This window comes from Strix uralensis, chromosome 1, assembly GCF_047716275.1.
Source record: "Strix uralensis isolate ZFMK-TIS-50842 chromosome 1, bStrUra1, whole genome shotgun sequence".
NCBI classification, from domain to species: Eukaryota; Metazoa; Chordata; class Aves; order Strigiformes; family Strigidae; genus Strix; species Strix uralensis.
Window position 1 is genome coordinate 69638631 of NC_133972.1, and position 288358 is coordinate 69926988.

Below are 288358 nucleotides of genomic sequence, written 5' to 3' on the forward strand. Positions count from 1 at the left end.
ATTAAAGTACTGTGAGGCTGAGGGAGAAACATTGTCCTTTTAACATATAGATACTCTTATACACACATTGCTGTCCCACAGACATTGCTTCTTCCTTCAGTTATTTTTGGTTAGCACTCCTTCATCAGCTAGGGATGACTGCAGGCAGGGAGAGTCCCTAGATTGATGACACCAAGGGGGGAAGGAAGGGTGCATTTACAGAGAAAACAAGAGATGAAAGAAAATAGATAATGGTTTAGATTATTCTAAGGCCTAGTGTATGTGAGCTCAAATTACCCAGATAATCATGTTATGAAGTAGTGTTTATATTATAATTACAGGCTGAAAGTTTCCCAGTCTTAATCTGTTACATGTATTTGTGTCTGGACTCATTATTAGTCTGAGATCTTACACCCTCTGAAAGTCTTCAGCAAACCACAATGGCAGAGCATCCCATAGCATGCACAGAGAACTGCAGCAAACTGAAACCAAGACATTTCTTCCAGTTTTGCACACAGGTTTGCTCCCAAGTACCAAACTAAGGAATCAGAAAATTATGCACTTCATGAAGGTGCTCCAGTTAAGGCCCTGAAGTGAAGTGGAATGATTTTGAGCCACTGTGAAAATGCTTCATTTTAACATGTGTATAAAAAATCAATGCATGTGAAAGAGGGAGTGGCCAACCCCATATTGACCCCATCCATGGTAGTTAGATCCTACCTTTGGTTTACATCACTCCCTATTCCCTGATCATTGGTTATCACTGCAGACACTATCACACTGTATGGACAAGTGAGGTCCTGGAAAGAGTATTGGAGGCTTTTCTGGATATCACAGTGAATGAGGAGGTTAGAACTTCATCTATTTACTAATTAGATGTTGCATGCTGGCTGGAATTTGCCTGGTTTTAATTATTATAAACTGTTAGCATAGTTTTCCACTCCTAAAAATTGGCAACACTTCAGGTAAAAAGGGGAAACATCCTGAGCAGAAGAGCAATTTATATTTTATAGAGATTAAAACTTGTGGTTTAGGCCCAACCAGCAACTAAGCACCATGCAGCTCGCTCACTCTGCACCCCACCAGTGGGATAGGGAGGAAAATTGGAAGAGAAAGTGTCATGGTTTGAGCCCAGAGGGCAACTGAACACCATGCAGCTGTTCACTCACCCCTTCCCCTCCAACACTGGGAAGGCTAAGGAATCAAGATAAGGACAGGGAAGGATGAGTCACCCATTACCTTCACAGGCAGGAGACACTCATTAACAGAACAAAAAAAAACCCCATTAGTTTAATTCAAACACTAAAAATCCACCACCTAACAGACAGAAAGGAACAGTGAGAAGCGTTACCAGATCTTAAAAACACCTCCACCCACCCCTCCCTTCTTCCCAGGCTCAGTTTTGTTCCTGGCATCTCTACTGCCTCCCCACAGTGGTGCAGGGGGCAGGGGATGGGGATGCAGCCAGTTCACCTGTTCTTCCTCCAAGGAGGAGGGATATCACTCTTCTGCATTCTTCCCCCTGCTCCACATGTCATCCCTCTCAGAAGAGACAGTCCTCCACAAACTCTCTCCACCATGAGTCCTCCCCACAGGACGCATTCTTCTTGAGATGCTCCAGGTGGGTCACCTCTACGTGTTGCAGTACTTCCAGTACCAAACTACAACAGCGGGGGCTTCTTCTCCCCACAGAATCCCATGGGTCCTCCACAGGCCACAGGCTCCTTTCCATGGGTAACAGGGGGGCAGCCCTGCTGTCTCACTGTGGGGGGGCTCTCTGCTTGTGCGTACCTCCCTGGGTAGCCCATTCCAATGCCTAACAACCTGTTCTGTAAAGAAATACTTCCTAATATCTAGTCTAAAGCTTCCCTGGTGCAACTTGAGGCCATTACCTCTTGTTCTATTGCTTATTACTTCATTAAAGAGACTCATCCCCAGCTCTCTGAAACCTCCTTTCAGGTAGTTGTAGAGGGCAATGAGGTCTCCCCTCAGCCTCCTCTTCTCCAGACTAAACACTCCCAGTTCCCTCCGCCGCTCCTTGTACGACATGTACTCCAGACCCTTCACCAGCTTCGTTGCCCTTCTTTGGACACGCTCGAGAAATTCAATGTCCTTTTTGTAGTGAGGGGCCCAAAACTGAACACAGGAATCGAGGTGCGGCCTCACCAGTGCCGAGTCCAGGGGTAAGATCACTTCCCTGTCCCTGCTGGCCACACTATTTCTGATACAAGCCAGGATGCCATTGGCCTTCTTGGCCACCTGGGCACACTGCTGGCTCATGTTCAGCCAGCTGTCAATCAACACCCCCAGGTCCCTCTCTGACTGGCAGCTCTCCAGCCACTCCTCCCCAAGCCTGTAGCACTGTTGGGGGTTGTTGTGGCCCAAGTGCAGCACCTGGATCGCTCCAGCCTGTCCAGATCTCTCTGCAGAGCCTCCCTACCCTTGAGCAGATCAACACTCCCACCCAGCTTGGTGTCATCTGCAAATTTACTGAGGGTACACTCTATCCCCTAGTCTAGATCATCAGTAAAGATATTAAACAGGAGTGGCCCCAAAACCGAGCCCTGAGGGACACCACTCGTGACCGGCCGCCAACTGGATTTAACTCCGTTCAGCACAACTCTTTGGGCCCGGCCATCCAGCCAGTTTTTTACCCAGTGAAGAGTGTACCCATCCAAGCCACGAGCAGCCAGTTTTGCCAGGAGAATGCTGTGGGAAACGGTGTCAAAGGCCTTACTAAAGTCAAGGTAGACAACTTCCACAGCCTTTCCCACATCCAATAAGCAGGTCGCCCTGTCGTAGAAGGAGATCAGGTTTGTCAAGCAGGACCTGCCTTTCATAAACCCATGTTGACTGGGCCTGATCATCTGGTTGTCCTGCATGTGTTGTATGATGGTACTCTGGATGAGCTGTTCCATCAGCTTCCCAGGCACCAAAGTCAAGCTGACAGGCCTGTAATTTCCTGGATCATCCTTCCGACCCTTCTTATAGATGGGCATCACATTGGCCAATTTCCAATCTGCTGGGACCTCCCCGGCCAGCCAGCACTGCTTGTAAATGGTGGAAAGCGGCTTGGCAAGCACCCCAGCCAGCTCCTTCAGCACCCTCGGGTGTATCCCATCTGGTCCCATAGACTTGTGTGTGTCTATGTGATGCAGTAGGTCACTGACTATCTCCTCCTGGAGTGCAGGGGGGTCGTTCTCCCAGTCTGTCTTCTGGCTGAGGAGGCTGGATTCCCTCAATACAACTAGTCTTGTTATTAAAGACTGAGGCAAAGAAGGCATTAAGGACCTCAGCCTTTTCCTCATCACTTGTTACCATGTTTCCTCCTGCATCTAACAGGGGATGGAGACTCTCCCTGGTCTTTCTTTTGCTGTTCACATACTTATAGAAATATTTCTTGTTGTCCTTGATTGCTGAAGCCAGATTAATTTCGAGCTGGGCTTTAGACCTCCTGATTTCCGCCCTGCATAGTCTCACAGCATCTTTGTAATCATTGTGAGGGCTAGCCCCTTCTTCCAAAGGCCGTAAATTCTCCTTTTCTCCCTGAGTTGCAGCCAAAGCTCCCTGTTTAGCCAGGGTGGTCTTCTCTGTCACCTGCTCCTGAGCCATTAAGACTTTCTTGTTAAAGTGTCCAGCCTTCCTGGACCCCTATACCCTTCAGGACCATCTCCCAAGGGATCCTGTCAAGCAGGTGCCCAAACAAGACAAAGTCAGCCCTTTTGAAGTCCAGGATGTCAGTTCTGCTTCCCCCTCTCCTGGCCTCTCTAAGAGTAGAGAACTCCATTATTTCATGATCACTGTGCCCTAGTTGGCCTCCAACCACCACGTCATCCACCAGTCCTTCTCTGTTCACAAAGAGGAGATCCAGCAGGGCACCTTCTCTGGTCAGTTCACTCACCAGCTGTGTCAGGAAGTTATCTGCCACACATTCCTTGAAGATCATCCAGTCCAACCATTAACCTAATATTGACAGTTCCCAACTACACCATATCCCTCAGCGCTATGTCAACCTGACTCTTAAACATCTCCAGGGATGGGGACTCCACCACTGCCCTGGGCAGCCCATTCCAACACCTAGGTGTCCTTCTTGTAACTCATCCTCAAAGTCCCCAACCCCCTCACAGGTTCCCCATCTTAAATACTTTATCACAGAGGCACAGCCACCATCAGTAATCAGCTTGGACTTGGCCAGAATTGGGTTCAACTTGGAGCCGGGAGAGCTTCGAGAAGCTTCTCACAGAGCCACCTCTGGAGCCCTCTCCCCCACTACCACAAACCCCACCACACAAACCCAGCACAGAAAAGTATAAAACACATGGGTTAAGATAAAGACAGTTTAATAGGACAATACAAGGACAGAAATAAGAATAATAACACTAACACTGATAAAAGGGTATACAAAGCAAGTGCCAAGTGCAATTGCTCACCACCCCAATCCCAGCACATTTCCTGAGTCAAAATCCCTGCTCCCACCAGTCAGCTCCCCCATTTTATAGCCTGAGCATAACATAATGTGGTAGCTAATATCCCCTTGGCTGGTTCTGGTCACCTGTCCTGGCTGTGTCCTCTCCCACCTTCTCATGAAAATTAACCCTATCCTAGCCAAACCCAGGACAAAACCAAATAAATGTTAATAAGCCACTGACAAAGAAGCATGCAAACATAGTGATTGCACTTGACATCCAGTTTGTTACACTTAGAGGAAACAAGGGAGGGCCTCATGGAAAACTTCTACTGTGGGCTAATAGCACATCTAGGTTTTGTAGAGGTAAGAGAGTTAAAGCAGTGTCCTTGGTGCAACTCCATGACCCGTAAGGAAGTATTTGCTGTGTTTCCCTGTTGCTCCTATTTTTTTCTTTCTTCTTAGCCATCATCTCTCGGTAATACAGCATCATCTCTTCCACTGCTCCACTTGCATCTGTCACAAAGTCATGCCTTTAAATCAGTCAGTCTTTAAAAACATACTCATTTTCTACCTCCCTTTCTGCCCTCCCTCCACAATCTCTCTAATTCTTCAAATAACTGTTCAGTTAATTCTTCAGCTAATTCTTCTGAATTCAGGTAGGTGCCAGGGCAGTTTCTCATCCCATGAGAAAAACAAGTAATGTCCTGAAGTAGTTTCTGCAAGATACAGACAGGGAATAGGCAGTCTCTGGGTATGATTTGGTTTTGCTGATCAAAATGTGGATTTATTGTATCTCCTTGTCAATGTTAGGTGGTGGATTTATTATGGAAATGTACATTCTTGTTATCTAGATTTGATGAGAGTACTTTTTGCTTCACGAAAATCTCATTGTCTTTGATTTATAAAAGCAAGCTGCATACCTCTTATGAAATTAACACATCTCAATAAGTATCAGGTTGCATTTTGCAACCTGAACATTCTCCATAAATGCACATACATGCACATACACATACATACGTATACTTGTATGGATTTCATTTAAAAAACAAAATCTAAAGATGAAGAATTTCCCTAGTTTTATCATAATAAGGCACCTCTTTAGATTCCTCTGGTGGCTTTTTTTTCCCAGCTTTGATTCCCATAAACTTTTTTACTAAATGTTTGAGTCATCATCAGTCAGCTCACAGTTTGTTTATCATCATTCATGCACAAAGCCACAGCAAAAGTCAAAACAAAACATAACTTTAATCCTTAAGTGTTGATAAACAAACTAAAGGGCACAGTATATTACACAGCCACAACTGCATGTTCAAAGGGCAAATAAAATATAATTTTGTTTCTGTTAAGACGTTATTACTGTTAAGTGAATACCGACTGTTGTGTTAACAGGAGTGAATGACATACATAGTTTAGCAAAACCAAAAACTGGGGTGGTAAACACAGCTCATGAAGCACTACTGTAATTCAAACAACTCTTCTCACCAGATCTCCTTGAAAACCTGTGTGCTTGTTCCACTGTACTTCGGAACCCATTCACAGTTTCTTGCATGTGCCAAATATCTTAAATGGGGGGTGCAGGTTATTTGAGGCCTAGGATACCTGAGCATTTCTTCTACAGGATTTCCTGAATAAATTGCATCTTCCCTGTCAGAGTCCGCTTGCTCTTCCCTAGTCCTTTCATCATTCTGGTTGAGCTGTTAGGGTGGCTACATGGTCAGTTGCATAGGCAGCTGACCTAATTGAAGAATAAATTTTCTTTTTTGGTTCTTTCTCCAGTTTACTCATGTTTCCTATATGGCATACAAGTACCTGTCCGGCTTACTGAAGGGGACAGGTAAGATGTGAACAGAGAACCAAGAAAGCAGCAACAGAACAAACTTAAACAGGTTGATCACCAAATGTCTAATCACAGTTCAATGATGCAGATTATCTGAATACTTCTTTTCAAGGAACAATAATTGTGAGAAGTGTGTCAAAAATGGCACACTCAAAAATACAAGTAGACTATTGTTTGCAGCTGGAGGTTCATTTTTCATAAGAGTTTTTTTTATTGCTTACTATGAATAGCTCATGACATTTCCCAAAGGTCATTTCTAACTGAAATGGGAAATTTAGATCTTGGGAAATGTTGATGTTATTTCTTGAAAAACTGAGTGTTTCTTGTAGAATTCTCAAAAAAATTGCTTGAATTAGAAAATTCTTGTCAGCTTTATTTATTGGTCCCAGATGAGTTCTAATGCGTAACATTTGATGTGTTCAGATATAGGTGTTTGGCATTACCCCGTCCTGTTATTACAACTGGTAAAGAAGACATCAGGCCTTACTTGACTTGACAGAACACACCTGATGGGATCTGGAGACTTAATAAACAAAATGGTTGTTGTGGAAAAGCTCCACAAATGGAGTCTTGGAGACCATACATGCAGCTTATACAGCTCAGCAACAGAGAAGTTAACGGCTCCAGAATATAAGCTATATACAAATATTTAAATATAACCAGTCTGTGGAATAAATTGTAGATCTTTTAGTGTTGTTGCAAAATGAGGGTTAAGTTGGATGCAAATGGCGCTTTTTGAAAGCACTTCCATACCTGCTGAAGGGGAAAAAAAAAAAAAAGGAGTGGACAGTAGCACACAGTGGATGAAGAGAGAATGCTATTTGTAAGCATTCACTGGTTGTGTGAATCCTGTGCCCAGGAATGCCTTAGCTTGGTGGACAGGAAGGCAGGCTGTGGGACAGGAGGGGCTATTTGCAAGCAGTTTAAGTCAGTGACTATAAAAAAGAATGTCAGCAGCTATATTGCTGATTGACCTCACATAAATCAAGGACAACGTGGAGATTTTCATGATTGGGATAGAAGTCCTGACTTCTCTCTGTATTCTCAAACACTGTGTTTGAACAGTTTTGAACAAGCCCTAAAGACCATAACTGACACAGAAGCTGAAGTTTAAGGGGGCAATTTCACGCAGCTGTAAATTGTTTTAAATCCTTTGTCTGGTGTTCAGAATGAGTCTATGCCATCATAAAGGCACAGAGCACCTTTATAAACTAGAGGCATCATCAAAGGCCAAAGAAATGTGGAGACTTCACCAGATCCTGGCAAAACCAATATGTTGCAATTTGAAATGTTCCCACACAGTCCACATTTATTTGTTTTTGTAACAGAACTTCCAGAAACAACAATTATGTGCTAGGAGATAATTGCTTATGATTAGCCTGGAGAAGAGTATTTCAACTTCGTGTTCAATGTGGCGTTATTTAACTAAAGGATAATATGAAATGGGAATATACTTCTGTCAGGTTTTCTGAGAAATTAGAAATTCAGTGTTTGTTGGCTTATACATATAGATCTAAGGCACATGAATTTTCTTCTTCCACATATGCCATCATCAATAAAAGTGAATTAGATCTTATTAATTGATTATATCTCATAATAATAATGCTGTTTAGAAGAATTAACTTTGAGTCTTCTTTTAAGCTTTCTTTAACTTAGATACCTTAGGTCTCTTAGCTCCTGAATTAGTACCCTAATTTTCAGAATTGATCATGTGAGTCTCTTACTTTGCTGCCCAAATATAGATTTCCATCAAAAAAATTTAAGATGTCTTTATAAGTTACAAAGCTAATGAGAAAGATGAGTATGCAGAATTCTGACTAGAAGTTAACTCTGTCATTTTAAAGATCCTTCCATTTCCTTTTTACTTTGGCCAGAGTTAAACAGAAAAATTCACAGGAAAATTTTATAGGACTTTAACAAAATTTCTAACATGCTTTGCCACTTTGCTGCAGAGAGAGGAGGAGCATGAGGTAGAGGGGGAGGAAGTCAATTCTTACTGCTGATGCAGAGAGGTCATTGAGACCTCTTGCCAACTTTGGAGCAGGGACGAGATGGGACAATGGAGCAGGGCTGGGCAGGGCTATACTTGGAGGCAAAAGGCAAATAATGTGAATAACAGCACTGCTGTAATTATGTGGTGGCCTGATCTTATAGGTATCTTTTGACAAAGTGTGTAATAACACACATCTCAAAAGACTTCCTATGCCTGCTGCAGGAGAGGCTGGTATCACCATTTGAGCAAGAAAGCCTAACTGCAAGTTGTGAATAGGAAAGCAGTTCTTTTGTGGTGGAGGATGACAAATTACAAGGAGAGCACACACCAAGCTGTTGGGAGAAATGTGGTGTAGAGGTCCAGTGTCTCATCACAGAAATGGCTGCTCAGCTATGTGAGAGAAGGCACAAGTGCATATTTTTATAGAACCTGATCTTTAATTAGGGAAAATTATATAGAGTAAGCTGCTTCAGTACTAGGTATGTTTTTAAAACTCCTTTCCCTATCCCACCTCTTATAATCTTCATTTACTTTCTTCTTGTCCATATGTACCTATCCTTCTACATTGTTTGTTTGTTCATTCTCCAACCCTATCACCCCCTTTCAACACCCCAATATTTAGTCTTTCCTTTCTCCTTTTTGAAGTTGCCATAATTTCCAAGCTTTCAACATCTAGAGGCATGATGATCTCTCTTTTTCACTACATTGATTTCAGGGGTCCACTGCCCCAAACAAGGTGACAAGAGATGATCATATGATCACAGAGCATTCCAGGTTGGAAAGGTCTCACGCCCATCCTTCTGCTCACAGCAGACTCATTTCTGAGATCAGATTGGATTGCTCCAGAATCTGTCCAGTGACGTCTGGAAAACCTCCAAAGACAGAGGCCATGCAGCCTCTCTGAGCAACCTGCTCCACTGCCTGTGTCTCCTTGTGGGGAAGAGTGTTTCCTTATATCCACTCTGAAGTTCTTTTCTTTCAATTTATGCTTGTCTCACATTCTCCTGCCCTGCACCACTGTGAACAGCCTGGCCCCAGGTACTCCATGACATCCCCATAGGCCCTGGGGGCTGCTGTCAAATCCCCTGAAGCCATGTCTTCCCCAGGCTGAACCAGTACTTGTCCCTCAGCTTCTCCTCACAGGGAAAGTCCTCCAGCCTCTTCCATCCTGGAAACGCTTCAGCGTCTTTTTTACAGAGTTGGTCCCCAAGCAGACAGTCTCCAGCCTGTCGCATTGAAAGGGGTTCATGCATGCCAGGGGTAGGACTTGCCATGTGTTCCTGCTGAATTTCACAAGGTTCCTGCCAATCCACCCTCTGTCCTGCCTACATAGTCATGCAGGACCATGTTGAGGTGGAGTACACTCATAACCGAAGGAGCAAGAGAAGACAGCATCAATGGAGAGCAGAAGGACCTTCAGGGCAAGCATGACAGCAGCCTGCCTAGGGACTGAGCCCCACATCCAGCCCAGCATCTGAGATACAGAAAGGTACAGAATGCCGAAATTTTTCTTGTAGACCCCTATCAATCAAACACTGAAACTCAAGAGACAAAGCCAAAATATGACTGTTCAGGCAGATGAAATGGCAGCAGGGCTGCAGTGTGCCCTGCAGGATTTGTCAGCACCGAGCACTGGCCTCGTTGAGACCTAGTCAGACCCATTCAGACCTCCAGGAGACAGGGGAGCCAATCAGTGCCATTCTGCAGGGGATCTGCACACTCTCTGGGAAGACATAGACAAAGCCATACAACCAGTACAGATTTAGAGCCCAGCGTATGACAGAGATCAAAGGGATTCTGGGAACATTCAAAGCCTTATGCAAATATCCAAACCTTTAGCTAATTTAAAATATTCACTTGGAGAAAACATCTGGAAACTGACATCAGTGCCCTGTTCCAAATAAATTATTAGCTAGGCAGAAAAAAAGTAAAAATCAGGGGCTATTTTTTGAATGTTTGTGGTAAAGGCACCACTGGCAGGTTCTAGGGAGATATTTTGGAAGAAAGGAGGGATTCATCAGTCATTCAGAGCCAGAACTTGCGTTAGCACAGCTGTCCTGATTGTGCTTTTCCTATGTATGCAAAGAGTCTCATCCCTTTCCAGATACAATAATGACTTGTTTGTACTTTATTTATTTTGTAATCACAGATTTCAAAATACATACCATAAAGATGAGCAAGTCATGTAAACATCCCGCTAGGCTCAAAATTGAAAACATGAAAATAAAACAAATATAGGCAACGGGATATAATCCTTCATGTCTTCAATAACAATTCCAAGTACAATGTCATCTGTACATGTCAAGATAAGGTTAATTTGATCTTATGACCAATCTGATCTAAGCTTCATGTACCGAAATGTTTGTGTGCATATTTATATTTGTATTTATCCAATTTCCGTACTTTGTTCATGGCATTGTACTTAGCTTTATTCAGTAATGAAGTTGTGTTAGTATTATTAGTCCATTGGCCCTTTAGTGAAGAAAATACTTCTCAAAGAGAAAGGTGCTGTGAAAGCTGAAATATAATTATTTTAATGTTAATTTGTCTTATATTTTATCAGTTATTTTATATAATATTTATGTGTACTTATAAATACATTGTATTGTTATAAAATATAATAGTTAGATAAATTGTAATACAAGATATGCATAAAGCTTTTTATGTACAAATACTACCCAAAATTACTTCTTCTTAATTAAAAATGAAAATCTGGACATTCATATGGATGAGAACATCTAAAGTTACATTAGCCTGGATTTTTTCAGAGTTTTGGGAAGGATGTAAAGTAACGAACAACACCCTAAAGACTATGATCCATTACCATATATAATTTAGCAACCTAGATTTACATTATCAGAGCCTACCCAGGCGTACGTATGCTTTTCAAAATCGCTAAACACCTAAATTCCACCAAAAATTTGGACTACTGCATCACTTCTATTTTCAAAACTCTTGTAAGCTTCTAAAATATTTATGGGCATATTTTGAAAAGCCTTTTAAATGGTTAGGGATGCCCAGCAAACATCTAATCAGATTTTGAGACGTATTTAAATGGATCATGCACCCAATTCAACCCTCAAGGATATTTTTTAAAAAAGATATAGACAGGTCTGCTTGCGATTTGGCAGAAACTTCCCCCTGAGCAAGACAGCCTATTTCTGCCAACGGCTGAAGCACTCTGGCTGTTGGCACAGTTGGATGGGAGGCACTATGTAAAATGATTACTAGTTTGATTCAGTAGGTCAAGGACTATTTCTATGAATCAGGCTGAAGAAAGAGTCTGCAGAAGATCTGCCTGAAAATTTTTAAATAGATCAACAAGAAGTTATAAAGTGCTCTATCTAGTGTAATCACCATGATGAACACTTCACTGTGCCACACAGACTCTATCTTCATGAGTTGTTGGGGGGTTTTATTATTATTATTATTATTATTATTACTATTACCATTACCATCACCATTACTATTATTATGTTATTGTTGTTGTTATTCATTATTATTAATTATTATTTCACTGTACGGGCCAGAAGTAAGGAATTAAGAAATATAAAAGAAAAGGTGGCAGGATGGGGCTGGGAACCCTGCTTCTGCTCCCGCTCAACATACCAAAGCCCAGTAAGGACAGATCACATAAAAGGAACTGCATTAGGAAGCTCAGAGAAGTGGGCAGCATGCTTCTTCCCCCATGGGAGACAGATCCTAAAGAGCACTTGTTAGCTAACCCTTAATAGCTGCTGGCACTACTATCCTGAGCTGCACTCCAAAGGCATTCTTCTGACTGATGGGAAGCTCCCAATGCAATCTCTTGCCCTCAATATGGTGTGAAATTATTTGAGTGCCTATTCATCTGTTTTCCATTGTTTTCTGTTTATGTAACAGCTAACTAATAAACAGCTTGCAAAGGCTCATATGAGACTCAAAGCTCTTTCTGAGAGGCAGAAACTTCTCCCAAGTCCACGTTACTGTTTTATAAATTATTTTGCAGTGACAATAATTGTTCTCTGAAGACTGAGCTGTATAGGGCCAACAGCAGAAATACTGAGGGCTCCCTAAAGCGTTTCCTAGAGGAGTTTCACTCTCCCCAGCTACTGCATAACTTTTACTTAGTTAACCATCGGAGCTGGTTACATGCCTTGCAATCCAGGTTTCTTTAGGATTCCCTATCAGCTGGGATAGGATGGACAGAAAAATCCCTTGCAAAGACTATTGGCCACCTGGCCCACCTGAGAAAATCAAAGCAGGACAATTGAGGGAAAATAAGTAACTGCTTCTTTCTCTTATTCCTTAGTCATTCAGGAAACCAAGGAAGATTTTAGGAAATTGCATAACATTTTTATGTAATGCTCCACAACACCTTTTCCTTGATGTTATATAGATCCTGTCTTATTGTTTTGTCTATTGGATGCTCAAGGCTGAAAACAGACATGTACTGAATAGATGTTTATAGCTATGAGAGAATATAGTACAAAAAGCCTGCTGTCCTATATTATAATTCTCCAAGAGATGAAAGAATTCATTTTTTCCAGAAAAAGGACTATTCTATTTGGAGGAAGGTTGGGAGGGATGACACAAACCTTAAACTAAGCTAGAAAGTACTTTTTTCTTTTTCACAAGAAAGTGACTTAGCAGAGAGCTTCAGTAAGGCCCCAGAGCCCATGTGTGATCTGAAATGAGGGTCCTGGGCCCATGGAAAGGTTGTGGGTGGGGGTTCCACGTGAGATTGGTCAGGGTCTGAGGATATGTTAGAGTCCTCAGGGTCCTGACAGTTTCTCACAGTTTACGGTATTTCCATTTTAAGTTAATACCAATATTTTATTCAGTTATTATTTTTTATTGGTACAATCAAGAAATTATGCAGACTTTCAGCACTAGAAAATGGATCATTAATTCAGAGCTTAGTAAATTAAAGAAACAAGAGGAGAAAAATATCCTCTATTCCCTCTGGGAAGAGGAAAAGGGAACAAAGGACATTCACATGACCTGGGGGTTAGACCAGTGGTCCCTGAAGTGGGGTACACACACCCCAGGGTGTGTGTAAGACAGGTCATTGAGATGTGGGAAGAAAATGGTTTTTGTACCATTAATAAGTAAAATAAAATAAAATAAAATATATTTTTTTAATAGTGTTTATTTCATCCTTATCCATTTTAAATTTTTATTTTGTGTACATTTTCTAATAGGAACATAATACCAATATGTTCATAATAGGAACAAATTGTCATTTATTGTGATCTGTCTGATTACAATAGCCATAGCAAGGCTGACCTGATCACTTCAAAACCTTTCTGTACCTGATTCTTCTTCCCTTCATAGCAATGCAGATTAGGAGTGAACTGTTGAAAATCTGGGGCCTTTCAATAATGCCAAAAAAATCAGAATAAGGGAAAAATCCTAACTTGAAAATGTATGATTTCCAGCTGAGTCTAGGAATAGATAAGATAGATAGCATTTAGAATATGGCTGTTCTGGAACTTATGCAAATTTTTAAAATAAAGAGCAAGTAGTCGGGCACAAAGCACAAGAAGACAACATGGGAAATACACTTGTTGGAAATGGTTGCTTGCATAATTTCTCTGAGGGATCAGAAAGAAACTCCCAGCAAAACATCACCACCCCTGAGAACAAACTGCAAGAAGAGTGGGTTTCTCCCCAGTATATCAGCTGAGTCATCTTGAGGGGAAAGTTTTTGCATCACTTGACAATTCGTTTTTCCTCATAAGATGGGCTGGGTTAGAAGCAGCTCCATGTGAAAGACATTTAATGTTGCCTTTTTTAGAACATTTTTTCAGGTGTGTGTGGAGGGGTTGTTAGGTCTTGTGGACCATCCCAAAATAATGCCCAGCATGAATACTGATAGGACTTCCTGCTCTTCCAGTTCAGATTTTGTCTAAAAATCAAAAATCTACAATTTATTATGTATTTTCCCTACAAAAATGAGTCTTGAACAATGACAAGAAGAGTTTCTATGCTTGTCATGTCATGACATTTTTCTGGCTTTTGCCCTTTAACAGGACATCCTGAAGAAGCTTGAACAGGTCATTTGTTAAAGACACATGACATGAAGTTACTGTAAATCAGATGTTGCTGGCAGTGTAATTTTTCTATCTGTATCCTAACAAACTAAGAAATATTACTGCTATCTAAAATCTGGCAATTTTTTTTCTGCTAAAATTGTTATGAATAGATGCCTAATCCAAAACTCAAATGAGTTCAAAGTGGCTCACTTGAATTTGAGATCAGACACAGAAGCTTCTCTTAAAACTGCTGAGCTCAGCTAAGAAGTTTTATGTCATAAAGACTTTATAAAACAGTTTGACTAATAATTTCAGTTGTTTCTCCTGGAATTCATTGTTTTTATTGCTTTTGATCTTCTTGGTCATTTTGGCAGGTTTTCTCTCACAGAATAATCAGATCTTTCCCTCAACCCTCAAGTCAGCAGCTTATTTTGCACATTCATTTACACTTTTCTGCACTGCATTTGCCAGAACATCTGATGCCTTGGTACTCTCAGGCAGCACTGTTGAAAATGATGACTTCAGCTGACACTGCACACAGATTTGAGGTCTGATCCCCATGTTCGCTTGAGAAGAGAGTTGGTGATCCATATTTTTTTTATTTTAAGTAACTGCCGATGTGTATATCCCACCTTTTTGAGATATCTGAAATGAATAAGCACCATTCAGGTGACCAGAGCATTCTGTGGAGCTGTGAAAGACTCCAGCTCTATCTCCCTCTACCCGATTCAGAGAGCAGAGGACTTCTGTTTTCCACATACTTGCTTAGCAGTCATGACTCCTCACCCATTCCAGCTGGAGATGTCTTTTCAAGTGAACTAGTCTGCATGTTTCTGCTAACAGTTTCAGGCCAAGTGCAGTTTCCAGAAGAAAGTCATTTTAGCTGGAAATGCCAACTATCATCTCTGTTCATTTCATTACTAGAATTTCTTAACCATTCAACAGATACATCAGAATCAGAAATTTATAAAGCCTCTGGAAAGACTTTCCAAGTACATCAGGCTGCAGCAATGTCAGCAAGGCAATGCATAATACACCAATCCATAAGTATGAAATGAAACATGTTAAATTTGAAAAGAACATCCTAGCAGTCATGAAAAGCCAGCTGCATTTCAAGAGTGCCCTGAAAGAAAGCAGCTGAACGAGAGCTAGTCAATAGATTTGGCAATGTAGAAGTTCTGTAACATCATTCTCTTTGTCTGTTTACAATCTCTGACAGGCAAGAGACTTCATGTGAAACTATTAAAAAAGGTAATAAATCTCACCATAAGGAACATTATCATGGTGATCAAACTAATTTTTTAGTTTATAAATGCTATTAATGACAAGTCCTCCAAGTACCCTTAGTCATTTATTTGTGTTTTTATCCTTCCTACAAATAGTTTTTGTATCTCCACTTAATCATTACTAAGCCAACAGTATAAACTCATCCCTTTTAATATGCTTCATCGAATAATCTCTCCAATCTTCAGTGATTGCGTGAGACTAGAATGGGGGGAGAAAAACTGTTTTTCTATCCCACAGGAATGTGAAAATCCTTCTGTCCTAATTTGGAATGGAAAAGCAAAATCTCAGCAGAAATACTAATGGTGAAATATCTCTTAATTGTTTTGCTGTGTTGCTCTTTTGCAAAAATAAACAGTGAAAATCAATTCAAATGTTTAAACCAAAACTTCAGTTCAAAGTTATCTACATGGTCTTTTCCTGTATTTGAACATTTTAAACAAATAGTTGTTGAGACTAACCTTTCCTACAGGAAATTGAGTTCAACAGATCAACAGTTCCAAATGAAAAATCACTTTACCCAGCCCTGTCTCAGGTCAACATTTACACTTGAAATGAAGCCTCCTTTCTTAGAGGTATGCTGATGTGGAGAAGCAGACATGAAATGACATCAAGAAACAGTGTCAGCATGACTCCCACTAGTGTTGAATGGACTGTGAAGTCTGAGCTGATAATTTTGGCAGACAAGTGAAATGCAGTCAGAATTAATTGAAATAGGATTTGTCACAATATAAACGATGCAACTTTCCTCAAAGACTTTCAGCACAACTTCTAGTTACACAGCTAACAAAAACAAACCTCAAAAATCATTTTTACTCTAAATACAAAGGCTGTAGAAAGTAATCATAAGAGACCAATAAAGCTGTTGAAACGTGTTTAAAGGTCTGGAGAAAACTCAGTTCCCTGACTCCTGGAAATGCAACAAGAAGTTTTGCCACCTAAGACAGGATATCAATTTGACACTTCCTCTTCACCTTCCTTATGGTGAAAGATATTAAAAAAAATAAATTCCTGATATCACTTCCTGGTGCTGATAGATCATCATACACCATTTTCATCTAATGAAGCTCTGTATGTTAACAGTAAGCTTGCTCCCCGTCATCATCCCTTTTTTTCATGTGAGAGTAGCCCAAATTATGCCTGCTGAACATGTTCCCATATTCCCTGGGCTTTTTCTTCAGTTTTGGCAAGCTCTGTTTCAGTGTTGTTCAGGAAGCATCCTTCCTTGCATGCCACTGCACAGCTGGCCAAAGCCCTTGTTCAATGAGATGTTTAAAGTACATTTTAAAATGTCAGTTTTCCCATTAGCTTCACTTGCTTGAAATTTTAAAGCTGTGTCAGTACCCAGATGAGTCTACACTTAGTGATTCATGCAGGAGGTAGTCAGTGGTTGGCTTTACTTTGAAAAACTGTCAGATGCATGGGATTAACTAATGTGACATACTGGTTTAATCTGGTTCCATAAATCATACATTCCCATATTTTAAAAACTTGCTCTGATTTATTGTTGAAAACAGAATAAAGTACAAAGCAGTACATATGAACTGTATATGTGAACATGTATTTAAACATGTTTCAGGCTTTTAAAGGGCTAGCTGCACAAAGGAGGGAACAGCTAGGAGCCATAACAATCAACAGAGAGAGTTCAAAGATTAAAATGTGAATAATGATAGAGAACTATTTAGAATCATTTCGCTAGTTATACAATAGCTGGAAAATGAGAAATAGACCACACTACTTAAGAAGCTTAGATTTCTCTGAGTATATTAGAAAAATTGAGGAGTTCTTGGTGCATTACTAGATGGCAGTGGCAGAATTGACGTTAAAAACATGGTGGAGGTGTACATGAGATGAGTCTTCTATGATCCAGTCTAAGCATACAATTTCATTGAAATACTTTTATTTCAACAGTTCTTAATTTTACATCACTACTTAAAGGATGCCTTTTTCAGTTAAGAAGTCCAAGTGCCTTGCATCTAAGAGCTTAAAAATGCTGACAAGTTCTCTGAATTACTATTGTTGGTTTTCAGTATATCTTGAGGCCTGGAAGGAAGTAATATGCCAATAAATAAAGGAGGTAAAAACCTAGAGGAGCTGCTCTAGTTAAGTGAGTGGACAATCCAGTTAAGTGATGTGACCTGGTGGATTCTGTATTACGAATACCAACCCTCTGAAATTTAACATTACAATTCATAACTGATAAGAGTATTGAAAATCATTCATAAGTTGTTTGTTAATTATATGCAAATTATAGGACACAAAAATTGAGGACGACTGCTTACATGTACAGAGGGAGTACATGAGTCAGTTGTACAGACAGAGGACAGAGTCAGTTGGGAAACTAGATGCAGGCAAGCAAAAAGTTGTGGTTTTTTTTAAAAAAAAGTTATGTGAAATATTATGTATATATTGGAATAATAAAGGAAAATTGTACTTAAAAATAAGGACTCTGTGTTAGCACCAATTAATCAAATAGAACCAATGAATCAGAAAAGATATTTTGAGGACATGACTACTGATTCTCTGAATTTAAGTTCCCAATGTGATATTGTTGCTAAAAATACAAAATGTGATATTTTATACACACAGGGGAAATACTGACTAGGGACAGAGAGCTTCTCATCCCTTTATTACCTCTAAAAACTTAATTAGTACTGCAAAATCATGTTGATTAACTGGAAGTGTCTCGGAAGAGAGACAAGAACGTTTACAGGTTAAGGAAACCTGCCTCTTAGAGAAAGACTCAAAAACACCTTAAGTGAACAAGCAGAACATATTGAGGAATGGTATGATCAGCCTAAATCTCAGCAAAGGGATCATAAATTCAACAGCGTGAAGCTCTGCAGCTAAGTACTGACAAAAGCCACGCAGCTGGTTTCTTGACAAGTTCAGGATTTTTGTTTCATTTTTTCCAAGAGTATAATTAACTAGGAGAGCAATCTACCATGGTCTGTTCTGTGTTGTCCATCACTGACAATTTAAAATTAATGTTGGGCTTTTTTCTAAAATATATATCATGGCTTAAAAAGGAATTAACACCATAAATCCTATAATCAAGAGCAGACCTTCGGGAAAAAAAAAAAAAAAAAAGGCAAACAAAACCCCCCCAAAACACCCCTGCAAATTAAAAACAAAAGAACGATATGGGAACTAGCCATTCTGACTTTTTCCCTTCTTAAAATCCCATTGGCTCAAAATTTCTCCACAGAAATCAGAAACCGTGTCCTTTGAAGCAAGCCTCCAGTATGCTCAGGAGGGTCTCTCTTTCCCAATTGCCGAACATCTTCTTGAAGTGAAGTTCCTCAGCTAGCATCACAAATTGCAGTATAAAATAACAAGAACAGTCAAGTACTGAGAAGTTCAGAAGTTATAACTTTTGCCACAGCCTGACTGGCCTTTTTCCAGAGCCTTGACAGCATGATCTTGAGCAAAACACATAAACTGATGCCCAGAGAGTTACCCACAAGAACAACCTCACTCTTTATTCGGTGACTCTTCAAAGATCGTAAGTTTTTGCTCAGGGAACCAAGTTACACAGCAGCTGAGCTCAAGTGATATTTCCTGCTTGAAACACACTCATTTAAAAATAATTCTTTTTTAAGAACACATTGCTATACATATCATAGGCTAATGTATTCAATAGTTGAAAGGAACTGTCACCACCACATCATACAAAGTCCTCCATGACAAGGACCAAAATATTTTATTTCCCATTCAACAATTCAGTGCAATTAATTGCATCAAGCCACTTAATGCAATGAGAATGTATTTCTGAGCTAAGAGTGACTTTTTTTTTCATTGTTTCCTGGATATATCTGCAGAAAATGCATCTGCTGAGGCTAGAGGGACTTACCTAAGGATCCTGTTCTCCTTCACATGACTTATCTCTGCTTCTTACCTGTGTTTTGTTCTGAATGACCCCAAACACTCAGAGCAAAACTCAGGTTGAGGCTAATGAAGGAGAGCTGATTTCATATCAGGAGTGTTCTGTACTGTCACCCACCTTACTGAGCACAAATTAATACTAAAATATCCTAAACCTCTGACTCAGTGAACCTGCAGTTACATTTCCGAGCCTATATGACTAACACCTGTCATTTACATGTTTCATTAACATCGAACTACTTGTTGATGAAATAGTTTCCTACTAGATTATAGGATGACTCCACAAATGTAGATAAAACAAGGCAGAACCATAGACAACATATCTCAAGTGATTAGTGAAGAGGGAAACATGAAGAATATGCCTCTGAGCTGTCCTGCTGTCTTAATTTTAAAACTTTTGCCTCATTCTATCAGCTTTATTGAAAACTGATTAATTTCTATAGCATGATTCTTTCTGATTCATCACTCAACCTCATTTTCCTCTTCTGATTTACAATAGCTGGTCAGAGGACATTCATTCTATTTTCATTTCCATCTTGAGGGCTAGCTGTAATTAATTCTGAATTGTTTGTGTCTTTTTTTTGCTCAAGTTGCCCAGCTTCCACATTTAATAAAAGCTGATCTTTCTTATTTTTGGAGGTTTTTTTAACTATCAACTCCTTTACCTCAAAAGCAATCAAATGAGGACTCACAATATTAACTGAACAGCAGAGGCATTAATGGATTTTATTTCTGTTAATATTTTTCCATTTTATTTCACCCACTTAAACAACAGCAGCCTATAGTATAAATATTGAGAGCTAGAAACACCATTTCATGCTTTTGTGTTTGCATACGGCAGAACACTGCCTTTTATAATGTTGAAGAGAATCTTACTTTCTTTTTTTTTCCCCTCAGACGTATGTTCTCACTTTCATGTTAAGTATCCCACTACTGCATAAAAGTTGAGTTCACAGAATCACAGAATGACTGAGTTTGGCAGGGACCTAAGGGGTCATCTAGTCCAACATCCCTGTTAAACCAGGGTTGCCAAGACCCTTTTGCTTAGGACCATGTCCAGATGGCTTTTTAATATCACCAGGGAGGGAGACTCCACACCCTTCCTGGGAAACCTGTTCCAGTGCTCGGTCACCCCCAAGGTGAAAAAGTGTTTCATGATGTTCAGAGGGAACCTCCCGTGTTTCAGTCTATTTCCTCTGGTCCTGTCACTGGGCACCTCTGAAAAGAGCCTGTCTCCCTCTTCTTTGCACCCTCCCTTCAGGTATTCATATACATGGATGAGATCCTGCTTGAGTCTTATCTAGGCTGAACAGTTCCAGCTCTTTCAGCCTTTCCTCTTACGAGACAAGATCCAGTCCCTGAAACATCTTCATGGCCCTTTGCTGGACTCTCCAGTATGTCCATGTCTCTTGTACTTGGGACCCCAGAACTGGACACAGTACTACAGAGGTGGCCTCACCAGTACTGAATAGAGGGGAAGGATCACTTCCCTTGGCCTGCTGGCAATACTCTGTTTAATGCAGCCCAGAATGCCAATAGCTTACTTTTTGACAAGGAAGAATTGTTGACTCATGGTCAACTTGGTGCCCATCAGGACCCCCAGGTCCTTTTCTGCCAAGCTGATTTCCAGCTGGGTGGCTCCCAGCATATACTGGTGTAGGGGGTTGTTCCTCTCCCAGCACAGGACTTTTGCACTTCTCCTCACTGAACTTCATGAGATTCCTGTCAGCCTGTTTCTGCAGCCTGTCGAGTTTGCTCTGGGTGGGACCATCACCCAGTTTTGTGTCATCAGCAAACTTGCTGAGGGTACACTCTTATGGGTCTCATTCAGCAGCAGACCCACATTTTCCCTAGCCTTCCTTTTGTCACCTATGTACTTATAGAAGCCCTTCTTGTTGTCTTTGACATCTCTCACCAGATTCAGTCCCCACTGGGCTTTAGCTTTCCTAACTGCATCTCTGCATGCCTGAATAGTGTCTCTGTATTCCCTCCAGGTTATCTGTCCCTGCTCTTACCCTTTGTGTGCTTCCTTTTTGTGTTTAAATTTGGCCAGATGCTCCTTATTCAGCCACACAGGTCTCCTGGCATTTCTGTCTGACTTCCTACTCATGAGGATGGACTGCTCTTGAGTTTGGAGGACATGATCCTTGAATATTAGCCAGCTTTCTTGGGACACTTTTGCTTCCAAGATATTATCCCATGAGACTCTTCCAAGCAGATCTTTGAAGAGGCCAAAATCTGCTTTCCTCAAGCCCAGCTTTATGATCTTGTTTTTGTCCTATTCCCTGCCCTCAGGGAGTCATGATCACTGTCTTTGGCCTTACCACCCCCAACAAAACCCTCCTTGTTATCGAGTATGAGGTCCAGCACAGCACCTTCTCCTCATTGGGTCCTATTTCACTTGAGTCAGCAACTTGTCATCAGCGCTCTTCAGGACCCTCCTGGATTACTTACGGCCTTTTGTGTTGTCCCTCCAACAGATATTGGGGTGTTTGAAGTCTGCCATGAGAGGGAAAAATGAAGCTACTTCTAGCTGTCTGTAGAAGACCTCATCCACTTGTTTCTCCTGGTCATGCAGCCCATAACAGACACCCACTACAATGTCACCTGTACTGGTCTGCTCTTTCTTCCATACCCATAACCTCTCAGTTAGCTCTTCACCCATTGCGAGGCAAAGCTCCACACACTCCAGTTGCTCTTTCACATGAAGGGCAACTCCCCCTCCTCATCTCCTCAGTCTATCTTTCCTAAGTTTCCTGTATCCCCCCCATGCAGGCATGGGACTGCCTCGGCAGCAGGAAGCCACAGCTCATCTGGTCTCTGCTCCCCAAGCCAGCCATATACAGGATAGCTCAGAGGAAATGACACAACTTGGCAAGGCTAGAGAAAGCTGCAATGTGGATGCTGGCTCTCAGGCATCAGTACCACAACCCTCTTTACTGAGGCTGGGTGATTAATTTCAATAATCAGAACTACCCAGGTATAGTAATCTCCGTCAAAATAATATGTTGCTGCCACCGCAACACCTGATTTTGCTCCTTCCATAGCTTAGGTCATCCTGACCTTTATGGTGGCAACAGTCCTCTTTGCCAGCATCAGTAAGAAGGTTTGAGCCAAATCTATGGGTGATTAGGACTTTAAGTCTCTTATTATTCATAGTGTCATTTATGTTGGGTTTTTTTTCCTAATCCACTGATTGAAAAATTATTTGCAAGCAAAGTATAAAATAGCTAGTGAAGGTGACCATATAGCTGGTAGCATAAGTGTCATTACAGAAGTCTGAAAGCCATCTCTTACAGCAAGTGAAAAAACACACCAAAACAATGCAATCAAGGAAAGCCTGCACAGTACTGAAGGGACTTCTCTGGAGAAAAAAAAAGACCTCCCACAGAAGTAGCAGGAAAGGAGATATGCAAAGTGTGTAAATTTTTTTTTTCATTGTCACTGTAGAGAAACTGCCTTTGCTGGCTAAACAATGGAATAACCTCTACCACTAATGCAACAACAAAAAAAAAAATTCTGTAATTCTACCTAAAAATATTAACAATGTCACATATTTGCTAAAATCATTTTACATCTTTCTTCTGCTTCTACATTAACTTGGTTAAAAGAAAACTTCTTTGAAAAACTCCAGCTTTAGTTATGAGTAAAACCAATGAATGCTGGTAAGTATATTGCATTATGAGTAGCATTGCTGCTGTTGCACATGTTGCAAATGTTGTGCTTCCATTTGGAAATGAAGCTTTCCAAGAACCAGGGAGAGATATGGGCTCTTCTGGGTATGATCAGGCATACTCAAATGGGCAGCAAAAGTAAGTTTTGCAGAGTATTAGTTAGAAGTCACCACTGATACGTATGTTGGCTTGCTCTCCCAGAACAGAAGTCTCTGGGATTTAAGTATTGTCTAGCCACATTATACTGCTGCTATCACCAGGGTTGGAGCACCTTACCATTCAAGTGCCCCCAGAGAGACAATAGTTTTGCAGGGTATTGAATACTGTTTCCTCACACTAGTCATAGAATCTAAGGTTTGAAGAATTAATTTCAAATTTTCCAGCTATCTGTTGTGCAGCAGACATGTTTCTAACATCCTAGGTTAGTGTCACAGCTAGTGAAACTTTCCGTAATCGTGTATTCCATTATTCCTACTCAGATCAGTTCTCCCATCATTGAGCTTCCATTTTGTGCCTGGATGCATGCTCAGCTGGAAAGTGCATGACAGAACCCTACTGGGCCTTTCTGAATGATGGAAGTGGCATCCAAATACACCTAGTAATAGCTAAAATGCTTCTTCTCATTTACGATACAAAGACCAGTTGCTCACAACTGAAAGAGTAATAGAGAATAACAGTATTCATGCTCCAAAGGCATTGTAAGCAGCTGTAATTGTTTTCCTCTCATCCTCTCCATTAATTTTTTTAAGGAAGTGCAGGCTCCAACATCTTTTCACACAGTGGCATAAATATATACAATACTAACAAGCCTATCATGTGGTATTTTTATATGTTAGGAAAGTTTGTGTCACCTGAAAGTAGTCATTTAAGCAAAGATCACACTTATACTTTCAAGTGCCTTTTCTTTATTTCCCTCTCTTGTTTAATTTTTTCTGCTTTGTCATTGCTCTGGACATGCTATACTCTTCTGATGAAAGATCCACCCTCAAGCCCATAGGTTTTGTAAAGTGGTTAGGTACTCTGCAGAGCTATACCTTTCGGACATGTAGCAGGTCTCATTACACGCTCACTGCTCTGCAGTAGAACTGACATGTAGATTATTTATTTCTAACCCACCTCATAAAGTCAGCCTCTGTGGAGACATATGCAAACAGTAAGAAAAATACACCACACCCTTTTTAAGGATCCCGTCTGGGAAACAAAGGTTTTCTCTGCTCAAGACAACTCTTGTAATATAACTAGATTCACACAATCCTAGTGGAAATGCGCAACTAAGAAAACAGGCCCGTCTGTTCCGGAAATGTTATCAAGCTGAAACCAGCAGAGTTCACCCTGTCTTTGGTCTTTCCTCATTTTGATTTAAAGAAGGGAACCACAAGTGCAGTGCTTTAATTCCCAGAGGATTCTAGGGAGTCAAGCAAATGGAAAGGGAAGTACACAATAGAGCCTTTTGTTTGTTGTTTAACACTCCCTTTGTCAGATGTATCCCAGGAAGCAATAAGCAAAAACAATGGGCTTTCCAGTTCACTTTGGTTTGCTTATTGCTCTTTTTTGTCCATGATTATATGAATAACACTTTCTATACAGAATGAATAATAAATTTTGGTCTATACTGTAATTTTTAAAAAAATAATGCCGTTCTACCCAGTTACCCAACAGAAGTAGTTCTCAGCCTCGGTTTTTGGAATAATATTACAGAATTACACTGTATCAGACACATTTTGGGAGCGCTACACATATCCCCAAGGTGCCTGGAATCAAACAGCCAAAGCACTTTTACAGTAACTTTCATTCAAAGAGAACAAAACCTTGTACAATGTTGTTCAATCCCATGATTTGGACAGTTAAGAACAACATCCAGTATTTAAATCCTCCAGAATTTGATGCAGAGTCACTTTCTTCCAAAGCCTGTAACTGTTATTAATGGCTTATCCTCACTTTTTGAGGAAGGAAATAAATTTTTAGTTGGCAATGTCACATGAGTCAGAGATTTTACACTCTCCTGTTTAAAGTAAATCAATAATATCAGCTGAGACATTTCATACAGGCAATGCTATCTTTCCTCCTTTTCAGACCAAGGACAGATAGTTGTGTCAGGACTTAGTCCGTTGCCTTATCCATGGGTAACATGACTTTCTAAATAACATACCTCTCTCTGTGTGTGGAAGCAGAATCAGTTCACATGCATGGAAACATGTTCAGTAAAGATGGTGGTAGACATATTCCTGGAACACAGAAGAAACTGGGAAAACTCATTGCTTCCTACATGGGCTAGGAGGTAGGTACCAAAAGCAGCCCAACAACTGGAGTCAAAAGGAAGGATAATCTGGGGAGGTGTGGGGGGGAACACAAAGGGAGGACCTGGCATTTATTTAAGAAGGGACATAGAGAAAGTGATCTGACATCCTGGGAAAGAAGGGAAGAGCAAGCTCAACAGCAATGCTCTTGCCCTCCCTCATATTTTGTCTTTCCAAACCACAAAATTTTGCTTATCATAGCTTTTCTTTTTCCCTTCCTTCCTATCTCCTCCTTGCAGTTTGATCCCCAGTGTTTCCCATGTATCTTTTCGACCCAGCCCTCTTTTACATTGCTCACCTACCTCACTCCATTTCATTTGCCTCCCTGCAGATTTCCCAATGGCCCTGCAGAACTGCATGACCATGAGATGTGATGGTTTTGGGTGGTCTCACACCCTCTGGAGCAGACTGCCTACAGGCAAGAGTAACCCTGCATGGACGTTATGCAGTGACTGGCTGCTTTTCTGCCTTGGTTCTCCCAAGCCATTCCCACAGGTTCACTTGGGAAGCATTTCTTAACTCATGTTTTCTATTTCCCCAGTTCCTTCCTTCCTTCCAAGAATAAAATACTTTAAGAGCTTTAACTCATGGACATATTGGTGCTGCCAGTGTTGACTTATTGTACCTGTTAGCTGAAAAGACACATACAGGCTCACATCTTAGCTCAGATGATGGTCAGCTCTCATTACACATAAACCTCAGTGAAGCTGGCCCCTCCATATTGACCCCACATGGAGGGAGCCAGTGGCTTCAAGACCCTGAGTGTTCATGGCCTGGTTTAAGGTCTTAATAATATGGAAATAAGATAAACGAGGCTTAACATTCAATGCAAGTATATCCTTAAGTCTTGGAACAGTTACTCTACCTCCTTTTACCACTGAGCTTTCTGTCTCCTTCATAAAACATTTGCGGTGTATTCAGTCTGTTTGCCTGATCATTCATTCACTCCTATACAATGAACCATTTTACTTCTGTATTAAAAAGGTTTTATCACTTTCCCTTGAAAGCACCTTATCTAAAGGGATTTCACCAGCTTTAAAAAGAGGCTTTTTAAAAGAAAGACTCAAATGTGACAACAGCCATTCTGTGCTTTATAAAAGCATTTGCAGTACTGCTGACCTCAAGTTTTAAAATATCACATGCAAAATCTTAGAAGATGTGATTTAAAAATAAAATTAATCTGTCGTTCTTGCAATCTGTCATTCTCATTTGTGACCTTCTGAGCTCATAGGTTAGAGTAAGACCAAACAGGGAACATTTTTCTTTGCAACAGCAACAGCAGAAAGGGTTAGAGTCTTTTTATTTCTAGGGACTATTAGGTTCTCATATGTTCACATATCAATAGATCACTAGTTTAGCTGTATAAAGAATAACAGCTGGGAACTCTGCCCTTTCCTGTTACTGTACATGTTTTCCTCTCTCGTACTTGTGTGTGAAGTACTCAGTAAACAAAGAGGTGACTTTCATCATACTAGGGAAAACATTATCATAGCTATATTTAGCCAGCCTAAATGCACGAGGAATCCCATTCCCCCTCAAAGACCACAGTGTTGTAGTGTCCCTTTTCCCTCTAGTTCTCCTCAGACAAATCAGTCTTAGAGAGTCCTTAAAATTTAGTGTTTATTTCCAAGCTGATTCCCAATACCCTTCCACTCCATTCTTCCTTTTATCCCTGTCTGTCCTGCACTACTTAGGATGGCTTTTTTACTTCCCAGCATCACAAATACTTTGCTTCTTCACAGGGCCTTCACTGTCCATAGAAGAAAGGAAATAGGGAATATTTTCAGAAGGAGCTTCTTGTGGGTCACTTGAGACTCAGGACTGCAAGCATTCTTTTCATGTGTAAAGAGCTTTCCATACACTGCTGAAATCTCAGCCAGTTTATGAAAGTTTTGCTAAGGTTCTTGTGCCCTTGACTAATCTCTTTACACTAGTGAAACTAGCCAGACGGAGAACAAGACCTGATCAATCTTTACACTCAGGCTGGAGGAAAACATACAGCTCTGGCTCTTGAAGGATGAATTGCACATCTCTTTTTGAAAGATTGATTTTCTTTTCATGTAGTGAAACTCTGATCTGATTCCAAGGAACAGGGAGCAGTTCAGAGCCCAAAATGTCATGGAGTAATGAAGAGAGAAAGGACAAATGGACAGGCCTAAACCAGTTGTTTTATGTGTGTATTGCTGTTATAATTAAATAGCTCTGTGAAGGATGTAATTATGTTATCAAGTAGAGGGATTTTCTGATTTTACAAAAACCTAAGTCCATTCACTCTTCCTGGAACGAGTTGTTACACTTGGGTTTCGTAAATAACATCTGGATGTAAAGATTAGAACTTTGGGAGGGGAAAGAAAACTGGCAGAAAAGTTGGACGTTTATGGCTTGCAAGAGATCCATGTGCAAAGGAGAAGGAGCTGCGATTCACCAGTGTTCCGTTCTCAGCATTATACTTCTAAATGTAACAAAGCATAATTGTTGAGAGAGTAAGATTTGTTAGCTTAGCTGACGTTACTGGAAGCAGCAAGGACAATGAGGAATGAATTGCAGCCAACAGAAAGTAGTTCAATCCAACAGTTAAACACAACTTAAATCAGACTTTGCTACCCAGCAAAGTCAAACAGCAGCTGATCTGCAGGAGAGAATAAGCAATCAGATAATCTAGAAGCTGCCTTTCCAGAAAGTAAGATTGTTATTTGTTACACTTTAGGAATATTAGTTTATCTATCTTAGAGTTTTCTTTCCTTCTGCAAAAACATTGCGGCTTGATTCATATATTAAAGTGGTAAAAATTATCTTGTGAAGCCCCAGAAAGGTTTCTCCAGTTTCCGGGTGACTCCTGTTTTCCCTAACACCCTTTTAGTTTTAAATCCAACCCTTGCTGCTGCCCATCAAATCATGACATTATACAGATAACTGTAAGGAGATTAAGCTTGACTGAATATCCTGGTCTTCTGCCCTTGGAAGACATCAGGACAGCAACATTTTGACACAAGCATCAGATCCATGAGTTCACAGAAAAAGAAGAAAGAAAGAAAGAGAAATGAAGTAAGAGAGAATGGGAAAAAGATATCTGGAGCATGCACAGAGAAGGTTGATTTACAAGAGACCTCAGGTACAAAAGAACTTTAAGTTCTTGTACATAAATTGGTATCAACCTGAAAAAAAAAACCAAAATAAATGTTGTTCAGCCAGGCCCATGGTAGTTTGAATTTAATAACATGTGTTGCAGTAGCAAACACAGAATTTGTGACTCTAACAGAAAATCCTGCCAGAGATTGATAGGTAGATTTTGCTCAAGTGTATAATTTTGTGACTTCTACATGTGCTAAATGCGTGTCTTCCTACATGAGATCACATTTTCAACATTAGCAGAGCATAACTAAATGCACTGTGAGAAACCATGCAACACAGAGAGATGGGTTTGCTTATCAGGCATCCAGGCTGTGCAGAGCCGCCCTAACCAAATGAGCCTTTGTCTATTTTCTTTTCTTAAAGTACAAACTGCCTCTATACCAGAAGAAAATAAATGTCAAGAAAGCACTAGGTCCTCTTTGAAATTTGGACAGGACCAGCAAATCAAAGAAATTGTGAGAAGGGTGAGGCTCATACAAAGAGTACTGTACATAGTTCAGTAATTTGCAGAAATGTGATCTGCTTGAAAACAAGGATCAACTATGTGTTATACACTGCTTTATGAAAGGGTTTTTTTGCTATTAAATAAATGTTTTTTCAGTAGAATAAAAAAAACCCAGCATGGACATAGTGTCAGAATAATCATTCAGGGCACTCAATCTTTTATGGCCATGCTTTGTGATGGTCCAGTTAAAACAAACAAGCCAAAAAAAGGAAATGTGTAATGTGGAAATTTTCAGTTAAAAATAACAATAGAGATACCTACCTGCCCAAATATTGATTACTATATGTAAAATTCTCAATTCACAAATTCTCGGTCTAGTTTTAAAAAAAAAAGCATATTATTTGCATTCAAATGCCAGAACTTTTTGTTTTCAGCCAACTCTTTTACATAGTTATCAAAAAATTATAGAATCACAGAATGGTTTGGGTTGGAAGGGACCTTAAAGATCAACTAGTTCCAACCTCCCTGCCATGGGCAGGGACACCTTCCACTAGACCAGGCTACTCAAAGCCCCGTCCAACCTGGCCTTGAACACTTCCAGGGAGGGGGCAGCCACAACTTCTCTGGTCAACCTATTCCAGTGTCTCACCACCATCACAGTAAAAAATTTCTTCCTCATAGCTAATCTAATTATACCCTCCTTCAGTTTAAAACTATTACCCCTTGTCCTATCACTACACTTCCTGATAGAGTGCCTCCCCATCTTTCCTGTAGGCCCCCTTTAAGTGCTGGAAGTCTGCTAAAAGGTCTCCCCAGAGCCTTCTCCTCTCTAGGCTGAACAACCCCAACTCTCTCAGCCTGTCCTCACAGGGGAGGTCCTCCAGCCCCCTGATCATCCTCGTAGCCTCCTCTGGACCTGCTCAAGGAGATCCATGTCCTACTTATGTTAGAGACCCCAGAGCTGAACACAATACTCCAGGTGGGGTCTCACAAGAGCTGAGTAGAGGGGGACAATCACCTCCCTCAACCTGCTGGTCACACCTCTCTTGATGCAGCCCAGGATGCAATCAGCTTTCTGGGCTGTGAGTGCACATTGCTGGCTCATAGTCAGCTTTCCACTAATACCCCCAAGTCCCTCTCCATAGGGCTGCTCTCAATCCACTCATCCCCCAGCCTGTTTTTGTGCTTGGGATTGCCCCAACCCATGTGCAGGGCCTTGCACTTGGCGTTGTTGAACTTCATGAGGTTCACATGGGCCCACCTCTCAAGTCTGTCCAGGTCCCTCTGGATGGCACATCCCTTCCCTCCAGCGTGTCAACTGCACCACACAGCTTGGTGTCCTTGGCAAACTTGCTGAAGGTGCACTCAATCCCACTGTGCATGTCTCCAACAAAGATGTTAAACAGCGCTAGTCCCAATACAGAAACCTGAGGAATGCCACTTGTCACTGCTCTCCGCTCAGTCACCGAGCCATTGACCGCAACTCTTTGAGTGCGACCATTCAGACAATTCCTTATCCACTGAGTGGTCCATCCATCAAATCCAGGTCTCTCCAATTTAGAGACAAGGATGTCGTGCAGGACAGTGTCAAAAGCTCTGCACAAGTCCAGGTAGATGAAGTCAGTTGCTCTTTCCTTATTCACCGATATTGTAACCCTGTTGTAAAAGTCCACCAAATTCATCAGGCACAATTTGCCCTTAGTGAAGCCATGTTGGCTGTCACTAATCACGTCCTTATTTTCCATGTGTCCTAGCAGAGTTTCCAGGAGGATCGGCTCTATGATCTTGCTGGGCACAGAGGTGAGACTGACTGGCCTGTAGTTCCCTGGGTCTTCTTTTCTTCTCTTTTTAAAAATGGGGATTATGTTTCCTCTTTTCTAGTCAGCAGGAACTTCATCAGACTGCCATGACTTCTCAGATATGATGGATAGTGGCTTAGTCACTTCATGCACCAGTTCCCTCAGGACCTGTGGATGTATCACATCAGGTCTCATGGACTTGTGCAACTTCAGGTTCCTTAGATGGTCTTGAACCTGATCTTCTCCTACAGTGGGTGGTTGTTCATTCTCCCAGTCCCTGCCTTTGCCTTCTGCATTTTGGGTGGTGTGGCTGGAGCACTTGCAGTGAAGACTGAGTCAAAAAAGTAATTGAGTATCTCAGTCTTCTCTATATCCTGGCTAACCATTTCCTTCTAGAGAGGGCCCACATTTTCCCCAGTCTTCCTTTTATTACCAATGTATCTATAGAAGCTTTTCTTGTTGCCCTTGACGTCCCTGGCCGTCAAGGCCACGATTTGATTTTATCAGGGCTTTGGCCTTCCTAACCTGTTCCCTGACTGTTCATACAATTTCTCTGTATCCCTCACAGGCTATCCATCCTTGCTTCCACCCTCTGTAGGCTTCCTTTTTTTGTTTGAGCTTGTCCACAAGCTCCTTCTTCATCCACACAGGCCGCCTGGCATTCTTACCTGACTTCTTTGTTGGGAAGGACCTCTCCTGAGCTTGGAAGAAGTGATCCTCGAATACTAACCAGCGTTCTTAGGCCCCTCTTTCTTTCAGGGCTTTATTCCATGTTACTCTGCCAAGCAGATCCCTGAAGAGGCCAGAGTCTGCTCTCCTGAAGTCCATGGTATCAAGCTCACTGTGCACCCTCCTCACTTCCCTAAATATCATGAACTCCACCATTTCATGGTCACTGCAGCCAAGGGTGCCCTTGACCTTCACACTCCCCACCAGCCCCTCCTTGTTGGTGAGAACAAGCTTGAGCATAGCACCTCTTCTCACTGGTTCCTCTATCACTTGGAGAAGGAAAGTATCATCAACACATCCCAGGAACCTCCTGGATTGCTCATGCCCTGCTGTGCTGTCCCTCCAACAGATATCAAGGTGGTTGAAGTCCCCCATGAGGACCAGGGTTCATGAACGTGAGACTGCTGCTATCTGTCTATAGATGGCCTCATCTTCTCAGTCTTCCTGGTTGGGTGGCCTGTAGCAGACCCCCACTATAATGTCACCTGTCTCTGCCCTCCCTTTAATCCTGACCCATAAACTCTCAGTCAGCTCCTCATCCATCCCCAGAGGGAGCTCCATGCACTCCAGCTGGTCATTGACATAGAGGGGGACACCCCCCACTCCATGTCTCCTGCCTGTCCTTCCTAAAGAGCCTGTATCTTTCTTTTCCAACACTCCAGTCATAGAAGCCATCCACCACATCTCCATAATGCCAATAAGATTGTAGCCCTGCAGGCATGTGCACATCTCTAACTCCTCTTGTTTATTCCTCATGCTACGTGTGTTTGCATAGAGGCATTTAAGTTGGGCCCCTGATGAAGCTGACTTACTGGCTGGAATTCCTTTGTGCTGCTCTTCAGGTGCTCTCCTGTTGACCTGTGACCTCTCTCCAGGCTCTGGGCATCTATTGTTGTCATTGGCATCAAATTGGTAGGAGTGGGATGGATTGAGATTCCCCTCTCCTGGCAAAAAAAAATGGCACCTCAAACATGCTAATATGAACATTCAGAAAGTCCTGGAACAATATTACATTGTCCTGAATGCCCTTAAGTATGTATGTACCTTTCTGAAGATCCATTAGACCATCATACATATGAGCTAATTTCAAACAGAAAATTCTGCTTAGGTATTAGTTTTCATCTGAACTGGAGCAAAGAAAATATATGAAGAGAAGTTTCAAGAAAAATGTTCTTTGGATGGATTGAAATACTTGCTCTGTTCCATTCTCATTTTTGCTTATTTTACACAATGTTGTAATCTGTAATAAAAGCATGAAGTGAAAGTCATTCAGTGCTAAAAGAAAAAAAATCTTTTGATACGGTTGAAAGCTGTTTTTTTCCTTAAATATAATGTTGTCACACTGATATGGAAAACTTATTTCAAAGGAACAGCAGAATACTTCTGAGCAGAAAAATAGTCCATCAGAAATATTTTGATTGTTGCAGAGCTCCACTGAATCAGCTCACCCCTTGTTAGAGTCTATGGGAATGGTGAGTTGGATACTGTATTGTCTGGCTCTTTTAAAACACAGGATGGAACCACCCGTACTTTCACTAACAGTTAAAAACTGGTAATGACCAGAAAAGAAATCCATTTCTCCTGAGAGAAACTGACTGCACAGAACTGAGATCATTTCTCATAGAAAAATAAACAGGAAAGAAATAATTGAATACAAGAAATGTGCCCATACCATGGCAGCATAATTAAGGATGAAAGCCTACAGGAAAGAAATAACTAGAAGAAAGAACAAATGTGCAAATATTTGTTACTCACAAAAACATGTCCACCTGGACTGCAAAAATTCTTAATGAATTACACCCCTGATCTTTCAGATATACTGTGTGTTCTTAATTTTACATGGATAAGCAGATTTTCAAACATATTGATTTAATTACTTATTGCTTAGAGGACTATAGCCTGAGTTTGGGCTTTTTCATGAACCCAAGGGATTTGTTAACTCAAATCCCATTTATGACTTTGGGTTCTTTTAAACAAGCACAGCTTAAATATATACTCCAATTAGAAGTCAAGTGAGTCTGAAAAGTGTGAGACATTCCCACACTTTGTTGAAAGTCCAAAATCAGACAGCTAACTTGTGTCTCCAGAAATGGCCTGGTAATAGTGGGAGAACCAGAGCCTTCACATGAGAATCTTTCACTTGGGAATGAAACCAAGAAATGCAAAAGAGGTGGAGGCTTGGAATGATCCAGAGGTGATGTCTGATTTGATCGCATACTTTTTTCCAAAAGCATCAAGTATTTGGTCATTTCATCTTGTGTGTCATCTATCATCTTTTCTATATGTATCTCATCCATATGCAGGACACTATTCCCTCTATATAGGTATCAAAGTCATTTAAAATATTTTCTTGATACAATCAATAACAAAAATCAGATGACTTACCTGATCCCATTTTCCACTTTGCTAAATACCTACTCATCTGCCTAGTATGGCTTTTCTGTAAGATTAAAAAAAAAAAAAAAAAAAAAGTAATCCTTGGTTGCTTTCATCATGGTATCATTCCTGGCCCCAAACTCTAGTCCCAAGCACTATTATTCCTGCAATGGATTTTTGCTCCAGACCCAAAGGGCATAATAAGTCTCAGCTGAAACCTTAAACAGGCTCCTGCATGTCCAACTACCTGCAACTGCCTACATCTATTTGAAGATATTTAGATTTGCCAGAAAAGCATTATTACTAATGAGCCCCCCACTAGATTTTTTTCCTCTATCACCTGTACTGTTGTGACAAAACATAATTATTACAAACCATATCATCTGGCAAGTACACCAAGGATTTTATTACTATAACATTGAACATTTTAGTATATTCAGACTTTGCTGGTGAAAATGTGGTACTGCATCCATCATCTGGAAGAGAAATAGGGATGTTACCAGGAGGCAGTAACTTCTTAATGTCTACAGCCAGGTCTGCCAAAGGTACCCTGCCAGCACCACAGCGCACCAAGACAACAGCCATGCTAGTGAGTTGTTTGGAGCTCCACATAAAAGGTGTGTCTGATTAGACAAGCTTTTAGCTACACATACCAGATCTGAGGATTGACAGAGAAATGCTACTTTAACTTATATCTGCCCTGGATTGAAGCCAGACTTGCAGAACTGCTCAGGTAAATGAGACTTTGACTGTATCAGCCCAGCTCTAACTAGATGTGTCCAGTGGCAGCTAGAAAACAGAAGCAATAGCTGAACTTTGCAAAGTCAGCAACAGCTATATAACAGTTTCCTGAGACACATGAAGTGAAAGACCAGTAGGTGATGGAAACCTCAAGTGACACTGCTGATTGGCCCTGTATATGGAGAAAATCAAAGATACTGTACTGGAACTATGTAGTTAGAGAGACAAATTGCATTTTGTGTCAACAGTCCAGTATAGAAAGTAATAAATAGTGGAGACAATAGCCCCATGGGGAGGGGTGGGAGGAAGAGATGAAACAGGAACCCTACATCATGTGAAAAGCTGAGTCCAAAGAGGAGCACAAGGGTCAACCTGTCAGCCAGCATTTTGCCACATCAAGTGGTTAGAGTAAGTGTCCTGTTCCCCAGGGTCCATGCTGCCAGGCTGAACTGTACCAGAGTGGTTGAGGCTTGATTTCTGCAACTGAGTGAGAGCGTTATAGGACAGAAATCACTGCCTGCCTACAATACACATCCCACTTAACAAACAAACTTTGAATTTTATCTTACTCAGTGTTGGTTCTGTTCTTGTATCTACTCCACCTAAATTTCCTTTAGCAAGTTATCTAGAGAAGAAAGTATCATTTTTTCAGACAATGAGAAATAATAAGCGTAATGGTTAATTCTGAAAGGCATTGACTAACATTCTTTGACAAAGGAAAATCTTAAATCTAAGCATACTTGTTAGGTGAAGAGGGTATTGGCATTCCTGATAGAGCTAGTTAGAAAATGTCTTTTCCCTGGATAAATTTCAATACGTCCTTCCATCTGCTTTTGCTTTTCTTCCAAAATATCTCTAGAATAAGCTGGGAAGGGGAGCGGCGGGGAGAGATCAGCAATTAGTTTTCCATGTAGATATTTTAACTTTCCTACCTTTCTAGAGAAAAAAAAAGGCTAGACAATTCTCCCATCTGTCCCACTAGCTAGTGCTGCCCAACCATTGCCACCCAGGTGTAATGGTGCACACACCTCACCTGGGAGGTCAAGGTCTGAGATGCCTCACACATGCTAGGCCATTGCTGTTTCCATGCAAACTGGATCATTATTGAGGCTCTGCAGCTTACTGACAAAAACTTGCCTTACTATTAGTCAGGGAACTCAGGAACCATAAATCAGTTTATAAAAGCCTATCTGTTGTTTACACCAGTTTCAGACGCCTTTGTTTAGGTCAATGTGTTCCAGTGGTTTATTTTACATAGTTCAATTGATTTTGTCACACACACACACACACACACGCACACACACGCACACACACACACACACACACTTCACCCCCACCCCGACCCCCCCCAAAAAGCAAAAACTATTGGAGGAAAAAGAGGCTTTGTTATTTTAATATCATAGGAAGCCCCACAGCTTCCAGTTCCCAAAACACAATGAGAGCACAACATTGCCATTGATGTCTGTTGTATTCATGCAGGAGTACAAATCCCAAGGGACTGAATTCTCCTATTCCAGGGGAACCTGGAACAGCAGTGGAATTTGCAGCTTTTTTTCTCACTTCTTTCACAAGCCTGCCCATACTATGGTAACTACTGGAAAGGATCTTTTCTACTTTTTTTTAGTATCTTTCCCTTTGGTGTGGCAGTAATAATGAAGCATTTTCTGTCAGTGTTGAGTACCCTCCCTTATGATGAGGGACATAATATGATCAGACACATTTCCCTACAGGTGTGAAAAGGCTTGCCAGTTTATATCAGCTGGACCATAAATAATGACTCATCTGCAGTGTCTGACCTTTACAAGTCCCTGTTCCCAGTTAATCAAATGAATTTGAGGGCTGATTTTGAATAAATGCTTAAACTTTTTAATTTAACCTTCCTTCTCCCTATTGCCTTATGAGATTCCCTTGTGGTAGAGCCAATATCGCTTTTTGATTCATAATTTATACTGGCTTCTTCCTAGATCAGAATAACAATACATTTCCATACGGTGCATCTCTTAATGTGAGAATTAATTTTCTTGAGAAATACTTCACCTGGGCAGTATTTCTTAACTTCATAGGTGCAAAATAAGAAGTCTCAAGCTAAAGAACCTGAGGGTTGGTTACTGCAACTCCTAGGCAGAAATGGTGGTACTGCCATTACACACATAAGGTAATAGCTCTTAAACATCTCTTTGGAGTACCACTCCCAACTTTGGTCTTTGGGAGGGCTGCCATTAATATTGGTGGTGCTAGAATTTCTCTCCTAACACTTGAAAGATTAGACACTTTTCCAGGTACAGACCTTAAAAAAAAATGTTGGAGAAAAAAAGAATTAAGAGCAGAAGTCTGGCCAATATAAACTGGTGTTCAGTTTACTGAAAACAAAGCAAGCTACATCAGCTGAGGTAACAACACATAATGCTTAGTGTATCATTCTGACTCATATTATACTCCTATAAATGAGATTTACTGAAGTAAACAATCCAACTGGGAAAACCTATGTGACCATGTCTTACATGTTCAGAGCCTATGAGGACTCTGCTTAAAATGATTCTACCCTTGATTTTACAGGCTGCAGTTTAAGTTGATCTCAGGATGAAGTCCTCAGAAAGGCTGGCAGGGAGCTGCTAGACAGCTGATCTCATCTTCAAATGAAACCATTTACAAAAATGGGGAAGAGGGGGAGACACACAAAACCCAGCATGGAGGATAAACAATACCCATGGAAGGGCACACTGTAATACCGCTCCTAACTCTTAGCCATTTGATGGAGAACATATGTGTCAGATTATAGTCCCAGGTTCCTATTGTTTTCTAGTGTTCTCTAGTTCTCATTAAACCATGAAGCTCAGAGTTTACATCTTGTACAGCATAGCTGGCTACATAAAATTCCTAAAGTTATAAATAAACACTAGATTTCATGTATAAATGAATTGTGTAACTTGGTACCTGGTTGCAACAGATTTGCAATGATACACATTTTATAGTAGAAACAGAGAAGTCAGAGATGTGTAAGTAAAATGGTTAGAGGGCTAGAATGATTTCATATGAGGAGAGACTAAAAGCATAGAGACTATACAGTTTTAGGATGAGATAAATCAGAATAGACACAGGAGATATAATAGTTGTTATTGGGATAGTAAATTATTCACTGACAGTCATTCTTTCTTATAGTTCAAAGACACATACAGTAGAAGTCAACGTGTAGGAAAAATGTATTGCACATTTTATGTTAATCACGTGAAATTTATTGCCTCAAGATATCACCATATCTAGATTTGGGGAGGTCTATAAAAAGAGTTAAACATTCAGGTAGGTCTTAGTCAGGTATATGATGACAGTATTTGCATTTAGCAGTACTAAATCTAACTTTCTCCATGCTGGTTATTCCCTAACACTGTACACTTCCCTCCAGCTGACTGTTAACATCACCTGCTTCTGATCTCTATACACAGGAAAGCAATTTCAAGTTCCTGAAATCCAAACTGGTTAAACTATTTCAAAAACTATTTGTTTGAAAGTGCATTCAGTTCTCATCCCAATCCAAGTAAAGTTTAGTAATTGACTGTACAATCACAAATCTTAGAGATGTTTAGGAAGTCATGCTTTACAGCCCAGTTTCAGATGGCTTTCTGTGGTTATTTGTTAAGTTTTTATTTACCCAAATGGAATTGCTCATACCTGAAACTTATTCAGCGTCAAATTTATATGTTTCCTTTGCTCAGTCAGAAACAGAATTACAGTATTTTTCTAGCTGTCTTGTAGTTCCAAAGAGTTGAAAACAGGTTTCTGCCTGTTTTTAGCACAGCTTTTTCCAAGCTTCCCAGATAAATTAATTACCAGTCTTTGATATTTCAAAAGTTCCTCCTATACCATGTGTCATATCTTGTATCCATTAAATGCTTTCATCCAGGAGATTGATGGATTTTACATCTGAATCTTCATGCCAGAAGCTGAAGCTGATTTTTAGCCCCCTTTTTCTCATATTTTAGATAGTTTTGACTAACCTTTTACTAGAGGAGTAAAAGGAAATTTGACAGACATTTTTCTTTCTGTCATTCTGAGACATATAAATGCAAAAGAATAAAGATATTTTATGCAGCAAATTATACAAGTAGTCATACCACTTAGGTAACTTGTGAAGCTGGGATTTCCAATTGCAAGTTTATTCTAAATTGCCTGGCACTGAGCCACAGAAGATGAAAACTTTTAAAGAGGTCTTAAACAGGATCCACCAAACAAATGCAATACTCAGAGATACTAGATACTTTTGAAAATCCTAGGTGTTAATTGCTGCAGTGATGGTCTTGTGATTTCAGTTTGTTCTAATGTCATCTTTGAATACATCTTTTCATGAAAACAGAGTTTTATTTTTGAACGCCACATGTTTATTTATTGGGGGATGGAGGCTAATTTCCCACATTCATGCTTCAAATTCAAGCAAGGTCTGTGGATGTAACATCAAGACTAATGCAGACTGTGGTTATCACTAACTAATTTTCAGTTGAGAATCTGGACTAAAATTAAAAGGTAGCAAATAGATAGCCAGTATGTATCATTTCCAAGCAAGTAATGCAGTAAACTGGTATCCTAAATAGAGAAGTATCTGCTGTCCTAAATAGAGAAAAAAACATGGTTAATGAATGTACCTGATGAACATGGAGCTATATTTAATATTTCCCATATATCAAACACCAGAGCTCTCAGGCCACACTAAGACATCTGTTCCACACTGAACTGCTGACACTTTAATCCTCTATGATTTTCAAAGACATTCAGGAGAAAAAGATGGAGAAGAATGTGCAAAATTTTTAATGTCCTTGCTAAAATTCATATGGAGGGCTGCACAGAATCCATTAGGTTTAAGTGTATTGAATGTAAGCATAGGAAGTAAAGAAAACAATGAACTATACCATCACAGATTGCAGATTTTGTACCAAGGGGAAGTTGTGGAGCAGAATAACTGATACAAAACTGCTTGACTGTAGAAAAAAAATTACCGTAATCTCTTGGCATTGAGGAATACAGCAGCAGTAAGCAGCATCTACTCTTCCCTGCAGTAAAACACATGCAACTCTTTTGAAATCATTGGCTACTGATATATGTGGCACAGCTATAATTTTTCAGGATTTATGATGGCTTAATTCAGTCCATTAGTAGTTAATGAATAAAAATAGCTATCAGATTTTGTAGACTAGTGAATTTTAAAATAAGCTAACCCCACACTGAACTTTCATTGGCAAACCTAACCATGCCAGCTCAAATTGCAGAAATCTTTGTCTATTTACATAAAGGAGAAAAAGAATTAAATATAAATGAAATACAAATACAAGTGTATTAATTTCATTACTTGTTCTTGCCAAATGCCAATTCTCCCCATCCACTAAAAAGGTAACACAAATAGAAAAGCTGAATACCAGAAGGCAGTAAAGAGGCAAAGACTGAGGAGAATTGTATGGAATATTGAAGTTCCAAAATTCAGATTGTCTAGAGTAGTATATTGCTAACAAATGGTTGTGTAAATAGATGAGAAAAGCTTGATTGCAGCAAAGAAAGGATACAAGGTGAATACACAGTTATTGCCAGTTGTTATACAGGTTTGACTAAATTTTGTTAAGGAAATTAAACTCCAGAAAGGTCCAAAAGAATAGAAGATAAATGCTTTAAGAAAATTGTTACAAAACTGCAACAGGTACAAATTATTTTGCTTATAGGAGTTTTGGCACATTTTAGAGGACCACGTATGTGAGAGTCACATGAAATTCATTTCAAAAACATGGGAGTGAAGCACATGCTTCCACTGGCAGGATGGCATACAGATTGTGTCCTGGAAAAATCTGAAACCTGCATGGAGGAGCCCATAGATTTTTTTGCCAGTTCTATCCTTTATTTTCTAGAAGTACAAAATGTCAGAGGTAATCTGGCAGCTCAGTGAATCAGAGAGCAGCACAGAGTACAAATTGTTCTGGTTTGAAGAGTTACATAAAGACTGCAAAGGATATATTTTGTCTCTATTTGTCCACCTCATCCATCCATTTCAGTGATTAAAGTATTACCTACTGCACACTGCCACAAGAAAACATGACAAATTATAACTCCTTGTTAAAGCTCTGATGAACTTTGCACAGGCAATGAAAAGGCCCACACAACTACACTAGATAAGTCACCAGATGTGGAACTTGTCCCTTTCTGTAAGCCTCTCACAACTTGATTTCCAGATATTCAAGTCTCATCACCTTTCAAGACTGGACCACAAGGTCTAGTTTTTCTTATTCTGTTTGATGGAAAAGGGACAGAAAGACAGCTAATTTTCCTCTTTTTCCATTTCAAAGCCAGTTTTCTATATGTATTACTTTGATTCAATATGATGTAAACACAGCCAGCTGAACAAACTGAATCCTTCATACCTCAAGCAGCCTACAAAATGGAAGCAGATTAAATAGGAAAGGTACAACACCTGAATGGTCCAAGACACTAGAGACCTGCTGAGACCCTTGAGATCTGGCAAATCACCCCTTATAAACATTTTCTCCTTACATTAGTGGGAAAAAAGAAGCCAACTGGGTTCCCATATATGCAATCAATAGGCAGCACACTCACCCCAGGTTATTTATTTGTTAACAGCACGGCATTGATTATACAATGTGATGCAATTTATTTGCTTAGTGCATTTATATATATATATATATATATCTCCACTTACCCAATGCATGGAGCTCTGAATTGTGTTCATTGTACAAGTTGGCTATTGCAGGCAAAGGTGTATTTGGATTAAAACGTATCAATATTGGTGGGAGCATTTTCCCGAGACTTGCCCATCTCAAAGAGCTGAGAGCACTGGAAATCCCATAGAAAATTCCTGGGAGGGCATGCTTTAGGGGAGAACATGGAGCAGAGCTATAGCATGTTTCTATGCTTGAAATAAGGTGCAAAAACTCCATTGAGTGTCAAAGCTGATTGAAGTCCTCAGGGATCAGTGAACTGAGCTCTAAGGAGTTTAGATCAGGCCCAAAATGGCTTCTCAAACCAGTGTGAAATTTCATAAAGGATTTGCCTCTTGGCTTCTATTTTTCAAAAGAACCCACTTACGTACGCTTCAGAAATGTTGGAAATCTTCCTGTGGATATCAGTAATGTACTTACTAGGCAAGTCACTTTTAACGTGTCTTAAGCTCATGAGGTCTAACATGTATGAATCTGTTTACACTACATTACCAATTTGGACTGTATTTCAGATTCTTTAGCCAAACAATGATATTATTCACTTCATAAATATATAAGGTCTCATGACAAACTGCTATTATTTTTTTAATGAGAATAACTAACATAATATTAAAAACTTCCTGAAAAGGAACTCAGACCTTGCTAAGGAGTTTTACTTCTTAACAGATATATAATGTTACATCCTCAGTGTGCTCCAAAACAACTCTGAAAGACAAATCTTTATAAAGTGTAGTAGATATGAGGTAAAATATCATGCTTTGCTTTGGGATTTGCCAGGCTTCTTGTCTTTGAGCTTTCATTTTTATAACAGTTTGTGAATCACTGGAAGGAAGCCAGGATTGCAAGTGTTTCAAATTACATAAAAACAAATATGTAAACACACAATTCCAGTATAACCTGAAGATTACAAGGATAATCTCCAGTTTGGTCCCTCTCTTGTTAAGACTGCAATTTCTTATGTCCCTACTTGATAAAAACGTTCGCTTCAAAATACTTCTTAGTTTTTCATGCTATCAAGGTAAATAAATTTAAGACTTTTAGTACTAGCATAAAAAAGCACTAGTCCTAAAGCCTACTGTAGACAGCACACTCAAAAAGAGCACTAATCAAAACAAGAGCTGTTCAAAACTCAGCATCATGATCTGGGACAAGTCATCAGCAGTTGTAAATCATCGCCACCCTTGGAAGTAATTTACATCAGCTAAGAGCCTGGCTGGAAACATTGATTGGTTTGTGTTTAAAACCTTTTCCTCTGTCTTTGGGTTATGAAGCAAAGCACAAAATCTAAGCAGCAAAGTACACTGTCTTCATATTATAAGCTTATATGAATGACCTCCACTGGCTTCCATCCAGAAATACAGCTCAGGATGTGTTCATGTAAAACACAGCTCTCATTTGTCAATCACAGTTCCAATGCTTTAAAGACAATGCTTTAAAGACATTAACATACTTCAAAGTATGTTAATGATTTGACTGTGTTGTTCTAATAAGTCTGATTCTGGGTTTGTGTGCCCTTGCAGAGCATGTTTCACTCAGTTCTAACACTTCTTAGGCTAATCCAGTCACTTCTGCTGATAGAAAATTATGGAAATTGTGAAATTTATTAAATTGTGCCTTGAGAAACATACATATATGTGGCCAAGAAGTAAGGTATTAAATGAGAAGTCCTCTTACCGGAGCAAAATATTTAATTTCTAGAAAAATACAAATGAGTCAAACAACTAAGAAAATTCTCAGACATAGAACATAGCTAATTTAGAATTAGATTAAGGAATACTCTGTCCACACTACATCTGAAATAGTTTCATTTACTATAGTTAGAATATCAACACCAATTTCTTAAGTGACATAATTTGTTTTCTTTTTTTAAATAACCCTTCCTTCCTGCATAGCTGAAGACCTCTTTTTGTATAGCTCCATAAACCAAGCCTGAAGAAAGGTAAATAAAATTAACCAGTTAATTTCATCCAAGATTTTTCCTAAACAAATCTAATTTTGGGGTACCTACACCATTTGGAAATATCTGTAAAATTAAGTGAAAGCTTACACTTGAAATGAGGAGTAGAATCACAGAATCAGAGCATCACCATGGTTGGAAGATATGTATGGATATTGTCTGGTCCAACCCCCTTGCTCTAAACCCGATCAGCTAGAGTAGGTTGCCCAGGACCAAATACATAATCGCATTGTTAGATAACTTAACAGTTTAGATGTAATTACTTGAAAGTCTTGGTTGACAACAGATGAGAATTTACAGCTAAAAACATAAACTTTTCTAAAAAGTTAAATTCTAAACTTAAAACATGGATGCTGAAAATAAGAATATATTTTAGTTTTAATAGGAACTACAATTCTTGAACAGAACACATTTAATAAATATATTTAAGAACTACTAATTAGAAAGCAGAAAGTAATTGGTCAAAATTCCTTCCATTTTAAAATTAGGCTTCCATATTAAAATCAGCTTCTAATGTGGCCATGTTTTTGTTTTGCCAGGCCCATGAGGCCAGTTTCAAGATGCAAGCAGGAGATAATTCATACTTATTTCATAGCCAGGCTTCTATACTCGCACTCATAGATTTGCTGACAATTAAACCACCAAGCAATTCTCACACAGAATCCAAAGGCTAAATTAATCCGTTAATTCTTAAGGTATTGTTCTTTAATGGGATCACATGCATACATGTTTTCTGTGTCAAAAAATAGAGATTGTGTTGTACTTCGTACCATGTATATCTGGACTATGGCAATAGCAGGAGTTCTCTACTTCTGAACAGAGCTGCCTATAAGCACTCTTCATGCACTGTTGAAAATGCAAGCATTAATTACAGCGGCTACTCAATACAGATATGTGTTCCCTGAGGAGGAGCAGGAAAGCACTGTTTCTAATTTTAAAGACTGGAAATTTGGAGCAATAAATAATAAATGCAACATGTCTGGCCAAATTCTTGAATAGGAGAGGATATATAATTTAGACAGGACATATACTTGCATTCAAATAGAAGGTGCTACTCAGAAAAAGAGGATTCCTCCTATACCAATTCAGTTTCTGTAATAATTGTGAGTAACAATGATAATCTAAAATGAGGATATACAGCCAATCTTCAGTTCTCTTCAGTGAAAAATTTTGGTAGAGTCTAAATAAGAAGACTTCAAAATAGTCATGTTTTGAATGTGTCCTATATCTTGATACACAGCTGACTTCGTATACTGCTTGAAGGAAGCTAGTCAGATTTCCACCACAGCACAAAAGCTAAATAGGGTTGTAGCCGCTACAGACTCTAACCCTATTCTGGAACATCCATGTTTACTGTAAATTCAGTTTGCACTTGCAGAAGTAATCACTCTATGGTGTCACAGTTCTGCTGGAAAAAGGAAAAAGTGAAAAAGGAATGCAAGTGTTGTCATATGAATCATGCCGCCTAGGAAGAAACATGATGGTAACATCTAGAGATGTAGCTGAAAGTACTTTTGTAATGTAAGAAAGTGAATTGAATGCTTTATTATACAGTGTGCTCCTCACATAAACAAGAATGGGTCAGCTTGTTCTGAGAGTCTGGGCCAGATTATCAGAATGTAATTTGGTTTTTTGCATAGTTGTCTTTGCTGGTCATGTCCTATAAAATAAATTCAACACAAAGGGAAAGTCCTCTTGCCTCCAGTTAGTATTTTATTTCACTAGTTCTCCCAACACAATTTCACCTTCTGTTTTGCAAGCAGCTTCATTTTGCATTTAAAGAAAGAGAGAGACACAGAGTACATATTTGCATGGCATTGCTTTGCTTACAACAGTAAAAACGATAATTATAATCCACTGTCAAACATTACAACAGGAATATAGTAATTTCATTATTCCATATCAGGTGATGTCTGATTAAGAATTTCTTGTTTGCATGTTTGTTGAAACAAAACAACAACATGGCAAATTTGCAGTATTTGTTCAAGAGAACAATGGTCTTGGCAATAATGCACTATCAAACTTGGTTGTACTGCAGGGAGCAATAAAAAAAAAAAAAAGTAGTTGTTTGAGTCTGATGAGGGAGATAATATGTTGAAATAATGGTTCTTTTGTTTCCTTACTTCCCTGCTAGCTCCATTAGGACATAAATTTCCCCCTTGTGATAAACTAGTATAGGGTCCTGTGGGTAGCCCAGTGCCAACTGCAAGTCTGGCTTTTTGAGGAGACCACACTATCAGACTGATGGAAGAATCAAGTATTTCGAATAGGGATTCAATCAAATAAGATGTTGCTATCCTTATCTGTAGGAGAACTATAGTTAAGACACTAAATAAAGCTGAAATGGTTCTATTTTACTGGAGGTTTAATCCCTTTAGGATTAGTTTTCATGCTGAGATAGGGGCCTTATTTCTTTTCTAACTTTGTGCTAAAAGAAAACAAATAAGTTTGCTGTTAGCCTCTGTAAGTATTGATTTTCTTTTCTTTTTGACATGTTTTCTTACAGCCACCAAGCTGTCCTTACCATTTTAATGAACCCCATTGGAAATTTTATTGTGGCGATGCTGTTGTACCTTTACACATAAGAATTTTTGGTGCTTTTGTTCTGAAACTGTTGGGATTTATAGGTCAGCTATAAATATTTATTGTGCAACCCCCACTTTCCCTAAAGTGACTGAATAACTATGGGATACTGTCTGTGAATGTACTGAAGTTAAGTGCATTCAGAAAGTCTGGAAGGTTCACAATGGACACATATATGAGCATGTTTCCTTTTTGGAACAAAAATAAACAACTCAAGTAGACTCAAGTTCAGAGGGATCAGAGATCACCCCTTTTCATCTACATATCCAGAACAACATATTAACCATGCAATAAAGACTAAATATTTTGTTACAAGCAAGTTCTTCAGTCATTTCAAAACACTTTTGTCAGATTAGGGGAATCTAAAGCAGAATTTGTCCCATTCAGGATCACACAGTCATTATGAGACTTTTGTATAATCTTCCTGCAAACTACTTAGCCAAACTATTACTTCATTTACATTGTAAGCTTCTAGAAATTGCAATATTGCCCCTTTCTTGTTTAATATCTTTTTTCCACTGCTTGTACATTGTTGTCATATGTCTCATACTCCATAATGAGATGGCATGTACTATGTTCGTTATTACCTCTATAATCTAATGGGTTTGATCTGGATTTTTCTTGGTGCTCTTAACTCAGGCTCTTTCCATTGCTCTTCTAATCTGACAACATTCTTTGTATGCATATTTACTTTAATAATGTCATCACCTATACCCACTTGCAATGCAACCAAACATTCCCCATTTCTTATAGGTTGCTGAATCCTTTCATTTTATTCTAAAGCAGAGAGACAGCAATTTATGATAAGGGTACATAGGTCTGTGGCCTCCTCATCTATTCTGACTTAATATCTATCCCTCTCATATTCTCAGGGAACCATAGAGGTAATCATTTCTGAAAACTGGCCTGTAGATTATATAGTGGTATAGTAATACAGTGAGAAAGATAGAGCAAAAGATATTATTCTGGAACATGTGAGTATCACTTAACCAAAAAAACCCCCATGATTTTTAATGACTCATACAATCAGATATTCTCTATTCCTACAATGGCTTGAAGTTACCAATGCTTTAGATCTTTTTCCAAGCTTCACCCTGTAATATGCTGAGTGTTTTAATAGATGTCAAATAATAGAATGTTATTCTAAAGTCAGATGAAAATGAGATAACTCATCACTTCACAGAGCTGATTTTTAACACAGATCTTACCCTAAACTGATACTATGATTCCTGCATTCAGCCTTTGACTATGAATTAAAAAAATGAAATTAACCCAGTGTACAACTAAAGACATTTTTTTCCTGTTGCTGGAAACTCGGCATGCAATTCATAAATTAAAATGTAACATTTCCTCTCCCCATGTGGTTGCTAAGAACTATGCATATACTCAGGCTCATCAGTTCCACATAAAATTAACAGAACGCAAAGCCATACATTGTGCTTGGATCCATATACTCAGCAGCCACTGAAAAGCTTTCCAGAACATAATACCTAAAGACATGTGTTGTTCTTTTCAGACTCTGTGACAGAATTACAGTTGATCTATACTGCAGTTTTGCTATCCCCATGCAGCAGTCTGAGTACAGGATTTAAAGCTTAGCTTTACAGCTACTTCTGCTCAACTATGAACTGAAAAATGACAGTTGTTTTGCAGCATTTTCCAAAAGAGAATGGGTTCCAAAGCAAAGATATTATAAACTTTCTGAGAACAGTGAAATATTGTCAAATTACATTTGGATCCAGCTTTTCCATTATAAATCCCATAGGAAATTATAGTTTGCAGATGGGAAGTAAATGTCTCAATGAGATGTGATCTAAGTGGTACAGTGAGAGGTTTTTATGAAAAGAACAAATTTAAAAAATAACAAATATTTTATTGCTTTTCTCTAACATGGTCAGTGTTAGGTTAATGGTTGGACTAGATGATCTTCAAGGTCTTTTCCAACCTTGATGATTCTGTGATTCTGTGATCATCTGCCTAAAACTATTAGCTTGACTTAAATTGTCATACCTTTAATGATTCCCAGAAGACTACATTGGTAAAGACATATCACAGGGTTCTTTCTCATACATTGCAAAGAAGAGAATGGTTCATTAAAACTGTCATTCAGTCCCACTTAAATATTACATTTTTTTAAAAATTATAAAGTTTGTATCACTGATTGTGAACAGCACGAGGGAAGTTTTATGTTCCTTACATAACTGTCTGAATCCATACAGCCAGCTAGTAAAATACAGCTGTTCTCCCCTGGCAGACCACCTCAGTAGACAGGCCTAGAAAATCACAGTGTGGTCTTTGGGTAAGCAGAGTAGAAGCCAAATGAGTAAGGCAGTTATTAGAAACATAAAGTCAAGCAAGACTAAATTGCCTGAAGTTTATTTGCAAAATTAAAAACTAATTAACAAGAGGAAGCTGAATTAAAACATAAAGAACATGTCTGTATTCAAGATGGAATGAAAGCATTGGACGTAATAGAATTGGAAAAATTTGCAAAGTTGAAAGATTAGTTGGAACATGCAATAAACACTCGAGGGAAGGTGGTCCTGGGAATAGGGCACCAGAGCTAGGCTCAGGAGGCTTGATTCCACCATTAGCCTTAAAGGACCCTAGTTTTAGGAAGCACTGAGTATCCAAACTCTGAGAAGCTGGCCAATTTAAGGTAGTAGGAAATCACAGACCACAGTGGTTGATGCTGAAAGGTCCTTTGCTTATGGGAACAAAATATACTCAAGTTACAGTTCTGAATTCATTTAATTATAATCACTTCCCTAGCTCTGTTTCATGTGCCTCTTTCCCAAGAGATACATTAATTTATTTCCAAAAGGGTCCTGAGAGAAGCAAGAACGTCAACAGCAGCACTGCAGAGCAAATAATTCACTGAGCTATCCAACGCTCTACACTCTAATACTTTTAACTGCTGCCAAGTTTGTATCTTTAATATTCAGGAAAAGTATATTTCCCCTCATAGCTGCTCTGTAAGGAGCAAACATTATTTACTATACAACTTTTACACTCAGAAATAAAAAAATCAAAGACATAATTCTTCGCCACTAAGTTTTACTTCATGGTTGCTCAGCTGAATCAGTAGAATGGCAGCAGAATAAAATTGGAGTAACTTGATGATGAATCAAACTCCTCGTCTCTGGAAATTTCAGGTTATTTGTGGCCTGTGAAATGGCAGCTGCTTACAAAATCACTGTAGCAATGAATTTTTTTTATCTTGGTTTCCCTACAATTTACAGCATGAATAGATTTATAAGAAAGATCACAAAGAAATTTAGGAAAGTATAAATTTAATGGAAACTGAGGATCATGTAGATTAAGTTGTGTAAGCAAGCCTGTGACTAGGCAATAAAGAAATGATTCTCACAATCCATAATAAAAATTTAGCTTTCTTACTGAGAAGCTTTGAAAATGGTGAAGAAAAATCTTAAAAGGAAAGTCAATACCTGATCCACAGTTATACAGGGTTTGCATTTTTGTAAAGTCATAAGTGGATTACCTTTCTAAACATTGTTTCACATAACAAAATATCAGCATAAATATCTTGGTGAATTTGGGGGTCTCTTTAAGCCAACATAGTCCAGCAACATAAATATTAAATCACCAAAATCTTTGATCACCAAAAATGTGTATTTTTTTAAAATTGAAAAAAAAATTAATCCAGAAAAGTTATAGAAACATAGATTCACAGAATAGTTTGGGTTGGAAAGGACCATCAAAGATCATCTAGTCCAATCATCCTGCCATGTACAGGGATATCTTGCACTAGATATGGTTTCTCAAAGCCCCGTCCAACTTGACTTCGAACACCTCCAATGATGGAGCATCCACAACTTTTCTGGGAAACTCTGTTCCAGGGTCTCACCACCCTCATCACAAAAAATCTCTTCATTATATCTAATCTAAACCCACTATCTTTCAGTTTAAAACTGTTACTCCTTGTCCTGTCTCTGCACATCCTGATAAAAAGTCTTTCCCCATCTTTCTTATAAGCCCCCTTTATCTACTGAAAGGCCACAATAAGGGCTCCCCTCTTCTCTTCTCCAGGCTGAACAACCCCAACTATCTCAGCTATTTTTTCATGACCCTCCTTCAGACGCACTCTAACAGGTCCATGTCTGTCTTGTACAATCATTTGTATCTACAGTCCTGAGCACTGAGGCAACCAATTCCTTCTGAGCAAAACAAGCAAGCAATCATCAACTATTTTTCCTCCTAAGTGGCACAATTAATAGTGAGTCAAAGCCTAGGAAAGGGTAAGGAGTACCAAACACCAAGCAGCATTGCTTCATGTGGAAAATTCCTTCTTCAGGGCCTAAGCTCATTCACATTCCGTTTGTAAAATTTCCATCAGTGTGAAAGCCAATTCCTTGTGAGAACATTAAGGGTAAGATGCGATCCCAAAGGGTTCCAAAAGCTCTGAAAAGATTTTTGATAATCCCTGTGGAATGGTCCTGGCTGAAACAGTATAGAAAATAAAGAGGTGACTATCAGAATAAGCACTTTCAAAGTTTTGTAGGCCAAATTCAGGGCTTGACCAGTAATATCACAATTACACATAAATAACTCCAAGCCTATTAAAAGAGGGTTTGGAAACTTGCTTATATTTCTAGGTGCCAGATATGTTGTCACCTTAAAGCAAATGCTTGTTCTTTTTAATACTTTAATTTGTATTAGAATTTAATTTACAAGTCCCACTGAATGTAATGGCCTGAATAACAAGCAGATGCACTTTTCCTTCACAAATATCAATGACAGATGGAATGACAAAACCCTGAGCTGCTCAGCAAATTACCTACAGTACAACATACAGTAATTCACCTACTCTACCATTTGCTGTTCATTTTTCACTAGGCTGGGCCAATCCTTTACTTACATAATCAATATTGTTTACACTTTTGCAACTAAGTATATCATTTCTAGTCATCCCACATTTGCAAAGAACAAAGCACATTGCTTAATGAAGAAAGTACTTAAAAATAGATAGAGGTAGTTAGTAAGCAGTAGCTACTTAATGGTAGTTAGTGGTCACCAGAGCCATCCCATCCCCATTCTAGGATCGCTGGCACCTCAGTTACGCTGCAAACATATCAAAGCATTTTGGAAATTAGCTGACTTGTGTAGGAATAAACTTCAAACTGAGTTGGCAAAGCCAGGAGACATCGTTTTTGCTGTCAGTAGCTTTACCTTTGGAAAAGTAGGGGAATGTTGTAGGCTGCATTTGCTAAGAACTCTTCTCCCCTTCTCTACTCTTTCCTTCACCCTCACAGAAATAATTTAGAAATTAGCTGTGTCAAATAAGCCAAACCAGTTCCTTAAGGGAAAATTTCACTTCAGTTTCAAGTACAATCCCCTCTGGGCTAAATGGCAACTTACATTTTTCTATCCCAAGGTCATACTCAGAAAAGCTGGTACTTCTCCTCCCGAAACACCTTCTCAATCTCCAGCAAGGCAAAATGTGGATTCAAAAAACCAAATAAAAGTTGAAATTTATACATCAAGAACAAGAAACATACACAAAAATATCTGCTGCTCCTCCAAATCCACTTTCTTCACTGGATATCTTTTGATTTAGATGAGGGGTTCTCAATCTTTCGTTCACCACAGACCCCCTTTAAATATCTTTTGTGGGCGTGGACCACCAAGACTTACTTCAAGATTTAAAGCACTAGACTGCATCAATATTTATTTCAATTTTCTCAGGACAGGTCTTCAAATTTGGAGAGAAGGGGAAGTAAATTAATCTGTTAATGCACACACTCCTTTTATAATATCTTTATTGCAATGATTCCTGCTTGCCACCCATCAGACCAAATGTTTCTGGGCTTGACATTCCCCACCCCTGCTTTAAGCATTCGCAGACTCCCTGTGATGACCCCCCAGGTGTCTGCAGACCACAGGCTGAAAACCACTGATTTAGATTTCAAGGTAGAAACCTATATGGTCTCCAAAACTAACAAGGACTCCTGTATGCTTTGATAACATTAATATTCTTGATTTCCATACAGTAAGTCAACCTGGTTTTTACTGTCACTAAAATCTTGATCTCAACAACTTCCTGGAGCAGTAAATTCCACAATTTAACAATACTTCATGTGAAGAAGTTCACTAGATTAGAATTTTGTACCTGTTACATCTACCTAATATTTCCAGCTCCTGTGTTACACACCAGGGAAAATGTGGTTAATAAAAAAATTCTAATTGGAAAACCCAAGACTTCTCACATCATCTATTGTGTTTCATGCAAAATCTGTGATGTATTCTTTGGCACAGTTCTGTCATCAGTGGTTTAAAAAACTTGGACAAAAATATAAATGGAGATTTTCCTACCAACAATGTGAATATACTTTCTTCAAACTGAAAGGAACTGTATTTTGAGCAAAATAAAGCAAATTATGACTATTTGAATTACTGTCAAATCTACTGTGTGTTTTTGTTTCCATTCAGTTAAAATTACCGATCTATTACATCCTCAGAACTCATAAAGATGAACTCCCAAAAAGTATCACTGCATAACTCTCATTTTTTGATCACTAATAAAAATTCCCCAGTAAAATGAATTTATTTTCTGTCACTGTCCTGTGCAACTGTCTGGTACTGTAGCTTATGTACCTGGTAAGTGGCAAAAATCTTACCTTTTTTCTGCAGACTTTCATTTTAAAACAACAATAATACACAAATAATTAATAGTTTACTTTACTTTTTTGTGCAAATTTCTATCCCCTTACAGTTGCGTTGGTTCACAAACATGTCAAAATTCTCCAGTATTTGTAACTGTGAGTTTGGTGAATATTCACAAACACACACACACATATAGCTAGCACACCAGGACTCTAATTTCTGACTATGGATTCTAGCTAAATGATAGCAGATCATGCTTCCCAGTAGCCATACCAGTTTACATAAATTATATGAAAGCAGGCGAGCATGGTAAGTGTTCTGTGGCCACCATTTCTTACCTTTATACAAGAAATAATTTTGGAAGAGTACTCAGGAATATAATCAGATAACTTCACAGAGCTTCTAAGAGAATTTGTAACATCTGTACTGATGAGTCCAGACCTGTAAAGTCAATACAAAGTGGTAGGCTCCCCTATTCAGATTATTTGCTGTGGGTGTATAACCTGGGTGTCATCCCTCTGTACCGACTGTATTGGCAGAGATACAAAACATGGCACCTTTTTGAGAGAGGTTCAACTCTCTCTTCTGAGCTTAATCATTATATTACGCACATTAAATAAAAGCAGCTTTCAGATACCACAGTGATTAACAGGGCAAACATATCCACCAGGCAAACATATCCTCCATCCTGGTCCATATGGACAAACTGATGCCTAGAAGACCTGGGGAGTGCCTGGTTTGGACTTCAACATCAGTGCAAAGAGCCCAAACCAGGGTAGAGGCAAAGGACATTCACATTAAGCATCAGTGGAGTGATTTGAACATTCAGAAGAAATCAACCCAAAAAAACCTGAGCAAGGATATGGTCAGAGTGAACTCTCCTGCAATTCTGCAGTTTCTTTGGACCCCTACAAAAACACAAGCCAGTTGAAATAAAAATGACCTTTCCCATGAATTACTAAAAGTGATTCTACACAATCAAGTGGCTTCTTGTTAACTGCATTGTCCTTGTCAACTGCTTAGATGACTCCTTGTCAATCTAATGCTAGCCTTGAAAAAAGGAATATAAATAGAGCAGGATATAGTCACTGCATGCTTCTGATGTACTGCAGCAGCCAGAAACCCTGCTAACTACTTAAGAGAGAAACACATAACACAGTGCTATAAATATTTCCATTTTCTTCTTTTCTCAGGCACATTTTTTACCCCAGAGAGTGGAAATAAAACTGAGGAGACTGATCGTATGTCCCTGGGAGTACTAAAATGAACAGTCTCTGGTGGGAGCCTAATGAACAGTATGCATTGGTGACATTAGCAGCAGTCATTAACTTTTAGCCTAGATCATCTGTGTCAGGAAATGTGTGGCTTGCAGCATGCTTCATAGTTACCACTGTTGTTCTCATATTTGGTTTACTACTGAAAATGATCTTCCATTTTGGAAGACTTGTGCCTCTCAGCTACATAGTGTTTAGTGGGGGGAAAGTAAGAGGAACTTGTAGTTTGTCATAAAAAAGGAGAAATATTTGACACAGACATCTGTATCTGTGATTTCAGGTGTATTTTCTGTTACTATATGTAAAGCTGTAAGACAAGATACTGTAAGGGACAATAAACTGAGATTCAGTTTCAGATAATTTTTTCAGCTCTCCCTTTTCTTTGATTTCTAAATCCCATGTGTTTCCTTCTCCCAAAACAAAACTTTCCAAGAGGCTAATGACTGCTAGCACACACATTAACCATTTCCACAGTATCAAAGACTGATGCTAGAAGCAAATATATCTAGTTTGAAAGTTCCTCTGCAGCTGGCAATATCCGCTTCCCTTTTAATGCCCTTCAGCCACCAAAAAGTGCAAAATAAATTTCCCACAGTATTTCAGGTTTCATTTTGATGGAACTCAAGTCTCAATTGGGGTTATTAATGCTGAATTAAAAATGCAACATCAGTCAAAGTCAAACTTTATTTTAGTATTGCTCTTTCTCTTTCATCAGTGTCAGAGCTGGATCCAATTTTTGCTTCGTACAAATGTCATGTATCTGGCATGATCCAGCCAAAGGCAGGTCAGTGGATCAACACCTCCATTGACTTCACTGGTACATGAGTAGTTCCTTAAGTCATTTAAGAACAACTCCGGAAAGAACTTTGGAAATGTACAAGCTCACAATCCCATACAGCTGAAGCCATTGAAGATACTGAAATTCTGAGCCAAAACAAACAAACTTCCCAGGTCAGGGGGTTACAGCCACCCTAGAAGTACTGACCGGTAAATTGCATTTTGATAGACATGCACTTCAACTCAGGTTTGCTCTCTGGCTTCAATTAAATTAAAACATTCCCAGGTTCACCAGGTGATTTAGCCCTACTGCTCTTACTGACATTAACTTACAAATATCAAGTGACAGTTGCCCTGCAGATTGCTCTTAAGTAGTATATCAGTAATGTAACTTTTCACCCAGATTTGTAGTGGTTTATTTAATGTAATGGGAATGGGACAGAAGCACCTCGTGGTTGTCAGTAATCACAGGCTTGTGAAAATAATATCTCTATGTGATATTATTTTGAGGTGTGAAAGTGTGTATAAGTTAATCAGTGCTTTCCTAGTGTCCAGGTGTCAGAGAGCCTGCGGCACCCAGCCAGGTGAGGTGGTGTGGGGCCCAGCTGTGATCAGCAGGCCCTAGGGACAAAAACCCCGGGATGAGGCCTGGCTGGGAAGCCATGCTGTCAAGAAAGACATTGCTAGGCACGGCCTGGCCATGTAATGTGAGCTGAGACTGAGGGCTGAGATTAAATCAGCTCCCAAGCAAGCAGGGAGGCCCCAAGGTGGCTCCTCAAAGCCCACTCCCACACAGCTCCTTCCAAGCCATCCTGTCCCGGCCCCAAGGCTGCCCCTGGCAAGTCTGGCTGGGCACCACCACCACGTCCCCCAGGACAGGAGGGACAAGGCCACAGAGCCCTGGGAGGCAGGGGAGACAACACTGGTCATTCTCAGCTATTCATTTTCAGGTTACATCAGTAGCAACAACATTTTTTTTTTGTAGCTTGTGTATGCCGACTTCACTATCTTCTCTTTTTTAAAAGGCTGCCTCCCAAAACCCTGTGTGCTTCCCTAAGTGGTCAAACAACACAGCTCTGCTGAGGGAATGGTGATGCCAACACCTCGTGTACCACTACAGGGCTGGGGTTTCTCCAATGGTCACGAGTCCTTCCACGTTGCAGTAAATGAGAAGCAGCTCACATTTGATGGTAGGAGTCTTCCTCCTGGCTGGACGGAAAAGAATTCAGAAGGACCTTCTAGAGAAGCTTTTACTCTTAATGTCATACTCAGCTTTGAAGTTTTGATCAAGGATATTTACTGCCTGGGCTGGCTATCAGTGAAATGCAACACTTCACAGAAGTCATACATAAAAAGATGACTTGGAAACCCTAGTACACCAATCACAAGTGATAACGATCTACTGTAAGTGACAGATTAATTCTCCACGTCAATAAACTGCATTGAATAAGGACAAAATAGAGCCAACTTTTTGTTAGATACTCACCATACTGTATAGCTGGCCATTTGTAAATTCCACCAAGGCCAGCTAGGCATCTATTCCCTTAGCTGTATCCTTGAACACTGAAAAAATGCTTCATAATAGACACCATGAAAAGTATTTTTTTTATTCCAATGCTTATTTTTTGAGTAGTACATTACAGAAGGGGAAAAAGAAGTGAAGCATTCCATTTATAAGAAATATTTGGAAGATCAACAACCACATTTTTCCCTCCAATTAAGTATCCTCATGAGCTAGAATAGCTTATATTCAACAAAGAGAATGTTGCTTCTATTTTTGCCTGTGAGCTGGGTGGTCCAATTGGTTAGTACATTGGTCTTTCTCCTCTAAACACTTTGATTTTAATAATAGCTTTGGGCACAACAGAATAAGAGTATGAAAAATTCATCCTACTTGTGTAATAAAACCTCTGTACAATACTTTAATACACTGCAGAAATTTAGAAACCAAGGGAAAGCATCAGTGTATAATTATTTTTGCATAAATTAATTTTACTAATAAAATGAAAATTTAAATGAATACTTGCATTGATCATCTGATTTTTGACACCACACTTATTACAGCTGCTGTAACACTTCCATCAAGTTTTACATAAACTATTAATTTTCTCATAATTTTATTTTATCAAGGAAACATGTGACTGTTTCTTGTTACTTCTCTTTATACACATCTTTCTAACCTATCTAGAAGTCAAGATAAAGGGGGATAGATAATGTTTTCCATCTTCTAACATGTCATTAATATCAGCAACATTTTAAAAGAACCTTAAATGCTAATTGGCTTATTTCTGGAGGCCAAAAGTTTGTAAGACTCTGCAGTCTGCATTGAGAGTGGAGAAATGCAGTGGTGGAGCTGACTGACATTTGCTTAAAGCCGTTGAGCTAAAATGAAGGTTATCCTCTTTAAAGGAGGGTGTTAAGACAGTCACACACTGAAGTCCAAAAGGAAAGATCATGCAGCAGGTCATCTCAGGTGCCATTAAAAGTCATATAATGGACAACCAGGGGATCAGGCCTAGTCAGCATGGGTTTATGAAAGGCAGGTCCTGCCTGACAAACCTGATCTCCTTCTATGACAGGGCAACCTGCTTATTGGATGAGGGAAAGGCTGTGGATGTTGTCTACCTTGACTTTAGTAAGGCCTTTGACACCGTTTCCCACAGCATTCTCCTGGCAAAACTGGCTGCTCGTGGCTTGGATGGGCACACACTTCACTGGGTAAAAAACTAGCTGGATGGCCGGGCCCAAAGAGCTGTGCTGAACAGAGTTAAATCTGGTTGGCGGCCGGTCACGAGTGGTGTCCCCCAGGGCTCGGTTTTGGGGCCACTCCTGTTTAATATCTTTACTGATGATCTAGATGAGGGGATCGAATGCACCCTCAGTAAGTTTGCAGATGACACCAAGTTGGGTGGGAGTGTTGATCTGCTCGAGGGTAGGGAGGCTCTGCAGAGAGATCTGGACAGGCTGGAGCGATGGGCTAAGGCCAACTGTAGGAGTTTCAATAAGGCCAAACGCCGAGTACTGCACTTTGGCCGTGACAACCCCCAGCAGCGCTACAGGCTTGGGGAGGAGTGGCTGGAGAGCTGGCAGTCAGAGAGGGAACTGGGGGTGTTGATTGACAGCCAGCTGAACATGAGCCAGCAGTGTGCCCAGGTGGCCAAGAAGGCCAACGGCATCCTGGCTTGCATCAGAAATAGTGTGGCCAGCAGGGACAGGGAAGTGATCTTGCCCCTGTACTCGGCACTGGTGAGGCCGCACCTCGATTCCTGTGTTCAGTTTTGGGCCCCTCACTACAAAAAGGACATTGAATCACTTGAGCGTGTCCAAAGAAGGGCAGCGAAGCTGGTGCAGGGTCTGGAGCACATGTCGTACAAGGAGCGGCTGAGGGAACTGGGGTTGTTTAGTCTGGAGAAGAGGAGGTTGAGGGGAGACCTCATCGCCCTCTACAACTACCTGAAAGGAGGTTGCACAGAGCTGGGGACGAGTCTCTTTAACCAAGTAACAAGTGATAGGACAAGAGGTAATGGCCTCAAATTGCACCAGGGAAGGTTTCGACTGGATATTAGGAAGCATTTCTTTACAGAACGGGTGGTTAGGCATTGGAATGGGCTGCCCAGGGAGGTGGTGGAGTCCCCATCCTTGGAGGTGTTTAAGAGTAAAGTTGACTTAGCGCTTAGAGATATGCTGTAGTTGGGAACTGTCAGTGTTAGGTCAATGGTTGGACTGGATGATCTTCAAGGTCTTTTCCAACCTAGACAATTCTGTGATTCTGTGAAAGTTCTTGTTCTTTGAATTCTCCAGACTGCAGAGCATCTCCATCACTGGACTCAAAGGCATTTGAGACAAGAAAGTGTACTGGAAGACCAGGAAAGATCAGATCCAGAAGTGTATTTCTTTGACTGTTCACAAGAAGAGAATGTAAAATGACTGTCAAAGTCTACACTCCTCTACTTCTTATCACGCTTGTCCCAGAACCTTCTCATCATGACCATAAGGGTGATATTAATCTGAACACTTAACATCCAGAGGCTGAAAACATTAGAAAGTACCATGTGTCTCCATTCAGAGAGCTGGTCCTCCCTGTTACTGCTCCGAGAGCAAAGGAGTCCAACTCTTATCTCTTACCATGAAGTACATTGAGAGAAAATTAATATTTTCATAACACTCTACAAGTACTATACACTTAGAGAATGCAAAGCTCTGTTTGAACCTGTACAATTATTCCCACCTCTAACCCAATGAAATCAAAACTTCCACATTTGAGAGCTTAAAGTGAGATACCCAACTTGAAGGTGACTTGATTTTCAAGTACAGAGCAACTGCAATTCTTAACCAATGTCTGTTTCAACTGGCTGATTCAAAAAATACTGTTCAGATGATGTTGTACTCCTGCCACAAAACCACATCATCTCTCAATCATACTGCAACAGAATTTAAAAAAAAAAAAAAAAAAAAAAAAAAAATCACCGAATTTGTTCAGCATGGGAGCACAGGACTCTGCAAAGAGACTTCACAGTAAAGAAAGAAAGAACTAGAATTCAGATAAATTGCTTTGATTATTGTGTTTTTAAGAAGAAATATTAACACTTTAAAAAAAAAAACAAACCACCTCAACCCTCACTTACTGCATTACTGCAATGTCTTAGTAGGTAGAATTTTGGAGAATTTTCAGAAGGATGGACCACAACCAACTATATAAAGCAATGGTCTTCAGTAATATACTCATTCACTGCACATAAATTTATATATTAGCTATACAAATCACTACTTGAGGAGGGATTTATGCATAGATCTCAGGATGCCTATTGTACATCATTGATTTATATGCAACATGCTGTGAGCACATTTATTGTCTTTTGTTAATGATTTTTTAAAATGTATTAATCTGGGAGAAGCAGCTCTCAATGTATTCTTTCTTTACCATAACTTTTCAACTTCAGTTATATTACATACACTTTGTAGTAGATCTTATTAAATCTTTCCATTCTACCCATGAAATGTTACACAGTGTACTGTCTAAGCAAGATCTAAAGCTTTATTTGCAAGATTTTCATGCTCCTTGGAGAAGTATGAGATATTTTTAATTAGATTTTTAAAAGACTACTGGTACATGCTTTCTAGGATTCAGGTGTTTTCAATAAGACATAGATTGCTTCTTTCCAAAATCACCTTTTTTATTTCTTCCCATAATCATGTTTTCATGCTGAGTTAACAACAATCAGACATTTTGTCTAAGTTCTCAGTGTCTGCAACTTTAGATTAATCTGAATACTTTTTACCCACTTTGTTTTCTTTCAGCCAACCAATCACATAGATTTTTTTGAATTAGAATTACTGTCAGCAGAAAATTATAATGACTGACATATTTGGTCTAATTGTACAAGTTCATTACAGAGAAAAAAGGAATGTTGTTATTATTATTATTATCAACTATTTTTAATGCAGTAGAACCTCATCGCTAAGTACTGATACAAGAGATATTGTAATTCCCCCATGTACGTTCACAGCTGATGATATTTTCAGATAATTTGATTTGAAAGACTAGATGAATGTTGATCCTTTTCCAGTGTGCATCTAACTCTGGCACTTTTACAGACTGAGCAGCAGTATAATTGAAGAGTATTATCACATTTGCATACACAGTCTTCCAAGTAAACTTTGCCATTATGGTGGGTACTGACCTAAATACTCGGATCTCACACTAAAGTCAGATCCTTTGGTTTTCAGGTTTCACTTCAGATCAACAGACATTCAGAGGCTAAAACTGTAATACAATAGATAACACTAGGAGAATGTGAGAAGGGATATTTGTGAAAAAAGAAAAAAAATAACCACAAGATGAGCAATGTGGAATTTTTAACAATGTGGCATTTTTAATTCACTGCATTATGGTCTCTGGAATTCACATTACTTAAGCTGCACTTTGTTTTATAAATTTTGCTTGATTAGCTGTGTTTGCTCTCTTGAATTGAATGTTCTTAAAACTTCTGGAACCTAGGACTATTAATTGTAGTAATCCACAGCATGGCAAAAACATTTGACAGACTCAAATAAAACACTGTTTATATTTAGGAAAATTCATAAGTTGATGCAGATCTAGGTCTTTGCTTATTCAAGCATTCATCTAACTGCATTCCTGCTCTTTACAAGGGTTTGGGTTTTGTTTATTTTTAATAAAAGCCTCAACTGGCATAAACTACTTACTGGATCCTTGATGTATCTAAGCAAATATTATGGCTTTTTTCCTCAGGAAAATCCTTCGGTTTCATTAGTATACTTTTGCAGTATCGGAAATATTTGTGGCCTATTACTGTCCTTTATTTCTATTATTTCTAAACTGCCACCCTACAGCATAAATTGACAGTACTGCATATTACACAAAACATTGTATCTTTCAGTCTTATAATCTGCCAAATTCACTGTATGTAGCCAGAGGCAGAGTTATTTTCCTTCACTTTTTGCAGTTAAATCAAAATTATTCAACACTATTTCATAATTATTTCAGATTATATACAGCATGCAGATGGAGAGGATCCAGTAATCAATCACCACAATTGAAGGACTAGAATTATACTTATTGGTTTGACTTTCTTCATTGACATTTCTTTCATTTCAGGAAAAGTAGATTTATGAGAGTATTTTGCATTAAGTATTACAGCTTTAGTGTTACAAAGGTGTTTTTAAATTTGGACTGCTGGTTTTGCTAATCTGCTAAAGAAAGTACTCCTAAAATATGCTATTTTTACCAGTAAAATCAAATTTTTGAAAGACAGAAAAAAAATGGAGTGTCTGCAAATATTCTGCCAACATGATTGTCAAGTACTGGTGTTTCTCCAAAGGTTTTCAGAACTAGTTTTAATGACCAGATTAGTTCCTAAAAAAGAGTAAAATTTGCTGGTAGAACATTTCCCTTTAAAAATAATCCTGGAGTCCAAAAGAGCAAGGAGTCACTCATTGCTCACAGGAAAATTCATTGCAACCACCTCATAAATATTATACTCTAAGGAAATATCTCTCCTTAGAGACTCAAGCTTATGGGAATCTACTTATTCACAACCTCAGCAAAGGTACATAGGTCTCTAATATGCTGATGCTATAAAACTTGTATAAACTGTGACCTCAATTATTAATAGTTTTCCTTAGAAATTATTCTCTTTGTCAAAACCCAGCAAACTGAAGCCTTCCCAAGTGAGGCTTTTAAGTCTGCAGACTGACTCCCAAGCTGAACGAAGCACTCCTACCTATTACAGTGTCCCATTAGGACTAACAGGATTTCCTCTAAAATTTAACCCAGCTCTTTCTTCAGTTTTACTGGCTCTGACCATGACCCTGCCACAACTGTCTCCAACATCTTCAACTAGAGGTGTCCCAGAAGACTAACCAGCAAACAACAGTGACATCTCACCATTTCCTAAACAGAAAGCAAGACACCTACATTTCCAACGTTGGCTGGGTTAATAGCTTCATGCCTTTGAAAAAGTACACGATTGACCTTAAAAAAAGTAATGTACTTTTATACAGTCTACGCTGCAGAGTAAACCAAAACAATAACAAAATATTTATTTAAATAAATAAATAAAATTCTTGATACTTCATAGACTATTTTGGCATTTCTATTTCTCTTTCTTCTTTACCCTTCTCTCTTCACTGAGGTTAAAATTCATGCAAGTGGTGAAGACACTTAAGAATCAATGTGTAACTTTGTATCCATCATTTTATTTAGAAGTGAATATTTAGTTTAATTACATTTCTACAACTTACTCAAATCCAAGCCTTTTTCCAGTCATTTGGAATAGGAATGATTTAATGTGACTTCACCTTCAAAACTGGTTCCTATTCAAGTTCCTAACAAAACCACTTGTGTTCAATTCTGATAAAGTACATATCTCTGCTTTTACAGCAGTTGACTGAATATAAAAATCCTAACAGCCCTTTCCAGTTCTATCTCACAAGATTTGAGGTAACAGTGTTATAGGAATCTGATCAGACACAGGCATGCTTCAAGACTTGTATCAGTTGGTCTCCCCCGAGTATTTTGGTTGTATGCTTGGCTCTGTGTTCCTGCTAGTGGCTGAAACGTGCTGAAATGGCATATGTGCCTCCAACGGCTGTCACGCGGATAAAGTAGTGGGATTTCTTCTTTGCAGTGATGAGCACAGCACACACCTGACTGTTTGGAACAGAGTGTGTTTGTGCATCAAATGTTGAACAATGCCATTCACGCACAATCATACACACAGTTGCAGTCTCCACAAGGTATATGCAAACTATTACCCCAGCTGGAAACCAGCAGCACATCCCCTTGCAGCTATGTTACAGTCCTGTTAAAGGGAAGGGAGAAATAAGGTAGTTTCTTACATATATGATGGAAATAGGCTTTCTTCAGTTGTTTTTGAATGACTAAGCTGAGCTGTTTGTATGAGGTGTGCAATTAAATGCATCATAGCTTCCTAGGATTTAAAGTGAAGTTTTGCCAGTGAAATTACCTGTGTGTTCCCACTCACTGTCTGTAGATACACATATGCAGTCACTTGGTGTACTCCCCAGGACTGTTCAGCTCATTTCCAAACCAGTCAACATATTTCAGTTTTAAGCAGCTATGTGCTAAAAAGCTTCCACTGTTGTCATTCTGTGTCTTTAATGCTACTGAAACTGTCAGACAAAAATTGCATTTTCCTGCTGCTCTGAGCAGCGGGAGGATGAAGATGACAAAAGACCCATGCTAATGTTAATCATAGAGGGAAGCACAATGGCATTTTTCAAATATATAGGGCTGTGCTTTAACAGGCATAGGCTCTTTATTTTTCCCTTCTAGCCCATTTATTGTTTAAAAAGAATAACTGCAAAGCAAATAACAGCAAATAATAACAAAGAAAAACAATTAGCAAAATTGACTGAATCCTGAAAATTCTCCCTGCATGTATTTCCCGTTGGTTTTTTTAATTGTTGTTGTTTTGAATCATTAGATGTTGTACATATGTTCTATGTACTCAGTATTCTTTAAGTAACTTGTGATCATTTGTGTTTTTACCCTCTTAACACCCCTCTGAGATTATTCCCTTTTCAGACAGGGCACTGAAGAATAGAGGACTAAGGCACTTGGGAGCATGATTAATGCCCTCTGTCATTTAGATGTCTACTTTGTAGCGACGACTACAGTGAGACTGTCACTATGATCCATTTGATGGTTACTAGAGAGTGTTTCTGACTATTAATCTGACCAAAATCAGGTGTCTCCTCAGAACATGATGAAAATGAGATTAAAGAGACTGCTCTCATGTAGGTACCTACACTTAGATATAAAAACTTACAAAGAAAAAAATATCCCACCTTGAAGGATTCAGACAGAATTCAGATATCTCTGAATGGCAAATCTTATGGAATAATGCCAGCTACACTGCTGCCAGCCCTGCAGGTTCCAAAAAAACCCAGTAACATACCTGGTAGTCTTGTCTGTATATGCATACTCGGGAGAATTTACAAAGGCACATCTTCTCCAGCCCCATGTTACAAGCTGTCTCCAGCCCAGCAATCAGGTCACTGCATTAGTAGGGCTCTATGCATAGGCAATACAATAAGGCACATCTCTCAAAGCAAAGTACAGCATCACATTAATGTGGCTCCAGACACTTTAGAGCAGAGTTAGCTCTCACAGTGAGCACTAAGCAGATTAGTGCCTATATGCTGCCTGTGACCACCCAGGATCCAGAACCATGGCATTTTCTGCCTCCATTCCTTGAGCGTCTTGGCCCAGTTGGTGTTGACAGAATATGCCCGTTATGCACCATTACTATTTGTCTCCTTTCCAAATGTTCTGCTGAGTTCGTTAGAGCCTTGGTCCTCCAGAGCCTCTAGTACTCTCTAGCTCTCAGTACCTTAGATTTCCTACTATGCAGAAAATCTGTTTTTCTTATCAAGTTCACAGGAGTATTTTAGGGTCTCAGCACATTCTTGCAAAGTTGTGTTAAAGTAACAGAGACACAGATTCTTTAACTAAAATTAAATAGCTTGTGCTATGTCCTGAAGTACTTCTCAGTATTAAGGCAACACTGCATGCTCTCAGGTATTTCTGTCTAAGGACCCACAGAGCTTCATTCTTCCTGTATTCAGAAGTAATGGCAATCATTAATTGCCCTTATCCTCCCAACAAACACAACATTTTGTTTTCCCTTTGGAACTCAGACACTGCAAATTCAGGTCAAGATCTTTCATTGCCTAGGAACCCTCATGCCTTTGAAGATTAAGGCTTAAGCAAAATAATGTCCAGCATTGCAACATTACCTACACTGTCTTGCTGCCTCACAAATTCATACTTCGCATCAGGTTCCAAAAGATCCAAACAATGTATTGGAGCAGATAGACACCTGCCACCAGGATCCACAGATGATATTTAGATAGGTAGAAACACCACCTACACCAGCCAAAGAGGATGATCTTAAGTCTCATTCCCCAAGGTAGCAAATGACGATCTGTCAGGCAGAGGGCTTCTCGGCCACAACTAACCTGCAGAAGTTACTAAACCAGGCAAGCCTGAAACACGGAGACTCTTCTCAAATCAAAATTCTGTAAAGGTTAAGTAAGGCTTATTTTCAAATCTCCACTTAGCCTTACCAGGATTGCAGATTCAATCCAAGGTTCAGTCAAGCATTGCTGGATTTTGCACCTGGGATGGCTGGGCACAAGTATAAACTGGGAGAGGAGTGTCTGGAGAGCAGCCCTGCAGAAAGGGATCTGGGGGTGCTGGTTGACAGGAGGCTCAACATGAGTCAGCGGTGTGCCCTGGCAGCCAAGAGGGGAAACTGCATCCCAGGGTGCATCAAACACACAGCTTAACGAGCTGGTCAAAAGAGGTGATTATCCTGCTGATTATCCCACTGATAATCCTACTAATTATCCTACTGATTATTCTGCCCTTTGCATTCCTCTTTGCAAAGGGCCCCCACAAGGCAAATGCATGCTGAAGTAACACATTGTGAAATAATTTACTATAGCTGTACTAATTACATTCCCTTGCTGTGAGGCATCACAGTATGGGAATGCAGTCCCATAAATTGGGCCCCACGATTTAAAAAAGATGTTAAGGTACTTCAGTGCATCCAGAGGAGAACAATAAAGCTGGATAAGGGGCTGTCAGGCATGTCCTCTGAGGAGCAGCTGAGGACACAGGGTTTGTCTAGTTTGGAGAGAAGGATACTGAGGGGTGACCTCACTGATCCCTACAGCTTCCTGAGGAGGGGAAGTGAAGAGGGAGGTGCTGATCACTTCTCCTGGGATCCAGTGACAGGATGCATGGGAATGGTTCAAAGCTGCAGGGAAGGTTTGGACCTGACAGGAGGAAACATTTCTTTACCAAGAGGGTGCTCAGACCCTGGAACAGGCTTCCCAGAGAGGTGGTCGATGCCCCATGTCGGTCAGAATTGGAGAGGCATTTGGACAATGCCCATAGCATGTTTTAACTTTTGGTCAACCCTGAAGTGGTCAGGCAGTTGGACTAGATGGTCATTGCAGGTCCCTTCCAGCTGAACTATTCTATTCTATTCTATTCTATTCTATTCTATTCTATTCTATTCTATTCTATTCTATTCTATTCTATTCTATTCTATTCTATTCTATTCTATTTCTATCCTATCCTATCCTATCCTATCCTATCCTATCCTATCCTATGCTATTCTTCTTCCTACCTCCTTCTTTTCCCAAGAGTACAATACTGAGGAAATCTCTGATGACATCTCTCCCCAGCCCTGCACTAGCAGAAGGGATTGCATGGGCAGTCATGTCCCATCCTATACATTGGCTCTGTCACTTTGTGGGAAGGAGACCCTCTGATGAGGGTGAGCGCTATGGATCGTTTGACCATCTGAACAAATTTGCAAAAACATGTGTGAAGTGTGGTTTTTCGAAGTCTTCTGTGTTCATCCAGTTTTGCTGGGTTTCCACAGGATGGCAAAACTCCACATCTATGACCCTACTGAGGCTCAAAAATCAAGCCCTGAGTCTGAAGGATGTGCTGCTGAACTAAATCGTTGCAAATCTTTTTGAAGTGAGCAATACCTGTTCATTCTCCTGTGGATTTTTTCATCCTTGTACTCATTTTTAGAAATGCTTGAGCTCTTTCCCTTGGAAAAACATGGTAAAACAGAAGAGTCAGAGAACAACAGTACTCCATCAGAGAGAAAGTCTATCTGGCCCAATACTCGGTCTCCCAAGTGGCCAGCCATCAATGTCTAAAGGAGAGTACATGAGCAGTGCAGGTCTACTTCTGCCAGGTACCAGGGGGTGCTCATAGGCCTCAGTGGGTGGGACTGGCCTCCCCTGGGACCCCGACTCCCACCATCTCCTGCCAAGGGCCCAGGGGACGTGGCGTCTCAGCTCAGCCTGGGGCTTTCAGTCCCTGCCTGGGCGATGTTGTAGGTGTGCCTGTCTCTGCCCCTGTCTCCTGGGTGGGCCTGGGACCTGTTCTGCAGGTCAGAGCTGGTCATGCAGAACCATAGGCATAACATAGCATAACTATTCTATTCTATTCTATTCTATTCTATTCTATTCTATTCTATTCTATTCTATTCTATTCTATTCTATTCTATTCTATTCTATTCTATTCTATTCCTATTCACCGCACTCACCATGACTTGAATAACTATGAGACTGTTATCTGCCTGACATGCCAGGCGGTTTTTAGCTACAAAGACACTTTCAAGGACAAATATCACAAAGGTTACAAGATATGATTTTATGTTATTTTTCTGAACCTGTTTCAGAGCTGATGCTCACAAGCACTACCACAATGCACACATGTAGCCACGAGCAGGCAGATGCAATTCTTTAGTTTAGCTTGAAAAAACATCCCTTCAAGTCTGGCAAAGGAAATCCACAGAGCCACGGAAAGCAGCAGCAGAAATACAGGCCAAGCCATCCCCGTTTCCTGAGGAGTGAGAACTTGAAGAATGAGCATCATTCTTCACACAGAGTAGAAGAGGAGGTGTGGTACTGGGGGTATTTTCCAGAGTATGACACAGATCAAAGCCAAACACACTTTTTGCCTTTCAAAGCATTCTCTGCCACTGTGCTTCTTGGCCAGTGATGCATGAAAAGGGCTCTCACGCTTGCCCTGCTCTTGTATTGCACGCAGGGAGAGCTGGAAAGCGGCAACTCTAGATGGTGCAGCAAGCCTGGAGCCCTTCCAAGCACAGGCTGTTTTGCACAGGCAAGAACCCCTGGGGAAATGGAGCCAAGGGAAACGCAGAGCACACTCCTGCTACAAACTGGTGATGGGCAAGAGCCCGCGCGAGCCAGAGCACGAGTGGCACCTTGGAGGTACAAGAGCCGCAGGCAAGAACCGAGCCAAAAAGGCCCAGAGGAGCCCTGACAAGGGGCTGTGCTCAATGCTACAGAGGACAAGCAGCAACCCCTGGGGGCCACACTTGAGGCCCGCCCTGGGAATCTAGAAAGCTTCCTCCCCCCAGATGTGGGGCACGAGGGCCACCTTCATGGAGCAGGAGCAGCAGGCACCTGGCCAAAATGGCCCAAAGGGACCCTGACAAGGGGCCGTGCTCAGTGCTGCAGAGGAAGGCAAAAAACCCCCGGGGACACTTGCTAGCCCACCCTGGGGGAAAAAAAGCCTTCCTCCCCGCAGCTGCAAGGCATGAGAGGCCATCTTTGTGGTGCGTGAGCAGCAGGCAGTAACGCAGCCAAAATGGACCAGAGGAGCCCTGACAAGTGGTCACGCTCAATGCTGCAGAGGAAGGCAAAAAACCCCCGGGGACCAGTGCAATCTGCCCCGGGGGAAAATTCCTTCCTGACCCCAGCGCTGGCAATCGGCTACTCCCTGAGCATGTGAGCAAGACCTGCCTCCTCCTCCCACAGGCTGGTCACGCATCCCAGGAGATGCCCAAGCCCTATTCTCCCTCAACCTGGAGCCACCTCAGGAGCTTCCAAGAGTGGCAAAAGGCCCCGGCCTGATCGACCTTGGGGGCAAGAATCCTTCCCGTGCCTGGCAGGGCACCACTGGGTGCTCCAAACCACTGGGACCCCCGGCAACAGCTCTGCATCCCATTTCTTACAGCTGCTGCCCCTGGCTCCATGGAGGGCGAGGACGGTGAGGTCTGCAGTGCTCCTCAAGAAGGCATTCCCTTGGTCTTGCCACTGTTGTCCAGATGAAAAGACTTGACAGCCTCAGGCACCTCCAGATCTTCCTGCTTCTTCTCCTCTCCAGCACCCTTGTCCAGCCTCCTGCCTTCCTCCCTCAGCCCTCTCCAAGTAATTCCACCAGCTCTCCAAGGACTTCCTCTCGGATGTTTACAGGCTGCCCCCAGGCCAGCTCTGGCAGCAGGACAGGGAGGATGCAGCCTTTTATACTTCCCCCGGGCACTGTGACCGCTGTGTTGCTGGGTGGTAGCACTGTGACATGGGAGTGACAGCGCATGTGGTTCTGGCCCTTAGGCAGTCCCTGTGCCGGGGGGCCCATGGTGTCCCTGCCCTTGGGTGGCCATGCACTGGGCACAGCTGCTGGGTGTCCCTGTGAAGTAACCTGGACATCCAGGCTATGTAAAGAAGGGCATTTATACACTACACCTTCATGTGGTTGTGCGGATGTCAGAGGTGAAATACAGGGTTTTGGTTCCCTCTGCATGAACTCTGCAGAGACATAGAGAGTCACTCCTTAGCATTTGCTACTACCCTGTTTATGGTGAGGTCATCCTCTTGGAAAGAAGTCCCGAATTGTTTTGTGTTCTTGACCATCTTTTTTCTTGCACTTCAGTAGCTCTTTTCCTCCTTTGGCCTTCACCTTTGATATCTTTTTTGAAAGAGGTGGCAGCCCTATCAATATTTGTCTTTCTCCTGCATCATCTTCTGTTAATTCTTTGCTGAAGCTCTGATACCCCATGGAAATACACACTTTCACAGTTGTTCAGTAATGCAAAAAATCCCACAACTCACAGAAATTAAGCAATGTCAGCTAGTTGCTTAGGAAGCCTGTCACTTTTCTTCTGGCATAAGCATCACTTGGGATCAACCACTGTTCAAATTCGAGGAAGGATTTTGAACCAGTTATTTTCCTTCTGTTTGAATGTCTGCCTATTTTCCTCTGAGACTCTGTTGTAACATAGAATTAATTCACAATTACAAAATGAGCCAGATTCTTGGTCCCAGATGTGATTTTCTTGGCAATGGAAACAGGCTTCGGGGGAAAGGTAGTAAGCTTCATGCAATAGAAAATAACCACTAACTCTCACTAACACATACAAATTATGTCAAAAGATCCACTAGTTACTATTCTAGTTCCCTATTAATGTACACAGCTGTTAAGAACTGGACACTGTAGTTGCTTTTCTTCTTCAGAGCACTATAAATGTCCCTCCAGATTTAACCACTGAGGCTGCATTAAATTAGCAGTGTCATTTCCTATGTACTGTTTCAACTTATCTGCCTTCTATCAAATATATAAAAAAAAATAGTGGAAGATCACACTTTGGATGGGGAAGACACACAAAAAAAGGTTATATTTTCACATCCAAAGCACACACAGCAGCAGAATACTTCCCCCTCCCTCATAGCACATGAAGGAAAATCCAGTTTTATTCTTTAACTCTTACATCTCTCAGACTCTTTGAAAAGTTCACACTAGATTTTATTTTCAAATTAAATAGAATCCATTTAAACATGGGATTTGTTTAAAGACCACAATACACATATAGTATTATGATGTCATCAAGGTGACAGTTTCTTCTCCATTTAGTACCCAGGCCAATTTATTTTATACTGAATTAAGCTGGCTGATATCTCTCAGATGACCTGTTGATCAGGTGAACACAGTTTCAAGTGAGCCAGAACTGGCCAAGAATTTGCACCAAATATTCCAATGAGATTGAAGCGAACATGTTTTTGAAAAAGACAAATTATTGCTAAGGGGTTTCCAACTGAAGTTTTGAAACTTGCTTTGAAGCTTGTTGAAGTTTAAAGTAAAATGAGGATTAAAATGAAACTCTATACGGAACATAAAATTATTTGGTTTTGGCCACACAAAATGCTTAAACAATCTTTTGGATCAAATGAATGGGTTGGTTTTTTTACTTCACCATTAGTTTTGGTGCATCAAAACATTTTAATGCAGAAAATAATAAGTAGAAAACTAAACCAAAATCCTTAGTACATGTCATTCTTTTTTACATTGAGCAATTTTTGCTAGCATCTAGAGAATGAAGAAGTATCTTCGGAAAAACACACAGGAAACACCTTAGAAAATTAATCATTCTAATATTAGGGTAATGCAAAAACAAGCCGGTGCCTTCAATCCCTGTGAACGGATGTGAGAACAAACCAGTACAGCTACAGGTGTTCTTTATCTATCTACATATAAGCAATTCTAGTAAAGGAGGCACTTCTAATTTGATTCAAGCCTGGAAATACTTCTCATACACACAGAAGTCAGTCTCAAACACTGAGCCAGAATCTTAAAGGAGAAAATCTAACTAGCAGAGATACGAAACACCATTATTTGGCCACTCAACCTGTATTTTATTTGTGTGCATAAGGTATGGAAAAATGAAGAGTCACTTGTAACAGATACTGGTCATTTATAATAGAAGTACATTCAACTGAAAGGCATTTTGTGAAATGACAGAAAAGAAAGGTCACAACACAAACATAAAAATTTTTCTTATTTTGGGCACATGATCTTTATTTAAACTGTTACATAGGAATAGCTTTATAGAATAAGATTTCTGAGTAGAATTTTTTCTCTTTCCTCCTATGCCTGTTCCAAGCTTTTATGTTCATACATACTTCAGTTCCTACATGTTTCACAGGATGAAGAATTATTTATGTACAAAATTATACTCTGAAAGGCACCTCAATCAACATGACACCTTTATATTTATTTGTAGGACATCACCTGCACAGATTGAAGTGAGAGTGGGGAGTACACAGTGAACACAAGTCGTCAATAATAATAATTATAAAAGATGAAAAATAAAGTCTGGCATATGAAAGTTTCTTCATTACTCCTTAGTATATTTATAATCAACCAATTTCCCCTCATATTTTCCAGCTCTGTAAAATAAGACCTATATATCTTCCCAGAGTTTGTTTGTAAGCTATACAATTCCAAGTAGCCATGCTTAAAGGCATTTTATAAACTATTTTATAACATGGCATGATAATTTCCCATGGGGATAGTCACTGGACACATAAATTGTTCCTTTGCCAGGACAATACTTCCAGTTCTTGATAATGATGTTTTTGACTAGCTTCCAGGAAAAGCTGTCACTTCGTTACATCCATGTTCAGTTCCTTTGTCCTTGTATCCAAGTCACATGGTTCACAGATGAAAACCTCAAGTGTTCTGCACAAAAAACTCAAGAGATGTCATCTCCCCTGCAGTTAATGTTACACCATGCATACATACACTTACATACAACTTTGCAAAACTTAGTTTACCAATCAGCTTTACCCATAGGAAAGTAACTTTATCCCTTTTGCAGCTAAGTGGTCTGTTTGGCTGGGGACATTCCTGTTTCTGGGAGCTGCCTGTGGATTCCATGATGATGAGGCCCAATGGAAGCAAAGAGCTTTGCACCAGCAACACTGATGGCCAAGCTCAGAAGCAGTGACTTTCAGCAGCAGCAGCAGGCAGCTCTTTGTACACAGGAACACTTCTCTGTCTCAGTATCTCACAGGTTCCATTTCAGCAGATCTGAAATTTTTATGGTGATTTTCACTCTTCGTCCTCCTCTCTTAATGTTTTTGGAAGAAGGAAATGGATAAAAAGAAAACCCAGAGGAACAACTTACACCAGGATATCACTTCTCTTGCTGCACCATACCACTAGTGTTATCATGGCACATGTCAACATGACGGGGATCAAGATCAGAGTTATGAGAATTTCATCTGGTGGATCTTCCCAGTGAACCTTTTCTGAAGTACAGTTTGAAAAGAATTGTTTATGAATTCCAGTGATAAAGCCCTCTGCGAGGGGGTTTGGCCAAAAGCAACTCGCGTTGTTGGCTTCACGTTCAGTGCACTGGGTAAAGTTGTCATAATACCTAGGAGAAGAAGAAAATTAAGGGAAGTTTAAATAGAACGCATATGCATATCACACTTAGACAAAGCTACACAGGGTTCCATATAAAGTCTATAGAAGTGGGTCTATCATGTAGATACTCTGCTGAAGGACCTTTAATGGAAGCTGTGGGTACCAAATACAATGCAGTGAGCCAGAAGAACTGACTCACATGTACTCATATAACAGAGATTTCATGTGAAATCCTGAGATCCCAGATAGACAGTGGTCAAAACCCTGTCTTTTGGGTGCTGTTACTATAGCCAGGATCTCCTGATGCCACTTAAGTAGAATTAGAAACCCCTCAATAGAGATATCTACAGTATCTTTAAAAAACATACACACAAATGTACCAGAAACAGGACATTTTGATCAAAATATGGATAATCTATGCCTCATCTGCTATTGGACATGATGTTGTGGCAAAAATGATTATGTGATGCTGGAACAGAACCAAAACATGTATTACTGTGTAGAAATTTCAGTTCTGTTGTACCCTTAGGCAGTAAGAAGATAATAGGACAATAAACACACAGAAAGTTAGCTTTTGACAACCTTTATCTTTCTCCCAACTCCAACAAATGCCCAGCAGGAAAAAAAAATAATTCCTAATTACACATTTTTGCAATGCTCATGAAAGATTGGGAACACCTTATAATACCTAACACTTGATTTCCACACAGCATGTGCTAAAATTTACCTGTCCAGGGATAACTTGTATTTATGAAAACTGGCTACCCCTCATGAAAAAAAAGGAAACAATAAGCCTAAATAAGTAATTGGATGGGTTTTGTAGTGTTATCATAAGCAAAAGAAATTCAGGAAGTGAATGGAGTACGGGGGAGGAGATTGGAAATTAGGAAGAAAAGGGTGTCTGGTCAGTACATGAATAGGGTAAGAAATACGGAAGATGAATTGTTGTCTGTTGCATTTAAAAATATTTCTTTCAGTCTTGAATGACTCAATGAACTCACTTCAAAGGGAAATTAAAAATAGAAGGGAGAGAGCAAGAGACCACATGACACCTCAAGGGATAGCATTCTGCACTATTATCTGAAGGCCCCACCCTCCCTTTCAGTATGTATAAATATGGTAACTCCTGATGAATGACTTGTTCTGGCAGTAAGTACCACAGGGCACTAATGCTGACTCAATCCTTTGCTGTGAAGTAGTGGGGGTGAGACATTCAGTGTTTGGGTCAAGACTGAAGTCCACTGTCTATTGTGGGTCTTTTAGGGGAAATGTCTGTCTGCCCATGCTACAAGCACATACATTGAGAATACAGGCTGCACAGCATCTACGTTCTCAGGGCTGTGTCCACAGAAGAAGTAGCAGCCTCACAGAAAAGTCCTTCTGCAACCTACTCATAGTTCTCATTCTCAGGGAGTTTGAGCTGATGCTGCTTTATTCATAAGCAAATACACTGGATGATCTGACAAGTCCATTCCCAGATGCTCTGGCATGCAGATGCATATATGCACAATGTATGTATATTTTAAGCAAAGTAACTAGAAAGGAAGCCTTTATGACAATGTCAGCAGCTGCAGGGAAACAACAGGAAATAAGCTAAAAATAAAATACAAATATTAGCTGTTTCTTATTTTAATAGTCATTCTTCCATGCGACCCGGTAGCATCCATTCTTTATAACCTTGGACTAAATTAGAAACTGAAGATGTCTTGCTGAATATGGGAGAGACAGTCCCAGAGGACTGAAGAAAAATACATCTAAAGGCGTGCCTACAAGGTTCAACGGACTACAATGCAGAGGCGGCAGAGCTAGCGTGCAGTTGCCCAGACAGGTCAGTCTAGCACAGACACCAGGCAGGGCTCCAGAGAGCATCGGGCTCTGCTCCAGCCCTGCTCTGGGCCATGCTCTGGTGAGCAAGTTTGTCCCCTCAATGGCTGCTTCAGCTCCCTGCTGTCACAGCCACCTCAATTCGCCTATCTGTTCATGCCAAATAACAAAACAAACAATAAATCCTGGTGACCTGAGCAGACTTCATATAAAAGTATCCTAAACTGAGAGATTTAACGATATAAAACCTTTTTCTTCTTTTTTTTTCTTTTCCCTGGGTGTAAAATCCTGTAGAAAGTTCACTGTTCCTCCAAGAATTCTGTAGATTTTTTTTTCATAAATGTTAGATGGTGCAAACAAAAACATTTCCCACTGGTTTTGCATTTCAAGTACAACATAGCTAGAAAAATCTGGTTAAACATTGCCAAAAGGCCAGATAAAAATAATTAGGGATTTATATTGTATTTGAGAAACTGAATGCCTAAAAGCCAAAACAGAACAAAAATGTTAACTTAACAGTTTGAATTCCTTACAAATTTCCCTTAATACCCACTCTCTCAAAAAAACCAAAAAAGCTACCTGCACTGTAACTGTTTTTTCACACAATTGTGAGGATGTAGATAAGAAAAAAATCTCAACTACTTGAGAATTACATGTCTGCAGTAAAGCTCAATTCACTTAAATATTTATATAATTTCATAAAATAGAGTTTATGCACTGCAACACAAAATTAAAAAAATAATCCTCCGCATGGTACTGTGTAACAGCTACCTCAGACAGGATGACATGAGTGTTTTGTAGTTGATCAATTGGTTTGCATGTTGTTGGGCTTTTTTTAAGAGGTAGGGTTTAATAGATATTTCATTCCAATTTGATTCTCCTATGCTTAATTATCTTATGCCTTACACAATTCTCTTTATTCAAATGGTAAAGGCTAGATTAGGAAACCCTTCCATTCTGTATAATAATAAAATGACTATCGCAAAGATGCCCTGGCCTCTGACTGAAAATACTTCAACACAAATGCATAAAAAATACACACTTTGTGGAAGAACGAGAAATTACATTTTCTACTTATTCCCAGAACAAGTAATTGGAGACCTGTATAGTAGTACAAGCTCCTTCACCTCTTGGATTATAAGGAGGTGCGGGAAGATGATTATTCTCTGTGCTGAGTCACATTTTTGTCTCTTTCAGGATAATACAAGGACCTAATTAGTTAGTTAGTACTCAGAAAAGGTATATTCACTGGGAACCAGGTCACAAGCTTTGGGATCAGTGGGCTGAAAAATTAATTTATCTGTGAGTTTCAACTCAGTTCAGTAGGCCAGTACCAAAAAACAAAAACTAAGCATAGTCCGAGCACCAAAATTCATATAAAGATATGCTTTCCCCTGATATTCTCAGGAGAATCATCATAAATTTTATTGAGGAACTAACTACTTGGTCATACTGCGTATTATTGAAAATACTTACTTACAGACAACATGAAAAATACTTAATTACTCTTTGGAGCAATCTCTGAGCTGTAACACATTTATCATGAAAGACAACTTTCAATAATCTAGAACAATACTTCATTTTCAGAGCACAAACACTTTTTCTTCTGTACTTTATGTTCCCACTAAAACAGATAATAACAATTGTGTGGTTAGTTTTTGTAAAAACTGTGGAAAATTTTATTTTGTGAGTTATTTTACCCATGAGAAAACATTTACCTATAACCAACAACCTGGACAATAGGCAATTATCAGGAATGCTAGTGCACACATTTGCCTCAATGGGACAGTGTTTCATGGAGTGGGACAGTGTTTCATGGAGTGCACACTCAAACTATTTAAATAGATGCCTGGATGTATTACATCTCACCCATCTCCAGGTACCCAGTTGCCTACCACTCAGGGCACTACTCAGTCTAAGTGGGGGCTTAAATCTCATCCATAGTTTCCCACATCCCCAGGGAGGAATGTGGTAAATTCTTGCTCTTTCTTCAACATCCCTAAACAAAAAAACTGCAGAGATGATTGGTTTACAAACACACAAAAAATACAACTCTTTCCTCCAAATTTTCATGAGACCAAGAAAACAAATAGATTGTTTAAGACTTTCAACAAATGAACACTTTCCAAAGAAAAACTGTTCTTTCAAAAAATCTCAAACAATTCTCAAAAAGCAGAGTACCATATATCGTGTTACTGAAGACAAATTTTTGAAGGCGTTCACAGGCTGCAGCCAGCAGACCCACCGGCAGTTCCAGGAAGAGAATTCTGCCACCTCTCCAGCACTCATGGATAGACCACCCCAGAGACACTATGCACACATGCAATCACGGATTTTTTTGCTGTTGCTTTATGAGCTGGATCAGAAATTAAAAACCAAAACAATCAACACACTTTCACTATCCCATTTTATGTAAATCAGCCTCATCATTAATGATATAATACATACATTATGAGTTAATTTTTGTTATTTTGAGTCTACTAAGTATTCAGAAAATATGGGGAAAATTCTCTCCAGCATAAATGAGTTTTGATGTAAATCAGGTAATAGATACTCCAGGGACACTCACTCCTTCTGCTACTCTGCAATCCTGGACAGGAATCTAGAGGCACTGTTCCAGGGTAGTACAAGTTATGTGGTATATTTTAATAACGATGTTTTAAAACTCTTTTATTTTTTTCCCCCAGATGGTTCAACCAAGAAATTTCTTTATACACAGTCATACATTAATCAGAGTTCAAAGTGAATGATCATCCTTGTAACCTCCACCCAGTCTGGAATGAGAAATGCTGAAATAATAATAATTACAAATATACTATGATGAGAAAGGCTCTTCTTACAGCATTTCCAGATGAAGTGGAGGCAGGAAGTACCAAACAACCTCACCAAAAAAAAGCCTATTCTTGTGGGATATGCCACCAGATTTTATAGAATTTAAGGGTGTAACAGTCTGGATGAACTTCAAATAAGGATACAAACCTTAAGATCTCCTGGCGTTTCAACATCATATTAAAGAAAAGCTTTAGTTTTATAATCAGCTATGAGCCTACAAATATGGTGGAATATTTCTGAGCTTTTTCCATTCAACATCTCTCCCAAACAGATTTTTGGCTGTATCTCACCACTCCTTTAATCACATATCTTCTGCCAAGAGGAGTATCCTCACAGACACACATCTACCTCCCTAATCAGATCAGATGTGCTGTTGTGCATTTCCAATATAGAATACAGCCAGAAGAAAATAATACACTACAAAACGTAAGGAAGGAAATGAATGTGGGGGTAAAAAAAAAAAAGGTAAAAAAACCCTTGCTGGTTTAATGACAACATCATAAAGTGCACTTTACTCTCATGCCACTAAATAATGGGCATTGTGACAGGTTTACTTGCTTAGATTGAAAAGAATAAATACATTCTTGTGTCCTTTGAAATAATTACAGATCTCCACCCTTGGCTTCACACTAACAGCTGTCTGGAAAATGAAAAATGATTGAATAAACCTAACTGAAAACCCTAAAATACATAACTATTACTAAATTGTTGCTAATTGCCTAAAGATGCAGCAAGAAAATGTAAATATAAAGAGCAACTGTAGATTTAAGCAGTAGTTTATATACCTAATATCCATCTACAACAAGAGAGCAACAGAAAGTACTACATTAAGCAAATATAGAACAATGTTGGAAACGTAGCCTGACACCAGGTACTATGTTATGAAGAACAAAATTTAGTAGCACTGGAATTTTACCAAGCCAGAAGCTTCTACTAGCAAATGGGTTTTGCCTGCCACCACTCCTGAGTTATATTTTAATGATTACTTGTAAACTCAGCCCATCTTTGGTGAACCAGTTCAGAGGGGAAGTACTCTCTGAAGCCATCACTACACCATGTCTATAGAAGCCAGTCCCATAACTTCCTTGAATTATACAAAAATCAAAAGGCAAATCCTAATCCCACAACATTTAAGCGTAAGTATCCAACTTCTTATATGCACAGCACCTCTGAAGTAGCCATCACCATCAGTGATGATGTGTGGAAGAAAGATGTACTTAATATACTGAAGAGTCTGTACTGAGTCTCAGTGTCAGCCACTCAGCCACCTCACGAATACCCACCTCTCCAACTGAGACAGAAACAGAGCTACAGGGAATGCGCTGCAGGAAAATGCAGGATGTGAGAGCAGCATGTGGCACTGGCATCCTGCAATCTGAATGCTGAAATGCTCTGTAAATGTCTGGCTTGCAAAAGTTCATTCATGTACTGTACCTTCCAGATAAGAGTTTGGTTTGCTCCTTAGAGATGATTACAACATTGCAGTGTCACTCTGCTCTGTGCAGTGATCTGGCTCAAGAGCTGCGGCTTTAATATAGTTTGTCTAAACTGTTATTTACTATGCTATTGCACAAACAATGAATTATGTGACAATACATTACTTAATCATGAACTCATGAGGGACAAAGACTAAAATGAAGAAGGCTGAACTTCTCCAAAAAAATCCTTTCTGAGATAGCTTTCAGATTAGCAATGAAGAAATACATGCTATTTTAGTAGTAAACATGAATTCTCCTGGAAGTTGCCAAGCTGAGGCAAACCCCTTCACCAGTTTGACACAACTGATATTAAACTATGTTAATTGACACACACATTGGACACTTTGCATTTCTGGCTTAAAGTTATACATTTCTTTATCGTAAGAATAGGGTCATCTGTGACTTACTGTTTTTAAATCATCACTGCTCAGTTTCTAAAGTTTACTTGAATTACAACTGATGATAGAGCAGCTGATAAGAGATCACAGTTACAACTGCAGCTCATTTCTGCAATAAGCTCCTGAGACAGCAAAGTTGCTTGTTAGCAAGTTCCTTAGTAAACAGATGTCCCTAGGTTTGCAGCAGCAACCCTGCTATCTCAATTCAGAATGAGCTTAACATATAGCAGTACAAACAGAACTGGGGATTTGGTACTATTTTAGGAAGTCTGATGCCTGCTCTCTGCCCTAGTCCAACACCAACAGCTATTGTAGTAACACTGACATTTGATGGAAAACAGAGAGAATGGCAAGGGGGAAAGAAGGGCCATTTGTTATTCACTGAAAGCTGAAAGAAAGCAGAGTAATTTTTAAAACAGACTTTAGTGCTGTGAGCTAAAAAAGACACCTCCAATTCCCAAACCTTGAGAAGAAAGCTTAACCACAAAATGGTATTTGGAAAGAGAATGAGGCTGTATGTAGAGGAGAAAGAGGATTAATGAAAAATGTACCTTTTTACTATACTGTACCTTTCATTTTAGAAAACTATGATATTACAGCTAATGAAAGATAACAGCAATTCCGGTGTATTTTCTCAATTTTCTCCTTTCTTCTGTCTTCTGTGAAGGGTTGTTTGAAACATATTTGTTTGTTTAATATATATTTTATGAGCGGAGCTTAAGTGTGTAGTGTTGGGTCTGGAGGGACATGAGCCCTTATGAGATCTACAGCAGTTACTGAGAGACAGATTTTTAAAACTAGTGAAATCCCTAAAGACAGTCACTAAAAGCCCTTGAAATCATGTGTGTTATTTGTAATTTCAGCTACAATCATTCCAAAAGTATTTGAGAATTCAGGTCATATAACCAAAAAGCAAGGGTGGTTTAACTTGGCAGAGATGACAAGGTTTCTACAGTCTGCTGTATTCCTCCTCCTCCAGCACCACAATACCCACTCTTCATGAATCAGTTTCTGAACCATCATGCTGTAAATCAGGATGCTAGAGCAACACAAGGAACCGTGGTGGTTTGTCATGCAAATGCTCATGAAGGAGATGTGTTGCCAACCCAACCTGCATGTGCTCATGAGTTAGATATCTCTGTCCTTTATTTGTCCCTCTGTAAAATGAGGCTAAACTAGATTGTCCAGCCTCAGAAAAATACTGTGTAATAAAAGAGAATACAGTCTCTGATGGCTACCTTAATAGGGACCATGTGTCATATACAAATAGTTGGCACCCAGTTTAGATGTCCAATACTTCCTAAGTATATAACAACAATTCCTGTATTATTTGATTGACTGCCTTGTAAGTGTTAAAATGAAGCCCACAGTAGCTGTATCTGTTTCTCATTCTCAATCCTGTTTGCTGTGCTGCTCAAACTGTAGGTAGGAGGTTAAACAAAGCAAAGAAAGCCTTCCCTTTACAATTTCTGCTATAAAAGAGCCAGACGAATTTGGCATATTTTCTGTTATCACTTCACAACATCTGTACTCCAAAACTCACACATGTAAGTATCCCTGCAGTGACAATGAGAGACCAGATACCACTGAAAAATCAATACACAAATAAAACCAGTCTCGATAACTGCATAGTTTTGGTTTCAAAGTCAGAGAGCAGTTATGAAACACTAGCTAAAATACAACAACTAATTTCTAAATAAGGGATGGTAACACAAAAAAAAGCATGTAAGACTGCTATTTCAGACACTGGCTTCTACATGCAAACATTTTAGTGGTTTCTATTTTTTACTAATGGATATAGGTTAAAAAAAAATATTGCTAATAATGCCTATGTGCCATCTAATACCTTTCATTCATTAATTTGCAATTGAAGCAAATGTCCTTACTGTTTTCTAGATGAGAAAACTCAACCATAATACAGAATCACAGTTTGCCCACAGCAGAGTTCATGGCTGAACTGGGAACAGAGCATGGGTCTCCTGGGCTCAGGACCAGGTTCTAGATACAACCCACACTGCTTACGAGGACTCTAATTCTTATTCTGCAACTAAAGTACTAAAAACAACCCGCTCCTTGTGAAATCTCCACTGCTTGAGCTACGCACACACAGAACATGACTAAATATGACTTAATTCATTAGGAAACCAGGCCAGAAAGTGGCCTGTTTTTTCAGAGAAAGTGGAGCTCCAGAAAAGCTCAGTCTTCGGGGATTACTTGGACAACAGAGCACCAGGTCTGCCAGAACCTGACAGAGGGGAACGGAAGGATGACCTGAACTTCTTTCTGCTCTTTCCCCTGCACCTGACATACACAGGAAAGGAAAATGCTGTCCACTCTGAGCTCAGGGATCGGAAACAAAGCACAAAGTTACACCTGAGCAATTATCTCAGAATATACATAAAATTGCAACAGTCTGAAGGAGATCCATGAGTGACTGACACCTGAGATGCTCATTTGCAACTAAGGAATATATGAACTACCATCTTTAAATCAATGTATAAAAGACACCCTGTACCTCAGTCCTGAGCACATGCAAGAGGCTCTGCTCCTAGAGAGTTCATGCAAGCTTTGATATAAAATCCACTTTCATCTATGTTACTGAAAACTGCAGCGCAGTTCCCAGATTAAGGGGAACTCAGTTACAAACTACTTCTGCATAGTTACCCACCTCCTCTCTCCCTTTTATTTCCACAAAAAGCCAACCTCAGCCCACAGGCCAGATGAGACGCCTGACATGGTTCAGCAGAGCCCTAATAATGGGCTATCAGAAGAGAAACCTTCTGGAGCATTGGACAGCAAGTGAACCACACCACAACACCAGAAATCAGACACAAATGAAGGTGGGACTCATTACATCTTGCTTTCGTTTCACTTCATTCCCCTGCAAAGGCATCAAGTTTGTATTTTTCACCCAAAGATCAAACCCCTGTCTACATTCAACAAATGGCTTGTCAATTTTAAGTTCTGTGCAGATCCTGCAAAATTCACTAAAAGAAATTCATGTTACATAGACTTGCATATCCTGACAACTTGAAATCATACTTTTGAGTCATGCTGCAAATAAGTGCATAAAGGTGCAAAGGTAAAACAGATTTAAGAATTCACAATACTTTTGTGACTACTTTAAACTTTATTTTCACACCTACTGTTTCTCCCTTCCACAGTTTCTCATTAAAACAATCACCTCGTCAAAGATCTTTGATGTCTGGTAAAATGCATATTTCATAGCAGAAAATAATAAGTCAGGAAATAAATAGTTCCATTTAACAACAGACCAGACATTTGAGTTCAGCTCAGCCACACAAGAAATCTCAGTGTTCCTTATATACATGGAACCAGAAATGTTCCTACGAGACCAATAGCATTTATGTGCCCTAAAGAAGGTGATCTTTCAGAATAAACTCTGGGCAGATTCCAGTCTTAAATACAGAAAAATATGTTGACACCTCATAATAGTTTACTCCCTAGTACAAGGCAAATTTTTGCTCCTGGCAATACCTGTGCACCAGGATTGCTGTCATCTATGGAATCTTGTCACCATCAACTCATCTGTGACTACTCACCACCTCTCCAGGTACTGCAAAAAGGGAACATGGTCCTTCACAAATGAAAGGCAGGTTTTGTACCTGCTCATGGGTAGCTAGGTTCTGTATTTTCAAAACATATCAGACTACTCACAAGATGGGTTTTGCAGGCCTGTTTGTCCTAAGATTATATGAAGTACAGCTGTGGTGGGTGTTACCAACTGATACTGTCTTCTACTCTCTCCAAGTGTTACTGGCTTTTTTCTTTCACCCACAATGCAGAAGCAAGCTTTGCTTTTGGAAAGACATACTGTGCTGCTAGCTTTAAAATAAGCAAAATGATGCATGGGAGCAGCTTAAAAGACAGTAACCTGCATGAGCAGCAGCAGAGTTTGCAGTTTGTCTGGAGCCCTGGTCAGAGTCAACTCTCTTGAATAACTAAGTCTCAAGAGCAAAACAAATGCATACAAAACCACAAAGACACCTTCCCTAACATTGTAGTTCCCAGCAAAACTCCTGCTGATTTGCAAAAAAAAGATGTGTTCCTTTCCATCAAACTCTGCAGCAATGAACTAGCCCCTGATCCTTTAAGAATTAATCCCACTATTAAACTAAACTATTATTAATCTATTTCAAAATGTAGATGAAAATCTAGATGAGCATGGACATTAACTGCTTTACTGGCAAACCAATGTGGGAGTAGTCACCGCTAAATTGCAGCAATGTTCTGCTAAACTTAGGTCTAATGAAACGTAGTGTTCCCATAGGAACAGAGTTCCTCCTCCAGCCAAATCACTGAACACACTGAAAAATCCTAACCCTCAAATTCAGCAACAGGAAAAACAAAATTACAGCTAAACCACAGACCTACAATGGAATTCCTCAACATTAATGTTTTATTGCTCTTTAAATAATCACTTCCAGACCTCGATAAAGGAGGTGATGTTCTAGTGGGAACGGCAGTAAAAAAATCCTCCTTGTAAACAGCCTACATAATGTTGTCAAAAAAACCCTACCTTCAATACCATAAAGTGGCAAGGGACTGAACTGTATTAATCCAGCCAAGCAGCAAGATAATAATTTCTCACTAATCATTCCCTGGAAAGAACTTAGGTAACTCTAACACAGCAACTTTCCCTGTAATTATAATTATACAATATTAGTCCATAACCTTTATTCCTATGGTAAATGGATCCCAAATAAAAAGATGCTTTTTTCAATCTGTAGATCAGTAAAACACTAAACCAACACAGTGCACAGTGGTATACAATTATACCACTGTAACTTTCAGGAAGCCAGCCTGAATATAAGAAACAGTTTAGACTTACCTACATGCACCTGAGAACATGCTCAGGTATCTCATTTTTGCAGACAGCTTTGCTCAGCTCCATTCTCCTGGACTGGACTGGCATCATTCCCAATCTACCTGGTTTTAAAGGAAGGCAGTTGAGCTGACATTACACTGCAGCTGGTGCAGGAGCTTTTGTGTGGACATGTCCACCGCAAGACTACTGCAACTCAAAGCACATGTCCCTACTCAACTCCAAAACCAATAATTTATATGAATGCAAACTTGTTTGCTCTCATTTGAAGAATGAGGATCTCATTTGCAGAATGGTAGCCAATAGCGAACATCACACCTTATTAGTAAACATATTTTTATGCTTTTGCAAAGTGAGTAGCGTTTCCGCACTACTTGGAAACAAAGAATAGCAAGACCCACATCATCTAGACAAATGGTAAGTGCCCTTGCTGATCAAGTCCTATCCTATTTATATTCAAAGCAATATCACTGGAGGTCTAAGGAATGCCATAGCAACATTTGTACAAGATTACTGAGCTTCGTTGTTCCAAGATTTCTATAGCCCCTCCAGCTTCTTTCAAGAAAAACAAAGCTGAATATAAATGAATCTAACAACCAAAGGAAAGGGGACTTGATGTCTTCAAGTAAGCAGAGTCGAAGATAATGGAACTAAAGGACCCTGAACAATGTCCATGAAGGCTAAAATTTGAGTTCTTCTGAGTTCAAAATAGTTGTTTTCCTTCCTGGAGTATTCTGATTACACGAAGCACTATCTGTGTGTAGAAAACCTCAGTTGGGTCAAGTTTACAAATTGGCTGTGACACTGCACCCTCAAATACCACCACTCCAATCACAAAACTCTTACATTTGTCATTTATTTCCTGCTCAGCATTGGTCTTTACCTCCCAGCTGAAATGCTGTAACAGATGGCTGTGTACTTCCGATGCACAAACAGGTATTTGCTTGCGAACGTCAGTAGAGAAAAAAAAATACAACTTAACAGACTGTTGAAAGCAAAAATTGTTAAAAGCACAAGACAGCTCAGTGGCTCAGAGAATTTATTTGCATTAAACATCCTAAGTGAGGACAGTTACCTTGATACAAGGACATTATACTGAACAATTCAACAATGTTCAGCAGTGATTGTTCTTTAAGGAAAACAAATAGACAAAAAACACACTTCCCCCAAAAATCAGTCTAATTAATTCACATTATTGTTTTGAAGCGGAATGAGTCTGAACACTAGATTTTGTAAAAGTACTAAGTACTTCCAAACCTGTGTGACATGACAAGGTTTTTGAGGAAAATAAATATTTCGTAAGGACAGTTCTCTCAAAAACAAAGAATGTTCTAGCTGTATTTTGCTGTCTCTAGAATTGGAAAATTTTACCAGTAGAAAATATCTTCAGTGCATGCAAGCAATAAATTTTCAGTTTAGCAGCAAGGACATTACATAGAATTGTTAATTTTATTTGAGGGATCACATGCTGCAATTTGTTAGACACATCTCTAATGAAAGGGAACAGCCAATACATAGAACAAGTGGCAGGGAACAGAATTGCTACAGAAGCCTCTTCTCTCAATTAACATTTAACAGTCTCCAACCACTGAATACTTTTCATGGGAGATTTCTGCTTGGCAAGACCTAAAAGAAAAGGTCTTCTGCCAGCAAACCAAACCTCCTTCAGAGAGCTGAAGGGACTGCTGCTGGAAAGCAGGTTTTTTGTTCACATCATCTATATGACCTTCTAGCTTGTATGGGGATAAAAAACTGCTTCCAGTGATGACTACTGTCCCCCTAAAAATTAAAAAACCAAAATAGATCTATGTCAGTTGTCATCTGTTTTCCTGTCTTATTTATCTTTTAATCTTCCATTTCTTGCCAACATACCTGCAATCCTTATTATTCTTCACATTCCTTGCCAAATTCAGCTTCAGCTATACCTTAGCTTTCCTGATCATATCCCTACATATCTGGGCAGCATCCCTATATTCTTCCCAGAATATACATCCCTGGTTCCACTGTACATTTCCTTCTCACACTTTCGTTTGTCCAGGAGGTCCTTAATCAGCCATGCTGGTCTCCTGCCTTTCTTGCCTGATTTCTTACATGTTGGAATCGAGAGCTCTTGCACTCTAAGAAAAATGTCCTTAAAGAGCTGCCAGCTCTGTTGTGCTCCTTTATCCCTGAGGGCAGTTTCCTAGGGCGTCCCATCCACTAATTCCTTAAACAACGGAGTTTGCTCCCCTAAAATTCAGGGTCCTGACTCTATACTTCATCTGGCCCATATCCGTCATGATTGTGAATTCCACCAGGGCATGATCACTGCTGACCAGGATGCACCAGTCTTGACCTCTAACATGAACATTTTCCAGTCTGCTTCCAAAGGCCTTGTGAGCAGTGCTACAATCAGAGCAGCTACAGAGATGACACCAGGAGCAACACTTTTTGTTAAGCAAAAGGTGAGGGATGCAATTCTATCTTCAGAGAAAAGAGTAAATCAAGAGTTGCTTTAGAAAGGCACTCAAGCTACTGTCTGTTTCAGCAGCCTAAGTATTCACATCTCCTCAAAGGCTGAGTAGTTGCATCCACTTTAGGTTCTTTTTCTTCAAAAGCTGAATAGATTCTCAAGATAATGCTGTATTTCACACCCTCACATGCACACCTGCAATGCCAACATGCAAATAATATAAATACCAGAATCTTTACACAACGACATAGGTTTTGCTTACAAAAAGATGTTTTAATATAGCTGTTTATCTTGTCCTTTCTCGTTTGCTTTCCAAGACCCATGAAATGCCAAGTGGCTACATCACTGTGTCTAGTTCTTTAATCCTGAGCTTTAACATCTGCACTTTGGATAAAGCTTCCAAACAACTCTGTCAAGAATTAAGGCCTGTATTTCCAGTGCTCATCAAACACCTTAGTGGACATAGGAGTATTGCTGTCTGGTGCCAGGTTGGCAACACTTTTTGTGTTAACACAGTGACTTCTAAAGCTGTGTTGGGGCCTGGCCCACATCTATCAAGCCTCTGTCCAGCAACCTCAAAGGGGCAAGAAGGCCTCCTGCGCCGAGGCCACACAAATGGGTACCGAGACTAAACCAGAGACCTAATCCTCAACTATAATAGTTGCTCCTGTAGTCATGAACAAACAGTGGAAGCAGAGGTCAACTCAGTTAGTAAGAGAAGAACCAGCTCCTTCTGAGAGGGGGAGAGAGGAGGAACCAGAAGAGGTAGCCTATTCTGCAGCAGGACAGGAGAGGAAAGAGCTACAAATCACAAAAAAGGCAAAAACTATCCAGTCCATACCCATGACCAAGCTCCAAGACAGGCAAAAAGATTTCACCCACCAAGCAGGTGAGCAAATTTCTACCTGGTTGCTTCAATGCTGGGAACATAAGAGCAAACTATTTATAGCTCAGTGGGCCCATGTAACATTCGGACACGCAGGGAGAGATGCAACATACATGTGGGCTTGAGATTGAGAGGTGGACCTAACCACTGAAGTCATTGCACAGGTTATTCATGAATGTGAAACATGCACCATAATTGAGCCATGCAAGTAAAGCCTCTCTGGTGTAAAGGACAGTGGCTGCAATATCAGTAAGGGAGGCCTCGCAGACTGATAATATCATACTGCCACACACCCACCAAGGCAAACTTCATCTACTTACCATGGCAGAAGTAACAACCGGATGGTTGAAAACACACCCTGTAACCCAAACCACTGCCTGAAACCCCATCCTGGACCCTGAAAAGCAAGTTCTGTGGCAACATGGCACCCCAGAAACAACTGAGTCAAGACAATGGGACCTCATTAGCACCTGGGCCAAGGAACATGGTGGGCACAATCCCTATCACACACCAGCCACTGGAAAGACTGAAAGATATAACAGACTGTTAAAGGCCATACTGAAAGGCATGTGTGCTGGGACATACAAGCAGTGGGATGCAAATTTAGCAGAAGCCAATTGGCTAATTAATACCAGAGGATCAGGTAACTGACCTGGCCCTGAACAAACAAAACCCCTGCATATTGTAGAAGGAGATAAGGTCCCTATAATGCATGTGGGGAATTGGCTGGGAAAGACAGCATGGTTTGCTTCTCCCTTGGGAAAAGGCAAACCTGTTTGCGGGATTGCTTTTGCTCAAGGACCCAGTACACTTGGTGAGTAATGCAGAAGGATGGGGAAAGCCAATGTGTACCTCAAGGAGATTTAACCTTGGAGGGAAATAACCATGATTTGTCTATTTTAGGAATCACTACAGCAGGAATTGCCTAAAGCAACAGAGAAAGAGCCTTGCAAAATCTGAACAAGCGCAGCTGTGACCTAACCTGAGCTGACTCTGGTTTCCAATAACTCAGCACAACATGCCTTTCCTGTTCAGAGCAACCACCGTAACAGAGAGAATCCAAGTCATGGACTAAATGAACTCAGTGGACATGTTATGGACATTTCACAGGGATGACCTGTAGACTAAGGGAAGATATCTGTGTATAAATCAAAGGATGGGAAGGGTGTATTGGATAGGGATGTATTGGATAGGGTAGTTTCCAAGCAGGATGTAAATGGTATGGAATAACGGGTGGAGATTGTACTGGGCCTGGCTAGGATAGTTAATTTCCTTCATAGAAGCTCATATGGTGCTGCATTTTAGAATTTTGACCAAAACAGTACTGATAACACACTAATGCTCTAGCTTTTGCTGAACAGTGTTTGCACAGCATCAAGGCCTTCTATTTTTCACATGCTGCCCCTCCAGTGAATAGATTGGTCAGTGTGCAATAGGCTGGGAGGCAACACAACCAGGCAGATGACCCAAACTGACCAAAGAGATATTCCATGCCATGTAACATCATGCTCATCAATAAAAAGGAAAGGAGGGGGGCTTAGGGAGGTCAGCCATATTTTTGCTTGGGAACTATCTGGGCATTTGTCTACCCACAGGAAGTGGTGAGTGATTGCCTTTGCACAACTTGTTTTGCTTTGTATTCTTCTCTCTCTTTCCACCTATTCTTCAATTTTTAAACAATTCAGTTTTTTATTTATTTGATCTTAACCTCCAAGTTTTCTTGCTTTTATTCTTCCTTTCCTCCTTCCCTGCCCCACTGTGGTGGAGGCGGGGGAGAAGTGAGTGAGTGGATGTGCGGTGCTTAGCCTCCCACCAGGGTTAACCCATGAAATCTTTAATATAAATTCTCTCTTCTGTTTCAAAGTAGTATCAGAGTGGGTTTTTTTAGAAAATTGTTTTTAACTTTCGAAAAACAAATATCCACAAGACACCTCATATTTAAAGTACAAGAACCAGAAAATGGAGGAAAGGCAAAAAAATAAGGTAGGGTTCTGAAATTAACAGGGTTAATGTGTGACAATTCCTGCCAGCTGCACAATTAAAGTATCACCTAGGTAAGAATACAACTGGCCAGACAACATACTAGGGAACACCCTGGCCTTGCAGATATGTACTCTACCAGACCACATGCATACCTGTCAAGTGACATCAGTTGACTACAAGTAGCACAAATCATTACATACTTACCCCTTACAGTCAAACAAATCAGGCTTGTGTTTCTGTAAGTGAAATGTAAACTATAAAACTTCTTACTTACGGATTGAGTTTCAAACTTTTTGTCAAGTTGGTAAACTAGTGAAAGCCCTTCATCTTCTTGGGCTTCTCATGATAGGAGACAGCATGTTTCTACAGCAAGCATTGAAACACATCACATGTTTTTGTGTCACTATATTTATCAGTATTTAAAATTTTACATCTAAAATTTTAATCCTTGTACTAGAACATGTGAAGGGAATCAGGAAGTACTCCATAATTCAGACCCAAATGATCAGAACACCTTTTAATTTCTAGTAAATACATCCCAGTGCTGAAAATCACAGAGGCACAATCTCTGCTGCCTCATCTGCTTTGCCTCTCCCTTCAGTCTCATTAAGAAAATCATTATCATTTTCTAGCTCATATCCTCCTTCAAAGGCCAAGCATGAAGGAGATGAGAGCCCTGAGAAGCTAATAACACCATCTGAAGATGCATTCCCACTATTTCTCGTCAGGTTAGATTTCAAAGCAAACTTAGAAACTAGGCTGCCTTTATAGTCAGTGGAGACACTGGAATAATTGTAAGGCATGATATGTAAGATCTCTTTTAAGACACCTACCTTAAGTTTCCACTGACTAGGAAGGGAGTCCAGGACAACAAGTACATTGGACAGATAAATCCCACACCTGTTCTGTGTAGCAAAAAAAAAAGGCATCACAAAAAAAGCAAGCTAGTCAAGAATTACACTCAAATATGCCACTCTCAGTGATGGAGAAATATCCAACCGATATGCTGTCCTTGTATCTACTTAAGCTCAACTGCTTTTCAAAAGTATTACCATCAGAGTCGCCACTGGTTTGCACAATCTTCCCCCCTGGTCAACCCAAGTACAAATGCACTTGATGCATGCAGGTATTCAGGTTAGTCACTAGCATCAGCCATCTGTTGAGGCAACTCTGCTTCCTCCCAAACACATCAGTCACTTTTTTTCATTCACCTTGTAAAGTCTGCTATGAATAATGGCTTATTTGATACCACTTCTCTCAAAATGTTCCACCTCCATGCTAAAACCATTATTCCACCACTGCTTCCAAAATTAAATGTTCACCCAGCATCAATCCAATCCTCCAACACCTGGAGAGGAGTCAGTCAGGAAGGAAGAGCCAGTCCCCAGCCCAGAGTTGCTCTGAGCTAGTTGTTTGCAGCACACTGTCTGTATCATCTCAGCAGCACAAGGCTTTTCTTTCCATCTAGATGAACCAAGCCGACAGGCAATCAGAGAAAATGTGGCTCTAATCCAGATCACTACTACACAGCTGGGCCTCCAGACAGCAATTCAAAACAGGCACCTGTGAACATAGTCATTTTTCTGACCAGCAGATGAAAACTCACAGGGAAAGAAATAACAGAAAAGCCCTCCTCATTCATTCCAGCTTGTATCTACAAACAACTGCTTCAGATTCCATTTTAAAAAGGATATTAAAGTATTATCTGCTGAGTGGAAGCTGTTACTAGGTTCCACTCAGTACAGAGTAGCACAAGCCTTTTATAACACCACAGCATCATTTCTTAAAGTGGAAACAGAGGAAAAAAAAATAGCTGATGATATCCAGCTGTGAAATAGAAATCACGGGTCAACCAGGCTTACACTTTGAGAAACACCCACTGCGGCATGTGCACAGAGTGAAAAAGAAATAAAATAGAAACACAATTCATCTGCTTCTACGCTGAACCTTCCATCATAATTTCCATATCCCTCCTTTACTTAATTTTTATGAGCATGCCAAGAATGTAGATTTTTTTCTGATTATTTATGGAAAATGGGTTTTATATACACCGATAAAATTCCTGTAACTACAAAATCCATTTGCTTTGGGAGAAGAGTGGCAGTTGTTTTCTGTTCCAAGCAGAACACAAATAATGCGAGTCAAAAATCAGGAAACTAATTACAGATCTTAAATTTCAGATCACAGCAACTACCAGTTAACGAACAAATGATTTTTGCAGTTTTGTATCATAAACATTCTTTAAAATTGCAATCTGTCCATGGACAGTTCACAAGCAAGACCAAAACTGATGAAAAATTAACCACAGAATCAGAGGAACAGTAACAACATTAAAGAATAGTTTAAGGTATAGCATAAAGATCTGATAGGGGAAGCGTCATGTATAGAAAAGTCCTACTTAACTACTATTCAAGTACATGGTTATGCTTTAACATGACTTTGACAGTACAGCCTGTATACCATTCAATGTGGATTTTTTCCTTTCTTACATCTTCCCCTCTTACTCGTAGAAGTAAAGACATATGCCCTCTCCTTAAGTAACTTCTTCTTGTGCTTTGTGGCTTCCCAAGACTGTTCTGACATCCTGTACAGACAACAGAAGGAAATGGTGAACCCGAAGGGCCCTACTCCTCCACAACTGTTTATGGAAGGCCTGAGTGTTGCAACACTCCATGGAGTTGCTTAAAGACAAGTCAGCAGCCTCCTAAGCAGGTACAAAATATACTATGGCAGGAGATTTTGGCTGACATTCAGTAAGACTGTCTGCAGATCAGAAGCAGGGGGACTCAGCGTATTGAGGGCATCACCTGAGAGAGGCAGCTGATTCTCAAGCTCTGGCTCTGCTGAGTTTACACAACTTCTGGGTCCTGCTAAGCTCTTCCTTAATTTGAGAAAGAACAGTGTAATATGGCACATCACCCATGAAAGATTACAAACCCTTGCCATAAGAAAGCTATTATGGGGTATGTTAATTTTTAAGTAGTGATTTAGTTTTTGAGCCTTTATCTAATCCCTCTTTGAATGATGAAAACACTGCCTTATTTTCAGACTGATGGTAAAAAGCCTATTTTTTTCCATGCATAGCAATAGTCAAAAGCAGAAACAATCTTACATTTTTGTACCTGTATTTTCATAAGTAGTAACTCTAATACCTTATACCTGTATACTACTTGTCAGCCTAGATATGTATTAGGTATTATATAGTCCCCAGTAATATGATGGAAAAATCCATGACAGATTACAGTGCAACGTGATAAATTTTACATAACATAGACCATCTTAATATAATTCTGCTTCTTAAGCTACCTTCCTGCAAATAAAAATCAGACTCAAGGCCTCAGTGATAACCCCTAGTCCCACACGCTCCGTAATGGAAACAGACACAGAACCCAGCTCTGGGTGCCAGAATGTTCATTTCAACATTTTCCTTCCCAAAACTCATCTATGTTATGAACTGATACTCACCTTAATATGAAATGGTACATTTTAGCACTCACTGAAGTGTGTGAAGGACATCTGTATACCCAAGAGAAATGTAAAACATCAGTTTCATGAAAGCTGAAAAGAATGGTGTTCTTAATTGTTCACCTATGCACTATGTCATGGCAACCTTTGCTCTTTCCACTCCTTACACATTCAGCAGTTATCATAGAAAAAAATCTTTAATTTTACAAAGCTGCTGTACCCCTACTATTTTTCATAAGTACCACAGTAATTTCATACATTGCCATCAAGTTTATCAATGCAGCTAGCAACATATATGTCTGCCCTTTACAAATTATACAATAGGCTGAAGAAGGTGACTCATATCTTTAAGAATGCAGAACACTGCATTTGTTGTCTTGGATATATTTTCCAACATTGAATTATATACTGGTTTGCAAGGGCAAATAGAAATGCCAGAGCCTTGTCAATTAACCATGTAAAATACTTTTTTTTTAAGTATCATTATATAATAAACTTTGGTAATTGAAACAAGACTCTGAATACAGAACAAATGGGTAGTATTAATTCATACCTCTTTGTGCTGTCAACAGTTAGCCACATGACTAATACCACACGTAGCTTGAAGCAAGAAAATCTAGTTTTTTGCCTCTGCTGAGTTAATCTGCGTTATTATATGTTCGTGGTTGATCCATTTAGAAAACAAGAATGTATAAACTGTCTTGCAAACCAAAACAGAAGAGCCACAAAAGCTTTTATTAAGTATTCATTTTCATAACATGTTTATCTTTTGCATTTTCACTGCCTCTAAAAATATACTGTCCGTGATATTTGTAGTGCGTAATTGATACCAGTCTCTCAGTTATGCCATATTATTTTCCCACCATGTAACTTGAGATGGAAATCTTATGTATTGTTTATTTTGAAGTACAATCTTTAATAATAAGCTCCATGAAGATTGTTCTCTATTGCTGATCTTGCCATTCAAAGAATGCATAAAAGGTGTTGAAACAGCCTATCAGTTGACAGTCATGAGATTTGACAGCAGAGTGCTTTCTAACATCACCTCTAAATTGCTGACATTATTTTTTGCAAGTGACTTTACTCATTAGGATTATTATATTCTTATATCTTGAGCTATTTCTTGTTTGACTCAGTAAAGTAAGCACTGACATACCGATTCCACCTTGTGGGTGCAAGCTACCAGTCATCAGTCTGATGCATCTACTGCAGTACACATCAATTTGACTCACAGCACCCTTGCTAAAATATTGTAACTGGTATCTTCTGGTGACCTTAACTTCACCAGTGTTGAAAACTCTTTCAGAACTCTAGGAAGCAATTATCGATATTTATATTGGTGACCTTTTGGCAAGTGACAGATTTCACTCTTTTTGAAAACAATGAAAACTCATGACAAATAAATGTAACAGATGCCAAAACTTGTTGGAAAAAGCACTTGAAAAACTGAAATCTGATATTAAAAACTGAAGAGTTTTCAGCTATTCATAATGAGAACATCTTTTTTTTCTTCTTAATATCAGGCTCAGAAGATGCCTCTCTTTTCTCACACTGGCAAGAACTTTCATTAAGATTTGCAAAATTATCTGTTAACTGAAGATCAGGAAGGTCTGAGCTCTTAAAAACCTTGAAGAGATGGAGAATGGGCTGCAAAAGCACAGTATTTTGGTGTGATACAGTAATTAATCATTTTCTCAATGCCAGACGCAGAGTCTCCAGTGGTTATCTTTGATGAAGAACAAGCTCCAATCATCTCCCCATTCCTCAGCAATAGTACCCCTGAGTTAAGGCTTTTGTAGACTGCAGTTACAATGTGTTGTGGTATAACATTGTTTTACTTCACCAAATCTGAGCTCTTTGAAGTTCGTGTATATAATTCTACAGCCCTCAAAAGACTGGCCAATTTCTCCTTATCCTGTTCATTCAACCTGTTTACTGGTTTCAAGGAAGCTCTTCAAAGCAAGGTTTTCTTTGTAAAAAGCAAGACTTTCCAGTGTCTAAAACAAAACCCCAAGAAATCTCATAAGATCAAAAGCTGACAAGGCTTGTAGCATAGCTATTTCTACAATATGCTGCAGAACAAAGTGATGGCTTTGCATTTATAAGCAAAATGGTCTGCAGGTCTTCACAGAATTCATAAATGCCCGTATCCTTAATACATCACTAAAATTCAGAAGCCATACTTAGAATAATTCATTAAATATTCAATGTTCATAAATCTTTTTCACTATCTTTCTGCATCATGTAAGGTGGCCACAGCAGACAGATTTAGGAGTGCATTACCATAACTTTTCACTAAAGGGACAAAATATACTAGAAATAAGTGTCCAAATCCATAAGCCTATTCAGTCTTCCACCTGGAATTATCAAAGGTAGAGTTCATTTTCACAGCCATGAATTGTATAAGATGTCCTTCCCTCTCCTATGTAGTAAATTAGAAAAATTATAACTGCATTAAGTAATCATATTTCAGCCTCTGCATCTATCAGGAAGAAAGCAATTATGCAGTAATGGGGTATTCTTGCCTGATGTGGAATCCTGGTCTCTGAATTCAAACTAACACTTTTATTCACGTTCATCAGGACATACTCTTTATCTACAGAACATAAAACAAAGCTAATATATTTCATATGAAAGTAATGGAGATTCACCTGAAATGCAGTTCCTCTTAGAGGTATTATAATATAGCCTCATACAGAGAAAAGCTGTGCCTTTGCACTAACTTCACTCACATTAACTTCATGGCTAGAACGGCTGATTGCAAAAAGCACATGAATGTACAGATTTTCAGCACGGCCTGGCACCTGGCAATCCAGTGATGTTTTATAAACTGTAGTGTTCTTTTTGTTCCATATCTTTAAATAATAGATGGCAAACATTATTATTTCTGCAATGAAAAATTGCTATTGTCAGCTACCAGCATGATGGCAACACAACTGCTCAAATATGACATTCTTTTCCATTGCTTTACTTGCTCGCACCTAACTGATTTGTAAGCTGTTTTTCTTTGCTTTTGAAAAGAAAGGCATGAGTCACAGAAGGAAAATAATAGGTTCTTGGGGGTAATTAGTACCAGTCTGGTTTTGCAACGGCTGCCATGACCTCTAGGAGTTTTTAGAAGGATTTTTTAATACAAAATTACTGTAAGTTTTGATATTTGAAGAGATAAAAGAAATAGACAGGTAGAAAGGATGAAATATCAGCATTATCTGTATTTTACTGAGTGCTTAAAAAAGGCAGCAGCTGTATCTGTATGGAAAGCCCAAAGAAACACCACCTATTAAAGAAGTAGAAAATGCTAGCATCTACCACAGCAGTTCCTGTTTTTCTGTGCTGCAACAAACACTTAATGGTAAATAAATTACACTGACATGAGGCCACACAAAGTGCAGGCTTCTTCAACCTTCCTTCAGAGACACTAAGCTGACAAACTATTTTCTTCTACAAAATCTGGGCTGACAAAACTGGGAGGGGTTATACCAGGCTAAATAAGGAAATTTGGTTCCCTTCCACAGTAATTCTTTGGGGAAAAAACAGAATTACTCTTCAGACACATACAGAACATTACTCAAAAACACTGCAGAAGATAATCTGGAGAGCAGGCAACTACAGCGAGCTTTTCTTGTGCAAGCACATTCTTGGGCATGACTTTGCGCAAGATAAAGCATAACCAACATACTAGTCTGTCTATTGGGATATAAATCCAAACACAAATACACACACATGCCTACACGGCACAGCTGAGGAAGAGTGGGACTCCTTTTAATCAGCACTATTCTGGATCTAAAATCACAGATGTACTGGCCACTCAAAGGTTCAGCTCCAAGCAGCCCCTGTTTGTCTTTCATGTGAGAAAATCACATGCAAAAATACAGAATGAGACTTTTCTGACAATGTGGAAAAAAATGAGCCAAAGGGGTCCACTGTCTAATTGTGAGACATGTTACTGTGGGAACCAATTATCTCACATGAATCAGTGCCTCACCTTAGCTGCAAAACAAACCCAGTCATTTGTCTGAGATTTTCACAGTACATCTTTTACAGATGTTTTGCGATTAGCAGCTGGATGCAATCACCGATCAGCATCTAGATTAGAATTCCTGCAGCAGTCAATGAGGAAGATGAAAAAAACTTATACAACCGACCAAGAAAATGACTCAGTTTGGAGGGCTCTTACATTCACACTCAGCCAGCAGAAGTTATTAGTTTCAAGCTGTAAGAACTGGGGGCATATAACTTCATTGGATTGCACATGTTTCTTCCACAGTTTGTTTTCCCATTGATCTTAATGTCATCTGGCTTTCTTTTCTTTAATATTTTACTATGTTTCTTTGACAACTAGGCACTTTTATGATTAGTTTAGTTCAGTTTAGTTGGGCCAAACTATAACAGGCAAAACTCCCACTGACTTTAAAATTGAGCAACAGCTTTAGGATTATTTTTCCAGAAGATTAGATCAAATTTGGCTCTAGTCATGCACATCTTTTTTCCTTAATTCCTTTTTCAAATCTTCAACATCTGTACAGAACATGGGTGGACCTCCTTCATCATTTTCCATGGGATTGAAGCCTATTGCTTCTGTTTATAGGATTTTTTATGTAGAGATGAGATGTGTAAGGATACAACTGAGTAAGTGTGAAGCAAAAGACATATATAAAACATGTAGACAACCACTTCTCTTTAGTGAAAGGAATGTCTTTGATGGAAGATCACTTTCTGGGCTCATTTGCTATCACTGTCCCTAACAACATCAGAGAGAGACTGATCAGCTCTACTCAGAGACATAAAGATGCTCTCTGCACTGTATCTTTCCCCGTCCGGAACCATGCAGAATCCCACCCTCATTTTGATTTCCTGATACACTTGCCTGAGTGATGGCCATAGGGTTACATTCTTTAGTGGCATATGTTGCCCAGTGCCCCAGACACACAATGTGCATCTTCTGCCTAAAAGAGAATACTTCTGGGAGCCAAGTAAATTAAGCATCAACTCTTTATCATTTCAATCAAAGAAAGGAGATGCCCTGTGACTAAATATCTATGCCATGGTCAACTTCACTCTTTCAGTAGTGATCTCTTGATTATTTCTCTGTATTCGTACAGCCTAAGAATTTTTATTCCAGAAAAACTTAAACAAGCCCAAATCTATGATAAGGAGATCCACATACATCTAAACAGAGGTGCTTGGTGGTATCTCAACAAAAAACGGATGTGAATGTCAGAGAGCAATGCCATTAGCCCTATCGCTACCACTGAAAATACTTTATTTCTAGATAAAATGATGTAATAAAATCAGGAAAGCTGACTGGATTGTGCTACAGTATAGTTCAGTTTGGACAGGTTGGGTTTTTTTAACTGCTGTCTTTGAATGGAGTTACTGGATGCCCTTGTAAAAAAAAAAAAATAGTATAACTTTTTGTCTATAAGGAATGCAACACAGGATTAACCAATGGCAAAAATTAAAGTTAATCCAACAAGACTTGATATCATATACTAAAGGTTTCTAATTCAAAGTTCTTTATATATGCCTCTTTTTTGGTACTAAAGCTTTATAGAACTGTATTTCTTACTCTATAGTGTTTGTTCTTACAGAAGCAAATCAACCAGAAATGCATATATGGAGTCCAAAACATTTTTTAATGGATTTTTCAAATTAATCTTTTGGGACTTTTGTGTGAGCAGATACCACGTGCTTCCATATAATGACTGTATTTCATTCATTTATGTTTAAAGACTGAATGTTTTATCAAACTTGTTTAAAACATTGGGATGAAAAAAAACACGAAAAATCATAGTAGCCTTTGAATTAATAATAAATGCAACTGAAAAACTAACAATAAACAAGTAATTGCCTTTTGTGAAGGGCAGCTGCAAAAGTTTTGGCTCAATATCTTAATCAACAAATTGAAGCAAACAAATAATTGTTGCTTAAGCACGCAAATAGTATAGTAAATGATGAAGGAGTAGATGGTGTTGCTGCATGACTGATTTGCACTTACAAATGGGGACTTATCTAAATCATATGCATTTTAAGACTGGTGAATGCAAGATGATAGATCCAGAAACAAATAATGTACACCACACAAGTCACTCTGAAAGGGACTTAAAATCATGTACAGCTTTTAGAGCATGTCCTCCTGGAAGTAGCTAGGAGTGCTAATGCGATACACATATATTTTGGCAGAAGAAAAATGCTGAATACCCTATAGGATTAGAGGAAAAAACAGGGAGTCTGTACATAATACTATGCAAACTACTGCTGGGTGAAATGTTCAATTCTAGACTGGAATCCATTCTCCAAAAGAAAAGCTACCAAACTTGCAAAGGGTTCAAGAAGTCTGAAATGCATGCATTATCATGACAGGCCTTAATAGTTTGAACTTAATTTACAAAAAAAAAAAAAAAGAACTGATTGAGAGGTGACATAGAAATGACTTGCTTGTATTTAACTGAGAAAAAAGGACTTCTGACAACAGAAGGAATTTTACTGTATCAGGGAAATACGTAAGAAGGTCTAAGTGCTGGGAACTGGAGTCAGGCAAACTGATGAAAATTAAGACACATTTTCCTCTGACTGTGAACAGTGAACCCTTTGGAACAATCTGTCTGTAGATGTAATGGATTAATACTCATTTGGTACCATGAAAATGAGGAGTTGATGCCTTCCCATAAGATCCTCACCCACTTTAAAACCCTTACAGGGTTTAAAATAGTGACTACTGAGCAGATTGCATGGCCTGTATTATTCAACAGTGCAGACCAGATGGCCATAGCCATCTCTCTGGCCTGAAAATTACTGAAATGCTAGTAAATACACTCAGAAACATCTGGAAAATGGGGATGCAGAAGACAGAGGAGATACCACTGCCTGGAAGCAGGCCAAAAACTTAACGAGCCACTGAGAACCAGCATGACCACATTTTGGTCCCATATTTCCATAGGGGTTAGGGCTGGGAGAGACATGGAGATTTGTTGAGAGACTCTTTGTTCTAGCTAAATTGTTTTCATCCCAATGTTTTAAACAAGTTTGATAAAACATTCAGTCTTTAAACATAAATGAATGAAATACATGAAATGAATAAAAGTATTTAGAAAACCCTTTCATTAGCTAAGAATAGAAAGTAATCTACACAACTACAATAAGCAACATTTTTTCAGGTTCATGTAAGACAGCTCTGGGCTCTTGCTTGAGGAATCTGTCATACCTGGCCTTTTGACTGCAGTCCCACTGTAACCAGTCCAGGATTTATCACATAGAGCATGGTGAAAAAAATCTGACCATTAATAAGGAACTTAGGTTTGTGGACAGTAGTAGATTTTACATATTTAGCTGCTGTAGCTAAATATTAAGAATATAATACAGAAATGTATATGTTACTATATATATTATATATATGAAATGCAGAAATATATATCATATATGTTAGTGTGTATATATATATAAAAATAACAGAAGTATTATACATTAAAAATAAAAAGCTTTCTGCAGTTTCCAGTCTTCTGGTGAACTAAAAGTCTATTTGCCTTCGTTAACTCCCCACATAGCTTTCACCCACACTTCAGACTCTGCTTGTTCACGTGCCATGTACCATAATTTCCTGTCATTTAAACCACTCAGTCACATTTTCATCTTCAGGGCTCCCTCTGAATAGCCTAAAAGCATCAGCAAAACTGAACAGCTGATCCCTTCCTCTCATGTCAATGAATGTCTCCGGCTGTCTTTTGAAGGTTTTACCTTTCTGGTAAAGTATTTCTGGTTGTCCTTCATATTCTGGTGTCCAAGCATGAACCATTGAAACCCACATGTCTAAATGACTTAAAATATTTTAAAATCCCACTTGGATCCCTCATCATATTTAAGCTTTCAAATACCTTTGGACAATCTGACCCAGAGTATTTGTATCCTAATTTCTGTATGAATCCTCATAGAAAAATGTGAAAACTAATAGGGAGAACTTTCTCCTGATAGTGCTTGTGTAAAATTTTACAGTATATATGTGATCATTATACATTTCCAGCAAGACCAAGATCAGCTGTAGAGGCTACAACTCTTATATTGGTTTCCAGCACCAGCTGCCACAGATGAAAGCCTCTTCTATTTAAAATCAGTCAAAAGGCTGCTTTTGAAATTACATGAGTTTGTTAAGAATAAAGTTAAGAAATAAGTAATGGAGCTGTCAGAAAATCTTACAGTATAGTTAAGTTACAGAAAACTGAAGTCACTGAAATCTCTCACAACTGTTTGGCCAAACAGTGAAGCAATGCAGATAATTGCTATTTATAATCCCATAACCAAGGACAGCCATTTACTATGAAGACCTAAAAATCCTCCATAAAATGAAGAGTTTAGAAATTAAGCAGATTTCCATAAATAATTACATTTTGATACAAGATACAAATTTTGCAAGATCTCTGTAAGTGAAAAGTGCCATGCAGAAATTACTGTATGAAGAAGTTTCCTTCATACAAAACTCAGAGTTTAAACCCACTATCTGATCCAGATTGACTAATTTTTACAGCTGGAGGCTAGATGTAAAAACAGGGTAAACTAATACTACCAGGTTTAAATATCTGAATTTTAAGTGACTATGGCTAGAAATACCATTTTTTCATTAATTTGTCAAAATGCTCTAAATAAAGAAGTGTTTCAAGCCCATCCATCAGGGCTGCTCCAATGAGCTGGAAGAAATTAGCCTATAAGATTCTTATATAAAGCATGACGTCAAACCACAATGTTCTCCAAAAAGTAAAATTTTTAAAGGTAGATGTAAATACGCTGTTTCTTCAGGATTCCTGAATTCAGGAAATCCTGATTCAGGAAATAAATTCCAAACCAAATTCCTCCCTCTACTTTCTCCTAAGCTAGAACTTGAAATATAAGTGATAAAAAGAAGTTTTATAAAACTGTATATTATATAAAAATGTAAAATATTTTTCTTTGGAAGAGGCTGGAATTCTTCTTTTGGTTCTGCATATGGAGAAAAATGAGCAAAGCCTCAGACTGACCGATTTCTTCAGACAAAACAATCCCCATAGATAGGCAGGAATAAAAGTGACACCGAACGGGAAGTGCAATTGGAAAGAATGAGAGCAAGGTGGATTCTTAACTCTAATTGAAAGTCAGGATAACTCAGACTTCAGTCACCTCCAAACCTTGGAAGAACCTTGCACCAAAATATTTAAACTCTTGAAGAAATTTTCATGCAAGGCTTGCAAAAAGCTGCCTGCTTCTTCACCTGCATTAACAAAGGCCGAGTCTAATATTTTGACTCCTGTAGGTACCTTTGTCTACTCCAAGTAGTCCCATGAGTTGAGGACACTTATCAGTATGAACAAGATATTAGCAAAGAACTGTTTTGTGATTATAATACAACTGTAATGAAGATCAAATGGAGCAAAATTACAGTGCTTCCTTCAAAATATGTAAAACAACTTGTACCTAGATGAGTTGTAAAATTAGAATTACTGCCCCTTAACATACAGATATTTCTTAAATAAATTTAGCAGTACCTGCATTGCAAGGATTTTCTTTTCCTTTGCATACGCACATTTGAATGCAATTTCTGCCAGCTGGTTAAGAAGGGCTTACCTCCTCTTGCTCTTTCCCATGACTGGGGAGAGCTGCATGAATGCATCTTTCACTCCCGTGCCATGAGTTTTAAGAATCTACATTTTAAAAGGTTGTAAGGTTGTACAGTCATCTAGGGTATGGAAATGAAAGTGCTAAGAAGGAATAGCATCTAAATTGTTAATATGCTGTCAGATTATGAAACATTATCAACAGGTGGGACATCTCAACACAGGTGCCAGACGTAAAATAAACACGGGGAAGTGCTGCAACATAGCACAGCAGTCCAACGTTTCATTAGCTATCATGTTTATCGGTGATCAGCTAGTTAAAATCTTGTATAAGGTGACTGCAAAATCTTGCATCACATGAAGTGATACTAAATAGGAGACACAACCAAAGATCACATGACACAAGAACATAGCCGGGGCTAAATGACGCTGTAACAGATGTGGTGACAGCTAGCTTGTGGCTACCCTGCCAGCTCCCGAAACATCACCAGCAGAGTTTCAAATCCATGAAGATTTTTCTGCTTCAGGCTGGCTCACACCACACCAAAGCGAATTCACTTGAGTCTCATTTTCTGAAGTGCTGAACACCTGCAGTTTCCTCTGATTTCAGTTGGTGTAGAGGGTAGTCATCACTTCTGAAAACCAAGGCTTATGCACAAGCAGACATGCTTTGAAGAAGCAGATGCTCCACAAAGCCAAAAATCCCACCAATTACACAAGCCCTGTGAGTTCCCTTCAGAGCAGAATCTGAAGTGTGCAGCTTTAGAGAGAGATGCAACTACAGAAGAGGAATAGATATAACAAAATAAAAATGCCACTGTCACTACTGTCAGTCTTGCAGTATTCTACTCATTCAAATAAAATGGCTGGTGCTCACTCTCTCCATGCTATCTGGCAGGCAAAGAAACAAGCCACAGCAAGTTTCAACAGGGCAAATCATTTTACATTTGGACAAGACAATTTCACACAAGAGGTGGGTTTCTGAAACTGTGTCTGAGTAAGTGTTCCTATCATCTTACTGAAAAAGAGAAGTCAGAGAAGGGAACTGCATTGCTACCAACAGAGAAAACAGCATGATTCTAAAAGCGCATTGCTTTAGTGGTTTCACAGAAATTTGATTTAAGTAACATTTGCCTAAAATGCACAGAAATATAGATTAAGTATAAACACAACTGTCTGAGGTAAAAGCAAGAACAGATAGTATTGAGTAGCCCACTAGCGTTTTTATTGAAGTGCTCTATTTTGTGCACTCTTGGAGTTAAGACCTGGGTCTCTGTGCGCATGTGACCATACCACAGGGACTTAAGAGCTACAGCTGAGCCCTCTGCAACTGGCAAATACAGTTTATCTGGAACACAAACATTTTACATGCATTAGGGATATATTAGGGTGGTAGGTATTTCAGGTGATCCTTTTTTTAAAGGTCAAACACCATTATAAGGTGAGAACTACCAAAACCAAAACTAACTCTTACATGATAAATTCAGTCAGGTTGCACCATTTTTTAGAGTCCACTTTCTTCATCATCTCTTCAAAGGATTTTCCACAGGCAGGCAACTTTTCTAGCATGAGAGATTCATTGCAGAGATTAGTCTGTTGACATGCACCTAGGTAAAATCAGAAAGCGCCTTAAATCTGAAACATTGAAACAGAAGAAGCACGAACACATCACTCACATACTCATTCACATACTTCTGCTTGCCACTTACATCATTGTAAACCTAACATTCAACTTTCTAAACAATTTTAGAAAATAGATAAAATATACCTCTATGTAAATTTATTTAAAAAATAGTGTGAAATACTATAGGTTACCATATATAGTATCATCTTTTAGACCTAGCATAGAGGAACCTACCTACTCAATTTCCTATTCTTACTTAGCTTCTACTCATATTAAGTTACTACTGCCCATTTGTATTTTTAGTTAAAAGCTAACTGGAGTTACTGATCATACACTTCAGTGTAGGAAGTACTTCTCAGGCTTACACAGATGCAGCCCGTTCAACTAAATATATGACTGTAAATGTACTTTATCAGACACATTTGTGTATCTTTCATCAGCCAAAGGGCTTGAATTCCCAGTCACAATTAAGCTGCTTCTTTAGTATGGCCACTAAAGGAATTATCTACCATTATCAGATGTTGATGTTACAGCATAGAGCTACTCACAAAGAGTTAACCTTGACTCGATCAACCCTGTGTCTTTTGCAACCTGTAATGGCAACTCCACAATATTTAGAGTCAAAGTCAATGGTTCCTCTCATCCAGCCCATGCCTGCACTGGAATACAAAGATAGTATTCTGGTATTTCTTATAAAATTAAAAATCTGAAAAAATTCTATTCAGACTAACTAAAGCATTTGATTTTGATAAGACTGAAACATTTTAAGTAGTTAGATATGTCTTGCTTTACCTTTACAATTGCCACTATTTTGATTGTTCTTCTATATACAAAATGCATACATTTTGTACACCATTAAAAATTACCTGTAAGTATATGTATGCCAGCATATTTAATATAAATGCCTAAAGTAAATTAGTCAGGAAAAAAAGAAAAACCAGTGTGATTTCTTCTTTTTACAGAAGCAAAAATCTGAGAAAAGGATTGACCTGAAAAAAACTGCAAACCTGTCAGGCAATCCTCCAAGAACTCTGGAGGAAGAGCTTTTTTGAAGAATAAAGCCAAGAATAGACCACTTCATCCTTTTTTTAATCATAGAAAAAGGAAGTCTAAGTGGAGTCAGATCTTGAACCTTTTTCTTCTGAACCTACATTTTCACTGAGACCCTAATTTATATCAGGGAGAAGAGGTATTTCTTTTCCTTCTGTTAGTTATGTTGAGAGCAGGATCCCATCATTGCTGCAAATAGTGATTCTAATTTTGTGTGGTGACAGCCAAACACACTGCCAGATGAAGTGAGGTCAAAGGCATGCAAGCCTTTGCTTGATGAGAAGTGAGGCACAGCCCTCAGTCTCAACAGGGCACTGCTCCTTACTATTTGATCCAAAAAACCTAAGGCAAGATGACTGATTTCAGGCTTCACATCATGACCCAGCCATCAATCAGAAACTTGAACATCTCCATTCAAAATGGGGCGAGTGATTGTAAACAGGAATGCATGTTAAGTGTCTCACCCACAAAGGAGATGGCTCCTTTGGAGCCTGGGCAGGAGCACCTTGCAATTTAACCCCATAGCTGGGGAAGTCACTGACTCAGTGATGCCATGTGCCAAAGAAGAGACACCCATCACATCAGACCAAAGAAATACTTTGCTTTCACATACTTTCCAAGAGCATCAGGCCCATAACTGGACAGCCTATGCCGCACCTGAGACCCTAAGCCATACAGACCACAAACCTCTCCAGGTGTACGGCTGACTTACTGGGACCTAACCCCACCTCCTTCGTCATGTCTGATTGTCAAAGCTCTTAGAGCTGACACTACGGATTCATCCATGTCAGAATAAAATCAGAACCACAGTTAATCACCAGTGATAGAAATTGTGAAAGTTACAAAAAAAGGGGCAGCATAGTTTTGTCCTTGGGAAGTTAACATGATAGCATGGACCCTGCTTATTTAAGCATTCCCATCAATTCATCTGGCAGCTGCAGCAGTTACAAATTATACTTTCCACAGCTAGATCTGCAGATGAACACTAAAGCTGGGCAGAATTCAAATCCAGATATGAAAACTGCATAGCTGGCAACTTAAATCCTGCACTGATGCTTTGACAAAAGTTAAGCAAAGCTGCCTTCCCTGGCAGGGTATTCTAAACAGCCAGCTATCACTTGATTTATAATCCTGTAAATCCAACAGAATACAAGTTTCTCCTCCATTATGTCATGTGCGCAGACAATATACTCCAGCCTCTTCCCAGCAGGATGTTTAAATGGATTTTCCATGGCCTTGGTGTTTTTGGTTGGCTCTCTTTAGAACTTCAATATTTTGCAGTGTTATAGAAAAAGCACTGATAGAGTAATTTGACAGGAACAATCTGATGACATGAGAGTTTCTGTCTAAATCCCTGGCCAAAGGAGTTCAAAATTATGAGTAATTCTACAATTTTACCATCACTATTGAGACTGACCTTTACAGAACACTACAACACTCTCTGTTTATACAGCCAATGGACAAGACCAGTTGAAAAAAATGCATGACGGTTGACTAATTGAAATAAGATAGGATGAAAGCACTTCTCAAATGGCTCCCATTAACAAAACAGCAACAGAAGTTTGAATTTTAGAAGTAAAGCTCACCTGCAAATCCAAGCGTCATTAGACCATTAACTAGGGGGAGGAAAAAAAAAAAAAAAGAGATGAGTTAGATACCTCCATACTGTTACATAAAAGAATTAGTGTAGATACAAGCAAACTTGAGCATAATTTAGGTTTCAACAGAATACTTAAAATGTTCATTTGAACAGTTTCGGTTTTATTAAAGACTGTGTCTGAATGAAAAAATGAACAGTTGGAGAATATTATGTTTTTAAATTCCTTTTTAGCTATCATTTAAATGGCTGAGTCATGCAGACTTGTTATGGGTCTGTCCACACAGCTCTTCCCTGTAGCTTCCAACATTAAGGAATAGGGACAGGGAAATTTTTACTTTAAGCTTCTTGAGAGTGAAAAAGTTGGAGATGATAACACATTCACTCAAAATGTAGGTGAACTGCACATTCTAAAGTAGAACAAAAAAAAAATCCTTTTGCTATTAAAATCAAGCAAGCACAGAATCATAAATAAGTGCGTACTCTGTTCACTTAGAAATGTAATGTTGTGTTTCATGGTCTCCACCTTTTGCACAGGTAAGTCATACATTTTGAAAAAATTACGTTCAAATCCCATAAGCTTGTCACGTGGACATTACACTAACACGGGTATGTCAGAAGAGCATCCAAACGGCAACACAGACTATGCCAACAGGAGTCCTCTGATCAGCTATTTGCAGTTACATCCAGATGGATTAAATTAACAGAAGCCCACTGTGTTCACACAGCTCCAGCCATGCTTAGGATTTTGCAAATATAGCTAAGCAGGATGTGGCTTCGATTATTTTTGATGTCACACTGAAAAAAAAAAATTGCTGACAAATCTTAATAGTGTTAACTTTGCATCAGAAATGAAATGTGTAATTTCACACAGATGGGTGCCTCCTGATCCTTGTTTATACCCTACACATCACTCCAGTAAAATGAATCAAGATACACATAGCAGAATATCAGTCCCAGTCATATTGATCTAGACTGTATGTTCACTAAGCTATGCCAAGCTCTCAACTTAGTTAACTGCAAATTGGTGCATACATACATCTCAGAAGAATTTAGATCCTTCTAAGTAACATATTTTTCTTCCAGACAAGCATTAATCTCTGTCTTAGTTACTAATGAGCCAGAATGTACTGAAACTTTGAAGAGCAGGAATCCATGTATCAGAAAACTCTGTTGCATCCAAACTCACAGAGATGAAACTCCATTATACACTCTGATGGCTGTATCTCCTTCACGAATAGAGCACTTTTCTTTCCAGGCTATTAGCTGTTATACTAGTAAATACACTTGAGTCCCTGGGTAGGTTTTCTTTAATCCTAACTTGAAGATGTGTCTTATCAACTGCAGAAAACTGAAGATTAAATTAAAAGCATACACTGTATGAGGAAGCCAAACCCACACATTCTGAGGAAACAGTCTAGACTCACAGAGATGTGCTAGATGCTCCCCTTGAGGACCACACCAATTCTTATTCTATCAATTCCCATCACTGAGCTCTAGATCCTTCATAGTTATTGCTTCAGTAATCCTCACAAGACCACAGGGAGGCAAATAAAACAGGACTTAGAATGAAAGAGAACCAGTAAGAGAAAACAATGTGTCTGTGTTTTACAGACAAGAGGTTGAGTGACTACCCCAGCATCGGGCAGGGAAGCTGTGATAAACCAAATACCAAATAAAGGCTCACAGGTTTGTGCTCACAAATCCCCCTGCTCACAGGAAAACATGCTTTTTGCATTTTCTGATCTGCTCATAACAAAGTAATACAGGATGTTTTGCACCTAGCCTCTACCGAAAGAGTTCAGATACCTTCAAGAGAAGGGTAAAACAATCCAGACCACCACATGCTATCATGCCCACCCCTCTTTGTTTTCTTTGCTCCCAGATATTCAACTCATAAAAAAGATTTAATCAGGAGACTACAGCTTGTTGACCGTGATAGTTTACACAAAAAGTATGACCCTTCCAGCAAGCTCTTTTAAGAAGGGGCAAGTTCAGCTTATTTCTTGAAAGCTTGATGCCATCACATCTCCTTAGAAGATATACAGAGGAACCAAAGTGGGTCACAGCGTTGGAAGATGTTGTCATGATCCCGAAACAAACAGTTGCCATAGATTCCTACCTGAACCAACATTTAAGGGAGGGAAAAGGAGGTTCAGTTCAACTGTACCAGTCGCCTGCATGTTAAATCATATTAATAATGGACCACAGCAATGGTCTTTAACTTTTATTTTCTCCATACACTGTAGCAGCATGTATGATTGCCCCTAGCATTAATGGAATCAGATGCCAAGGGACCAACCATCTTGGAGACAGATCAAGAGGTGAAGGAAAGTACCATCAAACGAAAGGTGGGGAAAAATAGTTTTGAAGAGCCTTTGGAAAGAAAAAGAAAAGATAAGCCAAATAGGATAAAGTAACAGAAAATAAGAAAACCAAGAAAAAAACAAGCTTTTAATAACAATTTACTTCAAAATCTTGTATATGAAAAAAAGAGGCTCTGATCCTAGACCTTTACTGCAGCCTCTTTTTATTTACTCTCTACTCTCCTTTTGTAAACAGACATTCTTCTGACATTAAAAAAATAATTCAGATTGGGATTCACAGCAATATGTAAATTCACTATTGGGATGCATGAGAGGGTAACTGGCCTATAATTTTTCAAGTATATAAGCTTCTGTTTTTCTGTAAAATGGATAACTATTTCTCAATGCTTATTTTTCTGCCATACTGTTATTATTCACTGGTATTTTTTCCCAGAGGCTTAAATACAGGACTGAAAGTCTCTGTATTGCAACTACTTCATAAATCTGGCAGCATATGAATTGCTGTGTTCTTCCTACGGCATGTTCCTCCAAACACTTTGTAAGAATAGTTTTGAAAACCTTGTATAAGTATATAAAAGGGAAATCTTAGCATATTATTTTCTCTTGTCTTAACATTTCTTCAGGATGCTGCAATTATTGACAGGACAGTGAGATTTTTGAGCAGCTCCAATACAGATATCAAACAATCAGAATACAGATATCAAATAATTCTTGTTTTACCTGACCGCTGTATGCAGTTTTTCACCAGCAATTACAGCAGTGTAATCCTTTGTATATTCTTTGAAATTTGTAATATCTGATTCAAAACCATAGTTTTATCAATCATAATTTTCATAAGAAAAAAGTATATGTAATGACATCAAGTTAAACCTCATGTCAGGATCCTACTTCTATATCTCTTTTTGAAGATAATCCTGCCAATTACAGTCATCTAATCTTTAACTATATGTCAGGACATCAGATCTATATTGTAAGTTATGCACTAAACAAACACCTGCCTCTCTGCAGAATCTGAAGTTTTACTGATAGCATCACGTAACCGTGCAAGAACTGCTCCAACACAGAGTTCATGAAAGCAATTAAAACCCCTGTTTGAAATGTCAACTGCTACTCTGCAGTCATGCACCCATGATTTGTTGGAAATACAGGAGAGAGATTAATACTCTATTAATATCATTTTGTCATATTGATTGAATCTCATTATCCACATTTCTTTTGTAAGTCTGATTTTAAATACTGAACAAATCGATCTTACAGAAGTGTACCAATGTCCCCCCAGATATTTAGATATTACATAAAGTTACCTGTTGCATTGGTGGTATTAAAGATCATGTTAAATTCACCAATCTTTTATGTAAACCCAAAGTTATACCATCACAGGTTTTCTGGCAGGAACACACAGACATTTCAGGGTATCTAATACATAAAAAGCTCCCATGGAAATAACTTCACCTATGCTCTCACACAATGTCAAGAGGCACCCTACTGCATCAGAAAAAAATTGGTTACAATTGGGGTAGGGTTTTTTTATTATCTGTCTTCCTGGGTATTTACAACTTCAAGAGCCTTATTTCACTAGGGTCTGTATGAATACAGAAGGAAAGATGAGCTAACACAGGCATCACATGGCTGCCTTCCAAAGACTTCTCTAAAAGGCCTCTATGGAAGGCAAGTCAAATGTATGTGTTCAAGACACCTCAGACTCTGAAGAGGCTGAGCAATCCTGAAACTTGATGGAAAAGCCCACAAAGTTCTGTGCCCTCCTGCTTTGAATAATAAGACCATAAGACAAAACAGTTTCTTCAAATTATTTCACCAAACCCACCTTTTTCTTTGCATAATCTCTACACCTAGGTTCTGCCAAATCCTGTCAATAAGCATTTTTTAAAGGCAGATGAAGGTACATCTCTCTGTTCCAATTTTCCATCATGTTAGGGCACACTTTTGTATCACCAGGTCAAGCACAGCACTGCCACGAAGGGCAGTGGTGAGACTAAGTTAGAATATGGCCATGGACCTGAAAGTGCAGAAACCGGTTCTGATGGTAAGAAAAACATGTGAAAGAACTTACCATTTCTGCCCTTTCAGCTAAAATCCAAGGTTTGCTACACTGGCTGGTGGGAGAAAAGGGGCTGACCATTAACTAGTATAAAAGACCACTCAGTGAGTTTTGACCACCTCAGTCTGCTGAGGAGCTGACTGATACATGTTGATGTACCAGACATGATAAAAGGTACTGAAACAGATTTGGCTTAACACCCACAATGCCACTGCCTGGAACTCATAGAGAAGAGTCTTAACATAGATAGCTGTGGAAGCTTGAAGCAATGTATTTCTCAACAGCCACACATGACACTTGCACAAGTGTCATAGGAAGCTGGCTGGTCCTCACCCTGCTGCAGCCTGTGCTGAAGGATCTAAGCCTTTATCCTTACTGCTCTTACAAGCCTACTTTGCACCCTCACAAACTGCAGCTCTGGGATATTTTTTAAATGATAGATTGCTTCTCTGAGCTCCATTCTTATTCCAGCTAATCACACCAGGATGTTAAACCTTCAACAAGGTGACCCAGTATGTAGGTCCAGAGCACATACAGGAAAAGAGCCAGTAAGCCAGGACCACTTATAGTGTAGCTCAGGGCATGATGGGGGACCCAGGCCCACACATGGGGGCGAGGGGGAACCCAGTGGGCTGTTCAGGGCACCGTTAATGCATTGAGTCTTGACAGCATGACAGCAAGTGGACAGCAAAGCGCAGCCTTCCACCCAGGCTCAATGAACATGATTCAAAAACTGGTCCAGCTAGATACCTCTACCTGCTACACAGTGAAATGCATGCATATATTTATGGAGAAAATGAAGCATATCTCCTCAGGTGGCCCACCCTCAGACAGAAAGCTAACACAAATGACCGTATTGTTTCAAGGCTGGAGGCTGTTGCAAAAGTACAGAAAGGAAAAATAACACTACTGGTACAAAAACTGAAGCCCCACCTGCCCGTCTTTAAATAACCCTCACTGTATACAACATATATGGCTCAGAAGCTCATCTTTTGTTCTCAGCTACTAACTGTCCCTTTGACAACAGGAGCAGAATGGGGAGGGGGGGACAGGACGCAAGAACGTCATCATATAGTGTGAAAGCAGCTGAGGAAATGAGGCAACCGAAGTTCACCAAGCCAGGCAGTGACAGGAACCCAACACAAAGGAAGGATGCCGAGAATAAACAGAAGCTTACAATAAATATAGTACTTGAAAGAAGTGTTACACTTGCATTAGAAATTGACCCAGAAAAAACATGCCTTAGCACATGGAGCGGCAGGAGCAAGGTAAACCTCTTGGCAGGGTGGACTGATCTGTCTCTATGTCCAAGAAGTTCTCTACAGAGCTAGCGTAACACAAAAGTCAGCTTTGCATTACCCCCGGCTTTGATGCTGAATCCTTTTTAATACTTTTTTCTTGTGGCAGCTATATGGAAGATGTATATTAGCCATAGAAATGTAATACTCAAAACTGAAAGCACAGTTCAGTGATGTATTTTATCACAGTTTGAGGCATTACATTATTGCTTTTGAATTGGTAAGGTAATTTCAGACTGTTAACAATTTTGGACATTAGAGTCTTCTTCCTGCGGAGCAAGAAAAGCATGAAAGGAAGCAATTTACGCTTTTTCATTTCATCAGTGCAAATCAACAGGCAGCATTACTGAGGGTATCAACTGTTCAGTCTCATGTTAGTTCAGAGTTCCCCAGCTTTCCAGTGACTGCAAAGAAATGTGACAATTATTCTGAACTCATATTTCAATTACGAATTTTTCAGAGCAGGAATACATCCCTTTGTGAAGTTCTTAAATCACTGCTGGCAGCACATAAATAATACTTCACAATTTCTGAACAGTCTATGTCTGCTTCCAGAGGTGTTGGATGGGTTTTCTGATACTTTGTTTGAAAGCAGTATGGTTTACTTATATAAATATATAACCAGTATGTTCTATTTAAATATTTACTTATTATATGTTAACTATTTATTAAATATTTAAATTACCCATACCAGTTCAATGACATACTTAGAGAAGGGATTACTTAGCAATCGACCAAACACTAAGATCTGTATTGTAACAGAAGTTGCATGACTAAACCTGAAATGTCACGTTTTCTTCACCTCTTTTCTGTCCTGTTGTTTCAGATGAAGCACTGTGTAACTGAAATATAAAATGCTATTTTTTACAGCCACTGACTTTCAGACAGTGGAGAAACTAAATATTCCAAGACCAGATTCAATTGCTTGTAGTAAACTCTCTTCACGCTCTTTTAGAAGAATGGTATAGACAAATGTACTCGACAGAAATCCAACTTGAGATCCTTCCAGAGAGTAAAACTGAAGAATAAGAGGAGTACCTTTGTTTCTAGAGTAGAAAGAAAGTTGTGGCATTAGCAACTGTTTAAAGATGACACTCAGCAACAATGCAGGGACCATGATCTGATTTAAGGTGGCTCCTCAGGAGGAGCTACAGCCTACAGCCAGCATAGACAAGCAGAACAGCTTTCCTAACAAACCCAGACCATCTCTGGCTGAATTCAATTGTGTGTGTTCCTCAGTATGTTAGGGAAAAGATTGTTATTCGGGATGTATCTACAGGCCTTTCAAAGGCTTCGTGCTCCTCACTGTCATCTAACTTCTGCCTGTGAGACCTGGTATTCTGGGTCTTGGGATACAATGGTTGGCACACAGATGTATAATCTCTAAACCAAACAGATCATAGGTCTTAATAATTTATGATTACAGATAAATACGCTTCTAGCAAGAAAAGGTGAACATCTTTTTTTCACCCCCTAAACATCTGCACTTCTTCACGTTCATTATAGCCTATGTGCCACTACTGCAGTTTCCATTTTACATCAACTACGGAAATGCTGACAGAACTACTAAGAAATTTGTCTAAGGTCACAAGCAGGAACCACCATCATGTTGAGTACAGTGTGACCCCAACAGTGGTCTTGTGCCAAGACCTCTGTCTCGCCACTGCCTCCTTCTCTCTGAAAATGTTACCAAAGCAACTGAAGAACATGACGATCTCTCTCTGCCTAAAAGATAATTGTGAACTGATGTGTAAGTCATGGGAAAGGTACATCAACAAATGAGGCAGCATAGTTCAGATTTATTTCCCGCAAAAGGCCAGACAGCTTGCAATTACTGTGGAGAGACACATGCGAACTACGATAGCTACTGAAGGTGGTCATCCACATCTAGGACCTCAGTCTGACACTGTACCAGCTGATCACCTGGAAGCACAGATTTGATCTAATGGGTGCTCATTATTGTAACCCAGCTGCCTGTCAATAGTCAAAAAGGCAGGAAAAGACAAAAGAAAATGTGATGTGACATAAGGTTTCCCTGTAATAAGGAAACATAAGGTCAGCACAATACTGACTTTATACCTATCCACCTGTGAATGAGCATAAAAAAACAGTCCCTCAAGGCAAATAGGGACTCTAATCTGCTCCTGTGGAGTAGCCTGAAAGAGAAGACAAGCAACTTTTTTATTTTACTTTAAATAACCTTGGGAAGGGGAAATGACCTGTAAAGGTTTCACAGACGAGGGTCACAGCACACTCCCTCCTGAGGAAGTGTTTAAAACCATGGGATACTTGAAGACATTAAAAGTTTCTTCTTCCCTTGACAGGCAGAACATTTAAATCAAGATACTGCCATCACAGAAGGCCTGGGAAAATGTTTTTTTCCTTTTCTGACCAGACAACAAAAATCCCCACCCTGCACATCCACCTTATCTTGATGCTACGTGTACTCCTCTTGCAGACTCCTGATGCTGTTACATACCACGTCGAGTCATTGCATCAACGTAAGTTCAGTGGAGTCATGCTTTCATGTTGGCCTGATCATTCAAATGTGGCTTGTTTTTCTTCAGCCCAGCTCACCTACCAGTGCTCCAGAGCTCTGGATACTCAACTATACAATAACAGAATATTGTAAACGACATAAGGAACTCACAAGAGCAATAAAACGCTAACAAAATCTCAAAGCTTCACATGTCTACTTATACTGCTATATATGTACCTGCTCATAGTAGGTGCGCGTGGCTCTTTACAATTAGCATCCTTGCTCCAAGGAATAAACACTGAAAACAGATCCTTGCCAGACCCGTATGGCAGTATGATCCCTGCACACTGTAATCTTCCCTGGATGGATATCCACATAGGAAACTTTGCACAGCAGCAGACTGACATAGGCCAATCCTGGAGTACATCATTAATCTCAGTGGATCTGAGGAGCAGAACTGAACCCCAGAGCAGCACAAATTCCTAGGTATCCTTTCTCAAGGCTCAGTGCCTAGCTGGCAAGGCAGGGCATGTCTGGCTGCTCATGCAGAACCCAGTGCTTCTCCATTTGCACTTTCTTCCATTTCACATTTCTTAACACATTTCTTTTGCTTTGTTTTTCAAATAGCATGTGACACTAATGGAGTAACAGAATAATGACAGTGAAAGATTTAAACTTCTCTTTTTTCTTTCCACCATCTACAGTCTTCGTACATTAACACTGTACTGGAAGTTGATTACAATTACTCCTGAATAATGGAAACAAAGCATTTACTAGTAAGTGTTCCATAAAAAAAACTTACAGTAACAAAGGTATACGAAAGTAACAACACAGTAAAACCTTTAAAGGTTATTTTACAGCCATTAATAATCTCTGTCCTGTTTTTGTTTCATGTCAGCATTTTATTAAGAAAATTTAAAAAGAGGGCAGTATGTCTGACCTTGTTTTCTCAACCAGACCAAGACCAAAAGACATTTCAGCAGCAGCAGCAGATCAGCAGTGCTTACATTAACATGGGAAAAGGAAGACAGTGCTAGGAATGTGACAGTGAACAAGTATGGAACACAAAAAAAAGTAAACACTTTATGGAAAAATGTTAAACCATATTTTTTCCTGAGCTAAGAGGATTGCTAGGGAGTGCAAAAGAAATCATTCATCACTATTTGTGGAGCCAGGTTGAAACGGTGAACATGACCAACCCTAAAGAGTGAGCTCCTAAGATGATCTTCAGATCTGCACATTTTTGAGCTCTGGGAGAGTTGATGTGTAGCCCCGAGTCCCCTGCTGCACAGCCACCCTATTGTGGTTACTATCCAAACCATCTTTGCAGAGGCTTTTTCTCAAGCTTTCACCCTATAAATAATAAAAATGCCTTCAATGACTTGAGAACAAAGCAAAAGCTCCTTTTGGGGGTTACACAAATAAACATCTGCATAAAGCCAGCTGCAAAAAAATTTATGTCCCACTATTCAAATAAGGCATCAGACGTAACTGTACTATTGTGTAACTGTCACCTCAGCTAACACTTCTCTTTTGTAACTAGGGCTTTAATTAGTGGCATTAGAGCTGGCTGCTTAGTTTTGCGTAAAACCAATCTCCCTGCATTGCTATGGATCCTTTTTGTAACTCTTTACTGATGTCGGGAGGAGTAAATGATGTGCTTTAACTCACCCTGGCTTAAAGAAAAGAGCATTTGATACACCTACAGTCACTTCATTGCATATTAAGATCTTTCAGCCCAAAAAATGGTAACTAAAATGCAAATGTAGACATAATCTGACCAATATTGGTTATTGTCTATTGATCTATAGAACATATGGGTTTGTTTAACTCAAACACCACCAGTGAAGCTGCAAAAAAGCTTACCTAAACCTGACTTCTTTTGCCGTCTTGGAGATGTTCTTCTGGGGCTGAAATCATCCATAGTTTTGCTCCCAGACCGGGGTGAACTTCTTTTTACCCTGAAGTCTGAGGAAAATCCTCCTCAAGATTTTTGAGTCATGCAAGAAATCAGTAGAAAGGGGAGTAGGGAAGAATGAGGGCTTCCTTCCCCCTCTGTCAACAATTCTTTTCCTCACAAACACCTTTATTTTAAAACCCTGTGGAGTGATACACTCCAAGGCCAGAAGGAATACCTCAGATCATCCAGATCTACCCCTCTTGTAACAAGGTAAAGCAAGCCTTCCAATTATCGACTCAAATTACAGGATATTCTTCATAAACATTTCCAGTGCAGATTTTGAGATTGCAAGTGATGGAGAATCCCTCACTTCCTACAGGAGATGTTTATTTTCAATTATTTCTGCCAACACTTTTTATTTCTTTGACAAGCATTTTGTAATTCATTGCACGATAAAGTATGAAGTAGCTGGGAGGAAAAGAAAACCTAAATATGTCTAAGGCATATTCAGCATGCAACAGCCAAAATCTTCAGCAGACCGGTATAGGATCAAACATCCTTACAGTGTTGTAATGCATATTCTACCCATTCTGTACTGCCCCACCAGAAAGGTAAGAAAAAGAGGAGTTGGAACCTACTTTAATTAAAACTCACTGAAAATACCTGGCTTAAAATTTTATGTTACTACACAGAGGGAGATTCCCCCCCCCCCATTAAAAATATTTAATTAAATGCAAGAAAAAAAGCATTAACATTTATCTCCAAAATCTTAAAATGCACAAAGACATGAAAACACAAATATTTGAGGAGCTTAATTTTCCTTTAACCTTTCCGTCACATTGCTCTGACATTCTTGGTGTTTCTAGTTTACGCTAGAGCTAGCTATAGAGAAACTGGACCAATAGTTATTCCAGCAACATTACCTCTACTTCAGTGTGCATCACTAAGTATTTTATGGCAGAACACTTCCCACCCCAAAGATACCCCTGGAAATATGTTCACCCTAGGTCCACTGGTCAAAAATAAGGAAGGAGATTCCCATGATTTTTTAATATCATGCAGTAAGTTCTAACTTTGACTTATTTTAAAGTATGTATTTAGCTTGTAACAAACCTGTGTATTGATCTGCTTTTCTAAGATTTCATACATACTGTATGACACTCAATGTTTCTATGGAAATATTAGCTTTGAGCATCTCCAAATTGAAAGCCAAAACAAATTTATTTTTCCTATTTCACTTCAACATGTAAGCTTAATGCTGCATCATAGTAAGTGTACATCACACATTGATAAATACGTTTAAAGAAATCTCTTCTAATACTAAATTGGACAAATTATGTTCTTGATATATGAGATCCTTGAGGTGTAAAGCTGGAATAGCTCAAGAACTCAAGGAGAGTAGAAGGACAGCACAACACTTGCAGTGACTCACCAAAAAGAAACATGAAGAGAAAATCTATTCCACAGCCCCATGTGGCTACCAGGCAGCAAAGCTCTGATGCCAAGGTTGAGACATGCTTTGAGCAAAGGGTCTGCCCCACTTCAAAGATGCAGAATGTGTCCAGGTACCCCAGAGACAGCCAAGTCTCTTCAGGCAATGACACTGACTGCAAGCACTTGTGTGACCTTTGCACCATCACATCAGGATGACATCTGCCTCACAGCCTTGAATACATTCTTCTGTGCACAGAGGGTGAGCCAGAAAGAGGACTACAGATGAAAGCTAAAGTCCAAGAGCTTAAGTCTTGCAAGAAATTTGGATTTTGTGTCCTATTGATGAGCACTTGAATGAATTCTATAACATGCTATCTCTGTCCCGATATTTCCCAGTCTCTTCACAATACCCTATGGCTGTGAACTCTCCTTTCCTTTCTACTAAAGGCTGGAGGGGCACGCAGAGGAAGAGCAGCATACCCTGTCAAATCCTGAACTATGTATTTTGAGATGACAAAAATGCAAGTCTTTAGCATCAATCTCTCTGCACACAAAGGGATGCAAAAGAAATCTGTCACTTCCAACATTTGGAAACAAAACTCTGAATTCCCATAAGAAGTGACAGTCATTACTGGCCAATGTGAATTACAGTATTTCCTCTCACAACACTGCAGAATTTTTCCCCAGATCATGCTCTCCAAAATAAGGGCAAATTAGTCACATTTATTAGGGTGTGAAAGTAGTAAGACAGATGCTTTATTGTAGGGTGTGGTGCTCCTGCATAGTTCCTTGCTTACTCAGCTTAATCTGGTTAGATGTGAACAAGATGTGTTCTCATCAGCCCGGTGCTGTGCTAGGGCCCCAGCAGTGCCTATCACATTGTCCTCTTCAGATCAGAGTCTCCCTGGCTTGCAGCATAGGTGGAGCAAGTGACATCCCGTCTGCAGAGGGCCATAAATCTGGCTTTGCACAGACAAAATTCTGTATTCCAAGGAATAAACTGACACCACCAACTGTTATGCAGACACGTCCCTTGTTCAAGCCGATATGCTAGGTCACGTCAAGCTGCTCTCAAGACGAAGGCTGGGACTCTCTCTAGCCTTCAGACCGTTTCTAACAGCATCAACCTACTTTCTTTAAAAGCCTTTAGAAAGGAATGAAGCTGTCTCCTCTTTTCAGACTGGTTTTAGGGAAGCCAGCATATGAACTGAGATCAAGCCTAAAAGCTTGTGGAAAACAGGGCTTTCTTCTATTCTGCCTTCCTATTCCTTTCTTTTTTCATACCCACACATCTTCCTCCCAAATGACCCAAAAGGTCTTCTGGCAGCTTTTTAGGTTGTTCTACACATACAGTCAAATTAAAATAATGTCATTTTCTTAATTTATATTTTCCAGTTTATCTCAATGCAAGCCTGGCTGTGAAAAGACTCTTCTTTTTTTTAAAAAAAAAAGTACAGGCTGTTCTTATAAAACACAAAATAATACACTTCTACACTTCTGTTCTGAAATAAGATGGTTCATACGACAGCTTTCACTAAAACAAAAAGGTGTGAATTAAAACAGGCTTCATTATGTTTGTGAAAATTAATCTCTTTACAAGCCCTAAATGAGAACACAGTTTGTTTTCTTCATAACTCTCTCTCAAACACTAATTTCAATAGCAAAGACATAGATGGTATCAAATGCTGTTTTGTAAGGGACCCCCTCACTGTATTTCTTTTCTTGGTAGGAGAAACTGGAATTTGATCTGTCTGCCTCCAATCCAAGCCATGAATCATCTCTGTTATCAGTAGAGAGGAGGGAGAAACTGAAATAACATACCGTACAAAAACTGCTGGTGCTGCAATGTTTAAATACAACCTAATGGGCAAAACCTCTCAAGAGTTCCCCTTGAGCCTACCCAGTCATGTTTAAGACCCTTTCCTTAAAATCTCATGTTTTGCATGTATCTGTACCTACAGCAATACCTGTCTATCTCAGTATATATTTCTAGCTTCTGACAGTTTGCCTCGCAGGTTTGGCTAAAACAAACCTAAAAGCTAAGGCCTCAGACCTCAAAGGTATTTAAAGACCTAACTACTATATAGGTAGAGATATCTTACTAATTTAAGGACAAGAGTTTACTAGCTAAATGGTTTTCAGGATTGGATCTCATTGCTGTAAATCATGTTCAAAAAGCCCATTTTCTTCCTTCCCACCTTCAATCTGGAGTTACCTTCCAACACAGAGTGCCATTCCTCCGAGCTGCTGGGACCAAGCCAGCCGGAGATGGCATTTGATGCTCTGTGCTACCACCTGCAGCCCGCCTGCTGTCACCACAGACAACTGAACTCGGACAGAAAATACTGCCATTCACCCTGCCAGGTGCACGCAGAATGAACCTGTCTCCCGTTGTCCGTGCAGACCACACGAAAAGGGCAACACCTTCCCGAAAAAGGAATCGGGAGATGCAAAAAGAGTGAAGGATGGTGGGAAGGACGTCTGCGTCCAACAGCAAGTTGGAAAGGAGGCTGCATTTACACTCGACGCTTTGCTTTCAGGACAGATGCTGATGGAACCTTCCTGTTTGCCTGGTGTTGAAAATCATGTCGTTCGAAAATGAAGCATCGTTTTGGTAGAGAAGTGTTTTTGTTAAAACTCTTTGGTCTGTCTCAAAATCAGATGTTCTGCTTTGCAAAGGTTTATTTGTTTTACATGCATACCCGCCTGGGTCTATTAAATTCAGGACTCCCACAATGGTGTCCCTTTCTTCATTCTACCCTTTGCAGCTGCAGAACAGCATGACACATTCAGAAGAAAATAATGGAAAAAAAACTTGATTTCGTTTTCAAACTTTAACCCATTAAAATTGTTTCCCAGTTGGTTTTTTTTTTTTCCTCATTAGAGTGCAAACTCCCCAGGAGTTACAGACACCATGTTTCATGCAAGTAGAGCTCAGGACCTTAATAACTTGGGCTTGAATACACAGCTCTTTGATTATTGTTTGCAGGATGAGGTAAGGTTTTCAAAATATAAAGTAAAAATGGGAGCCTGAAACCAGGCTCTGTTCCCAGCTTTCTAACTGTCCGGTTGTTCACTTCTGGCCAAAATGCTAAGCTTCACTAACAGCTGTGAAACAGGATTATGAAATGTGAACTACTATAAACAGTCTTTGAAATCTGCATAGGAAAACTGCTCCAGATAAGAATCACACCATCTCTTTCTATATGGCTATACATACATATACTGAGAAAGAGTCCTCTAGAATTTAAAAAAAATCCAGCTTTACTCTAGTAGCATCTTTCAACTCATATACAAACAGCACCACTGAAATGCAGGCGTTAAATAAAGGATGAAGGAGCAACTATTTGGACAGGGATGCCGAAACGACGACTTGTGTAAAAAACCTACTTAGTCGGTTAAAAGTCTTGGTCAAGCCCTTAAGTTTCTCCTTTTCTCAGTTCCCATACATTGAAATGGAATACAAGAATCTGGTATCATGGTAAATACATAATTACTTCTGAGGCACTTGGATCCTGCAGTAAGTAAATATCTTCTAAGTATCTACAGCTCTGCTAAGCAAAGTACAGAGGATTTCACCTGACAGCTGCTGTTTCCAGCACTGCATCTCACTCCATTCTGGATGTTATCAGCACTTCATAGGGGAAACAGTACCGATAAGGTGCCTGTGTACCAGGTACCTCAGCTCACACATTCCTTCCCCCCAATATACTCCCTCCCCCACACACACAGCAAATCCAACTTCTTCTATAGTCACTGAGCTTCCAGCACCCTGCCTTTTTTTGCCATCCTCACTAAGGAGGGACAACAGAGCAGACAGTTCTACATAGTGATAATGTTTCAAGAGCTCTAGGCAGAAAGATATGCAGAAAGCAGTGGTCTGAGGTTACAGAAGTACGGTCCCAGTCCCCACCCAGACAGGCTTCACACTGAGTTCAGTAAGAGCTAACACGGAGGAATCCTGGCAAGAGTTTTACCTCAGTGACAGAGGTCATGGATCTCTGCTTAATCAGAGGTAGGAAAGCACATTCAATTCAAGTAAAAATCCTTTTGAAATAACTGATATTAAAAGTGTGTATTACTCAAAGAAGAACTTTAGTTTTCTACCACTTAAGGCTTTCCTTATTAAAAACCTCAATTTCACATCATAAAACTTTCAGGGCTTTTCTACTAGGAAATTAGTCTGATTTCATCAGTTCTTGATTATAGCTATCCTTTTCAATTCCAAGAAAAAGTAATGCATTAGCAGTTAACAGATATCCTTAAGATCTTTTTTTTGGTGTTATTCCATTACGAAAGCAACTAGCACAGTCAAAGATGTCTAGCACAATTGATTTACGTGTGTGTCTCTGGTGAAAAATGTCTTTCTGTAGCTTTCTGAGCTACAGGGACATTGTCCCTCACTCCACTCACTCTCTGAAAAGAAATCTCCAGTGAACAGTTTTGCTTTGTAAAAGTCACAGTAACATCAGGATGTCTCCCCATACAAAAAGATTAGAGTCTGGTTCCCTAAATTCAAGACTGCATAAATCCTTCATGTGTCAAGACAGGTGTTCGCCATTTTTTAATTCTTTTTCAGCTGGGAAATAACAAAAAATCTGAGCAAGCAAGGTAAGATTTTAACAGTCCTCAAGCAACAAAGAATCAGAGAATATATGCATTTGACATGTCATTCTTTTGACAGACCAGATCGAGACAATGCTACTGAACACTGTCAATACAACTATCCATTTATTCATGGGTCTTTTCATAGAAATATATCCAGTGTTTACCAGCTTTGTACTTTGGAAGGGGCAAAAAGTTAGTAAACAAAGTTGTAAGTCCTAAACGTATGAGTCCTGATTTCTTCTCCCCTGTCTGTGACTCGTGGGGAATTAACTACATCTGTGGGTCTACTGTTGGGTGAAGATCAGAACTGACTTCTCCCAGAAACTTTTGACGTGACTGCAACATACTGAATCTGGGAGTCCTAAAACAAGCTACCTGACGAGGAAAAAAACTGTAGTTTTTCTAGCAGTAGAGTTACTCTTCCATTAAGCAGAAGAACTGAAAGATATCTGCACCTCTACAACTGCCTGTTTGTAACTCAACCCCTCTAACGGGAATCAACCCCTCGCCTGCACCAGAAAGCCGTCCCCAAGGCCAAACCTGCCTCCCCAGAATCGGATTTGGGATCCGAGACGGAAAGCCTTGCTGACGCTGGGAGTTGATGAAACCGTTTTTCCTGGGGGAGGGGGGGTGCTGTGCGCCCTGGGTCGCGTTTCGCTCCCCACCCCCGGCGGTAGGTCGCTGGCGGCGGGATGCTGGCCCGGACCGGCGGCGCAGATGCTGCGCCCGGTCCCGCTGCCGAAACGCTCCCGCCGCGAAGCCGCCGCTCTGCTCGGGACGGAGAGCCCCGCACGGAAAGCCGTTCCCCGCTCCTCCGCAGCCCCCCGCGGCGCGGCCAGACCCACTCGCAAGGCCCTGCCTGCCCGCCCTCCGGGCGACCGCTGCAAGGGACCCCCGGGGAGAAGCCCCTTCCCCATAGGATGCTCTCGCAGAGGGAGAGGGGGAGCTCACACCTCTCCCCAACTTCGCCCCCACGCCCCGGCAGATGCCGCCGCCCGTGGGGGCGCACACGCCGCGAGGATGCTCGGCCGGTCCCCGCCGCCCCACGCGAGGCGAGGCAGCCGCCGGCCTCCCCGGACGGTAGCGGCGACCCCCTTCGCACACTGCCGGGACGGCCCCGACCCCCCCCCGGCCCCCCCCTCCACTCACCCCACAGCAGCAGGACGGGGAGCTGCCGCCAGCGGCAGCCGGGCGCCTCCATCCCGGCACGGGCGGAGGCGAGGGGCCGCGGGAGACGGAGCCCGCATGGGGCGGCCGGTCCGCAGCCGCGCAGGACCCGGGCCCGCCTCAGCGCCCCCCCCGCCGGGGAGGCTCCTCTTCATGCCTCGGCGGCCAGCCCCGGGCGGCGGAGCAGGGGGGAGGGGGGGGGGCGGAGGCGGGGGCGAGAAGCTCCCCCGCCCCCGGGGTGCTCCCAGCGCCGGGGGGCGGGGCGGCCGCATCGCGGGAGGGGAGGGGAGGGGGGGCTGTATGCGCGGGGAGTGTGCACGCGTGTGCGTGCCTCCCAAAACCGCAGCAAGAGGGGTGCCTCTCCTTCCCCACGGGGCCGGGTGGGTGCTTGTGGGGAAGGACACACACCCCCCACGCGGGACGCCGTGGTCCCAGGTGCCTGAGTGGTCCAGGGACTCGAGGCCTGGGAGCCACGACACCCTCCCTGGCCGTGGGGGTGACCCCGGGGGGCGGGAGGGCCACCTGCGCCCGCCCGGCCTGCGCCGCACCCCCGGGGCAGCGCGCTCAGCGCTGGCGGCGGGACGGGGGCGCTGAGGCAGCCTCACCCCGCACCGCCCCACGGCAACCGGCAGCTCTCAGAAACACGCTTAATGGATTTTCGCGTTGCCACTTCATCTCGGCGGGGCTCTTTTCAGAGAAGGGTATGGCTCCTAATTTTCATCAATATTTAAAGGCTGTGTTCCTGGAGCGCTCTCTCTAGGAAATGAGCATCTCCAGCAAGAAACACCAGACCGAGAAGCCACTGAAGAAGCCTCTTCTTAGCTAAAAATAGCTGTACTGCTCAATAATCAAAAGCCAGAGTATGTTTCTAGGTACATGGATACTCCACCTCAGAAACTGCCTTTCAGTAGAACATTAAATCACTGCTGTTGTTAAAGGTCAAATGTACCATAAAACTTCAAATTTTGAGAAGATTTCCAGCCATACAGAAGAACAAAGGGTACTTGTGTGTATCAGCCAGGTTGTTCCCATTGACTCCATACACTTGCATAGCATGGTGCTTTCAAATGCTTTTGGAGAGCGGGACCCCAACACAACAGCAGAATTACGCACTGAACGTGCCTCCGAAAGCAAACTACTCAATACACAAACTCCGTCTGATTTATGCCGTTATCTAGACTGAAAGAAATGGAAAACTTGGGAAACCACGGAAAAGGCTGAGAATCCAGTGTTGAAACAGCTCTGCAGACATTTAACTGTGCCAGTTATAATGAACCTCCTATCATTTGTGTGCCACTTTCTCCTCTTCGCTGAAAGCAAATGTTGTAAAATACCATAAACCGTAAATAAACCATAGCTCAGGGAGATCATCCTTCAGCAGCAGGCTGCCACTTCTGCTTTGTGAGGAGCGTTTGCAAGCTGTCCCTGCCAGAAGGAACTACAGTGAAGTGACAAGCGCAAAGGCACATACACCGCAGACTCGCTATAACATCCTTCCTAACAGTAAGATCTTGATTTCCCTCGTAAAATCTGTTATTGGCAATATCTGAAGTTAAAATTAGTATTTTCAAGAATGTGGACTGATCTTCAGGAGGGTTAGGACATACTGTGCTTTATATGCAATATCATACATTAAATAATATACAGTATATAATATAGGACAACATTTTTTGTCACATAGGATATGGAGACAATGCTGACAATTTTCCTTTACATCTTTTGTACTTGTTTTCTTCACCTGTTTCAGGTGACAAACTGGCAGATTTTAGAAGTGAATGTTACTGCTTCCAACTATCAAAATTCAGCAAGCACTTCCCATTTTATGCTGCAAAAGGTAGTACGAAGGTGCAAACAGTATCTTTGAGGTAGAACAATAGCTAAAATTTCTAGGTAAATGCACTAATTTAGAGCATTGTATTGAATCACAAGCCAACTATGCTAGGTGGTATCTTCAGCAGTGTGATCTAAAATGAGAAGTCTGATTCACAGGTGTATCTGAACAAAACTGTCACAGCGTTAGAATCATCAGCAAGAGGCAACTTTGGCTGTTTGAAGATTTTCGTTAAGACTGTCTCTCCTCCTCCATTGCAGTAAAGCCAAGAAATTTACTTCAGAAAGGCTGCAAACCTTTTTATTCTGCAAATCTGTCTTGGTAGCATCATGTATCTACACCAGCAGTAGAAATCCGATTCACCTTCAAATACGAATTACTATAAATGCCCTTTGCCGTGCAAAGCTCTGAATCCCATCCCTGACAACATGCAGTGACAATAACCTCAAAACCATAGTCTGCTGTAATTTCCAAACATAAAACCTCCAGAGATCACACTAATCCTTTTTCAGGTACCCTGCAGACAGTGCTGTAATCACATTACTTCAGGCATTATTTTAGAACACTCAAATCTGTTAATAAGCCACTGACTGAAAAAAAAAAAATTATAGCAATAGACAGGTAGGTAGTTGTTTCCGTATGGAAAGTTCCCAAGGAGTCTGAGATGAGAAGAGATGGAAGGAGTCAAGCCATCCTGGACAGATATTATCATGAGTGTTCAGGGTGGTGCAAGACAAGGTAATAAACTCTCCTGCTCCAGAGGTTACACTGATCCAGCAGAAACTAAAAGATAAAAATAAAAAATAGTAAAATACTTTACTAGAAAGCTGAAGACATTACGCTACGGAAAGCGACATTGCCCTTCCTTGTCATCGCACGTATCGGGCCAGAGAGAGCAGCCGCTTGCCTGCATGGAGAGACCTTGCCCAGTGTTGGATAGAAAGTTTTCTTCTTTTTCTAATACAGCAATTTTGTATAAAAAATACATTAAGATTTTAAGACTACGTTTTAGTGAGATTGCTTGCTGGAGTGAGGTTTGAAAAAGTAGGTTCAGTTCATCCGTGGTTTTAAACTAAAGTAGGTCATCTTTCCCATTCAGCACTCCTAGGAGCATGCCTTTCCTGCTCCAGATATCAAAAAAACTAAAAGGCATCGGCAGGTCATTAAAATAATTTCCTCCTTTATATTCTGCTTGCATAATTCCACACAAATTTTTTTCTCCTGTCTTTTTACACCATCAATATAGGAAACGTACAAACATGCCAGAATAACATAGTTAAAAAAACGGTTTCTTCCTGTGACTCAAAGGCCACGCTGTGGTGTATTGACTGCACATAAAAGCCAAACTGCTTTTAAGTCAGACAAATTTGATGAGCTGAAACTCTTTATGCCTATATTACCTGAACCAAAGGAGGGCGGGGAGAAAGGACATTTTTGTATGTAAAGATCTTAATTTTTTTTACATAAGAGCAGACATGGATTAGGGAAGCACACAAATATTTTGCCAGCTAAAACTTTTTTTAAGCTTTTTTTTAAGCTGTGTATGAATGCGCCTTGTGATTTCAGCAGAGTTCCCTTGTTCAGAGCAAAGGATCTGAGCAGCGTGTAAATGTTTCAAACTGCACTCTATTTCAGAGGTGCCCAGCTGTGAGTATTCAGCACCTCTAAAGACCATTTTATTTTACGTACCTAGCTATAGCATGACAGTCTTCCCACTAGCACAGCATGTGGGCTTTGTTTGAAGGAACCAGAACATTCAATTACTTTGTTCCCATGCTAGTTTCTAGTATGGTAAATTGCCTTGATGCAAAAAAATTGCAGTCTACTTGTATATCCTGCACCATCAACACCAATACGTACGACTAATAAAAACGGTTCCACAAGTGTCACGACAGAGATCAAGGGAAAGCAGACAGATTTTACGGTGGAACGGCAAATGCCGCCTCCCCTCTCTCTGCTGGAGGGAAGCTCCCCAGTCAAGGGTCCTCCACCAAGACGCCACCCCTTGTGTCACAGCCCGCGATACAAAAGGCTCTCATCAAAGGACCTGAGAGCGAATCTGTGAGAGTTGCGATGTCTTGCTGATTCCCAGCTGTTTTTCTCTTATCAAAAGGAGCATCCCAAGGCTGCCGGTGACTGTATGTCATACACATCATGATCTCTTCCTGTTGCGCACAGCTATTCTTTTTCCACACCAGACACAAGCTTTAGCGTAACAGAAAGTCTCTGTAATTTGGCTCAGGCATGGGAAACAAATCATGCCTTCCTTTTTAATATAAACATTAGCAAAATGCACACAACGCTCTATTCCTTCTAGACTAAATAAAGCCAAAATTAATTTATGGGTTTTTAAACACTTCACTGTCAGTTACGTCCTAGAGGCCCTGAATTTTTACTCAGAAAATGCATTTATTTTTTCATGACAGGCTGTCTGAGCAGTTTGGGAAATGCCAGCAAGGGAATATGTAGACTGTGTCCATACATGGTTGTGTCTCTGAGAAATAATTCAGCTTGGAAGATCAGGGAGAAAACTACGAGAGGTGGAAAAACACACCTGTATTTTTTTCTTTTTAGAAATAATGCCATTGTTACAATTTCTCTTCATACAGAATCTTACAGAGCTGAAGTCTGAAATCTTATAGGATTGAGTCACCAATACTCTTTCAGCCATCTGAAGGAATATTCAAGGATCATTTTATAACCTTTGAAATTTGACTGACTCTGCAGAGATCAGTGAAGCAGGACACATAAACCTACCTGCAACTGAAGCAGCAAAGCCTATTTGAATTCAGTCTGAGCTCAGGATTTCTGACTCCACACGTGGGCTCTGATTAGTGCGATTATGAACCATTCAGCATCTCCTCAGCATGAAAACAGACTAATTGTCCTTCTTAGGTGCATGAAAGACTGGCTTTAGGGCTGAGCAGGACAGATCCTAGGACACTTCTTAGATGGGAAATTCCATAAATTTCTATTCCATGGAAAAATGCAGCACTATATAAAATGGAAAATATTGCCATAGTAAATAAAAAGTTATTTGGAGGCACAAAATGAGTGCAATACATAACATTTCTAATTTTCCAGTCCTAATTCCTACTGTAGTTCTCCTTCTAAGGTAAAATAGAAAATAATAAAATATATTTTCATTAAGGCTGAGTTCAACCCACTACTATATTCACACAGATTTCTGCCGTAATAAATCATCCTATTTTAATCTTGTCATCTTTACAGCCCCAAGGCAATGCCAGTTCATGCCCAGATCACTTACACCTCTTTCCACAGACACATCTCACAGCATTTGCTACAAATTGCATAAAATGTGAACCTAGGGACAAAGATTGCCTCCCAGTGTTTTACTTGGGCTATTTCCCTTGCAGTGCAATGGTGCAGAGCTCCAGCTTCTACTACTTGAGGAGAAGACACAGAGAGCTTTCCCAATGTCATGCATTCACTTTGCTAGTACTACCTCCCTATCCCCTGACTGAGAAGCGATGCACAGTAAATACTTTTACTTCTTAATGGGTAATTTGGAGAAAATTCGTTGGCAGTGTGCTTAAAGGACATCACTGATCATCAATGCCACTGAAAAAGGGGAGGGAAAGAAAGAACAGAGATGTGTCAGACACATCATTACTTGTGTTTTCCATCACTATCATAGATCTTTCCAGGGATCTCGAATGTATCCATTCACGAGGGTTTTTTCACCCTTTGAGCACATACTTTCATAAGTCTTGGGATTCCCTCCAAATTACTTCAGTAAAGGAGACCAATTATTTCCCCCACATAGCAATGAAACTACTGTTTGCATTTATGAGTGCACCAATTAAAGGTCTAATTGAGTTTATCGCACTTACAGAAAAGACGGCATCTACTCGGATTCTGCTGACCCCAAACAACAGAGAGTAGCTCAGTGTGCCAAGTGACCGTAACTCTCATTTGAAAAAATGACGCGTCTCAAACATCTGCAGCAGCACAAAAATAAGAACAGGACATGGGTGGGAACAGTGAGTTGAAGATTTATCTTGGTAGCACTTGCTATCTTCACCCTACATTGAACAGCAGCGTATGCTGCTGAGACGGGTGTGCTCAATCTCTGATTCACTGAGAATTAACCTATATTTTAAGGAAATTCCAGCTATTATTAAGAAACATAAAGTGTGTTTATGGATTAGTTAACATGAAATAATATCTATCCTCAATTAAAAGTATAAAATATAGAAGGAAAGATTCTCTTTTCAAATGTTCACTGTTTATAAAAGGTTTTATTCTTCATAAAGTTACCTTTAACAGAGTATCTAGACCTTTGTATTTAATTGATTTGCTGTAAAAATCTCACACTGTTTTTAACTCTAGTAGTACAATGCTCTGCATCTCATGGAAGTATCAGTGAAATCTTACACAGGATCTCTTCTTACCACCACTCCTTTTTGTTTTCAACTTAGAAAAGATCAGAAACAACAAAACAAGGTAGTGATAGTCCCCATAACAAGTTAAATTTACCAAACACTAAATTGTTCCATGGAAAGGAAGTGAACAACTAATATAATGAGCACAAATACTTTAAATAGATTAACTGAGACAGGCAGCTATTTTGTTGGTAGAGATGTAAAATATTCCAAAGGCGAGCTATCTTTACCATTGTCTCCCGAGATTTCTAAATCAGAGGAAGGATCTGAGTAAGTGGATGACAGGCACAGCAGGTGCTGTACACCAGCACGTATGCACACTCATCTTCTCCATCTACTACATCAGCTGGTTGATTAATTAGCGCAGCTCAATTATTTCAGGTGGAATTTACTTCCTGATGTTGGCAAGGGTAAAAGGAATACTCGAAGCAAAGGCCAGTGTAAAAAGTACAGTGCTGCACTAGGGGAAGTGAGAGGTCTCAGAAAATATGAAATCTCCCCAGCCCAAAAGCCAAACCAAGATTTAAAGTTCACAGTAAAGTCAAATTGTGTTGAACACGTGAAAGGTCGGCTTTTTGCACTGATGTTGCAAGTGTGTTGTTTGCATCAATCATCCATCAGAGCTTCAAACAAATGGGAGTTTCAAAAACAACTCCAAACAAAATAACCCAAACCAAAAATATACTTTCCCAAAAGCCCTTAAAGTGCATGTTGGGGGGGGGGGGGGGGGAGGGGGGCGCGAAGCATAAACATTTAACCAACACCATATACCTGTGCACACCATAAGTTAGGCTACTACTTTTAAAAGACAGCATTAGCCCCAAATATTTTTAACTTGTTCTGTCTTCTGCATGTGTCCCAACTGTTCCTCTATCAGAACAATCTCTTTATTTTTTGTCTGCTCTTCAGAACATTGCCATTCTAATTCTGAATAAAATAAATGCCTGCGATTCAGTTTGTGAGGAAAGCTCTGTTCGTGGGTTGAGACAGTAATTCCATCTCTTAAAGGAACACATTTCCTTTAACAGATTTCTTGTAACATTTCTTCCTCTCCTGGAAGAAATTAATTAAGAGATCAGAAAGATCATAGTTTTCTGAACAACATTTCTTACATTTGTCTGTTTTGCCGAATATGAGATCAGCATTTGAGTAGCATTGTGACAGTTTGTGAGATGGGCTCAGACTGCCTGAGCATGAAACTGTTCCTCGGGTGAACACTTCCATGGATTTACATTAAATCAGCCTGTGTAAGCAATGGACACAGATGTTTCCTGCAATGACAACATATAGGTTTACTTTTCTCCATTAATTTGTCCTGGAACCTAGCAAATATTAATTAATAGATAGAAGTTTTTCCATTAAACTTCAAAAGATACTGATCTTCCTTAATGAACTATAGAAAAATGTGCTGTCCGAACAGTAACTGAAAGACTCAAGCAAAGAAGCATTAATATTATCTAGAGATCATATTAATGGATTTGCTTAATCAAAGAAATCCTTTGAAAGGAATTATCTTGACCAAATAAGAGAAAGTAATTATTGGCCTGGAGGTTATATGGGTCATAACGGATAGGATGCCAAACTCTACCAGTGAGAGACACCTTGTGGTAGCAGCCTAAACTGTCACTCTTGCAGTCACCTGCAAAGAAACAGCAGAATAAATGATTTAGGATTACTAAATAATAGATTATAAAACCATTTCTTTTAATAATACATGTAACAACAGCACAGATCAGATGTAAATGTGGCAATTTCTGTTTCCAAAACGCTGCTCACAATTTTAAGCTCACAAATCAAAGCACTGATGTATTTTTTGTGCCTTCCTCTCCCCCTGCCAGAGATGACTGTCCATGCAGCTAGAGCTCTCGTTCTATCACATCTGCTATTAATTCAATTCACAATAACCACTTTTGCCATCAGTTCATGCACTTCCACCAGCTCATCACATTAGGAAAATCCTACTGCCTAAATTTTTTTCAAATTTCTTTTATTCATTTACAAGACCCTTTCAGAGCCCTCCCCTCCTCTGCCTTTTGCCAAAACCTTTGTACACTTACATGACCCCTAGACCTCTATAATCCCCAAACAAATAAAGGCTATGAAGGAAAACAAGGCTGTAAGAGTCTGTAAGAGCCACAAGGACTCACACCCACAGAGCTGACTGTGGCTTTGGTCAGATGTGGTATCATGATGTGCCCAAGCTGCATGATGAGGTCTCCTCACCTCCTCTGCCGTCTGTTCTACTCTGCTGCTCCCACCCAGGGGAGGCCATGCAGCAGACATGCCCAAAAAGGTGGCAGATTAAGACGGCCCCTCTCTGCAATTCAGAAAGCGGCTGGGCCCCAGCCAAATTGCTTGAAAGAAGTTCTGCCCTCAGCAGAGCAGAGATGCTGCCCCATGACCCTCTGTATCTGTTCAGGGATGCCTCCGAAATGGCAGGATCAGGTAGAGCTGCTGCCAGCTAGGTCATTTTTCTAATACAGCCAAAGGACAGTGAAGAAAATAGGGCATTTTGTTCTCTGGAGGGTTTCCTGATCATTCCCATGTGTGTTGGAAATAAGCAGTGATCGAGGGACTTTTCATTAAAGCATGTGGTGGCTGTAGCTCTGGGAAGGCAAGAACAAACACTGGTTTATATTTCTTCGAGATCTACCAGACCAGCTAGACATGCAGTCTCCTCCTTGCCTGGTTTTACCAAAGTGGGCTTAGCATAAATAGTTTAATCTTATGGAGGTGGAAGAATGACAGGTTAACCTGGATCATTTTCACAGAAACAGGCTCAGGGGCAAGTATATGTGCCTTTATAGTGGCAGCACCAATGGACTGAATTTCAGGCTTGACTGAAACCAGTCTGACAACAACTAAGATACATAGAAGAAAAAAAAAAAAACCCAAGACTTAAAGAATGTGGAAAGATTATTTAATTCTGAAAGCACTAAAAAGTAACTGAAATATTTATCTTATACATATCTCACTTAAATTGTTCCATTAAATATTTCTGAACATAAACAGCATCAAGGTAAAATGTAGTTTAGTAAAACCAGCTGCAAAGCATATGGTTGAGCAGCATGTTGCCTTTACTCTGCTGTCTTACATTCTACATGGTAGCGCTCCCAGGTAAGACCGTGTTAATGGTCTGACTTCAAATCCTGTGACTCATTTCACTTAATAGCTTGCAATAAATGTCCATCATCTTCCTGAACCCAAATGCTAAAACCTCATGTATTATTCCACCCACATTTCTTATCTTTACAGACAATAATACACTGAATATGTTTTTAAACTTTCAGCTCCCTCTACTGTGCAAACAGGTTTTTTAAAAAAGCTTAGTATTTTGTTATTCAAAACAATGTAGCACTGAAAATATTTAGACCAAAAATAATGTCAGAAAATACTCAAAGTTATTTTCTTGTTTGCCCACATTAAGCAGCTAGGCTTTGAGCTTGTTCTGTGCTGATATGCAGGAATCAGGCATCATGAACCTAATCGAATTAGCCTAGAGCATGACATCCCCATAGAGGAAGTGGCCAAGCCTCACTGTAGCCACTGCATACACCTTTAAAAGCTCAGTCAGATGAACTGGACATAAATACGAAAACAACTTCATGCAGTCATGCTGTGATGGGGCCACATCAATATGCTTCAATAGAAATGTTCTGTCTGTGAACAGCTGCCTCTATATACATCATCACAAAATATCAAACCACTGTAAAAAACAGCTCTAAAGACACTTTCATGGACACAAATTAATTAAGAAATGGGATTTTATTTTATGTTATTTTTCTGAACCTGTTTCAGAGCTGATGCTGACAAGCACTACCACAATGCACACATGTAGCCACGAGCAGGCAGATGCAATTCTTCAGTTTAGCTTGAAAAAACATCCCTTGAAGTCTGGCAAAGGAAATCCACAGAGCCACGGAAAGCAGCAGCAGAAATACAGGCCAAGCCATCCCCGTTTCCTGAGGAGTGAGAACTTGAAGAATGAGCATCATTCTTCACACAGAGTAGAAGAGGAGGTGTGGTACTGTGGGGTATTTTCCAGAGTATGACACAGATCAAAGCCAAACACACTTTTTGCCTTTCAAAACATTCTCTGCCACTGTGCTTCTTGGCCAGTGATGCATGAAAAGGGCTCTCACGCTTGCCCTGCTCTTGTATTGCACGCAGGGAGAGCTGGAAAGCGGCAGCTCTAGATGGTACAGCAAGCCTGGAGCCCTTCCAAGCACAGGCTGTTTTGCACAGGCAAGAACCCCTGGGGAAATGGAGCCAAGGGAAGCTCGCTCCTGATACAAACTGACGATGGGCAAGAGAGCCGAAGAGAGCCAGGGCACGAGTGGCACCTTGGAGGTGCAAGAGCCGCAAGCAAGAACCGAGCCAAAAAGGCCCAGAGGAGGCCTGACAAGGGGCTGTGCTCAATGCTACAGAGGACAAGGAGCAACCCCTGGGGGCCACACTTGAGGCCCGCCCTGGGAATCTAGAAAGCTTCCTCCCCCCAGATGTGGGGCACAAGGGCCACCTTCATGGAGCAGGAGCAGCAGGCACCTGGCCAAAATGGCCCAAAGGGACCCTGACAAGGGGCCGTGCTCAGTGCTGCAAAGGAAGGCAAAAAACCCCCGGGGACACTTGCTAGCCCACCCTGGGGGAAAAAAAGCCTTCCTCCCCGCAGCTGCAAGGCATGAGAGGCCATCTTTGTGGTGCGTGAGCAGCAGGCAGTAACGCAGCCAAAATGGACCAGAGGAGCCCTGACAAGTGGTCACGCTCAATGCTGCAGAGGAAGGCGAAAAACCCCCGGGGACCAGTGCCAATCTGCCCCGGGGGAAAATTCCTTCCTGACCCCAGCGCTGGCAATCGGCTACTCCCTGAGCATGTGAGCAAGACCTGCCTCCTCCTCCCACAGGCTGGTCACGCATCCCAGGAGATGCCCAAGCCCTATTCTCCCTCAAGCTGGAGCCACCTCAGGAGCTTCCAAGAGTGGCAAAAGGCCCCGGCCTGACCGACCTTGGGGGCAAGAATCCTTCCTGTGCCTGGCAGGGCACCACTGGGTGCTCCAAACTACTGGGACCCCCGGCAACATCTCTGCATCCCATTTCTTACAGCTGCTGCCCCTGGCTCCATGGAGGGCGAGGACGGTGAGGTCTGCAGTGCTCCTCAAGAAGGCATTCCCTTGGTCTTGCCACTGCTGTCCAGATGAAAAGACTTGACAGCCTCAGGCACCTCCAGCTCTTCCTGCTTCTTCTCTCCGGCACCCTTGTCCAGCCTCCTGCCTTCCGCCCTCAGCCCCTCCAAGTAATTCCACCAGCTCTCCAAGGACTTCCTCTCGGATGTTTACAGGCTGCCCCCAGGCCAGCTCTGGCAGCAGGACAGGGAGGATGCAGCCTTTTATACTTCCCCAGGGCACTGTGACTGCTGGGTGGTGTCGCTGTGGCACTGTGACATGGGGGTGACGGGGCCCCCCATGCACAGCCCCGCCTGCTGCCCCTTGGCCCAGCACCCGTCGGAGGAAGGCCTGTGGGGTGCTGGCCTAGAGGCAGTCTCTGCGTCCAGGGGGCCCAGGGGCTTTCCTTCCCTTGGGTGGCCGTGCACTGGGCACAGCTGCTGGGCGTCCCTGTGAAGTAACCTGGACATCCAGGCTATGTAAAGAAGGGCATTTATACACTACACCTTCGTGTGGTTGTGAGGAAGCCAGAGGTGAAATACAGGCTTTTGGTTCCCTCTGCATGAACTCTGCAGAGATGTAGAGAGCATGCAGGATTTCCTCACTGCTCCTTAGCATTTGCTACTACCCTGGTGTAGTAGGTGAGGTCATCCTCTTGGAAAGAAGTCCCGAATTGTTTTGTGTCCTTGACCATCTTTTTCCTTGCACTCAGTAGCTCTTTTCCTCCTTTGGCCTTCACCCTTGATATCCTTCTTGAAAGTGACAGCAGCCCTCTCAGCCTTTGTCTTGCTCCTTGTAGTTGTAGGAGTCTGGGCCACGCTGGAGGGAAGTTAGTGCAGGCAGAAGAATGCAAGGACGAAGACAAGGCCAGCAAAATAAGGCTGGCAAAAACACACAAGATAGCAGATAAGTGAGAAACATCTGTGGTCAGCAAAAGCACACAAGTCTGAGCAAAACAGGGTATGAGATAGGGAGTTTTTGGCAAGTTTTGGGCTTTACGTACTAATTGCAATTAACCAATGCAAATGCTTGTAGAGGCGCATGAACAGTGCGTGCAGATAACCTGTAGCCTATTAGAAGATAGATGAGCGCATGTACGGAACTTAGTAGAATATAAATGTAACCAGGATTGGGAAATAAACGGATGATCTGATCATCATATTGGTGTTGTGTCGTTCCTGTTCCCGCATGGAGAAGTAAGGACCCCGGCATTTTGGTGACCCTGACGTGGTCTGCTACCGACGTGATCAGGTGAACTGTCCGTTTGGAGCCGATGTGATTTACTATCGATGTGATTTACGATGTGATAGAATCGTCGCTGATTCTGATAGAATCGTCTGAACAGAAGCCAGAGGAAGGTGGGGGCTGTTGGCCGGCGTTACTGGAGGTAAGCCGGGCTGCCCAAGAGAGGCAGGAGCGGATCCGCGCTAAGCCGGGAAAGTAGGGGCTTAGATACCGACAGCATGGGGCTCGCTGCATCAGCGACAGAAAAGGCTGCAGTTCGAAGTTTGATGCAGCTCGCAGAGGAGACAGAGGTGGATCTCAAGGAAGGGGATTTAGCCACGCTGCTTCTCTGGTGTAGACGTAGGACATTAATCACTAATACTGATCAGTTGTATGATGAAGAAGTTTGGAAATCTATTGGGACTGATTTGTGGGCATCGATTCAAGCAGGGAACAAGGAAGCGAGAAAATTAGCACCTACTTATTGAAGTGTTCGATTGATAGTGGAAGCAATGAAAGGTCGGGCTTGTGTCACTGCTGCTGCTGCTCGCGTGATTGCTGCCGCTGAGTGGAAGGAGAGTGACAAGGAGAAGAAAGAGAAGGAGGAAGAGAACTTGTTATTTGATGGTGTGCCTGCGTCTTCTAAAGCTGTGTGTCCCGTGTCAGAAAGGAAATTTTGGGCAGGTCCTAGGATTGAGATCGAACCCTGGGTGCCGCCAACAATGCCTTCTGCCCCACCTTTGCCTGGTTCATCTCATCCTGATACTTTGTCAAATTCCATAGACCCAGTTAAAGTGCCGCTCCCTATGGATGTGGATGATGAGTCATCTCGAGCAGTCTATCCTAAACCTCATTCTGAACAGCTTGCTAGTCTGTTAAAAGAACAAGAGAAAGCAATGTCTGACCTTTTGGATGAAATGCAACGGCTAGATCGTGGGTCAGCCAAACAGGCTATTCCTGAGGTGTATAAAAAGGCTCATCAAGCCATAAGGGATGGTTTGAAAGCAGTTGAAGAGAGCATCTGTGGGCCAGAAGCTAGGAGTGCGCCTGGTGGGGAAAATAATTCTGAGAGACCCCCACAAGAGAGTCAGATTACTGAGGAGAAATTGAGAGAGAAGGAAAAAAGAGCCAGAGTTTGGGTAATGCAGTTGTTAGAGGACGGAGAGATGACTCCAGAAGAGGCGGATAATTATCTGAGAAGTAAATTTAGAAATGGGCTTACATCAAAGGAATAGAGAGCATACACAAAATATGAAGAGTTAGAGAGAAGGGAGGAGAAGTTAGTTCAACGACTCCATTAAAATGGGTTGCTGGATGGCTGCAGGGTAAAGACGAAAGAAAAGGACATGAAAACAATGCCGCTTCTTCGGCATCCAGTCCTCCCGTGCCTGATCCACCCCCCCCCTGCAGGACCCTAATTACACTGTGGGGCAGAGATGGAAGGGGTGATTGAACATGCAGTTATAGAAGGGCAGATGCTGCCACCTAGTGTCATTGCAATGCCAGTTGTCGTGCAAGGGAACCAGCGGGTGTGGCATCCAGTTGACTGGAAGACTGTGAGTCAGTTACAAAGAACAGTCATGGACTTTGGGTATGATAATAAACAAGTTATGACCGTGATACAATCTTTTTTTCACAATCAAGATTTAGTGCCGACTGATATCAGAGCACTTTTGGAGATTATTCTTCCCCCTACTGCTTTTATGATGTTTAAAGATAGATGGCAGGAAAAATGTGAGACAGCAATGGTAAACAACCTCCATCAGTTGAATGGACATGATCCTTTAAGATTTGCTACACTTGATCAACTTATGGGGACAGGACAATATTGTAATGGAGCAGCACAGGCAGCCTTGCACCCTCGTATAACACAACACTCTCAGGCACTGGCCTTAGAGGCGCTTCAAGAGCTGCCTCAAATTGGAAAACCGAGGCTGCCTTATCATCAAGTGAAGCAAAAGCCAGATGAGCCATATATGCAATTTATTGATCGATTGAAAGAGGCACTGGATACTGCACCTAATCTTACACCTGATGCTAAAACAGCGGTGGGGAAAGATCTGGCATATCAAAATGCAAATCAAAGATGCCAACAAGTGATTGCCAGTCTCCCACGAGGTGCTAGCTTGACACAGATGGTTGAGGCATGTTCACGAATGCCACCATTATTGGAGGAGCAAGAAAAGGCTACTATCCACGCAAGAGCTCTTGCTGCAGCTTTAAGATCTGTTACAAGTCAGGGAAAAGGAGATCTTGGACTTAAAAATGCTAGGAAAAAGGAAGGATGTTTTTCATGTGGTAAACCTGATCATTTTAAGCGACAATGTCCTCAGGCAAAGAAAGCTACCATAACAGCGCCATTTGCCGGTACCTGTAACCGATGTGATAAATTTGGGCATAAGGCCAGCGAGTGTCGATCAAAATTCAAGAAAGACAGGAGCCCCTTGCCGGGAAACTCCTCGCAGAGCACCTTTCTGGGGAGCGCCAAGACACTCAAATTCCCCCAAGTAGCGGCTGCCTTGACGAGCTCTCAGCAGCCACCAGAAGAAGTGCAGGCCTCAATTTGGCCATGGGAGTCGACATCACAATAGTAGATGATTCAGTGCATGTAGTTCCTTCTGCAGTTACAGGACCATTAGGACATGGACTTAGTGCATTATTGATAGGACGATCCTCGGCATCAAAGCAAGGAATTATGATTATTCCTGGATTAATTGATTCTGATTATACTGGACAAATTGGGATAATGGTGAGAATTCTAAACCCTCCAGCCACATTGCATAAAGGTGACCGTATTGCTCAATTAATTCCGTTTCAAGCACATTAAGAGTCAAGATCGCGAAAGAGGCGATCAAGGATTTGGGTCTACTGGACCAGTGACTGTTGCCTTTTCACAATTGATCACCAACAATAAGCCTATGAGAATAGTCACAATACTTGGGAATGATGGAGTTAAGATCCGCTCTGAACAGGTCATGCTTGACACTGGAGCTGATGTCACCATTATACCATATGCTGCATGGCCATCTTCTTGGCCTTTGATTATGGCATCCAACATGCTTGTAGGAATTGGAGGAGCATCCCCTACACAGCAAAGTACACATTTTGTTACCATTATAGATGACAAAGAAGGTCTCAGAGCACAAGTGAAACCATATGTACTGCATATGACACTCTGGTTATTAGGGCGAGATGTCTTGTCTCAGTGGGGATGTGTATTACAAACACCTTTTTAGGGGCAGCCATTGTAGCGAGCGACCCCCATCCTGTTTTAAAACTGAGCTGGTTAACTGATACTCCTGTATGGGTGGAGCAATGGCCGCTACCAACTGAGAAGCTCGCTCATTTAAGGGATCTCGTGCAAGAACAATTGAATGCTGGACACCTTGTCCCTTCTACCAGTCCGTGGAATACACCTGTGTTTACCATCGAAAGGAAGTCTGGAAAATGGAAACTGTTACAAGATCTGCGAGCAGTTAATGCAGTTCTGCAGGACATGGGAGCACTTCAGCCAGGATTACCCAATCCATCCATGCTCCCTCAGGGCTGGGACATTGTGGTTATTGATTTGAAAGATTGTTTTTTTACAATACCTTTACATCTGGAGGATTATGAAAAATTTGCCTTCTCTGTCCCTTCCACAAATAGAGAAAAACCTTCTGAGAGATATCATTGGGTAGTGTTACCACAGGGCATGAAAAATTCTCCCACAGTATGTCAATGGTATGTGGATTTAGCTCTATGACCCTTTCGAGAACATCGTATCGACTGTATTTTGTATCACTATATGGATGGTTTGTTGCTTTGCCAAAAAACACCCATCTCTGAAGAACTGATTCAAGAACTGATAGAAGCTCTAAATATAATGGGACTCATTGTGGCCCCTGAAAAGGTACAACAGACTGAGCCATGGAAATACCTAGGGATGACTTTAACTGAATCTACTGTTAGGCCACAGAAGCTATCAATGGTACAGAAAGTGGAAACATTAAATGATCTACAGAAATTGGTGGGAGATATTCAGTGGATCTGCAGTATTTGTGGCATTACTAACACAGATTTACAGCCTTTATTTAAGTTGTTGCAAGGAAATTGTAATCCTCAAGAACCTAGGTCTCTAACAGTGTCAGCTAAACACGTCCTGGATAATATTTCCCTGAAATTGAGTGTTAATTCTGCAGCTCGTATTGACCCTGTTCAAGCATGACAATTGTTTGTATATAATACAGAATCAGAAGTATCAGCTTTTTTAGGACAATGGTGTGAACAACAGTCTAATCCCCTCAGAATTATTGAATGGTTATTTTTATCGGCCAGAGGACATAAAACAATAACATCACATGTGGATGCGATAGCAAGTATTATTCGAAAAGGTGTTCAGCAAGCAATATCTATTGCTGGAAAGGAACCGGATTGAGTAGTTGTGCCGTATGCACTGGACCTAATTCAGGCTATGTGTGAATCATCTATGTCCTTCTCACTGGCTGTGATGAACAAATCCTATCAAATTGACAACCATTATCCAAAGCATCCACTATTTAAAACTGCTTTAACAATCAATTGCTGTCCCTGTCATTAGTTGACAACCTTTACAGGCTTTAACAGCATTTACAGATGCCAGCAGCAAGACCAAAACGGCAGGATTTGTTTGGAAGGAGAATGGAATATGGCAATCAGAATGCTTTGTTTGCAATACATCTGTACAGATTTTGGAACTTAAAGCAGTGATTGCTGTGCTTAACCGCTGGAACATTCAAGATTTAAACATTGTGACTGATTCTTTGTATGTGGCAGGTGTAGTACAAGGAATCGAAAGGGCCTTGTTAGGACATGTAAACAATCCCACCCTTTCTCAGGCTTTTGTCAACTTACGAAATACTGATAATCATCGTATGCATCGGGTTTTTATCATGCATATAAAGAGCCATACTAGGCTCCCTGGAGGTCTTGTAGAAGTCAACGCTCGAGCTGATCAGTTGGTTGCCACTTTAGCAGACACGGATAACATTGTTCAAGAAGCCTATAAATCTCGTGCCTTTTTTCACCAGTCTGCAACTGCATTATGCAAGCAATTTAACATCCCTAAGACCCAAGCATGGGCGATAGTGGCTGCTTGTCCAGACTGTGCCACCCTCACACCGCTACTGGTGCGAATCCTCGTGGCTTACAGCCACGGGAAGTTTGGCAAACTGATATCACTGTATTTCCGCCTTTTGGGCGTCTTCGCTACTTACATGTGTCAGTGGATACCTGTTCCTCATTTACATGGGCCTCTGCTCATGCTTCTGCCTCGGCAGTAGCAGCTCGTCAACACTGGACGCAAGCGATTGCGGTTATGGGGTGTCCAAAGAAAATTAAAACTGATAATGGTCCCACATATCGGGCAGCCTCCACCACTGCCTTTTTACAACATTGGGGAATTCAGCTTCTCCACGAAGTACCACACAACAAGCAATCGTTGAGCGCGCCCATCGTATATTGAAAAATCACCTTATTATTTTGAAAAAACAGGGGGAGACAGGGGGTTCCCCTCATGAGATATTGGCAAAAACATTATTTGTTTTAAATTGGCTTAATATACGTGGAGGGCAAGATGAACCGCCTGCGCAAATACATATGCAAACAAAAAGCATGATTATTCTTTTCAAAAAATTCAAGTGCAATTGTATTCCCCTCAATCTGGGCAATGGGAGGGACCTATGCAGTTGTTAACCTGGGGAAGGGGTTATGCTTGTGTTTCTACAGGTAGTGATTCACCCAAGTGGGTCCCCACAAAGTGGGTGAAACCATGGATCGCAAAGAATGATGACACCAACCCTGTGTCCCGAGGCACTTCAGAGACACCAACATCGATTGAACTTGGTCCTGACGCCGTTGTTAACGGCACTACATCCAGCAAACAGTGAAGTTCTTTGTCTTTTACCGAATCTGCAGTCATTTTATGCGGCTATTCGAACACAGCCGCTCACCATAAAACAGCTTGAAGAACATGACACAGCTTGTACGGAACATGGTCTAAACTGTCGACCTTGGGTTTTTATACATTATGCATGGTGTGACAGGGGAACTTGGAGAGTCATGCGTGCGCATGATCGGGAAAGTGTGTATAAATGTCACTTGTGTGCTGACCGGATTATCTTTTACACCGAAGAAGACTGGTTGTCTGATTTTATAGGTAGGTCAGTATATCAGCGATTAGCTGTAGGTACAGAAGGACAGATTAGAGTTTTTAGAGAACAACAGCAGTTTTCTAGGGCTTTAAGCCTAATTGAAGATCTTGGGCAAAGAGTTTTAGCAGAAATTAGTTTTGAGCTTTGTAAACGCTTAGCTTTGCAATGTATTAGGCAAAATAATAAGGTAGTAGATAGGAGCTGTGGTGTTGGAATATACATTCCTCGAAGTTGGCAGGTGCACAAGGATAACTGGAAAAGAGAGGTAAAACGATGGCGATGTGTCAAACATGGGCGATGTTTATTTTGATTTGTTTTATAGCAGGTAGTGAAGGGATTTTCAACATTACACCCAGAACAAATATTTGGGTAACGTGGACAAATACAGCTGGGATGTCAGATTTTTGTTTGAGTTTGTAACAGGTGGATAATCCTTTTCAAACCTGTTTGATTGGCATTCCATTGCAGGAAAATGAAACTGACTTTGATGGGTACTGGAAACAACAGAGGGTGGACCTGACTAGTAGCAAAAGTGAAACTTGTTTAAGTCCAAATGGCATCTATGTTTGGCCCACTATGCGTAGTGCAGCCTGGCAGAAGAAAGTCATCGAAAATTTAAATCAATCAGCTCATTTACGTTTGCAGGAGCTGGACTTGCTAGCTAGCATTGTGCCTTTCGAGTATGTTGATGTTACTGCAACTAATATGCAGGACTGTAATGATACAGATCCTCAACTCCAGCCAGTGAATGGCACAGGAGTGGTTTGGTTCGATGGCCCATGGTATGTTTGGTTGGCACAGAGTGGACTACAAGGCTTGTTTATAGGTTGTCAAAATGTAACAGGGCATTCTCCTTGGAATGATTTGAAAACAGGAGGGTTTACCGTAAACACCAAAGGAGGTTTTAAACTTCCACCCGGAGTGTTTCTGATTTGTGGAGATAGAGCATGGCCTGGTATTCCTGTACGACCTGTTGGTGGTCCATGCTACCTTGGGCGGCTAACATTGTTTACTCCGCACATGAGAGAGTTATTGAATGCCAGTAGGAGACATGAGTCAAGATCACGCAGATCTGTTCGAACCTTTGACGACACCTGCAACAACAACGTACAGCTACCTTCATTAGCCACTGTTATAGCTACTTCTTTCTTCTTTCCACAAGGAATGGCTGCCATAAACGCAAAAATATATACGTAGATTAGCATGTTGGAGGGAAAAGCCGTTTAATCTAACTTCGCAAATGCTGAGTGCACTGCTTACTGATGTTGATAGTGTTAGGCATGCTACTTTGCAAAATTGTGCTGCTGTAGATTTTTATTATTGGCACATGGGCATAGATGTGAAGATTTTGAAGGAATGTGTTGCTTTAATTTGTCTGACCATTTGCAGAGCATACACCAATGATTAGCGAATATGCAAGATAACATGAAGCATATTACAGAGGGACATGGTCCTTTTTCAGATTGGCTCGTTGGTCTCGGACTGAGAGGTTGGTTACAAACATTGGTCAAAGGAGCATTGATGGTATTGATAGTATTGCTGCTTTTGATGTTGATTCTTCCTTGCTTGTTCCAATGTTTGCAGCAGATGCTGCAAAGTTTGGCTGAGCAAATAAATAAAAAAAAGGGGGAAAAGCGGGGGTGGGGGGGGGAGATGTAGGAGTCTGGGCCGTGCTGGAGGGAAGTTAGTGCAGGCAGAAGAATGCAAGGACGAAGACAAGGCCAGCAAAATAAGGCTGGCAAAAACACACAAGATAGCAGATAAGTGAGAAACATCTGTGGTCAGCAAAAGCACACAAGTCTGAGCAAAACAGGGTATGAGATAAGGGAGTTTTTGGCAAGTTTTGGGCTTTACGTACTAATTGCAATTAACCAATGCAGATGCTTGTAGAGGCGCATGAACAGTGCGTGCAGATAACCTGTAGCCTATTAGAAGATAGATGAGCGCGTGTACGGAACTTAGTAGAATATAAATGTAATCAAGATTGGGAAATAAACGGACGATCTGATCATCATATTGGTGTTGTGTCGTTCCTGTTCCCGCATGGAGAAGTAAGGACCCCGGCATCTAGTCATCATCTTCTGTAGCCCTCCATGCCCCTGATGAACTGCTCAGTCTTTTTCTGCCTTCATCCCAGATGGAATTTACCTTTCTTGAACCTGAGGAATGAGAAAGGTCTCTTAGTGGTACAGGTCAGTTCTCATCAGGGCTTTGCACAATACGCCCTTCCTATGTAAAGGATTGTAGTACTTCAGAAATCTGAGTTTGTTACAGAGGGTGTTTAGAAATTTGCTGGTGTTTATTAATATTAGTAAGTGTCTAGGGGTTTATCTGTTGCATTACTACTATTGATCTTGAACGCAACACTTTACTGACTGCTGCTTCATTTCATGTTGTTGATAGATCAATATAGTGTTTGGATTCCAATTTGCCTTAAGCCTTGTGGACTGAGCAGGTTTTCCCTGCAACACTGAGGAAAAACAAGTAACTGGCTCAGTTGTGCAGATCAGTTTAAAAAAACCTCAGCTCAATACCACTCAAGGAGACGGTACTGTATAGAGGGTAGAGATTGAGAGCTTGACAACAAATCATCCCAGCAAGGTTGTTCACATCCTTGAAATGCAGAAGGACTGTTGGACTCTCTCCCGTAAGGCTTATTTCTAGGGTGGTCTATCAGGGTCAAAGGGAAAGCCACCAAGTTTCTTACCAGAGATGTTGCTGTAGACTGCAGAAGACAGCCCCAGCTGGGTTCCTATCTGAAATGAGGAAACGTTTGTGTCTGTCTGATCAGACTGTCCTTTGAGGCAATACACCGTTATTCACGTTGAAAACAACAGCCGAAAATGCTACTGCCTCTGCCCACTTGTACAAAACAAGCACGATCACCTCTTAGAAACAACCAGGAAAAAGTAATACACACACACAAGCACACACATGTCTATACATATACTTATGCCTATACCTAGTTTGTTACTTGTGCTGCGTGTATCAGCTGGGCTATTGACCTTATCACCTTTTGAGAGGAACATGTCCTAATTCCTATGAGGCATTTCAAAGGTGTTGCCCTGTGGTCCTGATACATCAGCAGCCCCTGTCACTTCTCTGTTGCTCAAAACTCCACCCCCTTTCCCCACTAAATCTATTTTAAAGCTCTCCATGTAAGTCTGGCCAGCTTGTTGGCGAAGACCTTCCTTGCCCCACTTGGTTAGGTGAACCCCATCAGCTCCCAACAGACCTGTCTTGTTAAAGATAGATCCATAATCACAGAAGCCAAAACCTTGAGCACGGCACCAGCCACACAGCCAGGCATTCATCTCCTGTTCAATTTGTCTCCTACTTCCTAAACCCCTTCCTCTGACTGTGAGGCTAAAGAACACCACCTGTGCTCTAGATCCTTTTAACATTGCTTTGAGGAACATACAGTTTCTTTTGATGGTTCTAAGTTGCCTTGTTGCAGTATCATTAGACTCTATGTGGAATAGTAGGAGTGGATGATGATCTGTAGGGGCCACCAGGCTCGGCAGCCTCTCAGTGATATTACAAATGAGAGCTCCTGGAAGGCAGAAAACTTCCCTGTAGAACTTGTCTGGACAGCAAATGGGTGCTTTGGTGCCTCTCAGTAAGGAACCTCCAATTACTAATACTTTACATGCTTTTCTGGTGGCACTAGTTCTAATATGGGTGGGTGGATCAACTTCGCAGGGTAGACTTCTGGATCCTGTCGTTACTCACATGCTCTTCATTCTCTAACCCCAGAGTGTTGTATCTGTTATGTAGGGGCACTTTAAAGGGGAAGTGGGAAGATTCTTCCTTCTGCCCCGAGCAGAGACAAGGGTCCCTTCTCCTTCATCTCGTCAGTTACTTGTGCCAGTCAGCTCAAGGTTGAATTCAGCCTAACCTCCCCCTTGTGCAGCCCTAAGGCAGGGCTGTCCCTCAGACTGGGACAGTGCACAATATCAGGTATCAATCTCCCACTCACGTTCTTGGATACTGTGCTGCCTTCTGAGCTCGTCTTGTAAAACATAGCTACTTTTTTGAAGAGTTCTTCTAGCTGGACACAGTGGCAGCTATGTCCTCCACCGCTGCCTTCAGGTGCTAGGGGGACTTCCAGGTGCTGGAGCTCCATGAAGCCTAGGGCCTGGACAGCTATATCAGTCTTAGGAGGTCTGTCTGGCTTGAAACACCAGCATACATAGCTTGCAGTGCTTCTGTTTGGGTTTCAGCCTCAGCCTTGCAGTTGTGGCAGACTGAGACCATTTTCTTTCAGCAGGTCACAGTCTCCTTGCAGTCCCCACAAAAAATGGCCCGCTTACAAAATGGTAGTTCTTTTGAAAGATACCGTCCTTCTAATTCTAATTCCTTGGAGACCTCAAGCTTCCAGGTTGGCTTGCACAGCCACCAGCTAGCCAGAGTGACCATCAGGGCTGCAGCCCAAGCTTGCAGGTGAGCAGAGCAGACAGCAGCTCAGCAACTGGCAGAGTGGGCCACCCTTCTTGCACACCCTTCCACGCAAATTGATGATGCCATGCCCTCCTCATGGCACTCCTAGGGGCCAGTTACATTTAGCTTTCCACAGTTCGAACTGGCCGTGGTGTTAAAGGATTTCACCAGACTGTGGGTATCTCTAGGCTTGCTTTATTAACAACTCAGAGTTCGTCCATCACCTCAGTAAGTGGCCACAGCTAACAAAAAGCACCCTCTATATATATGATATAACATACAATACAAAGAGTCTTTGGTGATTTTCCAGGAACTTTCAGCTCTTAATTCATCATCAATTTCAAAAGCCCATTGTATTCCACAGTTTCGGCTAGTTCTTATTGTACCGTTCTAATTCCTCTTCGGACACCACTGTTCACTGATGCAGTCTTTGGTCATCATAGTTACTTATCTTCTGAACAATCTTCATCATAATTCACTTTTAGACTTCTGAGAAAAGACTCAAAATGTTCTATTTAACATATACTTAATCTATGTCTAGCTTTTCATTATCTAGCTTTTCTAAGTTGCTTAAACTGTCAGTATTGTTCCTAGATCACCTGTGCATAGTACATTGAACTGTCAATATTGTTCCTAGAGCACCTGTGCTCTATTAATTAAATTTTAATTATTAATTATTATTAATTATTCCTGCTATTAATAATAGCCTAAGAGAAAAGAGTTTTCTAAAGCTTGTTCCTTTTACAGTGGGGACCACCAGCACCCCCAAACTCTCACCTGCCCCTCTTGCAAGACCTGTTGCCTGCTAGCTGGTCCCTCCACACACACAGCCCAAGGGTGCTTGGGGCCCAGAAACCTCCTAAGGCTCGCACTCCTCTCAGCATGAGGAAACAACTGCAGCTGCTGTCAGTGTCAGCTTCCTGCAGTTTGAACTGCCAATACAAGTCTACCACATTTTACACTGATACTGCGTGCAGCCACACACCAGGAGGTCCTTTTGCTTACTTAACAACCAAATGGTGTGGTGCATGGATCACTCTACCATTTTTGTCCTCATACCCTTTGGTCCATCGCTTGGTAGAGAAATCCCAGCTGACTACATCCTAATATTCACCGGGCTAAGTAAGTACACAACCGCTATGACTCCATTGCCCAGTACAGATACTATGCCCTAACTTCCCAACTGTGCATACTTGGCTCTCCAGCATGTCCTCCTGTACTTGGGCTTCCAAGTTTACCCAAGCTCAACCGGTTCTTCAAACATCCTGGTTTTGCTTGCAATTGTCTTGTTTTCTTTCGGTCATTTTCTAGGGCATCCAGGTGTCCAGATTTTCCAGTTGTGCTCACATTTCCCTTGTTCTTCTTTAGCTCACTTTCTGAGGTCTCTCCCTGTATCTGGGCTTCCAATCTATCCAAGCGCAACTGGGTCTTCGGATTTTCCAGTCGTGCTTATAATTCCCCTGTTCTCTTTCATCCACCTTCTAGGGTCTCCCCCTGTTGCTGGAGGCAAGTTAAAAATAACCAGATACTACTTCGATCTCATTGCCCTCTGCCTCATCCTACTTCTTGCTTCTCTGACCATTGCTTAATGTTCTCAGGGGTGAGACACTGGGGTAATTCCTTCTCAGATTCCCAAAACCCGGGGGGGGGGGGGGGGGGGCAGTGGGGGTGTCAGCTGGTATAAACACTGTGTGACTGGCTCCCACAGCTGTGTGCAGGGCCACCCTGCAACTCATTTTACCTTTTCCTGCTCTCCACTATCCCTCGTGCAAAACGGCATTTCCTATCAGAGGCCCATGGGTTGTACAATGAGGCAGTAGGAGGCCCAGGGATGCATGAGTCCTAAGTACTTGGAGCCCCCAGAGAGGACAGAAAGGCACTCAAGAGGCCCATGTTGCACCCAGAAGCACACCTGGAAATCCCTGAGGGACACAGAAAGGCACCTGACATGCCATGAACAAAATACACACTGGCAGAAAACATTATCTCTCAAAAGCAGTTTGCAGTGGCTGTGGGTTTTGTAGGTTTCACCACCTGCAATCACATGAGCAGATGGACTAGTCTCTCCCTCTGTCACACACACAGACACAATGAATTATTTAGTTGAGGCACAGTTGAAAACCCACCACTGATACCAAGCCACGTGCTCACTTCTACAGAGCTGAAACTCACCCTGGTGATGGGTCAAAGCAGCTCCACTAACCCGCGAAGCTGCGGGTCACCAATGCCACCTTCGTTTACACGGCGTATGAACCAATCTCCCCGTGCAACCCCGTACCCCCGCTCCCCCTGCCCCCCATCCCTCCCCGGCTCTGCTCCCTGACCCGCGGCAGTAATGCCCCAACCCTCAGGCCGGGGGAAGGCGGGCGGGGTGCCAAGGACACGCCGCCTCTCCGGCCACCCCGGGAAGCGGCCCCGCTCCCACCACCCTCCCTGTGCTTTCACGCCTTTCTCCAGCACGGATAAGCCCCGCTTAGGAAACACCACCCGGCACGCTCGCACATTTACCACAGAACTTCGTCCTCGCCCTGACGAAAATCATCATTAGGCTAAAACCAGACCAACCGAGCCCCGCCGCCTGACGCCAGTCTCGCCCTCCCTCAGCCCCAAGGCGGACGGCGGTGCGCGGGGGGGGGCGGGTCGGCAGCCCGCCGTGAATCAGCCGGGCACAAAGGAACACGGCCCGCCGCTGCTCCCCGCCCCGTTCCCCTGGGGCCACCGGAGCCCACCGGAGCCGCGCCGGGAAAGCCGGCGACCGAGGACCTGCACCACATCTGCCCGGGGCCCGCTGCCGGAGACCCGGCCCCCCTCCTCCCACTCACCTGCTGAGAGAACGGCGGTTACCAGCGCTCAGACAGGGCAGGCCAGGCTGGGCCGAAGCGAGCGGCAGCGGCTCCCTCCCACACCCTGCGAGAGGCGGGCTCGGCCCCGCTACCCCGCGGTCTGCCGGCAGCAGCGGGGCGCGCCCCGGCCGGGGCTGGGGGCGAGGCACCCGGCTCGGCCCCTGTGGGCGGGGCGGAGGCGGCAGGGAGACTGGCACCGATAGGCGGGGAGGAGCGGGCTGGGCTGTGTGATTGGCGGGGAGGAGAGGGCTGAGCTATTTGATTGGTGGAGAGGAGAGGCGAGGGCTGGGCTGGGCTGTGTGATTGGCGGGGAGCCCGGGGCAGGGCCGAAGGGAGCCTCTGCGGGAGCTGAGGGGGAAGTCGGGGCGGGCAGTGGGCGGCAGGCTGAGTGCCGGAGTCACCGGGAAGCGCAGTCTGCATGGTCTCACAGTCGTCTCGGGGAAGGAGGGCCCAAGCCTTGCGAGGAGGGGCCCCGGGGGTGTAAATGTGTGTAGGGAAAGGTGCACCTTGGGACCTCTTTGGTGGTGCTGTGAGGGGACTGCCAAGGAAGATGGAGATCTGCAAACAGCTTTCAGGCCTAGCCCTTTCTGTGTGGGAGCCCTAGGCCATGGCTCTCCCTTCAGTTCCTGGGCTCTGGCAAGGTTAAGGGTTAGGTGTTAGAGCAAGTGCAGAACGGCCCTGTTGGTGGCGCTGTTGGTGGGGCTGTGAGCGGGGCTTCAAACAAAGGTGAGGGCCACCAACAGCTCTCCCGTGTGGAAACCTTTGGTGGAGGTTTTCTCTTTTGGACCTGGGCTCTGGCTAGAGTGAGACAGTAGGTGAGGGAGATCCTTAGGAGGCAGCACAAGTGCAGAGCCCCCATGTTGGTTGGACTGTGTAGGAGCTGCCAAGGAAAGGTGCGGGCAAGCAACAGCTTTCAGGCCTGGAACCTTCTGTGTGAGTGCAGTCGCTTGACAAAATTAATTTTGGAGCTGATCTCTACCTAGACTGAGAAGGAGTGAGAGGACAGCTAGATGGCTAAGCAAGCGCAGAGCCCCAGTTTTGGTCTGGCTCGGCAAGGATAGCCAGGAGATGGTTAAGGCCAGCAAGAACATACAGTTCTGGCACCTTCCGTCTGGGAGCAGTCACTGGATGTTTCAATTTCAGAGCTGAGCTCTCGCTAAGGCAGAGGATGTTTAGAACACCAGGTGGCTAAGCGATCGCACAGTCCCGGTGTTGATGGGCCTGTGAAAGGATAGCCAAGGGAAGGTCAGGGCTATCAGCAGCTTTCAGCCCAGGCCACTTCTGTGTCAAAGTCCTAGGTGGTGAGTTTACGTTTTGTTGCTGGCTCTTACAAGTGTGAGTTTTAAGAGGTGGAGCAAGTGCAGAGCCCCAGTGTTGGTGGGCTTGTCAAAGGATAGCCAAGGGAAGGTAAGAGCCAGCAACAGCTTTCAGTCCTGGCACCTTTTGTGTGGGATTCCTAGGTGGTGAGTTTAGATGTTGCTGGGCATGGCAAGAGTAAGTGTTAGGTGGCTAAGCAAGTGCAGAGCCCCAGTTTTGGTAGGGCTGTGAACAGGCTGCAAAGGGATGGTGAGGGCCAGCAACAACAAATTTACAAATTTAGACAGACCTTTACTATCGGTCTAAATATTTTTAAAAGTAGGGTACAACAGTAAACAAATAGTTTGATATTTGGTAGAAGCTTCAGATTCCATCGACTCGTATTTCAGTGTCAACTAGGATAGGATAGGATAGGATAGGATAGGATAGGATAGGATAGGATAGGATAGGATAGGACAGGATGGTTCAATTGGAAGGGATCTGCAACAGTCCAACTGTCTGACCACTTAAGGGCTGACCAAAAGTTAAAACTTGTTATTAAGGGCAGTGTCCAAATGGATCTTAAACACTGACAGAAAGACTACAGATGCAGAAGTAGTAATTGGGATTATGAAACAAAAGAAACTTGTTCCAAGGAATTTCTTCCAGAAATATATTTTGAAACAGTTTATGAAGAGAAAGTCATTATCTAAGATGTCCTTATAAAAATCTTATGTTCTTGCAAGAGTATCTCAAAACAGCAGCAAGCAAAAGCTAAAGACATTAATATAAAACTGAGTTCTAAGATAGCCCCTCTTTCAGTGTACAGAATTCTTGATTATTAAGTGGCAATCTTCATAAAATCTACTTTATTTAGGTCTTTGTTACAGTTATAAGATCTTCTCTATTGTCGGTAACACCTCATCCCTTAACTAGAGATGGCAAGGGCAATAAAATCAGAGAAGGGATGTACTTGTCCAGTCCTTAGAACCTTTGGCCGACAAGTATTCAAACAGTTATCTGTCCCTCAGTGTTATGAAATCAAGCAGTTCTTCCCATGCTGTGGTTTCCTTGGTACAGTTTCTCATTTAAGTCATCCAAGGCAGGCATGCTGCCACTAGGGATGCTTTTTCAGGTTGGGTCTGTTGCGTTTGGAGGCATTTTATAAAGTAGGGGAAAGAGAAAGTTGGTGCACTTCATTAAGCGCACACTCTACATTGCCAAGGAGTTTGGGAATCTGAGCATTATGGGCAAATAAAGAGCTTGTACACACCTTAACAAAAAGTGGAGCTGTGTATTCTTACTATCATTGACTGTGCAGCGTGACACTGGCTAGCTGGGTTGCTTTGCAATCTAACATTCAAGCCAGAATGCAGTACTATCTATCTCAGCTTTGCCATGTTTAGATCCTTTCACAGATCAGCAAAACGGATGCTGGAACACTACTAGCGTTCAGCATTTCAGTGTATAAATCTGGTATTTTATGATATGTAAAGTACATAGCTAGTATACAAAGTTTTTGTAGTCTCCACTAGCTCATCAGCTCCTAATTTCACAAGTGCTTGATTCACTACAGAAAAACCTAACCACTTTATATATGACCTTTTTAAAGAGGTCTGTCTTGCTCTAGAAGAAACCTTTATTTAGGACAATTCATTTTGCAGGCTTTAGAAAGATATCTGAGGTGTAGGGAGGCAAGCAAAGTAGTTAGAGAAAGGTGTGATTAATTTTCATGGATTTCACTGCAGAAAGGGAAAGAAAGCATAGTTATGTATCCGATATAGTTCAGGAATCACTTCAGTGATGAATCTAACACAGATCTTCTTCCACTGATACTTCTGGGTGTTCTATTTGTGCTGTGCAGTGTGTTTCTACAGCAGACCTACCTGTGTTACAGCATGAGACTTTACAATCATCCCATACGTGATGCTCCCTAACACATCCGTGTCTCATACATTTTGTAGCTCAGCATAGTGGCCTCATTCCTCAGGGATAGGACAAGGTGAAATGGCCTCAAGTTGTTCCAGGGGAGGTTTAGATTGGATATTAGGACAAATTTTTTCATCAAAAGGGTTGTCAAGCACTGGAACAGGCTGCCCAGGGAAGTGGTTGAGTCACCATCCCTGGAGGTATTTAAAAGACGTGTAGTTGTGGCACTTAGGGACATGGTTTAGTGGTGGACTTGGCAGTGTTAGGTTAATGGTTGGACTCGATGATCTTAAAGGCCTTTTGCAACCTAGATGATTCTATGATCACAGAATGCCTGAATATCCTCATTAACCCAAGAAATCTAGGCAGTGTTCACTGGATTAAATTCAGGGTTGTACTTTACCTGTCAGTCTGATCCAGTTTTTAAACATTTCAAAGGAAGTGGGAGTTTGTTGGAGTGATGTTATAAATAGTGTTACTGAAACACTCATCTGAAATGACTAATTACTAAATTATAATTGCCATTTTGTAAAGATGCCACTGTGAAATGATGGATAGAATCAGCTAATTATAATCAGAAACCAGTTACTGAAAGTGCTGTGACCATGATGTGTTGATGCAGGTAACTCTACTTATCTTGATAATCCCAGCAACTCAAAAAATACTGCTTGTCACAGGCAAAATCTAATCAATTCACAGTTTTTAAATCATACGATTTTTGAAGAGGTTTCTTGATTGATTAATGACTTGTAGTTAACCAGCAGCCACTGAACTATTCATGCAGGATCAATATCAGTAGGTGTCTTAATACTAGACACTAACAAAATACACATCTACATCTAATTTCTAAACACCACCTATAGCTAATTCTAAAAAATTCCTACCCAGACACACACATACACACATACTTTCAAAATTACATGCTTCCCTTCCTCCACAGAACGTGGGTTACCAGCACACAAACCCTCTTCTCCTACTTCCGCAGCCATGCTGTTGGAGGTATAGGTGGTCTAGCTTTACCCATGTGCTCCCCATAATCTGCTAATCTGCATGCTAGTAAGAGAAAACCCACAATGTAACATGCATACACACGAGGTGTGAGTCTCTACGTGGTGCATACTATAGTGTCAGTCCAGATGCAGGTTAATCATGGCATCAGACAGGGAGGAAGCTTAGCAGAGGTCATGCTGTTGGGACAGTTTCGGGCACTGTTAAAACTGGGTTGTAACTGTCTGGTCCTTTCTACTCCAAGGTCTATCCCCATTATTACAAATTCATGCTTCTTTTATACTTTTTTAAGAGATGATCCCTTCTTTGGTCAAAAAGTCTCTTGGTAATTCTCTGGTTACTGCTCAATCTGGTTGATGCTTATCTCCTTTTTTAATCTTATCAGTTTAAGGCAAACAGCCTTTCAGATGGAGTGTCCCATTCACGTACACTATTTCCACCCACATTCCCATCAATCAGCTGTTATTTTCCCAGTGGTTGGCTATGTGACTGCTCAAGCATGTGCAGTGTATGATGTCTGTAATATCAGAATAAGTATATAATTTTATCATACTTACTTAGCCCTTAATAAGTAAAAGTAGAAAATCTTTGTAATTTTAGAACATTTTTTTTCCAGAACCTACAATGAAACTGTTAGATTATGAAATAAGAAGTTCATCTTCACACAGAGAAAGGAGCACAGAGGGACAATAATAGTCAGGAAACCTCTATAACCTAAATAGAGAAACTGGAGCACTCTGATCTGGCTTCTTCCAGGGCTGTCACAGGAGGACAATCAGCTCCGTTGTCTGTGTGGTGAAAGCCATCAAGATGAGTCAAGTGGATAGGCTGACACCTGACAGACCAAGCGGTGTTACTGCCTATGGGATGCTGGCAAGAGCATCCTGGGATTCTGCAAGACACTTTATAAGATGTTTTGAAGACGAACCAAAGACAGGGAAAGGGAGAGATCAAGGTGTTTTGGGGTTGAGTAAGTATAAGAAGATAGAGGGATAGGGGTATTTAAAGGACTGGTTGTGTGTAAACAGATTGCTGGTCAGTATGCTCTTCTGGCCATGCCCTGCACCTGATCACTGCAGTCTCTTCTGTCTAATTAAAATCCATTTCTGTTCTCTTGAGTGAAGGAGACTCTATTCTATATAAGTGTATATGGAAGTCCAAGTGCCAGCAACTGGGATCAGACCACAGCTCACAGAGGCCTGTGTGTCACTGGTGCCAGCAACAGGAGAGACCAGAGTGAATGTGTATGGTATGGGTACTGTATGTGACACTGACAAATATCAAGCCAGACTAGCTGGCAAGTAGGGTAAGTGGTTTGGAAGTCAGGAATCAAAGAAACCATGCGTCTGGGCTGTATACTGGAGAGACCAGAGGGTATGTCAGTTGGCTGCTGGAGGGATCAAGAGGTTCAAGCCAGCTACTGAAATAGGGCCTGGGGTTGGAGTGAGAGGCCTGTTTGCATGTGTGTGTCTCAGTGCATGAGGCAAATGGAGGAATTCGCTACAGAAGGGATGGGATGGTCCAGTCCAACTACCGAAGACACCGTAAGGTCTAGGAGTCAACTGTGAGACACGTTTGCACGTGTATGTCTATGCAGGAGGCAACAGGAGACGGCAGTGTCCAAGGGCTAGCCAGTGGGTAGGCTGAGTAAGCCCAGTTACTGGAGGGATCCATAGCATGGGTGTCTGTACATGTGTGCATGCATGCAGGAGGGTCTGAGTACCAGCAACTGGAATGTGGCAGCAGCTTCAGGGGTCTGTATGCCCAGTTTTCAGCCAGCTGGGGAGATGAAGCGTTCAGGGCCAGGTTCTTGGTAGCCTGAGTGTTGAAGGCCAGTTACTTGGGAAGCCACAGTATAGCAGGGGGGGCATGCTGCTGTGCGAGTCTGCAAAGTATCTGGAAGGCCAGGGTGTCCAAGGGCAGTTATTGGATAGACTCTGTCTATTGGATAGACTGCAAAGTCCCTTGTGTGCTTCTGCATGTGTGCTGGGGAGGGACTGGGAGCCTGTACATGTGTGTCTGTGAGTGAGGGGTCTGAGTACCAGCAAATGGGGCAGGGTTGCAGGCTTCAGGGGCTCCCCCAGCAGATGGGGAGGCTGAGATCCAGAGCCAGTTACTGGACAGACTGTCTAGAGCCAGTTATCAGAGGGATCCATGTTGTATGTGGGTATATATTTTCTATTAACAGACCTGCATCCTGATCAGCCATAGCAAGGAACAGAATGAGGCTGTTGGTGCTATTTGTGTTTATAAAGTGCTGCTTTTTCTGTATGCATTGATCTGTGTGGCTGGCCATGTGTTGGTGTATATGTGTAACATGTATCTCTGTGTTTGTGTGCGCATGCACACGTGTCTATCAGAAATACATGTGCAGCCTCACTACTGGTTCAACCTGGGGACAAGGACCTACTGCAGCCTTGCCTCTACAGGGCTACCGCATTTGGCAACTCCTAACTAACATGTTAATTCATCACAATAGCACAGATCTTACTGTGAACTGCTTAAAATCCACAAGCTACTTTGCCAAAAGTAGGACTCTAAAGCTAGCCTTTTCTTATTTAAAAATTGGAATCAGTGATTTTAAGAGCACGTAGGAATGTAGATTGATCAGAATAGTGTTAACACTTTAAAGTGATCAGATGCCGTTTGTTGTAAACACAGAGTAAATTGATTTATCTGTTTTGGTTTAAGCTTTCGTTGCCTTTGCAGGAGAACTGCATTTAGTCCTGACCATCATTTTCACCAGGGATGGACTAGTTAAGCTTAAAAATTCAGAACAGTGGAAGACTCCCTATGTCAGATTTGCTATTCTACTAAAATTTGAACTTATTAAAGAAACATGCAAAAATACCTGGTCTAGCAATTTCAGATGAAAGGAAAGCTAAGACTTAAAAACATACGTATTTTCATTGTTTAATGAATTTTACATAGTTCTATCTTCTCTTTATAATAAATAGATAAGCTTTTATATTTTAACCTCCAGTTAGCAGCTATCAGATCTATAGTAATGCTCTGAGACAGTGAGTATAGAGCAATAGCAAATTTTGTAATCATCACATTGTTTCTTGATACAATCCATGTACCTTACTGAAAATAACTTGATAGCATCACTTTCAGTTCTTTGTTACAGCTTCTGTGAAATTTTTTCTCACAGCCTGAGTTGTCAATCCAGGATTACTTGTAACTGCATTAATTGGTATTACAGTGGAAGAAATGTTAGCATTAACATGTCAACTAAAATTGTGCATTACAAGGTTAATCTTTGGAAATATGTATGTGTGGGTAGGAATTAAGATTTGGTTATTAGACAGGTGATATAGGTGTCTTCTGCACATATCTACATTATCTTCCTTTGAAGTCAGCTTTACCCATTTTAGTCTTCATTGTTTCTATCTTGAACATTCACACGCACATACTTAGCCCACAGATTTCTTTCTTCCATTCTTAGCTACTTACATTTTAGCAGTACTAAGATGATCCTTCTGCTTCAGACTTTTCTTCATCTCTGTTTTCAGTCATGAATACATCTATACTGCCTTCCAGGATTCGTTTTATGCATACACATGCATGCTTCCTGAAAGCATGCTGCTGAATTTAGCAATAGGTCTGAAAATCTTCTTCCCTTGATGATAAGGCTTGGAGGATCACCCTGTAAAATAAACTATAAATACCTCCTACAGCCAGTAGGGTTTTGTGTTTATCACTTTGCTTTTCTAAAACTTTGCTGAAACTGATGAGACCATTTCTAAGACTGGTCTGATCTTTGCTTCTGTGGTGGTATATTATAGGACTGATGGGCTTCTTCCTTTCTTTACAGGATGCTTCACAGTTTAATGTACTGAGTGACTTGCAGATGCAGGGAACTGGAATTACTGTCAAACAAAATGGATAACAGCATGACAGAAAAAAAACCCGACCAAACAAACAAAAAAGCAATAAGAAACACCATATGCTTTCATCTGACTAAAACTGGAATTCAGTTTTCTCATGAAGGAGAGTAACTTCTTGACATAAGCAGAAATATGTAAGGACTAAGACTGCAGTAAAACAGTAATAATAACTACCTTTCTAAATAATTGAATCAGAAGTTAAATGGCTTACCATTACTGATGATATTCTGCACTTCTATGATGTAATGCTTTTCATTAAAGGTGAGGTACAACTCACCTTTATAATGTTTTAGTAAAAAATTTGAGCTAATGAAAGGAGTTCTTAAAATAAAGCATTTTTGTTTTTACACTTGAAATGTGAGTTAACATCCACTCTAAATCAGGGATACATACGTGCTATGTTAGCAGTTATGTGTTTATGGCCCAATAGATCTATTTCGTAAATTCTAAAACCAACTAAAAATTAAGTCAGGCTTTTTGTAGCAACAGAGTCACTTAAGAAAAAGTACAAACCCCTGATATAGAATTAGAAAGCTACAACAGGAAGGTTTTAGAAACTTGTACTGTGCTAATTTATCCATTCTCGTGAATTAAGGAAGATTTTATCACTGATATCAAGGAAAACACCTTTCCTTTTGCTGGCATTAGAGATCTGCTTTCAAGCTAACTGGTATTTCACATCTGTGATATTCAGAAAATCTGAAGAGGAATACAGTGAAACAGCATATAAGTGAAATGTTTAAGTAATGACAAAAATAAACAGTTCATTGCAACTGTGATAATTCTCTTTTAAAACAAGAACAAAAGTTACTATACGTGAAGAACGTGAATTTGCTGTCCACATAATTTCCGGATATACTTTCAACTTCAATTTATTTGCATGTTCAGCTTATAATTTGCAGTTGCAGTACTTGCTTATGTCATCTATGACCATGTTCCTCTTTGGGCTTCTATTCTTCTCAGACTTTCTTTGGGCTTTCCTTCTTTTCCATCAGCAATGCATTTAATTCCCTCTGGATACATTGATGGTAAGTCTTCTACTGATACTGACATGATTCCTCAGTCCAGCAGAGCTGTAGATGCTCTTACAATAACTTTATAACCATTCCTCCTGGGGTTTTGGAGACTTACTTCCCCTGCACAGCAGTGCTGCAGTTCAATGTTCCTGTTCTCAGGAGTTTGGCTGTCAGGGCCACTGGAGTTGTCAGCCTGTTCCACTTCTCTGTTCAGCACTTTCAGCCAACAAGCATAAAGGGAGCATAACAGGAGCACACTTCTTGGGCTTTTTGATAGATGTGGATCAGGGGCTTGGCACTGCACCAGCTGTCTCCATCCCGATCTCCAGGGTCAGTGCCTCCCAGCCTAGGTCCTGCTCAGAGGAACACAAGTCTTCCATCTGTCTTCCTCTTCAAAGACTGTGATTCCAGGCATAGTGTTGTACAGCACAGCTGTTTTACCCCATAGGTATTTGCCAGTTACTCTTACTTTTTGTATATCCAGCTCAAAGAATCTTAGTACATATTGCCCAAACCAAAGTGACTGAGTAAAGGGGTGTTACAGTGGGAAAAATAAGGGCTGAGTATTCTGTTTGTTACTGCAGAGGGTAGAAAGGTAGAGAACGAGCGGTCAATAAACACAGCAGAGCAAGCATTAATGTGCTGCTAGGGTGAACATTAGTGCTAGCACAGTAGAGCTAGCATTAATGTGCTTATTATCACCTGTGAGGCAGGGTGATCTACCAGGATCCATGTGGCAAAGAAAGCTCCAAGCATGTGATTATGATAGTAAATGTTTTATCTTCCAGTATTTTAATTCTAATCAAAGTCTATACCTTTATTGACTTTGGCTCTACAGGAAACCCTGAAGGTAGTAATGAGTCTTAGGTTAAAAATTTGGGATGCAGACCAACAGCACCTCCATTACAACCTTCTCTGAAGCTTTACCTTTCCCAAGGAATTCTTGGTTTTCTGTTGTAAACCTTAGAAATGTTGAAAATCTCTTCAGCTGGTTTGGCTCAGTATGCACTAAGTCTAGGTTGACCAAACACTGACGTAAAAATTGCTAGGGCAAAAAAATTAACCAGGAGAGAAAATTTCTCACTGAAACGAAGGATAATATCCCACTCCTAGAACTGAATCATTATGGCCACTCCTTTGATTGGTTCATCCCAAAACTCACACTTGATTCAGTGAAGCTCGCAGGTCCAAGGATGGCTGACATTCCAGGATTGGGATCTAAAGCTGTAATTTGAAAATGTAGTCACGTTTTTGGAGCCAGTGAGCAAGAAAATGTGAACTCACAGTTAGCTGCTATGGCACACTGAGATAAATCTGTCATTTTGTTGCTTGAGGAAATCACAGCGAGTAGAAGTAAGGAAGAAAATTTAACTCTGAAGGGACCTCATATCTGCCATTTTCAGGAGAACGATGAAAGTCTGGTTCCCATTCTAGCTTCTGGTTGCTGCTGACAGTATAAGCTTTCAGAATAAACTGTTTCACAACACAGGACCTCCAGCTAGTCTGGTATTGGCAGACTTGCAACTAAGGTATGATATTTTTTGTATAAGCAAAAGGTTAGTTACAGAATTTACTCCCACTAGTATTAACAGTTACTACTGTTACTGACAGTACCAAGCATAAATCTCATATTTTTTAATTCTCTTTCACTGGATAACTTGTTCATTCAATCAATAACTAATTAAGCCATTTCCCTGACAGACTGGAACAGAAGAAAGAGGGACATTGTCATAATTGTTTTGTGTTGAAGTGAGTGGAGTCACCCACCTTCAACAGAGTGACTAGAGCTAGCTGGTCAGCTAGAATAAATTACATACAAATTCAGTTTACCACAAAGAAACACTTCTTCAGTTCTTTTTTTTTCCTCAGAGGAATATAAACTCCTCACACTGCCCAGTCACTGGAGAACGATATAAACAAACAAACTAAAATCTTTCAGAGTCATTATCATGAGCCTGAGAAATATGTTCTCATTGCATCAGGTTAAGCAACTCCTTCATATGCAATTCAGTTTTTCCAGATTACCACTATAAGTGTAGTTTGGTTTTAACTTTAGCTGGTCATCTTTCTGCATTGTTAACAACATACAAACACAACCAACCAATGTGTCTATTCACATATTACACATATATACACATTCTCTGTCAGCTTCATGTTAAATGTAAAAAGGAATACCAGATGCCTGTACCCCATCCAAACATTTCAAGACCACCGTCGTTAGAATATTACTGCTTTTAAATGGCCCAAAAAGCCACCAGAATCCACATGAAATAATCAAATGTCTGACAGCTGATCATGATCATAGATCTTGATTGCCTCACATCTCTAAGGTATTTCCAGAATATTTTTTTTAAATTTAGGCTGTTTATCTCCCTTCTCCTTATGTTCAGACAGAAGGAAATAAGTGTCTTTCTCTGCTTAGCATCATGCAAAGAATGCAACTTCATTCTCCCATAAAGCCAAGTGGGAACAGCATCTGTCCCACACAGCTGTGTCCATACACTGTTATTCCTTACAGCTGTTATTCCTGCAGCATATTTACTGACACAGAGTGGAGATCAAGCCATTCCTTCAGTTCTCAGCCTGCATATGACTGCAAGGTAAAAAAGTCACCACTTTTAACAGAGATCTTAAAATTCCTCCCAAATTTTCATTTTACGTAGAAAAAAAATCAGAAAAAAAAAAGTCAGTAGAAATTAATACATTTCACAAATGAAGACACGAATGGACTATATACTCTTGGTGGTCTGTAGAAACCAGACATTGACTTTGCACACACTGTCAGCTTGGGTTGCTTCCCTGACTGTCCACACTTCCTGCTTGTTAAGTCACACCCAAGGTGCCTTCTGCAACAGGAACAATCAAGTCCTGCATCCACCTCAGTAGTGGCTACATGAGCCACAGACAGGCAGTATGGCTGACACAACTTCAGGCTCTGTTCCCTGTCGTGTGATCCAGTTTTCTAGCCTTTTCCTTTCACACACACCCATTCCCATGCTTCTCTGCATGCAGCACACAGACATTGCATCAGGTGAATATCCTCATGGCAGGTTTTAGCGCAATTGTCTCTCAAACGAAGATGACTAGAAAAAAAAGGGTACATACATTATTGGGGTCTTTTTATGTTTTATGAATGAAGAAAGCTCCAGAGAAGATGCAAAGTTTAAACAATAAATGGTTTTATGTGGTGAAGACTACCGGAAAGCAGAACTCACTACTGCCTGCAGAGTCTTGGCCACATACAAGATTGTTGCAGAGCAGTTACATGATCAGCACTACCAGCACATCTTCCTGCAGTGCTGGTTAAAGCTAAAGAAAACAAAGACTGCTTAGCTTTAATCCTATGATCAGGATCATACTTGTAGCTACCACCTCTGGGGAATAGAGGAGCAGCATCTTTCATACAGCAAGATAAGTCAATGCTTATAGGGAAAAGGGCATGTGTTCAGAATTAGTGCCACACACATCAGCATAATAAACACCTCTTTATCACACATACTGAGGATTAGTATATGCAGAAGGCTTTATTTGACTGGTGAAGTGATCCTAGCCCAATCTTTCCTGAGCATACCATACCACATCCCTCTGCAGTCTGGACTCTTGGCTCCTATATAAACCGCTAGGCACCAGGGATAACAGGTGCTTGGAATGTTTTCTTGGAGATACCCTGATGGCCTTCTGCCAGGAAGGTAAGTTTTCTTTTGGTGAGCTGAGAAAGTAGCCTTGAGAGCTGAAAGTGTGTGTATGAAAAGAGGTGAATCCTGCCATTCCTATATCATTCCAGATTCTAACTTGATTTGACTCTGGTTGATTAATTCTAACCCTCAGCTAGCTCCTCAGAGATTGGATTAGATGACCTCCAGAAGTCCCTTCCAACTTAACTTCTTCTATGATTCTCTGATTCTCTGTCTTATGTAGTATCAGCCAAATGTTCACTTTTCCATAGCTCCACAGTTCACAGCCCAGTTACACAGATAAGAGTCAAATTTTATTTCTTTGGATTGCACGTTGGGTGTAACACTGACACACTCAGGATCCAAGATGAATGCATCAGTATTTCAGAACAGCAAGTAATTAAATAGTAAATGCACACAAATGAGAAGGATCAGATTTTGCAGATAACAGAATGCAGTAGCTCTAACAAGAGCAATGTTGGATGATTATGTGTTCCAAACTGTTCTTGACAGAGGCATTGCAGGCCAATCAACTCACCTGTAATGGATGGAAGTACAGGTTCTGTGTGGTGCATCACCTAGCCAACTAATTAGAAGGACCTGTTTTGTGAAGCAGAAGTGTTACCACTCAGATCCATAACAGTTATCAAATGAAATTCACTGAAAGCTTGTTCTCTTCCAGTCTTCCCTTTCCATAACTGTTGAGCATAGTGGGGTGTAATATTGGTAAGGAAACTTGTACCACAGTTAGGATGTGGTTAGGATTTCAGAATGAGTTAGAATAATAAAAACTCTCTAGGCGTACGTAATTTTCACTCTAGATAGGCAAAAGGCCACTGTTGACTGAGCTTCAATTTATATCTTGGTTTGAACACGAAACCCCACTTAAAAAAACTCTGAAACAAAAAATTCTCCATCCTCCTGCAAAGTACAGCATCTGGGGTGAAGGTGGGGTTTACAGTCTTACCTGCTAAAACCATGACACACACAAATAGTGATAGAAGACTATCTTCTGACATTGGCTATGATAAGTATGATGACATATGATGACTGCAGTAGCCATTATCTTGTATCATAGCAGGAGCTGATATAAACTGATAGCAGTAGATAAAGATACATCTTTTAAATATAGAGCTGAAATAAACATAATACCATGAAAAAAATACACTCCAAGTTATAAATCAAACAAAATGGCAAACGAAATGACAATCAAACAAAACGATGCAAAGCAGCAACTTTGCGGTAGGTGCTGTGTCTCAACACTAAGCTTCTTTAACTTTCTCAGTGTGAATGTTGTAGCTTTTAAAAGCCACTCGCTTCTGTTTGAGTTGAGAAGTGAGTCAGATCCAATGCCAAAAGCCAGTGTTTATGTGCCACTCCATATTTCTGCTTGTTTTTGCTGAAATCACTAATGACTAGCATTGAGCCTTTCTCGACCTCCAGATCTGTGAGGTACAAAGCTTTCAGATGCCCCTCAGAATGTGAGGGGAACCTGAAGCAGATGTGAAGGTGAAAGAATATAGAAGTTTTTTGTGGTGTATTCACTCCAGCAACACTGTTTTTAAAAAATGAAAACATAACTAGGATTTGAAATTTAGTTATAATCTCACTGTTTTTATCAGGGATTAAAGCTCATGTGGAGTATTATGTATAAACTCTTCTATAGTCCACTCATTACCTTGCTTGGGTTTACTGTGCTGACCACAACTTTGTATTTGCTTGTGTTTCTAAGCAATGGACAGCACTGAATACTCTCATCTTCTGTGTACCGGTTGTGTCGTGCTCATCATTTTGCAAAGGCCTATCATCTGTTTCAGTGTGATGTACCTCTTGGCTCATTAAACTAAGAAACCATTAAATCTGACCTATCAGAATCTTTACCAATAGCTTTCAGTGCTGATTTGTGAGTTTAATTTTTCTGACAAAAGTGGCTGTTCGTGGCCTCTGTGTGCTTTGTGTATCAACAAAGGTGACAAAGGATGACACTCCCCCCACCACTGATTTAATGAACTATTAGCTAATTAGCTATTGAGTGGGGCATATCACAAAACCAGTTCTATCTAATTTTGTCATTGCAGCATCTTATTTGCTAGTATGTTGTTTGGTCATCTGCTCTATTCTTTTAAATCTCTTCAAATTCATACTTAGAAAATAATGTTTATTTAACTCCATTAAATATTTAATTCCATTACACTACAAATAAAGTTAAAAGAAGCTATTTTTTCACCCCATGCCTCCTATCTTTTGTAGAAAGCAATGTCAGGTATGGAAGCATCCTAACAGCAGGATGACAGTAGAAATGGTAATTTTCACTGGCATCACACAGCTTTCAGGGAAAATTGATTCATCCAATACAAAACAGCTTAGATTAAGTTTCCTTGGTTTCTGTGTAGGAAAACAAGCTGGCTGGCATTAGTGACTACCAAATCTTCAAAAAGTATTGCACAGTAAAACAAAACCCCAAATAGCTCTTAAATCTTTGCATCAGAAGAATGATATTATAATGAGATGCTATATATCATTATGTAAGTAAAGTTTAAATTATAGTATTGTTATAATGACAACATCTCAATTAATATCTTGACAAAATATGGATTCTGTTCTAAGGATGGAAAAGTTTGCATATAAAGTCAATGGGAATTCTGTCATTGACTGCAGTGGGGCTAGAACTATACAAAAAGTGTCATAGTTGTCAGAGAGACTCAGGAGAACTTCTACAACTTCTGTTGCTGCTTTTAATGATCTGCGGTTTATAAATGACATGAATTAGCAGCACACTATTGTCTTCTTTAACTTTGATTTAGGAGCAGAAATACAAACTTCTCAGACATCTTGTATGGAAAATCTCTAAATGTACTAAATAAATGATTCTCTAAATCATTTGTCAAAACAGTGTGATTCCACCAAAGTGATACAATTTATTGCCAAACTTCTCATTATTATACTATTAAAACATTTCTATAAAGACACATTAGCAGAACTTGACTTGTTTAAAAATAAATGCAGTAAGTTGACACCTTTTGGAAAGTACACACAAAAATCTCCAAACAACAGCACTCCAAAGAGTGACAATTTAAGGCACGTGATTATTTTGCAACCTTTGTTACATAAATCTCCAGCTAGACCATGTATTTGTAAAACATGATTTCATATATTTCAATAACTAGTTTCACAGCTCAGAGAAACAGAATTCATCTGAATGCAGGCAACACTTTTTTAACATTTCTCGGTCATAGTGCAGCATAATAAACATTGTTAAAAAGAACTTTATCCATGGAGCGAAATGTATGGAAGAGACATCAAATATTTCTGCATTTCATCTTTTTACAAGGTAGGGCATAGTTATTTGTTCAATAAATAGTGACTTGGGAATTCCCAACTTGCCTTTCTTTGACAGCATGTTAAACAAAAAACCGGCCTCACCAGAGGCGAACTGATTTACTAACTGAGCATTCCAATCTAATTCACATGGTAAAAAAGCAGCTGATACATACAGCCAGATCCTCAGCAGCTCTAAATCTGTGTTGCTGTGATGGAAATTAGTGGTGCTTGACTGATTAAAGTGTGCTGAAGAAACAACCAAACACTTGCACCCACACGACATATACTGAAATGTGGAAGTACATAATAAGAGTATGGAGGGGAAAAAAAAAAGTGAGACAGTTGAACTCTTATAACCTGCTTTATGTATATACTCTGGTAGACATAGGGAACAATTGCCCCAGAAAAAAAATAGGGAATTATAATCTGCTATAATCTAACAAAGAGTATTTTCTCAATATAGAAACTGGGGACAGGAGGACTTTTTTCATCATATTTCAAACTGATAAATTATGCCAAACAAAACCTTGCTGTAGAGGCAATTAATTACACTAGAAAACATCTTCCAGAGGCATAAGAGCTTCAGAAATTATGCAAGCTATTCCAGGGAAAGGTCTCTTCACTATCAGAATTGTCAATTTTATCCTTCATCCCTTCAACTATGGTGACACAAAATACAGACAATGCCTAAGGCCTTTGAAAGTAAATGGAGAGTTCAGCCTTTTGTATATAGTGTCTTTCCATTTCTTCTGTTGTTAAAAATGGCATAATGTTCCTCTCTGTTTTGCAAAATCTCCTACAGTCCACAACCCTCTCAAAAGCATACAGGATCCTGCTGACTTTTCACAAAGACTGCTGTATTTGTAAACACTGTGGTGTCTATTGATCCTCTCTCGTTTAGCATAAAAGCATACAAGAACATTCAAATCTTACATCCTGTGATTTTCAAAATTGCATACTCTTGTGTGTGCACAACTTATCCGGTGAAAACTCCCATCTGCTGATAACAACTTACAAACATTTTCCTGAGGTAGCTTCTACACAAATAGATTAGGAATGCTCTAACAAGCATGCAGAAAACACATCCACAGTGTGGTTCTTCTTCCGACGGAAACACAGCAATGACCTCTGTACAACAGCAATAAGAATGAAAGTTTTATTTCAAAGCCAACACCTGACAAGCATCTTGTCATCTTTGGTGTTGGTGCTTCAGCATTATGCTATGAGACTGGAGGTTAGATTTTGGCACATTGCACTCTACCTCTATGCCAATGACTAAAATACTTGTTCCAATTATGATATCTGGAACAGCATTAATATGCTCTACTTCACCAAAATAGCATGTTCATATGTACTCAGTTCACAAAAAATTGTATTTGCATTATTGAATTACAAAATTAACATCCCTACTGGTGACAGCCTTATATCTCATGACCCTCATTAACAAGACTAGCTCTGGGTGATGAAGCTTTCCAATTAGGGACACGGATATGAATCAGTGCCCAAGATGACTGCAAACAGGCAGCTGCATGTAGGTTGATATCAAAAGAACCAGTACTCTGAATCTAGTGTCTAAAGGCATCTGTTATGTATCTATCTAGGTTTGCATATGTCATTTGCCATCACATCTCTGCAGTTTGCACTAGCCTAACAGGCAGTTTTAGCAAAGACAAAAAAGATAGGGAAAAGATGTGGGCATGAATTTTCACACATTGCTCTACTCTTTTTGGGTATCTGGGAAAATCTCAAATTTGACATCTGACACAGATCACCTGGAATCCATTCAAAATCGGGGTAGGTAGAGTGAAACAAACACTAATTCCTATATATAAAGTAAAATTTGCCAAATAAAGCCTCTGTTGGATCCAGTCTTAAGCAATTCAGATACCTCTGTGAAGGTGACTTAGCTCATTTACAAATGGTTTACGCTTGATATCAAATAGAAATAAGGTACACATTAGGACCACAGAAGTGGCTAATACTCATCTTCTACTGATGCCACAGAACCTTTGCAACTTATACCACTGAAAATTTCAAGCCAAAATTTCAGGACTGGAATCATCCAAGGCAAAATACAGATAGGCCAGAGGACTATACACTGGCATGTAGCGTTATACATCCATGAGAGGTCTCAGAGTTTTCACTTTAATTAGTTTTCATCTGAGTTGGCTTTCACTGATGTTTATAGCTCTCTTCAAGGTGATGTAGATCAGATTCATATGCAGTAAGTGTCTAGTGCAATCTTAACTACTATCATTTAACAAAAAACTGGGGACAAAAGAATAAAGAAGTTCCTAACACGAACAGGTATATACGTACACAGTAGCCAAACTAACTCTGTACAATACTTTGAACCACCAACATCCTGAGTCATTGTGGCACTTAAACCATGTGGCAAAACACAGGATAGCCTCTGAGAGACCATTATCCTGATCAGCTGTTGAAAGTGAAATATAAATTAACAAAATAATCTAACAGAGAATTTGGAAGGTGTCTTCCAAAGCAGCAGTCAAAATGACAAATATTTACATTTCTATCTGAGTGAGGCTATTTAAAATAGAGCAGCTTAATTAGAAATATGAAATGAGTTGCTTGTGACCACACAAAGTAAAATTCTGAGCTAATTCTGGATGTTCTTTCATTCCAGTGCTACTCAGTAGAAGAAATGAAGGTGAAGGAAGGAAATGGCCTTCCTGGAGTCCTTGATTAAATTTCAAGATGCCAGGACTTTCCTCTCCCTGGAAAGTTTCCACCAGAGTCCATATCTTAGTTACTCAGTGACACAAATATTGAAGAGGAGGAAAATATTTTTCTTTAGTTTGCACTTATAAAAGGCACTGATCCATTTCAATCAGAGTAGACTTAGCAGGCAAGAGGCTAACCATTGGCTCCTCCTACATTAATTTCATACATCATAAATATTGAATTCCATTACCAAAACAGAAAATGCAGCCTATTTCTTTAAATGTATTTATGGCATAATGGCATAATAAACCATTTCCATGTAAAAAACCAAGGATTTACCATTTGAAAAGATTCTTGGTTTAGCCCTCCAAAAATAATATTGATTTTTTGTAACAGTCTACATGAAAAAATAACGAGGCATATTTCCCCTTCACTATGCACCCTTTCATTATGAATGAGAACTTAAAAATGTAAGTGCAGCAGAAAAGCTCCATTGTTTCTGACACCATGGGACTCCACTCCCTTGCTACCTGAAAACATTCTAGAGCAGAACCCATGAACCAATAGGTTGCTCTCTGTTTTTACAGAAGCCCTTTGTCCAAGTTATTCTGTTTCATCTTCTCCTTTCAAGCAAGTCCTGGCTCACAACTGTGTTTCCTCTTGTTCCAGAGAATGTGGAGGGACATGGCAAGATGCTGGAAGAGATGCTAGCTTCTGAAGCTTAGGGTGTTGCAGAGGCTTTGGCCTGTGAAAAGAACGTCGGCTTTGTACACGTCTGGCTGCGGCAGATCTGTAATCTCCTTGTACATCAAGCAACATTTTCTTCTCTTGGGGCTCCTTCATGTAAGAGTCTTCCAGTCCTTCAAACATAAGTAGAGAATTCTCTTCTTGTGAATTCTCTGACTTGTAGCTAACTTCAGAACCATAACCTGAGTTGACTGTCTCTTTGTTATTCGTGTCGGTACCTGCTTCCCAGAAGAGATCAGGTACATTTGGGTCACAAGAAGCTATATACTCAGAGACAGTAGAAAGAGATATATTCCCTCTGTTTTCCAATGAAGAATGGTTTTGTGTCCAAGGCATTTGAAGACAAGATGGGAAGAAGTGGAGGGGAGTCACTGAAACACTTTGGTTTTGGTTGAGTTGGTCATCTGAAGAGGAGTATTCTGTCATTTCAACATCATGGTCCATATCACCTAGAGAGCACAATTAAATAGAAACATCTATAATACACACTTTCTATTCTAGTATGCTGGCTATTGGGCTTTGCTTTTGGCTATTTTTATAGAAGTCTTATGAAAGTGAGTGGTTTAAGATGGCTTTTTTTCTGAGGAACTGTACCCTGTCCCAGTTTCCATCTTGGACAATCTAAAGTGAGTTTATTAAACTTCTTACCCTTGGTAAGGCAAAACTTAGTTCAGTGTTTGTGATGAACAACTGCCTGTTTCAGATATTTGGGAGATAGAGCCATCATCTGGTTATTAAGGTGTATCTATATCTTGAAATATTTAGTTCTGATTCTCAGCAAGGAAATCTTTCAGAAACTTTTGAAAGAAATAGTGCTCTTTCAATCAAGTAGCATAGGATATTACCAGGAAGTCAATTTCTTATTGACCATAGCGTATGATCAGTTTTCTGTATACATTAGACTATGTAGAGAAACTTCACATTTCCACCCTTGGCTTCCGGTTTATATTATTTTATAAAACCTTTTCATTGAAATTTCAGTATCATTCTTCTATTATGAGAATGGAGTTAAGGAGACTGTTTCGGAGTCTAATCAAGGTCTAAGCTTATTAGCTTGGGAAATCTAACTTCCCAAAACACTTAAGAAACACAGAGGTCAAAACCCAGTGATTTTGATATATCAAAGATACCCACACAAGAACTTATACATACCAGTTCCTAATAAAAAAGTCAATTATAAAGAGGCAATAGAATGGAGGAAAAGAACAAAGGTTAGCAAGAAAATATTCAGCAATCATATGCCAATATTTTATGACAATATTCTCAGTAGGGAAAAAGAAGTGAAGAGAATTGCAATGTGGTTAAGTGTCAAGAAGTTTTCCATTTGGAATGCTGCTCATCATTCAAGTTTTTAAACAGGATATTGGAATTTAATTCACAGTTCTTTAATTAATCCTGTGTTCATCTTAAAACATCATTTAAAAATAATCAAAAATGCATTAATAAGGAACTGAGTACTAGAACCAACCACAGACCTACAGGCCACTCCAGTAAAGAAAGTGATGTGCTTCCTATAATTACACCTGAACTAGTACATCTTCTGCAGGGACAGAAGCCAGAATAGAAGAAAAATGGAACTTCCTTTTCTATTTCTTTTCAAAAGGTTATGAAGTTCTTAAATCAAAACTACCAGCATTCACTCTTATCCTCAGATCTTTGTCTGAACAAAATTTCATCAACTAACTACAGAAGTACTTTCAACTTATCACATTCCTTTATTTGCTGATGCACAGAGGACACTAGGTCATACATTTGTGATCATGGATTCCACAAAAGTGAATTCATGATGAAACAGACTATTGCATTTCATTGCATAATCCCTGCAGTGCCCTATGTTCTATTCAATTATGATGTCTGAACTGTGACCTGACCCACCTAATTTACAGCACTGTGTTGATTATAGAAGTGAAGGCTGCTTTTTATGGTGTGGATAATTTCCACAAAGCAAGAATTAAAGGGCAACTAGGATATTCATTTAAACCCAGAGTCAATTTAATTAGAAGCAACAAGTTATTTACTGCATTGGAAATCTAAGCATTCTTCTGGTTTCAAAATAAGGTATGGATTAAGGTAAACTCACAGTTTAAGGATAAAGCTCTAACCAAAACTGGAATTCTGCTTTGCCACAGTCTGACTATTGTGTAATTATCTCTACCTGTGCACGGAAACTCTGATCCATTCTAGTAAACATGCTTCATTTTTAAACTCTTTCTTATGTAATTTAATGATTACATGAGCAGTGTCATTGAGTACTTGTATTGTAGCAGTGGGACCATTCTCCCTTCCTGGGCACTGGATAAATAACCAGGACAAATGTTCAGAACTGACTCAAGACTTCTTAGCAATAGAGTCAAAAATCATATTCTAGTCATGCTAAGAATGAGTGACTTAGCCCAAGTTATTGCTGGTCTAGCCCTGCTGCTCCTATTTTACATCCAACTGCAATAGAGTCCAATGGGTTAAATAACTCATCTGACCCCTATGGGAAAACCATATCCTTTGGCATCAGCAACTGGATTGTCTTTCTGGGGCTTCAGATTACTTTGCTTACATCTGCAGATAGTAGCGACAATGTTACTCAAAACAACCAATCACTGTTTAAGGGGGTTGAATCAGAATTACCTGATATCTGTTAGGGAATTCAGGTACAAATTTTATCATCTAGAACTGACTAACCAAGAAACCTGGAGCCTCTTGAATATGTGTGTACAATATTCTAGTATTTGGAATGTATTTTCTTGCCATTTAAAATATTCAAGCCAAAACAAAGAGCAGGACCCTTATCTGCTGTAAAAATAGCAAGGCATCAGACCTCAAGTAGTTGGACAGCTCTTCTGCGGAAGGAAAATAGAAAGATATTTTGTTATTCAAGCTGGAGAAAAATAGAATATGTTTAGTTGTACAAAGAAATCAGGAAGGAAAGAGATGCTCTGGGAGAAGAAAAATCAGAAAAGTAAGTTTACTTGTCAGTAGTCAGGGTTGATAGGAAGGCTGATTAAAAATAAAGGTGATAATATCTTTTAAAATATTACATATGTGTTGATTCTGGGAGAAAAGATCTGGGTCGGTCCTCTGGGCCATCTGCTAACAGGAAGGAATCTATTGATTTATTGCTGAGCCGGAATGGAGTGAGCCGTCTGAAGTTGGTTGGAGAATATGGGATCTGCACTCGGGCCCTTTGTGATGGTACCACAGTATCTTCACTAGATAACCATGGTGAGAACTTCATGTAGATGCTTTGATCATCATCAGCTGAAAATACTGGGTTATCAATTCCTAAAAAAAGTTCATGAGCGACAAATATGATTAATCAAAATAATTTCTTGGTAATACAGCAAGATGCTTTGAAAAGCAGAATGGCTATAGTAGGAAAAAAATAGGCTGATACATGCCGGTATAGGTGTGCCTAAGCCAATACACAGACCATTACACACACATAGATTGCTCTTTCTACTTGGTTATTGCTAGTCATTTTGGATTTCTATTAAAGAGAAAAATTGTGTATTATATCCAATATGCAGTTATGTTTGGGATAGCTGGAGACAAAAAATAGGATCAAAAAAGAAGACATCAGTTAGCAAATTTTAAGCAAAATAAAGCACAATATAAAATAACTGCAGAAAATTCAAATCAAATCCCTAAAAAAGAAACAAAATATAGAAAAAAAATGCAAAAGCATAAACTACACAACTCCATAAAGGAATAAGATGCGTGTGAGGGAGCTAAAGCAGGCCACAGAACAGTCAAAAGTAAGCTATAGGAGCCTTTCAATATAGATATCGAGTTTGTAGTGTTTCAACAGGAAAAGAAATTTTTAAAATTAGTCTAGTTCTGCATCTTGCCACCCTCTTATTTCTGGATAGATATCTGGATGTCTATACATTTTCAAACATAGAATTTGTCCTGGAACAGTGAAAAGGCTGTATCAGCATGTCTGCGTAAAGAGTACAGACACAAGTATTTTTCTTCACTGTATGCACCATGTTACATATGAAGCATACAGTGGCATGCTGAAAATTCAAATACAAAAGAGCTACAGAAAAATACTAAATTTTAAAACTTTATAAATCATATCATATAATCTCTGTTATATATAGTGATACACTTTCAATCTGATATTTTGGAGCCTTTCAGGGCTGAAAATCAAGTCCAATGAATGTTTGAGGAATGCTGCAGATCTGCTCTTTTCAGTGACTTCTATGGGCCTGTAAGGATCTGGTGGAGTTGTGAATTTAAGAGGAGAAATCCTGCTTGAAAGAAGCAGCGTGAAAGTTATCACAACAAAGTGTTTCAAATGCAAGTAGAAAACAGTTCCAAAAGGACCAGTATTGACTGGTCTTGTGAGGTAGGACAACTCTAAAATAACTTTTTCTGTTGCTAGAAATAATTAGTGGGTTTAGGTCTGGTTTAGGCAGTCAAGTTCACAACTTCTATCAGGAGCAAATCTGATGCTCTCTATGCCTCCAGATATCCAAAACTTGTTATCTGTTAATGTTAATAATAAGCAAATATATTTTCTAATAAAATACATCAAAACAAAAAACACAAGCTAGTATTTTTTTTAACATTTGAAAAAAAACACAATCTCTGTAGGTAATTAATATTTTTACCAGTAGGAGTATCTGTGAAATTTTGCTTCGTCACATTAGCCAGGAAATCAACTCCTTTGCCTAGATGCAAAGTTTCATAATCATTATTTTCTTCTGATTCAGAAAACTCCAAATCTGGAGAAAAAAAGGAAAGTCCAATTTGATTAGAGATTTGTATCAGTTCTGATAGAAAATGCTATTGTATGCTCTTTTGATGCTAACATAGTTATCAAAGATGTGTCTTTAACAGGATCTAGATAAGGGCAAAATTTAATCAACAGTTGTAGCACTGAAATTTGAATGTGAATGTATGTAGAGATTGCATCTTAGATAACAATTACATCAAGAAACTCAACACAGATTTCCAGCTTGCATTATTATCTGGTGCTATGATAGAAAGAGATTTCACAGTCTGGCTAAGCTTTTGGCTAACACAATTGTCTGCTTTCTTGGGACTGAAACAAACCAACGCATGACATGGCACCAGCTGCTGCTGTGGTTTGTGTCTTAAATGCTCATGTGTTGACAAATGTCGTCCCGTTACAATGATCACTTACTGCATTTTCATCATTTGAAAGAGGTCAGCATTAGTATCCTGACTGATTTCAAAGCTTGTGAGGTCATTGCTACTTCTATTGCAGTACAATCAATTTTTCAACAGCTGCTAAACCTCTTGCTGTCTTCCAATTAGGCTTTTTTTTAAAAAAAGTAGAGGATGACATCTATACACAGTGTTCTTTAACAAGACAGCACTGAGTAGCCCACTTATAAGTATTCAGAAAGCTCTTCCCATGCAGAAAGGTTCTAGAATATTATACTTATTCAGCCAGCCTGTATTGCCCCTGTCAGTCAAAGTAAAACAATGCACAGAAAATGTTTCAAAAAACATACATAAAGAAAAATGCTTGGAGCTACCGAGAAAAGATTAATTTCTCTCTACTTCAATTCTCTTTGAGATCAAGGAGTTGTGTGCATAAACAGAGGGAAGAACACAAATAATTAGTTCAGTGGCTTTTAAACCGTGTTTCAGTTTTTAAGTGACACATATTATTTTATAATTACATAACAAACGTATTAGCGTCCATCACATCTTGCTATGACTGACATCAATGCCAAAAGATGTCTAAAACATGAGATGAAAGAATTTGGGTCTTTACGTGCAAAATACACTTTTGCTAGGGATGCTCCCCCTAGGCCAGTCAGCTTCAGATTACACTTTCAAGGCTGACCTGTGTTCATGAAGGGTGAGTCAGTGCTGAAACTGGCCTCTGACTATGTCTTCCTTTCAAAGCTACACTCTCCTTGAGTTCCAACATGCTTGCTTAATGTCAACTCTGATTCAGACCCTTCTAAACAAATGGACGTTAACTCAGATCAGAATGTCATCTCAACTACTGAATTTCATATGGCAAGGTGTCCTGGGCAGACATATCCTGCTGTGATGAAAAAGAAAAATGTTAGCAAAAGGTGCTCTGTGCAGCTTATCCGAAAGGAAGCTGAAAGTTCACCTACATTGTAGGCACCACATTGTTTTGTTTTCAAAATTGAAATGTGGTATTTCTAAAATGTGAGTAAAGGCCAATTAAAATTTGGTTTGTCATCCAGCTGCCTAGTAAAACAACTTCTAAATCACTGAGACACTGCATTTAAGCATGGAGCAGATCCCCACTCTGAGTTCTGAATTATGACTAGAAGTCCCTTTTTAATAACAGCTTCACTGTTGCATATTATTAAATTTTTCAGTGATGCTTTACTGACAATGTAGCTGGTAAAATGCAGTTAATGAAACTGGTCTGAGTCTTTTTTACCTTTTTCCTTCAAAGTAAAATCTTGTACTGGATTTTCTGAAGGTATTTTTCCATTTGGTATGACACTGCTGTTTCGCTGAAAGAAAACAAACAAAGTTACCAAAAACACTACCATCATCAGCTAGCAATGGCAGGGACATCCTTTGGAATCACGAGTTCAGCAGCATAACCCTGAAATCTCTTGTAATCTTTGCTTGAGACTCAATATGGATGTCATTATTTTCCCCCCTACACTCATACTCACCACAGGAAAAGAAGACAACTTTGGCTTTGCATGCTGTACCTTCCCTCTTAGTTTCATGCAAATTTTGTGGAATGCTCTATACTGTCGTGCTACCCTGCTACATCTAACCTGCAATATCTTCCCACAGTGTGGTAGCCTGGCTCAAGGTCTGTTGTTTTTCAAGTGATCAAAAATCTCTCACCCAGAGGTAAGGTCCCAAAGCATAGAGAAAAGCAGCATGTGAGAAGATGCCCCTTGAGTTATCTTATAGTTTAATCTCTTCTTGCTTAGGCCCTTAAGTTCATGAAGTTCTATAGGACAGAGATAAATGCAGGACATAGGACCCTTCAGAGTTCTCCCTGCCCTCCCCACCTCTTTAGTTTGTATAATAGGTGGTTACATCTGGGTCCTTTGAAAGTATTTTACCCTTTTTTGGCCCCGGTCTCGCTTGTGGATTTTATTGAGCTTCTTGGAATGGTTTATTCCTAGTTTGGTACTCTTGAAAGATTCTAAGCGCTTCCTCATTGTCCTATGGAAGATCTCCTTGTCTTGTTTCTCATCTTCATTGTGCATGATCTCATGTCGACTGTACGGGTGCTTGTGCTGTGGCCAGGAAGGGAAGACAATATTAATTTATTTAGAAATACAGCTGGAAGCACTGAATCAATGCATTCAGTCAGTGTCATGCAAATGTAGACAACTCCATAAAAAAGAATTAATCAAAGACTAATCTGACAGCATTAATGAAACTCCTATTTTTCTTTCTCTTTCTTCACCATGAAACAGGTGTATGTCCAGGAATTTTAAGTACGTAAGAGTGACTGTCATTCAAAGTAAGCCTCTCGCTATAAGTGTCTGAATCACTTCAGCTGACACACTCTTGTTTAATCCTGCTTCAGAACCCCTATTGGACCCAGTTCTGCATTCCACTGGCCTTACGGAAATCAAAGGCACTAATTCTGTTAAAGAGGTAAATTCATAAATGAGAAAGAATGTAGACAAAAAGCCTATCTTCCTCAAGGGTGTAGTTTTTGCAGATGGGTTCTTTCCTTTTGAGTTTCACTCCCAAAGTTTGGTCCCTAATATCTCCTAGTTTTAGATTGGAAAACAGTCCAATGCTAGCCTTGTGCTCTCACCTCCTGCCTGGGTTTATACAGGTACTGTTGTAGGGTGTGATGAGCGACTGTGTCTTCTGTGTCCCGGATGCTTTTCCTCCTCTGCTCTAAAGCTTGCATGTCAAGGCAAACTGGTCCAGCTTTTTCTCTCCTGAAGGAGAGTATATTATACAAACATCAGTTTTAAAAATCAGTCATTGCCGAAGAGGAATTAAAAACAGGAAAATGGGGAACAAGAGGAAGAAATGAAGATGAAGTTTAAAAAATAAAAAAAAAAGGAAAGGTCAAAATAAGCTAAATGAAAATGAGTGATTAAATACCTAATGGGAAATGTGAAAAGATTATTGGTTTTTGTCTTTCAGGTGGGTGTAGCATTCATTTCTCTGTTTACACGACACAGAGTCTGTTCAGTGAAAGTATCATGAAAGAGTTAAGGAAGGAGCAATTCTTTTTCCTTTACTTTTTCTGGAGCAGACACAGAAATGACATTTAGCCCTGTCTATAGCAGTTGGTGAACAAAAGGCACATGAGTTGTTTCATGTGGATGTCTGTTTCATCTTACCAGCCTTTACTGCAAAAATTTGTTTGAGTGTAAAATGCAACAATATAACTGTATTTATACCTATTTTATGTGGGAGAGAAGATTAACTGAAGTTCAAAAAGTAGTGAATGAAGTCCCTGTAACTTGCATTTTTCAAAATTTGTAGCACTGTTTCCTTTTCCCCACATATAACATTAAAAACCCCACAAAACCCCACCCCCCAATCAGTCCACGTTACTTACAGTAAATAAGAGACAGAGCTTTCCACCATACTTGGGCGTGGTGTGTTGAAATCCACATTTACCATGTTGTCTGTACTTGGAGAACGTATAAATGCCAAGGAACCTCTACGCTCTCCCTGGCCACAGAAGGAAACAAGACATATTACAGCTGTAAACACCTAGGGCAAATGTGTATCAGAAAAGGCGGATAATTTGTGAGGCAGCTGTATGCAAATGACACAAGAAGCAGTGTAGAAGTTGTATTTAGGTAACGAATACAAACCATTTTTTGGTTTTACGGTTTCTTTATGTTGAGTGATGTTATACCAATGAACAAAGCTAGGAGAAAAAATATTCCACTCTTGTAAATTGATTTTAAGGAGGTGAGTGACTTCTTAGGCCTCAATCTATTTGCAAATTATACCCTTGCACTTTTTCAGTCTAACTCTTTTCTCTTCACAGACCCTTTCAGGAATGGACTTTTTACTTTGTACCACATTGCAAATCAAGTACATAGGGATATCTATGCAGATTTTTATGACTCAACACATTACTGGCCTAACAGTAGCATTTTCAAAGATACAACACTAAGTTTTCTGTTCTCTACCAGACTGGAAGCATCAAATGTTAAGTGGTGATAGAAGTCTGAAAGACTATTTGAAGGAGGTTACAGCATGAAGAGATGAGATATCGAAGAGATGAGATTTGCCTTCAGTTCTAAAACTAGTGTAACAGAAGTGAATTGCTGGAAAAACTCAGATTTATGTCTTCACAGTTTTCCCTACTGCTTGCATAATTGTTTAGGTGAAAGGTAGCTATTGAGCGACATCGTGGTTACATAGGCTGAACCCATCAATGGTTTTGAATTACAACAGAGAGAAATCACATAGCAGGTCTCTACACTTCAAACTGTAATAAAGAATACATCAAGAAAAAACATCTCCCTTGAGGAATATTGAAAGAGAGTTTATTTACATTTCTCCAACTTTAACTGTATTGTGTTCCCTTTACATTTTTATATTCATAGAAAAAATCAAACAAATGTTTTCTTTTACTGTGGTAGCCCACATACATGTTACAGGAGTATGTGTTGGATCAGGTCTATTACATTAAGAAGTACACTCTGGCCTCTGCAGGCAGAAAACTTAAAAGAAAAACAGTAAATTTGGGGTCAGCATCATCCTATCCATTTTCTTAAGTGCGTCTGACTTTCTTTTCAAATCAAGGTTAATGTTTCATACATACATCATACCATATCAGTGGAGGAATTTTAGACAGAAGAAGTTACAAACTGTAAGTATTTTAAGTCACTTCTGTTCCCTTGTCTGGATTATTTTCATTTTGCCTGGCTTATGCTCTCCCCTCTCAACTGTAAGGAATTTATTTAGGTTCGGATTGAACTCTCTCAAGCTCTTGTTTATTGTACAGATGCAGCATAACAGCAGAGCTGAAAAAAAAAATTATAAAATAGTTTTAAATGCCTCAGTTTCTTGCAAGTGAGAAGAGAGTGAGTAGCTGGGGAAGGCAGATCTTTACTCCTTCTGGAAGAAATGCCTTCAATTTCAATGTCAGTTTGTAATTCACAGATATTTGGCTCAAAGACATATTTCAGAAGTGAAGGAAAAGTTGTTAAAGCAGTGTATCACTGAAGCAAATGTTAATGTGAGAAAGGTAGAATGACTTTAGTATTCACAACTCATGACTAGTCAGGCATATTAATATAACTAATCTCCACTGGGAGAAACCATGTTGCCAATCTTTTGTAGAACCTGGAGAATTTTTAATTTCTCTGTCTGTTATTATCAGATAATAGACATTTGCCAATAGACTGTCTGCAAGACACAATATACACAAATAATATTTGGACTAGGGTAGCAAAAGTCAGTTTCGTTGTGTTGTAAACTATACTAAGGTATAATGAAAAAGCTAACTCTCCCATAAAATTAGTATTCTAACTTAATCTGATGTTACTATATAGGATTCAAGACATTATTGGGTAAAGATTCTGGGGCTAAAACTGCATGGCTTAGTGATCTGCAGAGCCCTTTGCATCTGTTAAAGAGAAAAAATACTGTAATGAATCTACTGAACAGTCAGCAGTGAATCTGAACATGAATCTCATGCTCATCAACATCAAAGTTATTATCTAACTTTCTTCCTCTGAGGTGTAACCCAGAAAGCACCACAAGAAAGAAAATTAGTTCTTGAGCTCAAATGGTCTGAAAACTGAGTGGATAATTTACAAAATCTCTAAAGCAAGTATTATCTTGTGAACCACTCCCTATTTTTCACACTAACATAATTTCTGAATTTAATCTTATTTTCTGAATTCAGTCTTTGAAATTCCACATTTCACTGGAAGAAGTCTTCTGGCTATAGCTCATTTTCAAAAAAAGAAAAGAGATTAGTAGTAGTAGTAGTATCAGTTGTAGTAATAGTGTTTGTTTTAATTAAAGGAATTAACTAGTATGTCACCTAGCTGTGACAATGAGTTCACTTGGAGATCACGGGCTTAGATAATCACTTCAAAGATCACCGCTTAAAATATTCCATTTAAAAATATCCTCTACACTGTATGAATACTGCACATTTGTGGTGATTTGAACTAAGGTGGCCAGTTTCATACTGAAGAAGATTAGGAGTTTTTACACAATCTATTAACATTGCTCCAGTCTGGGAATGGTACTCCTGCAGAAGTCCAATAACTTTCTTCCATTCTGTAACTTTAAAAATTTCTCCCGTTGCAAGACTTAAGTTTCTCTAACTTCACAATTCTGTGATTCTGTAGTATCACTTTAACCCTAATTTTTGACGTGTGGATGTTATGATTCCATTGAATTAAAGTTACCCTTCCCAATTTTTTTGTATTACTGTGATCTGGCAAAATTAGATTATAGCAGTCCACTACTTTGGTCGTATATCCACACCATTTGGAAGTGAGCTTCTTCAAATCAGAGTTACCATCACAGAGAACCACTGTTCTGCAGGAGCCAGACTCTGTTGACACATTTAGAAAGACAGTAGATTGCCTGATTCCTTTGAATTACAGTATTTTTTCATGCAATTAATATAGAAACAAAGTTATTCCGTAAAATCCAACAGAAAAGTACACTGACATAAGTACAATATACTCGTACTTGGGGATCAGGAATAATACCAAGAACTACAGCCACTCAAACAGGTGATATTGAGACTCAAAACACATTTAGAAAAAAAAAAAAAGCAGAGTAGAAATTAAAGTAGTTTTCTTTTAGACATCTCCTGCAATATAGCAAGTTTCATATAAATTAAAAAACAAAAAACAAAACCAAAACAAAATTCAAATGATGCTATAATATGTCAACAAGTGTTCATAAGTACCTCAGCCACATAGCTAATTGCATCCTTCAAGTTGAGTTCATGGAAAACATTAAGGATCTGGTCTCTTGATTTTTGAGCAGACCTTCTCATCAGTACTTTACTGAGGAATTTCCTATCAAAATTGGACCACCTGATAATTTAAACAAACTGTGTTAATGGCAACAAGCAATTTTAGTTTCACAGCATTTTTAGTTTGGCATATAGGATATTTTTGTGAGCTAAGCACTTTTTAAAAAATGGTGAACATAGCAATGTGAGGGATTTATGTTTTGCAGCTTTTCAATTAGCATTTAAAGAAAGTTAAGGAAAAGCCTGCTACAGAGTTATGCAGCTGTCACAAAGCATTAATAGGTTCACTTACCAAACACTACTACAACAGAAAGAGTGCTATTATTACAGTATCCCATTTCAGAGTTACTAGGACATTTTATACTTGGGGAGATCATGCTACCTTATTTTTCCACTTCTGATTACGCAGTTATACTTAATAGCTTCATTCTAAAAGTTTAATTTGCTTTCCTCCTTTGGAAGGGAATCTGCTTTTCCCCAGCTGTACTGGAGGACAGCCAGCCTAGAAAATCAGATCACAACAGTGCCCTTCCAAAAACACTTACAGAGGGCCTTATTCATGCCACTTATGTACTCTAGGGGATAGAATTTATGTGTATTTTCTGTAATTCACACTTCCTAGCCTGTCTGATAGTAGGATACCTTCCATTTCATATTTAAGCTCCAGAAGATAAAGGCTGCTTTACCTTTCATCTACCTTCCTCAAGATTTTCTCTAAAGCACATGAGGCAACTCTGGAGACTACTATTCAAAGCGATTCTATCCATCTTGCCCAATGGCTATTTTGAGTTTACAACTTTTTATTCAGACAGCTGAAACCTTTTTGTTAAACATTATTCATAGAATTGGTAACTATGCCTCTTCTCTAGCCAGAACATCTGACAAGCAGTCTCTAATTCAGGCTGCCACACCTGAGCACATCGATGAGGATGCCAGGGACTGCCAAATCTTTGAGAAAGCAGCACTTTCATGTACATATAGTCCAAAAGAAGAAGACTTAAGGTAGTCTTATTCAAAATACCTTAGTCATCAAGCCACGCACCCGTGAATTTACATTAAGCTACTTCTTCTCTTGTACTCAGGGAGATTACTTTCTGACATCTAGGAAGTCAAACTCTACTCTGCCACTTTAAAAATATTTAGCTTCATCTTCAAGACAGTATTTCAAAACTGGGGGTGTATTTCCCTGCATTATACCCTGCTGAAATTCATTCCCAAAAACTAGACTAAAAATTTAGACCAAAAGAAAGAGGATGTTCTATTTGGGATGCCAGAAAATTCTTCACTGCATAAATGAACAAAGAGCAAAAGGAAAGGAAGGAGACTGTCCCTATACCTGGGTACAGACAGGTGAGCAATTCTGCTTGAGCTCAAATATAATCTAGCTCCAGCCTAGGAGCTGTATAGTTATATGAGCATAATGCTAAACCTCAGCTAATGTACTCAGCTTCTTAGCAAGGGGTAGGGGAGTGCTCTGCAGAAAGCTAACACAACCACATTGGATTGGAATTTGGATTGGAATTGACATGAGTTAGCAAGACATTAGCAGGTCGGAAGCATGACTTTCTGAACCTGTGAAATGACATAACTCCAGGGAGAGAACTGCCTGACCTTAAATAACATTCTTAAAGATGTTCAGATTTAATGTCTTTTTCTCCCATTCATTCATCTAGATTATGGAAGTCTGACCATCACAATGTAAGTCTTCATGCGTACTTTAAAGAAAATGGTGTCTGTATCTTTCAGCTGAGTAATTTTTGCTTCTCTCAAGATTACCGCTGAACACAACCTTTGTATAAATAGGATAAGCAACTAGCACAGTCATGGCTGAGTTTTTTTAGTATCTCCACACATGAATAATGTTCATGAAATGGAGTATTACATTAACATTTTAGGTTAATTCTTGAGCAAATAGCCAGTTCTCAAATCTTGAGAGAAGCTGATCCCTGGATGTGAACTGAGGCATTTGCAAAGGCCTAATCTGAGCTGTGGAAGAAAAAGAAGATTCAAGTTGTAGGGGAGAAAAATAAACTATTTTTACATTTGCTATATTTCCAGTACTTTCAGTATATAGGCTTTTAAACTACATTTGACATCCTTGTTGTCCCTAAACTCACAGGCTTAAACAGTCATAATTCACATGTAAGATTTCCTAGCAGTATTTCAACATTACAAGTTAGTTACTACTTACTTGTCTCTCAGATAATTATGTCCTATTTGTCCAGAAATATCTTCTATAGCAGAAAGAATGTGATCAAAGGCCTAGGAAAGTGAAAGTGGAATTAATACCTTTATAGAAATGAAAGGTGTCATTAGAAAATAGCTCAATTTATGTCAGGTTAGACCAGGTGACTATGTAGAAAAATTTTATTGCTGCTAAGCAGAATTTTTTCCCATAATACTAACTACTATATGCTTTTCTTCAAAGGTCCTGAGCTCTCTAACCAGTTCTCTACAAATTCACTAACTATTCTTGAATTACAAGGGTCTCAGCAAGAAGGTACTTAAGGTCTCTTTTTAACATTCAATTTTAAGACTCTCTTTATTGACTCACCATCTCCATTTCTGCCCTATGAACATCAGTCACTATTAGTATCGGTGATTAAATCAGTTGAAAAATTTCTCTAGTGTTTCCTCTTAGACATGTCAGGAATCCATACTTCCCTCACAGTAGAAGTAGGCACCATTCTTTTGATATCTAGGGCAAAATCCCATGCTGGGTATATTAGACAGCTGATAGAGATTCTGAAGTTTATAACTCTTGATTCAAACCAAGGCAGCTGCAGGTGGAATTTGGTCTTTTTCTGTATATGGTTGTTAGCATTTCACTCTGAACATTGGAGTGATTACTGCAGAATATACAGCATACTGTGTTTAGAACAACATGGGTGATATGGATCATTCCTGAATATAATATTAATTACTGCCTCAGGAGATATCTGACATGGAGGTGGAGAAAATGGTATCATAAATAAGTTGTCTCCCTCCTTCTCCCTAAGAACAGAGAGTGCTCCCTCTCTCTGAAGTCTGCAATTTATACCGTTCTAGGAGCACTGTGCCTCCTGACACAATATCTGCTAGAATATTCTAGGAAGTGGTGAATTAGTACATACAACTTTACAAAGTGTTAGGATTAACATTACTGCTTAACCTACACTACTAACTGACATGTAAGGGTATATCCCATAAATATAGACAGACTGTATTTCTTCACCTGGGGGAAGAATCCTGATTTTCAAATAGTAAAATATTTCAACAGAAATAGAAATTTTAATTGCTGGATAACAAAAGCATAATGTATTTACTCAGTAGTCTGTAAAAGAATTCCTCAGAAGCAAACCCTGTCCATCACTTAAGTTGTTAATTCACTTCAGGTAACCTCCAATGTGAAAACAGACAAAATTAGAAGGTCGTACAAGAATGTGTTAAAATACTCAATGCAGGATAGCTGTGTAAATCCGAAAAGTTTATGAATTAAAGGCCATGAAAGATATCTTATAGTCTTCTATCCTTTAACCTATTGTATTGAAAACATATGTTTTCTTTTACTGAATAAAAACTTATGTGAAAATGAATTGGAAGAGATCATGTTTCAAAATCTTTTAAAAGATTAAAGAAATGCAGGCACACACAGCATTCACACTGAACTAAGACTAATACCATTAATCTGGAATTTCAGTATATAATTAACATCTGCACTGGGCAGCAGACTACCTTTCCATGCGAGCTACAGAGTCTGCTTTCATGTTTTCCATAATATTTAAGAAAGAAAAATAAATTTACTTCCACAACTTCTGCCTTACCAATCTTCAAACAAATGTCCTCCTCTTTTAGATGAAGAGAAAGAAGCATATTCCAGCCGTGCTGTTTCCCCAGTACTATCAACCCCATTAAATTCTCAAGTGAAAGACCAGAACCTTCAGTTGAGTACCCCATCACAGGACTCAAGTCAAAGACAAATTACAGATAACTTTTGAAATGTTTGAAGGATTTTGCACTTGAAATTTGATTCTCCCCTATCTTCCAAAAAGAAATTTTCTCTAATATGTTTTTTTCTCTTAAGCACCATAGTTTTGTTTAAAAATATCTTACTCTGCCATGAAGTTTCTCATTCAGTTTTGGTTCTCTGTGTTCAGTTTTCTTCACTTTCAGCCACTGTACCAAAGGCTTTATAGTCAGTCCCTAAAGATTGAAACATTATAATAAATACACAGGAATATATCTTAGACTATCCTCCAGCTGGACATTGTTAAAGAGAAATAGAGCATTTTTGTGTGTTATATGGTGGTTCTCATACTTCCTCTGTCCCCTTTAGAAGATAAAATAATCCAGTACCCTCAGCTCTTGTTACAAAGCTTTGAAAAGACACCAACCACTGGGAAAATATATCTTCTATAAGAAAAATATGGTAGTGTTTCCTGTACCATTGAATGTGGTATTTTCTGCACATATCGGGACTTTGTGACCACAATTAAACTTTCTATAATAAATTATTCACTGACCTATCTCCATTTAAATTAATGTGTTTTTTTCATTCAGAAAGTGCTATTTTGTTTGTATGATAAATACTTTCTTGTCCCACTGCTTACTGTTATATTTTAAAACAAGGACTTAGGCTCAGGTAGATCAACTTAATGACTGTATTTGCCCATATAAAGGACTGTTCCCTATAGTTATTCACATGAGGTGAAGGATGTTTAATCAGATATTAACTTGAGCACTATTAATACCAAGCAGCTAAGACTGAACATTTTTTAGCACAGAGGAAATTGTGTTTTGTCCCTTGTGGTGTCATATGAAAACATAAAATAGGATCTTTGTTACTAAAATTACAAATTCAATTATGCTTTCAGTTCAGTGAAACAATATGCAACCTTCAGCTGAGAACTGCTTTAAGCGTTTGGTACTTTTGGGGGACTCCTTCTCCTTGCAAGAAGCATGCTTAGGAAGTTGAATTACCTGGAAAATAACAGTAAAAAATACAACAATGATAGTTGTGCTGACAAACAGGTTTTTCTCATGCACTTTGTCCTTATCCAGAAGTGCAACCAGAGCAAAAGCAACTGCTCCACGTAGTCCACCATATGACATCACCACCTGGTCTATTATCTCCAGCTGGACCATTCTGTAGTGGTTAAGAATCCATGTCTGTAAAACTACACCTAGAAAAAAGAAATGCCAACATGTCTAGAAACATCCTCATGAAACATCAATATCCCAACCATGTGTAACAGAAATGGTACCACCAGTCTGCTTTCATAACAAATTCTCCACACCATCTACTTTTCCCACTGTATTGCTACACTGCCAAGGAGGGCAGGCCTGCATGGTACCTTTCCCTTTACATTTAGCCAAAGGAATCCAATGAAGCTTCTTCTGTGAGACAGCAGCTCTGCTGAGAGTGCTGCCCTCTGGCATAGGCAGTACAGGTGAAATTCTGCTGTGTGCTGACCTTTGAAATTTGCAGTTGAGAAAGAGCAGAATTTCTAGCACCATAGTCAGTGATATGCACAGGTTCTTTCAACAGAAAGAGAAAAGGGTTGAAACAATGTTGGTTTAGGGAATAAATGTGGTACTCTTTACAAGTCACTAAAAATTATATTTATGTCATTGTTTTATGGAGGGTTGTGCAGTTATGCTAACACTGTCTTCAGGCCTACAGTTTAGATGATGCCTGCTGTAGACCTAAAGCTCTAGAAATCACAACATCTCCCAGAGCTCCCACCATGCAGAAGGAAAACAGCTTCACTGCTCCTGAGAATGGCACAGCATGTGTGTCCCACTGCACCAGGCCAGGACTATTAGCCAGTGCAAAAGAGTTCTTTTTAGAGAACTTTGAACTTGTGCTAAGGGAAGTGTCTTGTGTATATCACTGCAAGCAAGACCTCTGGTGGAGGGGACCTTGAAAACGAATTCATGCCACCAACCTGACTCCTCCAAGGGTATGAGAGCTGCAATTATGTAAGGCCCAATATTATCAGGTCTTTAGTAATTTATCAGTGTTTAAGCTCAATTACTTTAATGGATGCATATTGTTATTGCTGAATATCTACTATTTATTGATCAAACTTATTACAGGATTGTTAACCACTCATTCCAGGAATAAAAGTGACAACTGAAAACTTGTTTAAACACTTCATGCACATCAGCGATTACTGAGAGGTGGCTAAATGAACAATGGCTACAGACTGTTTAGAAAGGACATGGAGCTAGGCCCTTCATTCAGCCCAGGAATCTCTAGACAGAATAATACAGTGTCTAGGAAAACTGCCAGCCAGATAGATGCATTACCTTTTATTTGAATTTAATTCAAGACAAACAGGTAAATAAACACATTTAATTTATTCCCAGATGTAAGTACATACACCAAATCACTATGTGTGTTACTCTCTAGAAGTATTTCAATCTATGCCTTTTTTTCAATTTTAGCCCCTCTGCTATTTCACAAAACAGTTAAATAGTAGAACTACATAGTTGGGCAAATCATCATTGGTATTTTGAAATGTTTGCAAACGTATAAGCCCAGTAAATTGACAGTAGGTAATCCCTACTTGCCACAATCTTATTTACTCAGTTTTTCACCAGTCCCTGAGAATTATTTCTTAAGCCAGTGAACCTGCAGTGTAATTATGTACGGTCTTACATCACTGTGTGTCTCAAACCTGAAGTCAACCATAAAATTAGCTTAAGACAATCTCTTTATTACCAAATTGAAAGAGCTGAAGGAAAGAGGTGGCTGACAGGACTCACATCTTTTGTTAGGATAAAAGCTAAAGAACAAAGTCCATTTCTCTGGGAGATTTTCCCAATACCATGTGCTGGGTCTACAAATGTTAGCCACTGCATGATTCATGTTAACTGCTGGGCTAGTCATATCCTCACATGTCATCAAAAGTGAAATCCTACTATATTTTCACATATGATAAAGCTTACTGTAGAGATCTGCCCTCCTACCCCAAAACCAACCATAAATTCAACCATAAACCATAAATTGAATATTTTAAAATGAACAAGTCTAAAACTCGAAATTCTGTTTTGGTTTTTTTTAGAAGAATATGTGATTGCATTAACAATACAATGCAAGGACAGGAAGAAGAGCATTCCCTTACCAATTACTCTATATACTGAGATGAAGAGCAGAGTCAACAGAATAAAAGCTGTATTCCAAGTCCAGATGTCTGGATTTACAGCTGAAATTCCCAGAAACATGAAGATAATAGTTTCTGCTCCACTGGCCATCATTTTCATGGTATATCTGACAGTTGTAGAAGATTGTTCAGATATGTTAGCCTTGACATATTTCTGACAGCAGATGCCACAGAAAGTTATCCTAGAAAAAAAAAAGCAGCAATTGTTCAGAAAATATTTGTTGTGACATTTAATATTATTTCCATCTGTCTGTCACATAGTGATAAAAACCCACCACTAATTCCTAAGAAAAAATACACTCAGGAGCCATTGTGGAGTCTAATTGAGGTAAAAAGCATATCTCAAACATTCATCCTGAGGTGACCCCAAGATGTCTGAAGACAGCATTTCATTAGATAGTTACAGACCTTAATTGTCTTCAGGTTACCATACAGCTTTACATGCAAAAATTTAAATCAAGTTTACATTAGCCATAAACTAATGATCTGTTGGCAGTAAGATTTTCAGATCTTGAATATACTCACTGTAGCATCTACAAACATAACAAGTAAAACTGAGGAGAAAGGTATGCCAGGAATCAATGGATACTAAAAGAAGAAAGACCACAGAGCTACTCAAACCAAAACAGGCAAGATTTAAGCAAACCTTAACAGGCCAGTCAAGACAGTGAGAGCAGCAAATAATAGATATACACATGATGCCTTAGAAAAATATTGTTTTAATTACAAATAATAAGGAAAGATGTCAATACAAATGGACAACTGTTAGTTATTAATCACAAAGAGGAAAGAATCAAGTCTGTATTTTGCAAAGGAAGTTCTCGTGTTGCACAGCAGATACTGGGAAACTTGCATTCCTTTTCAAGGCAGAATGACAGTATTTGCAAACTATAATCTACTGCAGTGTGAAGATATTAATATTCCGCATAAGCTTCATGAGTGTCATATTCTATATTTGTCCTATATAATTTAGGTCTTTCTTTTCAATGTTTTTAAAAACCATATTCCCTTCTCAGTCCCTTCACAGGCAATAATAAAAAGAGACTTACGCAAGGATAGCGGAAAGAGAAAGCATCTCTGCTGTGAGGTAGGACAGGTAGGATATGATGAACACAAATCCAGGTTCAATGATTCTCACATGCTTGGTGAAACGACTGACCAATGAGAGCAGAAATGCAAAGAAAATGCCAACCAGTGTCCCACCTAGGCTTACCACAAAGAATGACACTGAAAAACAAAACCAAACACAGTTTACACAGTAGAAATATAATGGTTTGAAATAGTTCTCTTCTACTGTATGGCCAGCAAATCAGAGAAAATTTTGGAGGACACATCAAAAATTATTACTAACATGCAACAACATGAATTACTTTTGAGCACTTCGTATGTGAATGCAGCATTCTGTAGAAAAAAACAAGGTTACTTTCTGTTAAGCCTCACAATTTTAGGCTTATTCAAAACCCACTACATTTCTTTGAACAATTTTTTCCCACGTTCTGTAAACAAATGCTTTTCCAAAACCGTATTATAGAATATACCAAAGTCACTGTTAAAATATTGATTCATAAGATAATGTAGTATCATGTCATGCTTGGAATGGGAAACAATAACTAAATTTTTAGTTAAATAACATTTCTTGATACTCACTGGCAAACATTACTTGATGGCAATCAGTGATAAGGAGTGAGAATGCCTACCTCAACTTTCCTGGAATGCAGGAAGAGCATAGGCTGAAAGTAAGGACATGTTATAAAATACAAAGAAAATATGTATAGCTGTCAAGTTTGGTGGTCTTAACAGCTGAACTCCACATCTGTGGAGCCTCTTCAGAAGAAAACAAATCTGATTAAGTTTCCCAAATATTCAGGAATATTCACTTATTTATTTTGTTAAGATATTTGTCTATGCCACAGGAGAGTGGGAATATGAGTGACAAGGGAAAGGGCTGAAAAATAACAGTTATTGATAGCATAATAATAATATTTTGTTTAAAATTCTGCATATGTACATCAGTGGTGTGATATGGAATTCAATTCTACGCACCTATGCCTTTGGCACATTCAGTCCCCGTCACACTATCTTGACCTATTGTAACAAAAGATTCAAACACGTTGTACAGCACCTGAAAAGAAAAGCAGACTAACTTAATATTTTTTCCTGAATTAAGCCTATTAAAGTAATCTCATTATGGGCCCCAACTTTATGATTTCTGAAATTATGTATGACTGAGGGAAATTCCGTGTGGAGGGAGATTTTGCAGATTTTTGAATTTTTCAGAATGGAAAGAGTGCAGTGGAACAAGAAGAAACAAAAAGTTTTAAAAGAACAACTTTCCATTTCTCATTTCAATATGATTCCTATCTATAAGAAGCACTGTTACATCTAGATGTGTTTTCTAAAGAACTTCTTCCTCTAAAATCCATGTATTTGGCAGATTTATTTAATTGCCTGTACAAAATAAATAAGATAATTATGCTAATAATAAGATACTGGATTGAAATAGGTTGAACATACATAAGTTGAACATAAAAGAGAATAAACTATAATAATTGTACTAAAGCTTTTAAAATAATTGACTAACAGTGATAGTGCTGAAAGTGAAGAATTCATCTTATCCATACCCCTGCCTAAGGAGGTTTGTGTGAGCATCATTCTTGACACATGCCTGTCTGATCTATTCTTAATTCCTCCAGTGATGGAGGAGAAATTTACTATGGCTTTCTCAGCTTTTCTTGTTGCAGCTAAGCTTGTTAATTCTTATATTTACCCCAGTCATGGCATACAGGTTGCTTTGTTCTGTAACAGTAGTCTTTTACATATTTACATTTAAAGAATGCTACATCATCCACTTTCTTCTGTCCTCCAGTCTTTCATTTTTCAAGGTAAGAACTCCAGTCGTTTCAAACTTTCTCATAGGTTATGCTTTCTGACTCTTGATTATGCTTAATCTTCTCTTCTGGATTTTCTTCAACAATCAGACTTTCTTTTATGTGTAGAGTGAGTGTTTGAATTCATTTCACAGTAACAAACACTCCTTTCCTTCCAAAAGCCAGTGATGTTGATACTTGAGTTCATCAAGGGTTTATTTTAGTATTTGTTTCTGGTAATACCCCAAAAGTACTAATGAGACTGATATCTAAAGGCAATTAGGTTTCTCTGGAGGCCCTAAATGGCATTTCCAAACTCATGTGAACAGTTAGGCTTCTGTCAGTGACCTTACAGTACCTTGCTGTCTTGGTTGCAAAAAAATAAGTCACTGAGTCTAACAGACCCTCCTTCGGAGTTACGCAGTAGCCGAAATAGGAGATGATCCAAGAAGCAAAGTGAAGCTCTATAAATCAGTTGCATAGAATCTTTCTGCCATAGGACTTCCTGGTCCCTGCCACTAGCACTGTACTACAAAACTACAGTATTTTTTTCTGTATTTTATTCTGAGAAAAATTTTGTGTGAAAAGTGTTTCAATCAAAATAAAAACATCAGTAGAAATTTGGGATTGTTTTAAGTCTATTAAGTTTTTCTTTTCTTTCTAAATGAAAAACCCAGAAATTAACGTTACCAAAAAAACCCAAACCAGACCAGAAACTTTCTAAAATGTCACACAATTTTTCCCAAATTGTCTCTTTGTTATATATCTGTTTGATAAACATCTGACTGAAGTAAAAGAGAGGGAACAAGCACTTTGGCAAGTATTATCTCTCTCACTGTCTATATATCTGAAGTGTGCATATAACTAATAATGGAACTAATTTCAGTAAGTTGTGAAAGCCTTACGTGAACAGCAAAGGCAAACAAAACATACACACCTGAAACGTCATTTTAAATGTTTTTATGCTCATCCAACCCAGAACTGTATATTTTTATGTGACTTACAGGCTCCAAATAGCTTTCATGCTCAAATCTTTGCAATACAGTGTTTGTAAGCAAGACAGAGAACACCATGAGCTATGCTACACTAGCCCATGAGTAGATACACACAGATGATACAGTATTTCATTTAAGGGGAAAATACACTTCAGAAGAAATGCTCTAGAGTTTGGGTGACTTTGAGACATCTAATTTACTTACCACAGTTACAGCATCATTCAGAAGCGATTCTCCAAAAACAATGATGAATAGAACTTCGTTGACATGAACTTCTTCAAACACTGCGAGAACAGCTACAGGATCCACAGCAGCAATTAAGCTGCCAAACAGGAGGAAGTCCAGCAGTCCAGTATTCAGGTGGCCTTCAAAACCAAAGCAAAGTATAAGCAGAGACAGCTTTGTATTATCTATAGTAATGACAGACTGTGATATTGCAGATAGTGCAAAATCCTTGAAAACAGGGATCCTAAGGCATCAACTGGAAGGTATGGTACAGAATCACAGAATGGTTTGGGTTGGAAGGGACCTTAAAGATCATCTAGTTCCAACCCCCCTGCCATGGGCAGGGACACCTTCCACTAGATCAGGTTGCTCAAAGCCCCATCCAACCTGGCCTTGGACACTTCCAGCTTCTCTGGGCAACCTGTTCCAGTGTCTCACCACCATCACAGTAAAGAGTTTCTTCCTTATAGCTAATCTAAATCTACCCTCTTCCAGTTTAAAACCATTACCTCTTGTCCTATCACTATACTCCCTGATAGAGTCCCTCCCCATCTCTCCTGTAGGCCCCCTTTAAGTACTGGAAGGCCACTATAAGGTCTCCCCAGAGCCTTCTCTTCTCTAGGCTGAACAACCCCAACTCTCTCAGCCTGTCCTCACAGGGGAGGTGCTTCAGCCCCCTGATCATCTTCATGGCCTCCTCTGGACCCACTCGAGCAGGTCCACGTCCTTCTGATGTCGGGTGCCCCAGAGCTGAACACAGTACTCCAGGTGGAGTCTCATGAGAGCAGAGTAGAGGGGGACAGTCACCTCCCTTGACTGCTGGTCACACTTCTCTTGATGCAGCCCAGAATGCAATTGGCTTTCTGGGCTGCGAGCGTACATTGCTGGGTCATAGTCAGTTTTCCATGCGCTAATACCCCCAAGTCCTTCTCCACAGGGCTGCTCTCAATCCACTCATCCCCCAGCCTGTATTTGTGTTTGAGATTGCCCAGACCCATGTCCAGGACCTTGCACTTGGCCTTGTTCAAGTTCGTGAGGTTTGCACAGGCCCACCTCTCAAGCCTGTTTAGGTCCCTCTGGATGGCACATCCCTTCCCTCCAGTGTGTCGACTGCACCACACAGCTTGGTGTCGTCAGCAAACTTGCTGAGGGTGCACTTGATCCCACTGTGCATGTCACCAACAAAGGTGTTAAACAGTGCCAGTCCCAGTACAGACCCCTGAGAAACACCACTCATCACCACTCTCCACTTGGGACACCAAGTTATTGACCACAACTCTTTGAGTGCGACCATCCAGACAATTCCTTATCCACTGAGTGGTCCATCCATCAAATCCAGGTCTCTCCAATTTAGAGACAAGGATGTCGTGCAGGACAGTGTCAAAAGCTCTGCACAAGTCCAGGTAGATGATGTCAGCTGCTCTTTCCTTATCCACCAACATTGTAACCCTGTTGTAGAAGTCCATCAAATTCATCAGGCACAATTTGCCCTTAGTGAAGCCATGTTGGCTGTCACCAAACACCTCCTTATTTTCCATGTGTCCTAGCAGAGTTTCCAGGAGGATCAGCTCTATGATCTTGCTGGGCACAGAGGTGAGACTTACTGGCCTGTAGTTCCCTGGGTCTTCTTTTCTTCTCTTTTTAAAAATGGGGATTATTTTCCTCTTTTCTAGTCATCAGGAACTTCATGGACTGCCACAACTTCTCAGATATAATGGATAGTGCTTAGCCATTTCATCCACTACTTCCCTCAGGACCCGTGGATGCATCCCATCAAGTCCCATGGACTTGTGCACCTTCAGGTTCCTTAGATGGTCTTGAACCTGATCTTCTCCTACAGCAGGAGGTTCTTCATTCTCCCAGTTCCCACCTTTGTCTTCTGCATCTTGGGCAGTGTTGGTGAAGACTGAAGCAACAAAGTCACTGAGTACCTCAGCCTTCTCCATATCTTGGGTAATCAGGTCTCCTGTTTCCTTCCAGAGAGGGCCCACATTTTCCCTAGTCTTCCTTTTATCACCTACTTTTATAACCTATTGTTTGGAAACTACTTAACAAGTTCTGCATTGTGTCAACTTGTATCCTACAAGGTTTGTTGAATCCAGCATTGGCCCATGTGGATCAAAGTTGATTCTGAGAGCAGTACAGTCCTGTTCTTGTGGTAAGGCACTTGAGATAAGTATTTCCAGATCTAAACTGGCTTTGTATTTGTGTGTGGTATGGGTTGTCTAACTTGAGTAAATTATCTCAGGGTAACAGAACTGACAAGATGGTAAAAAGAATATATCAGCACTCCTGAAATAAACATTCCAAAATACTTCATGCCGCAGGCCAAATTTGACTCTTGGTCACTAAGAACTGCTACAGTGGGGCTTAACTGCATTCAGTACAGTTAAACACCACTTGTGACCTCGTTATGCAAGTAGACATTCATTGATAGGTGTAGTTAAGCCACTTGTTCACAAATTATGATTCATGATGCCAATGCTAAATTGTCCACGAGTGGACCATAAAAATAGGTGAAGGACTAAAATGTACCTCAACATGTTTGTGTTGTAGCCCCTTAGAAATTTTGGCAATGATTTCAAAGGTTTTGGAACTACAAAACTCTGGTGACAAAGTAACCCTTTTTTTTTTTTTTTTTTTAAATCTTCTTTCAGTTATTAAGATTATTTTGATCAGTTATGCAAACAGACTGAGACAAGCATCAATATAATTTTAAAAGTAACAGAAAAGGAGGAGCCACAAATATCCCTTTGCTCAGCTTCCTAAATATCTTGCAAAATTTACCCTCTTTATGCAATCAGGAGTGGTATCCCAGTCATTTTTTCTGGGGAACAGATTTCTGAAAGGCTAGAGAACAGCAAAATTCCCTTTGTATTCATTAATGGATGGGGGAGGAAGCAAGGTTCATTAAGAGGTGATGAAGCCCAAAATTATATGAGGAAGAGCAAAGAAGGAATATATTGGGAGGTCATTCATTAGAACACAGTGCAGAGGCCCATGCCCCAAATTAATAGAAAGTTCTGTCAGGCATGATTTCTACAGATGAGGGAGAAATCCATCTGATTAAATGATTTGGAAGCATGAGTCAGACAATGACAGTCAGTAGCCTTAGCCTGTAGATCAATATTGCCTGTAAGGTACTTCCGGAACAACATCACAACTCCTCTACAAGAACTCTTACAAGATATATTTTCAAATCCAGAATGTTTAGTGCTTGGAAGGTAATTGAAACTGAAACTAGATTCCAAATATTTTGATACAAAATGGCGTGGGCATTTTTACTCAAGAGAAGGATGCTTACATGGGCAGCTAGAGACAGGAGTAGACAACACCCTTTTGTACACAATGGCCAGTAATCTGGGGGAGCTGCAGAAGTACATATTCTCTTAACTGCTGTCTGACAATCAGAGCATCTACAATGTTTTCCATAAAGTTTATAAGGGCCTTGGTAAGGCCCTGAAAACAGAAATTTATAGTTTGCACAGACCTGTAAGTACTTTATATTTTTGAAAAAATAAATAGTCTTGTTCACTCTTGGACATCTCAGGCTGTGAATGAGGACTAAATCTATCTGGTTTAGTGTGAGGGAGGGGTTGAAGCAGTGAGCTGAAGTCTGTGCCAAAAATTCTGAGAACAGCCTTGAACCTGAATCTAAGTAATGTTTCCATCAAATGTTGTCCTTCTCTGCCATGCTTAAGGAAGGAACAAGCCCAATGACAATAACTATCAGATATCAGGGTACAATAGAACGTAAGCTTTTAAAATAAATAGGCTCACTGAGACTGCTTATCTTTTTTATATGTTACCAATTATAATCATTGGTACATTCCTTGAAGACTTGCAAAGCTGGTAAGCAAATATTTATGGAAAGGTTAGGACACATCTATAATTCCTACAAAGCAGTGTCAAGAGGCATGGAGTTTCTAAATCAGACTTTTATTTAGACTAGTTATATTTCGAAGTGATACATGACCACTGCTTCCTCCAGCTCACCAGAGTCTGGAATGACTAGCTGCCAGCAGTGACACCTGAGCAAGGTAAGTTCGCTGAGCCCAGTCTAGACTTCTACGCATACTCAGCATGTTGTCACTATGACCTAGATTGTACATGAAAAACTTTTCTAAGCATCAGTCACAACCACAATTATTCCACAGAGAAGTTCTGCATGTGTTAGTTCTCCAGCAGATGATGAACAGTTAGGTGCAATCAGCCATGAAGATTTAGGGTTAGATATTTCTTCCGATTCTGCGAAAGCACGCTGGTATGGCTGTTAGTTAATAGACGAGGTGCTGATCTTTTAATTTCACGTCTAAAGAAGGATTTCTTTCTAATTATTACCTTCCCTTTTTCTTCTGCAAATTATACTATCTATAAGGATATTGAATGCAAACAAAGAGATGCTTTTATGTTTATTTATGTAGGAAATCTACGTAATCCAATTTGGATTATGCACTCTCATATTGATGGACAGTACTACAGGCTCATTCAATGTTAAAGTTGGAAGTAATTTGGTTTTAGTTCATCTCAGTCTGTAGTGGATATACATTCCTACATTTTAATACTACTTTTAGCATTATTCACTCCAATTGTAGAAAAAGTGGGTAGAAACAAAAATATGCCATAGAACTTCAACCAGAGGCTGCTATGAACTCTTCTAGAAATTGAGTAACTCACTGTTCTCCTATCCTCAGCAAGTAACAGCAAGGCTTTTCACAAAGTGTGGTGCTCAGATCTTGCTGACATCTTGGAGGTCAACACAATGTATTTAGTGGATTAGTAAGTATGTGTCATGTAGATATTTTAAAGTCCTACTTAGCTTTGCTGGAGAATGACATAGTTTGAATCAGGGACAGGCTTCTCTGGCCTTTTCCATAGCTGAAATTAGAACTCTAGTAGGTTATTATGTGTCTTGGTAGTAAAGACAGGTCCCCACAGTATAGCAATTAATGCTCATTCTAAACATTTAAATTCACCAGGCATGCCAGTTTATTGTTTGCCTTTCTTAACATCCCTATTTCTAGCTTGTATAGCTTTAGCTGCGACCTGTGGTGGGGGCTGATTCTCCTGTTTAAGCTCAGAGTTCTAGTATATACTGTCACCTAACTAAGTTTTGCATAATGATGAAGCAGAACATGTAGCTATCAAATCCAGCTTTTACAGTTAGTCAAGAATTGTTTATGGATTTGGAGGAGAGCAAGAGATAAATGGGTTTTTCACTTAAAATTTTTGTGAAAACACCTTTTCCGTTTCACATGTCATAAGGAGGTCAATTCTCTTCCTTTAATTATTTTTATCAACATATTCTTCAATGTAATTATCATTCATTATATTTCCCAGAACAGGATGTTAATAAAATATTTTTAGTCATATTTTTAAACTGTTCCAAGCAGCTTGGATATTAAAACAACAAATCCTTGTCCAATCTGTTTCAATAGCAATATCCCTTTGTCACCTTTTTTGATCCCGAAAACCTGTATTTAACTATAAATGTGAAATGGTGGATGCAGTACATTGTGCTTACAGGCTGAAAGCACATAAAACATCTTACCTACTTATAAAAGTCAATAGTGTCTGCATCTGAGCTATCACCTTTGTATCTTCTAAACAAAAACTGTTACTTACAAAATGTGAGTTTAGTAAAGTAAATATCTAAAATGTAAGCTAAATCTTTCATAGATGTCTGTATTACAAACTTCTGCAGTTACATAAGATGAATCTCATATGAACAAGTCTGTGGTCTAGTTTTTCCAGACTGGGATTTTCCAATAAGGACAACACAGGTTTCCCTTAAAATGGATGGAACAGATATCCCAATCTTATGCTCAGTTTCAAAGAACCCAGCCCCAAATTCTGCTATTTCCCTGTGCTGGACAATGGGAGCAGTTTTTGAAGCTGAAAAACTCTACTATGTTCTCTTCTGTAATAATCAGCTAATAGTTTAATTCTTCATCACAAAAATGGTCTCTGCAATATCTGCAACTTCTGACCTTTGAGGCACTCTTTTTATCTGGACTGAAAAGGAAATCTGTGGTAAATTTGGTAAATTGCTCTGAGTCGATTTCGCACCAGTGTGTTTAGAGAACAACCTCATGACTAGCTGTTGAGCCTTTCATACAACACAACGTACCCCTTGTGGTCTTGGAGCCGCTCACTCAGTCTAGGATCTCGGCACTGGTTGCCAAGAAGAGACTGGCAGAGTGCACAGGCACACCAGCACACTGTATATCTGTACTGCTCTCAGCAGCACTCAGATGTGGCCTGTAACGACCTTCTAAAACTCACTAACCTAAGAAAATTCTGTCCTAGAAGGGCTCCTGAGCTTCTTCAATAGAAACACTAAAAAAGCATAGATAAGATGCTTATTTCAAAACACATGCAATCCACATACAATGTAGATTATTTTTCTTCAGGAGGCAGTACATAGCTTACGTGCATGCCACACCTGCTGAGGAGGTTAAGAATTGCTGTTTTGTGCCTCTTCTACCAGCCCCATGACCTTATATTGTAGTATAATTAAAACAGAGTTCACCTTACATGTGCTACTTGGCTCTGTAAGTCTTCAGTTACAATTTCCAGCCTCAGAAGACAAAATAGAGGTGTCATGCATACATACCCACTCAGCAACCATTGCTTACTTAATATTAATGCTGACTGAAGGAAGACAGTTCCATTGCACAGTAACTTTGAAGGTTTCTATCACAGCAGAAAGAAATAAGCCCTTCAGAGTGTATTTTTGTCCAGGGGCCCATTAGCAGGATGAATCCTGAGCTTTATCCTGAGAGTGTATGCACACATTTAAAGCAGGATAATGAGAGACACAGCTTCAAGTCCCTTTCATGCTTGCTTCAGAGAAGATTTCTCAGATCATTCTTAAATTTGATAAAAATACTACAAATGGCTCCCATTAAAATTGGAATTTTCTGCTGAAAAGGGTTGTTAAGTTGTAAAGTATCACCCATCTAACAGCTGGCATACAGTAGCATTCACAATTGTGCCTCCACAGGTCAAACTTACCCATTATTCCTGTCAAATAGACACCATAGAGAGATAAACCGGTTGTGGCAGCATTCCAGACTGTCCCAATAACAGCATACAAAAGGATGGAACCAAGATTTCCAAAGAACAATCTATTTGGCATAAAATATCCAGCATCCAAAACAATGGGGGGCAGCAAGTAGAAGAAAAATACAGTTGGTGTAAGGGTGAAGGAGGCAATGTGATCTGCTGCCCATACAATGCCACCGAGGAGGAGACCAAGAACAATCAGCAGAGCACTCTCTGGAACCACCCGAGTGACTTTGTGGGACAAGTGGAAAACTGCAAGGAAAGAGAAAAAGTTTGTCAGAATTGGAATGGAGAAACAATTTGAGCAACAACTGTCATTAGCTTGCAATTCTGACTTCACAGACTTCCTGCTTTCATTGTTATTAAACCCAAAACATGCATGGAATGCATGGGATACAGACAATGTCAGAACACAGCCACTTATAAAATAAAATTAAAAGATTGATTTTCAGATTTTATCCAGAATATTTCAACTTATATGAAAACAATATTCCATGACATTTATTTCCTTTATTGAGTTATCTTCTCCATACAAAATCTGTCTAGGGAAAGGTGGTGTTCTGTGCAAAGCAGTAAATGCAAAACTGAAAAGAAATGGTAGAAGTGCTGGAAACGCATAACTTTATGGTTTATTTCTGTATCTAAAAATACGCATCTGACCTCCCAACATTTGAAAAACTCCCAACTTTAAAAATTATCCGTTTACTAGCAGGTTTATTGGAGGATGAGAGAATAATGCTGGAAGAAGAACTAGGTTCAAGACAACTCTTTTTAAATTTATGAAGAATATTGTATGACAATGTAGCCTGCAACAGGAGTAGAATGGAGCTGCTACTATGGAAGAACCCTTTTGGGCCTTTTCCTCAAAATCTCCTCACTAAGGATTTCAGTTACTTCAGAGGCTTTCTGGAGGAATGGGGGCTTTAATGGTGGCTTCTTCATATATAGATATATTTGTGAGAAATGGTTTTGCAACAGGCTACTTTCTTTTGTATAAACAGTGTCATAAAATCTGTATCTTACAGTAGTATGTCAAATCTATTAAAAAAGATGAACAGTATATGGTATCTATTATAGAAAAACATGTAATGGTATGGTGTGGTAAAACTATTAAACTAGCCAATAATTAGAGGGAGAGTGCCATGAATGAATCTAAAGAGACAGAAGGATGGCAAGGCCAAAACATCAAAAATAGACTGTTCAAGATGACAGAAACACAAGTAAGACTGCAAATACATGTGATAACATATATTTATAGTGCACTTGTTAAGTATCAGATAAAAGAAAAAAAAGCAGAGGGAAGAACAGAGAGAAGTCAAGTCTACAGAGAAAGATGGAACATGAAAAAGGAGGAGGTGGCAAAGGTGTTTGATAATAAGGAAGCACAGGTGTGCTAATTGACTTTCTTGAGATTTCTGTGAGCTTTTCCTTCAGTTTATCTTAAATATTGATGTGTCCTAGGTGGTCTGAACCCTGGCACTTTGTGATACCAACCCAATAAATGGGATTTTACTTATATGTCTTTGTCTTGAAAAACGTGATTTTCAAGTTAGGAATTCCACTAAAAGCCACCAACTTGCTCCTGGTTTGAGCATCACCCTAGAACTGTGCTGAACGTTTTACAATGCTAATGCAAGTTAGCTCAAAACTAGTTTGGACAAGAAACCATCATTAAGAATTCCGGCCTTTTAAGGTATAGTGGAAGAATCCTTCCCATGACTATGCAGAGATCATAGACCAGGTTACTTTAGTGAAAGACCATTGTTTTTCCTCCCAGCCAAGTATTTGTCCTAGTCAAACATTTACTAGTTACCTTTTAGAGTGTCTTAAGAGCCCCATTCCTGAACTGTCTGTCTTCATCTTGGCTGCATCTACACAGGCAATGTTAGAAGCATCATCCATCATTATAGTAGCCCTATAGATGGTTCCTACTTGTTGTATAACCTCCGTGGCCTCATCAGAATAGAAAACACGAAAGGAAAAATTACCACAGCCTGCCTATACCGACAATGAGCATGACTGTAGATGTTCCTAAGTGTTTGTAGGCAAGACTTGGAAACTAAGCCATGTCAGAACACAGCTTCAGAGTGGGATTAATAGAATAGCAATCACATATGAAAGCAAACTGCATTCAGTGAAGTTGGCTAAACCATGCCAGTTTTCTGTATCATCTTTATCATGTAATCAGTAGCTGAATAGCACTTCACAGAAACAAACACTGTGGTTTTCCCCAGTTTTCCTCTCTTTATAATAAAATCCCTTGGGCTTGCATTAAAAAAAAGAAGAAATTAAATAAAGAAAAACAAACTAGCTACTATTCCATGTGTATAAATTGTAGCATTTAATTTCTTAAAAGTCTTTCCTACTGGTCATTCTTGATGGCTTGAATTTCCAGTCAGTGAATTATCAACTAATTTATCACCTCACAGAGTAGGGATTATCTCCTTATCCCTGAAAATGAATGTTGCTGAGCTAGTCTTACTAACCCAAGTCTGTTTTTCCTACTCTTATGTTTGTAGATAAGCCAGGACTACAAGAAGTTAAAGTTAAAAACTTAAAATAAACCCGTGAAGACTTTTCAGAACGAGACATTTGGAAAAAAACTGATGTCCAGCTAAAAATTAATATTCTGTAGAATCAAAATGAGTTTCTCCCAGGGACTGCTGGGAAGCCAACCTGATTTTGGTTACAACACTGTCTCCTCCTAGAAGTCGCATGTTCCCAGTGAATCAGCTACATCATATCTGCCTGTGTTCCCTTTAACTCCAGTTGACTGATTATCTGTACCAGATTTTAATACTATCAGCAATAAATTCTTCTACTCTATTAGTTTAGGAATGCAGGCTGTGGACAGGAAAGTTATTGCATGAAACAGACCTCTAGAGAAGTCTCTTCTCTTTATTGCATTTGGCCCAAGCAAAACATGAACACTAGACCATATTTGTTTTAAAGTAACTGCCTAGCTAACTCTGCAGGCATATAGTATGCAGTATGTCTATAAACACAGAAATATGCAAAAGGAAAATACCACAACTGATGAAATTCAATGAAATAACTTTAGATTGATATAATTGAAACTTAGATCGATGTTTGAATTCATATTTGCTCTTAGAATTATTGATTTTTTTTTTTCTGGCTCTGAGTATATTCAATTAAGATTGTGCATTATGCGTAGGTCTTACATTTATAGAAATTAATATAGATTAATTCTAAATTCATTCTTTAATGTTTTTTAACAATTCATTATCCTGAAGTTATGTCCCTAATACATTCTGAGTGTGTTACAAACTGTCATAATGATAGTACATTAATTTCATAAAGTTTGCCCTTAGTTGCCTAAGAGATCTAGAAAGTTCTGCAAAAAGAATTATGTCCCCACGACAAAGTAGAATTGGAAGCTTTAATTACATTTAGATGACTAGAATGACTAAGTATTTCACCTGACTGAAGAGTAAAATAAAATCGAACAATAATGGACAAGGAGTTTAGTTTGATTGTGTTTGAAAGAAACTACAAATATCAGGAAGGATAGCATGCAGTGCTGCTCAGATAAATTACACTGTGAGGGACCCAGAGATGAAATGAATTCTATTTTCACTGCAGTTAATAATGAAAAAGACATTAATAAATTTTAATGAGGAGAGGGAAAGAGCAAAGAAAGAAAAATTGTAGCCAGTCCATGGCATAAAAGAAATAACAGTGCACAGGGCAATCTTGTGATCTATAAATTTTAACATTTGTCACTTAGAATTCATCTACATGAGTCTAGGCACAGTATTAGTGAAAAAATATTAGTGAAAAAGTTATATATGCCTTCCATCCAGTACATGCTAAACCTGGCTTGAAAGTGGGTTGGACTGGCTAGTGGGTAAACTGTGTTTAAACTCAAGCTGAGCATTGCGGAATAGACGCCTTACACAAAGTTAAGAAACAATCAGATAGCATAAACTTCCTGTGAATTTTTTTTCTGACACTTCCTTTGAGATCCAAGAAAAGGGACTGTGTCATTTAACATATCTGACAAAACAAATTAGCAACCTATGATTTGATGGCTGGAACCAGTTTCTTTTGGCTCAAAGAAATATACTTTAAGGAGTTATTTTTTATCACCTTTAAAAATGCAGTAACTTAGATTAAATCTTTCAGTGGAATTGCTTTCTAAGGCCATCTGAGAGTGCTTTGCAAGAAATGATTCAACTGAATAACTTTTGTCTCATTCACTAAATGAAATGAAGACAGAAAGAACTGGTTAAATAGCAAGAATAATAAATAAAAGAATAATAAAAGAAGAGATAATGTACAATTGATGACCAAGACAATATTTGTAGAGACACAAAAAAAAGGTTTCCGAAGTAAGGTTTCCCATATTTCTTTCCAAACTCTCTAACAGCACCTGTTTTTAATGAATACTGACTTTTGCTTACCAAGTGAAACATTTCAATTACTGAGTTCTAGAATTCTGTGCTTTGTTTCCAGCTGAAATGAACAATTCCAAATAGATTTGACAACTTTTGAAAATACAGTGCTGCAAAATTAAAAATCTGAAACTACCTATTTAATATACTGTTAAATTTCAGGATTTATACGGTCATTTCAGCACTATCTCAAGTGACTAATGACATTTCCATTAACTTTGTTAGTGTGAAATCAAGGCCATGAAAACACTGAAATAATTTTTTAATTTTTTCAGCTAAGATCACTGTCCCAGTCAATCACAAAATCTACTGCATGTGCATAGTATGCAACACGTCATCCAGAAAAATCAAGAACTGACTTATAATAATGCTAGTAATTCTCTGCTAAAGTTTCTTTTCTGTGTATCTCTGGATAAAATCCAAGGAATCACAAAATAATTTAGATTATTGAAAGATCTTCAACCTCTTTTTTCAGACTTATCATTTCCATAGTCCCCATGAAAGCCTAGATATGAATTTGCAAACATTTCTCTGCTCCTCTTAGCACTGCTAGTGTCCGGTGTGGGGTATACCAAATGCATTTTTCCTAGTGGGTCAAATATGTATTGATAGTATGCTATTAGTCTATTTTTCAGTTTTGACTTTTTATTTTCACTTACAAAGATGAAGTTACCACATTAAATCAAGCCATGAGTGCTTCTAATTTGAGATCCAAGACCTGATTCTCTGCAACTGGTGAGAACCCTTGCCATTGACCAAAGTGAGAGCAAAATGCTGCAAACTTTTCTTTGTGATTCTTTACATTTACTTTACAGAGATGGAAATATAGTATCTCCAAGGCAGTGTATAATCAGGTTCCTGTAATGGCACAACATAGAAGCTACTTAAGAGAAGGCATGAAAAATTCCACAAAAGAATATGCTGCCCAAAGGGAAATCTTTATTCTAAACATCTTCCAGCAGTTGGACTCTGACTGACAAGCATGAAATTTTCATATCTTATCTACCTGTTCATGTTCCCCTTAGCATTACAGAGGGGGAATTCTATTTAAAAATTGTTTGGTTCCACCCTTTCTGCAGGTTTTTTTCAGTAGTGTCTTCTGCAGATAAGTTATTACATAAAAAAATTCATAAATCTGAAATATATTCCAATATCATTCATGGGAAAATCTGCTTTACTTTGCCTGTATAACAGCTCAAAGTATAATCACATACCAATTTGTGAACTAAAATGATCAAGTGTAGCTGGGCATTACAGTAATGCCATTCAAACACCTCTGGAGAGTCCCAATCCACTCCTATTATGTTGGTCTACCTGACTAGGGAATGGCCACCCTGTCTAAAATATAATACGGAGCATACATTTTCAAGAAGGGATCATTTTGCTTCCACCTTCCCTAAAAGGCATGCATCTCTCTTGCTCTGTATCTCCACACGTTAGTTGCAGCCAGTTAGAGGATCACAGCTCAGACTAACCAGCTGCATCTGCCGTACCAAGAAAGAAGCTGCAGTGATGCAGAAACACGTGAGATGGACTAAGCAAACCCCTGGGCAGAGATTGCGGCATTCATGCAGTAGGAACTGTGTGTAGATGCCAGGGCTGAGAGAACTGTGTGTTTTCTAGCCTTTTTTTCCCTGTTTTTTATCTGAAAACTCCTTTAAAAGGTTATTTTAGATTCTTAGTGTTTGAAATTTTTTTCTCATTAAGGTGTATATGTAGGAGATCCAGATACCCTGACCTCCCCAATATCTAAAAAGAAGCTGAACAATCACTGTGTTAAAATTACTTCTAACTCTTGGTTTACTAACAGTCTCATATTATCCCTGATCTTTATTGGCTGCCTGTAGTGTTCACTGTGGTCCTCTCATGATACTGAGGGCGATGTATGTCAGTTCCATTCTGCACATCACCTGGTCCAGACTAATAGTTAATGTTTTATAAACAATTGACAGTACAAATTCTTTAGGAAACCTCACTGTTGCAATTGTTCAGAAAATTACTTAACGATAATGACCTTTATTGTTCTTTTTTCTTTTTTCTATAAATATATATATATTTTTTTTAAGGAAGGGTAACTCTCTCCCACTCTTCAGTCACTTTGTCTTCTGTTTGGTGGGCAACTTCCTTTTTATTTCTACAGCTTTAATCTCAAATTTTTCCAGAGGCTTTGCTACTTGTCCTTAAGTATTTCATGTTAATTGCTATCTATTTAATGTATTTGTTCAAGAGCACACTCTTCTGATAAGTCTTTCTACTTACTCTACTCTTCTACTAAGAGAAGGTTTTTGATACAATTTCCTGTGTAATGAAGTTTCCCGTATTTATATTTCTCTTATCTTTTGTTATGACTCCCTTTACTTCTTAACAGTCCTGCCCACCTACTAGTTCTCCAATAAACTTCCTGCACTTGCTATAGTTGATTTCTTTATACTCATATGTTTTTCATTTTCTGCTCTATCCATGTAACTCATTATTTTCATGATGTGCCAAGTTTGCATCCCTGTCCATTGGCATCAGTTGTACTGGATCTCTTTAAGATGTCCTTCATGACTTGACTACATAAGTTTTCTACCCTTGCCACATTACCAAACACAGCATTTCTTTCCTGCATAGCATAGGCATACCTTCCAACTAATTACAGTTGCTCATGTAGCCTGCACAGAGGATCTAGGAATTTTAATTATGACCATAAGAACTAGAAGAGCTGTTTGGTTGTGTAGCCAGGTCCTCCATTATCACACCACCACATTTAATGATCCTCATTTCAGAGGATTTCTTCTCCAGCTAAGCCTATGTGAATGCACACCAGCAGCCCTCATTGCATAGAGACTTCATTCTGATTTCTAGCCTGAACTTTTTATATCCATTTTCCTTTGTGACAATGATATCAATTTTCTTAAATAGTTCTTTTTCCCTAATGTTAAAACATTTATTTCCCAATATATAAGCACAGCTTTTTGTTGCTTGTCTTTGGTCTGTTAAACTAAACCACTTATTTTCAGTCTTCACTTCAGCTCACTCTATTTCAATCTGAGTTCACCTTTGTGGACCCAGAGTTGCCAGAAATATAGACTGCATTCTGCATGAGTCACAGTAGAAGCAGGTCCAACAGCATTAATAATTTCCTATCACAATCTATAGTTCAGCTACATCCTGGATTCATTATCAGATTGGTGACTCACAGTCATCCTGTAGACACTTCATACAGATGTGTACCTCTAATTCACAACCTCATGTAGAGATTCTTGTCATTGGTCTCTTAGTGAAACTGCTCTTGGTATTACTGTATTTCATCCCTTCTTCTAGTTCTCAAGATTGTATGTTTTTTCTAGCACAATAGCCAGATCTACATGAATAGTGATAATGCCTAGGGAAATGTGTCATCAGAAGTTCTCAGTAGGATACCTCACCTCTTTCTGCAGTGCTAATTTAAAACAAAAACAAACCCTGCATAAGACCAGTCCACAAACTAAATTCTAGTGACTTCCACAAATAACCTTCCTAGAGTTTCATACTTTATCTTGACATCTTGTCCTTTCCTTACCCACCAGTAACTGTTCTTTCTGGGCCCTGTCTTATTAACAGATTAATTTAGGCCTAAATCAAGGGAAAAAAAGAATCTTTCATTGTGTTCTAAGAGTGATTTGGTTGAAGCAAGGTTTCAAATCATGAGGGAACTGCTTTTCTAGACTGTCCAGGAAGTGTTTGAGCAGACTCAACATGGCTGAGGCTGATCATTATTACTTGTATTTGCCTTTCTAATCTTTATCAACAAAGTGCGCTCAGCCTTTTTTTCCTTGTCAGGAGACTGATAGCATATTTTATAGTCCTTTAGATTCTGTTCTGTGGACCTTGCAACAATGGTATTCCTCAAGTCTTATGAACTGATTGTGCCATTTCAAATTGTTTATATACAAGTGATACAAAACCCTTAAAGAAAAAGCTTTTACTAATTTCTTCTAAACAGTATTACTTAGACAAATCTTAAATGACTAATCACTACCTTATGCTTTTACCAAATCTAGCAAAAATTGAAAGATTTATTGAAAAAACTCAGAGATATTTTATATCTCAGAGATATTTTATATCAGAAGAAACTCTGAGATATAATATGTATGCATTGTGTAACAAGCAGTAAAAGCCATCTTTGGTATAAGTCCTTGGGTATTGTCTTAAAATATACTACATGAACATGACTATTAATACTGTCCATACTTAATCTTGGACATATTTTTCCTAAGCAAGGCAAAGTCCTTCATATTTAACTTGTTTAGATGAACTGGTTTGAGTTTGGTTTTATCCAGCTCAAGAAAGCTTTCTTTATTTGTCACATATGTAATGGTCACCATTTACAAAGTGTACAGCATTGTAATGAGCTTATTAAACAGGAGATTTTAGGTAGCTGTTCTTTGTAGGTGAACAATTAACAAAATGTTAGCAATTAAAAATGCAACCAACATACAGGTCAAGGTTCCCAGTTGATAGGTCATAACATAAAAAGATAGCCCCAAGTCAAATTCAAAGAAGTGTGTGAGTAAGCAACTATTACCTCTATAAGCACTTAGAACATAATGAAGTTTAAACAGTCAGGTACAGTTTATCATAATTATGCCAAATAGTTCTTTTTTGAAGGAGCAGTCCCACTGCAGTGCAAGTGTGGTAGCATTTGGCCCTTATGGAACTGAATGGCACTGAAAGAAAAATGGGAACAGTCAAAAATAATATTTCAAAATGAGAGCAAAGTACACATTAGAAACACCTTGAAGTATAGTAGAGGATATAAAACAGGACAGCAAAAGTATCATAAAACTGCTTCATTTCCTAGGCAAAGGTATTAGAATTAACTTTGAAAGACAATCTTCTTGCTCAAGTTAATATTCCTCACAGACTGAACTCAGTTAGGGGTTACTATGAGTTTTCTGTGTTTAGGATGCTGGCAGTACATGATATTCCACACCAAATACAAAGAAGCACAGCTGAAGGCTATTACATACTAGAGCTACTCTGTATACAAAAGAATAAAAATAGGTGTTTCTGTCATAACCTCTTCCAATTACATGTTAAAGGGTCAACAATAACTGTAAGTAGAATTAGCGGTAATTTTCTGATCACTAAGCTAGTTTTGACTAAAATGATTGCCTGAGGTCTAAAAATCCAGCTGATTTTACAGTATAAATTAAAAAAGCATTTTGGGGCATGAAAACAAGGTAGAATTGACTTTCTATTAATAGTATACATTGCAACTGCTCCAGCTTTAAAATTATCTTCAAAAATTCACTGAAATTTATTGACAGATATTGGAAGCAATTTTTTTATCTTTAAAATACCAAACTATTTTCCAGTAACATGGGGTACTGAGTTAAATAAATGCCAAGAAATTCTGAGTTAACTTATTTCACACTGTGAATTTTAGAAATTTTTTTCCTTTTGACCTTCACTTTAATATGATAAATGAATTAAAACAAAGGTCTCCCTTTGAAAATGTTTTGGTTTTTGCTCATACAGATAAAGAAACGGATTACTAGTAATATATGGAAACAGTTGTTCTGGTATGATAAATTGTGTAAAGAATTGCATAAAGAAGAACCAAAACGTGAACACAAAACAGAAACCAGTTCTCCTTGGTTCAGGTCTAGTGTACCAAGAAGAAAAAGAAGATGAAGAAAAAATAACTTAATGAATCGCCTTAGTAGGTTGAAACTCTGAAAATTTCCTTATACTATAGGGACTTCCTGTTCTTCCCCAGTACTGCTTCTTGCAGGGCACAGTAAGAATTACTGCCTGTTAGGAAGGGCATGAAGGACACAATTAATACCTAAGGGCTATGAAGGCTGCTCCAAGTCATGGGGTAGGAAAGCACTTTTTTTCAAGCTTTGGTAGAGTGCCTTGCTTCCTGCCCCCTACATTCCACCCTGGCAAGATTTTAATTAGTACAACTGGAATAGCATGGGATTACAATGGAAGTATTCCTGATTACAGGGATAAGCATTACAGTATTCAAATTTAGCAGTGATGCCCACAGACACAAAACAAAATCACAAATGTCAAGTAGCTCTTGCTTAAAACTGCAAACAAACTTAATTTGAGAGAAGTTAAGAAAACATACCTGGCTAGTTTCCACTGAAAGTGAGTATTACCGTGCACCCTGCAAGGCTTCAAAATTTTGTCGGAGTCTTATGTTGGAGAAAAGGCTCCAGCAGTTTGATAAGAGTTTCATGATGGATTACAACTCTTGTACGTAATTTCAGAAACTCAAGTATGCTGTTTACATGTGCTAGGAATTTGGTAATCTCAGATTTTTCTAGATAAGATTATTTTTAACTAACAAGCTAGAAACTTGTTAGGTTTAGAAACTTTTAAGAGAAACACTTCCTATTGCCATAACGTGTCCAGAATGACAACAGATAAAGGATAGAGTCTTTTCGCAAGATTTTTACAGGCCTGTGGAAGCTCCTCAGTGAAGACTTTGGGATTCCAAAGCTTTGTCAAATGGAGAAGCAAGTAGAAACTTTTTTCTGTAAGAATGCTTGTGAAGTCACTTGTCACTCACCTGTTTCTCCATATACAATTCTCTTTGTGGAGTTTTACTTAATGACAGAATGGCATTTTTAACAACAGTAATGCTAGTCAGAAAGATGTTAAGGAACTGAGCAAGGTGATATGTGGGAAAGAAATAGTCAAGGCTTCTCATGTTACAATACTTGCACTCTACTCAGTTTGTTTGTTCCACAGAAGGTTAAGAAAGCACCATTTTCACCAATCAAGCCTAGGATTTTCTGCTTAGGCAATAGAGAGCAGAAGATGTTACATGCTTCCTTACTGAATGCACTCATTTCTGCCTATAAAAAAAGTAATTTTGCTCAGAAATCCAGGAACACGGTTTATTGTTCCACAGATTAAGAAGAGCAAAGTGGAGCTTAATTTATATCACTAATTTTTTCTTGCACATGGCTCTGAGATACTGCTACCATTCAATGTGCTTTAACATGGCTTTTGATTTTTATCCTTACAGCTTTTCTGATTAACTAACATGTTAACTCCCATAACTTCATTATCTCATTTGAGAGGTGAAATACATGATGATAACAGCAGGAAGAACAGTAGTTTAAGTAGCATCCTTATACGGCAAAATGTAGTACATGGAAAATAGGTTTGATGTTTCGAAATGGGGTAGGAAGGTGATGATGAGACCACTGTTTTTTTCAGTTATGCATTTGTGTTTTGTAGTGCATACACAGGAAAAATGAAAAAGTTAGCATGCAAAAGGAAGTTCACAAGGACATTAGCTTAAACTCATTTTCCACAGCGAAGAAAGAAAAAGGAGGGGAAAAAGCAATGGGCTAAAGCTGTATTTGAAGTATCTCACAACTGAAACACTTTAGTTACTGAAGATGACTGCTCATTTCAAGAAAAAGGAGGGTAGAGACACAAATCTCTTCCTAGCTAAAAACCATCATTCCCAAATGTCACACCCATAGACTAAACATGATACACAGTACAAAGTCATATCAACATAGGATTCTTTGCTTTATGTAGAAAAATGTCCTTTATATAGTCAGGTCCCTTCCGACATGGGATAAAGATTTTGCATATATTCCTAAAAACATCTGTGCAAAAATTCATTTTTTGGGAGATCTAAGAATTCAGTATGAATCAAATGTTATACTAGCATATGCACAGTAGTGCCTCTTTTTGTCTTCTATTACCACATACATATGAGCCAAACTTCAGTAGAATCATAGAATAGTTTGGGTTGGAAGGGACTTTCAAAGGTCACCTTGTCCAACCCCTCCAGCAATGAGCAGGGACATCTTCAACTAGATCAGGTTGCTCAGAGCCCCATCCAACCTTGAACGTTTCCAAGGATGAGGTATCTACAACGTCTCTGGGCAACCTGTTCCAGTGTTTCACCACCCTCATCATAAAAAATTTCTTCCTTATATCTAGTCTAAATCTATACTCTTTTAGTGTAAAATCATTACACTTTGTCCTATCGCAACAGGCGCTGCTAAAAAGTCTGTCACCATCTTTCTTATAAGGCTCCTTTAAGTACTGAAAGGCCCAAATAAGTTCTCCCCATAGCCTTCTCTTCTCCAGGCTGAACAACCCCAACTCTCTCAAGCCTTTTCTCACGGGAGAGGTGTTCCATCACTCTAATCATTTTTGTGGTCCTCCATCGCTATAATCATTTTTGTGCCCCTCCTCTGGACCTGCTCCAACAGGTCCATGTCTTTCCTGTGCTGACTCCAGAGCTGGACACAGAACTCCAAGATGGGGTCTCACTAGAGTGTAGTAGAGTGGGAGAATCACCTCCCTTGACCTGCTGGCCACACTTCTCTTGGTGCAGCCCAGGATATGGCTGCGAGTGCACATTGCTGGCTCATGTCCAGTAAAGGGAGTTAAATTATTTACACACAGATAATTCATAAGTGAAAGAAAGCTTATAACTGAAAAAAAATGTATATAGATAGACTTAATTCTAAAAGGATTATTGTAGCATCTTCATATACATGTAAATGCCAGGATAGGCTCTGGAAAAAAATGCTGGAGTAGAAAAGCATCAACCTGACAGAAAGACCTAGCTGAACTGACACTGCTTTATACCAACAATTAAATAAAAAAATGGAGGTAGGTTAGTCCTGCTTTTGTTCTAAAACAGTAAGTGTTGTGAACAGCCAAACTTCTTCATTTTCTGCTAATATTGTTTTTTCCATTAATCTCTTGAAATCCTGTACCTGAATATACTGCTAGTCCTGATAGGGAGTCAAAAAAAGATGAACAAGTGTCAAGAGAGAAGCCAAGTTTCAGATGAATTTTCCTTAAATCTGTGGATTCTCCACCTTCTGCTGTGTTCACTAATATCTAAGTAATCATGATATACAGGATATATTTTACTATTTTCATTTCAGTTTTGAGTGTTTATTTTGTCAGCAACTGAATCTGCTTCATGATTTACCTGTACTTTCATCATATTCTTAATTGATAAGCAGTTCCCAAAGAGTGGGGATCTTTAACAGGTTTCTTTCAACTCCAGGTACAGATACTGTATTTTAGGCATTAAAGCACGAACACTACTGTTTGTTATAGTACTTACTTCACTTGACTTTAATCATAAACCATTTATCAGATGAGGGCATATCAACAAGATTCTACTTTCAACACATTGGGATCCTCCATCATGTGACAGAGAACACATGCTACACAACGCAGTAAGAGGAAAATATAGCTATAGACCATTCAGCCTTACTTTTGGGTATGTCTTTCCTGACATAAGAGCTTCAGCACCCACACACAGGCTGAGTTTCCACCTACAGCGGCAGGTTTATCTTGGACTCATTTTAATTTTTACTTCTAAATCACATAAACAGAAGGAAACTTCATACTTTCTCCTGCTGTTTTTACTTCCTCATACTCTCAAACACCAAACAGCATTATTTAAGTGAACATGCCTTGAAAACTATGTTTTTAGTAAGGTCAACTATGTTGTATTCTTTAGGAAAGGCTGAAGAATTAAGATGCTTTACTGAGTACTCAGAAAGAATAATTTTGTCTCAAAGCAAAAAGCTTTAGCTTTTCACTTAATTACCATTTTCTTCAGTACAAGTATTCAAGACATGAAAACAAGATGTAGTTCTGTTTACTGAAATGCTAGGGAACATAAGGTTGCAAATAAGATTAATATATTAAGTACTAATGAATTGCCACTCCCCTTAACTCCATGAGAAATGTGACAGCCCTTTTTTTAGACTCATGTGAAGTGTAATAACCTCATCCTCAGATCAGAGAATGTCTGAAAATTTATTAAATTAACTTGAGCGGGGGTGGGGGAAGGTAAATTACAAAGCACTTATCTTCCACTGACATCAATTCTGTATGTATCACACTGTGAATAAAAAAAAAAAAAAGTAGCTTCTGAACTTGCTATATTCTTTATTTATAATAAAAATTTTGGAAGAGTGCGGACCTTTTTTCTAAATATGGTCAAGAACAAAGTAACAAAACCTGCCTTCTCTTCCCAGACACTTTTATTGCATAAGCAATGTTTTCACCACTACAGGATACAAGTTTCAGGTTCTGTTATGGATGCTACACAACCACTTAGATAACTGACCTGAGAGGGCTACCACCTTCCTTGTTTTACAATCTATCTTTCATTCTCATCTTGAATCATACGACTTTGCTGCATGAGAGGCTGTGGAACACAGAAGTAAAAAAAAAAAAAAAAAAAAAAGTAAATACTGAAATAGAAAAGCACTTCAAACTCTGCAACTCTGGGTAGCTGCACCATACTGGGTTTTTTTTAAAACCTGTTAGGTATAATCATGTACAGATCAGCAACAATGCAGCAACTGACAGATATATAATCCACCTTTAAAAAGCCCAGATAAAATGAAGATTTATAGGATTATTGAGAGCAGATACAAAGATGGCTCCCTGATTTGAAGGAATACTTAGCATAACATTGAAGACAACAAAGTGATGCTGACTATTCATCTTGTCTACAAAATGCCTTGTTAGTGGAGAAAAAACTAAGCCTTGCTACGAATGTTCTTTTTACACCTCTGAAAGATAGCATCCTCTAAAATACACTGTACTCTACAGGACAACAAGTAGAGCCACTGCATGAGTCCCTCTGAGGACAGGTTGCCCAAGAGAAAAAAGCTATCCTCTTGAAGTTCTATAGAGCAAAGTCTAAAATATATTACATTGCTAATTCATGGTAAGAGATTATGACTAATGGAGATATTGATAGAATCTGTCAGGCAGTAGTTTATGACAAAATCCTCAAAATCCTTTAGATGAAGATATGTTAACAGAAAACCTCTGACGATAGTCAGTATTTATCTTCATGATAAAAAAACAACATAAATTAAGAAAATAATAAATTAATACATTTGTTAGACACTGAATAGTACATACTTTCTGCTCTTTTTTCCTCATAATCTTATTACATCTTTTTTATGCCACATACATGACAGTACTCTCATCTGTAGCTTCCATCCTGCCCTGTCTCTCACAGTACTTTCTACCTTATTTTTTTTAATTATTGATCATTGCACTGACCAACACAAAACTGTTCATTTTTTAAAAATGTAAACTATCTTACTCAACTTGTTACACTAGAAAGATTGTGCATGCAAATTAAATTAGTTGTTTGCCTATAAAAATTTCTATGATTTCTTTTCCACATGTCATCTGTGGTAGCAAGTATTAAAGAAACATGAGAATAAAGACAGTATTTACTCAATATTTCTACTTAGAAAAAGAACACACTACCCTTCATGGCAACTAATCCAAACAGATAACTGAGCTCAAAATATCTTCATCTACACTCCAATAATGTACCTTGACAAAATACCAGTTCAGCAGTCGAAATGTTCTCCTATCCAGAGTCAGAGCTTGCACAGTCTTTTGTGAAGTGAAATGAAGATAGGAGATAAATGAGTATCATCTAGGATCTAAGCAATAGGAGACCACCATGGTCATAACTATTATGGACTTGGAAATTTCCTAGTCTTTCCTGTAGGGAAGAACTGTAACGATGGAATATTCATCCACATAGTTTTGCCTGAGGTATTTTTTTGGTTGGTTGGTTGGCGTGGCTTTTTACATTTATTTTTTTTTTGGTTTGGGGTTCTTTTTTTAGGGGAACAAAGGCAGTCTTCTTGATAAAAATCCCATTAGAAATGGGGACACTGAGACAGGACTCTGAAGTACCAGTGCTGCAATTCAGGTAAGTGGAAGACTACAGAAGTGTGCTTTCTGGAATATTGTTGTGGGCAGAAGAGAGATTTGTAGGAAGAAGATCTATCATCCTGTTCTGCAGGAAGCAGAGAACACTACAACCACCACCTCCAGGTTTATACATGTTCCTGCTGAAACAGCTAGCTACTGCTTGAGCTTGGTACTACCAGTTAATAGATGCCACTGAGCATTCCCATCAAGTAATACTGTTCATTAGAATATCAATTCATCCTGGAGAATGGTTTGTCTAAAATAAGAAATGAAACTCATACTGTATCAGCTAAGAGAAGGCAGAAGAGTGGGTAACATATGAATGAAAGCCATTTGGATCAGAAAATTGAAGTCATTCTGATCAGAAAGCACCCATGTTAGAGGAGAGGCTGAACTTTATGCTGGTACCTTGTTATTCCATTCTTTAATTCATGATGGCATGACCATCATGGCCACCATATGGCCACTACGTATCCTCCTCTCCTCTGTATATTAGCATGAGATTTTGCCCCAGTTAATCAAAGTATACTGATTCCATCAAAACAGCATGCAGAAGTGTTGCTTTCTTTAACCAGGTAGGATGTGGATTTCCATCATGTCCATCTATGTATGAACACTGCTAATATAAAGGCCAAGATCTGTAGGTCTCCCTGATAGAGCAACTAATTCTGGAAACCACAGGAAAGAGAAGAAATTCCCCAGGAGTAGTCAGCATGGCTTCACAAAGAGTAAGTCATGCTTGACCCACCTGGCTAACTTATATGATTAAATGACAGGCCTGGTAGATGAGGGCAGAGCAGTGGCTAGTGTCTACTGGGCCTTCAGCAAGGCCTTTGACACTGTCTCCCATAAGAGCCTCATAAACCCTTAAACTGTTGCCACAGGGGCTGGATGAGCAGACAGTGAGGTAGATTGAAAACTGTCTGCATGGCCGGGCCCTGAGGGTGGTGATCAGTGACCCAAAGTGTACTTAGAGGCTGGTAATTAGGGGTGTACCCCAGAGGTCAGTACTGGGTCCAGTCCTGTTCAACATCTTCATTAATGATCTGGATGATGGGGCAGAGTGTTCCCTCAACAATTTGCTCATGATGTAAAGTTGGGAGGAGTGGCTGATAGGTCAGACAGGCATGCTGCCATCCAGAGGGACTTCAACAGGCTGGAGAAATGGGCTGACAGGAAAGTCGGGAAGTTCAGCAAGGAGAAGCATAGTCCCTGACCTGGTAAGGAACAACCCCACACACCAGTATATGCTGGGGGCCACCCAGCTGGAAAGCAGCTTGGCAGAAAAGGTCTTGGGGGTCCCAGTAGACAACAGGTTGAATGTGAGCCAGTGATGTACCCTTGCAGCAAAGAAGCCTACTGATACCCTAGGCTGCATTAGGCAAAGTATTGCCAAGCGGACCGAGGGAGGTGATCCTTCCCCTCTACTCAGCACTGGTGAGGTCACATCTGGAGTACTGTGTCCAGTTCTGGGCTCCTCCATACCAGAGAGACATGGACATATTGGACAGAGTCCAGCAAAAGGTCACTAAGATGATTAAGGGACTGAAGCATCTCACATATGAGGAAAGGCTGAGAGAGCTGAGTCTGTTTAACCTGGAGAAGAGAAGACTCAAGGGGGAATCTCATCAGTGTGTATGCAAAGAGGATGGAGCCAGGCTCTTTTTCAGTGATGCCCAGTGACAGGACAAGAAGCCATGGTCACAAACTGAAACATGGGAGGTTCTCTCTGAACATCAGGAAACACTTTTTCACTGTGAGGGTGGCCAAGCACTAGCACAGGTTGCCCAGAAGGGTTGTGGAGTCTCCATCCCTGGATGTATTCAAAAGCTGTCTGGACATGGTCCTGGGCAACCAGCTGTAGGTCACCCTGTAGAGCACGGAAGTTGGACCAGATGACCTCCAGAGGTCCCTTCCAACCTCAACCATCCTGTGATTCTGTGATTCTACGATTCTTTGGATTCTATAGGAGACCCAGTCTCCAGCAAAATATCAAACGATGCCTGTGTACATTGTACATGTATTCCTGTGTTCTTTTTCCCTAGCCATCAGCTTCAGAGACAGTTACATCACAGAAGGTGTATCACTGACTTAAGCCTTAAACACAGTCACTTATCGCTCACCAACCTGATTTGAAAGATTACTTTTCCCCAGTTCACTACTGTCTCAAATTCATCCCCAGATCTAAGTAGGGTGGAATAGCTGAGGACCAGAGCTATTTCAGTGGAAAATCTGACAACTTAATTCAAACCAAGTCCTACATCAGTTTAAACTGTAGGCTATGCATCAGAACCGAAGAGCAAGCATTCAAACACTGTTTCATTCACTCTGGCATGAATATTGTGACCACTAAATAACATTTATTAAATGAATTTATTAAGCATATGTCTAAGCTGTCAAGGCCTGAAAATCTACATCCAGATACTCATCAGTACTGCTATTCCACTAGAGTAGGAGGATTGTAATAACTCTATACTACAACTATATTTAGTTTTATGTATAATCACATAACAATCAGTACAACTGTCAGCACTGATGTACTTATATTAACATAATGATGTAACACAGGATGTACTTACATTAACATAAAACCATCCTGTATCAACCTATGTCATCTAGTCCCTGGAATACTATTATACCACCAAACCAATGTAACAATGTTAATTTTTAAAAAAGGAATTAAAATGTTTTAACTATAACAAAATAGTTAACATAAAATCAGATTTACGTTTAGACAAGTCCCTCCATCAGTTTACAATCTGTTTGCACCTGGGAGATTTTCATTATGAAACCTTACTAGCTCAAGACCTTTACAGGTTTCTGATTATTTAATATTTTCCTGAAAGCTCAAATTTTGGAAGTGAATGAATCCATAAAGCTTCCACTTTCCACTTTTTCCCCCACTTTTTAAAAACGGTACTTGAAGCAGAGAAAATTGTAACTAAATGTTTTTGAAAGGCGGTATGCAATCTACTTAGAGATTTTCTTTCTTAATGTCTGACTACTGCTATTTTAACATTTGGGGTTGACAAAAGGCCGAGCCATTTTTTCTTTCAAAAGATAAACGCAGAACTCACCTAGGCACTTATTAGTGAATCCAGAACAACAACTGCTTTCAGTTATTGAAAGGAGAAAACTCTCCAATCCATCTACTTAAAAACTCTACTTTTGCATAGGCCTTTCGGAATATCTTCCAGTTTTCTTCTGCCATGAATAAACATTAAATATTCGTGCCTTAATTAAAAATGTTTCCACTTGAGGTCTTGCATTCCATCTCGGTCTGCTCTTCCTTGTCAGCCAGTAGTTTCAGTATTTATGACTTTACAGTGCTTTACATAGTAGCCAATTGGGTATCAAGTCACTCCTTTCATAGGGGTGAATACTCTGTAAGCGGTTTTACAAAAGGAATCAAAATATTACAACACAGCCAATCAGACATGCTCTGCAGTTTACCAGGACTGGTTTAATGGTCTGTAATTTTAAATGGGTGCCACTTCTTAGCAAGTTGTAGAATAATTAGAGCCCCTAGTTCTTTGGGGCATTTAACTTCACTACTACAGAAAGATGAGAAAAATCAGAGACAACTTCCTGAACGAACAAAAAGAATATTCAAATAAGAAATATTCTTCTACAACTTTGGACTCAACATTTAATCTTGAAATAGAGCCATGCAGAAGGTACAGAAGAACTCAGTAATCCATTATCCCATTACTTCAGAGCAATTAAAACATGGTAAATAAGGGGAAAATAAGTTTTGAATTTGGATTTTCCCTTAAGAAAACTGGTGGTGAAACACACTGACTTTTGATAGACTTCTGATGGTATGAGTCAAAACAACTGGAAAAGCAACTTTCTTAGTGCCAGGACAAAGTAATAATTCAGGATTTCCAATAACAGCTTCCCTGCTAAACATCTCTAACACACAAAGCTCCACAAAAACAAAGGGGACCTCACCAAGCCTTTCCCTTGAAGAACCTGTGTACACCTGAAAGGGTTTGCTGCTTGCACTTATTACTTGCAGGCCTGTGGTCTGCTGCATTACTACATGAGAGATTTACAGTCACTTCAGGGGTTTGTAGATCACTCTTAGTAATAAGTGGCTTTAGCTCTGAAGACAGTAAATCAATGGTTTCAACAACCCTAAAACTGTGGTATTAAAAGGATTCCATTGTTCTACAGAGAACACCAAGCACTTTGCACACAGGTGCCTGAAAGTAATTGATGGCAGAGATCCTTTCTTAGGTATGCATGTCTGAACTGTATTCAATGCAGGGCCATTCTCAAAATGCCATTGTTTTCTTATGTAATTCACACAAGTTGCCATTGTACATTTGCTATTCGTCAGGAGATGTAATCTGAATCTTGTCGAATTATACTGTCCTGATATCTTCTTCCCTACTCTAAATAATTAAGACTTGAGACTTGCAAGAGTTGGAGGGGGAGGGGGAGAAGAGAGATGTGTGTTTCAGGGAGGCAGGAAGGACAAGAAAAGGGTGAGTAAGGTACAAGAGTAAAATGGAAATAAAATGTGGAAATAGGCCTCCATTTACAGATCATAAATCTAATAAAGACATGGCTTACATAGTTGTTCCTAGGACTGGAAATGCTAATTTATTATTCTATGTTGGGAATGTTCTTTTCAGCTGCCTAAAATGTTGCATACAAAAGGTAATTCCTTAGAAGGCAGAGATTTTACATTCCTAGCTTACGGGTATTCTAAACAGCACTTTGCAAGAGGAAATACAGCATCTTACTAAAATGAAGACACCCTAGTTATATAACACAGTTGCCAGTACAAATTTATAGCATTTCTATGTAACTGTTTTTAAGATAGATAATAAAAGGCTATATCCAGCCTATATCCAGGAAGGAAATGCATATGCCTCCCTTCCAAGTATGCCAACCTGTTTCAGCTTCTACTGAGTTCACAATAAAATTAAAAGATACATTTTTTTTCTTTGTTATCTTGTTCAGGATGTGGGGGAAGGTAGCCAGGTCCTGACTTCCTAGTCACAATGCAAAGTCCTTTTTCATATTATCACTTGCTAATGAAAGCAGCTTTTAACAAGCACTACAGTCATGACAAAGCTGCTAGTTTAAGTTTTGCAGGGTCTGGTAGCATCCTCACCATTTCAGTCTCTGACTCCATTTTTCAGTTAAATATTTCCAATAAAATATCCTTCAACATTTCTTCCTAAAGACATTATTTACTGAAGAAGTGCCAACAGAAGAGCTATTCTCGCATTTTTTTCGAGAAAACAATTGCGATTAAAACAATCCCCTAAATCAGTTTCTCTAAGCAACTGACACTTTTCACTAGTGCTAAAATGCCAGCAGGAGAAATTTGGGAGTCAAATGGCCTTTTGTTTTGACAGCTTGCTTTGGAGGGAGGGGTATTGGTTTCTTCAAAGAAAATATTGCCCCAGGAGTCTAAATTGGATGGGTTGTTAGACCTGCATTTCACAGTTCCTTCCCTAGCCCATCCCTAACATGCTTAAAATTCTCCACAGCAATTGTTTGTGTTAATACTCTGAAGAGCTCCTTTCTCAGAGTAGTTTGAGACAATATGAAGGGACCCGGGCATGCAGAAACTAGAGCATTTGTAGGAACCCGTATCTCCATAAGCTTAAGAGATACAGTGTGCTTTACAGCTCATGTCCTCCTGGGGTCTCAAGAACTGATGGACTCAACAAGTCCATCTGACACAGTATCTTTCTGAGATAGCACTAGGCCAGCCTTCTCCTAAGTGTTTGTTCCTTGTTATTGAATCACTTCTTCCCCCTCCTCCAAAGCATTGTGGCATTCCTGAAGACGGATTTACCAGCTGCCCTGGATTCAAATTTCATTCCCACTTTTAAATTTCTAATCTAAAAGCCTTTAGATTTTTTTTTTTTTAAAGCTTTTGTGACATTCTTAGACTCAGCATAAACTATACCTACAAAAACAGTTGGCAAAAGGTTTGTCTCACAGGTAATGAAAAGGCTATGTACCCTTTCCTCATTCCTGTTCGTAGTCACTCTCCCACCGTTTCTTACAGTTGCTTATCTGCTCCACATTGAGCAAGTTCAGGAGGCTAAACAGACTGCTTTGTAGGGTGTTTTTATTTTATTTTGGGACAAGTAATTAACTATCCTTCTGAAAAATGTTACAGTACACAAAAGGATTTATACCACAAGTAGGAATTTTACAAGTTCCCCAACATAACCTCCAAAGAAAATATAAATACAATCTCTCTCTGTGTCCTAGGATTTTGAACAGGTATAGAAGTATGCAGTGGATATCCCACAATAAAAGCATACCTCTTTTTTTTTGTAATAGACATAGCCTCAGAAATATCCTCAGAAAAAAAATGTATACAGTATTCAGAGTTTAAACTGTTTCTTCTCTTGCCCATTTTTAGCTCCTGAGCTGACTATTCCTTTCCTTCTGCTTGTTTGCAAAGTTGTTTTCTGATCTCCCCCCTCTTCTGTAGTAGACTTTCTTGACAGTGTTTGTGTCTTCTACATGTTTCTTTATTAAAAGGTTATTTTCAAGATGTGATCTATTAAAGACATATAAAGAAGGAGAAGAGCACATGACGAAGTGAACTTAGAAAGCATGTGCAAGGCTGGTCAGCGTGCACGTGTATTTAATCTTAAAGCAGAACTATCATGTGCAAGTATGTTGATTAAATATGTTACATCCTTTATCAACATACTTACAGTAGCAAAAGCCCTAGTCTATAACTATATATACCTACATATATATATTTGGCTTTGGATTTTTTTTTCATTGGTATTGCTTGTTTCATCTGGAGAGCTGAGGTACCAGGAAGTGGACACCTGCAGTCCGCCAGGAGGGTTCTCATCTGTACCTCATATAACTTCTTGTGGTGGTTTGACCCAGTACACTTCTTCATGTAGATAAGATGTTTTTCTGGCTTAGCTTTACACATGTAAGTAGTTTATTGGCCTTATCCCATAAGGATATTCATTTGTAGTGATAAGAGAGCCTATCAAAAGAGGAAATAAAGATCATTAGCCAAAGTGGAACACTGTGTACCTTAGAATGAAGAGTTGGAACATTTCAAATGAAGAGGGTCAAATCAAATCAATTACAGTATGTAAAACAGTACACTGAGATGTATCAGAAGTTTCATAGTAGACACAGACAAATGAATTTATTTCCTGTAGTGCATGGAAGCAACTGTATGAAGGTTCTTCTTCCACTCTTTCATTTGTAGCAATACTTAGACTTGCCCAAGAGATACAAGTATTCTTCACATGAAAAAAAAAAAAAAAAAATCAGCTTCCTTCCCACAAAGCCCAAAACACTAGGCACTTTTTCATGTATTTGGGATGCTTAGAAGATTTCACATACAATAGTTTATGTTGCAGAACACCTTGTTGGCACCAATTTACATTCTGAACGTACACAACATGAACATCAAGTCCCAGATAATCCACAAGATTCTCCTATTAAATACATGTTTCCTCAAGCCATATAATATCATGAAATGAAACTTTTTTTGGGGGAAAAAAAACACAAAAAAAAAACCCAACCACAAAACCCTAAGGTTATTCTAATGCAAGAGAAAGCAAACTATTCTCATATACTTTTCATCCCCAGCTACCAACATTGCAATTCCCAGAACACCCTTTCCTGACCCTATTGCCTATCATCCACCAGTAAAACAGCTCTCCCAACCTCTGTAACCGTGGAGAAGTGAGCTTGCATGTGTAACAGTTCCTCCCCTGCTGAAAAACCCACAGCAAAACCAGCATTTTGACTCCACTACCTTTGCCCTCCTTTGACAGTAAAGCAAGAGACACAAGGGCAGATGTTCTATATTTTCTTCCTCAGTTCTTTTGTGTCTGCTTTTTGAACGTATAGAACTTTCTTGAGTACAGCATTTTTGCCATTCAAAATCTTCTAATAGATTTCTGGTCTACTTTTCAGAACCCTTGACACACCAAGACAGATAGAAGTTCCCCTTCTCATTGATTTATATGAACACCTTCATGCTTTCTTCACTGTTGAACAGTGAGTGTACATTTCTGCTTTTCAGTATTTTATTTGTGACTGGTGGGGAAAGCAGGAGCATTCATAGGCTCCCAGTGGAATACAACAGTTGTCCATTGCTTCTTCAGAGACAATGTCTAGAATAGTATAGGATTGCAATTACAAATGTGAAAAAAAGAACAAAGTTTGAGAGCTTTGGGGAAGAAAAGTGATGGCATTGATGATAGATACTATCTACTAGTAAGTGACAGGCTCTGTGCAGCTGTGAAAGATGTGAAAAGAATTTAAAAACAGAACAAGCAACATTCAGCTGCTGAACTGCAAGGACAATTGGTGCTTTATCAAGAGTTTATATTCAGGACTTCATGGTAAAATGGCTCATCTTAATCCAAGCTAATCTTAATCCAGGCCATTGCAATTTAAATATAGGACAATCTAACTGTCCTGTTAGCTTCATTGCGTTTCTGACACAGCACTGATATAGTCGTGCAGCACTAATATTACTCTGTACAACTGTGGCACGTGTACAAAGCAGAAAAGCCTTAATAACAAATATGTATTTAGAAGATCATCTCAAAAAGAAGGTTCAAATAAGCAACCTGTGTATTGGTTTAGTTAGGACAATTTTATAGGGACTCAACACTGTCACTGGTTTTCCCTGTAACTGGTTTCCCCAGGTTTCTACTTGATATAACCTACCAGCAAAAGTCAATTAAAACAGAATGATATTTTTATGTAATCTAGGTAATGCAGCAACCATGTGAACACAAACTATTTGCAAGGTGTAGTCCAACAGTGATTCAGATATTTAGTTATGTATCTACGGTTAAGCAAGTGAAACCCAAGATGCAGGTATCACTGAAAAATGCTTTATGATATCACCTCTACATAACTTACTCCTCAATTGCAAAATGTTTTATTTGGATTTGGAGACAGCTTTTTCCACCCAAGTCCTCCTGTGTTTAGTTTATGTGCTAGACAGAATATACCTAAGCACACATTTTTACATCTTCCACTCTCTGTGACATGCAAAATCCATGGAACAGGATTCTGGTATCCCAAATTACTATTAACAGTACGAGTACAGAAAAGTACTAGTAGGATTTTGAGTTGCTCATACCTTCTGAGTTGAGACTGATTTTAGAGACAATTAATTGAAAATTGAAAATGACATTTTCAGTGTCAGCCAAACTGGAGGTCTGTTTTTAGACCTAAAGTTAAAAGGACTGAAAAGCATCAAGCAAATAAAATATATTCCAGTTAAACAGTGACTCTTCTAGTTCAGTGGTGTTATTAATTTAAGATTGCTTTTGGAAAAGTCACGAAGTTCAGAACACAAGAGTTAGAGCATTCATATAAATTCACTTAAACTACACTGAAGTTAGACTGAGTCCTTGCTTTTCACTGATTCCAGTTCCTTGAAGAAAATTCTGTGTGCTCTAAAGTTTGTATTTTTTTCAGCAGCATCAGATGATCTGATAACACATGCTACCTTCCTCTATAAACTGCGCTCTTTCACCAATTCAGCAATGCGCTGCAAAGCAGAGAATGCTAAATTCATATGTGTCGTTTACAGTGTCTATTTTTGATGGTGCCAGCTTCTATAGCTACCCATCACAATCAGGAGAATAGCGTATCGTAAACTGGAATAGGTGTTGTATAAGCAATAAGGCCCGATTTCTGTTTCACTTGTGTAAAGTTTCTCCCGGGAGCAAGAGTAATTGCAAGGTTTCAAGGGATTGCAAGGATTTGCGAGAAGTCAGATGCAGAAGCCGCAGTCCTAGGCGCTGAAAATGAACTAGGTAACCCCCCGGGGCAGGTGAAAATCACACTGCTAAGCACCGTGTAGGGTAGTATTATGAAATCAGGACAGAGTACAGTAAACCCCCTGAAAACGGGTCAGTGGACTTATGATAAGCTTTCTTCATTTACGTTGGGTGGGAGAAGGGGAAGGGGGAAGGGAAAGGGGAGAGGACAGGTATTAATATATAACTCCAGACTCACCGATTTTGGCCAAGCTGGCCACAAGTATCCAGAGTGTAATGATATAAGGGTCCTTGACGTGATCCCACTTGAAAGAGACGATGGCAAAGCTCTGAGGCTGGCTGCTATTTATAGAGCTTCCCGAGCTCCTCTGTCCCAGCGCCGCAGGGAGAGCCATCAGCCCCAGGAGGGACCCCGCTCCGGGCACCTGCCTCATCTCCGCGCCACACCGCGAAATCCTGCTTCCCCTTCCCGCAGAGATCCCGCCTCTCCGGAGGTCCCTGGGGGCGAGGTCCTTGTCCCTTCGCGGAGCTGCGGCTGGGGACTGCGGGCGGCGGTCCGGTCCCGTCCCGTCCCCTCCCGTCGCGTCCCCTCCCGTCGCGTCCCGCCACCCGCGGCACCGCCGGGCCCAGGTGTCGCTTGGCACGGGGTGGCGGCGGAGGGGTCAGGGGCTCGGTGCGCTGGCAGATGCTTCGCGCTGGGGTCCCGCTGCCCGCCCGCACCTGCCTTTATCAGGCTGGTCCCGGCCGGCGGCCGGAGGCGGAGCTTCCCCGCCGCTCCCGCTCCCGCGGTGCGGAGGCAGCGATGCCCGCACCGAGCACCCGCCGGGAGCGGCGGGGCAGCTCCGCGCCGCCGGGGGCGGGGGGGGGGGGGGGGCGCTGGCGGGGCGGCAGGCTCCGGGTCCCGCCCGCCGTCCCGCCTCGGCTCGGGCCGCATGGGGCTCGGCAAGAAGCGCCCGGGGGCTCTGGCGCCGGCGGCCGAGGCGGGGCGCGGCGGCGGACACGTCCAGGGGGGAGCCCGGGATCCTGCCCGGGTCGGAGCCGGGTAAGCCACAGGTCCCGGTTCGGGTGCTTTGGACGCGCAGCCCAGCGGGTCGCCCCCCTCCCGCAGACCCACCCGCCATCTCCGCCGGCTGCCGCGGAGGAAACGCACCCTCTTCTGTCAGCTTCAGAGCGCCTTAGGAGCTCGCTCAGGGCAGATTTCTCAAACCAGCTCTTTCTTCTGTCCGCCAGAGAGCACCTCTTCCCACGGTGCTCGGGGAAACGACACCGGCAGGCAAGGTTTGGCTTTGCCCTTAGATCTGCTTGCAGCTCTTACGATGTGCTATATTCAAAACGGTACCTGGCTTCTTTTCCTTTTTTTTTTTTTTTTTTTTTTTTTTTTTATGGTTACAACGTGAAACCTTGTAGAAGGTTCTCACTTTCCCCCAAAAGCCTTCTTTCTTGCTGATAAGATTTGCCCGCTATCCCGGCGGGTCCCCGTTGTGCTCTTGGGGCAGGCGGACCCACCACAGCCATCCCCCTGCAGCAGTAAGGCCGAGAAGCGGCGTGTTCCCGGCGAGGGGCCGGCTGCGCCCTGCCACCCTGCCACCCTGCCACCGCAGCGGCAGCAGCTCCTCTCCTCTGCTGGGTGCTCTGCAGCTGGCCACATCTGCAGCCCACCGCCTCTGTGGCTTTCTGTGGAAAAATGCTGCCTTTTTGTTTTACTTACATGGCAGGTGGTTTTATCAAGAGTTCAGAAATTAATGTGATAGAGCTCTCCTTTAAAATGTTGGGAAGATCAAGAAATGATTTTGATTATTTCAGGCACTGGGGAGTGGCTGGCACAGACACTCTAGAAATCGAATAACTGGTTAATTAAAACAATAAATTTGCTTGGAACATCATTGTTATAAAGGGAGTCTATCATTATCACATATTAATATTACTTAGGTAAGGAACGCAAGGAGCAAAGTTCTCTTGAGTTAATGCACCAAAGATTCAGTTATTATTACCTCAAAGCAAGTACAGGCCTTGCGTTGGACCCTCTCTTCAAACAATGAAACAGCTTGGGGTTTTTTTGTTTCCCCTGCTTCTTATGTAGGAACTTTTTTAACTAGGAGCCGATCTGAAGATGGAATTGGCAACTCTTTTTAGGAAGCATGACAGCGAGATATTTTCTTTACATTTAGGAAATTTGTAGACAAAGACCTGAAGAATTTCAGTGTGTAACAACTGAAATCTTATCTACATTATTTTTTTTCTTCTTCAGAGTATGACTTGGGCACCCAAATGTCCTTTAGAATTTGCTCCTAAATTTTTTTAAGGTCCTACAAATGGCTCTGGCCAATGAGTCACATTTTTGTGCATTGCCATTATAGAGAGAGAATTGGACCAGTTGGAAGTAAGTAGCTGCTGATCACCTGTGTAACCTGTTGCTGAGCCCTGGGGATAGCAGTAGTTCCTAGTTGTTAATGTCAGTTCCATTTTTTGATATTAGGAGAACAATGAACTTTATCAGAGACAAGCTGTCAGCACTGGTTTTGTTATCACAACTCATCTCAAGTACCATCACATCACAATTAAACATTTCAGTTGGCAGCTGATAAAAAGGCACCACAACTGCCACAGTGTCCCATCTTATATGATTCTTCCCAGATCTAGTTCCACAAAATAACTGGGTTAGAAATAAACCTTACTATTGAAAATGTTGAAACTAACCATGTTGTTAAGACAAATGTGTCATAGATCAAGAATACCTGCAGCTGTGCTAGAAAAATGAGAAAGCCTTCTCCAGTGGATCTTTTCTACAGATAAGCAAAGGCTTACACTTCACTTGGAGGAGCTGCAGCCAAGATCATGCCTCTGATTGCCCTTAGGTAATGTTCTACTCATGACAATAGTGACGACAGCAACCACGTTACATGACAATTCTGAGTTTGCTGGTGGAGATAAACAAAAAATTTTAGCACAGGCAAACTAATGTTAATATGCTCCTCAGTTGAAAGGACAATGCCCAGCTACCTACCTTGAAGGGACGTTGTGAAAATTTTAGAATTTGTAAAGATTTTTTAAGGCCTTGGTCCAAACTGCTACAGAAGTACATAATTTTGCTTGTCACAAAATCTCAACACAGCGTTTACAACACTGGTAAAATGCCAGCTGTGTTTTTGTTTAACAAAGTTAATGGTTCAATGTGTATCTGTGACATTTGTCCTATCATACGACTGCTCATGGATTTTTTTTTTAAGTAGGCTGGATAGCAAATTACTGTACATATCAGGGAATTCTTGTGCAATTCATTAATATATTAGTATGATACAGAGAGGACAGAGGAAGGAACTGGCAGTCACGAATCTCCTGTTTAGCATGAATACATGCTAAACCAACAGTTCACTGAATATACATGAACTCATGTACAGAATATATAGTTGTACAAGAATAGATTTGCATTTATGTATTTATTAATATATTCCATTTGCTTGAAGGATCTTTATGGAAGCCCTTATGTAGTTTCCTATGACCTCATTCTGTATCAGTAACAAAAAGCATTAGCTTGAGTACTATGTTTGCAATAAAGATATCATATCACACAACAGCTGATATTTCCTAACTTTCCAAAAAGATCACACAAGGAAGATTTCTACTTACGGTAAATTAATGGCTTTGTGTCCCGAGTGATTTTTTTTTTTTTTTTGGCAACTAAAAGAACTCTAACATTATTGCTTCTCTAAATAATTTGTAAATAAATGTGTAAATTGTGTAAATAATTGTTGTGTAAATAATTGCTTAGAGAAAAGAATTAGTAGTATCTCATACACCCTTCACATGATCTGTGCCCTGTAAAGATTACTTCTTGGGGATTTTTTTAAAGCTGAGGTAAAACACAATTTCAGTTTAAAACCCCCCTAACAGATAAACAGAAATCTTTAAAATTATATTAGTTTGCTTTAGAAAGTACACACAGTATTTCAGTTGTACTACCTTAGATGTACAAGTTACAAGTAACTTTTAATATTAGCATTTACAACAAATGTGTTTAAGCTGAGGTGAAATTAAGAAGTGCATTTCTGTGGAACCCAGAATTTTCATAAAGGAAAAAAAATAAATCTAAGTAGCGAAGAATTAGCAAATGTACTGTGAAAAATCTCCTGATGCAACATAAACCATCATAAATCACTTATCATTGCTGTCCTTCCTCAAGGAAATGCACTTTTTTTATATTAATATTTATTAAATGTATAAGCAGGTTAAGGTAAGATTCTGAAAGAAATATAGCTCCAGTGTATGTTTTTACTCCATAATTCCAACCATATACATAGTTAAATAGAACATTGTTGTGAATGGCATTGTACCAATATAACTGTATGATTTGTTGAAAATTAATGTGGTTTATATGCAGATGAATACTGAACCATATGAATGTATAGTGAATTTACTTAATTCAGCAGCTGACATTTTGCCAACTTCTCTCCAAGTGAAATGAGTGTAGCTGTGCAAATTTATGCTGCAAGGAGTTGGACAAATATTGCTGGACTGAGTAATGTTTCAGAGCATTATGTTACAGCGTGATGAATGTGAACCTCTGAAATCACTTTGAAAAGTAATGTGTTAATTCAGCCCACACACATCACTACCAGTTTAAGAGAACAAAATGAAGACTAAGGTGAGAATGAATGAATCAGAGGTAGGTGAAAATGGATTTGGCTGGGAAGAGGAAATTAACTGGATTTTTCATTACTCATTTCAAGACATGACTGAATTTAAGGATGGTAAGTAGAGTGGATTTTTACCAGATCCCTCATTTTTAGCCTCACATCTATTTGAAAATGGCAGACATATCAGGCAGATTGTGAGATTTTTCTGTTTTGTTGTTGCTGTTATTGTTTTTAATGAAGCCCCACATTTATATTAGATTAGCCGCTAATCTAGTAGGAGTGGGAGGGTACAAGTGACAAACATTAACCCCACCTATGAGCTCAGTTAAGGATGGCCCCCTCCATAAGGGATTATATCTGTGTGAGTTGACAGTGTAAAGAGCAGTGAAAAGAGAATGGAATAGGGAAAGGAGCTGTTACATAGCACCAGATACCAAATACATTCTGTCATATTATGGTCAGAAAAAAAATGTACTTTTATAAAATGCCATTTATATTAAAAGTCCTTCTCTTTAAGTTTTCATCTGAATGAAAATTCTTCTACGGTGTATTAGGACTCATCTGGGCTTGCTACCAGTCAAAGATGACTGCAGAGATTTTGATCTGTGACAGCCTGCATCTTCCACACTTTCCCTCTTGTACTGTTCACAATCCCATGTTTTTCGGCATCCCACTCCTATTTCTCTGTATTCCTGGTTTCCGCCCTCCTTCCTTTTCATGCATGTCTTCTGTCAGTATTCACTGAAATTCCCAAATACTGAGACCTAAGGAACACTTAAAATGCTATTTGTGTATGATGTTTCATCCCAGGACTCAAGATCCCACATGACTCTCTCTATCCCTTCAAATTCGTCCCTGTCATTTTTCACCACACATTTTTTGACATTTTTCACTCACACCAGCTTGACCAACACAAATACGTATACTATACTCAAGACACAAGTCACTACTAGTTTTCCTGGTCATAAGGGAGATTTTATTTGCTGATCTTTAAAAATCAGTTGTCATTTTGCTCTCTATTAAAAGGCTGGGGGGAAGATTGTCAGAAACCATAACTACAGATTTCAGAGATCAAGTGGGTAAAAAAAAAAAAAAAAAAGAAAAAAAAGTGCAACTCTCTGAACTGTTTCTGTGTACAGGTATTCAGCTTTCTGTAGCTTAACCTGAAAGGCAAAACAAACAGCTGAATTGGTTAGGGGAAAAACAAATGACCCTTAAATAACAAAGGCAGCTAAATAGAATAGTTACAATTTCGAGCATGATAATATTACAGTTATTTCTTGTTTTTGTATCTAGGCTCAGATGCTTCTCGATCTTAATTTTTCGCTGACCTACGGAGAGGGAATCTTTCCTTTTTCTGATTCTCCACATACCATGCCTCTCTGAAATCTGTCGTTCATGCCTCCTCTGCCTAACTTAACATGTGCATGTTCACATTAAAAAGTCCAGCTGGTTTCACCTAGAGCAGCTACAGAATTCAATATGTCATCCCCAGAGCTCCTCTTTTGACAGACACATGGGACTTGTTCAAAAGCATCTGTGATATCTGCAGGTGGAGACCCCCACCCCCCCAGACTGGAGTGTCTCCTGTTCTCCCTGCCCTTCATAAATTACCTGCAGAGCTGGCAGCAGCCACTGTCCTGCAGTGACTCACACTTGTTTCTATTGGTAGGCCATGGGGTGGACGTGGATGATTTAACCAGCAACACGAGTAAATTTACGTACTTGTTGCAATCCGAAATTTATTCCAGCAGAGGGAGTGACCCTGCAGTCTGCACCCAGTAACCTGTGGGGACGCCCCTTCCCGGAGCTTCTTGGATCTGATGCTTCTTTAAAGCTGCCCCTACCTTCAGGACACCTCCTCACGTCAAAACGCCCAGTCTAAGCCTCTCCTCTGGCATTACACATAAAGGAGCTTTCCTCGGAAATATTTTTAGAAGGCAGTTGAGATTTTGTGAAAGCAAAATTTTGCTTTTTTTTCCCCCTTTTTTTTTCCTTTATCTAAATTATGATAAAGAAAACAGTGAACCTTGGCTGATGTGCAACAATAATCATGTAATAATTAGCAGTTACTTTGAACTTAAATCCGGTAAACCAGAGTAAAAAAATTAAATTAATTACAATACAAACAAAATCTGTCAACACAATTTATGGCTTAAGGTATTGATTATGGCAATTTGATCAACAAGACATAAATAGTAGTCCTTCCTTATTGTTGATGCATAGTTTAAAACCTGCAGATATTTAACAATGATGCATCAGAGGTGATGGGAAGTTTTGTTGGATAATTCCAGTTTATTAAAATCAAAACATTTAACCAGAACATATATATTTTTATGAATCTTTCTTTAGGAAGTTTTCACATGATCAGAATGGTATCCCTGGTCAAAGCCACAGAGGAAGAAAAAACTTCAGAGCCGATGATAATATCAATAATCTGCTTAATTCAGTGCAAAGACATAATCTTGAATCTCATACATTTCAGGTGAATGCTCTGATACTGATCGTGATTCAGAAGAAATTAAGATGGTCCTGATTTAATTTTGTTCTGCACTGAAGCAAAACCAGTTGTTGAATATTCTCAACAATTTTTGAGAAACAAAAAATAGAAAACTGGTTTTCAACCTGTTTGGACTTTTAAAAACACTTATTATACAATCTTTGCACTAACTGTGCTAGAAGTTACAATCAATTTGAAGGAGTTTGCATGTGGTATTTCAAATGTCAATTTAAAAGGGATGCTGTTTATATGTTGTAGTCAATTGGATAGTAGTGGAGTGGGAAGAGATCGTTTGTTGCTGATCTAAAAAGTGACAGATTCTTTGAAGTAGAAGGGCTCTCTACTTTGAATTGAGGGAATCTGAACTGAATTGCTCCTTATCTCACAGAAGTTCCAAAGGCCATGAGGTGCAGCATATACATGGCATGCACTTCCACATTACTAAAATAGCAGCCATAAACTGATTGACTGGGATCATTAAATGAATGTAAACAGGAAGAGGGGTATTTTCTAAACATGCAAAATAATTTGACACTATCATATTTAATAATCAACTACATCAATCTGCTTTGCCAAATTTCTGGCATCTGGAAGATCAGAGTTATTATTACTGAATTTTCAAGAATTCTTTTTAGAATCAAATAATGTATTGAAAAAAAGTAACTTTATCATGATAACTTTAAAGTGAAAACAAGAAAGAAACTGATTAGAACAGGGGTTCTCTACCTTTCCTTCACCATGGACCCCCTTTAAATACCTTTTGTGCGTGCGGACCACCAAGACTTAATTCAAGATTTAAATCACTAGACTGCATCAAATATTTATTTCAATTTTCTCATGAAGAGTCTTCAAATTTGGAGAGAAAGGGAAATAAGTGAATCTGTTAATGCACACACTCCTATTATAATATCTTTATTGCAATGATTCCATATGAATTTAAAATAATAACATCAACACTCTTCTTGCTCAAGTGGCCCATTTTATGGTATTTTAATGTGCTAATTCTGAATTTCATGTCAATTTTTACATTAAAGTTTGATGAAAAGATTTTACAATGCTTCTCACCTCCTCCCTTGTTTGTCTGTGTTGAGTCACCATATATTTTTGTTTACAGGTCCAGGGCCATCACTTGGAGGAACAGACTTCAGCCCCGTTGTGGCCCTAAAGAGGGCCGTTGGGTTAAGAAAATGTGTTTAAGAGAAAAACTGCCTAGTTAAAGTGGGTCCCACCAACCATACTAGCACCAAATATACTAGTGTGTCAGGGCAGGTGTGGGGGGGGTGTGGGGGATGCTTGAGTATGAGAGGAGAATTGAGGAGAGGGGGCTGTGGGAAAAGGAGGTGCAGTGCTTGCCCTGGGCCAGACCAAATGTTTCTGGGCTGGACATTCCCCACCCCTGCTTTAAGCCTTCACAGACCCCCTGTGATGACATTGCAGCCCCCCAGGGGTCCATGGGCCACAGGTTGAGAACCACTTATTAGAACATTATTCTCATGAAGCTGTACAAATAAAATTATGCAGTGGATCAAGGTTTTATCAGATTTACGTATTTTAAACTGCTGTTTCCTATGAAATCACACTTTTGGAAATACAAAAAAATAAGCTGCATAGCTTCAGAGAAGTTATTAATTTTACCTACTTCATGAAAATAAGAATCCACACAGTAAACAAGTCATTCGGAAAACCTTTTTAAATTTTATCTGCTGTAGCCACCTTGGAGGCACTATTCAATATAATGACAGGGAGACACACCACATCTTTGGGAGCTGCTGGAGAATTTGTGTCTGGGACTAAAGATTCAATCCTATCACTTGACCCCTGGCTTCACATTCTTACTCTTTTCCTTCTATTTCCTTCCTGGACCTTTTGATAAAGCATTTCTGGTTTCAGTCCACTGCAGTCCTGAAATGAGGTGATACTAAAATCAGAGGTATTTATTCTGAAAGGTCATGCCCAGCCTAATCTCAGTTTATGACATCATCAAGCTTTATGTACTGTACCCTAGTCTTAAAAAATGAAGAAGAATGCATGGAAATGCAGATAATACTGAAGAGAGATACAGGACTATGAGACTATGAAGGCTGAGCCTAAATCCAGTCTCCTGGGATTACAGGCATCACATTGTGTACTTCCTGCATAAATTTACCACATGTTGTCTTAAAAATATTATCTCGGATACTTTCTGCTGGTTATGAATATTAATATAATTTATAGCCTAAATTTCATCAGAAAGTTCACAACTTATTTATTCTTTTGTGAACATTGTTCTTTACCATCTTTTTTCTTCTAATCTTTTTTATTCTATAAAAGTTATCATACTCTCTTTTAGCATTTCTTTCAACCTAAACTAGGCTGATCTAAGATGGTCTGCATTTATATGACAGGGTCTCCTTTTCTTAACCACCTAAGCAGTCCTTCTTTGACAAGAAGCTTGAAGTAATCCCTCTTAAACAGAACTCACCAGGTCACACACAAGTGAGGTTTCACCAAGCCTTGTAGGCTGGCAACAATACTTCCTCATCAACTCTGAAACAAACGGTCTGAAACACACTGAAAGGGTATCTGTTTTTAATGGCTACATCCCAGAACCTATCACAGTACTCATCCTGAAATCGAGTAGTACACCCAAGTCCTACTCCTTTCCACAGGTTTCCAATGAACGAGCTTCTAGCTTATTGATGAATGTTTTGTTGTTATTGCATGCTCTTTCACTTCATAGTGTGGAATTTCGTTATGTTAATATTACTTGAGTCCTCAGTGTCATCATGTCCTGTCAATACAATCTTCCTCTGTATGGATGGTGACTTCAACCTTTGCACCATAAGCAAATCAGTTGTGGATGCCAAAAGCTTTGACGAAAATGTTAAATAAGATGGACCCTAAAGTGTAACCTTGAGGTATTCCTCTTTTGACCTCCTTCCAGCCTGATTTTCTCCCCCTGTTTTTCAATAGTAGTTGTCTCCCCAGATCACTGCAGTCTACAGACAATAACTCAGCACCTTGACAAAGAGAACACTGAGAATGCGGTATTCCTGCATGAAGTCGTAAACATTTGCATGTCCTAAAATATGAGCATCATCTCTGTACCTCTAACTGCTGCTTATACATGATAAACTTTCAGTTATACATGATCTGAAGGAACATGCAATGCTGTGCAGCATGGTATACACTAACAAATGAGGCAAAATTTCCCCCATGATTATTAGCTTAAAAAAATTTAAAATGTTTATGCTGAGTTAAAACAAAATCAGCTGTCATTAGGTTCACATTTTTTGAAAGTTCTCAGCCCAATAGATATAGCTATTTTAATTTTTAATGTATTTGGTTGTCCACACATAGAGCCAGCAACTCTATTTATAAACAGGCCTTCACAAAACTTGAATTTTTAAACCAAATCAGATTTAATGACAGTTTGGGAAAATCACATGGTCAGCAAAAGTTGCTGTAATCAAGTTGAAGACCTGTGATTTCCTACCAAATTTTCAGATACATGAGAAATTTTGGGGTTGAATTTGAGAATAAGCATAAATCTTTGTTTTTCTGCTTCAATGAACAGAGTCTGCAGTTTCAAATGATATGATAAGCTTACCTAACATCCCATCATTGAGAAGCAGAAATTTTGCGAACTCATTTAACATTAAGGGACTGGAGCATCTTGTCTATGAGGACAGGCTGAAGAGTTGGGACTGTTTATTCTGGAGAAAAGAAGGCTCAAAGTGAATCTCATCTATGTATATAAATATCTGAAGGAAGGGTGCAAAGAGGACAGAGCCAGGCTCTTTTCAGTGGTGCCCAGTGACAGGACCAGAGGGAATGGGCACAAATGAAAACATGGGAGGTTCCCTCTCAACATCAGAAAATGCTTTTTCACTGTGAGGGTAACCAAGCACTGTCACAGGTTGCCCAGGGAGGTTGTGGAGTCCCCATTCTTGGAGATATTCAAAAGCCATCTGGACGTGGTCCTGGGTAACAGGCTGTAGGTCATCCTGGCTGAGCAGGGAAGTTGGACCAGGTGACTTCCAGAGGTCCCTTCCAACCTCAACCATCCTGTGAGTCTGTGATCTCATCATCAGAATGAGAGGGCCTCACAGCTTGTATCTGTTTGTGCTTCTTCACTACTGCAGCTTGACACTTACCTTGTGCTGGCTTTAACAGTCAACAGAACTGTCACTGACTTCATTCTCATAGCCCAGCAAAAAATACCAGAGTAGTTTTCTACTGAGTTAGTAAGCTGAACCAGTCCACTGGAGGTCTAATAAGCTTCACAGCTTGGACAAAGAAAAAAATCAGGGCGCTCTGTCCCAGAGAAGGGAAAAGAGGAACAAGTAGACATAAGGCAAAGCATAAAAATATTTCACTTTTGGCAGCGGTGAGGCGTTTAACTGAATTTAAATATAAGCAAACAATCTAGGATGCTTTTACTCCACTGTGTTCCCTAATCTTCCATCTTTTCTATCATCTTCTACAAAATAAAAGGGCTTTTTTTAAAATTAAAAAAATCTTTTATTAAAAAAAATAGGGCTGTAATTTAATTCTTTGAAAGCCCAATTTTCTTGAAATGGAGAAGTCTACTACTGATTTTTTGCCAAAAAATGTTCCTCTCAGGATTATACCTGGTAATGAATAATAAACAGTAGGCCCACTATAAATTCAAAAAATATGACATAAAACACTAAGATTTTGCCAAGGTAGCTCACAAATTACAAACATATTCCCCAATGTTTTCCCTGCAAGAGTGTTTTTTATGATGCTACACTTGACAAATCAACATCACACTTGGGCATCAACAAAATTCTACTTTTTCATGTGACCCTTACCTCATAAATGTCTTGCTTCACCTTTTCCTTCTGTGATCCCTAGAGTTATTAGGTGCTTAGCAAACCAAACATCAAACATTATTGTAGGGATCCAAAGAAATTTACAGACTTACTGATCTTGATATTAGTATTAATACAGGGTAGGAAACAGTGCATAATTAAACCTTGCATTTTTACTTCTGCTTAGTACTTATACTTCATTTAACCTTTACTGTGAAAAGAGGAATCATTGAGAAGTACAGCTAATACTTTCCTTATCAAGATTCAGTAAAATAATTCTTACTACTCTTTCTGAAAACATTTTAAACCCTGATGTCAGCATTCCATATGCTTTACCTTTTTCTCCTCTTAAACAAATTGAAATCTTCCTTAATCTACTTTTACATGTCCATTTTTACTTCCATTTTTAACTAAATGTCACCTAAATTTTTTTCTAGAGAGAGAGACAGAGACAGAGAGAATGCTACTTCAACAGTGCAGTATTCTGTATCTGAAAGAAACCACACAAACTATTACTTCTCTATTTCCTTGTACACCAACTGTGACAGTCCATATATTGGATCAGACAATAAAGTCTTGGTTTCTCCTAAATCAGTCTGCGTTGCCTTGCATCATTATGTTCTGTGCTAGTGACCTTGCAAAAACCACCCTTATCCCACTACTCCATGTCAGATCAGGGATGGAAATAACCATGGCCATGTTGAAGTAACAAGTACCTTCTAAAACATGCAAGCAAGCATACCAGACACAGGCTTTATAATTCACTATAAACTGGTGTCCAGTACAGATGTGAATACAAGCCACATATTACAGTTCTCATTCTTCAGTTAAATCAGAGATCTTCTTGAACCTCAAGGATGACATATTTATGATTCAAAGCAAATAAATTGGCTTTCTGGCCCTACTTGCACAGAGCTCTCAAACTGCTGAAAGGATAACGTCACGATGTGTATGCTGTGTCACTTTGAGAGAGTAATTATATATAACCTGAGTGGCATTAAAAAGCAGACATCAAAATGTAAAGTGTGAGATTAAAACATATCCATGTTGTATATCAAATGATCTAATTGCATTAATTAATTTGGAGCTATATACTTCATAAGGGTACTACATCCTTGAATACTACAGTCTGATCACCAGATTTAAGGATGAATCAAATTGCTTGTCATATCATCTCCTTATCTATACTGGTATTTGTAATCTCTAGATAAGATTGAATACTCTTGATTATCAATGGTGATAGATCTACAAGAAACATTAGTAAACATCTGTTTCTCGTTTTTCTCTTGAGCAGATGCCTTTTCTTTCTCTCCCATAATAAATTGCAACAGATTAAATTTTGCTCTCTTTATGTGTAAATAGCTGTATCATAATTTAGCTGGTATTAATACGAGACACTATTCATAAAATCATATTAACTTTTCAGTTATATCAATGGGAGTATGTTTATAATGGTTTGTAGGCTGTGGGAGAGAGGAAAGAGGAAGGGGCCCAAAGTATTTCAGTGGAAGTAAGTGATTAAAATTCTTTTGATATTCTCTAGACTATTATCTATGGAGAAAGAAGAAGTCAGTCCCAGTTAGCTACTTTCAAGGCACCTTCAAAACCTGCTGGCTGCTCAAAATTGTAATAGGAATTGGAAACCAAAATTCAAACAGAAGTCCAGCAATAAACACAGTTTCCTTCCAGGAAAAAATACCGCAGGCATTCTTATCCTGTTCTTGAACTCCTTACTAGGCATCAGGTATTTACCACTGTCAGACAACTAGGTGACTGGTTTGAATCAGGGTGACCTTTCTTATATTCTTATGGTCATATCACATTTAGCTGTAGCAGTGGTGCTAGAGCTAACATCGTAAGTAACATTTAACGTGAAACTTCATGACCTAGAAAATAATCTAACAAAGGAAAAAGAAGTTAAACAGTGTCAGTTTCTTATTATAGGGGAGGTTTCTGAAAGGTCAGAAAGTTTCTGAAATAGAATGCAGTAATGTATGAACAATACAGTTTAAAAAAAAAATCTAAAATCATCATCACAATATTTGGAATGATTAGGCTCTATATAAGCGAAAGACATTTTCATAATATAAGTAAGCATTTAAGCCTGGAGAGTTCTTAAAAAATAAAAAGACGGGATTTTGATTTACAGAACAGAGCATTCAGTGATTTTATTTCCTTGAAATAATGTGGCACCCATGAGCATTGACTAACCTCTGTTATTCCCAACTCTAATTTCTAGGATTGTAATTATGGACTGAGTGGTTTTTTTCCTGTTCATGAGTTTTGAATTTATCTTAGAATTTCACAGAATATTTCCTTGTTCCTGTTATGTGACAGGAAAAACAAAATGTTTCATCTTATTTCCTCTGTTATTTTACCATGTACAATTACCATATACCCTCTTATTCACTTTCCTCTTAAACCATATAAATCTTTCCATTTGTTCTTTAGATGCAAGACTTTTTCCCATGCTTCCTCAGTGTTGCCTCATTCTGAGCTGCCACTTTGGTATTCAAGATTTGGATACAGGCTCATTATATACCTCACTGAAGTTAGGACCATATTCACTTCAATATTCTGTATCCAGTGGAAAGACTCAGGCTGTCCATAGGGAAACTCAGGACATTCAAGAATAAAAATTAATTACCTTCTGGAGGTGCCTATTTATGCTTTGTATATTGAAAGTAGGATTAAGGGGGTCTACTTTTATAATTTAGCTATCTCAATGATACAATTAAGTGAGAAGAATGTGGACTGAAGTTACGGATAGTGAACAAAATGTTTCAAACAAGATTGTAATTTCAATTTGTATAATATTCTCATTCTTTTCTATATATCATATCTTCCTTTTTTTTTTTTTTAATTCTAACATCCTTATTATTGCTACATTCTTGCCAGGTTTGCTTGTTTGGGTTGTTTTTTGGGGTTTTTTTTGAGTTGACAAAAATTATTTACATACAACCCATCCTGAAGATGATAGGATTTACTTAGAATTTTATGAGTGGTAGTCCAGATCTATGCCTCCCGAGTCAAATACTTTGTTTAAATCAAGACTGACTTTCCTCATTGCTAAGTCAGTTCCTCTGAAGTTCCTCACAGTTTTATCTTTTCCTTTCAGGTTTCTGTAACATAATATCACTTTTAATCTTAAGTGCATTAAATTGGAAGTTACTGCAATTTAAGTTTAAACACACTTGAAATTAAAGCATCTTTAACCAAGGAGTGGTATACACATTTACTTTTCTTAAGGAGGGAGATTAAGGCTTGATTTGTACTGATTCAAAAGTTTTCAATCAATTGCTACCAAGAAAACGGTATCAGCTGAAAACTTGTTTCAGAAGCATTATTTGCAAAGGCTAAAATCTCATTGCAATTTCACAGTTATGTAAAAATGACCTGTATTTTCTTTTGAACTGATGAGAGTATGATCTTATTTTAGATCAAATAAGACATTGCTTTAGTTTGCAAACTGAACTATAATCCTCAATAAACTCTAATCTTGGCAATGTAACAAATGCAACAACAACAAAGCCACTTCTGCATGTTGTTCTTCCTTACAGCTATGAGTAACTTCCCATATATCAAACACAAAGCTTAATATAATCTCAGTCATTCTTTTCCCTGTTGGGGGTCTTTGTAAATTGTGTTGCTTTAGGAAATCGAATACAGTGACTACCCCACCAAAGATATTACAGAGGAGTGGAGAATACACACTAAGCAAAAAGATCTGTTTACTTGTAGGTTTTGTTGGGGTTTTTTTTTGCCTCCTGCATGTTATAATTTAGAAGTCATATTGTTACCTGGCATATTTGAAATGTTTTAGCAGAAACCACAAGATTCCATTCAAAAGAAAAAAACTAATACAGACCTTGACTTTACTGTTAGGTCTTTTTCCCCAGAAAACTTGCTTTACTGCACTTGATTTTGTATTGAAAATATATGTACATTCCAACATGACCATTAAAATACTTTTATAGAAAAATATGTTTTTAAAGCAGTTTGATAGCTCATGGCAGGAAAGCAAATGATTATTCTTCACCTGGGATTCTGGGAAGGCAGACAGCACTATTTTTACTTGTGGAATTAGGTAATCTTTTGCCTGGAATCATAAAGTTATCTAGAAATTAGGGCCTTTTTCTTTTTTTTAATTGACATTTAATACACTGAAGAGAGGGCTTTTCTGCAGTTCTGTTTTTTTAACATAGAGTATAGCTATACGTGGGAAGAATCTGTAGGGACTACAGAACAAATGAAATATTGACATAACAAGAAATTGAAAACTGAGAAAAGGAAAAAGAATTATTTTAATCCAACTGTTAAGAAATGTTTGCTTTCGCTTTCAGTTATTTAATTCCAATAGCTAAAGAAAATTTAAAACAAACAAACAACAGAACAAGGAAAAGATCCAACATTTTAAAATCATACATGAAGGAATGAGTATGTTACAGGAATTCTTTGAAATCGCCAAGCGAGCTACATGAAATCAATTGTTTTAGCATAGTTAAGGAAATAACCTCAAAAGCTCAGCCAAAATGAGAGTTTTTAAGGAAAGGTACCTTATTTTATAAATATGAACTAGAGATTACAGTACAAACATTATGTTGTTTGGAGAAACAAAATTACATTATTACCATGGGATGCACATCATTGAGCAATGTTTTATATGTGTTTATGTGTTACACTTTGGCATGTTCACTGCAAATAATTTGCATATAAGATCTTGAATATAAGGAACAGACTTATTGGGTCATTTAATTGAATCTGTCACAGATTTACTGGGAGTGACGGAAGACATTTTCTAGGTTCTCTAATGCAATATAACATCACAACACCCAGCTACTAGCTTGGAAGTCTCCGTTTTGTATTACACAGTCACAGATTTGGTACATGCAAATCACAGTTTGCACTGGGCACATTACCTGTCTGATTATTTTATTAGCCACATTCAATATTACTGTCATTAGTATAATTTCAAGCCCAGATCTTTATAATTCACAATAATTTTTAACCCACTCTGATCAGGATTTTCCTAAATTCATAACAATTTATTGATCATCCTAATCCAAAACTGTAAGTGTAAGGTTAGTTCAGAAGTCTAATTTGATCTTGAAATAGATAACCCCTTCTGGCCAGATACTCTGGTGTCCATACTGGTTTGTAAAATTATTTTCTTTAGGGCTTAAGGGCTGCCATCACTGTAGAGAAGAGTAACGCCAAACTGCACCTTCACAACATTTATTATGTCCTGTGTTCAAACTGAGAAGTGCTACTTTTTTCTCAGTCTGACTGCTGTTTGTGGCCTGATAAAACTTACGAAATTCAACTGCAGTAAACACACTTGTGGTTTATATTTTTATTTCCACCGTCTTCTGAAATAATGTACTTAGAGCAGTGCAATTTTTTTTTTTTTTTTCCGTTCAGTGGCTACATCACTAGAATTGAAGAAAAAAAGTATTGGTTTGGGTGAAATCACAATAAAAGATCATATAAAAATTTTAAAAGAAAAACACAGTAACTTCTGATAAACCTGAAATCCTTCACTTTAGAGGAATAAATACCATTATAAATATTTTCCGAGTTACTTAGCCTCAGTTTTTTGTGTATGGTAAAACAAATATAAAATGAAAATTACTGTTCAATACAAATAATTTACATTCTGAATCATTAAAAATCAGTATTTCAGACATTTTAATATTTTCACTACTCACCAACTTTTTTCAAGGAAAACATTTTCTAGTAAGTACTTCAATTCCCTTGGAATGATGATTATCATTGAATTTGCTTTATAAATAATTCATGTTGTATTTAACTGTAAATAACAAAGATGGAAATGGTCATCATATGCAAAATAATCATCTTTATTCTCTGAGCTGATTTATTATTAGTGCTGAAATAATTTGCCCTAAAAAAGAATTTGAAAGCACAAATAACTGTTTTCTATCTTTTTTTCCTGCTGAGTGTTGGTTTTTCAGTATCAATCTATTAATAAGGTAGATTCTGAAACAATGTAATACCTGACTGGGACCCAGGTTCCATTTTGGTTTCACTAGTTTGTTTGTAAACACTGAGTCAGTGGAATAAATTGGTCTGATGCTGATTGCTCCGTACTGGGTTCAGTTTTGGCAATCATAATTGATTAAGAATCAAAGTGTTCTAGCATCATTTCACTGGGTATAGTAGAAAACAATGTTTTCATATTATTATTTGTAATACACAAGACAATACACAAAATAACTCTGATCAATAAGAACAGAAATATTTGGAAAACAAGCTTACATTGTATTAATTCAGAATGTTAATCCCCTAACACCCATCCCATAATTCTTCCAATTTACAATAGGTCTCTATTCAAGTACAACTCGTTATTCTGGTACAGTAACATATGAAGAAAGAAGTGAGCTAAGGTTTAGCATATCAGAGGCTGAGTTAATTTCTACTGAAATGCAGGCTGTGCTGAAGGAAGTGTGAAGTACAAGGAGTTGTCAAGTTCAGTGAAAAGCAGGGTTTGCTTACTCTTGTTTAGATTTGGTCTGAAAAGGTCTGACATTTTATTCAGTTAGGAACTAAAATTCTAAGAAAAGTGCCCCAGGTGCCCTGCAGCTGCTCAGGGAATTTAAAGTTCATGTATCTATCAGTATTCTTATAACTATTAATCAGAATTGACAGGAATGAGAATTTCTCTGGGCAACTGCAGCAACCTGGGTGGGAATCAACACCCATCCTCAAGGCAGGCCCAGACTTCAGGCTGCCCAGAAGCCACAGACCCACAAAACCTATACTGACATTTCAGGATCCCCAGTGTGGAGACTCCAAGGACTTTCAGTAGCAAAGAAACAAAAAAAGTATTGATATTCTGGATCAAGAAATCAATATCTTCTGACAAATCTTTGTTTCACTGAAAGGTTTGTTACTAACTGTAGCATGAAGAGGATATACCAGGGCGTGAAAAACGTCTGTGAATTTTCTTCAAGAGATCCCAGGAAATGCATGTTGTAGCAGCATGCTTCTCTGCCACTATAGAAAAGAGAAAAACACTGCATGTTCCTCTCTACTAAGGACAGTGGGGATGCCAGCTTATTCTTCTTTTACATCTCCTCAAACACTGAACAACCATAGGGCATCAGCTATGAATGGTGACTATCTATCTGAGATATGGATGCAGAAATGATCACAATGTCATTATTTAACAATGAAATAACTACACATTATGTATAGCAAGAGCTGGCAAGCCATCCTAAGGTCTTACTGGCATTTCTGGTTTTATCAGCCTGGATGTATGTAAGTAACTGAGTAAGATTATTCTTACTTTCTCACTTCCCAAGTTTTAAGGAAAGTTCTTAGCACGAATAACCTCAGCTTTCGCTGTCAAGGTCTAGGCACAGGACTTTCATTTCAGAACTTATAATAATGAGAGAAGATATGAATGAGGGAAAGTCAGAGACCCTGTTTTTACCTATTAAGGGAAGCCACAGTATAAGCAGTAATGAAAATTGGAAACACCTGAGATGAAAAACAGGAACATGGGGAGCACAGGGCAAAAGAAGAGCACAGTGAGACTCTGGATGAATTATTTTTGCATGGAACAGCAAAGAAATACCCTGAAATAGAAAGAGGTAAGTAGTACCTGGTAAGTAGGTACTACTTAATTAAATTTACCTGTAGTAAGCTGGGCCTAGGGCCATGGTTCTGTCACACACTTTAGGTACTTGATGCCTCTTCATAATTTTATCTTGCTGGAAACCAGTACTCTTCTTTCTTAGGTCTATACTGATCCTTATATCTGGAATGAATCTCTTGTCTCACAGTAGGTCAGTGATGGTAGGTTCTGTAATGCTAGAGGCTGAAGCTAAGAGCAGAGGCAGGCACAACACAAGGAAATCTTTTTTGTCATTCCTTCCCTTTCACTGTAAGATTTGCGATAGTGTTGTCCAGTTATTACAGTTTTACAGCTGAAGGACCACATAACGTTATCAGACTTTGATGGGGGACAGAAATAACAAAAATTCCCTTTTTTCATGGATTTTTACTTTCTCATGTATGTAAAAGAGGAGGTGTTTTTCTTTGCAGATTTGATGAATCATACCATCACAGCAAACTTTTTTATGACCCAAGAGATGATACTTTCTTTTTAAGGTGAAGGCAAGATTTGTTAAGATAAAACTAGTATACTACTAGTAAGAAAACTAGTATTCTACTGCTAATATTCTACTGCAAGGAAAGTCTGCTTCAAAAGTCAATACATAAAGCTTTGTTTCCTTCTTATTTATATGAATTTTATCATACCATAACTTCATTAGTTTCAAGAGGGTGGATCTTCATGCTGTTATATCATATATGAAAATGGCTTCTTACTAAATTTTCCAGTCCTTGATTTCTTATCAGATATTCTACTATTGCCATCCTTTTTCCTCTATTTTACATCCTCCCACAGTTCTGGAGTAACACTGCAGAACTTCTACTTCCCCCATGTTATACACTGAAAAGCAATTTGCATCTATATCAGAAGCTGGAACTGAATTGCTTTTGTTTGCATTAGGCAATTAGGTTCTGCTGACTATGTCTTCCACAGCTCTGGTTCGCATGTGGAGTGGCTAAGGAGCCCATTAAGAGCAGCTATTAACAAGCAAGATAATTCAGCTGTCCCATTAGCACACTTGAATTTTGTGAAGAATTTACTTTTATTTTGGATTTCTCAGCTGGTTTAATCATAGGCATGAGAACTTGTCTTTAGTAGACTTTGTTGTTCAAACTCCTTTTAGCTGCCACTCCCAGAATAGTTCAAATTGTATACCTGAGTATCACAGCCATCCAACAATCTGATCTTGTCAGGTAGACATTTTTGAACAGTAAAAATAACATGAGTAAAGCATTTCTAGACAAGAACATTCCTGTTTTCTTGAACAACAGGACAGCATCAATAGTAAAAGGATCAAGGCAACAAAAGGAAGAATTTTATATCATCATTAAAATTTTTAAAATTGAAAGTTACAATGAAAACAATAACATTAGAAAAGTAATATTATCTTTCCTTCTGTTACTCATTGATGAAATAAAAAAGGGTCTTATAGCATGAACAACACTAAGTACACATACATGCTAGTCACTGTTCACCTATTAATTTCAGGCTTTTAATTTTAAAACTATTTTAAATTTCCTGAGGCAAAGCCTGTAGTATGTTTTTGCTTTTCCAGAGGCAAACTTTGTTGCTCCTGAAACTCTGATGCCCTCCTACTCATCCGAGGGTATAATCAAGTTAGAATTTTGAACCAGAACAGTAGATAAAGAAATTACTGCCACTGAAGAAAGGGTGCATACAGGGTCTGCTACAACAGAAATTAAAGAGCATTAAGAACCATGCACTTAAACCCTTTTCAGTGGTAATGTTTCCCCCCTGTTACTATTGTAACACAATAAGAGCTCAAATGACCACAATATAAGTCAATATATCTTTTAACATAACTTTAGATAGATATTATAGAAATATTTATTTGGTCTGAAATTTTGACTGAAATAACTTCAGATGAAGTAATTTGGTTCAAATAAGCCTAGATGACTTAAAGCACATTGATCTCGGTGTTCATGTACACTCAAACCTTGACCTTAAAGTAATAATGTAAAAGTGTCTTGGCATATGTACGTATACTGAGGAAATCTGCAGCTAGGAGGGGGAAGCATTTTCTCAAACTGTAGAACTGTGTACCAGTGAGTGTTTTTCCTATACATTTGCAAATAGAAAAAGGAAAAAAAAAGTTACTGTCAGACAGACAAGACACACAACCGCTTGCTTTGGAACACCAGGTAACGGTCAGCTCAGTTTCAGGCTGTGGTTTCTGAGTCTGCTTGTGTCACTTGGAAAAATCTGCTGACGTTCTGCATCTCACTGGGATGAGTTTCCTACCCTGAGCCTTCACCTTGTGTCACTCCAGGGCTGTTGCTGCCACTTTCTGGCTTCCGAGGCCAACAAACAAGATCAGCTAATGACATTCCAAATTCTCACTGTGCCCCTGCACTGTGCTCCTCAACACGTCTGCTTCCAGCAGTGTTTGGTGCAGACAGCAGAACTGCACTCTGTGGTACAAGCAGAGAGTCTATTCATTTGGGCCCTGTGCTATATTTCATCTCTAGTGCCCATGTGTCTTACTTCTGTGAACCACTCATGAACAAACAAGTGGGAATCACTTGTATGGAACATATATGATTATCTTTATACTATGCCAAGGAGGAAAAATACTTCAGTGCATTATTTCTACAGGAATAAATACACATTGAAACCAGACAAAATACATAAATGCATTTCTTAAAGTTAGCACCCAGACCTCTGAATAAAGATTGGCAGATACAATCTGTTCTTTCAGTATATGTTAGTAATCAGTAATTTACCAAAGAGGACATTAAACCATAGAGTCTGTTGTTAAACCACATTTAACTGTTTTGAAGGCTTTTGTGGAGTGTGTCACTTTTAAAAAATTACTCACACTTCATAGACACATACACACTCTTCCTTGTGACAGGATTATTAACAGACAATTAACAGTTTCTTTTTGTGTGGGCTTCCGCTGGCATTTTAGTAAATCTGCACAAACTGGTACAAGGTATACTTATTTGTCATTCACTCTCACCCTTTTATATTTGTGGATAGACTTCCTATAAAAAGCATTTGCTAAATGGGGGTACTTAGTTGTTTAATAATTATTTTGACATCAAAGTGAGACAGACCAGAAAAAATGGGGATTTTAGTAACCATAGCCAAGACAAAAGGAGAGGAAATTGCTCCCCAGCTGCTGTAATAGACTAGTGCATGGATATTAACCCATTAGGAACATGTTTCTCTTCTTGAATTATCACCTACCACTGTGTGTAATTGTTTAACACTTCATTACTCTCTGTGTTTCAGGATACGGGTATATTGATATTTCTGATGAACTGGGTAGTAACCTATCATTAACCAGGGAGAGCAAAGGGCCATTTCATGACCTTTGGCTCTTACTTGGGAATCTCTCTGAATAAACTAACTAAAGTAATATGCATGTGTGAAGGCTTAATAACCACTTTCAGGAAGCTCTGGGCTGCTCATTTCAGTATTAATCATATCTATTTGTATCCTGTAAGTTCTTTACTTGTTAATACAGGAAGATATGAGGTTATCTGAAATCCTCTCCACCCTACTTCCTCAAGAAAAAGACTTAATACGTGCCCCAGTGTTTAACAACTTAGCCTGGTGGAGATATGCAAACTGAAAAATATAGGGTATTCCACCAGGTGCTGGCCTTCACACTTCTGCCACAGTGACCGTCAACTCAGGACGTCCAGCAAATTTCTAGTGATACTGCAGATAACAAGATGTAGGACTTACTAATGACTGCCCCAAGCCATCCAGTAGCCTTGAAATACAGAATTAGAAGGATGAAGTGAGTGCTGAAGCTAGTGAGAAGCCTATACATGCTTCCTAGTTTAAGTCAGACGTATTTTGCACTGTAAAATTCATGTGATGTAGAAATGCACCACAGAAACCTTGTAGAAAATTATGGCAAACAAGTAATATTTTGAATACCCGAAGTAAAAAATAGTACTGGTAGAATATATTCATGTTATTTTAGAGCTTTATTTGGCCACATATAGAGTCGAACACTCCTAGAAGCATTTCCCACATATGTGATGTAGTAACAGCACTATATAATGACTGTGACGTATACTACTGCATGCACATTAGCAGCCAAGTTCAAATCTGAGAGAATATTGTAAAAGTCTAGATACAAAAATACATTTAGCCTCCACAACCACACAAAACAGGAAGCAGAGCAGAATTGAAAGACCATTGCCCAAATCATGAATGCTTTAATGAATATACAATCCCTTTGAGAATAAGTCTTACAAACTGAAAGTTTTCTGCAGCCCATTCTACTCGCTGTCATTTGGCATTGGTTATCTGTCTCATCGAGATTCAAAGCTCAGCCCACCTCTGGGAAAGCAAAATCAGCAACAAAAATATGCAGTGAAACTAAATGTTGTCTGCATCTTTATGAAACTAAAGCCCCAGAAGCCTCAACATTTCACCCACATCCAAGTACAATAATGAAAAACTGATTCAGGAATATCTGAACACCGGTTCAGTGCTGCTTTGCCTAGCACCACTATGATGGAAGACAGGGCCTCCATTGATACACTCTCCCCCACTCAGTATCTTGTCTGACTGCATACAGTCAAGGCCAGAAATAAAAGCCTGAATCTGCTTCCGAAAGGTAGACTATACCTTTGGGCACAGCCCCAAGCAAAGGTTGGTGTTTAACCTTCATTATGGGAGTGGGAGTTGCAGGAGGCACTATGTCCCAGAGACACACCTCAGGGGCAAAACGTATACATCGTTTCCTCATTGCTTCAAGGGGGTAATAATTTACTACTCAGTCAGCAGTGTTGGCCATCATCTTGGGGCATGTCCAATGTAAGGCTTAGACCATCTCTCCTCCATGTTTTCTGGCTGCCTCCATGCCCTGAGATGGTTGTGGATGTTGACATGGTAGGTAGCCTGCACAGAGAAAGGAAAGGAAGTGTGTAGGACAGGGTCTTTCTTCCCCAATTCCTTTTGTAAGTGCCTAGTCCAGGTAAGTCACTGGATAACTGAATCTCTGACTTAATTTATGTAGAAATTCTGACTTCCACAAGACCTGGCACTTTCCTTTTGGTGCTTAGTTCATCTTTTGTATTTGAATTAGATTTACTGCTTCTTTCTAATTCATTTTTTACCTAGATGTAGGCAAAGGAATAGAAGGCAGTATTTACTGATGGAAAAGTGATGAAACAAGGACTGGAGGGAAGAAAAGCATACTTATTCTGCTTGTTTTAATTATTTCATAAAAATAACCTTAAAAGCAAGATTTTATATGCTGGAATTTATTTTAATTATATATGAAAATAGATAGAATAGTTTGTAAAATCCTAGGAAAAGGTAATTATTGAAAAATAGCAGAGAAAGATTATAAAAGGTTGCAGACTCCACTAGAACATATGAAATAGTTTGAATCCTAAAAGTCTTGCTTTAATGAAGATTTTTTTCAACCTTAGCCAGACATAGCATCTAGAATTTTGCTTTCCCTATAGTTTTTGTTTGTTTGCTTCCTTGCTTGGTTTTCACTTTTAAAGTAACCAACACATAAAAATTCTCCTGGACAAAGAATGCAATGGAGAAAAAATTGCTTCAATTTTACCGAAAAGGCTTCACATTCTTTTTCTATGAAACCTGAAGTACTTTGCCTTCACTGTATTTTTTAATTTGAAGTAGTCCACATGCATTGCTATCTTCAAGGTAAAGGATTAAACTTATTTGAAGGAGTGAAAGCAGAACTATGATTTCTATACTGTGGTCCTGGACCAGATTGGATAAAATTTTAGGGCAATAAGCTTTACATGTAAACAACTATTTCCTATTTCCTTGAAGAAAAGGTTGACTTTAGGCTCCCTCTCTATCACATTTTTGCTGATTGACAGGGTCAAACTAAGCTAAAGAACTGGTTTCTCTGGCTTGTTCCTATTGCAGCATGTTTTATTGGAACTCAATATCTGCCACTAGTTTTAGACTTTCTCACTCTCCTGAACTTCCCTCTGTTCTGATCTCAGCTCCTTTATGCTCTTGCAGAATGTGTTGCTCAGGAAAATTTAGCTCAAATAAAATAGGATCCAAAATCTCATTGCTTCTAGGCTTCACCCCAGCACAGGTTGTATTTAAGGAACATATTTAAACCCAATCTAGTTTCTGAAATTTTTGAATACTGATCTTGTCCCATCTAGGTGTAGCTCCCTTCAAGATGCAAGATGTTGACCCATTATTACAATTGTAAATAAGGCTTTAGGCCTTCCTTGTTCTTTTTACTGATCCTTTTTGTTCTTTTTCTTATCTTAAACAGTCCTTTGATGCTTCAAAATAGCTGATGAGCTAAATAATGAAGTGTGGGCATGAAATCTAAAGTACGATGTGGCAGGATTCATTAAAGCTTTGACCTAAAAATACACAGAAAAATATATGGTCTGATATTATAATTTAATTTCCTTCTAAATCTGTAAAAGGAATAGCAGAAGGGAACTAAGTGGTATGAATAAAAGCTGATGTTGGTTTGGGTTTTATATATATATGTATGTATGTATATAGCTGTACCAATACAAGATATATTTTAGACTGATTGAAACTGAATAACTAGTACAGTTGTGGCATTGCAATACTTAAGAAAGCTAACAGTAGCCAATAGGTGAGGCCAGGCTTTATAATTAGGTAATTTAGAACCTTTTTATTACTGTTTTGTTGTTCTGTAGACTGTTGATCTCCACTGACAAAAGCTGAGGAAGAACACCTTTTGTTATTTATTTTCAAGAGTTTACCAACTCAGCTGAACTGGGAGAACTTATGAGCCTGGGCATTCCCAGGGTAGGACCATTCTTGACAAATGCATCTTCAGTCAAGCCAATTTTGAAACTTTTGAATTTCTAAAGTAAAACACAGGGACATGACCTCTTTCTGAATGCAAAATGTACATAGTATATTACCATTGTTATTCATGTGCAATAGAGAATCATAGAATCATAGAATGGTTTGGATTGGAAGGGACCTTAAAGATCATCTAGTTCCAACCCCCCTGTCATGGGCAGGGACACCTTCCACTAGACCAGGTTGCTCAAAGCCCCGTCCAACCTGGCCTTGAACACTGCCAGGGAGGGGGCATCAACAGCTTCTCTGGACAACCTGTTCCAGTGTCTCACCACCCTCACAGTAAAGAATTTCTTCCTTATAGCTAATCTAAATCTACCCTTTCAGTTTAAAGCCATTACCCCTTGTACTATCACTACATGCCCTTGTAAAAAGTCCCTCCTCATCTTTCCTGTAGGCCCCCTTTAAGTACTGGAAAGCCACTATAAGGTCTCCCCAGAGCCTTCTCTTCTCCAGGCTGAACAACCCCAACTCTTTCAGCCCATCCTTATAAGGGAGGTGCTCCAGCCCCCTGATCATCTTCGTGGCCTCCTCTGGACCCGCTTGCAATATCTTAATTATGCTCATATCAGTGATCAGAAAAAGTGCAAAATAGTCTGCATTTTCGTTTCACATTCACTTCAGGTATAAATCTAGCTACCAAAAGCACAGCTGGATGAGTGGGATGTTCTTCCATTTAATTCTCCTCCTATAAGCACCTAAATCTTTCCCCCATACCAGGGGGGAAAGTGTGACAGGAAGTAATATATTAAACTTTGCCTGATCTGATAGCACACAATGGACTGGTAACCTTAAAAACAAGATTCTTCCATTAGGCAAATCATCAGATCACTGTTCAAACTCCAAAAAGACAGCATTTCCTTTATTGATTAGCCATCTTGAGATAAGCAGACATCAAAATCCAACCTATTATTGTACTGCTTTAATGCTTCTCTCTTATAGAGGTGTATAAGGAAAAACATATTGTCAGGCAATAATCACTCTACTTGTGGGTTCTTTTAAGTTTAGATACCTGAAGTATATATTTTTGAATAATAAGTAAAATTCAACATTGAGTATTCTGAATTGACAAAATTTAGTGCTTTGGGAAAGTACATATAGATATACTATAAAAAATGGTTTTACTAGAAGGGATTAGGACAGAGGGAGAAAAAACTGAATAAAATTATAAATACCAGTTTGCATTTTATGCTGAACATATGTATTAGGTTGTCTGGAACAAACAACATGCTGTATTATTTACAGTTGTCACACTGCAGGGAAGCTTGATGCCTGCATGAAGTACTATGCTTGAGAAGCAATGGGATGGCAAATTAAAGCAGTAATAAAGGAAGAAATGTCTTGTAGGCAAGAGAGCTTTGCCTAATCTAAGATACTGAGAATTTGGGCTCACACAGAAAGTTAAATCAGACTTGGATAAGGTGCATCTCTAACTTCTAAGTGTTTTAAAGATAAATCGATTTTAAAAAATTCTTTGCTAAATTTCTATTTCTGACTTTCCAGCCATGTTTTTCCTAAAGTCATTAACCTAGAAGTTTGGGGATTTGACCTGTAATTCCACTGATGGAAACAGCAATGCTCTATATATTCCTATCTGGCTATCTGTCCTACCAGGACACAAGTATCATACCAGTACATAGTGGGACTTGGTCAGGCTTGAACAGATCTGTCCAGCACATTTCAACACAAATTTACATCTCTCTGTAGCATCTGTCTCCTCTTCCCTGTTTGCTAGTGATTTTTTTAAAGTGAGGCCGAATGTCCCAGTGTTCTTCTCGGCTCAGCTGTCACTGTCTGTTTGGATCTCTCAAACAAACATACAGGACAACGTACCGTGTAAATTAAACTTTATTTTATGAGCTCATTAGGAAAGAAAACTAACAAACATGAGAAACAAGGGCTCAACCCCCTTTGTACAGACTAGTCTAACATGTGTATTCACTAAGTCATCACTTAATTCATGAGGTTTCTAACTCACAAGTTCTCTAATTCATAACTTGCAGCTCATAATTTGTAACTCGCACACCTACGAACAAAACAGTAACCTAGCTGATGGTGAGAGTGGTCATCCTTGCTTCTCTGTCATGGTGCAGGCATCCCCTGTATCTCACTGGGAAGCGCGAAAGCCTCAGGACTCCAGCTGCTGTTGGATCCACCTCAAAAACTTTTGGGGTAAGTTGATATATCTACCTTCCAGCTTGGAAGTTTGGACAGAATTTTCTGATCGTTATTCTGCTAGCAATGGTAGCGTTACTCAAAAGACAGTCTACATGCTTCTCTACTTCAGACCTGGAAATAATTTGTGAATAACAAAATTTAAAAAAAAAAGTTCTCGACATCATGTTTAGAAATGTAACTTCAGCAGATATTCTTCCTCTCTTCTGACAAACTATATTTATTCATTAGCATATTCAAGCACATTCTGTACTAGCTTGACTGAATTTTGAACTGAAATTGTTTGAGCAAAGAATTTGTCATCTTAAATTTGTCTAACAATTTTGACACTTATTTCAGGTTTCTTTAGAAACAATTCTTAGCAATATGTAGCCTAATGAGTCATTTAATTCATTCTTTTTTCATTAGCAATTGGTGTTGGTGAATGTAATACTTACATTGCTGTTTATATATTAGATGGAGATGATAATATAGGATTTTAACCAAAATACTTCAACAGTTATGTGTAACTTTCCTCCAGAAGTTATATTCAAACTGTGCCTGTTCTTGTTAATGATTGTAAGCCATTCTGCAAATGCTTGTATTTTATAAATTCTCAAGCACACAAGTTAAAGGAGAAATGTGCATTAAACATACTCTTTATTGATATAATCCTTGTCTCTGCAGAAGAGAGTCTACTTGTATAGTTAAATATGGTTTTATAATACAGTGAGACAAATCAATAATTTTTCATCAGTCAAAGGAGAGATCCCACTTCCTCTTTCCTCCATCTTCCTTTTGTAATCAAACACTGTTTTCACCTTCTGTTAACTCTGGCACTTGTCTGCTTACTGTGAGCTTATTAAAGCTAAACACACATAATTTTTGCTTGGGTAGTGAATTGAGTCAATTTACCATGTGATCAAAGGAGTATTGGCAAAAGCTGCGGAGAGGGAACTACACAATTGAGAGCAGGGAGACAGAGGTCTCAGCTGCAGTGTGACACCAATTTACACACACAGACACACACACAGACACACACAGGCACAGACACACACACACACTTTCCATGAAAGCTTATTATTACTGAAATTATTATTGTAGGAAAAGCTTACTACAAGAGTAAGGCACTGTGCTGTTATTGATTTTACTATCACACATCATGGCTACATAATTTTTGCATGAAAAAAAAATCTTGTGTAGACTTGGAATAGCATAAACTTTGCTTAGTTTTCTTTTACAACAAATGTCCATAGCATGCAAGTCAATCCTTGGCAGTTTATTTTGTAATGTACTTCAGGTAATCCAGGACTGTATTGGTAATTTTTTCCTAAAAAATGGGGAAAAAATTGCAATTTTTTGTGCTCATTATAAAGAGCTTAGGTGGGGCAAATGAGAGAGAAAGAGATTTTATTGTTAATGGACGATCACTGTCAAAATAAATATTCAATATGGAGAAACACAGTTAAACATAACCATCAAAGTACCCATTGTTTCCATTAACTTTTTAAATAAATGCACATAAATTATGACAGTTAGAAAGATATCCAGTCAGTGTGTCTCCTCAAGCATTGATAATAAAATTTTCAGAAAGAAGCAAATGGACTAAAATGCCTCTGTTACCTTCCCTCAGGTGACTCCTTAAAGCTTAAGTATCTGTAAGGGCTTGAGGTCAAGGTCAACCCTTGATATCTCTTAAGTGCTATATATAGTCTAAGTATAGCACAACTACCATACTGTTTTCAGGGCAAAGAGCAGAGAACAGACTTGTGCTGAACACTGAGGAGATAGCAGGTTGCACCCTTAATAAATTTAAGGTGGGCTCAGCCCTTTCCAGGGTTGTGATAGCTGACTCAATATTGTTTCTGGGGAAAAAGAATAATTACTGAGTTAGCAGCAGTGAAATGAAGCAGCATGTTTCTTTTCAGATACGTTCCAGAAAACATTTGAATTCAAGTCTGAAATTGCAAGCAGACTTGAATTAGTTAGTAAAGTTTTGTTTTGTTTTGTTTTGTTTTTAACCCATATCCCTCTGCTCAGCAATACAAGATGATGCAATATATCAGCATTGCAGTATAGAATACCTCCATGCAGCACAGGGCACAGACTTATCAAGATACTTACACTAATTCAAAACTAACTAGCTAAGGGGTCAACACTGTGGCCGCTTCAGTGTAGAGCTCTGTTACTGTGTAATTATTCTTACTGGGAAGCATGATACCTTATTGAGACTGGAGTCTGAGCTGTTGTAATTACATTGCTTTGGGAATCAAGGCTAGTATCTCTGCATGGCACTGAGCTGCCCTCTGTAGACATACCAGTTTAATCAGAACTAGATCCAGGTTTGCTATGTAAAGCTGCACTCTGTGATGGAGACACATCCAAAGTTTCTGGCTTTGGACAGAAGGATATGCTTTATAGTCAAAGTAAGATTCCATTGTATTGCACCATAATCTGGGGGAGTCTATCTGAAGTAATGAGCCATTTATTAAGCATGCCATGGAAAGCATCATGTTGCAAAGTTCATCTCTGCTTGCTGTTTTAAGCAATATAACCCAAACACTTAAAATAGTCTTGAAGGAGTCAAGGACTCATTAGATGTGATAGGTCAGGTTGCATGTATGTGTTGAGAATATCCAATTATTCAGTCAGCATCAACTTACTCATAATTGAGATAAAGCAGATGACTGGAATGGCACAGCATTTCAAAGGAATTCTCACAGTCCGCTAACTCAGCACATTACTTGATTTTGGTGAAATACATGAACCATTGGTCCAATGATTTGGAAATACAAGAAATACAGACTATAATCAAGAAACTGATAAACAGAGAAGCAAAAGGAGAAATTCAAGTCAGTGATTTTAAAGCAGTATCCCTACCACTTAAACTGACAGAACTGTTGAGTTAAATCTGAAAAAGGGGCCCACTGCTCACTGAAAGAAACTTGGAATCTTTGACAGAATATCTAGCAAAGGATATTTCACAGAGTGTGACTGGAGAGAAATCTTGATAATCCCTGTTGCACAAAAAGCCTTCTGCTGCATGAGGAAAGTATCATGTGCAGCATGCAAAGCTCACAGAAAGTTGAAAACAGAGATACTGTTATTCTTTTTACTGCATATTAAACATACTGTATATTAGCAGATATTCACACTAAGAACATTCAGAGATGTATGCACAGAACAGTCTGCTAACACCAAAACCTATTTTGTTTCTTTTCAGAAGACATTACCCTGCAAACACCTACAACATGGACTTTCAGCTCTATGGAATTCCAGTTTGCTGATCAATATCACAGAATCCCAGAATCATCTAGGTTGGAAAAGACCTTGAAGATCATCCAGTCCAACCTTTAACCTAACACTGACAGTTCCCAACTACACCATATCCCTAAGTGCTATGTCAACCCTACTCTTAAACACCTCCAGGGATGGGGACTCCACCACCTCCCTGGGCAGCCCATTCCAATGCCTAACAACCCTTTCTGTAAAGAAATGCTTCCTAATATCTAGTCTAAATCTTCCCTGGCAATTTGAGGCCATTACCTCTTGTCCTATCGCTTGTTACTTGGTTCAAGAGACTCATCCCCAGCTCTCTGCAACCTCCTTTCAGGTAGTTGTAGAGGGCGATGAGGTCTCCCCTCAGCCTCCTCTTCTCCAGACTAAACAACCCCAGTTCCCTCAGCCGCTCCTTGTACGACATGTGCTCCAGACCCTGCACCAGCTTCGTTGCCCTTCTTTGGACACGCTCAAGTGATTCAATGTCCTTTTTGTAGTGAGGGGCCCAAAACTGAACGCAGGAATCGAGGTGCAGCCTCACCAGTGCCGAGTACAGGGGCAAGATCACTTCCCTGTCCCTGCTGGCCACGCTATTTCTGATGCAAGCCAGGATGCCATTGGCCTTCTTGGCCACCTGGGCACACTGCTGGCTCATGTTCAGCCGGCTGTCAGTCAACACCCCCAGGTCCCTCTCTGACTGGCAGCTCTCCAGCCACTCCTCCCCAAGCCTGTAGTGCTGCTGGGGTTGTTGTGGCCGAAGTGCAGCACCCGGCATTTGGCCTTATTGAAACTCACACAGTTGGCCTTAGCCCATCGCTCCAGCCTGTCCAGATCTCTCTACAGAGCCTCCCTACCCTCAAGCAGATCAACACTCCCACCCAACTTGGTGTCGTCTGCAAACTTACTGACAGTGCATTCGATCCCCTCATCTAGATCATCAGTAAAGATATTAAAGAGGAGTGACCCCAAAACCGAGCCCTGGGGGACACCACTCATGACCGGCCGCCAACCGGATTTAACTCCATTCACCACAACTCTTTGGGCCCGGCCATCCAGCCAGTTTTTTACCCAGCGAAGCGTGTGCCCATCTAAGCCATGAGCAGCCAGTTTCTCCAGGAGAATGCTGTCAAAGGCCTTACTAAAGTCAAGTTAAGACAACATTCACAGCCTTTCTCATCATGTTCAGATGTTTAAAGTGACCTGTAGGGTTTTAACCACCAGATAACAGAATATTATCATGTGGAATCACTAGGTTGATACAGGATTACATCTCTTCACTACTGTTTGGCATTGCTGCAGACTTGGTAATGAAGAATTGAACAGACAACAGAAATGCCAGCAGAGTGTGTATGTGCAAAACCACATAAGGCCTAGATCAAAACCACACAAGACTTAGATTTTGGGTCTACAAAGCACACTTATGAAGTGCTACAAACAAGGAAAAATAACCTGGAAGAAATAGCAGACCAGATTCAGAATCAGTTAAGACCTACTTAAACCCCTATGATATTATGTCTAAAGGGAAAAGCATCATCAAAGCAAAAAGATTCCCCAGCCACTACCACAGAACCAAAGACATAACTCAGGTAGGTAGTACATCAGGTTTAAGAAACCCATTAGCAGCATTTACTAAGTTATTTTTTATGCAGTAAAAATAATGTATACTAAGTTCATTATATTGTATTATATTTTCAATAACATGACTCTCAGAAGGATGTTTTTCTTTCATAATTAAACTGAACTACAAGCAAAAGACATGAGTCACCCTTATGCATTAGCTACCCAGCTATTTCTCTGGATTTTGCTAGAAAGTATGTGAGTTACCCTCTCATGAAGAACTTAATGGTTTAGAAAACCTTTAAGATCACCTTTCATTTTCCTAGACAAATTACATAGTACTACTCATCAACACCTAAATGAAAAACAATTTAAAGTTTTGTTTCATGAGCTAGATTCTAGCAATATACATATGACTACTTGCAATAAATAATTTTTAGATAATTGAACAAATTCTTTCTTGCAATGTTATATGTATATCATGACTTGTAAACGTTCTTCTATTTATCAATGTTAAGCTCTTCTAAATAGAAACATTTTCCCATTCATCATCTGTACACATCACATCATCAACTTTTAGCCAAATTCACATTATCATACACTGGAATTTACAATCCAATTAAAAATCAAAATAAAAAAAAAAAAGTGATCTATAAACAGTCTAGGTATCTAAGTGATATGTTCCTGTCTCTACCTATACCTATATTTTATTTAACATAAACTACAAAGTCCCTGGGATAAAGAATGTCTGTCAGATCAGATGAGGATACATAGACTCCAGGTTTTTACAAAATGAGAAGCTGAACAATACTCTTACTTAGATCTTATGTGGAATTTCTGAATGTGCTGTGGAAAGAGGTCTTAATCATTATCATTTGAAAAGCAAGACAGAATGCGATAAAGTGGATTGCCTAAACTCACTACCTCAAAAACTGAGCTGAGACCAGCCCAGCCCTGCTCCCTGTCCCAGTCATTGCTTATGAAACTACAGGCCCTAAGGAGGGATGGCTATAGCAGGGATGTGCCTGTGGTCTTGCAGTTATGTGCTGTCAATGCAGAAGCATGTCCTTGTCGTGTAACTTAAGGAAGGACACGTGACAGGATACCGTGTGACCAGATGCAAGGACTGAAACCACATCCCTCTGCCATTACTATGCACCTTGGGAAAGCTAGCTAAGGTGTTTTGGTAAAGTTATAACAGCTGAAAAGCTGTGTCTAAAAAAGGAAATTGGTCTTACCTTTTCTAAAAAGACACAACACTTCAGACAGCTTTAAAAACTAGACTCCTTTGAAGCCTGACTTTAAGTAATCAAAGCAGTTACTCTATTATAGTACACACAACTGGGAAAAGCTAAACTATCTGTTAAGTGACCTAGTGACAGCAGAACTGTGGGACCTCTAACAATTCCAAAAGATAAAAAGCATTAAAAAAAAAGCCACCATTGTTCTCAGTTTGCATGAAGTAAACACAAAAAAAAGGTCTGTAAACACAGAGAAAGGATTTCCCGCAAGTTAGGTGGGGTATTCAAAGCTTGTAACTGAATCAAATTGAGCCAAAAATGCAAGAATTCTAGGGACGTTTAAACTCTCGTACAAGGGGATATGTCTGTGTCTGTATGTGCACATGTGAGTAACACCATAAGTATTTCCTACCTCTTAATTATTGCAGAGGATATAACAGTGTTTGCACAAAAGCAGTTTCCTGTTACTGATATTTATGTCTTTTCATAAGTATTCGACTCTGAAGCAGGGACAGTTTTGGTTTTACTGTCTGAATCACTGAATGTGTTACCAATTCTCTTACTAGACACCAGCAAATTGTATTCCTGATACTAGAATGTAAGAACATACCCATTTTAATATTTTAATCAACAGATACTGTAGTCTCAAGACTGTACCCTGTAACAATTCATACAGCTTGCACTGAAACCCTCAGAAAAGATTGTAGATCAGCAGAAGCTAGTCTGTGCAGACTTAGCAATAATGAAATGTAGTTCATGAGAAAGTTTTAAAATAAATTTTTTAAGCTAGTTAAAATACACATCTTAATATGGAACTAATTGTACATTTTATGAGGTCTTTTAGTATATGGGAATGAGAACTTCCTGAAATACATGATTTTGTGAGAAGACAGCATAGTAAGGAAGCACCTTATTTAGCAAAGATGACTTGTACCAAACTTGTCAGTTCTCCCCTCCCCAAACCTCATGCTTTCCAGTTGCATCTGACTGTCAAATTTCCAGCGGTTATTCATCAAGTCCCATTGTGGGTGAAATGTTTCCATTAGGATCCCAAGTTTCTACTAGGAGACATGTCTAAGTTGCTAGATCTGTTCTGCTTAGAGAATACCAAATCAAGAAGTTATCACTCAAAAACAGACACTGTATGCAGAGAAATGCCCAAAAGGCTTTGTCTCTTGTTGAAGGATGGAAAAATAAAGGTCAAAACCTTGAAAGTTATAATGAAAAAAACCTGATACCAGGGTTTTTTTCAGTCTTAAGCTTGTATAGTTAAACAAAACTCAAAACCTTACATTTCACATTCACATAGAGAGACTAGATCTTTAAACTCTAATTAATGTACTTCTGTGTTGCACCATTACGAGTATGTCTGATTTAAAGAAGAACACTGGTTTATTGATCAAGCGGAAGTCCTTGCCTGCTTTTTGATTTCACAAACTAAGCGAATTACTCAACTATTTCAACATCCTTTTCTTTTAAATAAAATAACTTTTTATTCTATTGGTGAAGAAAAAAAAAAAAAAAAAGCAGGAATTTTCCTTATTCCTGAAAGGATACAGGTTAGTGACTTGTCTTCATACGTGTCAAATCTATTCTTTTCAGGAGACAGCATTTGCCTGAAAGCTGTCTCACTTGTTTCTTTGCTGACAAAAGACCATGCCCTCACAGTTATATTAGCTCATTAGTGAAATATCTTTTTTTACTGAGGAAAAAGTTCCTTCATCCCACTTGCCATTTCACTAAGTCTGCAACTGTTGTCAGACAAGCTGTTTTCACTTGTATAATGCCTGCTGAATCTGCATTCAAACTGAATGTCACAGTCCTGGAAGCCATTGTTGATCTATGAACTATCCCAAGTGAATTCTCTGTGGTCAAGAAAAAATTCAGATTAGATAGGCTTCAGTTCCATTTGCAAAGACTATAGGAACAAGGCTCTAGCATAGAAATTAGTTTCCTGTAGGAATAATAAGAATTAGTTTCCTGTCCCAACCACAAGCACCTCCAGAGTTCTTGACAAACAAGGAGGAACAATACCAGCTTAACTACTTTTTCACACTAGCCTGAATGTGCCCAACTGTATTTTTGAAGAACTATGTGACAGTATGTGGACAGTGGACTGTAAATGACACAATTTACACATATATGATGTTCAATACTGATTGCTTCCATGTGCTGAAAAATGCTATAGCAGGGAGCAGGAGACAATACTGGGAATGTAGACTCAGCATGGTATCCTTGACTGCCTTCCAGTCACTCACAGACCATAATTATTTATTGGTTATGCTCTGTAGCACTCAGGTATGTATATGTCGTTTCTGCATGTGAAAAAATATCAGAGAAAAACTGAAAAACTTTGGAAAGATTTTTGCCGCTAGAGCCTGTTCATTAAGTTTCCACACCTCAGAGCTAGTTGGATACACAGAATGACAAAAATAACCCATCTTTTTATAACATAAAACTACTCAGAACTGCCATAGAGAGATTTTTTTAAGGGCAAAGAAAAAGAATCAGAATGAATTCTTCAAATTACTACATAAGGAAATGCTTTTATAGACTTTTTTTGCATAGTATTCCTGCACTAAGACAGGATTTTTAATTCTGATTCAAACTAAGTAATGTTTATCACACAGCCAAACTTTGGAATATAAGGAACTCTGTCTTCCCTGCAGCAGCGTATTTGTTCACATGCTCCACATTGAGTGTAAAGCTCATAGCAAAACAAGCTCAGATGGGATCAGGATAAAAAAGTATGCATGATAAGATGCTACTCAAGCAGCTCATTTTGACCAAAAAAGACTAGGGAGTGTTCATACATTTTTGTAAACAGATTTTAGAGGCTGTAGCTAGGAACAGGAGCTAGCTAGCTCCTAGGAGTAGTAACCTACTTGCTTATCTCAGCAGCTAAGTGATTTACACAAAATGCATGGATTTAGACACCTAGAGAAACATTATTATCTCCAGGGCAAGCAGTGCACTCCAACAAATATTCCACGTACTCTAAATATTCCTGCCACAAAATCAAGATGTGCATGTATAAACACATGAACTGGGAAAGGTCAATCTGTTGTGGCAGTGAATAACTTCTCATTGCCTATAAAAGTTTATGTTCTCTTTGTGTTTCAGAAACTTGACAGTATCAGTGTCAGGAAGGTCAGGCATACCTGTATAGAATGTCTGTGAACAGACTAGTCTAGAAGCCAAAGGCATGTCATATTTTTAGTCCAGCAAGAACTTGAAAGATACAGTGGAACTTGAAAGATTCACTGGAAGTACGTCATTGACAGTGCAATATTCATCCAGATTTGCAAACTGTGCTGCACCTAGCACTGATTGAGTTGTAGCAGAGCAGGGTCACAGTAAATCATTTTGGCATCTTGGGCGGCTTACCATGTCTTGCCTAGGAGCACTTTTGCATTCCATAGGCCTGTTTTGAGAAGGTACCCAGTCTGAGGTGAGGCCACCACAACCTTTCTACCTCCTCTCTCTCTCTCCAGGTCAGAGAAGCAAATCTTCAGCACTGTGCCTGAAACAGTAGGAGTGATTCACGTTCACTTGGGATGTGGAAGATAACTGTATGAGAGTGGGGAAGCTGATCACTCCAGGAGTCAAAGCTATCTGACTTGTCCAAAAACGGACTTTGTCTTTACAACTGCAGTCTCCACATGGAAATGACCTGTTACAGGATGTTGTTCACCAGTAACCCACCTTACCTCTGTAATGCTTATCTGCAGTGGATGGAACAGGACACTGTGTGACGTGTCTGTGAACACTGGTGCTAGATTCCACTCATTTTTTGATGTCTGTACAGTTGAACAAAGATTGTTGTGTGCATTCCCACTGCCCAGTCGGTCTGACCAACTCTACTTATGTTGCAACTTCATCCAACCTTGAAGCTCCTCTGTCATTAGCAAAGTTTCTCTTCTATTGGTCTTATTACCATGTTGGTTTCATAACCCTATTTCTTTCTCAAAGTGAAGTCAGGCAGTCTGGAGCAAACTGTGATGAATGCAGGTAGTTGTGTTGCCAACATACACAAAGCAAAGAATAACTGGTATCACCTGCAAAGGAAGGCAGTGGCTTTGGGCTCAAATACTACTCACTAGTGGGCCAAAAGACAGGCATGACATGGCAGCAGAACTGTAGGATCTCAAACCCAATTTAGAACTCTCTGCCTAGTCTGTCCTGTAGCTGCAGATATTACCTCCCATATATGAGAACAACCTCAAGACAGAAAAGTGTGTGACTGGTTATTTTATTACCCTGGCAATTACTAATTAATTTGGCATATAAGTAGCTCAAACATTAGGGCTCTCATAATACAGATACGTGACTCTATCCAAGAATAGTATGACAACTCAAGATGTATTTTTTTATCTATATTGGTTGTTATAAATGGTTTTTACATAGCTGACATTCTCTAAATAAAATGCAGCTATTGATTGTACAAATGTTTGGGGTTTTCTACTCTATACCCCAAGATTCATAAACAGAAAAAAATGTTTCTCCATAGTATGTCAGTGTTGGTCTCCATATGGAAAGTTCATCTACGGTAATGAGATACATAGAAAAGACCAAGCCATGATACAGTGGCACATCTGAAAGACTGAAAGAAGGACAGAGATTCCAGAGGGAAAAAAAAATGTTCCTTTTGATTGCTGCTTGATGTGTTTTTCAGATCAAGAGAGCAAGCAAAAGAGATTCTTGCACAAGGGAGTAGGAGAAATGCAAACTTGGTAAGTCAGAAAGGAGGACTCAGTGGAATGATACAAATTCAAAAAATGAGGGATGTGTTGTACTCATACACTGATACTAATTTCAGCTTTTCATGAGTATGCATTTTTTTCATAGAGGACATGTCTTAGGAATGCTACATGTCTTCTTGGCTCAGTGTACTGGTATCACAGTTTAATCGGATTTGATAAGTATTATCACATTTAGTGTTATTTTTGCTGCACATTCATGCATAATTTGTAATACTGTTCTTATAACAAGGTTGAAGTTTCCATGTTATTTCAGTCTTTGAATATGTTATGATGACGATGATATAAAAGGGGGATCCATAACCCAAAACAGTAAGAAAAAGTCAACTCTTTGTTATTCAACACATAGCAATACCAAAAAATTAATACTATTCTTATAAAAATCTTGGCCTCGGCTTTCATAGCACTATGTACATTTGAGACTACCTTGCTACATATTTCAAGAAAGATGTTTGCATTTGCAACATCATTCACCATCCTATCCCTTTCCCCACACTCTCTTTTTCATGGCATTAGAGCTATAAGGCAAAATGCAGAAAAAATCAGCTTCTTTATGTGCACTGCTACTCCGCAGGTGTGATATGAAGCATCACAGTAAAAACTGGTTGCCCTGCCAACCTGGAGAAATGAATGACCACTGACAAGCTGGCTGTTCCTGTGAGTATTGTAAAGCCACATAACGACAGTGTATTGGTGAAAAGCTGAGTTACGCGTGCGCTTTCATTCTCTCCAAGGTATCACTTACTGAGTCTTTCTTCTCTGTACGCTTCTCTTTAAAACAGTCACCTGGATATCACCTTTTTCTTTAGGCCCAAGTGAAGAGATGGAGCACCATGATCAGGGACAGAGTAGAACACTGTTTCTGTTTGTATGTACTTACAGAAATAGGGAAGTGGTAACAGGTGGTGTGCAGGACAGCCGAACAGCAGTCACGGTGCAGGCAAGGTGGTAGGAAAGGCACTTAACCCAGGAAGCAAAGAAAGGTTGGAAAAATGTGTTAGTGCCATTACGTTATTTAAACCTCCCTACTCACCTACACTGAAGACATATTCCACTGTATCAATTCCTATTTACAGCATTTGGCTGCATACACAGGTTTTGTTCTCTGCTTGTGGTTCATGTTGATTCATCAGTGTTTTTCAGGGTCTTCTAGTTCTCCATGTCTCTATCAGGGTTTATGAGATCCAATGTGTCTGACATTCTCATATTAGTGTTACTGAGACCACCATAGCCTAGTTAGCAAGATACCATCAAACCCAAAATCTACTTATGAGGTATTTAGTAAAAGCAGAATTCATCCCATGTATTCCTTCATCTGCGTAACAGTGGTTGTTTATATAAAAGTCTCCACACCAAGATTCTCAGTGTGTGACCTCAGCCAACATCATATATGGCAGATGAAGCACCAAGAGTTCTGGTTTGTGAACTCCTTATGAATTAGGCATGACCATGTAAAAGTCTTCAGATCAATGTTTAAACAGTACAATAACCATCTCTCTACCATGACTCCAGGGCAGAAGCAGCAATGTGGATGAACTTCTGTTCAGCAGCAAAACATGGTAGAAAAAGTGGCAGGTTTTGACAGTCTTGCAACATGACATGTTTCAAAATGTAGAATCATCCATACTTGTTTTGGTGCAAGTAAACTTGTAATATTATTTAAGTAAAATGCCAATCATAAACTTAATGCCAGATAATTTACAATAAAGCATCCTAATCTGGATGGAAGACATTGTAAAATGAACCAACTCAAGGTAACCCACAACAGATTTCTAATGCATACAAACTCTAATGACCTCAGAACAAAGCCTGGGCTGAGATATATTTGTCCTTAACCTTTAGTAGACCAATAATAGTTTTATTAGTTTTATACTCCATGTAATTCTAAGCAAACTGACAGACTCAAAAGGAAAATATTCAGAAAAGATTGCATGTTCAAATATGGAAAACAGGTGACACTTGTAACATACATACTTACATGTCAGTTATGTGTTAAGTACCTGTATATGAACATGTTTTTTTCTGCTTGATGTTTATATAGTGTACTATGAATGGCGTTAATTTATCAGCCAATAAGCAGCTACTGCCATCTATTGGAGAAATTATTAAAATACAGAAATTACATTACACTGCCAGCAAGGGATGTAGAGTACAATATCCTTTCTGGAAATAAACGCTCAGTATTTTATCACATATAAAAACTGTTACAAGAATATTATCAGGAGCTGTTAGCCTAGATACAGAAAGACTACAGGTAAGGAAGTGTAAACAAAATAAATGTTGTAAGGCTCCCTTTCACAACTGTTGTTAAAGCTTGCTTCTAAGATACCAAGTAACTGTAATGAAAGTCATGCCCATACTCTGCACCACTCTGCTACTGAACTGCCTATCCTCTCTACTCTTCCATTTGACCTGTGACAGCTCTTTACACAAAAATAGCATCTGATGCAGATGTCTTTTATCATAACACAGTCCTGGTTTGTGTCATATACTATTCCCATTGAAATTTGTTCCCAGGACAACAAACAAGAAATTCACAGTAGCCAACCTCAGAAATTGTTCTCCCTTCCAATGCAGACTATAGCACCAGCAGAGGCTGAGGATATGGACTAGTGACCTCAAGCTGGTGAGGAATCAGATCATAGCCAGTGACCACTCACAGCTAAACTGTGGTAATGATATGTGTGCACTCTTAGCCTCCCTTAAAATATATTATGAAAGAAAATGTTATCTCAGATCCTACTTTAAGACTTGTTGAAAGCCAGAAAAATAATATTAAATCTCTCTAATCTTAAAGATAATATGAATACTCCATTCAGCTACAAGATCCCCTTGTAAACCATAGAGACAAAGTCCTTAAACAAATTATTCTACAACTTGTCTTAGATATCTGTTGTAAAAGATATCATGTGGAGAGGTCTGTCTTCAGAGACTACAAAAAGAGTTTAGATTTGAAGATCCAATTTTGAGATGCTTCAGTATAAGATAAGGTAGAGTGATGTACACTGCTCCCAGAAAGTGAGTTTCTGCTCTCTTCTGCTATAACCCCCTCATCTTCCTCTCTCCAGCATGTTCCATGTCTTCTGCTGTCTGTAGTGGATTTTGGACCTTTTCCATTAATGTCTTTAACTGAGTAAACCAAAAAAAAAAACTGGATTAGCAAGAAAGATGTCAGTTTTCTGCCTTGCTAGTGAGTTAAAACAGCTCACAGGAGAGTTGGACAAGCACCAGACATGCACAAAGAAAGGGACAGTAACACGTGACCTGGAACAAGGGAGGACCAAGTAAAGCAGGCCAAGAGAAAAATAAAAAAAAAACTAAGACATGCTACCTTCAGGAGCAAGAAAGCATCCGATCAGCTCTGCCAACTGTAAAACTTGAGATTCACAATCTGTTTTCACATAAACCCTTTGAAAAAGTCAGTCTCAAAGAGAAATGTCATTTTTTAGTTACAGTTCAATTGTCTTTTTTTAATTAAGAAATGTAAGCAATTACTGTGAGAAAAGATTAAAGGTTGCACATTACACTTAATCTGTATACAAAGAATAATACATCCAGAAAGTATTTGGATAGAGAAAATGGCAAATAAGGTTGGTGGTTCCCCTTCCAAAAGCAACACTGATCTGTTCACTTGTCAAGAGGACATCCAGACCCTGGCTAATCAATGAGGGCAAGCTCCACAGAGGTAATTTTTGACAGCTACTCTAGGGCTTGAGCAGAAGTTTGGTACTGAAGTTCAAGATAGTGACACAGACCAGCTTCCTCCTTTCTGTAATGTTTTGAAAATGAAAGAAAAATTAGTCATGTTTTTTGGAGTCCCAAACTCTTACCTGCATTATAGCCACTATGCTCTGTTATATTAAGAGCAGCCTTAGAAGCTAAAACTACCATGATATGATCACTGCTGGATGGTCCAGTGGCGTACAAGTTCTTGATAGAACAGAATTTGTGGGTGTAGCATCAAGTATGGTTTGGGAATCTCTTATTCCAGTAACGACTGTAGTAACTCATATATCCATTGCAGTCCAAATTGTTATATGTTGCTTAAACATCTATCAAGAGCCATATCACATGAACTTAAAAGACAACAGCCTCCTTAGTCTTGGACAGTTGTCTTGCTCTTTCTCAGGCTAGCTTGAACAGTGAAGTCTGGAGCACTCTGTCTCACTGTAGAGTATCAAGCATAAACTGCTTTCTTTTCCCTCAGCACTGGGCTAAAATGCATGAATATAGACATGAATTACAGATTACAGCATTGTACTTTCTCTGAATGTAGACAACGTTATCATGGGGACAACTCTTCCCACCATACCTAAATGATTCAAAAACCTGAAGTTTATCTTTTCTCCAGGTTTAGAAATGTATCATGTGCCTGATGGAAATAGTTTCTAATCTCAGTTTCAGATAAAAAATTATCATATCATTGAACTAGAGATTAAAAATGTATTGCAGCCAAAAGCAACAGTATTACAATTGATTTGCATGTGTTATATTAGGTTTTAGAAAAAGTCTTAAATAAAATATATATTTCTCTCTTAGTGCACATGTATTTTAGACTCTTGCAGGGCTTAAGCATTCTTAGATTTCATAACAACATAAATGTAAAGAAGCACATCAGAATCAATTAAAACAGCCTTTTAAAAACCATGCTTTTAATTACTAATTGAAAAAGAAACATAGCCACATCACAAAAAAAAATTTAATTTGTCATACTCTACTGTCTGCTAAGGATGCATTCCTGAAAAGTACAATGGTTAGCAGTTTGTATTTTCCCACTAGAATGAAAGGGGCACATGTGTTTATTTCTTAATTTTCTATACAGTGTAAATACACAGGGACGTGTACATATGAGGATGGACCACCATGAGCATCAATGGGAGAAGATGCTGAATTTCAGCAGCTGGCTTTTTGGAAAAAGCAGAACTCATCTGCTTCATCTGCAAAACTGAACACTTGTAAAACATTTAGTTCTTGCTGATGAATTAAAGTCAATCAAATCAATAAAAGGTCAAGGATAGAAAAACATGGTAACAATGACAGTCATTGGAGCATGGTATTAAATGGCTGATGATGAAACTTCAAAATGGTAACTAGAAAAACTACAGATAGGAAAGTGGTATATTTGTATTTCATTATACTGTGTCAATAATTTAAATAATTTTTATCTAGATAGTGTTGAACACAAGAAAAGTTCTAATTGCTTACCTTTTTGTAAAATTATAATAATAATGTATTTTCATTGTTTCTTAGAGAAAAACTAGCATTAATGAGAAATCTGCTGCAAAACAAGACTGGATTAATTCAAATGAGATACAGTAAACTTCATCTAGTGATTCTAATTCTCAGGAAACAGATTTTAACAGTGATCAGAACAAATTCATCAGTATGTTGAAGAGTCACACACTGAATTTTAAAAAATGAAAAAATGGAAAAATGAAAAAATATTTTATTTCAACAGCAAGTTTAGGATCAATTATCAATTCAGTTTCAAATATATTTTCTGATGCTGAATAACAATAATTTTACTTTCTCATTACTCTGTAATGAAGTGCAACATCCTTAACATTAAAAGGCACACTTTTCAATCTCTGAACTGGCACATCATTCAACACAGTCAGCTCATCAGGTTAATTTTGCTGGCTGCTGTGCATCAGCAAACCACTTGCCACACTCCAAACAAAATTCCTCAGGAAAGCTTATATCTCTGAACAGTATTTGAAGAAACAAGACAGAACATCCCACACAAAGCTCATTTTTGTATGGGAAACAGTTGGTTACTCCCCTTTTACTACGTTATGCTTTAGAGAAGTACAGGAATCAACCACACCACACTCACTGTCACTGCAAAGAGGTTCATTATTACATGTAGTCAAGAAACAATAGATTACACAGATGTGTCACATGCAGATGTTTGCACTGGCTTTGTTTTTATACAGGCATGGTATCAGAATATAAAACCCAGTGTAGAACACACTTCACCATGAAACACGCACAATGAGTCACGGAGAGAAAAGGTGTTGTTCACTGGCCAGTCAAGTACAAGAGAGAACACCAGGACTGTCAAAAAGATACTTGCTCATTTTGATTAGCTAGTTATGTCCTGAAAGAGGAGGAAAGTAAGTTTTCATTTCAGAAGATTAAATCTTAAAGTCCAGGAGTATTTTAAAGAAGAAACTTAGTATAAGGGTTAACATGCTGCCCTCAGAATCAGGGCATCCCTTGACTAAGGCCCCACACGTTAACGTGGGGAAAATAAGATGTCAGGCAAGCGTAAAGACAGAAACCCTTGACAGCTACTGGATGAAACAGAAAGAAAGAGACCTTCTCCATTTTAATCTTCGGCTTTGGTTTATCTGGATGAAATACATAGGTCTAATTCCTCATTCTCCTTCCACACAGTCACACACACATTCATGAACTACCTGTTGTCAGCACTGGGGCTCATGTGACTCCTCGAAGAGCCAATTCAGTTCACCACACTTGCAGAAATAAGGCACATTTTTGAGAAGATAGCTTATTCTAAAACTTGTACGTTGGTATCATGATAAATATGCAACTGACTCAAACAATGTTTCACACATACTACAAATAATCTTTCAATGTCATAAGAATGTGCATTTGAAATAATCAAGTAAGCACCTAATAGTTCACTTACCCAGATGAGAGCCAAGAGCTACCAGGATCCAGAAAAAAAAAGAGAGACTGTCCATCAACATCACATCAACTGAGAGCAAGTACGTTTAATCCATGTTTAGTATCACTTCCATTACTTTTGTTTCATCTGTCTGGAAATTCAGCCTTGTCTTAGAATGCTTCAAACACCATAACTGAAGTGCTGAAGGGAAGATGCTTCCAGCTAGTTCCCCAGACTGCACAAAAGTAAGGTCAGGAACACAGGTGACAGGATTTAAACTTCCTTGCCTTTGTTGTCAACAATTCTGCTATAGATGTCTTTGCCTTGATTTTGGACTTTATTTCCCAGTTACCCCTGCTCTGCCCAATAATAAGCCTTTGCTCAATATGACTAAACTTCACTTCCAGTCACCTTGATTCTCCTTTAAAAAAAAAAAAAAAAACAAAACCAAACAAACATTCTGTTTTTAAAAATTAGTTTTGACAACATTTAGAGCTATGGACTGTTTCTTGGACTGAACTCCACTTGTTCTTTTCCTCTAAATTCCTTAATGCTATAGCCCCATGCTTCTGTTTCTTGATGTAGTGCTGGAAGGAAGAATTCTAACCCAGACTTATCCTACTTACCGTTTTTCTTACCACTGGGTTTTTACCTCCTTTGAGGAAAGAGAGATGCCTTTTTAATACGTATCAGAATGGGAGGGGTTTACTTACACCTATCAGTATATCTCATTACAGTATGTTATCTGCAAATAGTTAGGATAATAATATTTCCTCTTATGCATAAACCTTCTGACATAAGTTACATGGGAAAGAGAAATTATAATAACCTATTACTGTTCATAATAAATGTAATGCCATAACATTTCAGAACCTGATAAAATTAGAAACATGATACAGAATTTAAATGCATTAAAATGATACAATATTAAATTTTGCATTGTATTAAAAATATAAAAATGAATGAGAATTATTCAATATGCCCTATTCCCAGATCTATCCAAACCACTTTATGGGTTCTCCTTCCTTATCTTCTAACATTAATATTTATTTACTCTGCTGATAAAGCTAGGAGTCACCCATGGAAGTGTAACATTAAGGTTGTGTTTTGTCCCAGAACATCACTCAGTAGGGACCCTAGTGAGGAAATGAGTCAAAAAGAAGAGACTTCTTGCATTATGGCATGGGAAATGTGACAGAACCACACCTATCCACACACTACTCCATCTACTTGTTTGCAATCTAGTGTAGTGAGAATTCAGTCCTTGTCCCAAGCAACTGAATCCAGGACACAGATTTATGTGGCTACAGTACTAAAATGATCATGTCATGTGCCTTTGCACAGCCAAAGTGGTCTAGAAATAAAAAGTCCGCAGACTGAACTCATGTAAGACAAACTCAGGAGATCTAAAGGCTTATCACTGGTGAATGACTTGCTCCTGCTGTACACTCAATGGTATCTTAAGTTACCCTGGCTGTATCTGGGTAGACAGTCTTGTGCTGCATTAGTAAGTTGAATCAATCACAGAAAGGTCCAGCAAACAATAAAGCTGGTACAAAGGAGTGAATGGACACCCCTTTCCAGAAGCTGCAGTTACTAGATTGTCTCAGCTGCTTCTTTTACCTTTATCATAATGAATTGATCTGATTTTAAAAAACATATTTTATTCTACATACTTATTCTGAAAATACATTAAAGAAACAGTTACTGACATTTATAGAAACAAGTAAACAATAAATGCAATTGCTTTCCCTCTGGCATCTTCAGTTCTATGCTTATCAAGAAGACTTTTATCAATTAGATATTTTTTTCTGTCCTTTGGAAGATTTATTAGGAGCTCATTTTACATAGCAAATCAGTCACCAGCTGGTAAGCAGTACTGCTCTCCTATTACCTTTAATGGATCATTTAGCAAAGCAGAGTTTTTGGAATGTGCAACAAGAGAAAAACATCTATAAGTGCATGAGGTGCTGAGCTACTCTGGGAGTGAGGAAGATGAAAATAAGTAACTTTCCACTCTTTGTGCCAGTTTTCCAAATCTCAGAAATTCTTTCTAAAATCTGTCAGAATGACACAGGTATAAACTTATAGTCCTCTCACACCATTTCTGCAGAGGGAGAAGAGGAAGCAGATAGTCCTAAGGAGTAAAATTGGCTCAGAAAAAGATTTATGTAGTGCCACAGCTTGTGCAAATAAGGAGGAAGAATCACGTGATTAGGAATGCGGATGGAGAGGAGAATTTCAGTAGTGATGAGCTATTGGATGAACCCATCATGTCTCTTGGAAGCATGCAAATTTCAATGCCAGGCTTTACATCAGCTCATGGATTTATCTGACTCGGAACTAAAAACCTACGAGCTGCTAGACTTATCGTCTACTCAGATAGTTGCAAAACTTTTTGCTGTCTTGATGTTAGAGATGAAAGACCAACCAGCACAAGTAATTTCCTTAAAGAAATTTACACACTGTGAACTAAATCTGTCATGAAAGAAACTGCTACATGTCTTACAACATAATCTGCATCCTTCTCAGAAGCACTGAGTATGGCAGTGAATATAAATATGTTTAGATTGCTTAAAAACTCAGGTTGAAGATGACATTTTCACTGTGTACAAGAATTAATAGGAGTGTTACTCTGAAAGCACATTCATTCTGGCTTCTCTGAAATTATCAGGACCAAACCTGTTGTGATGGGTGGCAGTGAAACAACTTCGATGAAAGACACTAACACATAATCAAATATTGATTTAAAAATAATTCTTAAACTACTTACAGGTATTACAGTGGCAAAAAAGCTATACAGCCCAGATTGCCAATCTGAGCCACACGTGGCTAACATTTCAAAGTAGCTTCTTTACTGAAGCTACTTCAACTAACCGGTTATGACAGGGAATGGCAAGTAGGGACAGGGAATGCTAAGGAACAGAGAATGCTAAGTAGTCCAAACCCCTGGCTACAGAAGAAGTAGAATCAGCAGAATTTCGTTAAACTGGTATCAGGGATTCCCCTGGGAGTCAGCTGCATGCTCAGCTGCACTCCATTCTTCAGTGAAGCAGTGGACTCTCTGATAAATCACTACCCTCTTCTGGAAATGAGTTACTTCCAGAGTTTCTAGATTTACTTGCTGCAAGTGCATGACAAGAACGTTGCAGTTCTCTGTCATACAAACATCTTCTGTAAGTCTCAAAGGTTAGGAAGTTGGTCTACCTTTATATCAAATTTATAGGTTTCATAAATTAACACTTATCCTGAAAGCTACTGAGGTCATTAGAGGAGCTCCCTTATTTGGCTTCAAGGAACCAGCAATCTGGAGCAACAGCTTAAAAAAAAACAGAAAAGCAGAAGTGACAGTCACTAAATGTGCCAAAGAAAGTTTAATGGTGAGTTCCTGAAAAAAGAAGAGGTGAACCTTCTAACTGTGAATGAAAACTACGGGAAAATATGGGAATTTTTTCATAGAGATAAGCTGGAAATACACAAATCATGATCCAACATAGAAAGAGTTACTACAAACAAAATGGTACATCATTCAGGTACCTGTAAAGAGATTAAAGATAAGCCAGCTCCAACAGTTCCCATATACAAAAGGGATGATATATTTGCTGCCACTACCTGAATAAAAGGTTGTAAAAAGCAGATTAATAATGAATATTAATGTAACTGATTTACTAATTTTTCATGCTTCATCAGAATTCAAACACATCTTACATTAATTACATTAGTTTACTAAAAGTCATCATCACCAAGTACAAACCCTGAAAAACTGCACAAGAACGTGATTACTCTTTATATATTCTGCTAGTTCCTGCCTGGTCACCATACTTCTTATCACATATGTATTTATTAGTGGTATGCTTTAATTGATCTGTAAGAATCTGCAGGAACAAATATTTTTCTTTTTTCTTCATGCAGCAAAAGCCATTCTGTCCATTTTGATTAGTAACAACATTCACTATTTAGAACACTGAGCACTTCTCACTCGTCTGTTTAAAACCACAGAAAGGACAAGATGTAAATATCAAATAAGTAAAAATTTGCTCTCAATATAATTTGCACAGTTTCTAATGCCAGCTGAGTCTCAGGTAAAGCAGAGTTCTAGATGGCATGAAGAGAATGGAAATACTCAGTAGAAACAGGTAATTTAAAAATATCCCTATTAGAAATGAAAGGCTTTCTTTCTGGAATGGTTATATGCTGTTAAAACACAGAAGAAGAACTTGTTTAATTTCAGCTAATCTTGTATTCCCATGAAGTATGCAAGCTAGGAAGCACAGGAGATCCTCAAATTCTTGAAACTACTAGATTAGTTCTTGCTTGTTACCTTATTGCTTAATGAGACATAACTATTTTTTTATAAGAATGTAAATGAAAGAATATTAAGGTGCCTTAATGATGAGTACCAATTAGTTACAGGCATCAAATATCTATTGAATGACTCTTTTGTTAAGCTGAGTAGTAATTAATACAAGAAAACAAATCATTCCTGGATTACCACTCTGAAAATTTGAAACAGACCACTGATACTAATATTTCAGAGCAATTAACCCCGGCTTCTCCTTGAAGTAATCAAATTAATAAATTGTGTTGAAATACATTATTCCACCCGGCTGCCTTTTCACCCCCCTTTCTATGTCAGAAAATAAACCTGCTGTTAAAAATGCATGATCAAGAAAACTTTAAGAGTAAAATAATTCTCCTAGTAATAGTAAGGACAATGATCCAAAGATAAGAAGCATTTATCTGCATAGGCTGACACAATCATTTTGCCCACATACTAAGCCAATTTAGACCTTGTGATAGCTGCATAGCTTTAGTTAAGGCAGTGCTGGCAGGAAAGGTGTATTAACAGTCTTAGCAATGATATTAACACTGAGCTTAATATGGTGTCCAGTTGGCTTGGAGTATGAGGGTAAGACTGAGCCGACATTAGAAAAATATTCTTCTCACATGGAAGATGAGACAGTCACTAGTCACAAATGACTAGATATGTGTTTGATGGCAAGTAGGTGCAAGCAGTCAGTTCTGCAAGGTAGAATGGTAAAACTTCCATGAAGAAACAGAAAACAAACAAGTTTCTCCACATGAAGCATTTAGCTGAACTCCATGCAGAGATTTTTAAGTGTGTTGGCAGACACCGATGACAAGTATTTATTGGTATTCGTATTTGGTTTCACACATGTTTCCCTGATTGCTGCACACTGCAGGATACCTGTAAAACCTTATAATTGAGAATTAAGAAATGAAAGAATATATGTGACTTTAATTTTTTCTGTTTTTTTAAAGAAAAAAAAAATGTGGTGATCAAGCCCAGATTCCTAACTTTGTAACACATAATCCTTGCCACAAGGAGCACACAATCCAAACATTTTTATGGTAACTGGTTCTAGGGTAGCACTTGTTTCTAACAAGCTATTTCATAATTTCAGTAAGATATATTTTCCTTCACATCCTATCTTAAAACAATATGGCACAAAATGTCCTATGACCTGTTTTAGTTTGTTATGAATAGCCTTAACCAGACTACAGCTTCCATCAAACTGCTTGAAAAAGGGAGTCAAAACTGTGGTATGCTGCTGATTTGGATGAGCAGCTCCTCTGGGCTTTTATCCAATAGAAATATTTAGAAAAAAAATATGTTAAAATACTCCAGTTATCTTACCACTTTCTAGTTATTTACTCTTTTTTCGTGATAATGTATTCATTCCTTTAATCAATTCCGACTTCATATTAATCACATTCACTAAAGCATACAGACTTTTCTTAGTGGCTATCAAAGTATTACCTTTGGTGGGAAATTGAACTTGCAAAAGAACTCGAGAAAAGAACAATGAGAAAAGATAAGGACTTTATAGCTTTATTTCTATATATATATACACATATATATATTATATATATAAAAATACTAGAACTGAAGTCAGAATTTAATGGAAATCAGTGGCATCTAATTTACTGTATGATTTCAGCCATGAAACTCAGATTTTGAACAGATTTTAGAGGAATCAGGCACATGAAACTCATAGAAATTAAAAAGAATTCTAGCACTTACCTTCCCTAAACTCTTCAGAAAATCCTGTTCCCAGATCAGTACAAGTGCTTACCATAATATGACAGTGAAGACTTGAATAGTTTTACACCTTTCAGTGCTCTGCTCCAGATCTTAGGGTACAGTCTGATTCACTGCTGGTAAATGCCACCTGCAAAATGTGTTGAAATGGCCTTGGTAAGATCATATTTTCAGGATAGTCTTATTTTAAGAAGCAAATGGTTTTTTAAAACCTATACATGTCTGGTTAACTGGTGGAAGAAAACAGCTGAGTAACTAATGTACACAATCACTGGAAACTAATCCCTATACGTGAGGCTTTTCAGTGACCCAGACCTGATAGAATAGTCCTAACGTTATTCACTCCTGACCACTATTACACAGGGCTCCACCAGAACTTCAAACCTGCAGCAACTTCCAATTTTCTGTTGTCTCCAAAATTAAGAGAGGAAAAAACAAGGAAAAAACCCCCACCTTTATTTTTGATGAATTCTTTACCACAATGGAGAATACAGATCTGAAATAAGAATTAGTCCCCAACATTCCAGATTTTTCTTCTCCCTAGATACAAAACACAACACAGTAAGCTATACACTTGGCTTTGCAACTGGAAGATAACAGGCCATCTGCAACTTCTCTGGGCAACCTGTTCCAGCAGCTCGCCACCCTCATTGTAAAAAATTTCATCCTTATATCAATCTAAATCTACCCTCTTTCAGTTTAAAACCTTTGCCCCTTGTCCTGTTACTACAGGCCTTGGTAAAAAGTATCTCTCTTTCTTACAAGCCCCCTTTATATATTGAAAGGGTGCAATAAGGTTTCTACAGAGCTTTTTCTTACCCAGGCTGAACAACCCCAACTCTCTCAGCCTTTCTTCACAGGAGAGATGTTCCAGTCCTCTGACCATTTTCATGGCCCTTCTCTGGACCTGCACCAACATCTCCATGTCTTTCTTGTACTGAGGACGCCAGAGCTGGACACAGCACTCCAGGGGGAGTCTCAAAGAGCAGAGCAGAGGGGGAGAATCACCTCCCTCGACCTGCTGGCCACGCTTCTTTTTATGCAGCCCAGGATATGGTTGGCTTTCTGGGCTGCAAGCGCACATTGCCAGCTCATGTCCAATTTTTCATTTACCAGTACCCCCAAGTCCTTCTCCAGAGGGCTGTTCTCAATCCATTCATCCGCCAGTCTGCATTGATAGTGGGGATTGCGCACGTCCTGGTGCAGGACCTTGCACTTGACCTTGTTAAACTTCATGCGGTTCACAGGGGCCCACTGCTCAAGCCTGTCAGGGTCCCTCAGGATGGTACCCCTTCTTTCTTGCATATCGACTGCAGGACTCAGCTTGGTGTCATCTGCAAACTTGGTGAGGGTGCACTCAGTCCCAGTGTATATCAAGATGAAGCCAGACTCTTCTCAGTGATATCCAGTGGATGGACAAGAGGCAACGGGCACGAACTGAAATACAAGTAATACCATTTAAACATAAGAAAAGAACAGTTTTATGGTCAGTGTGGTCAAACACTGGAACAGGTTACATAGAGAAGTTGCAGAGTCTCCATCCTTGAAGACACTCAGAAAAGCTCTAGGCAATGCACTAAACAACCAGCTTCAGCTAACCCTGCTTTAAGGTGGGGGTGATTGGACACATGATCTCAAGAGATCCCTTCCATGACTTCAGAGAAACACCCTCACACAGAGCAAGAACTGGGCTCCTAGTCTGGTATAATCCCAGAGCGCAGGAACAGAGGCAAGAATGAATTCCATTACCTTACACAATCCTTAAACTGCACTTTGATAATTTTATGATTATGTAGTGTCAGATATATTTAGGTGTCCTTAATCCTTGGGGTTGTTTTTTTTTTTCCAACCCACACAGATAACTGTTTCCTGGAACATGAGCTGACTGTCCAAAAAAATATTTTAATGACCTCGAAACTGAAGTAACATATTTGTAACTATGTTAATGCCAATATCTTCAAGCCACAGATTTTTTTTAAACATTTTATTGACTTTTTTTAACCTTATCTAGTATCTTCTAATTCTCCCTTTTTCATCTGGCCAATTAATCCTGGTTTAGTATCTTCTTCATGTTTTCCCCTAAATTAGACTCTTAAAGAAAAATGTAGTAATTTATCTTGAATGCAGTGTATCTTTTAGCTTTACTATCATTCCATTCAGAAATTGTTTTCCTATAGGACTTCCATAGAAATTCTTGGGGTCACATTTTTCAAAGGCAAAAACAGCAGGCAAGGAATCAATCATTGAGAAAAATTATTGTCCATTAGGTCCCAATTTCCAGTGATGCCTTTGGAAATTTCCTTGCATATGCTTGCATAAGAGCTGTAGATGAATGTCAAGAGCTATACATACCTCAAAAGTAACCACTGTACTGTCATTACAGTGCATATTGGCAAACCTTAAGATGTTTACTTCTTACCAGCATAGCCAAAAGGTTACTCTGAATATGCATCTGTCAAGCAGTTAACTTAGCTACTGTTACACATGCGCTTGATACACAAGGTCCCAGAAGTTAGAATAGTACCACTGAAATCCATGGAGATAAGCAGGAATAAAATGGGGTAAACCTCATTATAGGAAAATTAATATATCCTTTCAACGTTTCTTTAATGTTCAGATGAATCCAAACCAGATGCAAGAGAATTCAGCAATGCCTCCGAATTCTGTGCTGACACCTAATGGATAGAATGGATATTTAGATAAATATGATATGCTTGGGAAGAATCAACACAAAGGTATATGTGGCTTTACAAATCTCTTGCAGGTCTCTAAAGGGGTGAAAAGCATGTAGGGAGGGCTTCTAACAAAGCCCCCTTTCTAACAACTTTTAAGGGAGCTAAGCAATAATGGAATAAGAAGGAAAGTCCCTGCATGGAAAAATACCAAGTGGAGGAAGTTCATCAATAAAGCCCTGAAGAATTCTGTGATAGGACCTATCCTATCCCATCTATATTCATAGAGGAGGAGGTGGTGAGCAATCAGGTGAGAACGTCTGCTTGATATTGCAAAGCAATCAGTGTTTTTAAGAGGGTAAACTGTGAAGAGCTACTGTTACGGAGGCTTCCAAATGAGCAACCCACCACCAATTTTAAAAAAATAAATAAATTTATTTTTTAATAAAACAACCAACCAGCTCTCCGTAAGTTACAGATTCGGATGTCCACAAGAGGAGAACAGAATAACTTTCTGGGGTTTAACAACAACCCAAAACACTTTACAAAGCCCCACTCCCCAGGGGTTTAACGGCAACCCCAAACGCAAACAAAACTTCACTCCCTAGGGTTTAACGACAACCCAAAACGCTCTACACTCACCTGACAAGTGAGGGCTCTCAACCTCGAGGACCTGCTCAGGGCAGCGTCCCGAGCCAAGTCACCTCGAGGAGTTTCCTCGGGCGGCATCCCGAACCCAAGGGGAGAGTCCTCGACCACAGGGTGCTGCTCCAGGGGGACGAGCTCAAAATGGCTCCCCAGGGGACTCCATTTATACCCAGGCTGAATCTGACCTGTAGTCAATAGCGGCTCCCATTGGTCAAAGGTCTCAACTACCGCGAGACCTTGAAAACAAAGACAGCCAGAAGCTGCCACAGTTCAGCAGCCAAGAAGCTCTGCTTTCACTGGGCAGATGCACCTGCCACAACTACAGAAGGACCTTAGGATACTGAGTGACTGGCAATAAAACAGTGGATAAAATGCGGTGCAGGTAAGTGTAAAGTCATGCATGTGGAGAAAAACAATCCTAACTATCATCACTAGTTTATTATCACTACTCAGAACAAAAGTTTCAAAGAAAAGCAACTAGGATGACAAAAGTTACAGAACACTTCCCATTCAAGGAATGACTAGGTGGGCTAGTACTCTTCAGTCTGTAAAAGAAATAATTTAAGAGTGGATATGCTACTTAAGAAGATTATTCATCAGAAGAATAAGAACTGTTAACTTCCTCTTCTCATACATAAATCTTGGTTTCCATCAAATTAAACAAGTAATATCCAGATTCAAAGCCAAAAGAAGAAGTGATTCTTTGCACAAAAAATAAGAATTTTGTATTTCTGTGAATACTTCAGAGAAATGTTATCATATGATCGCCTGGTTCTTACTCTTCAATTGCCATTTATGACCACTGTTTTCTTTCTAAGGCAAAATTTACTGTCAAAAAGATGGGTAAGGGTACAGAGACAGTATATACCATAGACACATACATAAAGCAAATGTGGACATTTCACACTCAGGAAATAAGTATTTAACCTCTGAGTCAAATGCTGTTTCTTGCATTTCCTCTTCTAGTCCTCAAAAGAAGAATGCAGAAAAATCTATTGCAAGACCATCTTTGTGAAAAGGCAGCTGCACCTTATTTGGAGACAAGTTACTTGGCTAAAGATACTTAGCCTCAAGCAGGACAGCCACTCTTAGGCTCAGAGGGTAAAAGATACTGGAGACCTATACGGCATTAGTTTATTGGGCAGAGAAACATAAACAGGACAATTGTTACCCCACATGAACTTGCAGCAGTGGCTATGAAAATGCACGTATCCAGCCTGCAAGTAGGATCCAAAGACAGAATAACAGCTGGAGATTAATTTCTAATGACTATGCATCATTATTGATAGCTGAGCAAAAAATTAAGTAGATAAGAGAAGAAATCAGCACTCCAGAAGCAGTAGTTGTCCTGAGCAGGGGGACAGGTGAGCACAACTAACAGTCAGTTGTTTAGTAGCTAAGGTAACTGACATTAGAATGAGACATTCAGACAGTAAAATTTCTGCTACCAAGTACTATGCTTAAGTATAATATATGAATCTGTTCCTTTTCACCTTAATTTGTTTAAACTAGATAATATGTTGCCTGCTATTAAAATTTCTGAGAGAAACAGTCTATACTGCTCTGAAAACCTAGCATTTAGCACATTGTTCAGAACTGTGTACAGCTGCAAAATCACATTTCTATTATGAAAATAAAAAATCCTGATGCACTGAAACGCACTACAATGTCTGTTCTAACATAACTTCATTGGCTTGTATGCATTTGTTGGAGAAATCCTACTAAAGGTAATATAAACAGTCCCTGACATTATTATCTTAAAACTACATTTAAAGAGAAACTTTTGAAAATTGGCAGAACATCAAAATACCTTTTCCTGTGCTTCCTTCATGTAATAATTCCCTTTCTTAAAAAATCTGCATTATTTGTACAACTACAGTTACTGCAAAAAAACCCCACTGAACAGAATATGGATGAAATACATGGATGCCATAAATAGTGTATGAGCAGATTGCAATTTACACACAGATGTGGGAGATTTTCCTGAGTCACACTAGCCAGGAAAAAAAGAAGTCTGCATAAAGCCACCTTCTCTTCTTGTGAATCATTTTTTTTCTATCAGCAACTTTCAACATCTACTTCAAATCATCTACTTTTGACTGTGTTTTGACACCCCATGGTGGCCTACAGGGCTGACCCCTGCGGACATATTATTTGGGAGACATTTAGCCATACCAGGAACTTATATCCCAGCAAAGATGGGCCTGTTGGAAGGAGACGAATGATTAACACAATATGGGATAAGTATGCAACAACAAATAAAACCAAAAAATGGCTATGTGGAGCCAACCAGTCCCCTCAGAAAGCCTAGTACATGGAATACAACCAGGAGACCAGCTGCAGGAAAGGACTATTGGATACACTACTCACATGTGAAACAGATTGATAACAACCATAAAACGTCTGATAAAGATTAACCTGAAATTACTAGTGCTGATACTCCTGAGCACTTGTACAAACACGTCACAATGGCCATGGAAACAAGTGCATTTCAGATACACAGGCAGCATAGGACAGAAATCAAAGACAAACAGGTTAAATTTATCCACAGTGGTTATGCATGATAATGAGGTATTTTTAAAAAATGAGGGGAGTTGAGCCCACAGGGGAACCCCTAAGACCCTCCCAACTCAGGGCAAAACAAGGAAAAAAGATGAAGGTAGGATGTCAAATGACTAATGGAACAAACCACGAAGAAGCTTCTCAAATTACTGTAAGGGATATCTATAATGACTCAAGTCAAATAAAGGTAATATGCTCAAATCAAAACCAAGAAAGAGAACATTAGCACAATTTTACCTTGACACAACCAATGTCTGTAATATGTCTGTGGGCCAAAAAAACCCAAATAGGAACTTACCTGTAGACACAGAAACTACCAGTAACCCCAAAAAAAGAAAATCAAATTGCATTGTCATTTAAGTTGGAGTTTTTAACTCATACAACTACAATGCAGATCCTCAGAAGACAAGAGGGTCAGCCAGCTAACCTGTGAAAAGAAGTAACTTTAATCCCCTAAGTAACTAAAATCAGACCATGTGTTGTTAAAAGGGTAGGACAACAGTAACTCTTATTTAACCCATCCTGGTCCCTAAAACGAGTAGAGTTAGGCATGCAAGTCAGAATATCAACTATCAAACCCATTTGTTCACCGTTTCTTAATAGGCCTAACAAGATAGTTAGCTTGGTTGGGCCTTGCCTCCTTCTAAGAGAATAAGAAGGGATGTCTCAGGAATCCTGGGACTGGTGTAGGAGTACTAAACAGCATTAATACAGAGATATTAGCCAATAAATTCAGCACAGTTATCACTGACCTGCACAAATTAGAACATCCACTATGATCATCCCCAGAAGCATTAGGAGTGGGCCTATGGCTAACATCAAAAATCTTACCACATTGGGAACAGATTGAGGAAAAAAATAATTTACTCATAATGAATACCTTAGGAAAAAAAAAAATCAAAATATGTTGCTAGCACTGATCTGTATTCAGCACAACTGTGCATGCAGGACACAGTCACAGCAATTATTAGGAAAGGGGAGGCAAGCACACTATCCACTGAAATCCAAAAAATTGCGTGAGACGATGCCACCAAATCAGAAAAAAACTCCAAACATGGTGGAAACTAATTAATTTTACTTATGACCCACTACAACAAAAGTCAATACAGTAACTAATGCTTCAGTACATACTATTTACCCTGTAATAACTTTAGACCTCAACATAATGAAGCTGTATCCTATCCAATCAAACACAGAATTTGGGCTTGGCAAAATAGAAAAGAAGTGGTAGACTATAAATACAAAAGCCTGTGTAGCATAAGAGCAATGTAGATATGTTTGTGAAAGTAACACCTTAAGAGTACAAAATATCTGCTTAGACACAGATCAAAAAATTTGTCACTCTGAATTACAACCAGGTGAGGACCCTAAATCAGTATTAATGCATACAGATGAAGGCTGTGTCTAAGAACCCGATATCAAAAACTGATTACTGATAATGGAACAATCATCCTAAAAGACAACCTAAATATTTGTGTATGTAACTTTATGAAAATAATAGGTTGTGATTTTAATAATAGTGCCCCCATCACCACACATCAAATAATAAGATCATATATCAGGATCTGACCCCTATACCAATGCGGATGAACCTCGTAATAGTAAAAAAGCAATTGCAACCTACAGACTTAAGGGATACCCTACAGAAAAATCAGGACAATAACCATCAAACTCTGATCACCATACATCAAGTTTCAGAGAAAATAAAAAAGGACAGAGAACATTAATGGTGGAAAACATTCTTCAGATAGTCGTCAGCTGTGACAGGAATCCTGAACCACATGTTACACCCAATAATAGTTTCAGTAATGCTAACTGTATTGTGCTTGCTTTTAGTTTTGATACCATATATAAGAATTTAGAGAATGATACAACAAATAGAAAACCTCCGCATCAGCAGGTATGCTGAAGGAAGACAAAGGGAGGACTGTTGTGGAAGGCAGCAAAACTGAGCCATATGAGCATGCAGACTAGACCCAAACGAGATGTGAACGGCGCGTGGTAATAATGGAATAAGATTATGAGGCTATAAGAGCACAGGAATATATATAAAATTACGGAGGCTGTTACCACGTTTTGAAAGGTTTTATGGACTTTTTTTAACTGCATAAAAGTAGCTGATAAAACAGAATTTACAACTTTAGCATTGACCTATTTGTTGATTGGAGAAATAAGAAAACTTGGGAAACCCCAGAACAAGTTTGAACTGGAAGAAGATTAAATAAGCACTAACCTAAGTCACAGCCCCAGAAATAATAAAAGGAACCTACCCAGAGACAAGAGAGGGGACCCAATGAGGAGTAAGATGACCCCAGACCAGAATCTTACTACTGGACCAAAAGGTGCGTGGGCATGTGAAGAGCGCATGGGGGGCGGGTCATAGACCGGAAGGGTATAATTGCCCAGGAGACTTTTGTTCGGGGTCCCTCTCCGGAGGCACCCAGCTCGAGCTGTCCAAATCTGTGCACCATAGACAGAATAAATTACGTTTTTATTTTGAAGGCCTTGATTTAGAGACTGTTTCAGGAAACTTAGGACTGAACCTGAGGGGAAGAGCTTCTCCTTTAACATTACCTAACTCTGACAGTATAGATTTGTAACGAGCTTACTTTTGCAGACCTTAATGTGAAAAGATCAGATCCTGTTTAAGAGTTTCTTTTTTTCTGTTCTAAGAAATTCACTGCTATTCAGCATCAGCTTTTTTATCTGTTCTTATCAAAAGGCTACAGATTTGAATCACAGTTCAGTCCAACTCCCATTAAACCAACAGAAAGACTCCCTGCTGATACTGAAAAGAAATATATCAGATTCCTAGTCAATATAATGTAAATATTTTGGCAAGACAAAGAAAAATAAAACCAGCTAGACAATCAATGTTCAAGAGAGTTTGTCTTTATATTAGTTTTTTAAGAAGAAGGCACTACAGGCAGGTAAAAAGACACGACACTTTAATGGTTAAAGATGGTCATGCACTCCTCTTCTTTAGTATAGCAACATGGTTACAATTTAGAGGACTTTAAGGACTACAAACCTGAGAATAAACTTGCTGTTTTAAACTAAAACTTGGTAAAAAAACTGATCTGCTTCATTTACAGCCCATAAACATGTTACAGCTTAAAATCTTCCTACACCAAAATTAAGGCAGTCCAGCAAATTAAAAGATATTTTACTTTCTATGCACTTTTTCAGACTGTAGTTAGTTTTTCATCACCAATAAAGTATTTCAACTTAGTGGTTTACAAAGGGCAGCAGACAAGTTGCCTTAACAATACTGCACCTACATGTGATGAAAGGAAGACAACTGTGAAAATTCTGCACTGGCTGGCAGGTGGCAACAGTTTATAGATACTAATGGCATTTTCATACAATCTCAGAGTGGTTGGAAGGGACCTTCAAAGGTCATCTCGTCCAACCCCCCTGCAACGCGCAGGGACATTTCACTCAGAGCAGGTCGCGACCGCTCACGTTTCACGCACAGAAGCACAAAGCGCGGCCAACCCCTCCTTCTCTGTCTTTCTCCTTTCGTCAGTGCTTCCACAATGCACCAGCCCAGCCCCTCGCCCCGCAGATGTTCAGGGCCAAGCACACCCATGACGTGATGCGGCGTGACGTGGCGCGGCGTGATGCAGCAGGGCTGACTGCAGCACACCGCTGCGTGCCTCCTCTGCCCGGCCTGGGTGGGCAGCCCCTCTCCGTCGTCCGGCGCACCCTCGGGGGTTCACGCACCCACGGACAGCCTCGCCAGGCCCCATACTTGCGGTAGCACCGGAGGGCCCCAGCTGGCTCCCAGGTGCGTCACTCCGGGACTGCGGCACGCCCCATCGCCACCCATGACATCACCTCCACTTTACTTCAGTGAGTGGTGCCCACAGAAGCTGGTCCACAGCCCCCGGCCTGGCAACGCCTCCTCCCACCCCACACACTCTGGGCACTGGGAACGAGAGGCCCCCCTGGACAATGCCAGCACAGAAGCAGTGCCGGGCCCACCCGCGCACCGTGCCCCAGCGCCGAGGTGGCAGTAAGCCCCTTCCACCACCCTGCTCGTTCTGCCCCTCTGCCGAGGTCACACCTCTGGCAGGCTCCGACTGGCTGCAGAGAAGTGCATGCTCAGAGAGCTGGGAGGAGAAGAGGAAGAGGGGGGAGAAGAGAAGAAGAAGGAGGAGAAGAAGAAGGGGGGAGAAGAAGAAGGGGCAAGAAGAAGAAGAAGAAGTAGAAGAAGAAGAAGATGAAGAAGAAGAAGAAGAAGAAGAAGAACAACAACAATGACAACAACAACGACAACAACAACAACGACAACAACAACAAGAATAAGAAGAAGAAGAGGGGAGGGTCCCCTTGCCGTACGAAACCTTGGTAACGGTCTCGCCACCCCATGGGAGTGGGCAAAGGCAAGGGAGCGGTGGCTGGAGGCGATGGAGGTGCCGGGCGCGGGGAAGCGGCTTCCTGAAAGGGGCAAGGTGGGGGTGGTGGTGGAGGCAGGGGTCAGGTTGTGCCCCGCATCGCTGTGGGCACGGCCTGTTACACTGCCACTGACTTTAAACCCTGCTTCGACATCTCTGAAGGTAGTTTGCATTTCCTGCGTCCTCATTCATAGGAAAGAAGGCTAAAGATAACTTTGTACTATCTTAGTTTTTCCTCAATTCTTGCTCGCTGCAAATTTGAGGGACAAGCATTACTGTACTGTAGTAAAATTTTAAATGCTGCCACTTTTCCCCTGATCAACAATTCATACATTAATAAAATGGCT

General features: G+C 39.5%; 2 protein-coding genes across 10 annotated transcripts; both read right to left on the reverse strand.

Annotated features, from left to right (window-relative positions):
* Positions 1-70121: 70121 nt before the first annotated feature.
* On the reverse strand, positions 70122-150056 carry RAMP3 (receptor activity modifying protein 3). Of its 7 annotated transcripts, none has more exons than XM_074869970.1 (7): positions 149883-150056; positions 145328-145376; positions 142267-144779; positions 106549-106578; positions 103763-103895; positions 90079-90150; positions 70122-72556 (listed from the first exon to the last, which is right to left on the reverse strand). In XM_074869970.1, the coding sequence occupies exons 3-7, from the start codon at positions 142298-142300 to the stop codon at positions 72301-72303; spliced, it is 525 nt and encodes a 174-aa protein (XP_074726071.1). In that variant the 5' UTR covers positions 142301-144779; positions 145328-145376; positions 149883-150056; the 3' UTR covers positions 70122-72300. The 7 variants fall into 7 exon arrangements, with proteins under 7 accessions (XP_074726071.1, XP_074726079.1, XP_074726061.1 ...); XM_074869978.1 differs by lacking the exon at positions 149883-150056 and adding an exon at positions 148254-148399; XM_074869960.1 differs by lacking the exon at positions 145328-145376.
* Positions 150057-165614: 15558 nt separating this feature from the next.
* SLC9A3 (solute carrier family 9 member A3) lies at positions 165615-226351 on the reverse strand. Of its 3 annotated transcripts, XM_074870039.1 has the most exons (17): positions 225855-226351; positions 199648-199950; positions 192610-192770; positions 190587-190665; positions 189593-189770; positions 188505-188725; positions 186355-186557; positions 185488-185577; positions 183587-183657; positions 181327-181456; positions 177988-178103; positions 177226-177355; positions 176516-176692; positions 175867-175942; positions 174080-174193; positions 172502-172745; positions 169891-169918 (listed from the first exon to the last, which is right to left on the reverse strand). In XM_074870039.1, exons 1-17 carry the CDS (start codon positions 226048-226050, stop codon positions 169915-169917), a joined length of 2493 nt encoding a protein of 830 aa, XP_074726140.1. In that variant the 5' UTR covers positions 226051-226351; the 3' UTR covers positions 169891-169914. The 3 variants fall into 3 exon arrangements, with proteins under 3 accessions (XP_074726121.1, XP_074726140.1, XP_074726131.1); XM_074870020.1 differs by lacking the exon at positions 172502-172745 and having other exon boundaries at positions 165615-169918; XM_074870030.1 differs by lacking the exon at positions 169891-169918 and having other exon boundaries at positions 172084-172745.
* Positions 226352-288358: the final 62007 nt, after the last annotated feature.

What these genes read in the sequence shown, in the direction of transcription:
- RAMP3 (XM_074869951.1), bottom strand. Translation starts at nt 123,865, where the DNA reads ATGGAGGCGCCCGGCTGCCGCTGGCGGCAGCTCCCCGTCCTGCTGCTG. An exon ending in AACCTGACTGAATTTATCAT is followed by an intron (nt 90,151 to 103,762) that starts GTAAGAGTTAGT and finishes TTTGCTACACAG; the next exon opens with AACAGGTGTGGGATTTATCT. An exon ending in CTAGTCAGTGGAAACTTAAG is followed by an intron (nt 72,557 to 90,078) that starts GTAGGTGTCTTA and finishes TTCTTCTCCTAG; the next exon opens with GTATTATGACAACTTTACCC.
- SLC9A3 (XM_074870020.1), bottom strand. Translation starts at nt 226,050, where the DNA reads ATGAGGCAGGTGCCCGGAGCGGGGTCCCTCCTGGGGCTGATGGCTCTC. An exon ending in CATAATTATCTGAGAGACAA is followed by an intron (nt 181,457 to 183,586) that starts GTAAGTAGTAAC and finishes TTAAATTATCAG; the next exon opens with GTGGTCCAATTTTGATAGGA. An exon ending in TGTATAAACCCAGGCAGGAG is followed by an intron (nt 176,693 to 177,225) that starts GTGAGAGCACAA and finishes TCCTGGCCACAG; the next exon opens with CACAAGCACCCGTACAGTCG.